Source organism: Coenobita brevimanus, chromosome 62, assembly GCF_032717465.1.
Source record: "Coenobita brevimanus isolate Jiangsu-jjx chromosome 62, ASM3271746v2, whole genome shotgun sequence".
Lineage (NCBI taxonomy): Eukaryota > Metazoa > Arthropoda > Malacostraca > Decapoda > Coenobitidae > Coenobita > Coenobita brevimanus.
The window spans coordinates 6,157,392-6,445,749 of record NC_137015.1 but is presented as its reverse complement, the minus strand read 5'-3'; the positions used below and the strand labels follow the sequence as shown (position 1 = coordinate 6,445,749).

The window sequence follows — 288,358 nt, the reverse complement described above, 5'->3', positions numbered from 1 at the left end:
TGGGAGAAGGATTTGAATCAGTACAATATTTCTGCTACTCAAAACTAAACAGTATGTTTACCAATTACAAGCTGTTTTAGGCATTAACCTAACACCACTTACCCTAATGCTCCTAACCTATTACTGAGCCACCATCCTTGCCGCGGTAAACAATGGATCTGCATTCAATTCCCTGGCTTCCAACACCCAACTCCAGACGTTAGATGCTGTCCAAAATACACCCCCGATGATAGTACAGTACTTGGGCATTGTTTTTCCCCTGCTGTATCTGCAAGTAGTGAGTGGTGCTCCCCTTCTAAACCTCACCATGATGAACCTTACCGGCAGATGCTTCTTGGCCATGCAACAGTCTTCTTACCACCCACTATCAGCAATCCAAGCCACTGAGAGAGCTGACCTTTGAACCCAACTTGGCCTCTTAATCCATGCAGTCTACATTAGTCAAGACCTCTTCAAGTGTACCAGACACTGTCCATCCAGCTTCCTCGTCAACCACTGGCAACAGTGCCTCCTACTCCCCCTTGGTGGGACCTCTCAATCTAGATTTCATTTCAGCTTTTGGAGTCCTTCAGTAAGTCCCAGGACTGACATTTTGCTATACAAGTCAAGTCTACCAGTAACTGGCACCCACCACTTATGCAGGTCACCTGGAAATCTACACATATGGCTCCCAATCACTGGCCCCTGCAGCATCAGTGGCAGCAGTGTACAGTATATAGACAGATCTATCCCTCTATCAAACTTGGTGATTGGATGCCCATCATAACAGTGTAGTGGCAGAGCTTTTTGCTGTCTTCAAGGCCCTTGAATTCCTCAACCCCCAGTTCCAGCCTTAGAAGGTGGTACCTACGCTATACGGAGAGCACAGCAGTTCTTAATCTCATTGTTGTGACATGTCCTCAAAAAGTGAGGCATAAGATTCAGGACATCCAAGCCTTACTTCAGTGCCTCTTCAGCTGGTGCTAGCAGGTCCACATTCAATGGCTTCAGTCCTGTGTTGGCATTAAAGGCAATGAGACTGTAGGTGCCACAGCACAGATGGGCTTGTTTTCATCATTCTCAGAACCTCTGCCTCTCTTGGGAGGTGTGGATCATCGTCTCATGGCAGCTGCCTACAGGGCAGCCTGGGATGCTGACCTGGGGGTTCATCTACCTGCCATAATGTTGGGGTCAAACCGCATGACTCATCTGGTCACCCTTGGGCTCGTGTATCTTCGCGTGCTCTGAATGTAGCACTCACTATAGCCCACTCAATCTCATCCGAAAGACAAGAGCCTTACGCTTTTGAAAGCTGGCTGCTGATTGTTTGTCTAAGTGCATTCATTTTTATATCATTTTTATTATTAAGGTTACAATAATCAACTGATGATACGAGTGCTCAAATAAAACATCTATATAATAAATGAAGGGTTACCTGTAGAAAGGGTCCAATGCGCCGCCTATGTTCAAAATCGTTTTACTGCATAAAACCACAGTACAACTCTTCCTTTATGCACTGGTAGTGGTTTAAAGCCAGTTTCTATACTGGAGGTAAGGGTTATAGTCCGGTAAAAAAAAAAACTACGAATGAGCCGTATCAACCGCCACCACCATCGGCCCGGGCAGCCTGCATGTAGGAAACACTAGCCTATTCCGTCAAGTGAGCGAGACATGTGGTGGGATGGGTTGAGTAGGAGGTGGTGGGGAGGTTACGTCACTTCCAGAGGGGGGTAAGACGGGTTATAAAAGTTCATCATCATCATCATCTTCATCTTCAATAATAATATCTTTATTATTATTAACTATATTACAGTTATTATTATTATTCATTAAACAGAGCGGCTGTCAAAGCATAAAAACAGTAATAATGACTGGACCGACAGTAACATAAAGACGGATTATACAGCTTCATCATCATCAGCACTGAAGGTTCCATAACAGCATCTTCATCTTCGATAATAATACCATTATTATCATTATTATTACTTCCCGTAAAACAAATAACTCAAAGTCAAATGGCCACCCCTTACGGGATTATGGCGTCTGGCAATTGACAGATAGATAGATAGATAGATTATTAATAATAATATTACTATGTTTTACACCAGTGTTAGCATGGTTATTAACATGTACCACCATTCTTCATCCAATATTGTACCAGAAAATGCACTCAAGGTTCCATTTTAGCATCTTCATTGTCAATAATAATTACCATAATTATTATCATTATTATTATTATTAATATTATTATTATTATTGTTATTTACACTATCATTAATATGCATATTAACATGTACCACCATTCTTGAACCAATATTGTGCCAGAAAATGCAATCATAGTTCAGTAATAGCAGAAAAAAACACCAGGATTTAATTTTCTGATTGCATTATTATCATTAATAATAATAAATAAAAATTTCTAAACTAATAACCAATAAAGCATTGTCATAGTCAAAAAGTAGACATATCAAGCTTCAATTTAAAAAAAAAATGAAGGCGCTAGCCCATCAATTAGCTGAGTTATACTCATGTGAATATTGCCAAACTTTGAGTGCATTTTCTGGCAAACTTTACTTGTGGTGTGTTGGACCCTTTCTATGGGTAACGCCTCAAATACTTGCATAGATTAATTTAAAAACAAGGCCTTACAAAGTTTATCGGCCAGTTTAGATACATGTGAAATTTTCAGTTATGCCAAATGAATACTTTCGGACAATGACTTACGATTCCTTGATTTTTTTTTTTCCCATGTCCAGGCAAGTTAAGGTAGATTGCATGTTACTACTGCAATACTGGGTAAAACCTAAACTAACAAGATACTGGTATTTCAGTGAAATATATTCCATGAATTTTGATGATTGCCTGATAGACAACGGTGAAAAGGAGTCTGCCTTGTTGAATGACTGGTAGACATGGAGGCTATAAGCAATGTCGCTCATCATTTTAAAATATCCCACAACACATATCTGGTCACAGCTGTTGTAACTGTTGACATACAAAACTAAAGTGATAGAAACCTTACCAATGATGCAAAAATAGAAAGCATAATGTAATCCAGTGCAATAGCAAAACATTCTCAGGTAAATTATAAAATTTATTTGCTTAGTGAAGTGCGACATCCCAGTTCCCACCTCTCTCGGCTGGCTGCAATTCCTATGAGCCCCCCCCCCCATGTCTCCCAGTTATTCATCAGAGTTCAGGGAATACTGTACGTTATAGTTCATTGGAATTCCAATGTCTTACCAGGTATGACCTAAAATAATATCACAGTAATGGCATGTACTTAATCTTAATTAGCTTGAACCTGGAAAAAAAACAGGGAATCATAAAACTGTCCAAAAGTGTTAATTTGGCAGGACGACAAAAAATTTCACATGTCTAGGGTATCTGACAGACTTTGTAAAGCCTCATTTTAACATTAATCTATGCTAATAACTATATATAATTTTTTTTTTTTATCTGAGCAATCTTATTGTCAGAAATGGTTACAGTAACCAATACAGTGTGAAGAATTGCTGAAGCACAGGGGAGAGATGGTAGCAGAATGGATATGGAAGATGTGCTGACTGGCCTAGAAGGAAGGCAGAGTTCCAGAGGACTGGAAGTCAGGTATAATTATTCCTCTAGACAAAGGAAAAGGGGAAAATGAAGTGTGTGGTAATCAGAGGGGCATTAGGCTTCTTAGTGTAATGAGACAAGTATATATGATGTATTTATTGACAGGGAAACAAATGAGGAAATAGTTGGAGAACAGGGAGGTTTCAGGAAGGAAAGAGGCTGTGTAGATCAGATATTCATCCTAAAGTGTTTAATGGAAAAGTTTCTAGAGAAGGGAAAGAAGTTGTATGCAGCCTTCATGGATGTGAAGAAAGCATATGGCAGAGTGGATAGACAAGAGATGTGGAAATTATAAAAAATAGCATATGGCAGAGTGAACAGACAAGAGATGTGAAAATTATAAAAAATATATGATGTAAATGGGATGTTGTCAAATGCTGTGATAAGCATGCATGAGGGTGCTAAGGCTGCAGTATGTGTGGATGGTGTACCAGGTGAATTTTTCTACCTGAATGCTGGATTGAAACAGGGATGTGTCCTGTCTCCATTCCTGTTCAATCTGTATATGGATGGAGTTTTAAAAGAGATAAAAGGTAGGGGAGTGGACACAGAGGTGGTCCTAATGAGAGAGGACAGCATTTGTAAACTTCTTGGGCTGCTGTTTGCAGATGATAATGTATTGTTAAGTGAAGACGAAGGGGAACTCCAAGGCTTGGTAAATGAGTTTCAGAAAGTAGGCTACGTAAGAAACTGAATCTAAAGGTGAATATGCAGAAGAATAAAGTTGTGGTCTTTTGAGAGAAATGAAGTCACTGAATGCACAGTGAAGTCAAATGGTGAGGAAAAGGGAAATGTGATTGCATTTACATATTTAGGTAGTGTGGTGGGTAAGGATGGAAGTTTGGAGGATGAAGTGCTTGAAAAGGTACAACAGGGAATAAAGGTTGCTGGTTCACTGAAAGCAGTGATAAGAAGTAAGGAAGTGACCATCGAAGTAAAAACAAGTAGCTGCATGATAGTATTGAGATACCCAATCTAACATACGGACGTGAAGCTTGTCCCTTGCTGGAAGGACACAAGTCAAGAGTGAGAGCAGTGGAAATGAATTATCTGAGTGAAGCATGTGGTGTCACATGGACAGACTAACAAATGAGGAAGTGCAGGATCACTGTGGTGTGGATGTGGGTGTGATTGAAAGCTTTACGAGAAATACACTGAGGTGATTTGGCCATGTGGAGAGGATAAAGAGTGAGAGATTAACAAAGAGAGTATACAGTATGTGAGTGTGGTGGAAGGGGGGAGAGAGGGGGGGGAGACCAAGGAGGAGGGGGAGGGATGGAGTGGAGAGGTATATGAGAGAGGGATGAAAGTTGAGTGGAGGACACTGAAATGGCAGGAGATAAGGAAACATGGAGAGATTTGTTTGCGATCACCCCTTAAAAGGCTTCTGGCTAAAGACAGATAGACTAATGAATGCATCTGGACAACCAATCAACTGGAAGCTTTCAAAAGTTTAATGCTCTTCTCTTCTCAGATAAGATCAAATCAGCTATAAACTGCATTACCCTGGCATCTCATCAACACTAAGACTGGCCCCAGACCCATACTGTCAGTGGTGCAGACACCAAGAGGAAACTATATATAACCCACATTGTACGGTACCGGTATTGCACTGCCCACATTTCTACTCCATACAGTACGGTACTGTACACACTAATTTGAGGGATTGTGTTGTTTCTTTCGGAATCACAGACTTCTCTCTCCCACTATTCCTTCGTGGAGTGGATATGTGCCATCAGCTACAACAATGCCACATGCATGTCTTCTTCAGACAATCTTGCCACTAAAATGACTCTAGTTGAGAAACTCTCTTTGTGAGCCACTGGGAGGGCTCCTATGGGTCTCATGCTGGTAACAGCTCTTCAATCAACACCAAGGTAACAGCCATTCAGTCAACACCAAAAACCACTTAACCTAACCTAGAACCCTGAGCAATTCTGTCAACCTAAACAAATCTCAACTTAACCTTACCGGTAGTTACTGACCTCACACTCCTCAATACAAAAGAGAATGAATAGGAGTGCAACTGTTACTTTCCCTGAGGATTTGGCAAAACTATGTTGCCAAGCAACAACTCGGCAGTGCTTGGTTAGCAAAAATGTGACATTTTACCTGCCAAGCGGCTAAATTAAATATTAATGCTACCGGTACATCTGATATTCTTAATTTCTGGAAGATGTGTCATAGAGGAAAAGGTGTTTGCACAGGTGAGATCCAACTATAGTACACCTATAAAATAACCGGATCTACTATGATCTGAAACCGCTTTTATGAATCTGCAAACTTGGAAGGTACCTTACATTTACCGTAAATTACAGGGAAGTTACATATATTCGGTGGCCCACTTACCGATGATAAATCTTTATCTCCATTTAATTCCATGCACTCCAGGTATTACGTCATCCAACCTGTACTTTAGCACAAAATCCAATCAAGCGATGTCCACGTCAACAACCACATTCGTCATGCAACCTCATCAAACCTAATATAAACAACACCATGAGGGACCTTTGCAAACATGGAACTTTCTGTAATACTCTACGAATACACTGTGACACACACACACACACACACAAAAAAAAAAAAGATATCAACCTCAATACTTGCGAAAATTACGGAGTAACAGCAACACCCACACGTCGTCTGCCAAGTCAACAAAACATTGGGGGATTACGAGTGTAAAAAAAACTCACAATAATATATGAAGACTTCCATTTCCTCACAATAAATACGAAGTCTACTAAATAATTTGCAGTGTATAAATGTACCTTTAAATAATGAGTTACTCCCACTATGTATTTTTGCTACGTCCCCCGGCGCAGAGGGGGGGGAGGGAGGGGGCACCTGACCCGACGCGCGCCTCCCTGTTTGGCTGTTCAGATAAGATTGGTAGCATGCAGATATTCAGGAGATGAATACGAACTAACAGCTCATGCTTGCCGTGACCTCTTACTCATCCCTGCAAACCTTGGAAACATGACCGATATCACGTACTGGAGTTGCATTAATTCTACAAACCATCTCCTGTGTCTTTGTGCAGAAGCCCAGGTTATGGAAAGCTCAGTGGCAAGGTGTACCAGATAAGCCAGCCTCACCTGAGTCAATACTCGAACATCTGTACTGCAACTCAAGGGTCTACCCCAACGTGCGTGCAATACTGCACTTCCTGATGCTGACCCGTGTGACAAGTGCTGGGGTTGAGAGGGCCTTTTCAGCACTCAGATATATCAAGAATGCTTGCAGGAGCACCATGAAGGAAGATCGCCTAAATGCCCTGCTTCTGTTCGTCCACAGGGATATGCCCCTTAATTATGAAAAAATTATCTCGGATATTGTATTAGTAAAATCTGAAAAGTGAACTGTGATTTAACTGAGCATGGGTTGCACGAACTGTATAGTACCGTATTGTGGACTAACACTTGAAACAGAACCCCAAACATTGGATGTGCATCCCATCGGACACTGTACTATAGCCACCCGCACGAAATTCGCAGTTCTGGCTCTATATAGTAATGTATTCCATTTTCTGTGATGACCGAGGAGGAAGAGAAAACTTGCTATAGTTAACGGAAATGTTTCTCATTTAGCTCAACAACTCTCATTGACAGACTCTTATTCTGTATAAATATTTATTTACAAAGCAAAATACATTTATTTCCATTTTAAATCAATTTTCATGCAAAACATAAGTTTGTCAAGGCATGCTGGCGAAGGGGAAATAATAGCTAACATTAGCATGTTTCCTGAATTCTTATTCTTATTATTTTTTACCGGATTTCAGATTAGGTGTGTATGAACCTATATGGTATTAAAAATTATATTTTAAGCACCAGGAAGGCGTACACTAGAAAACAAGAAAAAAAAAGAAAAGAGACGTAGTTAACACTATTTGATGTAGGTTAATGGGAAAAATATATTTTTGCCAAGAATCATTTCTGTAGATATATTTGCTACTATTTTTTTACCTTTAAAATTTACCCTACGGAATTTTACTATGCGCATTACTGAAACAAAATACATGAAGCGAGTAATGTAAACAAACATCACTACTGGATTAGCCCACCAAGCAGTAATTAATGGAGCAGTACGTCTACGTTGGCTTACCTTTAGTGACTGCTTACGACAGTGGCAGTAAAAAGGATTGGGGGAATGGCTCATTAAGTGCCTCTTCTCGATCATTAGGTTCAGTCTCAGCGTAATAGTCATAACTATTCTGCAAAGAATAACGCTTGCACTATTATAGTAATTGTATTTTGCTAGGCTGCTCCACTTAAAAGAATTTGTTTATTGTTCTGTGTCATAGCTTTTTCATTTTTAAGGTGTGGCCTCTGGTGATGAAATTCACATCCCTCTTGAAGAACTGAAAGGATCGAACATTCTCAACCCTTGAAGATTTTGAAGGTTTCTATTATATCTCTGGTCAAACTGTAGGTGACCTCTCATTAACAGATGGTGAAAATGTAATGGCAGGGACTATGTTCTATAATTATCAGTTCATTAATGACACTCAGATTCTGCAGAAATATCATGACTCACCATCGAAGAGTTATACAGCACTAGGGCTGGTGTCTGTCAATGCCGTGGAAAGCCGAGGCTTCCGCGGGTCAGTGCTCCTTCCCACAGAACAAATAACTGAAAGTCAAATGGCCACCCCTTACGGGATTATGGCGTCTGGCTACAGATAGATAGTATATAGTATTGACCATAGTGGCAGAGTTAGACTGGATACACATTCCTTCCACACCTTTAATGAACACCATCAGGGCCAGAGGCAGCATTTTCTTTAAGTGCCCTGGTAGCCTCCCTCACTTCCTCCACAGCAAGATCTTATTGGGGAGATTTGGTCCTGGAAAGGGATTACTCGCCTCAGGAATGGGTTTGGGTCGCTCACTTACAAACACGTGCAGAAAGTGCCTGTTCAACTTTTAACAGCTGTCTTCTTGTGGAGGTAAGTGATCCATCCTTCCTCATTTTTGTGGTAACATCTTTTTATTGTAGTTTTGCTTTAAACATAGGCACAGAAGGCTCAAGGTTTGGATTTAACCTCACCGGCTACATTTTTCTCATAGAGGAACTTGGCTTCTCAGACTGCTGCTGTGGCTTCATTTCTGAAATGCAATATCTGTTATATCTTTGGCTAATTCTTCTTCTTCTATATCTTCTCCAAGCATTATCTTTCTTGTTAATTTTGTCAAGCACCCACAGCATCATCCACCTGGGTTTCACTTTTTTTGTTTTTCTTTTTTTTGTTACCTTATGGGTTTGGTTGGGACACACTGCTGTACTACTGCTGTGTATGTTTGTAGGAATTTATTCCACATCTCCTCTGAAAGACCTCTGAGTTCCCTTCCCCACTTAACAGCCTTTACAAAGATGTCAGCCATTTGTTGTCACCTGAAAAAGTTAAATCTTGGTTGCTGGACTGCCTCAGTGTCCATCACTCCCTCCAACTGGAAGTAAAGTGTACACAATAATCACTAGTGTCCACAAGTGCCTAGTTAAGCCGTCCACTTGCAGATGATTACTCGTGAGGATGAGATCTAGGAGTGAAGACAGTTCACTCCCATAACAGCGGGTGAAAAAAATATTAGGCCTATGGAAATAAAACTTTTCAGATGCATTGCGGGTTAACTAACCACTAGGATCACAAAGAAGGTTCTAGAATATACGAGTGTGTATATATATATATATTACGCAGTGTCCCCTATTGTCGATAAGGGCTAAGGCGTTGCTCCTCGGTAGAGGACTTAGGATTTTGGAGCGTGTAGCATTATGACCGGGCCCTTCCTTGTGACTACCAATGACCTTTGGGTGGATTCAAACCTCCGACCCTTCGGTCAGAGCGCTCTAACTCACTGAGCCACGGCTGCTACAACCAGCTATTCTCCCGGCATGACAGTTTACCTGGGCGCGGCGCGAACTCACGACTATTCGGTCCTGAGTCAGGCGCTCTACCACTGACCCACCGTGCCCCCAACATACAGTATTCACAACAAAAATATTTACGCTAAGAAAATTCGTTACCGCTTTGTTTTCCGAGTATGACACTTCAAAGTAAAGATCCAGTGAGGGTTCTGAAAGGACGAGAAAGCCGAGCGTATACTGTAGTATCAACACGTATCTTTGAAATTTCTGTATGTGATATCAGTGCAGTCCCAACGTGTATGATAATGACAGGAGGTCTTTTACCGCAACACAGTGAAGTACCTGGATATCTATGGACATACAAAACTAAGGACATAACATTAAACAAGTATGTGAATAGCTATACACATAAACAGAAATCAAAAGCCAAATAAATACACTTCAAAAACGATAACATGAGTAGGCCCGTACTCAGAAGATGAGGGGGGGTAAACACGGGCGCCCACCTTCACTGGCAGCACCTACATTCACTCAACATCAAAGCATTACCTCTTCAGCACTGTGTTAATGCACTGCTGGTAACTTACACAAATGAAAATCATAGAATTACAGGGCTTGGGCAATGACACCTGAATACACTCAATTATATCGGTACTAAAAATGACGTTGTAGTGTTTATTTGGTATTGGTCCAAGTGGTTACTGCAGCCAAGGCTTTCGTTACCATATAAACGCATTTTAATCAATGTTGTAATCGGTGATGGATGCCTAGGTGGAAAATGAGGAGGCAACACACACCTCCTCCTCTACCTACTTTAGGGGGGGAGGGGGATCCTGTGCACGGACCTGCGTCAACATACTCTCTTCCTACCTTACCACCACCACCACCACCACCAGGTTACATCAGATTCCTCGTTGTCCCTCCAGCTTCCTGTGACTCCAATCACGCACACACGCGCAAAGTAATGATCGGAATACCAAAATAACTAGCTTAATTAAGCAGCACATGGAAAAGCACCACTGACTCAAACTGGAACACGGTTTTCCTCAGGTACAGCACACTAAGCTCCACTCCGGCGGTCCACCGCCCCCGTGACCCAGCCAGCATTTTAGACGCGATGCCCGAACCACGAAAAATGAACCAGTTTCAAAACATGAGTAGGAAGGAGAAAGGAGGGTAGTGTTGGGGGTGAGTGGAAGAAGAAATGAAAGGGACTGAGGGTTGGAGGGGGGTGGAGGAATGATAGGATTCATGTGATATTGTATAGCAATGAAAGAGGCTATAATGTATGCGAATACCATTTATTGGAGACCAGTTTTCGCATTTTATTACCACTGGGCTAAATATAAGTAAATGGACTATAGTAAAAACGAAGAGCCTAAAAATAAAACAGTTCTGTACACACACACACACACACACACACACACACACACACACACACACACACACACACAACGTTCTCGCTAGCCATCTGGTAGAAGGGAGTTCGCACCTCGCTCAGGTTGCGAAAAGTTTCACTGACGAAGTGGGTGGTTACTGTCCCCCTTGAGCAAGGGGACGGGTGTGTGGGTGTGTGAAGGTCACAGCCTTGCCCTTAGATCGGACTATATGAGCTCTCAGCTCCCTTCCGGGAGGGTAAAATGCTGACGATTACGACCATCAAGTGATCCTGACCGACCCGGTGAATTACACACACACACACACACACACACACGTGTGTGTGTGTGTGTGTGTGTGTGTGTGTGTGTGTGTGTGTGTGTGTAGTCAGTAATCAGTCGTTTACGCACTGTGTCGTGTACCAATAAGGTATGCCTAATCAAACAAAGGCCTTTTCTGAGGACCCCCTTCTTAATGAGATCTTCGGTCCCCTTGGGGACATTTTCTCCGCGAGTATGTAGCGCCATTTAATCCCGTGGGTTCCTGGTACCTCTTCCTTAGCGATTTATTTTCCCTACTACATATACCTTACTTCTCACTTGTATACAGCTCAAGTCTTTATGTTTTCAAGATGGTGGATAAATAACAAAGATTATTAGCAAGCTATGCGCAGATGTAAAATGATACGAAAAAGGTGCTATGAAGCTTCCTTAATTAACGAAAATGCAAACCTGGTGTGTTGTGTGGCAGAACATTTGGTTGGGTATCTGCTGGACTATTTGGAAGTTATATGAGGCAATGTTATGTGAGCCAGCGTGTGTGTGTGGGTTGTTAGTGGGTGGGGGAGGAGACAAAATAGTGTGTGTGTGTGTGTGTGTGTGTGTGTGTGTGTGTGTGTGTGTGTGTGTGTGTGTGTGTGTGTGTGTGTGTGTGTGTGTGTGTGTGTGTGTGTGTGTGTGTGTGTGTGTGTCTTTTTTACAATATGTGGGTGCGGCAAGGTTATGTGGTCAGGTATGTGTATGTGTGAGGGGGAGTAGGGAGACAGAGTGAGAGAGGCGGGGCAGGGAAGCAGAGTGGTGGCCAGAAATACCCAGTGTGCCGCATGCTTTTCCCGCTACCAGTGCCAGAGTGAGAGAGAGTGAGGGAGTCAGAGTGTGAGTGGGAGAGTGAGAGGGAGCTCGGTGTGTCTGTCCACCACCATCACCACCACCGACAACCACAATCTACCCTACCGCACTCTCTACACCACAAAAATCAGCAAGCCACACTACGGAATTGGTTTATCATACTGAAAAGCACCTCACACTACCACACTTCACTCTCCCAACGCTCCTCCACCGCCACCACACTCTACCACACACAACCACCATACTCCACCAGAACCAGATTTTACCACACTCCACTTCTACTACACGACACCAGACTTAACTACCACAGTCACCACACAACCATCACATTCCACCACATCGAAGTCAACCAATACACTCCACATATTTCAACTTACCTTCCACTCCACACGCACTCTGTTCTCCACACCCACTTCATCCTCTCCCTTCCACTCTGTTCCCTCCCTTTTCGACGTGCCTGTTCCGCCTAGCCAGTACGAAGGAAAAGAGAAGAAAGAGGAGGAAAGAAGAAAGAAGGAAAAAATCATAAAGGAAGATACGAAATGATAAAAGCAGACTGAGATTTCCAGCCGACTTCCGATGCAAAAATAACAAAATAACTTCATTATAAAAACAGATAAAAGTAAACAGCCATTGCACAAAGCGGCAAAAAAATAATCGTTACCTGAAAATAATAGAAAAAAAAAATCGATGTTGGAAATTTCCCTGGTGAGCTAAGTGAGTGCAGGTCATGTGCAGGACTCATCGCCATCATCATCATCATCATCAGCCCCAGTGGTAGACCGGCGTGGGACGTCTAACCCTCCGAGGTGCCTCCTACGAATGTGAGCTGCCGTCATGTCATCGTTTTGGTGAGTCCTGTGAATAACAACGATAATGAAAATGTGCAGTCTCTTCCTGTGCATTCAGAGAAAACAGGGAAACTGCATACCCATTCCTGAGATGTGTATCCCGATTCCTTTTAAATCCACGTGCTCACAATCCTCTATATCTGACCTTTTTTTTTTTTTTTTTTTGTGGGGTGAGGAAGGGGGCTGACCCCCCAAGAATCATGGAGGGGTCACGCATCCTAAATATCGCATTACGGATGACAGTCCATTGCACAGCATGTACTTAGATATCAAGGCCATATCTGCCTTCCTTTCACAATTTGTGTGAATTTTTAAATTTGTTGACGGGGGGTTTGCCCCCTAAAAATCATGGTTGCAAAACTGTACGTAGTGGAAAACCTTATTAGTAACCAGCCGAACTCTGCTGGCAAGTTTAATTTACTCCATCAAAAAGCCTTGGATGAATTAAAGGGCGCGCACGCACGTACGGACACACACACACACACACACACACACACACACACACACACACACACACACACACACACACACACACACACTACCTGAACCTAGCTTGCCGGTATAGGGCGCCTTGCCGAAAATTATACCATTCTGTTTTGTACGATTAATACTTGATTTTGCCTAACAACGAACGATTTTATAATGCCAAGGCAACTCTTAGTAGTCAAAGGCAAGAAGACGCGTAAAGAGGCGACATAATTATTATTATTATTACTATTACTAGCAGTAGTAATGGTACTTGTAGTACTTATTCATCATATAGCCATGGTAAATCCCATCAATAAAGGGTAGAACACTCCTGAGGAGGCAACGTTATTATTATTATTATTATTATTATTATTATTATTATTATTGTATTAATTATTATTATTATTATTACTATAATTATTACCTCTAACTAGCAGGGAGGTCCCATGGCTGAATAAAATCGTCTGAAGGCAGCCGAACCCATCTCTTAAACCTTGGCTCACTACTTACACTGCTTTACTCTGGACAACGCCGGACGATTAATTCGCCTCTGGGAGACCTTCAGAGATAATTATCAACTCTTAAATATCACCTGACTTCTTATTTTATCAGTCTATACTCTGGCTCACCTCAGACAGTTTTACTCGCCTCTGAGAAACCTCCCTAAGTCCAATGGTTAACGCCGACATCAGAGAAGGTTACAGGCAAAAAGTTAAGTGATGTCAGCCAAAAATATTGGATACATTTCCTGTTACACACACACACACACACACACACACACACACACACACACACACACACACACACACACACACAAAGTTTTTGTTACACCAACTTAGGAACTATACGAGTATGATATGGAAGAACATGATACTGCTACGCCACTATATCCCTTCCACTGCACTACTTCGTTACTAGTAACATATTCTCTTGTTAATCTCTTATTACAACTCAGTATTCACGGCGAAGCGATGGCAAATTTAGGCCAAGTTAAAGTAAAAACAATTCAGTACATCTTTATTACTCGTTTAACACTGTAAGCGACACGTTAGTATTCTCCTGTACGTCACAAAGGATGCAACTGAGGGATGAGGTGAGATGAGTGTGAGTTGGGGGCAGGAAAGTTTGTTGGGGAAGGATAGGGTGACATGGAGGTGATCTTTTGTGGTTACGGGATAGACAAACAGATAGAAAGATAGACTGATACAAGTTACTTGTGCAATCTGTTTCACTGTAAAAAAAAATAATAATAATAATAAGTACCGTCAAGGCAATACTGAGGTGTAATATGTAAAATCAACCGCAATGGAGGAGGTATCTACGAGCCTCTTAACTCACGAGGATACAATAAGAGTCTAAGCCATTATTCTCGTAAGCTTAGGAGTTAGTAGCACATCTTCTTTAGTGATAAATTTTGTATAATTATGACACCTTACGAGTATATTTCTCTTGACTGTTGCTTATATCTTCTTGAATACTGATAGTTTAAAAAAATATCATAGATGAAAGCATTTCCGTGCCATCTATTATATATACAGTATCTTAGCTTACTTTAAAATGTAGCTGCTCTCATTTTAATAAACACATATTTCGCAATTATACAAAGACTAGAGTATTAAAAAGCCCTATCCAGAAATAAACTGTAAAGGATGCGATGCTATATAATTCTTCAACAGCGCATGACGTCAATCAATATCCAGGCCACTCTCCTTGCGATTTTTTTTTTCAATAATCTGTGAAAAATGACTGTATATATTACTTCTTCTGGATGTGTGTGTGTGTGTGTGTGTGTGTGTGTGTGTGTGTGTGTGTGTGTGTGTGTGTAACAACGCAACATACTGTACACACACACACACACACACACACACACAATCTCTCCTTAGCCAGTGAAGCCTGTTTTTACTCAGTGGAAATCCCTTGTTCTTACAATTCTCGCCACGCTTCAGCACAGCATTCCTCAGCGCTCATTACACCACAACACAACTTCTCTTACACTCACACCACAACCAACTACAAGATACGGGAATAAAAGTAGATACAGTTAAGTAATCTACTCTCTCGTTGTAGTGCAACCTTATAATGACTCTACACTCGGTTCACTGTAATCTAGGAAACCATTAACTATGATGAGTGGTAACCATATTAACTATGTTGGGTGGTAACCATATCATCAAATGGCGTCCAGTGGTCTAGTGAATCAAGGCGCTTCAACCGGATGGGTTCCACAAAGGTTTACATCAAACTTTTGGCTGGGGTTTATTGCTCACATAACGCCACTCAGGGAAGAGGAAGGCTGATTATCCTTGTCTTAATGTTCGGATTAAGCAGCCCAACTCCAAGCCCCTACGTTCCTGAAGGGTCAAAAAAAGGACTGGATAATGTCTGGATGGATTTAACTAGAGCAACAGATAAAGATGTGTGTCCTATAGGCATTCACAGATCTAGGCAAACATAGTGAATGATAACGTACTGAAAAATGACGAGGAATTGAGCTCCACGCCATCCTGTAAAAATCCACTGAACCCTTCCCCTCCAATGACGCATTTTTCATTTCATCATAATTTCATTCAACTCAGGATCTCTAAAAATAAAAGGGTCAATGGTGGATTTCTTTCTCCCCCTCCCCTACGGTTCCAAAAGTTTTTCCCATCCTGAATAAAGTGAATAACATAATAAATACGTTATTGGATTGAAGGCGCAACGTGCGAACAATTTACTATTAATTTTTATATATATAGTTCCCTTCATGATCGGCGCAACTCTACCACAGTACTCTATTCCAGTCAACGCCTGACGATTTTATTCTGCCAGAGTGTGTCAAGGGAGACCAGGAATGTTAATGTTTTCTTTCACGTTATTATGTAGACTATGTGCTCGCTATGACGCAATACAGAATATACAAAGATTGCAGGGGTGAAGAGTTACCCGGTACTTGGTTTTTAGTTTCTCCCCCCTCCCCCCCCACTCTCTCTCTCTCTCTCTCTCTCTCTCTCATATACAAAATCGCTCAGGAGGAGGCGTTAGAAAAATGTCTAAGCCCACAAGAACACACACACACACACACACACACACACACACACACACACACATCACCTGAGTTCACAAATATATAAAGACGTATACGCAGCCATACGTCAGAGCACATACTATTCCCAACCTACCGTTTTCTCTACACACTTTTAACCTTGATCTTCCCAGGTAATAATAATCTGACGGATGAAAAGAAACGCTCATTTTGAAAACTGCCCCTGAACGTTAACCCTAAAAGAAAGAATAAATGAATAATGAAGGAAGGAAGGAATGAGAGAAAGAAAGAGAGAAACTGTTAATTTCAGCTTATTCTTGCCACCTCCAGACGATTTCATACAGCTCTGGCACCATGGCTAGCACTGAAGGGGTTAATGAATGCTATATCTAACTCCCCCAGTACGTAAAGTCGCTCCTAAGATTAATAAAATCGTCTGGAAGAAGCAAGAATAAATATGACTCCTCTGGCTGAGTATGTTAATGGTACTTATTGCCGTATTTTTAAAACTCATGGTGCTCGAGAGGATCAACTTAACGTGGTGGCACCGATATGGCTGGGCGGTGGAGTTGCCAAGTTATACAATCGTCCCTCATTTCCCTGTCTATCGCCCGGAAGGAGGATGGTGGAATGCGAAAGAAGAGTAACATTATTTGGTCTGAGGTCTACTAGGTTCACGTTCTAAACATACGTCTGTTATACGGTAGTTCTTTCAACTGAACTTAGCCAAGATTGTCGTCGTTTTGCAGCTTACTTCATGCAGCTCAGCAGAAGGAAGGGAATACTACAGCTCTACGTGCTTTTCATAGCATTTCTTCATTATTAGCACCTTATTTTAGTGTTAATCTCTTGCTGCAGCTCACCACTGAAGATGGAGACGTCGCAGTTTTAGGCCAAGTTAGAAAAAAAGTAACATTCTTAAACTTGAAATTGCAAAAGAAGAAAACCAGGTTCATAATTTTTGAAGGACATTTGCGGAAAGCCTACCGTTATATGATTACCCTGCATTCCACATTACAGAGTGCAGCTAGCAACAATAAAGAGGCCAGATGCGTTCTATCTTCGTCACATGAATTAGATATTTTCGTAAAAAAATGGGTATCTTCTTTCCCTTCTGTGACTGACGTTCCAAGAATACGGCTGTTACTATCGTCGGCATGCATTGGAGGGTCCTTAACATCTATTCCTTGGTGATTTGTTTTACATGCTACACCTTAGTAGTCTCTGGCACTAGACATCATTTGTGTCCTTTTAATACAGACAGTCTGCAAGAACAACATACAAGAGAATATTAACAACTTGAATGATGAAGTTTTAAGTTATTCCTTGAAGGTAATGATCATGAATACATAAATAATACTGTAGTAGCACCTTACTATTCCCGGCACCAACACCCTTTCACCTAAGCCTCCTCACTCCCCCCCCCCCGCCTTCCTGACACTGTTACCAAGGAAGACTGCACCGTCCCCTTCCAAAAGCATCGAGGTGGGGCGCTAGGCAGTCCCCGAGTGTACAATCAAATGCTAAAGTCGGTTCACCTCTACTGTCTCCATCTCATCGCAGGATTCATAGACCCCTAAATGTGACGTAGGGAAGTGAGGTGCATATTAAGCTTCATCGGTGGTTGATTATATGCAACCTTATCCACTGCGTCACATTCAACCATCTATGAATCCAGTGATGAGAGAGAGGTTGGGGAGGCGAACGTACTTTAGTATTGCACTGTTCCTTACTATGGCAAACTATATAGATGCTATGACTACAGTATATACATCACAGAGACGATAATGCTAAGGTATAATAGGTAACTAAAATCACTGAGAAAAAACGTGCTGCAAAGCCTCCCATGCCAATTAGGAAATGACCCATGGCCTAAAAGCCTATCCCGCCCCTCCCTTCCTCACCCAGATCAAGGTTTTGCCCCTTGAATCCGATGACGCTTTTATTATTATTATTATTATTATTATTATTATTATTACTGCTTCCACCAGACTATTTTTTTTTATATTGAGAGCAGCGCGGTAGTGGTGGGGTTAATGATGGCTATATCTAACCCATTTCGTTAGCAAAGCCTCTCATAAGCATAATAAAACCGTTTGGAGACAAAAGTAAAATACAAATTACGCATTCGGCCTGACGGGGTTAATGATCTGACCATCCCACACCCGAAGGCGGACATCCTAAAGCAGTGTTTTGATGGAGGCTCATGTAAAGCAAGGTCGACAAGTAAACAATTTCTTGGCACAAATCGACATATTAAATACGCATATAGATTCAAAACCGTGCAAGAAATCATGGTGCCAACAGGGAACACGAAATGATTTCTGACATTCAACTTCAGTTTCGGACTAGCCCTAACACCAACATTTTCCATTTACTCATATATATATATATATATATATATATATATATATATATATATATATATATATATATATATATATATATATATATATATATATATATATATAAAATAACCAAATAAATAACCAAGCTGAGGCAGGATCAATTTCGGGGCATCGATAACATTCCCATTTGTTTAAATTTTAGCCTTCAAAAAAATGCCATAATATTCTGAAGAGTGATCTAATGAAAAAAAAAAAAAAAGTCACTCTAGCATGTAAGAAGAGGTCCTGAGGAACTGATAATGGTGATAAATGAAAGTAGTGTGTGTGTGTGTGTGTGTGTGTGTGTGTGTGTGTGTGTGTGTGTGTGTGTGTGTGTGTGTGTGTGTGTGTGTGTGTTTGACGGACGCAGAGAAAGTAGTCGTTACCTGGAGATAAGAAGTCCGGAGATGATGATATGATATCTCAGGGTTGTGGTCGAGAGGAGAGAGAGAGAGAGAGAGAGAGAGACTAACTGCGATGGCTGATATTAATTCAGTTTTCTGCATAGCTCTTCTGTCTTCCTCATCGTTACCCCTCGATTTCTTCTTCTTTTTTTTCTCCTCATCTCTCTCTCTCTCTCTCTCTCTCTCTCTCTCTCTCTCTCTCTCTCTCTCTCATCGTTACCCCTTTTTGTTCGACTTTCTGTTCACTCTTTCGCTTCTCACTCATAATTCTCTCTTCCTCCCAACTTCCTTCGTGCTCTCATCACCATGACTCCTCCATTCTACCTTATTTATTATGCTTTCACACAAAAGTGGACACCAAACTGTAAAATTTTCTCTGCTTTTTTTCTTATTCTTGCTTCAAAACATTTCTCAATTTGCTGCCATCTTTTCATTTCTTCTCGCAGATTTTTTATACTTGGTGCAAATGTTCTCTAGGTACATATCCCCAAACGCCTTTCTGATTTTGGGGGGTTATGGTCGTTTGAAGGATATTATGGGATTCAAGATTAAACCATACATACACATACATAGTGAACCGTGGCAATTCGAATCCGTAGAGTTTCTGAACTTTTGCGAGGAGTGGCGAAGACAATCAACTCTGCTACCAATATTTTTGTGGAGTCCATCCTACATTCCCTTGGGATTTATCGCAACATTTTATTTATCTATTTATTTATACATCCGCATATTTTGAGAGAGAGAGAGAGAGAGAGAGAGAGAGAGAGAAACACAAATAACCTTTTTTGCACTATCTTGTGTCTTCCTCAGTTACACTTTCATTCCATTTTTTTCCCTCTGCTTCCCCCTTTCTCTCTCCCTCTTCGTTACCTCTCTTCTTCATCTTTTTTTCTGTGTGTGTGTGTGTGTGTGTGTGTGTGTGTGTGTGTGTGTGTGTGTGTGTGTGTGTGTGTGTGTGTGTGTGTGTGTGTGTGTGTGTGTGTGTGTGTGTGTGTGTGTGTGTGTGTGAGAGAGAGAGAGAGAGAGAGTGTAGCCTAACTAGTTGCACTGACTAGGATACTGCTTTACGTTATTTGCACAGCCTTACTTTCACATTATTACCCTTCCATTCCCTCCCCAAGTCTCTCTTTCTCATCCCTAATTCCTTCCTTTTTTTTTTTTTTTTTCGTTCGTCTACTTCTTTTCCTCCCTCCCTCCTAGGTCCTGGCCATCCTCCAAAATTGATAGCTGCTCTAAGGTCCACACACCATGTCACCTCTCTCTCTCTCTCTCTCTCTCTCTCTCTCTCTCTCTCTCTCGCTCTACCATATATTATATCAATCTATTTCTTTATATCCCTGTTGCCATGCCCTTGCCTCCGTTTCTGACTGATCACTTACACCGCCTATTTTCCATCTCTCTCTCGCTCTCTCTCTCTCAATTATCTGAAAGTTTTTGTGCGAAATATCCATCCCTCGAGCACAACATATGAGCGTATTCGGCAAAACAATCTGACAGACGAACCAAATGACGATTTATTCAATAAGTTTACCAGTATCTCTAATTACACTGGAGTACTACCGGTATGAGTTATTTCTGTTTACACCCAAAATGACGTAAATCTAATAAAACTTGAGTATAATAACATAACTACACTTGCATTCTTAACACTTTCTTTTCTGTTCGCTAACGAGTAAGCTGTTTAGTTTATTTCTGCTCCTCTTCTCCCCTCCCTCCCTCCCTCCCTCCCTCTGCTCCCCTCCTCCCACCCCCACATCCCAAGCTCGTAGGCCTATGTCTGCCGGTTCCCCAACTCTCTCTCTCTCTCTCTCTCTCTCTCTCTCTCTCTCTCTCTCTCTCTCTCTCTCGTGGACATAAAATCTATTTTTTTTTTTTTTACGTACTGACAGAAGGTAATAATTCGCCACTCGATAAGAGGCGATAAGAACTGATATTATCCATATTAACGAGTAGTTACACTACAGAGAGAGAGAGAGAGAGAGAGAGAGAGAGAGAGAGACGAAGTACAGGGAGAATAAAGTCGCAAGGAGATAATCAAAAAAAGGATCGCTTAAACACTATCACATTTACGGTAAGTCCTACAGCCAATACACACAGAGATCCAGCCACCTAAGTACTGCCTGGGGTCCCGTAGCTGTTTTTCGTATGACCAACTCCACGTGTGTCAAGGATGTTAAGATGCAAGGCAAGTGATTAAGATGCGAGACAACGAATTATTTCTTATTTACAGGAAGTCTTATTGCGAAGGCGGATGCTAAGAAGTTCCAACCTCGTAACTATTTTCTGTGGATTCAAACCTGTGAGTGATTAAACGTGCGGCAAGACTGGGAAGATGCAAAGAAATATTGATCTTTATTTCTCACTTACGGATGTCATTTTGCGGACACAGTTTCAACCACGTAAAACTCTCTCTCTCTCTCTCTCTCTCTCTCTCTCTCTCTCAACGCCGTCAACATCGAGACTGACTTTATTCATTACATCTAAAGCCAGGGTGAGGGGGCAATGATACGTAAGCCAGGCAACCCGTCCCCTCATAAATGTAATGTAATAACTCTCACTGTCGGCACAACTCTAGATTCCATTCCGCCTAACACCATACGATATTATTCAGGTAAGAGTGAGCCATAGGACCATTAACTTTCTCATGCTTGGGATAATTCTTGTACTATATTCCAGCTACCGCCAGACGATATTATTCAGGTGAGTGTACAAAGCTTCACTGACAAACACGCAAGGCTTCCCGACACCCTCACCTTTTGTGCTGTTTTAGGGAGATTAAGGTAAACCCGCCATGCCTGATATAATATGAGGACCATTTACAACCTGAGTCAGCATTCGTGGAGTACAGCGTAAACGAGAGAGAGAGAGAGAGAGAGAGAGAGAGAGAGAGAGAGAGAGAGAGAGAGAGAGAGAGAGAGAGAGAGAACCATAAATAATATAACTTGAGCTACAGTGACACCACAGTAGACTACTTGATATCGTTGCTTTTTTATTCTAGGGATATTACACCCTTTCACTACATGGAGTACTTTACATAACATTTTTTTTTTCGCGCTGGATCAACACCTGAATCGGCATCGGTTCAGGAGTAGAGCATAAGCAATAATAATAATAATAATAATAATAATAATAATAATAATAATAATAATAATAACACTAACCCTGACAAACAAGCTCGTCTTCACTCGACAACTTTTTTTTTTTTATTTTTTTTTTTTTTGGAGATATTACATTTTGTATCTCGGGCACCACATGGATGATTTTATATGTTATTTTCCGAGCTGAATTAAAAGTTCGATCAACACCAAAGACTGAGCAAAATAATACCCGCTACTACAAAACATTCGAAGGTGTCCAACATATTGCCTATTTTATATTTTATGGAGACTGCGTTGTTCATTCTTCCCAGACTTGAATGATTTTGTATACCATTGTTCCTGATGCATTGAAAGCTTAATCAACAAGGGTTTCGTGGCAAGTGTGCGTAACAAAACCCCTGCAATAAATGGTATATCTTCAATTCCTTTGACAGATGCACTAGGTTATCAAACAACTTCAGCTTTTTTTGCTAATTTCAGACTGTTTTTCTCCATCTTGACGCACTAGTAGGAATTTAGATGAATAAGCATGGTTTCAGAAGCAACAGAGTGTTACAGATACGCCACCAATAAATCATAACGTAACTTGAGCTACTTTGGCAAACAAACTACTCTTATCACCTTAACTTGGCCTAGATTTTTGTCCTTTTGCCGTTTATTTCACGCAGCTCAAGGGCAAAAAAATACAACACAACGGCTCTGCATCCTTCCCACAGCACTTCTTTATGACCCGCATCATATTCTAAAGTTAATCCAGATCAACACCATATTCTAGTGTTCATCTCTTATAACAGCTGATAAATGAGGTTGAACAGGTGTCAATTTTAGACCAAGATAGAGTAAAAGGAGTATAGGTTATCCGACATCTTTCATTTCTATGGTGATTGTGTTTACAGTTTTGGACACAGTGGTATAAACTAAGACAAATTTACAAGATTTCAAGAGCAACAGCGTAGCAGGCAACCTTCAGTAAATGATGTAAGTTGAACTCGGTTTACAGACTAGGCTACCTGACATCTTGCAATTTCAATGGATGTATGGGTACCTAAATCCTGACAGTGATACGAATTTTTATGGATTAGCAAAACTTCGCAAGTCGCAGAGTAACAAGCTGTAATAAATGATAAAAGTTAAGATCATCTGACAAACTGCCTAGGGTATTCGACATCTCAGCCTTCTTACTATGTTAAAGATACGATTTAGCAACTTTACAGATGCAATACAGTGTTACAGAAAAACCGGCAATAAATTACATAAATGATATAACGGCCATGTCACGTTGAGTACACCGCTTCCCGTCCGATCAGCGAAGTTAAGCAACGTTGGGTCTGGTACTTGGATGGGTGACCGCCTGGGAACACCAGATGCTGTTGGCATCCTACGTGTCAAGTGGGGTTGGTGGAGGATTAGTGCCCCTCCCTGTAAAACAATTAACTCTAAGCCCTTGACCACCCCGTTTGGGATACATGGCGTCTGGCAATGGATGGATATAACTTAGATGACAACACATTAGGCTATCTGACATTTTGCTATTTTACGGATCTTGCATCCACCAATCCTGATGTGCTGGTATGGATTTAGATGCCATTTTTCGTGCTATATCTTACAATCTGAATCAGCAAAGGGTTCAGGAGCGGTCAGGAGAGAAGGAGGAAGTGGGGGTGAGCAAGAGAGAGAGAGAGAGTTGGCAGAGTGTAGGGGCATGTGTGGCGGCTGGAGTTATATTTGTACCGCGTGACATAGCCTCGTCCAACACCCAGCCTCTTCACCTCGCCCTCTTTCTCACTCTATCTCTCGTTCTGTTCTCCTCACTTTGTTCATAAGTCAGCCTCGTCGTTTCCTCCCCCTCCCCCCCCCTCTCTCTCTCTCATTCTTTCCATAGTCTATTGCCTATCCAACACTTCTTCATCCCTCACTTCCCCAACACATCTCTCTTCCTCTGTCTCACACTCTATCCCCATCTTGTTCATAGATCTCTCTCTCTCTCTCTCCACAGCCTATCGCTTGCTCTACCAACTTTACATTCCCTTCTCCCTCCCTCCATCTCTCGTTCTATCCTTGTCACCTTGTTCATAAGTCACCTCTCTCTTCATGTCGCCCCCTCCCCCCCTCCTTTCTCTCTCTCTCTCTCTCTCTCTCTCTCTCTCTCTCTCTCTCTCTCTCTCTCTCTCTCTCTCTCTCCGTAACCGTGAAGACCTGCTGTCCGGCATAACACGATGTAATAACATGACTAATAATAATGATGATGATGATGATGATGATGATGATGTTGATGGTGATGATGATGATAATGATGATAATAATAATAAATAACCACCACCACCACCACCACCACCACCACCACCACCATCATAACGATATATGGCACACGAAAGAAAAAGACGTCTTATATTCAAAATACCCCGCACTAAAGACAATTATATCATTAACCAGGGAAAGATTCCTAATTACTAAGTAGCAAAGGTACCGTAAAAGACATTTAGACATTTGCATACATAAATAGCTCACAGGATTAGGCCACATCAAGTTCTAAACCCGTATATGGTAGGTTCTCAAGAGGAAAGATGTTGCAAGTGTTTATAGAAAAGCAATTATACTCGTTTTACAGTAACTTGGTTTAAAATTTCCATCTCCCCATTTTTAATCTTAGAGTTGTAACAATAACCTATACTAGAAATGTATGTTAGGTATGAAGAAGTGCTACGGAAAGAATCAGAGCCATAGCATGTCTTGTCACTGAGGTACATGACATAAGCCGCAAAAAGACGAAAATCTGGGCCAAGTTTAGGTGAAGAGAATATAATATGCGAGAATGCTCAGTGACGCGTTCATAAATGAATTAACTGGATAAAAAGGATGCAAAAATATACAAACATATAACGCAAGAATTAGGTAGTATAATAGGGTATATATCATGAGGAATGAGGCAATATGATGGGGCAGTATAAAGGGGCAGTATAATGGGGTATTATAATGGGGCACTGTGAGGCGGGTCAGATAACACTTATCATAGCGCTTATCGCAACAAGCATGTCTGTCTCTCTCTTCCTCCCATTCGCGGAAAACCTCTCCTATATCACACACACACACACACACACACACACACACACACACACACACACAACGTTGATATATAATGCGCATTTATATAACCAATTTTTATATATGAGAGCATCTTAAGGACTGGCCTGGTTCGTCTGTCACATCCTAAAGATTTCACTCCAGCGAAGGCCACATGGTGCTTCACTGTACTGGCCGGCATCTATCTAGGACTTCTGCGATTTTATTTATTATTTTTTTTTTTCAACTAAGACCAGGAGATTATAAAAGCAGAACTTATCATACTGTCCATAATTACTGACAATTTTCCTCTCTCTCTCTCTCTCTCTCTCTCTCTCTCTCTCTCTCTCTCTCTCTCTCACAGACTGTCCATAATTACTCACAATTTTCCTCTCTCTCTCTCTCTCTCTCTCTCCTTTGGTTTCTACAGCTTCCCTTACGTCTTTTATTCTGGGTAAAAATAGACACTTATGTTTTGCCGAGAGAAGCATTCAGATCCTTCAATACTTCAGGTGACTAAACAGAGTGACAAGCCAAATAGTTGCCCCTATTCCTGGAAACCACAATTTACTACGCTGGGTGGTAACCATGTAACAAAGTGACGCTTGGTGATGTGGGTGTAGGTGCTCCAACCGGATGTGTACCATAGTTTATGTACGTGGGATGAATGATGATGATGATGATGATGATGATGATGATGATGATGATGATGATGAGGAGGAGGAGGAGGAGGAGGATGTGGTGGTGGTGGTGATAACTGCGTAACTAAAATACCATAAACATTCACCTCTCTGACGCCATCATCTCCATAAATATAGTCACAAGAAGCTTCCCAACTTCGAAATCTACTTATACTCTCACAAAAATATACTGATAGGTGCTCGGGAGAGATGCCTTCACGTGGTGGCCCTGATATAACCGGGTGGCTCCACTACTCGGTTAAACACGTGCCCCTCCATTCCCTCCCTGTTCCCCGAAAGGAAGATGGTTTACTGTATAAGAAAGACAATTTTAACTTGAAGTTCATTCGATTCACGTTTCAGATGAGACGGGTAACAACAGCAATAACAACAACAAGAACAGCAACAACAACAATAATAATAATAATAATAATAATAATAATAGTAATAATAATAATAATAATAATAATAATAATAATAATAATAACAAAATCAATGCATTAATAAACCACTCAAAATTCGAATTCTTTTACAATCTTCAAAATCCTGAAATCTTGCCCTCCACACAGCAATATCTATTCGTAAATCACAAGACGTGCACAGGGGATGGGGATGTGCAAGGAGAAGCTGCAACTCTACGCAATGTAAACCTCAGATTGTATGTTTATTCTAAGTGGCTTGGGAGACTTCGTAGCACCTCTTCCTTTGCGATTTATTCTGAACATTACACCCCAAATATCGTCTTGCGCGTTGCTGTTGTATGCTATGTCGATTTTTCTCAGCTCGTGGGGGGTATTATAAGTGGTTTTTGATAATTCGTAGCACCTCTTCCTTAACGACTGATTTTTTCCATTTTACTACAATATTCTATTTTACGTTCCTGATGTAAACTACTGTACTATCGATTTTAAAACACTATAAAAAAAAAATAAACAAAGAATGTTTAGGTGTGACAAGCATAATAAATCGCAAAGGATGAGGTGCTACGAAGCCTCCTATGCAATACAAAATACGGTCTTCATTAACCCCTGCACTACAAGAGGCCTTCAAGGCTGAATAAAATCGTCTGGAGGTATAAAAATAAAGCTTAATACGTCATCGAACTGAAGTGGTTGATAATGAAGCTCAACCCATTTTTACTTCCTTCATCCCCCCTCCCTTCACCCCACCCCGTCAACTCAGCCCCTCCCTCGATACTGTGCTGGCAAGGGAGGCGAGCTGAGTACGTAGAGTTTCACGGGCATCGCGCTACACTTGCTGATGCGTGATACGAAGTGCTTTGGATATCTAGGTCAGTGTGATGGAGTCGATATTCCGGGGCTTGCACAGTGAATGAATGAGGGTGTGGCTCATTCAACTTGGCGGGCTTTTGGCTGATTTCTCCTACCATATATATATATATATATATATATATATATATATATATAGAGAGAGAGAGAGAGAGAGAGAGAGAGAGAGAGAGAGAGAGAGAGATTTTTGGGTGAGGGGTGGGAAGGCTCTCTGAATTCTACCTCATTCCATCCTTAGACGGGAAAGGAGGTCTGGATGATGATGATGATGATGATTTTATACAGACATATATAGATATAGATAGATAAAGAGAGATAGAGATATACAGATAAAAAGATGACAGTCAGACAGATAGATAGGTAGACAGATTAATTTAATTATAGGGCCTACAGTAGAAGGTGGACTGAACCCATAAAAGTACCATCAAACGAAATCCCACACCATACGGTTTACTGTTATGATTTAAAATTTCCTCATTCAACAAATGCCCCATGACACACACACACACACACACACACACACACACACACACACACACACACACACACACACACACACACACACACACACACACACATACATACGGAAAAAGCATGCACAAATCAACAGACAGAAACAAGATACACACACACATACACACATACATACGGAAAAAGCATGCACAAATCAACAGACAGAAACAAGATACACACACACACACACACACACACACACACACACACACACACACACATACCATATACATTACTAGCGAAACGTTTACAATCCGAAATCTACTTACTGGCAGCGGATTCGTAGCAGAAATAGGCAGATCGAAGAGGGGGAATGTGAAAGAATTTTGGGGAAAGCTTGACCTCGATCTGTGACCTTTATTTCAATCCCTTGGCCCAAATTTTCTCTAAAGCATACTAGCCTTCCCCCTCCGTCGAAAATATGGCTAATTTCTGATAATTTATTTATATACTTACACGAGGAACTCAAATTCCCAAATTAATGTAACAAATGACCTTTAAACTTCAAAATCAATCAATGAATTCATGTAAGACCTCCAAATTCCCAATTTTTAAAATAAACCGAGAAGGTTCAGTAATCTTAGCACCATTAGGGTTGAGATCCGAGCAATAAGCGTTCAAAGGGTGATTATAACGCGGCCGCTTGAGTTGCACTTGAATTAAGCGATGAGTTTGTTTACCGATAACAGCTGGTATGTGTCGGGAAGGGGGGCAAGGGCCGACATGGGAGGAGGGAGGAGTAGACGTGGGTGGAGGAGCCGACATGGGAGGAGGGAGGGGTAGATGTGGGTGGAGGGAGGGGCCGACGTTGGAGGAGGGAGGAGAGGACGAGGGAGAAGGGACGGGTCGACGTGGGAGCCGGGAAGGGCCGACGTAGGAGCAGGGAAGGGCCGACGTGGCAGAAGGGAGGGGCCGAGTGGGTGAAAGACTTGACGGAGGTGAGGGGAGGGGGAGAGGCGTTGGGAAATGTTTTAGATAATACTCGAGCAGTTTAAATGTCAAAATCTAATAATAACCCCACACCAGATTTCTAAAATCCATAACCTATTAATAAACCAAGAACGCTGTACATTCTTCACGGTATTAAGGCTGAGTTCGTGGCAGTGAGCAGGTCAAGTGGTGACTAAAAGGCGGCCGCTTGAGTTGCACTTGAGGCGATGAGTTTGTTTACTGATAACAGCTGGCGTGAGGGAGTGAGAGGTAGACGTCGGGAGGGAGGCTGTCCTGGGTGATACAGTTCTTTCACCTCAAACTAGACCATGTTTTCGTCCTTTGTAGTTTATTTCTCGTAACTCAGTGGCCCCCCCCCCCAAAAAAAAAAAAAAAAAAAAAGCAGCTTCATATCCTTTCTTCTTTCACCTTAACTTCACCGAACGGTCATCCTTTTGTAGTTCATTTCCCGTAGCTCAGTGGCAGAAACACATACTACAAAGCTACATTTTTCTACAACAGTTCTTCGTGACTAGCCTCATACTTGTACTCTAGTCTTAATCTATTGCTACAACTCTTTATTCAAGATGGAGAGATGGCAATTTTATGCCAAGTTAGAGTAAAAGGCGCACTGTGAAGAATCTACACTAAAAATAACTGCCATATTAAAGCTGGATATTATTATTATTACTATTTTTTTTTTTTTTTTTTTTGGCGGGAACTCGAACCTGCAACGATGCCAGTCAGTCTGACCCAGTCACTAGAACAACATTTTTTTTTTTTTTTACAATGCCATTTTGTCTGCTTACCGATTTTTTTTCTAAGCTTTCGAACCTGTGTCACTGAACGGATTACTAAAAAAAAAAATTATCAATGTCTTCATTCCGGTGACGATTTTTCTATTTCTACTGTACTTTCTCTATACCATCGTCCAATGAACTATGACAAACAATGTTTATTACAGTTTACCTGCAAAGAAAAAATCATCACCACCACCACCACCACCACCATCAATATCACTGCCACCACCATCATCGTCACTATCATCACCACCATCAATATCTCCACCACCACCACCACCACCATTATCTCAGTACACCTCCACCACCATCAGTATCACCATCACCTCCACAACCACTGCCACCATCACTCTCATCATCGCCACCACCACCATCAATATCCTATACCTATTCTCAGTACTATTAATGGGTCGGGCAGGAACCGGAAACAGGAAGCGGGAAAACCCCAAAGGTAGGACTATCATCTGAATGCCTAGGGAAAACGGGCCAAACTTCTATTCACTTAATATTCACAACTTATAATAATAATAATAATAAAAATAATAATAATAATAATAATAATAATAATATAAACGAACAATAAATCCTACTCTCCTCCTCCTACTACTACTACTGCCACGACTACTACTACTACTACTACTACATAATAATAATAATAATAATAATAATAATAAACAGTAATATCCACATTTTACCGACTATAGGTTAAACATACATTACAAACTTTTTCACGTGAAAATGGTGACATCAAAATGACTTCCTGAGGCCAGCGAGCAGGTAGTGTGGGCCAGGTTGCCTCATGTCCTGCCAACCATGGGATCGAATTCACAAACTGACCTATGACCAACTCCCTCTCGTAACTCAGAAGTGTTTTACGATGGATGAACAAGGGACATGGAAAGCTCCATCATTTTCCTTTCTCTGTCTTTCCTGAAAAAAACACATTACAGTTACGGTCGAGCAGGGATCGGAAATATGTCTGGGACTCTCATTCTAGTGTTGTGGAATTAGAGGCCGTGTTTGTACTTATTTATTTACTTTTTAATGACGTGTTGGTGGGGAATTCATAAATTATTCACTGTAACAGCTGGAATCAAACCCGCCCATTTCTCTGTCCACTTTACAACCATCTCCCCCAAGTTAGAGTACCCTACTTACATATATTTATGTCCTGGTGACGTGTAGAACATGGAGCTAAGCATCTGAAGGATAAGACGCACATTCACTATATATGTCCACTCTGATATGAGATCGTCAGAAGCTACGTAACTGACGGCCAAACACCCGTCAAAATAATGAGACAAATGGATATTCCATCCCACGGCAAGATATACGGTCATACTCTAAGTGTCTTCGGATGTTTCGTAACATCTCTTCCTTTGCATTTTATTTTGTAATAAAACATCATTGTCTAGCATGTTACGAATGCAAACTATGTTGGTTCTATAAAAATACAAAACATATGACTATGTCAAACATCGCTCCCAGCATGCAATATTTGATAAAAATCGAATGACTGCGACAAAGAATTGTTTCATTCTGGTTTTCAGCAAAGGCAGGTTATGTAGACGCCCTGCCTGGAATGTTTTGTCCCAGGTTCACTCACTCTACCTTCCTCTGCCGGCCAACCCCGCACTGACTGTAGTGTTGTTTTAACAAGCTAAAATGTGAGAGCACAAAAAATATTAAGTGTCAATATGGTTGAAAAGAATAACACACTGCTATCCTATGATCTCCAGTCTTTCAAACACAGTGTGTCCAGGTGATCTCGAAATGAACGGATCTTGAATTTGGCTCTCTTTTGTATTGTTTTTGTTTTTTTCTTGGAGGGAACGGTTTGCGGGCTCCTGGACTTTGGTTCCTTCTTTTTTGCTTTAAAAAATAAAAAATAAAGAAAAACTGTGAACTGTGACTGGGTAAAAGTTCCATCACAGCTACTACTAGGAAAAGTGCCTAAAAAAGTGTTACTATGGGTAAAAATTGTATCAGAGCCAGCATCGAGACCAGTTTGCCTCTAAATCTGTGATTGTAGGCAATAACTGTATGACAGTCACCATTAAGAACAAGCAACCTCAGAGAGTCTGACTACAGGCAAGAAATGTACAGAAGTACCCATGCTGAAAAAGTATAATGTGAAATGAGAATATCAAGCTGCACTTGGAGAAAAAATCGCCATCATTATCTTCTTGTATGTTACTGATCGTAACTCTGCCGCCACTAAAATATATATAAATAACGTGAAAGAGATCATTAAGGTGTAACAGACATGGTAAATCGCCAAGAAACATGTGAAGCGAATTTTACAATGAACTATGTCGGTAATAAAAAATAAACAACGTGAAAGAGAATAGCACGGTTCAACAGGCACAGTAAACAGCTATGAGAAACGTGCTGCGAGGCTTACAGTGCTACTTAGAATACGGCAGACAATCCATTCACCTCTGCCATCCCCTTCATTCAGAGGCGTGCCCACAGGAGGGGATGGCGGTGGTGGGGATAGGTGCGACGTCCCCCCCCCACCTTCCCCTACCCTCCTCCTTACACAAACTCCTGGGTACACGCCTGTCTTTTACTGAGATTATCGTGGTGCCCATATTCACATCCTATAAATCCGGTAAATCCCGTGTTGTGACTTTACCTGGTACTCTGTTCATTTTAATTACCGGTAAGCGTAAAACTGCCATCTCTCCGTTTCGACTGCTGAGCTGTAGCACGAGGTTAACACTAGAATATGGTGCCAGTCATGAAGAAGTACCGTATTATGGAAAGGACAAAGATGAAGAAGTTCCGTATTATGAAAAGGACATACACGAAGAAGTACCGTATTATGGAAAGGACAAAGATGAAGAAGTACCGTATTATGGAAAGGACATACATGAAGAAGTACCGTATTATGGAAAGGACAAAGATGAAGAAGTACCGTATTATGGAAAGGACAAAGATGAAGAAGTACCGTATTATGGAAAGGACATACATGAAGAAGTACCGTATTATGAAAAGGACACACATGAAGAAGTACCGTATTATGGAAAGGACATACATGAAGAAGTACCTTACTATGGAAAGGACATACATGAAGAAGTACCGTATTATGGAAAGGACAAAGATGAAGAAGTACCGTATTATGAAAAGGACATACATGAAGAAGTACCGTATTATGGAAAGGACAAAGATGAAGAAGTACCTTACTATGGAAAGGACATACATGAAGAAGTACCGTATTATGGAAAGGACATAGATGAAGAAGTACCGTATTATGGAAAGGACATACATGAAGAAGTACCGTATTATGGAAAGGACATACATGAAGAAGTACCGTATTATGGAAAGGACACAGAGCCATAGTACTGTCATATTCTGCTACTGAGCTATAGGGAATAGCCTGGAAAAGGAAAAAGAAAACAAATTAACTAGATTGCATTACAACACATAGATGGGTTTTAGTGCCAGGTACCGTGTAAAGACTCCAGATCCTTGCTGCAACTAGGTGGACGAGAATATTAACCTATATGCAAACGAAAAAAAAAAAAAACTCCTTTGTTATACAATATCCTTTTTGTTTACGCAAAGTATGACGATTGCTGAAGGATTTACCACATGTAACACAGGGACAGTACGGAGTAATAAGCAAAACAAATCGCTTAGGAAAGGGTGTTAGGGAGGTCCCTTAACCCAAGAGAATAGGAGTATTGGTACTTGAGGCCGGAATGAGATAAACCCTGTGTAACCGGATATGTGATTAACCGTGACTCGTATCCTGGGTGGATTACACTTCCTTACACCTCTTCCTTAACCCGCTCAGCCCGAGGACGTTATCTTTTATTTTTATTCTTGCTGAGACGATTCTGCCCAGCTTTAAGGAGACCATCTCGGGGACAGGAACAGCTTCAACAACTTCAAAACCTGATCTCTGAAGGTCGTTGTTAAAAACCGGACATCTGACAAGCCTAAATAATCAAGCTGACGTTTAACTACTTGACAGCTAGAATCTTTTTTGACTAAAGAATATCAGCCAGTTATAGTCTGAGAGAGAGAGAGAGAGAGAGAGAGAGAGAGAGAGAGAGAGAGAGAGAGAGAGAGAGAGAGAGAATCAGTGCATCCGTCCATAACAATTACTAATTAACTGTTCATTCCTTTCCCAGTGACGGTGTTTCATTTCCTCTGCGGTCCTTTGTCCTGTTTCCTGTGCCCTGGCCTGCCCTACAGGTGTATCCTGGTGCACCTAGCCCTGTCCTGCCCTGCCCTGCTCTGCCTTGCATCTCACTACCAGACACTACACAGCTCTTTCTGTGTGTGTGTGTGTGTGTGTGTGTGTGTGTGTGTGTGTGTGTGTGTGTGTGTGTGTGTGTGTGTGTGTGTGTGTGTGTGTGTGTGTGTGTGTGTGTGTGTGTGTGTGTGTGTGTGTGTGTGTGTGTGTGTGTGTGTGTGTGTCGCAGCCACAGCCAAACGCCACTATCAATCATTGTCACGCCCCTTGAAAGCCTGAACCATCCAAATATATAACACCTAAAAAAAGAAAAAGAAAAAAGGCTGACGTGCAATTTATATCTATGTTCCTTCGCTTCTATCAACTCACCGAGGTATAATATTCGGCCTGATGCGACATGATATTGTACTGGTGAGAAAAATCCTACCGTCAAAGGATTAAAAACAGTCTACACCAATCTCTTCGCTGACAGAAACACAAATACACTGGCGGTCAAATGTTGTGTCCTGCTCCCAGTCAAAGCATGAATATTTGCCGAATTAGGACCAAGAAGCTGACTCTCTCCCTCTGACTCCTCCTCCCACTGCCACCCCAACACCCCGCACCCCAATCCTCCCCAAATTCCGTTGCTTTAACTTCATTTGGTTGAGATTTATGTTGTGGTAGGGAGCAGGGAACAACATCTGACCGCCAGTGTACTTTATCAAAACCAACACCAGACGATTTTGTTTACTTATTCTGACACTCCCTTGCCCACTTGGATCAGCCTTTTTTTTTTTTTTTCAACACCCAGATCTATTCTCATAAAACACGTAGCGAGATGTAGAGAGGTCTATGCTAGTCTGCCGAATACGGAACATTTAAACCTGTTAGTCTCGTTTTACTCTTGCTATCAGATGATTTTATTCTACTTACGAGAGTGCCCTAGACGTGATGATGTTAATGTAGGCAACACCGAACCCATCCATAACGAAAACTCTTGGGCCGTGTAAAATTGCTAATAGACAGTGTTATCAGTAACTGCAGTCCTATGTTCATCTGAAACGTGAACTCGGTGGCCTGCATAATCAAGTTATCTTCCTCTTGCAGATCACCATCCTCCTTTCGGGGATAGGGAAGTAGCCGAGGGACGTTTGCATAACCAAAGAGAGGTGCCGCCCAGTTACATCGGTGCTACCATGTGAAGGCGTTCTTCTCCACATTGCAACAAGAAACTGAAACAACACATCATCGTACTGAATCGACTAATCTTTTAAATAATTTAGCTTTTTTTTTACGAGCGAGGGCGACGCCCTCGCGAGTCTCTCGTCAAGTCGTGGCATTTTCTCTCATAGCGGCCCGACCCGGCCCGATCATGAAATTTAAGAAGCTTACTCGTACATCTCAGCAACCACAGGGCCGATGACTGCGTGGTTTGCACCATATGATAGTCCAATTCTTTAAGATTTGTTTTTGACAGGATTCATCACACCCAGGCGGTGCACGTGGCACGTGACACATGCCATGTGTAGCATGTCGAAAATCTTCAAAAGAGGGCCACTGACCAAACAGTTTGTTGTAAAGGAAAGAAATTTGGAGGGTAGACAGCCATATATCTCGGCGTCCTTGGGGTGTTAGGCGACATTTCAGCGCTTTCGGATATAAATGGCCTCGCTCGTACCCCGCCGACGAAGGCGTTTTACTGGTTTTATTCTTGTTAATTTAAAGTTTATTTTATTCATGCAACCACCAGATGATTTTATTCAACTTCGCGGAGACCTCATTAACACTCTCTTTACCTTAACTTGGCCCAGATTTTCGTCCTTTTGTAGTTCATTTCACGTAGCTCAGTGGCAGAATTAACACAATACTACGGTATCGAGAGAGAGAGAGAGAGAGAGAGAGAGAGAGAGAGAGAGAGAGAGAGAGACCCTGCAGCCACTTAGAGATTGGAACCTATGTGCACCGTAACCTAAGTACGCCAACCTTCACCCCAACTAATGGCGGGGAGTGAAGGACGAGTATACCGCTTTGGCTCGGATCTCTCTCTCTCTCTCTCTCTCTCTCTACTGTATATATACAGTCTCTATATATATATATATATATATATATATATATATATATATATATATATATATATATATATATATATATATATAATTCGTGTTTTTCTACTCGTATCTGAGCTACCCAAATAAGAATAGCGGATAGTAAAAAATTACAACTTGACCAAAAGTGACACCTGACTCTTTCACGAAAGGTACTGTGTTAATGGACACACACACACACACACACACACACACACACACACACACATCCTCTCTCTACATCTGAAACAAACTTCCCACAAAAAATCTGAATACATTATTTAGTTGCACCAGTCAACAAATTTTCCCAGTGTTTCATATTGTAGGCTACGTTAGTCAGCAACAAAATTCTGAAACTGTATATTCAACTTGCAACTATAAATATAAATAAGAGCTAATATTCTTGACGACTATGGCCATTTTCAGTGTATTTTTATTATGCACGTACCTGGTTTATTTACTCATCAATTCCATTACTCCTACTATTTCCATTAATTCATCTGTCATATAAATACAACAAAACCTTATATACAACGCGTTACGGATTCCACACTGAACTGCTGATTCATAAAGAGCTGGAAATTTGACTCATTTTTTTTCTCGAGTTATATACCTATATCTATCTATCTATCTATATCTACATCTAGAGAGAGAGAGAGAGAGAGAGAGAGAGAGAGAGAGAAGAAGAGAGAGAGAGGAGAGGAGAGAGAGAGAGGGAGAGAGAGGAGAAGATAGGAGAGGAGAGGAGTAGAGAGGAGGGGGACGGAGAGGAGAAGGGGAATGGAGTGGACAGGTAAATATGAACTGTGGGGAAGGGCCTGAGGAAACAGTGACTTCCTCCACCATGCCTTCCTTTACGTAACAACGCCGTGAGTCACAACACACCCGTAGTACAGTGACTCAGTGAATGGGGGTGCCCGTAACAGAACAATGGTTGGGGTGACCTAAGGAATATTTTACGTGGAACTGGTTAATATTCACTTTGGTCCACTTTCGGGTGAAGAGAATCGTCTGGCATTGCTGGGATTGAGTACTAGAGTTGTCCCGACCATGACACTCACAGGGCTCTATATGACTTACTCTCAGCTCTATAAAAATCGTCTGACAGCTAAAAAAACAGAAAAAGGAAAAAAAAGTAGAGTTGTTCCGACCATAAGAGAGTTAATGGTGACAGTATTAACACTCGGGCTCCTATGATTTATTCTCAGCCACATAAAATCGTCTGGCCCGAAACAGAATATTAAAATTACCACACGACACCTCACAGTGTTTTTTTTTTTTTTCACCTGACGGCATTGGATAACTCCTAGAACCTGAACACTTTGTCGTGGTTGCATGAAATTCGACGAGCTTTAGTTATAAGGCTGGAACGGATCTCCTTGGTTATTAGTCAATCAACCCTCCTGTTTGACTACACCTGGCTGAAAATGGGCTGAAAGAGGTTAGGGATCTCTGTCCAGGATAAAATAAACTCACTCTGGGTTAATATAAACATGCTATAGGTTAAAATAAGCGCGCTACATGCATTCCTTATTTCGACACCAATCACCGTTGTCATATGAGCCTTCGCTAGCATGACGTGTGATAGTGCGCGGGGTTATCTTGCGGTCAGGTCGCCACACACTATTTGTAGAGATAAAATTCTGTCTGTTATCTAAATCTATTTGTGTTTATCTATATTTAAGTGTACTAATTGCTACAACTGTTTAAACATCCTTAAAAAAAAAAAAATAGCCGAAGGTGATGGTGAGAATGCCGGAAATAGCAACTGGTAAAGGTATATTCTGAGTAGAAGAGGGAGGGGAGAGAAGAGGGAGAACAAGGGTGAGATGGAGGGATGGGGTGGAGGGATATCTGAGAAAGGGGGTGCGTGTGTTGGAGTGAGAGCAGCCAAAAGTTAGAGAACGGAGCGACATGGACGTGCGTTGTTCATGGCCACCCCTTACGGAATTAAGGTGTCTGGTTATAGACAGACTGATAGACTGATAAACAAATAGATATATAGTTAGACAGATATTTTAAAGGTTATGGTTATGTTCATGTTAAACTTTTTTTTCTGCCTATTGTATTTCCAAAATTATTTCTGTTAATTCAACAAAACAAAAACCTTTCGCAAGGTGACAGTGAGTGCCATAAATAGCATGTGTAAAGTGAAAACAGTCATCTATGTAGAGATTCATTCTGTTCGTTATCTATACCTATTCAAAATTATCCACGCCTCTCTATAACAAGACCTAAATCTCTTCTTGTTATAAATCCGTAAAACCCAAATCCTGCTCAAGGTGATAGGGAGACATGCGGAAATATCACAGGCAAACTGACACGAGTCACGGGTGGAGGCTTGCGTGCTCGGTGACTACGCTTCACCCTGCGTCACCACTGAGTAAAAATCTGTGTAGGTTTGGATTCAGAAATAAACCTACGATCTTCTCCCTCTTGTAACTCCGACCTTGGGCTTGTGTTAACAAGCAAACTTACGATCAATTCTCTTGTAACTCTGATTTTGATCTGTAGGAAGAACAAGAAGTACGGGAAGATCTTACACTCCCATTTCCTTGACTATACTGTATACATACATATATATATATATATATATATATATATATATATATATATATATATATATATATATATATATATATATATATATATATAATTCTCCCTTCTTGACTAAGAACTGCATTTTGCAAAAAGAACATGAGACATAACAGCCTTGTATACTTTGCTTATCATTCCTTAAAAAAAAAAAAAGAAAAAAAAAAGGAAATGATGGTAAGTCTGTTAGTGAACCAATGTCCAGACTCTCACGACAGGACTCTCAGGCTTTCCTTATCCTCTTTGCAAATACATATGCTGGACACGAGGGAGATCTATCTGACGGCAAGCAAGTGAATCTCATCCCTGCCTGGCGGTGGGTGTCACGCTGGTGGAACGTTATCGCCCTTATTGTGTGTTATCGGAGGGGGAGGAACGTTATTGTTTTCACCTCCGCAGACTTTCTGTTTCAACCCGCTTTTAGAGACTACGCTGTATTGTATTTTTCCCTCGCATTCTCCATTACCTTTGCGTTTATATATTTCTGAGGGGTGTAGGCAGAGGATCGTGGCTTGGCTCTCATGAAACTCGAGTAAAGTGGGAATTTGCCTCGGGAACGAAATGGATAAGTTTTTTCTTTAATTCCTTTTTTTTTTTTTTTTGCATCTAGAATTCAAGTAACTATGTCGATCTACTTAGGATAATCGGACTAAGAAGCACGTATAAAAGAAACTTATTTTGTATTTTTATCACAGGATAACAAAAATACACAGAACTACAATAACAGTGTGCACCCTAACAAAGGATCCAAGGCCCGTATATTCGCAGGTTATGGATGCTCTCTAACACCTTTTCCTAAGCGATTTATTTCGTTTATTACACCGTACTGTCCCCTTCCGTGTTATAAGTCCTCCCAGTAAAGCAATACTTTCCAAAAATAACTTAGAAATCGATATTAACCACCCAAATCCAAAATAAATCGATAAGGAAGAGGTGTTCGGGAGCTTCCTTTATCGACGAGGTGGGAACCCGAGACTATCAATGTTGCTGAATATAAGGTTAACGAATATGTGGCAGTTGGAAGGGGGGGGGGGAATATAAATTTCCAAAATGTACTTAGTATCGGCACTTGTTTTAGGTTACGGTATATTAGTCTGCCAGGGTTTGATTAGGTTAGTACGTTAGAAGCAGGTCAGGGTAGTACCGTATAGGTTAACTTGCCTCTGTTAGAAAAAATTAGGTTAGTACAGGCTAACTTGGATTGATTTTTTGATTAAGCCATACAACAACAGGATTACATAAATAAACCTCGATCCTGGGAAGAGAAAACTTAACACGCAGTCCTGATATGACAACCTTTTCAACCCTATGACCTATTTTTTTTTACTCCTGCCATCTCTAGACGATTTTATTCAGCTCACAGGGAATTAGAGACAACCTTCATCAACCCCTTCGGTACAAGAGGCCGGCCCTAAGCTAAGTAAAATCGTCTGGAGTCAACAAGAGTAAGGTTAAAAGACGTGTGAGGGACGGGGTTGCGGAGAGGGTGTGTCTTTCTCCTCGACTGTGAGAAATTTGTGGCAATCAAGTACTCTTCCGGCCATTACCTTCCTGGAACTGATTTCGTTACACCCCTTCCTCGGCGATTTCGTTAGCCTTGTACGCCTTGTGAGTAATCTTTTGTATGTTACCGATGGAACTATGTCGATATCAGAGACAGAGAGAGAGAGAGAGAGAGAGAGAGAGAGAACCTACACGACAATATTAACCTTTTCACACCGCGGAGTATCTTAAAAGCTGGGAAAAAATTAAACAAATAAATCGCACAGCTTTACCAGAGGAAAATATAAAATACGTCCTTGGCCTGAAGAGTGTAGTAAACAAAATAAATCGCACAAGAAGAGGTGTTAGGAAATCACCCAAGCCCACGAAAGGACGGTGACATCTGGAGTGTAAATCAAAATGCACATGAAGGGATTATCATTATTATCATCATTATTATTATTATTATTATTATTATTATTATTATTATTATTATCATCATCATCATCATTATTATTATTATTACACAATTCCAGTTTTCGTCCTTTTTCTTCACTTGTACTTTTACTAACGCCTCAAACAGACATTATTTCCACGTCAATACAACCCATCCCTCTCTCATGGATACACATACGACTTTCACTTCAGGATATCCCCAGACGATTTTAAGCTGCGAGAAATCCTACTAGTCTAAAAATTAAACCACGCTATCTTTATTGTTCAGGCACTCTTCGCTGAACAAAATCTTCTGTCTTTAGCGATACGACAAGATTTTCCGTCCTGAAGGGTTCGTATGAAGATTTTTTTTTTTTGTAGAGGACAGGAAGCCACTCCCAAGTTTACTATCGCAGTCCAGTGGTATCCAAGGTGATGGGAGTTAAGATTTCTCATTGTTACTCATCCTCACCACATTCACCACATCCATGCCACCACACACACACACACACACACACACACACACACACACAGATAGAGAGAGAGAGAGAGAGAGAGAGAGAGAGAGAGAGAGAGATTTTATAGACTGATTGGTGAGACTTGACCTACGTGCAGTGGCGCAACAGGTCTATTTCCATCATTCAATCAGTCAAATTCTCTCCCTCCCTCTCTCTCTCTCTCTCTCTCTGTATCTCCCTTCTCCCTCCCTCTCTCTTTCTTTCTCTCTCTTTCAGTGTGTGTGTGTGTGTGTGTGTGTGTGTGTGTGTGTGTGTGTAATACTAAACCAGAGTTGTCCTGATCATGAGAGGATCAAGGCAGACGATTAACTGTGTACTGTCTCAATCTTCCCAAAGAATATGATACGTAATACTCAATGTTCCATCCAGGTCCCTAATTGTACTGCTGAGTGAAAGGGGTTAAGGGACAGTGCCGAGGTGTATATACTCTTCTTTTAGTTATTTCAACGTTGCCTGATTATTGATGTCTTTAGTGTGCATTTAGTTACTTTACTCTTATACACTGCTTTATTTACGATTTGCAACCACGAAGGGAGACAGTAAGTTCCTTCACCATGATGCATTGTAGGTTTTCTCCACACTATCATCATCAGTCATCAAAACATTCTTCACTACACACTCACCCAATCTACCCTCATTCACACAATGACTCACTCGCTCATACATTACCTCGACTTGTCCAGCTTTATTTCTACGCACTCACTCACTCACACGCTACTTCTTAAACCACGCCTTACTCACCAACTCCCTTCTCCTTCCTCACTCTCTCATTCATTTACTCCTCACATTATCACTCACTCATTATCTTTTATCTGGTTTACTCCTCTCCTCTCCTCCCTCTCACTCATTTACCTACCCACTCACTTATTCATTACCTCTTCTCCAATTCAATTCCTCTTTCCTTCCCTCACTCAGTCACTAGGTCTATGCATCTCCCCAAGCTCGCTCACTCAGTGTTCTCTGGTTCATGCACTGTCTGTCCTCATTTACATACTCATCGACACTTACTCATTATCCCTGACTCATCTATACCTCATTCTCTTCATCCATTTCTCCTCTCTCACCCATTTTCTCACCCACTCACACACACACACACACACACACACACACACACACACACACACACACACACTTCTCTTTTGCCTTTCTATCTTACGCTACATTAATTAATCATCATTTCTCATTCATTCATTCATTTACTGTCTCTTCAACACACCTTCCCTCGCTCATAGACACATACTACCTTTCATTCATTCATTCACCCACTCCGTTTCCACTCGCGCACACACTCATCTTCGCTGACTCACGCCCCCTGATTCATCTACCCTACACTGCCTGGTAACGCCTTGCCTTGAGATACACACCTCCAGATATAGTTGATGTTGTGTGAATGGTTGCCAGGATGTTGAGTCGACGGGCGCTGCATCCTTTTAGCAACTATGATAGAAAAATGGGTAACAACTATACTCTCTTCAATATAACCTGACCTAAAACTGACTTCTCTTGAACGCTGAGCTATAACAAGAGATTAATACAACAAGACAGCGTTAGTTACGAAGAAGCTCTATGGAAACGATGCAGAGCCAGAGCATTGTCTTATTCTGCCATCGAGCTACGGAAAGTAAGCTGCAAAGGGAAGAAATTATCCTCCAAGTTACGGTGAAAAAACTAGAGATGTGGCGACGGCGGGAGGTTCAGCTAATAACTGGTGTGCTGAGCTCGATTCCCGGGACGGTAGGGTCAGTCCACAAGCTCCAACTATTTAACCGAGGCCAGGGTATACCTAGTCCCCTAAAAATACTGCCCAATCAGCCCCATACTGCGATGTATGCGTCATTTTCATCATTTATTCCGTCATCCTTCATGCATTCACTTCCTATCCATTATCACACTCCCTCACCCCCACCATATCCCTCCCCTCCATACCCTTGTCTTCCATTCTATCTAATTCTAAACACTCACCCCCGCCATGTCCCTCCCTCTCTACCATTGTCTTCTGCTCCCTCTATTACCACTCCCTCACCTCCTTCACGACTCTCCATCAACCAACACATAAACATATCTCCCCCTCCACCAAGGCACCAACTCCATCAACCCTCACCCCTTGCAAAACAGCTCTCCATTACCCCGCGTTCACCTTTATCTCTCCCTCCATTACCCCTCCTTTCCCCCCTCCACGACCCTCCATCATCCCTCACTTACTCTGATATCTCCCTCCACACCCTTCTCCTTCCATTACCCCTCTCCCCTCCCTCCACGACCCTCCATCATCCCTCACTTATTCCTATATCTCCCTCCACACCCTTCTTCTCCCTCCAACATCCAACCTCTTTCGATGAACGTCCCTCCCTAATTCCTCTATCTCCCTCCATACCATCTCATCATTTACCCCTCCTTCAGTGAAGATGGTGGCTCAGTGGGCTACAGCGCCGTGTACGACAGGCTGTTGAAGACGGCGCGCTGCTATTGATGGCGGGCTGGAATCCCATTGGTGAAATGGTGTTGGTTTTAATAACACATGGCACCTCCAACCATGCGCCCCGTCAATGTTGGATGTTATTATGGATTACCACTAGTTACTTGGGTTCGTTCAGTGCTCTTTTGTAGGGGTGAAGGTTTATATATATATATATATATATATATATATATATATATATATATATATATATATATATATATATATATATATATATATATATATATATATATATATATAATTTGGGTTCAGTTGGAAGAAGGGTTGGACAAAGAAGAGCCAGTGGAAAAGGAACTGACGCTTTTAGGGTACTGACGTATGGTATTCATCATTGTATTTTTACACAGGCACAGCACAGGGTATCAACTGTATTTTCATGGCGCAATATTTACAAAATCTCGATGAGGTGGGGACGTTTGTATACAATGATCGTGTTTGTCCGTGGGGCAGTGGTGAAGAAACCCATCTCAAAATGGGATAAACTGAAGACTCAATTTTACTCTCGTTTTTGTCCCTCACAGGACCAGCATGACGGGGGGGCGCGCCTCTAGAGACAAGCCTCCCACAGGTAGATCCCGCTCAGTCTCCAGGGGCAAAGAGAACGACCCGGCACGACCACGAGACGACATCGAAAGCGACAAGCCCAAGGATCCCGAGGGCGCGGAGGCGAAAGAGGAGGCTGTGAAAGAGGAGGAGTTGGTTAAGGAGGAAGTCAAGAAAGAGGAGGAGGTGGTTAAGGAGGAAGTCAAGAAAGAGGAGGAGGTGGTTAAGAAGGAAGTCAAGAAAGAGGAGAAGAAGGAGGAAAAGAAGAAAAAGAAGACAAAGAAGAAGGGAAAAGATGAGAAGAAAACGACGGAGGAACAGCAGGAGCAAGGGGAAGAAGAGGGGTGTTTGAATATGTCACGTTTTGGTGGCAAGGTGAGAGGTTAATGGAGAGACCGACAGACACAGATAGGCAGACAAAAAGAAATCTAGATATTTAGATAGACAAGCAGACAGGGAAAGAGACAGACAGAAAGACAGATAAAACAGGCAGATACCAAGCTTGATACATGGACTGAAAGATATATAGATTAAACGTGTGTGTGTGTGTGTGTGTGTGTGTGTGTGTGTGTGTGTGTGTGTGTGTGTGTGTGTGTGTGTGTGTGTGTGTGTGTGTGTGTGTGTGTGTGTGTGTGTGTGTGTGTGTGTGTGTGTGTGTGTGTGTGTGTGTTTGCGCGCGCGCAACAAGCTACAGGAATAGTAAAGCCTGTACGTTATTTACACACAGGCTACAAAGTGTTCAGCCGCTTGTCATTAGTAATCTTTAACATTTACAACACTTGTTTATGCTGTCATATTCTAGCATTAGCCAGAATAAAAATAAAACATCACTCTTTCGGTAAAATATCTAACTTAGAGAACAAGGTGATAATTATACGGTAATCTGTGAGAGCTGGATTATGGCAATGAATGCTGATAACTGTGAGGGTTGGGGTGACCTTGGTATTCATTAGAACTAGGGGTAGATAACGAAATTGTATGCCGTTGTACAGGTGGCCTATAAACTGCACCTGCCAATCTTGTGTGTTGCGGGGACGGCTCGAGCTGCTGGTGTGAGGAACGCAGACACTTGGCTCCTTCATGAAATTATTAATCAACCACGCCATCAATGTACGTAGAAAAACAGAAGCAGACATTACAAGGACTGAAACGGTCATGGAAGTAGAAAATGATGCAGGGAAAACACTGGTGAAGCCAAGCCGTCCCCACAACACACGATAATTGAGACGTGTATTATATGGACCAGACTGTATTGCGGCAGGTGTAAAGTTTTATGGGGCAGGTGTGCAAAGAAACACACGTGCCAGTGAAGTGATACAGGTGTGGTGGTAATGGGCCAACACAGATTTATTTTCAAGGCCACTGCATTTCCTAGAACCTCTTCCTTACCGTCCCCCCTTTCATTTCAGTATTATTATTATTATTTTTTTTTTTTGCATATACTGTATAATGTTAACGTTTTCTTGTATGTTAATCACAGAATACAGAATATGTCAGTATTAAATTACTATAAATAAGCATACCAGAGAATACTAATAAGGTTCACGGTGTTATTTGTACCTTTTTCAATATGGACACTGGATGCATAAATAACACGAGAGAATACTAAACTGTCGTATATAAAAATTATCTGGTAAAGAAGAGGTGCAAGGGAGTCATGGGAATATTACCCACCGTGGGAAAGATTTTTATGAAAGTAGGTATGCAAGACTCTAGCATGTGTTTGTGACGCGCATATGTGAAGAAAAATACCAAGAATATATAAATAAGGTTAGGCCTTTAAATGGAGTCAGGAGAGGCTAACTGATGCATGAATGATTGTGTGGCCCACTTCACCGAATATGTTGTTCATACTTCTCTCTCCCATTTTCGTAATTCCTCTTTCACGTTTTCTAGACCCTACCTCACCCCATTCTTTGGTTGGGAAAAACAGGCTGATGATGATAATGTGTATGTTCAGTGCATACGAAAACAAAAATGTACAATGGTTTTGTCTGTAAGGAGTAGCCTGGATTCCGAAGGCTTGAATGATGTGTGAATGACTGTGTGTTTCCCTCACGCTTACCTTTAGGTGGGATAATGATGATGATGATGATGATGATGAATGCTATTGCAACTGTGTGTTGTCAGAAGATGCATGGTACGGACGACTACTGGACTTATGGGAACGGACTGTGGCGACTTTGCCTAGAGTTGAACAAATAAAAAAGCTGCATTGCAGAGCAGCTGTGTTAGCAATCAGATGGCAACCCAGTTGTGTAAGCTGTTTTGCTGGTATACTGCCGATCAGTTGTACTGTCAGTTATATAGCACGTGAGCTGTGTAACGTGCGCTGTTCTGCAGGTATACTGTATTGAACACTAATCCGGATGTACAGTGTCAGTTGTTCTACAGGTTATGATGTAGGTCCGTTGTGTAATACATGCTGTTTTGCAAGTGTTCCGTAACCCAGCTGTGAAGCAGGTACGGTTCAGACCAGAGGTGTAACGTTAGTTGTACTGCTGGTGCTGTAGGCCAGCTATGAAGTGCCAGTTGTGGATCAGGTTTGATACAGGACAAATGTGTAATACCAGTTGTGTTGCAAGTGTTCTAGACCATATGTGTAATGCCTGTTATGTTTCAGATGTGGCCTCGTGGTCGTGGGGGAGGTGTTATGATGACAGGGTTGCTGCCATCCTTCAGTAAGGCAGGGCGCACTGGGTCACTCCCACACCAAGCACGCAGACCCCCCTCGCAGGTCTCCGACGCCCCCTCCGACCCCGCTCCGGGACCCACGCCGCCCCCAACACCTACGGAGGGGTGGCGTCCAAGGGTACCAGAATCCCCGAAGCCAAAGGTGAAGGGCCTGAGCAAGAAGCGTGCGGCCTCGGCTTCCCCTACGAGAGAACGTGAAAAGAGACGCTCCTTCCGTGGCCTGTCTAGAGATCGCCTTCCTCACCTGCCAAGCCTATCCAGCCTACCAAGCCTACCCAGCTTGCCCCCTTTACCAAAAGCCCCATCTCTCCCCCCCTTACCAAAAGCCCCATCTCTGCCACCCATGCCCAAGGCCCCGTCTTTGCCTTTGGGTCTGAGGAGTCTGTTGAATCGTGGAGGGGAGGGCAGAAGTAAAAAGAGGGGAGATTCGAGCCCCAATAAACCCCGAAGGAGGCCGGGTCCGGTAGGGCGTACGTGGGTAAAGGTATATGACGATATCACCTTCATGGACGAGGAGCGAGAGGATCTGTACCCCGTTCTGGCGTATACTGGGAGGCCCCGCGATGTCCCTGAGGCCTGTCCGCTCCCCACCCCACCCACACCACCCCCGCCCCACCACACCCACAGTGGGGATGACGAAAAACGGCCCAGCGACAGCCCAAGCCCTGCCCCGGCGCAGCAGGCTGAGACGCGGGGCAGGGAGAGATTCAGGGGCAGGCGGCAGAAGCGAACTGGAACGCCCGTGACGGTGCAAGCCAAGGACGAGCCTGCAGATGCCATGACGGCAGAGCGAATGGCCGCGATGGAAGCTGAGATTCTTGCTGGCGGAATTGAGGCGGCAGTGACATCTTCAACAGCGGCGGAGACGGCAGCAGCAGCGGCGGCAGAAGAGGAAGAAGACTATATCATTCCCCAAGCCATCCTGCCACCAAGACCTCCAAGGGGGCACAAGATCTACGAAAACATCCATCCTCTTCCATCAAAAGAGCAACAGGAAACTCAACAACAGCAAGAAGAACCACAGCAAGAACCACAAAAGCAAGAGGAGGAACACATGCAGATGGAAGAACCGATTCATGAGGAGTTACCAGTTGTGGTGGAAGTGGTGCATAAAGAGCCAATGAAGCCGAGACGAGGCGTGAAGGTGTACGAGGATGTGATCGTCAAACGCACCCAAGCCTCCACCCTCCTTGGTTCCGACCCATCCACCCTTCCTCGTCACCTCCCCGATTATCCTCCTGAACCTTCGACAAACGGGGACCTTGAGTTGGAGATGCAAATAGTGGATCAACTTGTGACACAGCAAAAACACGAGCCACAGCAAGAGGAACACCAGAAGGAGGAACAGGAGCATCAGAAAGAGGAACAGGAACAGCACAAAGAGCCGCAAGAGCCACGGCGTCCAACCCGTGGCCACAAAATATACGACAAGGTTGAAATTCGACGTCCCGAACCTACGCAATATGTCTTCGAAACTCAAATTCAGGAGTCCGTATCTGAGGTGCCCTGTCAGGAGGAGCCACAACATGAAGAAGAACAAGAGCATAAAGAAGAACAGGAAGAACCCCAAGAAGATGCGAAGAAACCCGAACCACTACGACCCTCCCGTGGCCACAAAATCTACGGAAATGTCTTGATACAAAGCGACGAGGAGAGTGGTAGTGTTGTGGTGGCTGATCTGTCTTCCACATCTCCACCACAACATTCCTCCCTCACACACCCTGAGGACGCAAAGAGGAAGGAAACACAGCGGGAGGTGCAGCAGAAGGAGGCACAGGTGGGGGAACAGGACCTGAGTTTTGAGGCAGCGAGGGTAAAGACTGATGAGGAGAAAGATGGGGGAGGTGTTGACGAGAAGGAGGCAATGAAGGGCGTGGGTGAGGAACATGCACCACCCTATGCCCGCGTTGTGAAAGGCGGGGGCACTCGTGAATTGCGGTCCCTACCCCTAGGCACTGAGGCGGACGAAAAGGAGGAGGAGCCACCGCCGATACCGCCCAAGAAGAAGGGCTTAAGGACCATTTCACCCTTCCCCGTGGATGTTGACCCTCCTCGCCCACCCCGGCATCTCAAGCCCCGCGCCCGTAGACCCATGATGCTGGTGAACGGTGATGTGGGCGTGGGTGTGCAAGAGATGCGTGTAGATGTGGGTGTGGAGGAAGTGGACGTAGGTGTGGTAAGCCCGCCTAGACCTACACGCGGTAGTAAAGTGTATTCTACGGTCCAAGTGATCTCTCCTGTCGCACCGAAGAGGCATTCCAAGGTTGTCCGAATCGAGGACGTTAGCTCGCCCTTGAAGGACGACATAGAGCCACGACCACCCCCAAAGCCAACGAGACTGCCACAAAACCCTCCACGCCGCCGCAAGAGGGACGAGGAAAGGCAAAAGGTGGTAACATCGACGTTGACTCTGGATGCGAAGCGGCCCGGTAAAGTAACCCTCACCACCGACGACAACTACGAAAATGTCACCGTTTCCCACCTTCGCCCCAGCCGCACCCACTCCCGCCCCCTTCCTCCACCTCCTCCCCCACCCAAGAAGGGAAAGGTCCAACAGCGTCACCGTCAGCAGCAGCAGGAGAAGCACACGGGGGCTGAGTCAGTACATGAGTCAGTGCAGGCCAGCCAACCTTCATGTGAGGAGAGAGGAGGCGGGGTGGGGGGCGGAGGGAGTGCTGGTTGTAGTGGCGAGGAGAGAGGGGGGGAGGACGGGGCGCCTCACTCGCAATCTCACACCAGTCTCGCCTCGGCACCAGTCGAGGGAACATTACAGTGTCGTCACGCGGGACTCGAGAGTGACATAGATCAGAACCTAAAGACCATCGAGTCCTCCTTCGCCACTCTAGACACAGTGCTTAAGTCGCTACAGACATATTCACGAACTTCACCAGCGCGCATAGAACACAAAACATCAGATCACCTCACAGAAAACTCATCCTTCACCACCTCAACTCCCACAACAGTACAATCCACTGCGTCACCCACCGCACCACCCACTGCGTCACCCACAGTACACACAGCAGGCGGACCTAGTGAAGCGGAGGACAGCAGTAAGGGCACGGCCACGACAACTAAAGGCACGGACACAGCAGCTAAGGGCACGGGGACAACAGCTGCGCCGACACATGAGCCAGAACAGCTGACAACCTGCCCACTCACGTCCCTGAAATTCGAGGGTGGCAGAACTCTCTATCACACCGCCGTCACCCTCGCCCAAGCCAGTGACGGCGTAAAGGAGCCAAGGACAACCAGTGAAGCGGGAAGTGTGAGCAGTGACTCGCAGGGGAAGGGGAAGGAAGGAAGTGAGACAAAACACCGTGCACAGGAAGCAGAGAGTGTCATACAGGATAGATCAAAAACTGCAAGTGTTACACACAAAACAGAACAGGAGGGATCAGAAATTGCGAGTGTTACACAGAAAACTGAGGAGGATAAATCAGAAATTGCGAGTGCTTTGGTGAAGAGTGAGGAAATCAAAGATCCAGAAGTGTTGAAAACAGTGCCCCAAACATCTGTGAAATTCGAGGAAGGTAAAACATTGTTTCAAACGTCAGTGAAAATCGGTGAGGAAGTGTTACAACCAGAAGTCAAAGTCGTACAACAGGAAGACACAGAGAAGTTACAATCAACAGCCAAGGAAGTCAAGGACCCAGAGGAGGTCAAAACTGTGCCCCAGACATCATTAAAATTTGAGGAGGGCAGAACATTATTCGAGACATCGGTTAAGATTGGCGAAGAGGTCAAAGGGTCCAAGGAGGAAGTCAAAGAGAGGGAAAACAAAGAGCAAGCGAAGTCTAAGGAAGTCCAAGACCCCGTGGAAGTCAAAACTGAACCCCAGACGTCACTGAAGTTCGAGGAGGGCAGAACAGTGATACAGACGACAGTGAAGATCGGGGAGGAAGTCAAACCAGCGGCTGAAAAAGCAAGTGACGTCAAACCTGAAACATCAAAGCAGCAACTAGAGGAACCGAAGTCTGATTTCACCCAAGAAGATAAGAGCAAGTCTGATGTGAAGTCAGCTGAAAAGTCCAACGTTGCAGCTGCCACTACGAAGACCGAGGAAGTCAAAGATCCCGTGGAACTCAAAACTGTTCCCGAGACATCAGTGAAGTTCGAGGAGGGCAGGACAGTGATCCAGACATCGGTAAAAATCGGGGAGGAAGTCAAAGAACCCCAGGAGGAGGAAGTCAAGGCAAAGGAACACACAGAGAAAGTGAAATCTAAGGAAGTCAAAGATCCCGTCGAAGTCAAAACCTTTCCCCAGACGTCAGTGAAGTTCGAGGAGGGGAGAACAGTTATCCAGACATCAGTAAAAATTGGGGGGGAAGTCACAGATGAGAAACAGACAGGCAGTTTAGAAAAAGCTCCTGAAAAATCGCTTCCAAAAACCTCAGGGGACGAGACAAAAAACACTGGAGAAACTAAAGAACCACGAACAGAACAACATAAACAGGAAGTGAAACGAGATCCTGAGGTTTCAATTTCTGCCCAGCCGGCGACGAAACCCAGGGAAGTCACTGATCCCGTGGAAGTCAAAACCGTTCCCGAAACATCAGTGAAGTTTGAGGAAGGCAAGACGTTATTCGAGACATCGGTGAAAATTGGGGAGGAAGTCAAAGAGTCCAAGAAGGAGGAAGTCAAAGAGTCCAAGGAGGAGGATGTCAAAGTACAGTTTAGGGAAGTCCAAGATCCCGTTGAAGTCAAAACTGTTCCCGAGACATCAGTGAAGTTCGAGGAGGGCAAGACGTTATTCGAGACATCAGTGAAGATTGGGGAGGAAGTCAAGGGCGAGGAATTCAAACCCCAACAGCAAGAGGAATCCAAGACTACTGAGGAAAAGGAAATCAAGGCACAAGAAGGCGTCACACAGACATCAAGCAGCTCGTGCAAATATCCTGAAGAATCATCAGAGAAGTCACAGCCTAAAGCGAGCGACGTCAAGGATCCAGTGGAAGTCAAAACTGTTCCCCAGACATCACTGAAGTTCGAGGAGGGAAGGACGTTATTCGAGACATCAGTTAAAATTGGGGAGGAAGTCAAAGAGTTCAAGAAGCAGGAAGTCAAAGTTGGAGAGGAAGTAAAAGAGTCCAAGGAGAAGGAAGTCAAAGTTGGGGAGGAAGTCAAAGAATTCAAGAAGGAGGAAGTCAAAGAGTTCAAGGAGGAGGAAGTCAAAGAGTCCAAGGAGGAGGAAATCACAGCTGGGGAAGATGTCAACGTACAGTCAAGGGAAGTCCAAGATCCCGTGGAAGTCAAAACTGTTCCCCAGACATCAGTGAAGTTTGAGGAGGGAAGGACGTTATTCGAGACATCAGTGAAGGTTGGGGAGGAAGTCACACAGCCGGAGGAAGCTAAGGTTGCACAACAGGAAGTCAAAACTACTGAGGAAAAAGACATCAGAGTAGAAGAGGACATAAAACAGCCTTCTGACATCTCACACAAGCCCTCAGAAGTGACAACGGCAGCCTCACCTGACACAGAGAAGTCAAAACCTGCAGTCAAGGAAGTCAAGGATCCAGAGGAAGTCAAAACAGTGCCCCAGACATCACTTAAGTTTGAGGAAGGCAAGACGTTATTCGAAACATCAGTTAAAATTGGGGAGGAAGTCAAAGAATCCAAGAAGGAGGAAGTCAAAGTAGGGGAACACACAGAGAAAGTGAAGTCAAAGGAAGTAAAAGACCCCGTGGAAGTCAAAACTGAACCCCAGACATCACTGAAGTTCGAGGAGGGCAGAACAGTGATACAGACGACAGTGAAGATCGGAGAGGAAGTCACAGAAAAAGAGGAAGCCAAACCTGCAACTGAAACAAGTGACGTCAAACCCGATACATCAAAGCGGCAGCCAGAGGAAGTCAAACATGAACCACAGTCCGATGAATTGAAGTCAGAAGTCAAGACCGATGCTGTAGAAGAAAAATCAGTTAGGCCTACTTCAGCTGCCACCAAGAAGATCGAGGAAGTCAAAGATCCTGTCAAAGTCAAAACTGAACCCCAGACGTCAGTGAAGTTCGAGGAGGGCAGGACGCTGTTCGAGACATCGGTAAAGATCGGGGATAAAGTCAAAGAAGAATCCAAACATGAAATAAAAGAGGAATCCAAGACAGCTAAGGAAGGAGACGTCACACAGACATCAGACAGTTCGTGCAAACACCCAGAGGAGTCATCAGAGAAGTCACAGCTTAAACCAAGAGACGTCAAGGACCCCGTGGAACTCAAAACTGTTCCCGAGACATCAGTGAAGTTCGAGGAAGGCAGGACAGTGATCCAGACATCGGTAAAAATCGGGGAGGAAGTCACTGAGAAGGAAGACGTCTCTGTAAAACCCCCAGAAGATGTCAAGTCTACTATGCAACATCAAATAGTAGAAAAGGAAGTCAAACAAGAGCCAAGCAGTTCACAGACATCAAAAGTCACAGAGAAGTCACAGGTTAGTCCATTATTACAAAGTGAGGATAGGTTAGAAACACCAACTGACACTCAGGTAACAGAACAGGATAGATCAGAAACTGCCAGTGTTACACAGAAAACAGAGGAGGGTAAGTCTGTCACTGCAAGTGCTCCGGTGAGAAGTGAGGAAATCAAAGATCCAGAAGTGTTGAAAACAGTGCCTCAAACATCTCTGAAGTTCGAGGAAGGTAAAACATTGTTTCAAACGTCAGTGAAAATCGGCGAGGAAGTGCCACAACCAGAAGTCAAAGTCGTACAACAGGAAGTCACAGAGAAGTTACAACCTACTGCCAGGAAAGTCAAGGACCCTGAGGAAGTCAAAACTGAGCCCCAGACGTCACTGAAGTTCGAGGAGGGCAAGACGGTGATTCAGACGTTAGTGAAGATCGGGGAGGAAGTCAAAGATTCCAAGGAGAAGGAAGTCAAAGAGAGGGAACACACAGAGCAAGAGAAGCCTAAGACAGTCCAAGACCCCGTGGAAGTCAAAACTGAGCCCCAGACGTCTGTGAAATTCGAAGAGGGCAAAACAGTGATACAGACGTCAGTGAAGATTGGGGAGGAAGTCAAGGAGCAGGAGGGAGTCAAATCACCTGTAGAGGAGGTCAAACCACCGGCAGAGGAAGTCAAGCGGCAGGAAGAGGTCAAAGCAGCTGCAGGGGAGGGCAAGACAGCAGGAGCAAGAGCGGGAGACGAGGGGACAGTGCGGCGCGGCAAGACGGTCTATGAAACTCTGTACCAGGTGGACAGCATCAAGAAGGCGCGAACACAGAGCCAGCAACAGCGGGACACAGCAGAGACTTCAGCAGAGGTCAGCAGCAGTGAGGAAGGGAAAGCAGGAGGAGGGACGGATTTGGCGTCCAGTTTAGCAGGTATCCGATCTACCCTGGAGAGTGTCATCTGCAGCTTCCCGACTCACTCCACCTCCACCCTCACCCCTCCACCGCTACCCACCCACCCTGACTCACCACCTCACCCTGCCACGCCCCGTCAACCTCAAACTGACTCAACCTCTCAGACTCAAACTCACCCTGACTCATCCTCTGACTTAACCTTGCAACCCACCACTGAACCTCTCTCACCCTCTCCACCTGACTCAACCTCTCCACCTCACATTCAACCAACTCCATTTTTTCACCCTCTCAGCTACACTCACACCCCATTTTTTGACCCTTTCAAGCCACTTTTTGGCCCTTTCACTCTACCTCAGCCCAGCCCTCTCCCTAACCTTTACACTCACTCTCAATCCACCCTACTCCCCGACCCTCTCACTCACACTCAGTTCAGCCCACTCCCTAACCAAACTCAACCCACCGCCTCCTCCATACCACTCACCACTCCTTGCACCTCCCTCTCGCCTAACATCGCTGCTGAATCAGAAGCATTAACCCAACTTCTGCCTGACCACCCGCCCGCCCGCACCACACCTGACTCCAACAGCTGTGTGTCAAGTAAGCCTGTGACCCTGCCTCCCGGTGTGTGTAGTGGTGAAGTCAGTGTGTCTGTGTGTGTGTGGTAGCTATACTCTTTTTCACTTTAACTTGGTCTAAAATTGACATCGCTCCATCTTAAATGCCAAGTTGTAACAAGATATTAAGGCAAGAACATAGTGCTAGTCACCAAAAAGTTCCATGGAAAGGATGTAGGGCCGTAGTTATTGTTTCATTCTGCCATCGAACTACGGGAAATAAGGTATAAAAGGACAAAAATCTCCGCCAAGTTAAGGTGAAATAACTATAGTCTGTGTTACCTCCACCAAAGGCCTGTAAGACAGGATATGGCGGGGCAGAGCAAACAGGAGCCGGGGACATGAGCACTCCACCGGACTCCCTCTTGTCTCCTGCTCTCACGCCGGAGGATAATAAACAGGAACGGCGCTCCTCGTGGGGAGGGTCGGAGGATAGCCCAAGTCTGGAGGGGACCTCGGACGGTCCTCTTTCTGTGCGGCGTTCACTGGTGAGCATCTTCGGCTCGCTGGGGAAGGCCGGGAGGCAGCGTCGGAAGCACATGACGTCATCACAGTCGCCGCGCCGGAAGGTGACAAGTTCTGGCACAAGTCAGTTCTATGTTGACCTTCCTAGCACCACCACCGTGCCCGCCCCTCCTCCTAGCATCACAGTCCTTCCGCCCCCCAGCTCCTCAGACCCGGTGTGGGTGGCGACCACCACGCCCGCTGAACACACCAGCCACCACCACCACAACCAGGGCAAGAAGGAGGGCGAGAGTCGTGTGCGTTCCCCGGCCAGCAGCCCGCGGGGTGTGCTGGTTATACCGGAGGCAGCTCGTGAGGCACAAGCCTATCTAAAGCGGGCTCAGCTCCTCGCTGAGCAATCCTACACTGGACCCAACCACGACACAGATATGGGGCTGACAGCCTCCGCAGAGCCGGAGGACGTGGAGGAGGCGAGGGAGGAGGTGTCGGTGTGTGTGACGCAGAGATATGGCAGTGTGCTGGCAGAGCTGACGCAGAGGTATCCTTCACACCTGCCACCCGCCCCTCACCTGGCCCACATCCTGCCCCGCTCCCTCCACACCACACCCTCCTCCTCCCCTTCCCCTACCAATCCCCCTGCCCGCCCCACCCTTGCCCCGACCCGCCCCAGCCCTGTCCTCAACCATCGTGACAGGGGGCGAGGAGGGGGTAGTATTACGCAAAGTGATAATATTAGTGGTAGTGAGAGGACACCTGAGAGAATTGTGTGCGGCGATGACAGTGATCACCGCATGAATACACACACTGCCCCAGAGAGTGACATAACCAAGGATATCAGTAACCTAGACAGTAGTAGTAGTGATGAGGACAAGTGTAGTGGTGTGGGTGATGAAGTAGAATGCACTGGTAAAGCTGATGAGGTAGACAGTAAAATTGAAAGTGATGTGAGCGAGTGCAGAGTTGATGAAGGTGGTAGGGACGAGTGTGGGGACGAAAGTGATACGCTGGAGTGTAGAGGTGAACCAGATGGTGAATGCAGTGAAAGTGACGGTAGTGGTGAGGGCAAAGAAGCAAATACTATACCTATCATAACTGCGTGTGACCCTCCTAACCCGAGTAACTCTCCTAACAATGTCCTAACTAACACTAGTGAAGGGGATAGTGGCAGCATGGGGGGTGTGGGGTGTGATACTAACTCCGTGAGCATTAGCTCCACTGATGTTACTCCCGGGGCTAGTCCGGAGCTCACTTCGCAAGAGAAGAGGGACAGGAAGGTGTTTCTCATAGCCCAGGAAGTCATGACATCAGAAAGGGTATTTGTGGACGTCCTGAAGCTCCTTAACATTGACTTCCGCAACTTTATATTGGAGTGGGGCAAGGGTGAGGGTCAGGGGGACGAGGGGAGCGACGCCCCCCGCCCTCCTTTGCCCCCTCAGGACCTTGACCGCATCCTCAACTACCTGCCGCAATTGCAGAACCTGAATGAGGAGATCCTGAGTGACTTGGAGAGGAGCATCACGGACTGGGAGGGGCGCAGAAAGATCGCAGACGTCATCGTGCGCAAGGGGCCGTTCCTAAAGCTGTATTCCTCCTACATACGAGAGTTCCAGAACCAATGCGACCACCTAGACCACTGCGCAGCGCTCTACTCCAACTTCGCCAAGGCGCTCAAGGAATTCGAGGCTTCAGAGCGATGCACGAAGCTCGGAGTGAAGCACTATATGTTGAAGCCCGTGCAGCGGATTCCCCAGTACCGCCTATTGCTGGAACAGTACCTGAAGACACTACCGCAGGACAGCCCAGACTACCTGGATACGCAAAACGCCCTGGCTGTGGTGGAAAATGTGGCAGCCCACGCCAACACCACGCTCAAGCAGGGGGTGAGTAGCCTAGTATTATTATCATCATCATCATTATTATTATTGTTATTTATTATTACTATTATTATTACTATTATTATTATTATTATTAATTATTATTATTATGATTATTAATTATTATTATTATGATTATTACTATTATTATTATTATTATTAATTATTATTATTATGATTATTACTATTATTATTATTATTATTATTAATTATTATTATTATGATTATTACTATTATTATTATTATTATTAATTGGATTGTGCAAACTTTGGTTGTCTGGACGTTGCTATTCCTCACCCTGCCCTAGGACGGGAAAGGAGGTCCTGATGATGATGATGATGATGATGATGATGATTATTGATCCTGTTCTTATTTATATTTTGGTCGTATTTTCCTGGACTTAATGCCTTTACTACAGTGACATTCTATACTCTTTTTACTCTAACTTGGCCAAAAAATCGCCACCACTCCACCTGAACACTATCCTGCACCAAGAAATGAATGACAGAATATGATGCTTGTCACAAAGAAGTGTTACGAAAGAGATATAGAGTCACAGCATTGTCTTTATCCGTGCCACATCAAATAAGATACAAAAGGATGTAAATCTGGGTCAAGTTAAGGTAAAAGGAATTAGTTAATATATTCTTGTTACATTCAGATTTTTTTCTTACTTCTGAAGCATGTCTGGTAGGGAAGAGGTCAATGAACGCTGTCTCCAAAGCTGATTTAATCGTCTGGAAATAACGTTAAAAAAAAATCGTAACAAAGGAGTTGAAAAATTACCTAGCACCTCTTTTATTGCTATTCATTTTCCAGAGTACATGTTCATATTCACTTGTATGTTATTTGGTTCTTCGCATCAACATTTAGCATCAATAACAAGAATATCGGCCCGGTATGTTAATGTGAAGTATGCTGAAATAAACTGGTAAGGAACAGATGGCAAGGAACCCACAAACCCTATGCTAACACGGCTCACTGCATCATTCAGTAATAAGATGGGTTTCCTTTACATTCTCATATATATATAATGGATGATATAAGTGGCAAAACTATGAATGTTAATGTGATGCCTACGCCATATAAAGCGAGGGGCATGAATTCTAGGAGACTCTACCACTCATTCCTACCTGTTTATCATGCACAGTAAATCCTTAATTCTAGTTAGCATATTATCTGTCTTACATACTACCAACATCGACATACTGTCAACATCGGTATATGGTAGGTGACATGAATATACCCCGAATATTAATGTGCCATGTACAGAAATATACTGGTATGTTTCCTGTGCACCAGGAAATCATTTACGCTGGGTGGTAATCATATAACCAAATTTTGGCACCTGGTGGTTTAGTGGGTAATTATTGCGCTCCAATCGGATTGAGCCGGTGAAGGTTTATATCCAAGGGATGGTTGGGGTTGATTGCTCATGTACTGCCACTCAGGGATGATTGAGGCTGGTCACTCATCTTAAATGTCGGGACCAACTGCCTAGCCCCGGGCTCCTACGCTCCTCATGGGGCAATGTAGGATTGGATGATGGATCGATGGATGGATGGAAGACGTTCCAAGAGGGTGACGCAAATACATGTCTTAAAGAGTGTATGCCAGTGGGGGGCGGGAGGTCGGAAAATGATCAGGAAGTGAAGAGATAAGGTGGGAAAGTACGGTAAATGGACTGATTACACACACACACACACACACACACACACACACACACACACACACACACACACACACACAGATAGACAGACATAATTTTTCTATGGTGGACAAGTGGACTGTGAAACAAATTATAAGAGAATGTATGCAAGTGGGATGGTTGGAAGAAGAAGGAGAGGAAGATGGTTAAACAGAGGAAGGCAGATAAATGGATAGGTAAAGTAAGACAGTAATATGAGGGATCGTGGTGCATCCTGGCTGAAGGATAGACAGACCATGAACAAGATGGAGAAGAAGTGTCAGTGCTGGTATTACTGAGTGACTGACTGGGCCTACACGAAGCTGGAAGGAGAGGAAATCCAAGAATGAGGGGCAGAGATAAGAATATGTATTAACAAACCTGCTTGAGCTTATGTTGTGTAAAGGACTACTTGTTTATACTTGTATCTTCACTCCTACACGTACCTAATACTTCACAACCAAACCAGGATGAATATTTAAGTGAAAAATACGACGAAACAATATGGTTCCTGGTAATTATATAATGAACTGCTACGGACCATCATATATCGGAGAAATTGTCTTAGAACCTTTATCAATACACGCCAAGGTATGCTGTTGGAGGAAGTGGAGATCAACAGACGAACTAAGAATATGAAATGGAGAGTACGAGAATAACTAAGAGAGTATGAAATGAAGCGTAAGAAAATAACTGAGAGAGTATGAATGAAGCGTAAGAGAATAACTACGAATATGAAATGCAGAGTAAGAGAATACCTAACAATATGAAATGGCGAGTACGAGAACAACTAAGAATATGATATGGAGAGTAAGAGGATACCTAAAAATATGAAATGGAAAGTAAGTGAATAACTAACAATATGAAATGGCGAGTAGAAGAACAACTAAGAATATGAAATGGAGAGTAAGAGAATAAGAATATGAAACGGAGGGCAAGAGAATAACTAAAAATATGAAATAGACAGTAAGGGAATAACCAAGAGAGTATGAAATAAAGAGCAAGAGAATGGCTAAGGGAGTATGAAGTGAGGAGAATGAGAATGACTAAGAGAGTACATTAGAGTAGGGTGTCTGGATGGAGGAGAGTAATAGCAAACAGCGTGGAGAGATAAGATGATAGCATATATGAGGGAGGGTGGTGTGTCGTGGTAGGAGAGGTAGAGCAGAAGCAAAATGGAAGACACATGTATTTTGGCTACATTAAATAAGTGAAGAGCGTTATGTGAGGGTAGGGTAGCTGGAAGAAGAAGGAGACCAAGAATGATGCGACGAGGTAAGAATACGAGATATATGAGAATGTGGTGTGCCGTAGGAGGAGAGTCGTTACTGAGCAGGGAAATAAATAAATTAAAATGATGATGATGATGGTACTGTACGCTGATATAGGTCCATACCTCTCCAGCCCAAAAACACATCTTGCTGTAGGCTCGTTCAAGTAACATAATATACACTGTTTGTTCCGCTAAGTCAAAGCAATGCTATCAAAAGAATAAACCCTTCCTCATCTCCTCCAGTCTACTTAATCTAACTCAACCCATCCACACCTACACATAGCAAGACCTTAAGTAATCTTAGTCTGCCTCACCAACACCAAAATAACTCAACTCCGTCTCATCCTTACCTCCATCCTCCCTCCTTAGCCTTACCCCCTCCCTACGCTCCCCCATCCCACCCTCACCTATCGACCCTCATACCACCCACACGCAAACACTCCCCTCCCTCACGACAGTCCACCCCACGGTCAACCCCATCTTACCTTCACCCCCCCTTCACCTACCTCTGTTCCACCCTCCCCTAGCCACCCTCCCTCACTCCATCTCTCTTTCCTAACATCCACCCCTCATATACCCTTTCCCCTACCCCTATCCCTCCCTCATCCCCTTCACCCCATCTTACCTTTACCCCATCATCTAATCTCGCCCCACCCTTCCCCAACATCCCTCCCTCACCCCATCTCTCTCTCTTACCCTAACATCCACACCTCATTCACCCTTCCCCATCCTCATTCCTCCCTCACCCTGTTCTCCCTCACCCCTGACCCTCCCCAGGCCACCCCCATCCTCACATGAAAAACTGCGTCGCTTTATATAACAGGAAAAAATGTATGTCTGTAACGTGTGTGACGATGGGGGTCACCATTATCACCTCACTAATATTAACTTCACATCATCATCATCACATTCCTCTCGCCCCTCTCTCCTTACTCCTACCATCATCATCCTCTCTCCTCCCTCCTTACTCCTATCATCACCATTATCATCATCACCAACATCATCACAATTACCATCATCAATATCATCACCATCATCATCATAACTTAATTTCCTACTAATAGACGGGCTGGACAAGGCTGGGATGGTATAATACTATGAGGGGTTTCTTGAATATAAAAATAAGTCTAAAACTATCTTGTAAAAGAAAAATGTCACCGCAGTGTTGAGATAAAAGGATATTATTTCTAGTCCCTTCACCACGAGTATTTTCTTAGCTAAATAAAAACAAGTGTAGAATGAACTCATTTTAAAATTCTTTCTGATCCTTCACCACGAGTCTAACTTAACTTCTAAGCCGGAAAAATCATCTAGCGATACATACACGGCATAATACATCAAAAAAATCATCGTCGCTACAATAAAAAAAAAAGGCATCGTAACTATATGGTGTAATGGTGGCACTAATGGTGGTGGTGATGCTTGTTGTGTTAGTGATAGTGATGATGGCGGTGATGGTGACAGTGATGCTGGTGGCAGAGGTGTTGGTGATAATGGTGTAATTGAAATAGCTGTAGTTGTTGGTGGTATGGTGGCGGTGCTGTTGTTGTTGTTGGTGCTGGTGGTTGTGGTGGTGGTGGTGGTGTTGGTGGTGGTAACCGCTCTTTTGCTGTTGTTGTTGTGGTGGTGGTGGTGATGTAGTGATGGTGATGAAGGTGTAGTGGTGGTGACAGAGGTGTTGTGGAGGGGTGGAAGCATCATTAAAACTACAGTACGGTACAATTCCCCCTCATTACCTACACAACTGACCCCCATGGTACGATTACCCACGAGAGAGAGAGAGAGAGAGAGAGAGAGGTTATACGCAGTGGACACCAGCCATCCCAGTCCTCTCCCAGCCAATAAACGTCGACAGGGTAATACAACATATGACAAATACACAAACACATCAATCCGTATCCTGCTCCGTATGTCACAAATGTCACAGTATCCGGCGGTCACACAGCTGAACAACACAGTAACCTAAAATGTAGCGAAAATATTGACTACTGTGATCCATATTCTCGTTGGCATGAGACTTCCCAACACGTCTTTATAAGCGATTCAGTTTGCATATTTCGTCTCAATATCCTCTTTTCGCAACAATTCTTTATATGCGATTTAAGTTGCATATTACGCCTCAAAATCCTATGTTCGCATTTTTTCCTCAATATTCTCTTTTCGCAACACTTCATTATAAGCGAATTAGTTTGCATACTACGCTTCAATATCCTCTTTTCGTAACACTTCTTTATAAGCGATTTAGTTTGCATATTACGCCTCAATATCCTCTTTTCGCAACACTTCCTTATAAGTGATTTAGTCTGCATATTTCGCCTCAACATCCTCTTTTCGCAACACTTTCTTATAAGCGATTTTGTGTGCATATTACGCCTCAATATCCTCTGTTCGCAATACTTCCTTACAAGAGATTTAGTCTGCATATTTCGCCTCAATATCCTCTTGTAGGTTATTCATACGTCTCTAATATCTGCCGGGTCTGCATCAATCATTTAAGACTGTATTAAAGAGCAATACGTACAATAAGTTGCCTACAAAGAGGTGCTACGACCCTATGCATCAGTGGAATCAATGGGTTATCTCCTTTTGATCAGAATTTTAGATACTGGGCCATGGAAAAGTATTTATTTTCTTTTATCTGACGGAACTGGACCATTCCCATAGTTGAATATTAAGCGGTGGTGGCATGAATTTCAATGGACTTTGGTTATGATGAAGGAATGAGTCTCCTTGGTTACTAGTCAAATTTACCCTCCAATCCGATTACCCTTGCATGTCACCTGAGCTGAAAAGGTTATGAGTCTTTGTTACACGAGAACAAACGTGCCATAAAGCAACAATAACAACACAACACAACAACAACACAACAACAACAACACAACAACAACAACACAACAACAACAACACAACAACAACAACACAACAACACAACAAAAACAACACAACAACAACAACAACGTGCATATTTTTGCCACCCGATATTATTAAGGCACAAGACAAATTTTTTCTAAGTCCAAATCATCCCCATGAATACGACTCGCAACCAACACCATTACTTCTAGGTCCCTAAGATATCATAGTTCTGAGTCAACAGGTGCAGGGGGAAACAAACCTCTCTCTCTCTCTCTCTCTCTCTCTCTCTCTCTCTCTCTCTCTCTCTCTCTCTCTCTCTCTCGACTTTTACGTTAGAATTATTTAAGTATTCAGGTTGCAGCAGTGTGTGTGTGTGTGTGTGTGTGTGTGTGTGTGTGTGTGTGTGTGTGTGTGTGTGTGTGTGTGTGTGTGTGTGTGTGTGTGTGTGTGTGTGTGTGTGTGTGTGTGTGTGTGTGTGTGTGTGTGTGTGTGTGTGTGTGTGTGTGTGTGTGTGTGTGTGTGTGTGTGTGTGTGTGTGTGTGTGTGTGTGTGTGTGTGTGTGTGTGTGTGTGTGTTTCAAGGCTGGACACGACATGAAATCTGACGTTGTGAAATATGTCTTTGTGTTCTGTAAAATTACGCCTTCAATTTCAGATAGATTAACAGACAGATACTGCAGGCAGACAGAGAGACAGATGGATAGATGGATGGATGGATGGATGGATGGATATATAGACACAGATAGATATGCTGGTTGTAAGTTTTCAATCTCTGGCCTCATTTGTATATGTCTTCCTATCTATCAGTCTCTTCCTATCTGTCTGCCTATCTATCTGTCTACTTGTCTGTCTGTCTGTGTACGCGCTCTTCGGTAGACTATGTAGGCTACAGGGTGTCAATAATCTGGACACACAGGGAAATGGACACAATACAGGATAACTTCAATGTGACATCAATCCTATTCAGTGGACAATGGTCTCTCTCTCTCTCTCTCTCTCTCTCTCTCTCTCTCTCTCTCTCACACACACACACACACACACACACACACACACACACACACACACACACACACTTCAACAAAGGGACAAAGGAGACTATTCCATTGTGTTTCCAGACTTTTGACTCACGCTTTATACAGTCTTCTTGAGGAGCATACATACAGACAGACAAGTAGGCTGATAAATAGACAGCTAGATAGACGGACAGGCAGACAGATGGACAAATAAATACATAAATACCGATACATAAAAACAAATGGACAGGTTAATAAAATGGACATCAGTATAAATATATAAAGAAATAGACTGACAATTATAAACAAAAACAGAGTGAAAGATAAATTGACTGACAGAAGAAGATGGAGATATAGACAGATATAGAAAGGCAGATATATAGAGACAGATTGAGATAGAAAGACGGATAGACAGATTAACAGACGGACAGACAGACAAATGTGAGATTTTCAAGATGCTGTGTTCTCGCACCCTCCTGCCACATCACTATGAGCCCAGCAGAACGACCAGGTGTGTACTGACTTCATTAGAGAGAGAGAAAAAAAAAAAATTACATACGTTAAGAGAAAAACGGAAAGAATTACGTTCATATATTTACAGAAACTGATAATTTTCCGATACCGAAATATAAACCTGCTGATACCACAACCAACAGTCCTTTTAAGTGTGGATAATTATACGAGTAAATATTTATCAAAACACTGATTTCATAACCAATTTCTAACAGTGGTGATATAAAGAAGTCTATGGCCACATTTACGGAGGATTTTAGCCGATATGCACAATACGAGAAGCAAGTCTCTTTTAAAAATTCAAATATTATCAGGAATCAGTTTGTATAGGTGTTTATGGCTTCAAAGATTATTCTGGCTGGAAAGTGATGTGTTTGGGAGCTGTATTACTGAAGATAGAAGCAAAAACAGGCCATCTTGTTCACACCTTCGTAAATGGCAAGAAAAACACTCCAATATTCCCCAGACTATGGCACGCAACCGTCCATTAACGATCTAGGTCCTTACTTTGGTTACAACTTCACCTCGGTACGGTTTATGAATGCTGCCCCTGGTGTGTGTGTGTGTGTGTGTGTGTGTGTGTGTGTGTGTGTGTGTGTGTGTGTGTGTGTGTGTGTGTGTGTGTGTGTGTGTGTGTGTGTGTGTGTGTGTGTGTGTGTGTGTGTGTGCTGACCCATTAATGAGGGACTGTTCCTGCGTCATAGTGATAAACTAAGAGATTGTAATTCAGTTTACTATACCAAGAGAGAGAGAGAAAAAAAAAGAGAGAGATAAAGAGAGAGAGAGAGAGAGAGAGAGAGAGAGAGAGAGAGAGAGAGAATGTGTTTCTCCAGTCACACACCAGAGAGAGAGAAAGAAACAGGATGCACGAGAGATAAAAAGATAAGAGGGCGGTGCACGAGAGAGAGAGAGAGAGAGAGAGAGAGAGAGAGAGAGAGAGAGAATAGGGGAGGATAGTTGAATGAAGAACGAAAACAGAGGAAAACAACATAGAGGAACTGAAGGAGAGGGAAGTAAGAAAGCAGAGAAGGATGGGGAGAGGGGGAGAAGGTGCTGGAAAGAGGAGAAGGTGATTGAGGAAGAGAGGGGAAGAGAGAGGGATATCGAGGGGAGAGGAAGATAGAGAGAGAGAGAGAGAAGGAGGGAGAGAGAGGAAGGAGGAGGGATATAGAGGAAAAGGGGAGGTAAAGGAAACATACAGAGAATTAAACGTACTATTCCACTGTCTATCACCACTATTTTCTTTCACCCCATCTGACCTATCCCCACTATGACTACCCATTAGGAAATAGAGGGACAGGGAGGGAGATGGGAGGAGGGGAGGGGGAGGAAGACAAAGGTGGAAGGAAGAGAGGGAGAAAAATAATGGGAGGGAGGGAGGGAGGAAGAAGAGGGAGAGAAGTAACTAGATCAGCTCATACTACACACACACACACACACACACACACACACACTCTCTCTCTCTCTCTCTGGCACCTCCCACTATTTAAATGAACACCAAACAGACGAGCACCTATCAACTGCACGGGATCTTCAAGACAAATAATCACTGTAGGTATAAGTAGGCGTGATTCTGGGACCTCCACCCTCTGTACACACACACACACACACACACACACACACACACACACACACATTACTACTTGGCAACCCATACTGTCCCTCCCTCTCCCCTCTCTCTTCCCCTTCCTTCCTCACCCTCCCTCTCACCTCTTCCCCTACCTCCCTCCTCCTTCCCTTCCCCCCCCTAACCTCTCCCCTTCCCCTCCTTCCTTCCCTCTCACTCATTCACTCTCCCTCCTCTCTCCTTTCACTTCCCTCCCCCCTCCTTTCTCCACCTATACTCCCCTCCTTCCCTCTTCTTCCCCTCCCTCTCCCCTCTCCCTTCCTCTCCATTTCCCCCAAAGTCCCTGATTCACTCACTCCCTCTCCTCCCTTCCCTTCTCTCTCTCTCTCTCTCTCTCTCTCTCTCTCTCTCTCTCTCTCTGCCTCCCTTCCCCGCTCTCCCTCCCCCACCCCTCCCCACTCCTTCCCCTTCCAACTATGGATGAATAATACGCATATACAGGAAGCCTATTTTTGCTGCTGAATAGACAGAGACAGACAGACAGACAGACAGTTAGACAGAGAGGTAGGTAGACAGATAGACTGATAGACAGACTGACAGGAGACGGATAAAAACTGAGACAAACAAACTAAAAGGAAAAAAGATATAAAAAAGATATAACACTTTGATTCCAGAGACAGAAGGTAGATAGAGACAGATCCAGATGGAGAGAGAGAGAGAGAGAGAGAGAGAGAGAGAGAGAGAGAGAGACGGAGATAGCACAACAAACAGACTGACAGATAAACAGATGCACATAGGGACGGGTGGACAGATGTATAGAGATAACGCATTTACTCAGACATGACCTCACTCAGCCCTCTAATTTTCCGGGCTAGAAACATATACATAAATTGCTTTCATTCCAGACGGTTTTATTCAGCTTGGGGTAAATATTTCCAACTGGCGGGGTTAGATACAGCTTTTAAAAATCTAAATTGGCCATGTAGCGGCAAGAATAAACTACAAAAAATAGGTCCTTGGGGGTGAAGTGGCTAGTACAGAAATAAATACGTCAATAAACAATGCTGATACAAGAGTTGGGTTCGACGTGGGTCTTCTTCCGGTGTAAACAGAGGAAAAAATGTGTGCGTGTGTGTTTATTTATGGTGTGGTGTGGGGGAGGAGGAGGGAGGAAGGGAATGGGGGAAGGGGAGGAGGCAGGGAGAGGAAGAGGTGGTGGGGATGGAGGGAGGGAGGTACGCAGCTTCCCTCCCTCCCTCCTCCGACTCCTCTTCCTACGCTTCCTTCTTCCATCCTCCTCCTCCTACGTTCCCTCCATCCTTCTCTCCACTAATCCCATGTTCCCTTCGTCCTTCTCTCCTCTAATCCCATGTTCCCTCCATCCTTCTCTCCACTAATAATACGTTCCTTCCTTCCTTCTCGCCACTCTCTACGTTCCCTCCTTCCCTCCCTCCACTGTCCCCAAGTTCTTTCTATCCCTTTCTCATTCCTGTGTTCCGTCCTTTCCTCACCATCCATTCCTTCCACCCATCCATCCACTACAATATTCCCGCTATCTTCATTCCTAAACTCTCTCCACCCTTCTCTCTGATCCTCCCACGTTCTCTCCACCCTTCTCTCCACTCCCCGTACGTTTCCCCCTTCTCTCCCTCCACTACTACGTTCCCTCCACCCTTCTCTCCACTCCTCATACGTTTCCCCCTATTCTCCCTCCACTCCTACGTTCCCTCCACCCTTCTCTCCATTGCTCATACGTTTCCTCCTTCCCTTCCTCCACTTCCCCATTGTTCCCTCCATTCTTCTCTCCATGCCTCCTTCGTTCCTTCTATCGCTCCTCCCTTCACTCCTCCTCCTCTTCGTCCTCGTCCTCGTTCTCCTCCTCCTCCTTCCACTGTTTTTGTTTTAGTTCAGATCACGGAGGATTCCCCACTGCGCAACACCACTATGCACTTGATATCACCACCTTCACTGCAATAACGTCTCTCTCTCTCTCTCTCTCTCTCTCTCTCTCTCTCTCATCAAGTGGTTGGCAGGTGGTATACAGAGGCACCCACCATCCACTCACTTGATGTTGAGTTACCACCAAGAGACGACAGTGAAAGACAAATCAAGTGTTTTTTTTGTTTTTTTTTTTTTGTAGGCCAGGACACCATTATGACTTTGGGTGGTAGGCATGTAATCAAATATATGCCTGGTGGTGCAGTGGGTCAAAGAGCTCCAAGCGGATGTAGTCCATATGGGTTTTCATCCGAACGGTGGTTGGGGTTTACTGCTCATACGATGTCACTCAGCGATTAGTGACTGGTCATTCTCGCTTTAAATATTGAGACTAGGTAGCTTAATCCCTGGTTCCCATTTTAATTATGAGACTAAAATGGACTGGATATTACACAGACAGACACTTAGGCAGATAGTAGCCAGAAAGGTTTGGTCAAAATAGCAGTATGAGACACCTAAAACAGTGACGGAGAATATCTGCGCAGTGTAGGTAATGTTGTTGATAGTGATGACGTTATGTGTTTTGAGTTGTCTTAGTTATTATCCCCAGACATACCAGGTGTGTGTGTGTGTGCGTGTGTGTTTAGAGCTGAATTTTTATGCAAGAGCCAAACCTTCTCCATTCTTCCCTCCCTCCACTCTCAGTCCCTCTCCCACTCCTCCCCCACTCCCCCCTCCCTATCCTCCCCCACTCCCCCTCCTCCGCCTTCATTCTGACTTCTCTCCCACCAGTCCCCCTCTACCGACACTCCCTTCATCCCTCCCCCACTTCAACATTCTCTCCATCGCTCCCTCTCTTCTCCTCCAACATTCTCTTCATCCCTCCCAAACTTCTCCAACATTCTCTCCATCCGTCCCCCATTTCCCCAACATTCCCTCCGTCCCTCCCTCCATCCGTCCCCCACTTCCCCAACATTCCCTCCCTCCCTCCCTCCCTCCTTCCACTCCTCCATTCTCTTCTCCCTGCCTCCCTCTCTTCCTCACCTATAATTTCCTTACATACCTCTCAGGCTTAACCTTGGCCTTTTTATTCTTATTCTTTTTGCTTTTTCTTCTTTTTTCTTCCTTTTCGTCTACTTCTTCAAGAGCATCCCTCTAACTCTTCTTTCCATCGTCAACATCATCACCATAATCTCATCATCATATCATCACTACCATCCCTCAAACTCCTCTGTCCATCATCCTCACAATCCTTTTACATCCTCTTTCTCTCATCATCCCTCTAATTCCTCGTTCCATCATCATCATCATCATCGTCCCTCTATACTTCTATCATCTCAATTATCACCCCCAGTGCATATCTGCTTCTTCTTCCCACCACTCAGATCACTGCCATCCTCCCCCCTCCCATCAACTCCCCCTACCCCTCTCCTCTTCACTGCCTCTCTCCTATCCAAATTTATTTTTGCACCTTCCTCCCTTCTCCTCTTCTCTCTCCCGCTCTCTTCTTCCTCTCCCCACTCTTGGCTCCTCCTATAAGAATCACCATCATCATTATCATCTCTTTTTTCTGCTGTTATCATCATCATCATCATCATCTTCCTGCTATCATCGTCATCATTTTCTTCAACTTATCATCATCATCATCATCATCATCATCATTTCTTACTGCTAGCATCACCATCATCATCTCTCCAGCTGTCATCATCATCATCATCATCATCATCATCATCATCACCATCCCTCCCCCTCTCCCCTCTCATTTCCCCTCCGCCTTGTTGCGTCATGTACCCCTGACTTCCTTCCTCCCTCCGTCCCCCTTCTCTCTCTCTCTCTCTCTCTCTCTCTCTCTCTCTCTCTCTCTCTCAACCCCTTTAGAATGTTCATTTCTACTACGCAAGGTCTGTATGATGATGGTGATGATGATGATGATGATGATGATGATGATGACGACTTTTCCAATATTCTCACAACCCTCAGACGATTTTACTCAGCTCCATAAGACCTCCATTAACCCCTTCACCCCAAGAACGTCACCTTAATTGCCATCTTGCCATCTCCTGACGATTTTATTCAGCTTACGATAGGGATTTTTTGAACTGGTGGCGATAAAGTAACAGCCGTCTTAACCCCTTCACTATTACACCCCTCTCTCTCTCTCTCTCTCTCTCTCTCTCTAACTACCTGAAATTTAGCCGTGAGTGCATAAAATTCGATGTGCCGTGATGTACGAATGAGTCTCCTTGGTTACTAGTCAAACCCACCTCCAACGCACTACACCTGACCATCACCTGAGCTCAAAAAGGGGGGTTACATATATTCTATCAGGTAAAACAAACAGACTATAGGGGGCTCTCCTAGACTGAATAAAATCGTCTGGATGAGGGAAGGATTAACGAGCATAATTGTAGTGAGTTAATCTTGCTACCCCCAGACGGTTTTAGTCAGTCAAGGTGGCGGTTTTAGTCAGCCACGAGGACGGATTTAGTCAGCCAAGAGGACGGGTTTAGTCAGCCAAGAGGACGGGTTTAGTCAGCCAAGAGGACGGGTTTAGTCAGCAAAGAGGACGGGTTTAGTCAGCCAAGAGGAGAGGTTAAGTCAGCCAAGAGGAAGGATTTAGTCAGCCAAGAGGAGGTGTCTCGTAGAAAGAGGTTTAACTATTTCCTCCTCATATGCTGCCTCCCACAAAGACACTCCCTCCATCCGCTCCTCTCCACTTCCTTTTCCCTCCCCTTCTTCTTTCCCCCTTTCTCCTTCGTCTATCCCTTCTTTCCTCCCTATTCCCCTTCCTTCCTCTCTCTCTCTCTCTCTTGCCTCAGACTTCCCCCTCCTTCTCTCTTCCTTCTTCCATTTTTCCCCCCTCCTGCTCTCTTCCTTCTTTCATTTTCCCCCTCTTCTCTCTCTCTCTCTCGCTTCTTCCCTTCTCTCTTCCCTTCCCTCCCCACTCGTCTCCTCTCCCCTCATCCTCTTCATTCTCTCTCTTCCCTCCTTCCTCAATTCCCCTCCATCCTCACTTCCCTCTTACCACCCTCCTCTCTCCCCTGTTTTTCACTTCCTTTTTCTTCTTCATCTCTCCTCCCCTCCTTCCCTCTTCTCTTCCCACCTCTTCCTCTTCTCTCCTCTTCCTATTCTCTCCACTCCTGTCCTCATCTTATCCTCTTGTGTCCTTTTATCTTGTGTTTTCTTCTCTCCCTCTTCGTCGCCATCCTTTCTTCTTTCATCTATATCTTCTTTCCATTTTATTCACTTCTCTTTTTCTCCTTTCATCTTCTCTTGTGTCCTTTTCTTTCACCTCTATCGCCTCGCCTCATCTCTCCTCTTCTCACTTCTCTCTCCTCTCCTCTCCTCTCTTCTTTTTCCTGTCCTCTAGTCTCCCTTCTCCCTTTCAATCTCCCCCCAATACTTTAACTCCCTGGATACCCTTCTCTCTCTCTCTCTCTCTCTCTCTCTCTCTCTCCTTCCACACCCCTCCCCTTTGCCCTCCGTCCCTCTCTCCTCTCCCACCTCCTTCCATCCTGTCTTACTGATACTGCACACTTCCCTCTTCCCTCCTCTTCCTCTTGCTCCCTATTTCCTCCCTCTCTACTCCTTCCTCTTCCCTTTCTCTCCATCACTCGCCTTTCCTGTTCTCTCCCCTCTCCTAATCTCTTCCTCATTCCGTAACTCCCTCGATACCTCTTTCCTGCCATTGCAATTCCCCTTCCCCCTCCTACACAATCTCTCCTTCACCCCTCTTCCTCTCCCCACCCCTCTTCCTTACCATCTGCCCCTTCCTCCTTGACTCTTCCCCCCCACCCTCTCTCTCTCTCTCTCTCTCTCTCTCTCTCTCCCCTTTATTCTTCACTCATTTCCTCTGTCGTCCCAGTTTTTATGTAATTTCCTCCTCTTTCCCCCTTCCCCTCCCCCTCCATCCTATCCCTTGTTAATTAAAATATCACCCCAAGGACGTGCTTTTATTCTGTCATTACTGCTGTCACCCTTCCCTTCTCCCTAACCATTCACACCCTTCCCTTGCCCCCTGACCTCCTCCCTTATCCCCCCCCCCGTGCTTTCCTTTCATCCTTACTTTCAAGATGACCTTTGCCATCTCTCTCTCTCTCTCTCTCTCTATCCCTTTTCATCCATACCTTCTCCCTGACCTCTGCCCTCTTCTCCTTCCTCCCACTCTCCTCTCCCCTTTACCCCTACCAACTCTCCCCTCCCTCCCCTCTCACTTCCCTCTCTCTTTCCCCCTCTCCTTCCCCCCCTCTCCCCACTCACACAGCCGTCATCTCAGGTTGCTTCACCCTGCTTCCCTCTTCAGTTCTTTGTTATAAATTATTCTGCAGTTTATTTTGCAAGACGCTTTATTTTAACCCAACGTAGCGGCAAGGTAATGTTTTTGGTCGTGTGTGTGTGTGTGTGTGTGTGTGTGTGTGTGTGTGTGTGTGTGTGTGTGTGTGTGTGTGTGTGTGTGTGTCCTATCTCTGACTACGGATATCCTTGCCTTCGTGCTTCATTCAGTACAGGGCCACACCATAACTAGATCAAGTCCAGTGTGAAGGCTGTGGTTGAGGGTCGGTCACTGGAATGAAAAGAAAGTCACCCCAAGCAGTGTGTTAGCTTCCCGTTCAACTAAACTTTACTACTGCTGTCACTACAGATCTTTTACACTAGCTTGGCCAAGATTTTCGTCTTTTGTAGCTTATTTCACCTAACTCAGTGGCAAAGAAAGACAATGCTATAGCTCTACATTCTTTCCCTAGCAATTCTTAGACTGGGTTCATATTCTAGTGCTTATCTAGTATCACAGCTTATCACTCACGATGGAGACATGGCAATTTTAAGTCAAGTCAGGGTAAAAAGCAGTGTAGATGATATTATTTAGCTAAGTGATGCCTCTAGAATGGAAGGGGCTTGAAACTATCGCTATTAACCCCTTCCCTGCCAGAGGTGCCCTACGATGTCCCTTTTAATAACAGATGATTAGATTAGATTAAGTTCAGGACATTGTAATATTGGTAACAGAGGAACTGATTTCTTATTTTGCTTAGTAATTTTTCATTGTTTATGTTCTTTTGTATTTACATTTTATAAAGACACGTGTTTTTAACTATCCATCCCACTGACGGCAGACTTTTACAGGTGAGTACAGGTAAAACTTTAGTGTGTGTGTGTGAGAGAGAGAGAGAGAGAGAGAGTGTGTGTGTGTGTGTGTGTGTGTGTGTGTGTGTGTGTGTGTGTGTGTGTGTGTGTGTGTGTGTGTGTGTGTGTGTGTGTGTGTGTGTGTGTGTGTGTGTGTGTGCAGACAACGCTGATCACAGAACAATGATGTAATGAAACTTGACTCACCCTTCACCACCCCCGTTCTTCCCCTCCTTTCCTCTTCTCCCTTTCCCCTCTTCACGCCTCTCCAGTTTCCTCCTTTATACCCTTCCCTCTCTTCTTTCGCCTCCCCTCTTCCCTCTTCTCCTCTCAATAAACTCCCTTGTCATTTCCTTCCCGTCCTCTCCTCTCCTCTTCCTTCCCATCCCTTCCCCTCTCATTACATTCCCTTCCTCCTTTTATTCCCTCCTTTTCTTTTTTTTTTCTCTCCTCTCTCCTTTCCTCTCTTCCTCCTTCTCGTATCTTCGTATTCCCTTTATTTTTTCTCCCCCTCTTAAGTCTCTCCTTCCTTCCCTCCTCCCTCTCTCCTCAGACCCCTCCAACCTCCCTTTCCCCCTCTCATCCCTTCCTTTCTTTCCTAAAACCCCTCCAACATCCCTCCACCTCCCCATCCCACCCCTTCCCTCCCCTCTCTTCCCCTTCCCCTCTCCTCAGACCCCTCGTACCTCCCCCAACCCTCCCCCTACCTCCTGTGTGGGTGAGTGGAGATGAGGAGGAAGAGGGGGTCCATCCTGCCTGAGAGAGAGAGAGAGAAAGAGAAAGAGAGAGAGAGTGAGTGAGAGAGAGAGAGAGAGAGAGAGAGAGAGAGAGAGAGAGAGAGACTATCGTGTATTGCATCACCCATATTTGGCAAGCTGTATGGCCGTGGAATTTTCCTAAACATGGACAGGTATACTTTCACCCTTTTTTGCTGAGAAAGGTAAACATAATATATACTTTAATGTCCTCTGAGTTACTATTATCATGACCTCTCTCTTTCTTCTCGTCACTACCATCAATGCCATACAATCTTTTATTCTGTCCTTTAACCATCGTCATTTTAAATATGAACTCAGTATTTTTCCAATCATTATCATCATCGTCGTCGTAGCGTCAGTACCAACTCTAATCTACTCTATTATTATCGCTGTCATTATCGTTATAACCATCATCAATATCATCACCACAAAATTCGACCTCTACTCTGTTCTGTCATCATCATCATCATCATCATCGTCATCAATTTCTCACTACATCACTGAGGCACGTATAATTCAATCATCTTAATTTGGCTGAGATTGTGTACTTTCGCGGCTTAATGGTATAAAAAAAAAACACACACTCAGCCCTATATCATTTCCATAACACTTCTTCGTGACTATCACCATATTCTAGTGTTACTGTATTGCCACAGTTCAGCATTCAAGGTGGAGAGACGGCAGTTCTACGCTCTACTGAAGTGAGCAGAGTATGGGATCCAGAAACAGGCAGGAGAAAACCGTGAAAGTAGAAAAACCTGTCAATTACCCAACAACTGGTTTCCCCAAATCGAATAAACTCTCTCTCTCTCTCTCTCTCTCTCTCTCACACACACACACACACACACACACACACACACACACACACACACACACAAAGCAGAATTATCCTTAAAATACCGAACTGGAAAAGGACATCACGCAACCAGACAGCAGTACCGTCAACAGCATACCTAGAAAAATGGGCAATATATTAGTTAGGTCGAAGAGAAATAGGAAAAGGATAGCACATGTGCAGGAAATGTACAGCACGTGTACCACCATCGGAATACCCAGAAAAATGAGCAGCGTACGTTGCGTAATGAACAGCAGCAGTAGCTGTTGTAACCCCAGGGTCATCTGTATGTGAATTTAGTCGACTGCAAGCTGAAGCTGCCCCCTCCTACAGTCTACCATCCCCCTATCAGAGGATTGGGAAAGGGCTGAAGGACGTTTGCATAATGAGGCAGCGGAGCCGCCCAGCTACCAGTATGTCAGTGCCACCTCACAAAGGCGCCCTTCTCCAACACCCACCTCCTGTACTGTACACAAAACATGAAGGGGAAAAAAAACAAGAGCAGGAGAGTGCATCATAATCAGAATACTGAGTGAAATTATCAACTCGTCCAATAGCGAGACAAAAACTGGAACTGGGAAACAAACGAAGAGGTACTGGTACCATCCTCAGAGAAGCCTACATAAAGGAGGGGGGGAATGAGGAAAAGAATACAAGACCTGATGATTGGAGATGGCACCATAATCACAGTAGCGCAGTTAGAAAAATGAGCAAAACCTATTTACATATACTACCTGGTATTCACGAAGGGAAAATGCAAACGGAGGAGAAACTACTGTATTAAGAGTAGCCTACAAACAAAAATGACAAATATACATCATCACTATTAGTATCGTCATCATCTTTACGACATTTTTCCCTACCACGTAAGGACTGTGTGAACTTTGATTTAAAAAGAAAAAAAAAACGAGAACGTACCAAAGTAGAACTATCACTAGCATACCCAGTGGAATGAGCCACCCTTCATACCCTCGTCATTCAAAAACCGCAAATAATCAGAAGGACAAGCATGTTCTGATGTTTTTTTTTTTTCCCCCTTATAATGCCCATTTCTTGTTAAACGCAAAAAAACAGTAAATTATAAATGTACATGTAAAACATCAATACTTGTTTAAGAAGTGAGGCGACTCAGCAGCCAGATTTTTTTTTTTTTTTTTTTTAACATCGAGAAACGTAAGTGATTTTTATGAAACAAACCATTTTAAAAGTTTTGCATTTAGTAAAACAATCACTTACATACATAAATACAAGTCTGAGAAATTTAAAAAAGGGAAAAGCATTCTCCGGAAAAACAGGGAAAACAGAAAACCAATAGACACAAATCCACGCATCCATTCAAAAAAAAAAAAACAGCAAGAGAAAACTATCATCAGAGCACCCAGTCAGCACCCTCAGGCACGTATGACTCACTCTTGGCTCGATAAAAACGTCCGGGGTGAAGAGCTGCCCCGACCATTGAGAGGGGTAATGGTGAGAGTATTAATGGCGATACTATTAACGCTGAGGCTGCTCCTATGACTCACTCTAATGGGAATGCAATCGTCTGGAGCTAACTACAACACACTAGATTTATCCCGACCATGCGAGAGTTAAACAGTCCTTACTCCATCCCCTCATCATTCACGGTTGAGGCTTCTCCCCAAACGATTTTATTCAGCTTACATAAACTCTCCTTACTGAAGAGCTAATTTTTCCATTGTTGTGAGGTATTTTTTAATGTATTATTGCTATCACCGGATTAGCGTAATATATTAGGCAAGGTGAGATTAATCGAGGTAAAGAAAAAAAATCATATAATTGAAAGGATTAAATCTTTTCTTCACAAATTCTCACTGGTTTGCCAAGAGACAAGAGAAACACACACACACACACACACACACACACACACACACACACACACACACACACACACACACACACACTGTGTGTGTGTGTGTTTGTGTGTGTGTACCGGGCTGCACCTACACAACAATCAAGTGCCAATCAACTCAATCATGACGCGCCTAAGTGACACCCACAAAGTGCCAATCAGATAACACGAGTGCCAATCAGATAACGCGAATGTCAATCAGATAACACGAATGCCAGTCAGATAACACGAGTGCCAATCAGATCAAACAATAATGGCGTATTCTCGTTGACTTAGGAGACTCCCTAGCACTTCTTCGTGACTACTACAGGCAATTCTCGATGGCTCTTCCTTGGCCCGTATTCTCGTCGGTTAAGGAGACTCCCTAACACCTCTTCCTTAGCGATTTGTTTTTGGATATGGCTGGGTAATATCCTTTTGTACGTCATTTATGCAGAGTATGGCGATAGTACAACGATTTATGTAACACACAAGAGAGTAAGGTGTAATAGGCATAATAAGTCACTTAGGAAAAGGTGTTACGGAGCTTCCTTAACCGACGAGAATAGCGTCCCAAGTATCACAGCAGCATACTCCACACAGCCGGTGAGAGAGAGAGAGAGAGAGAGAGAGAGAGAGAGAGGAGAGCACTTTATAGGGTATGTTGCAGTGGAACTAACACAAGCTATTTCTTTTACCTTATAATGTACTGTGGGAGTTGCTGCTAAGTAGGGATCAAAATAAGCGTACATGATAAAGAAAATGGAGGTTGTTGATGAGCAAGTACAGAACTAGGAGTCGTTAATTAGTGGGGACAATGTGGGTCATTACTGAACACGGGAGAGAGGAGAGTGGAGCGGGGGTCTTTCGTCAGAGGTCACCATTACAGGAAGCGGATAGACACAAGGTTTCAAAATACTGTATAAGGAAAAACAAAACAAGGTCAGTGGTGAATGAGAGAGGGATAACGGAGAGGATAAACAAAAACATACGTAAATTCTCCTTACGTATTCTCGTTACTTTTGGAGATTGTGTAAAAACTCCTCAGTCATATTATTTTATCTATTCTCATTTTACGCCTTTGGATGCTGGGGAGAGATGCCTTTATGTCGTGGCACCGATATAACCAGGTTGTTCGACTGTCTTGTTATATAAATGTCCCTCAACTATCTCCCTATCCCCCAAAAGTAGGATGGTGAACTGCACAAGATCAGATTTTTCCTGTAGTCCACTGGGTTCATGTTTCCGATGAACCTGGGACTACAACAACAACAACTACAACTACTACTACTACTACTACTACACCTACACTCTCTCATGGTCGGAACAACTCCAGTATTCTATTCCATCTAACGCCAGACGATTTTATTCAGCTTAGAATGTCATAGGAGACTGAGAAGGTCAATGTGAGGAAATGGTGAGGTCAGAAATGGACGAGAGAGAGAGAGAGAGAGAGAGAGAGAGAGAGAGAGAGAGAGAGAGAGAGAGAGAGAGAGAGAGAGAGAGAGAGAGAGAGAAAATCTTCCCCATTAAGACTCGGTGTGAAGTGTGACTGAAAGGCAAAAGTGATGGTGGTGATTTACACTGCCGATATATAGACAGTAGATGGAAAAAGAGAGAGAACATAGATATAAAAATAACTTTCAGACAGATAGAAAAATATAAGATGACAGATGGCCAGAAAACTGCAGCGTCATATTCACAAATCAAGACTGACTATGGATTATTGTGAGAAAGGAAGCAAAATAAAGTAGGCAGCACTGAGACTGGGTAGATAGATAGATAGATAGATAGACAGACAGACACATACAAAGACAGAGACAGATAGCTAGATAGACATACAATAGAAAGACACCTGCAACACACACAGTAAATTGTGAGTGAAGTGTGACAAGGCAGAAGGAGAGGTGAAGTAGATGCTCTCGTGTTGCTTGGTCAGTCAAGAGGCCGTTTATCACACACGCACACCCACCCTCATTTCTCTCTCCCCTACCCTTCTCCCCTTTTACTTTCTCCAACCCATCCTACCCTCTCTAACCCATCCATACCCTCCTTCCCCAACCCCTCTCCCCTACCACCCCATCCCCTCCCCTCCTCTCTCAACATTTCCCCCCCCCCCTCTCCCATACCCCTTTCTTGTTGCCAGCTGCCCGGCCTGCCCCTCGTGACTGGGCTTAGATGAGTGTGAATTAGCTTCCTCCTCTTGGACCTGCTCGCATACCTGTTGACTTACCACGCATTCCCGGCAACAACTCTCACTACTGGGTCATATCTATCAACTCCCCAGTGTGTAAGATTGTTTATTTAACCCGTTCAGCCCCATGACGTATCCTTTTTTTTTATATCCTTGCTACCTCCCGACGATTTTACTCAACTTCGGAAAAACCCTCGCACACACGATAAACAATATGATTTGTAACAATATCTGCTTAATGTTAGGGAGAGTTGGTGATCCTGTGAATTGGTTAGGATCATTTATAAGTATGGGCTATGAGAGAGCACATCCTATTATGACTAGTCTAATTTCCTCCACTCTGCACTTAATCTGTACCTCTTTCATACTTTATGTCTTTAACTTCATAACCGCTCCCATAACAAGCTGGTGTATCTGGTGTCGTCTCTGTTTCCGTGTCTGTCTGTCCTTCTATCCGGGATCAAATTTTAGAAAGCCTTTAAGTCCGAACCTCAGTTCTTGTAGGTCAGCAGCTTTAAATTATATCTAGGGCAAGCTGGAATAACAACGTCATGGTCACAGAAATGAAAAAGAAATATATCACGTGTCGGGGGGTGATGGGGGTTTAGCCGTGGTCTTGGGGGCATTTTAATTCATGTTTTTAACCATCTCACGAAAGACCCCTGCTACCAATCACACAAATATCCCCTTCACAGATACACTTTGGCATTTAAATCTGAAACACTTACCATCTTCACTCCTGCATTTTTTTATTTGTTTATTTGTGTATTTTATCGATTTATTTACCTATTTACCTTCCTGTCCTCATACGAAGTTTACTTAGCCTGTGCGAAATTTGTGGCAGTGAAAAGGTTAGGGAAAAATTTGAAAATAATCTCTACTAAACTTTACCACTAATAAAGAGCTCACAAAGGTAAATAAAATGGCCGGGAGGTAGGAGGGAAAAAAAAGAACGGGCAAAGTAATATATTCACAGCAACTGCGTATTAGCCATTTCTATCTTACGGACCTCTTAACGCCTTCAACCCAGCGATTTATTTATTCACACTTGCTGCTTCTACACGATTTTCTTAAACTCTGGATAGGTTTCTCGCCCTCATTATTCGTATCAGGAAAAATCAGTTATCATTATTTATCAGTAAAAAATCCGCCGGTCTGTGAGTGCATAGTGTGTGTAATTGCTTCCTGGGTTTAGCTTCTGGAATATTTGAGGTTTCCCTGAGCTGAATTTAATCTGGAGGAAATAATAATAATAATAATAATAATAACAATAATGACAATAACTACAACAACAATAATAATAATGTTACTGAACTGAACGGGGTGGGGAATACACGCACACACACACACACACACACACACACCACAAAATCGACAACCAGCAGTGCATCTCAACGTCTAACTTACAGGCTAATAACAGAACAATTAGCAGATAATAAGATAAAGAACTACTAATTAGCCACCAATTTGGATTTACTTCCTCATTACACGTGTTTCCTTTTATTTATTTATTTATTTATTATTTATTTAGTTAGTTATTTAGTTATTTATTTATTGCTAGAACTAGATTTTCTTCACGTACAAGCGACTTCTCGAATTAAAGTGGTTAGATATGGCCTTTATGAACTCTCTCTCTCTCTCTCTCTCTCTCGCATTAAAATTTAGGTATTAGGTATCTCCCAAATATGTAGGAACCCCTTTTCATCCACACACTTCACACTTCTAAACGATACTAGAAGTAGAGGAGTCAATGAGCTGCCTTAGATACCTCCTACGCACGTATGGTTAAAATCCGTATCGTTAATGAGTAGGCACGCTCTATACTTTCAGAATTCGGACGGACACTTAAGTAACGTCTATTGTTATTACCTTCACTCAACTTGTATCCAACATTCTTCTGAAATTATCCTTAGTACTTGAGGTTTCACTTTCCCTTCGAAGTTTAGGATTTAAGCATATGCATGGCCGTTAAGACTTTAGTTACGTAAGGACTCTGCTGCGTAAAATGGCCTGGCTTTAAAGAGAATATAATACCTACATCCGACACAGGAGAAAAAGTGCTATAATAATGCTCTTAACCTTTACCACCGCTACACCTGACTCACCTCAATAACATCGCCTGCCATTAACGTGAATATAATGTTTATCCTTGACGCCATGAAAATACTTGTTCTTTTAGCGCCACGGGGACTCTCTCAACTGAATATAATGGTCTGACCTTAACCCTTTCAGTATGATGGCTTATTTTCTTACCTTATGTTTCCCTTTACTGGATTTTTATGTATCTGACAAACGATTTCCTTTAGTGAAGAGGTTAATAATTAATCTTCAAATTCGAAAATTATCTTCAAAACTAAACAAAGGCGTCTGGAAATAGCGAGAAATACGGTAACCAAAAAAAGATGTCGTACAAAAAACAAGGGCGTTAAACTTTTTGCCACATAATGATAATAATAATTAATAATAATAATAATATTAATAATAGTAATAATAATAATAATTAATCTCGTCTATTGTTGCTTAAATGAATTCACTAGCGCTCAAAACACGTGGCATCTTTACAATTACAAGAATAGACATTATTCGTATCCGGTACAAACTTCATCAACAAAAAATAGCAACAACTATAGACCTTATCAGCATGTATGTACCAGAGCACCTCTTTCTGAATCGTACCTTCTTGAATGACACTCAACAAAAAAATAATAATAATAATAACTCAGCTAAAACAAAATAATTTAAAAAGTAGGTTCTAGCAATGACAAAAAAAAAAAAGGGGGGGGGGGGGAGGCTGGCTGGATGGAGAATAAAAATAGCGGGCACTTACTTGGCATATCGCAGTGAAGGGGGTGTTGCTCTGAAGGTGTCACACGCAATGTATGTTGGCGATGCTGAGAACTGTGTATTGGCCACTTCTCTACGAGATCTCCTTCCTGAAGTGAATGAAACTCGACTGGGGTTAAGAAGAATGAAATAACCGAATGAATTAGGTAATGTGGTGTTGGTAAGAATGAATTATATCGTTTGGCATTAGAGTACACAGAATTCTACAAACTTCTATCGATCATGAGAGTACTGATGACAGCAAAGTACCAGTACTTACATTCGACTAAGGCAGTATTGAACTGGAGTTGAACGGTGTACGCTTAGTGTATACCGTAGTGTTGTCTGCGTCCAGAGCTCCTTCACTATCCCACAGCTTCTTCCTGGGATGAAAGAAACCGACGGGTGTTAGCTACAAGGAAATACAAAGGACATATGAAACAGTCTGGTATCAGCAAGAATTAAATTAAATAGTCAACATGCAACAACGGAACTCAGAGAGCACATATAACTGCAGAGGCAGCAGCATCCCACTTCCTAAACACGAACCTTGACCTTTTTCGGCCAAAATTTTAATCACTTCCTCTGATGGTTCTCATTCACTGTTCTAAATTTGGTACAATTCCATCAATAACTTTTTTTCCATAATTTTGATAAGAAACAAAAAAACAGACAGACAAACAGAGTAGACAAAAAACTCTTTGGCTGTAATGAAAAGAACACACCTTTATGTTCTTGCAGCCTCTGTACTCAAACCTCTATTCCGCATCAAGATTTTCATGGCACCAGCCTTGACCCACTCGGTTCTCCACTTCTGTCCTGTCATCCATTTAACTTTCTCTCTCTCTCTCTCTCTCTGCATCTACATTAAGTACTCGATCCTTTCCTCAAAAAGACGTCTGTTACATTTTATTTTTGCTACCTTCTGAAGCCATTATTCCACTTTAAAATGATCTCTCTCTCTCTTTGAAAGGGTTAATGAAGATTATATATAACATCCCCACTTCGAAAAACTCTCCTGAGCCGAAAAAAGTCACTAGAGATAACCAACTTAGACTACACACACACACACACACACACACACACACACACACACACACACACACGTACGTCATCTTAGTAAAAGCGTTTAACTCATCCACTCCTCAAGCCTCTCGCCATTCACCAACACATCCCACCGAGTCACCGTCTCTCTCAACGACCATCACTATACTCATAATCTCCATTCACACTCACACCTCGCCGCCAGTTTGTTTACCCACGTGGAATATACTGACGAGACCAAGGCTGTGCTGAACGTTGGTTTTATAGGGTAAAAAAAAAAAAAGTCAGAAATTGTTATATACGTGAGAAATTCTTATAACCGTCTCTATCAAAACTCAGTCATTACTCAGAGTTATAAGAAAACATTTTACCAGATTTAGAAGTTTCAGGATTCAAGCTCTAGGAATTTCGAGATACATGACTAAAACATCATTAAAATTTAGGGGTACAGATCAAAGCTTTTAGAAATTCGAGTTACTGTACCATAACGTCGCCAATATTTGAATTACAGACTGAAAACGTTGCCCTGGTGATGTGCTAAAAATACGCCCTCCATTGTAAGAGCAGAGAAGTGTATCATGAAAGACCCTCACATGATACTCGCTGCCCCCCTCCCCTTACCCCGTGACCCATGCTAAGTGCCTGATAAACACAGTACTGCCCGCCCTCTCTGCCACCAGCCTGCCTGCCCGACTCATCTTCTCTGGGGAAATATGTAACCAGGCGTCCTCTGTTACTTGTCATAAATGCTCTCTTGCTCTTACATTAGCACAAATATAGCTTTTATCTATAGCCAGACGCCTTCATCCTGGCGGGAGTAGATACAAACAAATCACTCCATGCTCTACTCACCATAAGGCGGCTCTCTCTTCACCCCACGACACTATACATATATACATACTGTACATACATACATACGGATATAAATAAAGATAAATTGACAGACAGACAGACTGATAGATAAATAGATTTCTGCTCCATCCTTCAACCCCGTCCTCAACATCCCGCTCCCCCTACATCCTTCTATTTCACTCATTGTTTACACTTAAAAGTCAATCTCCCACTCTTTATTGGTCCAAACGGCTGAAGCATCTCCTAATACTTCCCAGCATAATCCACAACATCAAAACGCTTCCGAACTTCCGTATTTGTGTCTATCTCTCCACATAATTCCACATGCTCATCCCACAAAACTAACTGTCACTCCTCTTGGCATGTCATTCCAGCTACAGTAAGTGCAAGCTGCATCTCCATACATCAGTGATATCAAATTACTGTCATGCAAGTATATCTTTACCTCCATGCTCACTTCTCCATGTTTGAAAGTACATTCCTTCCCTGCTGTACTCTTTCTTGCACTTCACCATCTAAAGGCCTATCCTTGTTCATCACACTCCTAGATAATTGAGGGTACAGTTTCATTTCCTTTTACCAACTCTTACAAGAAACTAACATAGTGAAGTGTTCAAAAGGCCTCAGTTGCTGGCCTTGTGCCGTTTGCATTAATTAAAGAATGAGTTACTATGCATTCCACACCGCCAAACTACTTTATTCAGCTGAGCAAGCACCGTCTGTGTGATCGGTTAACTCCTTCATTCAGATAATCTCTTTTTTTGATCCTGACTAATAAACACACATTTTTTTCCTTTTTTTGCAACAGAAGAATGGCTTATATACCTCATCAGCTTTTTTAAAATTAAATTTCCCTTAAGCTGTAACAACAACAACAAAAAACATTAGATGCGCGCGTGGTGTGGTATGGTGCATTGTAGTGTGCTGTGGCTCCACTAAAGTCGTCATATTTTACATTAGCCAAGGACCTCGCATCTGATATTCTTTTGTGAGAGGCAAACTGACAGAGCCGCTCCTGAAGATGCTCCCGAATCTAAAAGTTGTCTGTAAATAGCGAGAACGAAATCACAGAGATGCAAGCCTATTTCAAATTATACGACGGGGATTTTACATGACACACCTGGTACGCGTCTAATGGAAGCAAGGGTGTGTTTAATAGAGTTAAACTGAGGTAAGAATGTGAGAGGGCAGAGCGTCGTAACCCTGCCAGGTAAGGGTGTGAGAGGGCAGTGTCGTAACTCTGCCGAACACTCGAGTGGTTCGCTTGCACCACATCCACAAATACACTTGCGACTCTTTCCTAACTCAGGTATCTTTTTTTTTGCAAGAATGACGACCACAGTGCATAACTTCCCCCCCCCCAATAATCAGTTCTTCTCCAAAAACGAGGAAAATAGGGTGAGCCACTTTTTTCTTTTTAGCAAGAAAGACAATAAAACAAGAGTAACTATTCTTTCCATGTCTCTCGTTCTTCCTAACTACGCTCTGAGTTACGAGAAGGCTTGTTTATGAATCCGGGTCCTTTGACGGAGTACGGGACTTACGAGGCTCCCTAAAACTCTCCTTTAACCGTTCATTTTTTCCTAGACACGTTGATATCTTCCCCCACCTCCCTGTTTTACTTATGTCCATTGTAAAATTATTTCAACACACAAGGGAATTTTAACGTGTATCGGTATCTCATTTCCTGGCACGCAAATTACTATACTACTGTTATTAATATTACTATTCAGTAGTAGTAGTAGTAGTAGTATTGGAGCGTCATCACCGGGGTCCCACCCTACCTAAAACGTGGCCGGAATAAACGCCTACCAATACGCAGATTCGTGTTGCTAGGTTAAAAACAATGGTCGTGAATAATGGTTATGCTGGGAACCCTGGGGGCCGCCCCCTCCCCTGCGGTTCCACCCCTCCCAAAACGTGGCTGGGGTGAATACCTATCAGAACCGGTATGCAAAATTTCGTGTTCTTCAGTGACAAATTTTGGCCGTATATAACAACTCTATCCGATATCACTGTAGGCCGTCCGCCCTGTGGGAACCAGCCCTTGAGGGTCACACTATGCTTATCCTGCACGAAGCTCCACCACTGTCCAAAAATTCGTGTCTCCTTCCCCACCGGGGGTCCCGCCCTGCCTGAAACCTAGGCTAGGGGCAGGCCTACAATTATATAACTTTCGCTTTCCCAACACTCCTACATAAAGACTGGTATCTTCAAGAAAGTACGGGAACTCAGTGACTGAGTGGGACAAGCACTATACTTGGCCGACCTTGTGGGTGCAGCGAAAACTGTACCATGGAGCCTCCTAAAGCCAGGCGAATACGGTCCTTGACTGAATCTATATATAGTTATGTGGGTCACACGAAGTAAGCGCATTAATTTTGTCCAACCTTCCCCTACAGTCAAGTCTCCTTCATTTGTTTCTTGATGTCCCCAAGGCATTTTTTTTTTCTGCTCATTAGATACCCTGTTGCAGCGAAGAGGTTAGGAACAATTCGTGTCTGTGAAGTATATTTAATGTAGGTTCTCTTATTAGTGGCAAACGATCTTATTAAGTTTCAGAGACCCCATCGCAATGAATGGATTGAAACATTCTTCTTAATTAGGTCTACTATGATTCTATTTATGTCATTCTTGTTCTCGCCAGCTAATTTTGTTCAACTCAGAAAATAGGTTTGTATTCGTGTTCTGTTACTCAATCCTTACACTAGATGTCTTCCCTAAACTGAATGAAATAATCCAACGGCTGCAAGAAAAAAATATAATGGAAGTCACAGTACTGAAGGGGTTAATGGATATTGTCTCTAACTCCCTTCACTACCAAAGTATAAAATAAATCATAGGAGAGAGTACAGATGGAATTACTGGACACTGGCTTCTACCTCTTCACCACCTGGGTATAAAATAAGTCTGATCGGACAATACAGAAGAGATTAATGGTAATTTTTTCTAACCCTTCACTACCAGTGTGACTGACGAAGATTAGTCCTAACCTCTCAAATAAATTATATAAGGGAGTACAGTAGGGATTAATGGAGATTATTCCTAACCCGTCAAATAAAATTGTATAGGAAAGTACAGATTTAATGGAGACTGATAAAAGAAGACATTATAACCCCTCCATATTATCAGAAATCCCTCCTAAACTGAGTGAAGTCTTTACAAACAGTACAATGCAATACAGGTCATCCTACTGTACAAGTACAGTATAATATCGTCTGACATCAAAAACAGTATACAGCCCTGATCAGGTACACCTTTTACTGTAGTTTCTGGCTCGCAACTAATGTCATTCCAAATATAAACAAAGAACATAAACCTAATTTCATGGCTTCGAAAATTATAACAGTATACAACCCTGACTTAGTAACCTCTCGTCCACAACTAATGTCATTCCCGAGATAACACTACACAACCCTGACAGAGTACCGGTCGATAATTAGCTTCATCCCTTCTGCCCGAGGACGTCAATTATACATACATACATACATACATATATATATATATATATATATATATATATATATATATATATATATATATATATATATATATATATATATACTGTATATATCTTGCTACCAGGCGAATTTTATCCAATTACTATAAGGCCTCTCGCTGTGAAAAGGTAAGTGAAGGCTATACCCAACTCCACTAGTTCAAGAGAGCAGAATAAAATCGTTCTGAGATGAAAGCACTAAAAATAAATAAATAAGTAAATAAAATTACGCCATCGGAATGTAAAGGCTAACACTATTGGGTCTCCGGACTCATGAAGCGACATTTATTACTATGGTGGGTTTGTTTTCATCTTACTGAACCGGGTCACTCCTACAACTTGAATACAAAGTCGAGGTTACGTGAAATTCGATGAGCTTTAGTTATGAGGAAGGAATGAGTCTGCTTGGTTACTGTGAAATCGGTCTTCCAGTCTGACTACACCTGGCCATAAACCGAACTGAAAGGAGTTAGTGATCTTCGTCAGGTTAGAAGAAATGTTCTCGAGTTAAGCAAGAGGGAGGAGAGAGGAAGTGTGACAGGAAGAAGGATGAGTGAGGGAGAGGGGAAGAGATGGCTAGAAGAAGCAAGGGTGAGGGAGACAGGAAACATAAGGGAGAAGGGGAGAAGAAAGGAGAAGAGGGAGGACGGCTGAGGGGGGAGGGGAACTGCACAACCATTAGCTAAAGTTCGTCGACAATTTTCTTCTAGCATTGTGTCCTACCGTACATACTTCTCCAAACGAAAGAAAGTATCCTTTCCTCTCATATTCTTTTTTTTTTTTCCTGTTTCACAGTGATGTCACATAAAAATCATTCATGTTACATCTTCCGCTGCCACAATCGGCATCAAAGTGTGGATGAATTTTTGTTCCTGGCTGTACCATTTCCCGTCACATGTGAATTCAGAGCAGAGGTGACAGGCATGATGCAGTACCTGCACGTCCGCAGCCCCCGTCATTGTGCGTCATGGCTAGGGTTGTGCAAGTGTACGTGGAATGTCAGTAACTACATTACATTCACTCTTTACTTGCCAATGTCGCTAACACTTGCCCAATACCGGACACTGACTAGAAAATAACCCATTTCAATTCGCCAATACTATAGCAACAGTGTGCCCCAAACGAAAGATTAATATTACGTCTCTCCACAGCAGTCACAAGATAAATTAGTTACTTTACATTCAACTATCAATCTGAATGTATTATAAATGTAGAATACACTAATAAAATGAGGCTACGGATTCCAATGTCCTACACTTAAAATGTATTCTTCTGGAAGACTATGTTTCAGTGCACTTAAAATGTGTAACTGAAGCATGTATATCATTAACCGGTAATAAATACGTACATCTTTAACCGGTAATATCAGTGTCAGTGTACAGTTATAAACATACATACTGATCCACTTCACAGCGATAAATAACCAGTCAGTGGTGCCATCTATGGAGCACAATAAAAATTTTCAGAATATTATGTAAAAATCTGACAACAGTGAAGAAGTGAAGCGATTATATTGTTCGCAAATGTACTTAAAAATTCCTACCCTTAAAATGTTACTACGGTACTTTCACCTTAACGTGGCCCATATTTTTGTTTTTGCAGCTTATTCCACGTAGCTCAGTGGCAGAAAAGACAGTGCTACAGCTTCACATCCTTCCCATAACACTTCTTCGTGGCTAGCATCATAATCTCGTTTTAATCTATTGTTACAGGTTGGCAACCAAAGAGGAGAGATGGCAATTTTAGGCCAAGTTAAAGTAAAAAGGAGTATATTAACCTCAGCTTACCTGCTTCCTTTTCCAGACCAACTTCATGAAACTGCTAGCCCTCCAAGACCGGCTGAGCAGTAGCAGTAGCAGCAGCAGCAACGACGCGCATGACGGCAGCAGCAGCAGCAGCAGAGGGCCGAAGTACGAACTGATCAAGCCCGGACGATACTTGCTGAAGGAGGGGGAACTGCTGAAACTGTGCAGGAGAGAAATGCAACCACGATATTTTATACTGGTGAGGAGTGATTGATTGACTCTATGACTGATTGACCGACTGACTGACTGTGACATGCTGAAGGAAAGGGAGCTGCTGGAACTATGCAAAACAGAAATGCAACCGAATGAATCGATAAGTGACTAAGTGACTGATTACCGACTGACTGATTGATACATGCTGAAGGAGCGGGAACTGCTGAAGCTGAGCAGCAGAGAGATGCAGCCGAGATACATAGGGGTGAAAAAGAGCTGAGTAAAAGGAGAAAGAAGACAGGGGAAGAGGGAGGATTGGTGAGGGAGAGAGGAAAGGGTGACTGGAAGGAGGAGTGAAGGAGATAGGAAAGTTGAGGGACAGGGAGGAAGGCTATGGGAGAGAAGTGGTGACTGGGAGAGGGAAAAGTGAGGGAGAAGAGAAAGTCGAGAGGGCAACAGAGTGGGGAAGAGCAAAGAGAGATGAAGACTGAGGGAGAGGGGAAAAGGTGACTGTAAGTTAAGGATAAGGATGATGGGCAAGATGAAATAGCAGAGAAAGGAGGGAAAGATAATAGGAGGAAAGGAGATGATAATGAAAAGGGAAACAACAGGGAGAAGAAGGACAGGTGACAGAGAAGGGAAAGGTGAAAAATGAGGGGGGGGAAATCATGAAGAGAAACAATGAAAGGAGTGCAATACAAGAAAAAGGAAATAAAAGAAGGGAGTGTGAAAACGAGAGAGGGAGAAATGCCAAAAAGGGGAAAAGAGAAAGAGAAATGGGGAGGAAGGGAAGAAGAGGCAACGAGTAGGGGGAAAAGAGGTAAAATAAGATGCAGAAAGAGTGAGAGGGAAGAGGGGAAGAAGAGTAACGGAAAGGAGGAAAGAAAGGGAGATAGGGTAAGAGAAAGAGGTGAGAAAAAGAAGGGAGGTGAGGAAGGAGGAGTTAACAGGGGTAAGAATGTGGAATCTGAGTAAAATTATGACTGAGAGAGAGAGAGAGAGAGAAAGAGAGAATCGGAAAAAGCTGTCAGTCACTATCATATAAACTTCCTTTTAAAATCACTATATGTTTAGCTGATGTCAAGAATAACGGTATTAACGTCACAAATCGCCATTTATCTTACACTACATCCGCTGCTTCATCACACACACACACACACACACACACACACACACACACACACACACACACACACACACACACACACACACACTCGTACTCAAGCTGACATTCACACGCACAGTCATACTCTCTTACTCATGCTCACACACTCTCATTTACACACATACAATTATTCTCTCTCTCTCTCTCTCTCTCTCTCTCTCTCTCTCTCTCTCTCTCTCTCTCTCTCTCTCTCTCTCTCTCATTCATAACTCATTTCCATACACATCCGTCTTTTTTACTCATACACACACTGGCTCATATACATACTCTCTCTGATTCATATGCATGCTCATTTACATTCTCTCTCTCTCTCTCTCTCTCTCTCCGACTACCGCAAAAGTTGCTTCAAATCAATCGCGCGCGCACGCACGCACGCACGCACACACACACACACGCACACACACACACACACACACACACACACACACACACACACACACACACACACACACACAGCTTCGTAACAACACTGAAGCTGCATGCCATTCAAAGCCAAACAACCTTGCAGGTATGAGTCAAACTTCTCGCTAACACAGTCACACCCATGTATTATATTCTTTTAAAACTGAGACCCCTTGTGGTCCAGTGGTTTAAATGCACCAATCTGGCTGATGGTAAATGCTTTGTACAGTACCTTCCCGTACCTAAGTGTCCATTCATCTCATTACGATAAATACAGATATGGTAAGCAGTGACTCTTGAAACCGAGTTATCTGATCTTCGCAGCAAAACAAAGCAGTCACTATATTACGAAAGAGTCAGTATTGTTCGTCTAATTAATGTAGCGATATTACCGATATTGTCTGCAAGTGTACAGCGGTACCAAGAGGCAACTGGAGTTTTCTCAATCCTGTCATACACCAGTGGCGTACAATAGACTACATATCATTCGATTTTGTTCAGCTGAGGAAAGCATGTGGTAGCCAGAAGAATAACCTTTACTGTACGTGTTGATATTTACAAGCGGGTGTAATGCCAGCTCTCTCCGGTCTCTCTTCAAGGCCGGAGGAGAGGAAGGGGGGGGGACAGGAGTAGGAGGGATGAGGGGATGGGAGGGGGAGGGGTTTGTTGTAAGCGTTGTGGTATTCATTTATTTATTTATTTATTTTTTCATGGGAGACTCCGCAGCACTTCTTCCACAGAGATCAGTTTTGTATATTACACGTTAATATTCTGCTGCATGTCATTAATATGTTCTTCGAGTTACCTACTTTCTTAGGTGTCCAAACCGGCAGCAACAATGCCACACATACATACATACTCGTACATACATACATTCACACATACATACATAAATATACATACATACATACCGACGGGGTCTACATCACCAAAAGAACAGAGGCTATTAGGGTTTTCCGTCCGAATAAATCGCCTATGAAGAAGCGCTCTGAATTCTTCCGTGCAGCGAACAATACAGTTCATAGACAGAAGTGGAGTTAGTGGTCGATATTGGACCTCGTAGAAGCCAATGCTGTTTACCCCTCCACTGCTGACTGCTTGGATTCCTCTCAGCATAACAGTCGTACGGTTTTAAACAGAATAAAATACCAAATTGCATACGCTAAATGAAAAGGCTAATCGGGGTAGTTGTCAATCGTTGGAACGCTAGACTATCCAACACGTGAACAAAGTGGCCAGTTTAAGTTAACAGATGCATTAGCCACAGTGAAGAGGGAGTTTTCAAGCCTCTGACTCCCAAACATTTTTCTCAGCTAAACATAATCAACCGGTTTTAGCTTTAATCTCAGCGCTAATATACATTGATTATAAAAAGCAACTCCACGTGATTTAGATAAAATGTTTTTGCTTCAAATGTTAAACCATCTATGGGAGGAATGTTTTCCCTATTCTAAATTAAATCGTTTAGCTACAGCCGTTCTTTATGTACTCACAGGCGTACTCGTACATTAAGAATTGCCTTTTTTTTTTTTTTTCAATCTCTACTAAGATGAAGTGATGGTGTCAGCACGTAGAGCAATGCTAGGCCTGAAGGAATGATCTGTCAAGTCACGCTCAGAGTAGGAGAAAAAATTAACAATAAATAAAATAATCAGATGCTAGCTCGAGGAGAGTAACCAAGCAGGAATAGACGAGAAAGCGAGAGAGAGAGAGAGAGAGAGAGAGAGAGAGGGGAGCTTGTAATGAGTCACCAGGTCCCTCTAGGATACAATGAATGTGTCACGTCGCCTCGCATGACTGAGCCGGAGGGAAAATTGTGGGAATGTCCCTGTACTCCACTTTCTTACTCTCGTTTTTGGGGCCGTACTGAAAGTGACATAGGAGACTTGGTAGCATCTCTTCCTCAGCGATTTATTCTACACATTACACCTCAATATCCAGTGTGAGTCAAAGACAAGGATAGAAAAGCAGGAAGGCCTCCCCTTCTTGAAGTCGGTGCTGAAATATATACAGAGAATACTACGGTGTAACAGGGGTAATAAATCGCTAAGTTTTATTCTTGTTACCTTCAATCGATTACAGTTAGCCCATGGGAGACACATCAAAGTAAAGTCACTCGATGCTTTATCCCTTTACCCCTTGCGTAACAAAAACGACTGACCGAGAGGGGAAGAAAACCGTAGAAAGCCGTTGTACTGTACTGCACATCTTACTTTTTCTTTACATATTCAGGATAAATACAGTTATTACAATTATTATTATTATTACTATTATTATTATTATTATTATTATTGCTGCCGTATTTCGCTTTTTCTCGAATTCTTGGTACCGTAAGATGACTACTCGTATTTAATTCGGGCAGGAGAGACCTATGATAATGAAGGGGACAAAACTAAACATTAACACTTATCCGTAACATGACTTTTATACATTATCCCTGCTGCCATTAACAGATTATATTCACTTCTGGAGATACCCATGAGATAGAAGTAATACCCAGTTACTCCAACCGTGTGTGTGTGTGTGTGTGTGTGTGTGTGTGTGTGTGTGTGTGTGTGTGTGTGTGTGTGTGTGTGTGTGTGTCAGCTAAATAAAATCGTCTGGCGTTAGCAAAAGTATAATTTAAATATATATACACTGAAGGAATCATTAAGGACTAAATTCTACCCTCTTCACCATACGTCTCACTAAACCAGAGAGAGAGAGAAAAAAAGAAGACTCTCCAAAGAATGAAAATGCAAAGAGGTAACGGAAATAACTGCAAGTAGCTATAAAATAAATGCTGTCGTCGAACTGAAAGGGATGAAGCGCTATGACAACCCATCTGACTACCCAAAACAAAATGCCAGATGGTATGGTACTGATGGGTCTAATTAAATACTATGGCCATGACAAGAATGAAGTAATGGAATAACACGATAGTAGTAGTACTGGTAGTAGTAGAAAAGAAAATGAATAATAATTTGTTGTTGTAGAGCTGAGTGGTATTAACCAACCCGAGCCACATGGTTATATCAGTGCCACCACATGCAGGCGTCCCTCTCCAGCACCACACCTCATTAAAGGAGTTAAGCTTGATCAAATACTGACTATAGCAATACATAAATAAATAATGTACATATATATAAATACAAATGAAAAATAAATAAAGTATGTATGCCCGCACTAAAGTGAATAAGATCGATTACAAACAGTACCAAAATTAAGTAAGGCATCGTAGTGAAGGGGTACGCTGGACAAGGTGGCACAACGTATGTTTCTCTCTCTCTCTTAAGAGGGAGTGGTAGAGCTGTGAATGTGTTGCGTGTATTTGGGTTAATTGTGTGTGTGTGTGTGTGTGTGTGTGTGTGTGTGTGTGTGTGTGTGTGTGTGTGTGTGTGTGTGTGTGTGTGTGTGTGTGCGTAAGTTATCACGAAGACCTGTTGCGTGTGCGTAAGTTATCACGAAGACCTGTGTGCGTTTAGAATTAAGAGAGAGAGAGAGAGAGAGACAGAGACAGAGACAGAGAGATTGGGCAAGATACTCGTATGTTTCCACTGTATATTATCGTGTGTGTGTGTGTGTGTGTGTGTGTGTGTGTGTGTGTGTGTGTGCGCCAATGCAAGTCGGTTAGTTGGAAGATAATCCAAACGAACACCATACCACGATATATATATATATATATATATATATATATATATATATTTTTTTTGCTACCTCCGGACGATTTTATTCTGCTCAGGGGAGACCTCTTGAAGTGAAGGTGCTGGAGGGACCGCATTAACACCTTCACTTCAATGGATAGGAATACCTTCATGTGGTAGCACCAAGATGATTAGGCGGCTCAACTGCCTGACTATACAAAGATCCCTCAGTTACTTTCCTCTCCTCTCAAAATGAGGATGGTGGTCTGTAGAAGGGCAAATTATGCATGTAGTCCACGGGGTTCACGTTTCAGATGAACCATAGTCTCTTCCTCCTCCTTCTCCTACTCCTTCTCCTCCTCCTCCTACTACTACTACTAGTACTAATCTCGCTATCTCCATGATTTTCCTCAATTTCAGAGATACTTTCTAACTGGCAGGGTTAGATACAACACTCACTAACCCGTTCAGTACAAAACATCTTCACAAAGCTGAATTAAATCATCTGGACGTAGTAGGGATTAAATGAAGATCTTCCCAGGTTCACTGAAATCGTCAGAAAATACTAATAAAATAATGAACACAGGAAATTAAAGTTGTAGCTATAAGCTATGTGGAAATCGTTCTATATTATCGTTTTTTATATAATGTAAATACTTTGTTTTAATTACCGGTAGTGGTCAAAGGTTCTGAAAAGCACAAATACGGCATGCGAATGGCATTTTGGAGGCAGTGTACAATAATGTGGATACGTATAAAAAAAAAAAAAAAAAATAGAACTGAGTAAGGATAGTGTAAATAAAACCTGTTTCTGGCCAGCATTCCCGTGCTTTAGTAGTTTTAACATCTTTCTTTGCGACTTTGCGTGTTATGCCTTTTTATTCTTTCCGGCGTCTGATACAGTTAAAATGTGGATATCGAAGTTCACTGCATAAATAACATATCGAAACAAATTAGTGTCACACAGAAATAATCAGGTGAAAGAAGAAATGTCATAGAGATGCTGACAAAAACACCGACCTCGGTGGTATGAAGCTGTCACACTGAACCAACTACACACACACACACACACACAAGTATACCAGCCATAGACAAACATGCAGTATAAAATCGATAATAAACCGGACTGTAATGAGACAAAAGAACGAAAGCTATTACCATACTTCCTTTACTGACTATAACCGTATGAGGCTTTTAGATTGGTCTAGACCGGTTTAGACCAGTCCCCGGGGCTGTTCTGGCGGGACAGTAAAGACCTGCCAACACTGGTAATGCACGTCCAGCCCCAGAGGCAGAACTGCTTTTAGTGCTCTGGACCAGACCTAACGAAAACCATGCGCAACAGCCCTGGGATAGTCACGTGTTCGTTCGTAAAACGTAAAAAATGACGGACGGAACCAAAATATTTTTATCAGTCGATTTTCGCACAACTGATAGCCAGCACTGACGTGGGAAGGTGATATGCAGCCCAACCTAAACTGAAAAACTCAGTCAATTATGCCTAAATTAGAGAAAGGATATCTGAAGAGAAAATTTGTGACCCTAGATTATTATAAGGTAGACAGTACTTTATTAGCATTTCCCATTAATAATGTCGTAGAGATGAGTACTGCAATCTTTGCCTCCCGTAAGTACACTTCTGTTTTGAGGAACGGGGTAAGATGCACGTTTCTTTCACTTAATAGCCTACCTATTCCGTACCCCATCATCATGATAGTGATGGTGACAGACTGCCGAGTTATCACACAGGCTCTTCTGTATGACGTAGAAGCAGCTATTGCATTCGCTAGTAACAACTATATTTACAGTTAAACTGATTTATCATCACATCATCCTTTCTGTTTACTTAATTCTGCAGATTTCCTCGGTTCCGCCCACTGTATCATCCAGCCAATTGGAGCAGTATTCAGACCGCTCAAGAATCCATTCTCGGAAGTCTCCAGGACAGCTTCATGCAGTCGAGACTGGTGACTAGTCTTTAAAACGCAGCTATATGAGTCACTGAAGATCGGTTAACTCTCATGATTAAGAAATCTCCCGTATTTTATCTCAGCTAGCGCTAGTCGATTTTAATAATCTGAGAATGAGTATAGGGGGCCGGAAGTACACTGTCATCATTAACGGTGCGAGCATAAAATATTTACTCATACATAAAGGCCCCGTTTGCAGTAATGTACGTACCATCACGTGTTGGTTGGGAATGTAGCCTATGCAGTCATTACGAAAATAATTTTATCACTTATTGCTCACACAGGACTATGCGTTTATAAAACATTCTATAGTTCATTCTATGTCATAATCCTCAGCCTAACCTTTATCGGATTATTATAAATGGTGGGCAGAACAATTACATTAAAAGAACTACAACACAAGGAAACGAACTACAGTATCATCAAGCATCACCGTAACATTTCTCCCACTGCGTACAAGGAGGTGTGCCACGGAAACAGGGAAAAAGTGAAGTCATCAGCATTAACTAATTTCCTATAATTAATGGAGGTGGATAGGTTGATGAAGTTGGAAAGAGGACCATCATTATCATCACCCATAACCTACCTCTTTGCCCACCCTTGGATGCGATGAACAACAAAAACAACACTATCACTATCATTACCATCACCAGCCTAATTATTTTCGTACTGTAGTATCACAAACTGAGTCGGGCTGAATTAGGAAGGAGAAAACGCAAGAGCACACAAACTATCACCAGTCCCCAACGGAAGTGGGTCACACTTCCGTCCATTCATCATTCCTTCCTTCCAAATTCTCGGTTCTAGTAATGCATTATTATCGACTGTCGCTTTAGAAAATAAATTAAAATAATGTCATCAGGAACTTCGTCTTAAAATCACTCTTTGTATTTTGAAAACAAGTGAAGAGTTTTGAAATACGCTGTGTGATAGTTAAAAATCGTTGTATTTTCTATCACTCATAAAGGGAAAACTATCAGGATGAACGTTCAATAACTCAGAATTATCAGGCAAACCAACTGCAAATAAGCAGCCAACAGTAATTATTTTTTAGATGAGTATATGCAGTTTTGAAAGGTGTGTGTGTGTGTGTGTGTGTGGTAACAAGATTGTGAATGTGAGTGTGGGTGAAGGTGCATTCAATGCCTGTGTGCAGTGTTGCATGTATATGTGCATGTGGGAGTGCGAGGGCGTTCGCTCGCTCTCTCTCTCACTGCGCAGGTTTTGTGTGTCTGTGTGTGTGTGTGGTGGAATATAGACGACCGTGAAGGATTGTGTGTTGGCTTGCTGTCATCACTTAGACTAGCACTGACTCCAAAGACGGTACTATGTCTACGCCATGACTCCTAAATCGGCGAGAAATTCACTCTTTCTCTCTCTCTCTCTCTCTCTTACACACACACACACCAGGCCCGTAATTTTCAGCAAAATACTGGGGGAGCTAGACTAAATGTATATACCTCCGTACTATAAACTTAGAATTAAATCGAAGAGCTTAAGTTTGCAGACCATCCAATATTTTTCAGCCTGATTTTACCTGAAAGTTGATGTTTAATGAGGCATATATGTTTAATGATGGAAGTGGGTGTTTAGATTAAAGGCTTCATTTTCTGTCAGTCTGAACTTTCAACTCCAACTGTGACTAAGTTTAATTATTTGGCCATTTTACATTTTTGTTGCACTATGCTGCATCCTTATCAAGATTCACAACCGTGGTAGGATTCAGACTGAAATATACCACTCTGACTTTCTTTTTTTGGTAATGATGGATAAACCATCCACTCACTCGATGTAGTGCTGCTCTCGGGTATTTGCTCTCTCCTCTCCTCCATCCTTCTTTCCTTTCATCCTCTTCTGTCTTTCTTCATTCTTTCCACTTCCTTCTGCCTACGGGTGACTTTACACTCCCTCTTCTGTCTTTTTTTCCTTCATTCTTTCTCATTCTTCTGCCTGTGGGTGGCTCTACACTAAGTGACAAGCCAAATGGTTTCCTGTAGCCTACACCAGGAAACCATTTACTACGCTTGGTGGTAACCTTCTAACCAAGTTTTGGCGCCTGGTGGTTTAGTGGGTAATTACGGAGCTCCAATCGGATTGAGCCGGTGAAGGTTTATAGCCATGGGATGGTTGGGGTTTATTGCTCACGTAATGCCACTCAGGAATGAGTGAGGCTGGTCACTCATTTTAACTGTCAGGACCAACTTGCCTAAACCCGGGCTCCTACGCTCCTAATGGGGCAATGCAGGATTGGATGATGAATGAATGAATGAATGATAAAATAATCAAAGTCTAAGTACTATTATGATTTAGTTTATGATCAGTTTGGATCATATTTAGAAATATTTGATCAAACACTAGCAGAATTGCTTGAATTTTCAACAAAACTACTCCAAGCATTTCTTCCTTTTTTTTTTAGTTCATCTTTATAAACCCTCAATTTCTGCTGAAGTTTCGAGAAATTAATATACAGAAAACATTGGGGGGTGCTATAGCCCCCCTAGCCCCCCCCCCCCAGAAATTACGGCCCTGCACACACACACCAAAGGAAAGGGGTCAGTGGGGCGCCAGCCATGTGATCACAAACTCCGATTCTGTGATGGAACGAACGAATAATATCTGTTAATTTTCAGCTTTGACTGCTATGCTAGACTTTCGCTTCAGTTAATCATATCGCTTGGAATTAGGTGAAAATGGCTTGCAAGTGTTTCCACATCAACGAATGAATTTACCGCTTGATTTAGCCCGTTGTCGCTCGAATTTTCTTCCAACAAAAATAAACTCCTACATTCTGAATATAGGAGAATGCAAAATTGAGTCCATGGCAACGAAACGGTTGATCGAAATGCCTTTTGCTACCAACTGCTAAACTTCACACCGCACAACAAAATCGTCCGATTTTAGCATCGTTTGAAAACCAAACTGCCTCCACAGCACCAAGAATTAAGCACCAAGATATATCACTAAGAACGTATAACAAAATTGCCTGGTTTTAGTATGTATAAAAATTCAACTGCGCGTACATAGCATTGAAAGTAAAACAACAATCGACAAAAGTTCATAAGTAAAATCATCGCAGAAGAGATCCAGCTGTGCACATATTCTTAACCTTTTGACTGGTGGGGTTTCCCTCTCCTGAACCACATCATCTGGTGTTAGTCTAGATAACATTTCTAGGTGTACCAATAGCTGAAAATGGGTTACTCAAGTTAATTTGCGATGCCTTTAACAATATGGTCGATTTATTTTCATTTGAGAGGACTGGGGGCCTGTCACAAGTTGAATACTAAATCGTGGTTGTATGAAATCTGATGAGCCTTTGTTATTTGATAGGAACGAGTCTCCTTGCTTATTAGAGAAATCCTGCCTCCAACTGGACTACATTTGGCCATAAACTGAGCTGATAAGGGTTATGGATCTTTCTCAGATGAAAAGAAACCAGCTATAACTGACTAACGACTATTATGATTTTTCTGTTTAGAAACAAGTTCGTTGGGTTTTACCGTGAATAATGCACCTACTGAGGAGAAATGGTTAAATATCACAGACGTTTAGTTACTATGTGCTATAATGTGAGTGCTTCTTATAAACGATAAAAATAATTAAGCATACAAAAGTCAATTACACTTTAAAATTTGAAACACGGGTGTATATCACTTAAATGATAAAGGAAGTTTAATGTACAGTACAGTACAGCGCTTTCCCACCCACCAACTGTTATCCCCAAAAGTACACAAGTATTAGATGCGGGACCATGAGGGCCTTGATATGGGTCGTCGATAAGTCTACGGGGAGTGAAGATCCTTGCCTCCGAAAAACCTTAGAGGGCGACTGACGGAATAGGCCGCTCCAAGGGCTACTCCAGCATGATAAAAAGTATCATTACCCACGGTGCTTACATTCTAAACAAGATAAAGCGTTCTAAAATACTGCACCATGTGTACACTTCAATAATCAAATAATGTCTAAGTATCGCTTATTTAAATTAAGTGATAAGGTATCATATTATTTTGTTTAGAGCGACCAGACACCGATCCATGAGAGAAAATATATCCCTTGCGACTATTTTATTTAGTATGAGTAAATGTACTACTTTTTAATTTATATCGTCGCTAAGCCTGAACCACTTCATGTATCTATTTACTTATTTATTAATTTATTTACCCATACCATTTATGTGCGAACCTACAGTAGATGATGATCATGATGAGGATTTACAGTTCTCCCCTTTGGGGCTAAGATGTGAATGAATGTGTTTGAATGGATGAGTAAATGGAGAGTGTGTCGTCCTGTCTCGGCTACCTCCCTTTCCTTGGGGGAAGCAGCCTAGGTATATAGATAGATAGATAGATTATTTTCCACCGAGACCTTGAGCTGTTCGCCCTCCAAAACATCTCTGCATATTCATTCTTCCTTTATGACCATCGTCACTCCCCCTCAACCCCCCCTCAACACCTACACCCCACTCCAACCCCCCCATCAACACCTACACCCCACCCAACCCCCCATAAACACCTACACCCCACACCAATCCCCCATAAACACATACACCCCATCCCCAACCTCCATACCCCACTGGACCTGCACTCATCTGTACAGTACATCCCCAACACACTCCCCTCCAAGTAATCGCTCTCTCTCTCTCTCTCTCTCTCTCTCTCTCTCTCTCTCTCTCTCTCTCTCTCTCTCTCACACACACACACACACAATTAACCTATTCCAGATTCTACCCTTCTCTTCTCTTGCTGTCTTGCATCATCACAGTTTCTACCCTTCCCTTGCACCATCACAATTTCTACTCTTCCCTTGCACCATCACAGATTCTACCCTTCTCTTGCACCGTCACAGATTCTACTCTTCTCTTGCACCATCACAGATTCTACTCTTCCCTTGCACCATCACAGATTCTACTCTTCCCTTGCACCATCACAGATTCTACCCTTCCCTTGCACCATCACAGATTCTACTCTTCCCTTGCACCATCACAATTTCTACTCTTCCCCTGCACCATCACAGATTCTACTCTTCCCATGCACCAGCACAAATTCTACCCTTCCGTCGCACCATCACAGATTCTACTCTTCCCTTGCACCATCACAGTTTCTACCCTTCCCATGCACCATCACAGGTTCTACCCTTTCCTAGCACCATCACAGACTCCACTCTTCCCTTGCACCATCACAGTTTCCCTTGTAGTCTTGCACCATCACAGATTCTATATACCCTTTCTTTGCACCATCGCAGATTTTACTCTTCCCTTGCACCATCACAATTTCTACCCTTCCCTTGCACCATCGCAATTTCTACTCTTCTATTGCATCATCACAGATTCTACTCTTCCCTTGCACCATCACAGATTCTATCCTTCCTTTATAACATCACAAACTGCACCTTTCTATCATCACAGACAAGACCATATACAGAGCTTACATTTGAGGGGTGGGATGGTGTATCTATGGATGGGGGTCTTTAATGAGTAGGGACAAAGACACCTGGAGGTTCTTTTGTTGAGGCCACCCTTCAAAGGATTAAGCATCAGGCAACAGTTTTTCGTTTACAGATTTCCTGCACCTATTGTGCAGGCCGGGCCATACATTAGCCCAGTCAGTGGGGTATGGGCTGAATAAAAAAAAAATAGGAAGGGGGGGATGACAGGGCCTGGAGATTGCCCAGCACACATGCCCTGTCTCCCAGCTGGCTTTGTGGTGTGTGTGCAGGCAATAGAAAAACAATGCTGGGAAGGGGGGAAGGGGGATAATGACGGAGAAGGGTTGTTACTACCAAGGACAGATTTTTTTTTTTTTTTTTTTTTTTTTTTTTTTTTTTTTAATTAATGGAGGAAGGAAAAACAAAGGAAAAAAAATAAGTCCATGTGCCTAAAGGCATCCTCCATTCATAAAATACTTATAACAATTGGATTTAAAATTGTGAGGATTAAATGTATGTGGGAAGCAACTCCTAGGAAGTGAATTCCAGAGAATAGTAGTTCTGGGGATAAATGAATTTTGATAAGCAGAGGTTCTGCATTATAGGGGAGAGAGTGTGAGTTCATGGGCGCTCCCAGCTGACCGAGTATTTCGGGAGAAAATGTGAAGGGGAGGCACAACTGAAGCCAGTTCGTTAGAGCACTTATGGTAAAAATATTGATAAAATAATGCTAAAGAAGCAACATCTCTACATACTGATAACGGAGGAAGGTCCTGCGTTATGGCGGGATTATTGATTAGTCTAACGGCTTTATTTTGAATTTTGTCCAACTGCCTCAATGCAATCGCTCCACATCCACTCCACAGTGGTGAACAGTATTCGATCTGAGAACGCACATATTGTGGCCATCTGCTCGTCAGTGAAGAACTCACGAACTCTGTACATAAGTCCCAGTTATGTAGAAGCATTTTTAGCAAGGGATTTAACATATGCTGTCCAGCTTAGGTTGGGGTTTAGAGTAACACCTAGGATATCAATTGTAGTGGATATGGGAATACTGCCATCATTTAAAATTATGTAAGAGTCTGAGGGATTCTTTCTATTGGAGAAATTAATGTATTTAGTTTTCTGAGCATTTAATGAGACCCGATTTTTTTGTCCCCACTGATTAATTTTAGAAAGGTCCTGGTTCTGAGAAATTGTTGTGTTTATTTGGGAATTTATAATATCAAATTGTGTAAAGAAGGTACTAAATGTGAAAGAACTATGAAGGGTCGAGTCATCAGCATAAGAGTGTATTGGGTTGTGCGTGACAGATAGGAGGTCATTTATATGTACAGTACCCTTGTGTCCAACACGGTAATATTGTCACGCACGGGTCCCGTGTTGGACCAAGAACGTGTTGGATAAACAACAGAGCTTATGGGGCAAAATGAATTATGTCAGCAACCCTAGGAAAAGTCACCCTAAATACCTACCATATACCTAAACATATATTGGTACTACTGTAATTATAATAAATGGTACTGTACTATGAATGATAACTAACCTTTTAGGATAGTGTTGGTGGGCTTGCTGGGAATGGAAGGTGATATCCGAGACTGTAGGTAGTCCTACTGGGTCCCTGGAGGATGGCTGCTGGCGTCACTAGCAGGTAATGGCTGCTGCTCCTCCTCAGCCTCCATCATAAATCCTTTGAAATTGCTCTCGCCTTTCTTCTGCCTCTCGATGATTTCTAGCTTGGTGGCCTGAGGGAGGTGCCGCCGATTCTTGGGGTTCTCAGAAGGCTTCCCAGGCATCATGAGCAGGGTAAAATGCAGTGGCAAGGGCAGAAAATGCAGTGAGAAAAAAGCACCGTCCAATGCGAATTATGCGGCTGAGTGGCACTGTGGCGGGAGAAATTTAAACAAAACATTACGTGAGAGAAGAAGTGTTTTTCATTGAGCAACATCACGATCTCGTCACGATAGCGGGCGGGGGAGGCTACTTAATCAGAAGTTTTGATTGGCTGTCAGCGTCACGGGAACGTCAAGTATAACCGTGTTGGACCAGGGGTGATCGTGCTAGAGGCGAACTCTGCGGATTTCGTCCACTTCTCGGAGCTCCGTCAGTGTTATGCTTACGCACCCATGTTACAGTACTTAAATCGTATTAAATCATACTAATTTTTTGCTCTCTGTGCTGAACGCGAATCGTGTTGGACAAAAGCGTGTTGGACACAAGGGTACTGTATTAGAAAGAGGGTTGGCACCAAAACTGATCCCTGAGGTACGCCGTCATTTATGGAATGAAACTGAGAATAAATTCCATCTACCATGACCCGTATTTTTCTACTATGACGGTAAGAAGAAATTAGAGGAACCAGTGATGCAAGGCCATAGTGTGACATCTTAGACAATAAGGCCTGGTGCCATACTCTGTCAAATGCTTTTGAAATATCAAGTGCTACTGTGTGTGTTTCACCATGCTGGTCTATTGTTTTGTTAATCTGATGGGTAAGAAGGCAAAGATTATCTACAGTTGAACGTTCCTGTCTAAATCTATACTGCCGATCATTGATCAATTTATTGATTTCTAGATGCTTGACTATGTGTTTGTTAATTAGTGTCTCAAAAACTTTACCAAGAATGGAAGTTATTGCAATTGGTCAATTGTTTGATGGATCAGAAGTTGCTCCCTTTTTAGGAACAGGATGGATATTTGCTTCTTTCCAAGGGGCTGGAAAAATTGAGGTACGGATGCATAAGCGGAAAAATTTTGCTAATACAGAAGCCAACACTGAGGAGCAATTTTTAAGTACTATTGAAGGAATTTCATCTGGACCAGTGGCTTTGTCTGCTGATAGATTCTGTAATACGGCTTGTACATGGCTGGTGTGAATCATGAAAGGAGGTATTTGAGGGGAATCAAAATCAAGTACAGGAATATTATGATTTTCTGAATTTAGGGTTGAGTTTGTTGAAAAAATGTCAACAAGAAGGTTGACTTTTCCACTTGGGTCACTTACTAGATTTCCATTGGGGGACTGTAATGGCGGAATGGAAGAGGTGGTAGTGAAGTTAGTTTTGAATGAATTAAGGGTTGACCAGAATATTTTGTTATCATTTGGCTTGTTTAGTAGTTTGTTAGCTTGTCTATGTAGAAAGTTTGATTTAGAAAGATTGATAATAGTTTTGGCATGGTTTCTGATATTCTTATAATAGTTAAAGGCTTCTTTGGTTTAAGAAACTGACAGAGATTGGGGGAAGGGCAACTAAGGGTGGAGAGGACAAGATACTGTACATACAAACACAGGAAAGGAGGAGAAGGATAATGGGAGAGAGGGGGAGATACAGACAGACACTGAAGAGAGGGAGAATATAATAGGGGAGAGGTACCCAGTAAATAAAGCTAGACACTGGGGAGAAGGAGAGGATAGTGGGGGAGAAGGTGAGGTATATATATCAGGGGGGAGAGGATAATGGAGGAAAGAGGGAAATGCAGACTGATGAGGAGGAAGAGAAGAAATCGTTACGAGGAGAAGCTGACATAGACACTGACGACTGAAAAGGATAGAAGATAATGAGAGAGAGAGTGAGAGAGAGGGGGGTAGATACAGACAGATGTTGGGAGGGAATGAACAATGGGGAACAAGATGAGATAGGAAATGTTGCGGGGGGTAAGAAGGCAGGGGAGAGGAGGAGATATAGATTGACAATGGAGAGAGAGAGAGAGAAGGACAGAGGGGAAGAAGGGGATACAACATGACATTTAGCTTAATCCCTCCTCCCTCCCTCACGCTTACTGTGTGTGAGAGCATGTACAGTATATCTAACAAATTACTTTATGTCGCATGCACCTATGCACATAATCCAAGAAGAAATTTATGGTGAGAGAGTGTGAAACTACATCTAAACAGCACACATTTCAGAAACTTAGAAGGAGTGGCTGAGCTTACTTTATTTTATCCTTGCTATATCCAAAAAACTTGGGAGAGACTTTTTAAACTGGAGGAGTTATACAGTATATAGCCTCCATTAACCCTTCCACCAATTAAGTACTTTCTGGTGCTGAAGAAAAGTCTTCATCATTAAGAACGAAATATACTCGATATACTTGGGTTGAAGTAGTTAAATATGCCCTTACCACTGCCATGACCTTTCTTTTACCATCACAGATATGACCTTCCTTGAACCATTCATTATCCCTCTCAGTAAGACTAATTAATATTCACTTTTCCTCTTCTGCCATGCTAGAAAATTTTTCTCACTTGTGTACCTCAGAAAAAACTTTCCTCTAGCACCATCCTGACCTTTTCCCTTTCATTATTTCATATCTGACATCTCTTCAACATTATTCTTTATTTTGTACCTCACTACTATAATCCCAGTTTGATCATTCACTACTTTCATATTCTGCATCATCTTAGCATAGTCCTACAGTTCACATCTGTACACAGGTTATCCTTATTTGACCTTTCTTTAGCATGTTCCCAATCTGATCTTTATCACCCATGCCTTGACCCACCTCTTGCACCACTGCAGATATAGACTTTCTCTGCCACCACTCTGATCCATCCTCCTGCATTATTTCAGCTAGTTCTGATCTCTGTATGGCATCTCCCCTGTACAATCTTTCTCTATTACCCACTTTTCAACCCACCTCTAGCACCATCACAGTATCCTCCATCTTGGACATTATTAAGGTACTGTGCTCTGTACCTTCATGTACTGGTTCCACACTTTATTATTTCGGTGGTACTATCACATAAAATACATTGACTGACATGCACCCATTTATTGTTTGCCATACTTAGCCATGCACAGTTGTAACGTAAATCCATGTGCAGCACCTATCTTCTGTACATCCATCCATCATCCAATCCTATGTCGCCCCATAGAGGAGCGTAGGAACCCGGGGCTAGGCAGGTTGGTCCTGACATTGAAGATGAGAGTGACCAGCCTCATTCATCCCTGAGTGGCATTACATGAGCAATAAACCCCAATCACCCCTTGGATATAAACTTACACAGGCTCAATACGACTGGAGCACATTAATTACCCGATCACCCTCTGATAATTTATAACACAAAATTTTGCTGACAAAATACAACCATGAGTAATACAGATTCGTCTCCTGCAATTTTTAAGTACAAAATATTTTCTGAGTCAAAACCCTTATTTATTCCCAGTGTCAGTTAAAATACAAAGTTGCTTTTGTTGTAGGTTATATTACTATATGTACATATTAAGCTCTATAAAAACAGTACCAGTCATTCCCATATTACTTCTACAGTGATGTGGGACCTTGAAGCTGGTATACTGTAGTTTGTCTCTTAAAATAATGCACTCGAACAGAAAGTAAACAAAACACACAAATCATGCCTTCCCTGTACTGCAGTTCATCCACTTTAATTCAGTTGGAATTTCATCATTTTGCAACTTATTTCCCAGAGATCATAAGCAGAATAAAACTAAACTATGCCTTTACATCCTTTGCATAAACTACTTTATGAGTAACACTATATTTCAGTGTTGATCTCTTGTTGCACCAAACTTTCAAGATGGAGAGATGGCCAGTTTTGGCAATGTTAAAGCTGACAGTACAGTTGCTCCCCTCCTTCCAAACTTAATTAAGACCGAAGGATGGTTCGCAATTTGAAAACTTCATGTCAAAATTTGTTAATACCTGAGGCCAAATATGTATATATAATTGGTGAGTAAAGTGATCCCTTGGTTAGGGCACTAACATGGTACCAAGCCCTGTACGTGATAACAAACCTGCAATGACAAAAGCACAACCTATGGGATGTGGATGTGGTTGAAAAGATTAGGAGAAATACAATGAGGTGGTTTGGACATGTGGAGAGGATGGAGAATGAAAGACTGACTAAGAGGGTGTATGTAGGTGAGGTGGAGGGAGGGAGAGGGAGGGGTAGACCGAGGATGAGGTGGAGGGATGGAGTTGAGAGGTATATGAGGGAGGGGGGGGTGAGTTGGGGGGAAGGGAGTCAAATGGTGGGTGACAGAGTGACTTGGAGGCGTTTTGTCTGCGGCCACCCTTTGCGGGATTAGGGCGTCGGGCTATAGATAGATAGATAGATAGGTACTGGGCATCCCACTTATAAACCCAAATGCTCCCTTTTTCAATAAATTATACTTATTAAATACATACACATATACTGTTGTGGTAAGGATCAGAAACACACATAAGAATGGTTAGGTTAACAGAAAGTGATGAAAAGGACGCAATAAGCAAGAAACATGTACCACAGAAAGACCTGAGATGGGCTTAAGGAAAGAGGTTCCAAGGCTAGAGGGTGGAGAGTGGAGAGATAGTTAGTCTCCACCCCTGCAATTAGCTCCTCAAGTAGGGCCTCAACTGTGAATCCCTCAAAGCCACCTAAAACTACAAATACTGCATGATCACTGTCAACAAAAGCCCGCTCAGTGCGCAATAATGATGATTTTTAGTTGAAAAATGCGAGATAATGGCAGGAGTGCAGATTTCATCTTGCTGTGATAACAAAAATCGCTATAATCCAGTATGTGATAACCAAGGGACCACTGTGTTATGACCACAGGTAGGTTTCTAAAATACTTGCTGTACCAAATACATCAAGCAAATCTGATCATTAGTACCATTACATCCTACAAGTACAGTACTGCACTTTATGTAGTACAGTATTTTGTAATGTCACTGAAAAAAATAAACTCAATCTGCTTCTCAAAAAATTTCATACCCCCAACATTTGTAACTCAAAAGTTTATAACTAGAGGAACAACTGCATAACAAAGTTTTCCTGTGCAGCTGTCAGATGTGTTACTGTACACGAGCCAGGTGACAGGAGGGCCAGGAGGGGCACTAAGGCTCAACTACGAACTGACACTGGAGGGCATGAGAGTGGAGACACCCAAGGCTGAGGATTTTAAGAACGAGTTTAGCGTCATCTCCACCTCACGCTCCTTCACGCTCCAGGCAAGGTGAATCCTGGTGTTTGAAAGAATACCTAAAAACTGTATCCTGTATTAAATTATGAGTACTGGTCTACTTATACCATCTGGCTGCCAAAATTTCTCTAGGCTAAAAGAAAATCGTCTAGTACAGTATTGCATTAGCCTGAATGAAATACATACCTCCATCCTAAGCAGCACCCATGTTAATGTGCTGTTGTGATGTGTGGGCAGCTCAGCAGAGGAGCGTGATGAGTGGCTGAGGGCGCTGAGGGAAGCTATTGCTGACAATGCCTTTCGTCGTTCATCCTTCATGCAAGCCAAGATACCCACCTACCCTGTCCCTACATCATCCACTCTCGGCAAGCAGGTACTGTCAAAAATCATCATCATCAACATCATTATCATCATCATCATCCCATTCTCCCATCTAAAGATGGGGTGTGGCATTGTTCAAAAAGCTAGGAAAATGGAAACAAGAGAGGGAGAAATAATCAGTACAATGCCCAGTGACATGGGCCTGACACTATTTCAATTACCATTCTAGCCTCAGGTAAAAAAAATTACCCATATCTAATTATTATTTAGCCCCTCAGCTGAGTACTGTATACAGTACCTGTTTGGTGGATGTAAGCTTTCATCACATGAAAGGCACTGTTTTGTAAATGGTACATATTAACATAACCTCTTCCACTCTCAGTAAATACACAATGTGGAGACAGTTCTTTGTATTATTTAACTTTCGTATTGCATCACATTGTTTATATAGACTCCAGTGTGCTTGCATGCATCAGCCTTGGTCACCTGCTAGCACCTCTCCATGCTGCTTGATCTGTGGCAGCCTCCCTATTCAGTCCCCTATCTCTAAGGTCACAGAGGTCTTTTTCGGTCTGCCCTTCGCAACCCTACCCTCGGCATTCACATCTATCACCTTCTTCACTCGTGTGTCATCTACCATCCTCTCAACATGCCCAAAGCATCTCAACCTAACCCTGAACATTTTCTTTGCATCTGTATTTACAATTGAAAATACAGAGTCCATTCCCACAGCTTTTCCTGTTACCTTAAATGGGGGCAGCATAATTAGCGACAATACTGTTACCAAGAATGACGTACAACTTGCCATCGGTAAACTTAAAGTGAGTAAAACACCAGGGCCAGATAGAATATCTCCGCGCGTTCTGAAGAAGCAGTGCATGTAATAACAAAGCCATTAAATAAGCTATTCAATAAATCAGTAAGAAACAACAAGGTGTCTTGTGAAAGGACACTAGCAAATGTAACCCCGATATTCAAAACGGGGAAAAAAATCACAGCCAGGACATTACTGACCAATAAGTTTAACCTCAGTAGTTGTTGGAAACTATTCTCAGAGCTAAATTTGTTAAGCACTTAGAAATAAATAAGCTCATCAAAGATTCAAAATGTGGTTTTCGAAACAATCGCTCTTGCCTCACGAATCTCTTGAACTTCTTCTATGATCTATCTATCTATTGCCAGACGCCATAATCCCATAAAAGGTGGCCATTTGACTTTGAGTTATTTGTTTTATGGAGAGGGGCACTAACCCTCCATCAACCCACTTGTTGACACATAGGGAGCATGTATGGTTTGGTTATATGTTCAATATATATGATGAGACCAGATCTGTTGACATAGTATATCTCGATTTTCAAATGCATTTGATAAAGTTCCCCATAAAAGATTACTTCAGAAATTGAATGCGCATGGGTTCAGAAGGAATGTGCTCAGGTGGATCGACAATTGGCTTACAGAGGGTCGTAATAAATGGTAAAGAATCAGACTGGAAAGATGTTACTAGTGGTGTGCCACAGGGCTCAGTACTGAGTCCTATTCTGTTTTTAATATATGGTTCATGATATAGATGACACAGATGAGGGTTTGATTTATAACCAAATTTGCTGATGATACTAAAATTGGTAACAGAGCAGACACATCTTTACAGAGGCAGGCAATACAGAATGACCTTGATTGACTGTTTAATTGGGCCCAAACCTGGCAGATGGACTTTAATATTAGCAAATGCAAAATGCTAAACATTGGAAATAGAAATGAAAAAGCCAGTTACACCATGAATAGCATTCAACTAGATAATATCAGTCATGAAAAAGACTTAGGAATTATTATAACAAATGATCTTACGCCAAGCAAACAGTGTAGGAAGGCTGATAAGAATGCCAACAAATTAACTGGATTCATTGGTGGAGCATTCAAATATACAGTAAATCCAATAATATCATCCTCACCTTATATAATTCTCTAGTTCGCCCACATTTAGAGTATTGTGTCCAGTTCTGGCCACCTAATCACAAAAAAGATATAGAAAAACTTGAAAGAGTACAACATCGGGTAACCAAAATGATACCTAGCCTGAGAAACAAACCATACGAGGGGCGTTTAGAAGCCCTGAATCTCTTTACCCTAACAAAATGCAGATTGCGAGGAGATTTAATTAATGTATTTAAAATATTCAAAGGATATGATAACATGGCTGTTGATGAAGTATACTTCACAGCTGATGACCTGAATTATACTTAAGGCAATGGGCACAAAATAATTGGCAAATGATTCCAGTGACATAAAGCTAAGCATTTCTTCTTTAACTGAGTTGTAAATATACTGTATGGAACAAATTGCCCTCCAATGTAGTAAGTTGTGATACAGTACTAACCTTTAAAGGTCGCTTGGATAACTATCTGTCACCTAAACCCCAGCTTAATATGTTTACTCCAGAATAAAACACTCGTGTATACATAAACTTTTTTTTTTCCCCTCAGAGTCCAGATCAATTAATTAAATGCAAATATAATTTAAACATAGACCAGGATATACAGTACACAGATAGCCCTTAGTTAATGGTAACAACTCTTACTTTCGACCTAAGATGGGCTGTGGATCACTGAGGGTCCCTGTTAGTGAAGTGACCACCATCGGGATTTTTTTAATGTGCCAGGGATCACTGCTTCAGGAGGAAACTTGTGTACTTGTCCCACATGGCAAAGTTTCTTGTCTCAGTGGAGTGAATGGAGCTGGGGCCTGATTGACTGCTGCCTACCTTAAAAGTGCCAGGCAAGGCTACCTTACCACCCCTGAACATCCACACTGTGTCTACAGATGCCCCTTTATTCAGTGTACCAATACATGTCGTGCCTTAGTTATATATTATTTGATTATTAAATTTACTTTACTACTTTCTCTTTCAGGTTATTCAAACTGGTAGCTTATAGATAAAGTATTATAGAATCTAACTTTTCCTTTCAGTCTTTCCTATAAAATTTCCATGTCAGTTTTTCCATGCTCCATGGTGGTTTTTCTCACTTTTTCCTGCCAATTTTAACTGGAGGGATTGGAGGGGGGGGAGCCTTCTTGCTTTACTAACCCTATCCTTCAGCATGTAGAATCAGATCTAGTAGTCATAGTCTACTCTGTAACAAGCAGCTCTGAGAGGACCATAAAGTCTGTTGCTGTTTGCCTTCCTTTGCACTCCTTTGTACTTTGTACTCTTCATCACAACACCATTACTTTCAAAGTCCCATCCTTCCTCTCAATTCTTCAATCACAATCCTAGCCCCTCCAGGCCTCACATTCAAGGACACATAACACATCCATCTAATCAATGTCATTTTTATACATCTGAGGTCTCACTCCTGCACATCATTACACTCCAAACACATACCACAACAAGGATCCCTTAGCACTGAGGGAATGCCCTTTCAGTATTAGGAGAGGCAACAACTCCCTGAACTTCCTCCAACCACTCCTTACTTTTGTCACAAACCTAGCTACAGCCCCATCTCCAGCACATTGCATGTCCCCCAAGTAACAAAACACTCAAGAGACTCTCCAGAAAGATCAATCCTTTCACACTTCTCGATCTCTACATGCTCTACTCGACACATGACACACACGAAATCAGCATTATTTCAATCTGCCTCTAATACCACAATATCTTTTATGCACCCACTTATCACAAACACTGCTCAAGATGGAGTTATTTCCCACACCCTTGTGGTAAACTGCAGAAGGTGACAGTACCACCACCAGCCCTAGTTATCATCACTTTTGTTTTATTTGAATTTATTTTCAAACCCTTGTGCCCCATTCCATCTCTCCACTTCCTGATTCTTTTCTGTACCTCCCTTTCATTCTCTGCAGTCAACACCAAGTCATCAGTATTCAACATCTCCCATTCCTGAAGTCATGTGAAAGAGCTTCAAGCACCATGACAAACAATAAAGTAGTACACTGACATACCTTCCTCCAGTCTCAGTAAGCAGATACTGTTGGAACTAATTTGCACATCGCTTATCTTAGTAGAAAAATTATTTTCTCCCTCATTCGGCATGAGACATTTCCCATGTCAAGTAAATAGATGGAACAGAAAATGAGTAAAGTACAATTTCACTGTACTGCTAGGGGTCTTTTCACTTTAACTTGGCCTAAAACTGCCCATCTTGAATGCTCTGTAGTAGCAAAAGATTAACACTTCAGCTTGATGCTACTCATAAAGCGGTGCTGTTCTGCCACTGAGCTGTGTGAGATAAGTTGCAAAAGGACAAAAATCTAGGCCAAGTTACTGTGAAAGAACTATACCAGCACAGCATAATGTAGGACTAATGTGTTTTATTATCCTTCAGGCACCAGTGTGGATCCCTGACTACCGTGTGACCATGTGCCAGCAATGCACAGCGGCCTTCACACTCACTTTCAGGAGGCACCACTGTCGGGCCTGTGGCAAGGTACCATAGACAGACAAGCAGATATCCTTACCCATTAAGTGGTGGCTGAATACTTAGCAATGCTAGCTATAAAGCTGCCAGTGCAATAGCACCAGGGTTCAAGTCCTGGTGCAGGCAGCTGGCATCCCTCAAATCAGGTATCCATCCACCCTTTGTGGGTTGGTAGATAACTGTGGTAACTTTGTTGCAGTGGCCATATATCTCAAGAGTGAGTGAACAGCTCACCACTGGCTTTTACTACTTGGGACACATGTTATGTACTGGAGGTGGGGCTGGAGCTAGCTCTGTGGCTAGAGTGAGGAGTGGTTGGAAGAAGTTCAGGGAGCTGTTGCCTCTCCTGATATCGAGAGGGCTCTTCCACCATGCTAAAGGATCTTTGTATGCAGCATATGTTAGGAGTGTAATGCTATATGATAGTGAAACACAGGCACTAAAGGAAGAGGATATTTGTAGGCTCAAATATACAGAAATGACAATGATTAGGTGAATGTGCAGTGTGTCCTTGAATATGAGGCCTTGGGAGGCTAGGTTTACAATGAACAAGTTGAGAGGAAGGATGGGACTGGAGTGTATTGGTGTTGTGCTGAGGAGGGGTAAACTGAGATGGTTTGGGCATGTGGAGAGGATGGGGGATGAGAGTTGGATGCAAAAAGCGAGAAGAGTGAACACTGGGGGGTGAGACTGCGAGACACAGAATGAAAAAGACCTGGGACATGGTCTTAAAGTGTGACCTCAGGGATAAGAGACTGAATAAGGAGGCTACCAGCGACTGAGGAGCATGGAGAGTTGCCATTAGGTGACCAAGATCAACGCACGCAAGCATGTTGGAGCCTTTATGAATGAAACAATATAAATGAAACGAGGCTCTACGTTTTAAGTTACAGAGATGAGCATTACATCTAAGCAGGTCGTGGCATTAAGTTCCCATCATTACTCGAATAGAGCTGTTCTCCATATAACTGGTTTTTCGTGTTCATAACTCATCATCATCGTAACCATATTTCACAATAAAAATGAAGTACAACTTGTTCATAAATATGGTATGGTGCTTCTGTGGAACACACTGAAATGAGAATGTTGAGATGGATAAGTAGGCATCTCTGAATGACAAAACTGAGAAAAATGTGTTGTGAGAGAGGTTGACATATGAGATATTAGAGAAGTGAAGTGAAGCAGTAGGTTAGGGGAATTTGAACATGTTAAGAGGTGCGGCAGGGTGACTGGATGACGAGGGTCACAGTTGTGAATGTACAGGAAAGAATGCTCAGAGATAGACTGAAGAAGATTTGGGATGATGTCCAGCACAAGAACCTTCAGGATAGGGAATGAGAAAGGAAATGGACAAGATCGTGACACATGGAGAGATGCCATCGGGTGAAAAGACCTACAAATGCTAGCAGGGTTCATGGACTTCAAACATAACAAATGTTGTACCTTTCAGCTTTAAACTAACCTCATTCATGTTAACTTCACAAACTTACACACAATGGACAACTGTACTGATGACACTGATATTAACAGTGGTATTCATGTACAGTACCCCAAATGCAATTCCATTCAGTATCACAGATATTAATACAGCTGATGCCTCTTCCATGCATCACAAAAGAGCAACACCACAACTAAAGGTACATAGATTAATTTTTCAATAGACATCATGTCAACTATCTACAGTAAATAACTATATCCTCAAGTACTACAATCACCACCTTATCACCTAAAGCCCCACCTAGCAAGAACTGGGAGGCACCACCAACAGCTACACACCATAACTCAACAATATGTATATATATTAAATACTATACTGACCATTATGATGACATTACAATCATCATGAAAAACCAGGTACCATACATGAACACCTTCTATATATAACCATTAGCCACTAATATACAGTACAGTATTAAGAAGTGTCACTTCAATCCTTAACTATCAGGACTGAGAAATCTATACTAATTTATGCTGGCAATTGCTAGATAATTTTACTATATTTAGAAGTGGCACTCCATCCACTAATGATTAAGAGAAGTCTCCATTTCCCCTTTGAGGACATAACAAATCTTAAATATTGCACTGTCCCTTACTGGTAACCACTACCAAATGCTTTTATTCAACTTTTTCTCCCCCCCCCCCAACTCTGGGCAAAGGTTTCAGGGCCTATCCCATGGCCCAGTAGTCCTCCTACACCTCCTTATGTCACCATTTCAATGCTAACACCCACCATCCATACTGAATACATGCTACGGCTGTCTCATACTGGACTGGTGTATTAGTATTAGCAGGGATATTTTTATGACATGTCAGTGGGTCTCCTGGTAGATCAGTAAAGTCTGTATTATGAAATTATAATCCTTAAACTGTTCCTTGTCCCAGACAAGATTCGAACCTGGGTCCCTTAGGACTGCAGGCCGCCTCTGTACCGGTTCAGCCACCACGTCCCCATCCTGAGAGTTAACTGAGACTGGCCAACTCACTCACAGTACCACAACTAACCAACCAACCAACACCCCTCCACGACAGTACAGGATGTCCTAATTATATGCAGCCTTGTCATACATTCTTTTTGCTCCTAAGTCCACATAAATTAGAGGAATATGGCTAATAAAAGTTGCAATGCTAATACCCCCACCTTACAACACTAAATATATGGGAAAAGTTGTGATATTTTGGAACAAATCCCTGACTTGAAATGAAGCCTGCCTGTATCAACATCATGATGACCACAAACCATAACAGCACACCCAACAAAACCTTCATCAAATGTCTGCTCCCCCTGCAGGTAGTGTGCGACCACTGCTCAGCCAACCGTGCGCCACTACAGTACAAACGCAACCAGGTTGCCCGTGTGTGTGACAGTTGCTTTGAGGTTCTCCAGCGAGATTTCCAAAAGAAGTGTGATGAGGCGGGACGAGGAGACACCCTGCGAGCCCAGTTCAAACGTGGGGTTCGGGAAAGTGGTAGAGCGCGAAGCAGAAGGAAGGTCCCAGACAGACTAGTGGAGGTAGGTTCATTCATTCATTCATTGCCAGACGCCATGTATCCCAGACAGGGTGGCCAAGGGCTTAGAGTTAATTGTTTTACAGGGAGGGGCACTAATCCTCCACCAACCCCACTTGACGTAGGGATGCCAACAGCATCTGGTGTTCCCAGGCGGTCACCCATCCAAGTACTAACCAGACCCAACGTTGCTTAACTTCGCTGATCGAACGGGAAGCGGTGTACTCAACGTGGTATGGCCGTTGGCATGAATAATTTTTAAAATATTACTCTTGCTACTTCCAGATGGTTTTATTCCATTAAGGAATGGCATCCCATCCTTGTAGGGCTAATAATATTTATCATGAACCCTTGAAAGATGTGAGAAATATACAGGTCAATGTTCTGAAGCGTTTTTCAATCAAGTAATGTCACAAACGGGAGCAGTCAGGTCATTTAACCCCATATATACTAACCCTGGGCCCTTAAACCTCAAAGAAGGTACAGCCATGACCAAAAGCTAGCTGACAATCATGTGCAAGCATTGTGTCCTGTCTTCCATTTTTCCATTCCTCCTCATGTGACAAAGTAACCTTCCTTTTCATACTCTATTATTGTGTGCTTTATACTCCTACCACATAAAAATAGTTCATGTAACACTTCCTATTGCCATAAACAACACAGAAGTGTTGGTGAAGTTTTAATCATGACATTACTATAATTTTTTTTTTTTTTAATCAAATTGTTATATTAAGCTTCAGTGTGGCTCCCATCCTCTTAGGACATGCTCTTGACCAGATGCTTGCAAATCACGTTTCTCCTGACCTCATTTCAGCACACATATAAATTGAAATGATTTTACATGAGTACAGCATATGGTAAGTTATCATATACAGTATAAGACAGTATAATGCATTATTAACCCGACAGCTGCAACTTACATCATATGATGGAAAGTTTGTAACTGTGACGTACATCATATGAGCAAGCTTTTTTTTAGAAATGGGTGCTCTAAATATTTCACCCATATGTCCTCATTACTACACCATGGCTGAACTAGGGTAAATAATGGATTCATATTTGTTTTTTCAATACTTTTCCATGCACTCATTCATTTCATACAAGCAAAAATTATTTTTTAGAAAAAAAAAATCCTATTTTTTTAGCATGGAGGGTGGACCAGGAATGTCCTCATTACTTCATCATGGCTGAACTATGGTAAATAATGAACTCATATTTGATTTTCCTATACTTTTCCATGCACTCTTTCATTTCATATGAACAAGTATTATTTTTGAGAAAAGTTTTTCCCATTTTTTTTTGCACATGGGGAGGCAGACCAGGAAACCTAATGATGCAGTTGTCGGATTAAAGATAAACAATTTCTTGATTACTTAGTGCATATGGTGCTGGAGAGGGATGCCTTCAAGTGGTGGAAATGATATAAATGGTGTCTAGTCATACAAACATCCCTCAAGTCACTCTCTGTCTCTGGAATGGAAAATGGTGACCTGCAGGAGAAGGGCAACTCCAGTCTGTTGTCCACCAGGTTCACGTTCATATGAACCTGAGATCACAACAGCAACAACAACAAAAACAACAACGGATGTACATACACTTTGCAGTAACCCTTGTATATGTACTACATCTTGTGTAATTAATTTCCTCACCCCACCTTTTGGTAGGGAAAGAAGTATCATCATCATCGTCATCATCACTGATGATTAATGATGATGATAATGATGAAGATGATGATGATGATGATGATGATGATGATGAAGATGGTGGTAATTAATTTGTTTGTGTGGTGCAGGTGTGTGCCAGTGATGCCAGCTCCCAAATGTGTGGGTACCTGCGTGTACTGCTGCGGCGGTCATGGCGGCGGGGATGGTTTGTGTTGAAGGACAGGGTCTTGTACGAGTATCGGGCACCACAGGATGTCATGGCACTTTACAGTCTACCCGTCCTGGGCTATGATATCCAACCTATGGATAAAGTAATCATCAAAACCTATTTTTCTAGTTGCAAGGACTCACTGTTCTGAAATGTTTAAATACAACCATCACCATTATCTAGTGTCACTGGTAATCTCTTCTTACAATAGTTATGGTGAACAAAGCATAATACGCATATCCTGGTTGGACAGGAGGTGAAGGAGGTGACTGAGGACCTTGACAACTGCCTGGCCTTCCAGCTCTCACATCGTGGCCAACCTCCACTCCTCTTCCAGGCAGATTCACCACACTTGGCAGAGAAGTCAGTACTATTATACCCACCTTTCTATAATGCTTGTATGTTAAGGGACAAAACTTCACCTACTATTACAATATTCTACTTCACAATTAGGGTGTGTCCATCATTTTCCTTACATGACATAGTTTATCAAAGAGAATTATGTAGAATATAATACTAAGTCTCTCTTAGCTTAGGAATACAGTATTAGTAAGCAGAGGTGAGAAGTAGAATAGGTGAAATAATAGGTGAATTTGTATCCTGAATACAGTATGGAGTAAGTCATCATTATATACCACTTTCTATATTCATGTTTGCTACTCAACTCATAGAAAATTACAGAAAATTTGCCTATATAAGTTTCACCGCTACCTACAATATAAAGCTGATTTGCTGCCTTCCCTCTATTTCCAGCACGAACTGTATGAAAAATGAATATTTTAAAACCCAGTTCTAACATAATAAGGACTGCCTGTATTAGATATGGTAATTATTCCAATAAACTCACTATACTCTCTTTGTCTAACATAATAAGGACTGCCTGTATTAGATATGGTAATTGTTCCAATAAACTCACTATACTCTCTTTGTGTCTAATAAATGTTTAAGTAAAAAATTTATTTACTGAAGCAGTTAACTAATTACCAAAACATTAACTCTGTAAACATATTAATTACACTATAGCCGTGTTTTTGTCGTCCAAGCTGAAGCTTGGGATTCCAAGCACGTCTTAGGGCACTTGGTTTCTGTCTGCAAAAACAGTCCAGGATACGTAGAACCAAAAAATTACACTTGGTGATCACAGTGTAAACAGAGGGGTTCACTGAAGAAGAGCATCTGTCGAATATGCAATATACACGTAGCCCTTAGTTGTGCTGAACTGGCTTTACATGTCATTAATATTTGCTTCCTGCACCCTACTTTTTTGTACATCCTGCTAATTTCATGATATTTATCATTTACGTGTCCTTGCTGGCCATTCTTACTCTCCCAAGCTGCACCAAGACTGTTCCCGACCTCGCTTGGGTGAGATACGAAGACAGTCTTGGTTTCAATGACAAATGTTTGGGCCGGCTTCGTATCATTTTGGCCGACAAAAATGGAGTAACTTGGTTTCACCGAAGATGGTTTCAAATCCAGTCTGTCAGCTCGGACAACAAAAATGTGGCTTATATATTCTCTTCTGACGAGCAGCAGTAGTAGCTGCATGAGTAGGCTCAATTGGATTTGAACCCATGGACTGCAGGCTGAAGTTGCCTATTTCCTGCAGTCCACCATCCTCCTCTTGGTGGATAGGATGGTTGACAGAGACAACTGTATAACAAAGCAGCTACACTACCCAGTTATAATGGTGCCACCATGTTAAATTAAATTGCTAAAACAGGTTTTTCGGTATATAACACTCTATCAATTATCAAACAATTTTTGTTTATCTAAATAGTGGGGAAAAAAAAAATTAAAAAAAAAATTATTGCAGTACTGTTTTCTGGGGACATATGTCATAAAAGACATATGAGAAATGCAAGAGTAGCTAAAGGCTGGAAATCTATCTCCCACTGTATTGGTAGAAGGATGTTGTAACTCACTGCTAAGCACCTGTATTACAAGCAGCCTTGTACCTTTCATTAGTACAGAAGTAGGGCAGACGGTCCTTGAGGCATCTTTAAGTTATGTCCCCAAAGAAATTAAAGAGCCTTGGTTTGTATCTGCTTCATTCCATGTGTACATATGAAATTGGTGAGGATAATTGTGATGATTATGGTGATGATGTCAGTGCATAAACAATTTTAAATACTGTATAGCTTGTTATGTGCCTTTTAAGTGATTTGCATACTGCTGACACTGTACATTCAGTTGATATTAGGCTTGTTATGAAAACAATGATAGCTTTCCTAAGGGCCACAAACCACATCATTAACAGTTTTAGTAACACTGTATACACAATTAGATAATCCACAGTGGCGTTTGAAAAGGTGACAGGTGTCGCCCTCTTCAGTCTGCATTTCAAGCTGTTCATTGAGGTTGTGACAAGAGTGAAAGTATTGCCATAACTTTTTTGGAAAGATGTCATCTGTGTGTCACATTAGGCATTTTTCTCATATATCAAAAATCATATCTTGTGATTCTCAGTCATAATATATTATTAACATATGATAACACTATCTTGTGATTTCTCAGTCATAACAAATGAATACACTGTTTCAGGTGGATTCAAGCCATGAAAGAGGCTGTGGTGTTGACCTGACAAAGGGGTTTGTCATGCCTATGCCCTCTCACTACACACGAAGTCCTCCTGCGTCACTGTCATTGGTCCAAAGTACCCTTGGGGCATATTCTTGTCAGCTTTCTGGTGCCTCTTCTTACCAATTTATTCTGCATACTACACCTTACCATCCTCTTGTACTGTATTTCTGTCTTTGTTGTATCAACAGAGATTCCATGAATAACATGCATGAGATTATTTTAATGAGTCACATGCATAAATACTGTAAGATGGTAAGTTAGAGTTAAAGGTGCCTTCCTGACTGGCAAGAATAAGCCCTCATATGAAGGAAGGAATTATCCTATCTCATTCACCACACCAAACATGCCTCCAGCACCAAAGATCTGGGATGAAATTCGTGAAACAGCTTACGGTACTTGTAACTTCGAAGAGATGGTACTTGTAACTAGGAACAGCAAATGACATGGGGAGATTCTGCCTTCTCCTTGACCTTCCTGCAAAACAAGTCTTAACTATAAAAGGGAGCTGATCTTAAGTCTGTTTATGAAGCAATGTCCTCACCTTCTATATACAACCTCTGGCCTGAAGTGGCTTTCCTGAACAAGCAGATCTGCAAATGAGATTATAGTTAAAAATTGAGAAAATGGGAATCCTCTGCATATCAGATTTTTTTAAAAATATACTGAAAATTTTACATTAAAAAAATGTTTTAGAAGTTATATGAGCAAAGTACAGTATGATTTTGACTAATAAGTACTCAGTAAAGGTTCTGATGTGTTGTATTTATAATTCTACAAACAAACTTTATAACAATATGTGTAACTAACCTGTATATATTGTACTGTACCACACAATTAGGATAAAAGCTACAAATGACTCAATAATCTCAGGACCAGGTGGAAGAACCAAGCCTCTGTATGCAATAATGGTCATATTCTCAAACCTGAGATCTGTCAAGGGGAAGGCAAACCTCTGAATATTGATAACTACTTCTTAGATGCCTGCACTTGTGAGGAAGTGATTTAGTCAGTCTGCACTTCACACGACATACAACAAGCAAGAGCTCAAATAACTCATTCTGCCCTCCATTAAATGCAAATAGTTTTAATTTACCTACCCCAAAACAATCTTGGAATAACCCTTTAGCTGCAAATCACCAACACTTAAAATCATATACAGTAAAGGCCATTCTATTCATCCATGTCTCAACCAAGAACATTCTTTTAGTAAGAGAGATTACATGTACATTGCACTAAAGGGTTACAAATTATGGCCATACACAGTTACGAAACACAGGATGGCCATGAGTGCTTTAATGCTGTCACAATATCACCACTCTCAGCCCTCCAGATTAATCCCAAAGCCCTGAAACAATGGTCCTCAACAAAGCCAGACAATCTGCATACTGTATCTGCCTTGCCACAACAGAAGAGTGTGTTATTATGTGGGCAATTTGGTCACATCATGCCTAAGTTTTGAGGATACACAGTGGAGTACATAGAAAAACAGAAAATATATACAAAACATATCTCTGGAAATTTATAGCTGTCTACAACAAAGGTGTATATATACTGTAATGTGTAAGTAATAATAATCAGGTAGTGAAATGATCCAATTATCGGTAGAATGTAGGGATGGTATGATGATGATGATAATACTGATAATAAACTGATCCAAGTCCTTACTTGTGCCTGAAGTGGGATCTTCTGTGTCTTTCCAAGTCTGTGATGCTCTTTCAAATGATCTGTCAATAGGAACTCTTTAAGTAAATATACAGAATATGTGTCATATATGGTATAAATATATACACAGTCTATATATAATATTGAATGGTGTTATAGTCTTTATATAAGGCTAGTCTCCCAGAGGACTGTTTGTATCATTTTTTTGACTAAGCCACAGGATTTATAAGTACAGTACAGATTTCTCTCCTCCTCCTCTTTTTTAAGGTTTTTAAAGATAAACTGTTTATCATGATTAATGTAAAGGTTAGGGCCATAGGTGTACAATATATATACATTATATGATAATATTAATTCCTAAAGCCCAAGGGGGTATAATGTAGCATTAGCCAATAAAAATTATATATAAATATATATAAATATATAAATATATATATATATATATATATATATATATATATATATATATATATATATATATATATATATATATAAATCCTTGGGCTAATCATAAAACATTGTTTTTTTTATTACACAGTCATCATTTCCATACACCTCATGGAAATTAAGGCCACGATAATGTCCTTTTGCACCTTAATGGTGAATTTCTACAGCTTGCCCTTTGACTTCCTGACCAGTTTATACCTCACAACTTAAGGAGGCTCACAATCGAGATTTTGCTAGTGTTTATAGATTTCTTTTTTTTTTATTAAGTACAGTAATATTATATGAACTTGTAATGAAATGTTCTGGACTACAGCAGTCTTGCCCTGGGCCCCTACACCTTGCAAGTGGTAACACAGGACTACCAGGTAGTTGTTATTGTTCTACAGACTTAACTCCATCAGTGCCAAAACTTGTACAGGTGTTATTCAATACCAAAAGGTAGAATATTACTTACTCCAAGAAGCATGGGCCTGAGCCATGTTTTAGTACCGGTACTGTATTTTACCCATATTAATAAGGTTTGTACCAATCCAGAACATAACCAGTCAATGATATTTCTTTTAAGTGCTTGTTTTCTATTGTCTAGTTATTATGCAAATGTTTCCATTGTGTTTCTTTTTACTACAATATAAACATAGTGCTGCTGATTTGCTATGTGGCCACAGAGCATGTGATATGTACCCAAACTGTTAAGGAATAGCCCTTTGCCTGTTGTAGCAGTGGTACCCTTTCTTACACTTATTACGAACACTAATTTGTATAAAAATCCCCCTAACTTTTCCCAACACTACCATTATTTGTAAAAACCTTAAAGTATGCTTTTCAGCATATTTTTCCCATTTTAATTTATTTATACACTGAATTTAACTTTTGACTGTATGATCTGATCTATTACCTGACAGTTGTGTATTTTCTTCAGGGATGAAACTCCCATCTCATGTTAGACCATCTAGTCATGTACACAAAACAACCAAACAATAAAAAGTATCCCAACACTGCTTTTTTACAATTATCAAAAATTATTCTGAGCAAGTGTACTGTAGGAAAAAGCTCAACTCCAGGAGATGAAGAAAACAACTCTGCACGAATAATGATTGTTGTATAGAAGTAAGCACTGAATTACTAATCCCCTTGAGGAACAATAGTTACAGCTAAGTACTGAGTGTTTCATAGTAAAAGAATATTCACCATTACAGGTAATATACATATATATATAAAGGAGCGTTGTGGTGAGGATGTGAATGTGATAGGAAGCATTAGGAGGAACACACTAAGGTGGTTTGGCCATGTGGAGAAGATGGAGGGTGAGAGACTGATGAGGAGAGTGTATGTGAGTGAGGTGGAGGGGGGGAGAGGGAGGGGGAGGCCGAGGATGAGATGGAGGGATGGGGTGGAGAGGTATATGAAAGAGGGGGGTGTGAGTTGGGAGCAGAGCAGTGAAACTGTGGGGGACTGGGCAACGTAGAGGCGATATGTTTGTGGCCACCCCGTACGGGATTGAGGCATCTGGCAATAGATAGATAGATAGATAGATAGACAGGTAATACAGTATTGCAGAGGTGGAAAAGAATTAATCTTGCTCGACTGTCTCCAGTGTGTGAAGGAGTTTTGTTATATGGAGGGACATATGTGCTGGAGGGCTGGAGCTAGCTTGGTAGCAAGGATAAGGATTAGTATGAAAAAGTTCATGTAATTGTTACCCCTACTGATACTAAGAGGGCTCTCCCTACATGCTAAGGGGTCATTGTATGCAGCAAGTGTAGAGTGTAATGATGTATGGTACCAAGACTTAGGCAGTAAAGGGGAAGGACATCTATAAGCTCAAACGTACAGAGATGAAAATGATTATATGGATGTGTGATTCATCCTTGAATGCAAAGCCTGAGGGGGTAGGGATTGCGAATGAACAGCTGAGAGGAAGGATGGGACTTGAACGTTTTAGTGTTATAATGAGATGAGGTGGACTGAGATGGTTTGGGACTGTAGAAAGGATGGAGGACGGCAATGGAGTGTGGAAGGTGAGGTGTAAGAATGTTGAGGATAGAACTGCAAGAGGCAGACCAAAATAAGACATGGGATGAGGTCACACAATGCAACCTCAGGAATAAGGAACTGACTAGAAAGGCTGTTAGAGACTGAGCAGCATGGAGACCATCATCAGGTGCCAAAGGTTGACACAAGCAAACCTTTATAAATGACTGAACAAACAAATGAACATGAATTTGACTAAGAAATTATCTTGACAAAGGGTGTAAATATGAAATACTTCCACCTTTACAGTTTTGTGGGTTAACCAAGGCACAGTGAAACTGTAATCCTATTACCCATCACTGCAGAGCAACCAGTCACATCCTACAACTTGAATTACATAGAAGTGGGATTGTAGGACTGATAATTTCCTTGCTCCTACACAATCTACCCAAAAAGGGAATTCAGAAGCCTCAGGATTGGTTCTCAGGCTTGCAAAGCTGTACTGGGCTTCCCCATAATACAGGTAGCTGATCCTGCCAGAGTAATGTATTATGCTAAACCATACTATAAAGAAATAGGGAAACTATTATAAAGACCTAACTGCTTCTGACCACTCAGACAAAGTCATTCTTTTTATCCCTATACTTCTACCAAAAGTACCTTACACACCTTGCAACACTCAAATGTTATAAAAATCTACTGTACACACAAAACATACACACACAACACATACAACACACACACACACAACACAGGCAACACAGTGTGTACTCTACTGTATAGTAATATTTTTTACTATAATGCAAGCTACACTGTGTTGAGGAGGACAATAAAGAAATAAAGTGGAAAGAAAAAATTAAAATAAATCTGACTGGAAAAGTGAGGAAAAGCCTAGTCATAGATGTGTTTCCTAATGCCATATGAAAGTACACTATAGACAAAGCCTGATGCTGTAAGACAACAAAGGTGATAACTGTAAGGAGACACACTTATCTGGACCATAAGAGTATGGACAAACAGCAGCAAAGCAGCTCTTACAGGAATGGTATTTATGCCACCATGTCAGTAGTTTCACTATGAGATGGGAAGAGAAGAGACACACTAAACAAAGTCATGTGGAGGGTGATCATAAAGAGGAGATGCATGTCTGTCCCTTCCCTTTTACAACCATGTGCACATGTGAAAGGCATTGTGTTTTGATCAATGAGTGTGTGTGTGTGTGTGTGTGTGTGTGTGTGTGTGTGTGTGTGTGTGCGCACGTGCGTGCATGTGTGCGTGCGTGTGTGCATGAGTGTGTGTAATTCATGTAAAGCAATAAGTTTCTGGCTAGGTGACTGCATACAATGCTCTACATACAAGGGATGCACTAAGTGACAGTTGACGAACATTTTTCCCTCAAATTAATTTATTCCAGGTTCGGTGAGTCATAATGCTCATCAGGAGATATTTCTCATGACAGGATTCACATCATCACGCATCTGTGAGAGATAATTTTGATGTGGTAATTTTGGTGATGTGAATTGCACAATGGTGCACAATTGGGTTAATACTAAAACTCAGAGTTTTTATTTCATTTGAATCAAACTTAGTGGAATGATTGAGAGTCAGCCATGGGACTGACCTATTAATTTTGAAAATATGTCAAAGGTAAGGGTCAACTTAAACAGATCTGATCAGATTTAAATCAAACTTGGTGAAGGGGTTAAGAGAAGGCATGAATAAAACAATTAAATTCTGAGAACAATCAGTTACAGACCATGGTCAAGGGCAAGCCCACAATTTGGTTGATGCAAGTTTGCATGAGAACATATCGACTAAAACATTTTTTATCTAATTTGGACCAAATTCAATGAAAAGACTAGGGTCAGCCTTAGGGCCACCCAATTACTGTACCTTTGGGAATAACAGGTCCAACCTCAAGGTGACATGGTAGGGTCAAGTTAGAGCTTTTATCCAATTCAGATCATCAGAGTAAGCTGCAGTGATGGGATTCAACTCTAAGAACTATGAATCAATGGTGGAAGTCACAGAACAAGGTCAAAGATCAATATTACATGGTAAGGTCAGCTTAAACAATGTTGATCCACTTGAGACCAAACTTGGCAAAAGAACTGAGGGGTAAGGCAAGGACAAAACTAATTAATTTCAGGAACAATCATCCAAAGGCAAAGGTCACAAGGCAAGGTCAAAGCTCCACCCATATGCCTGTGTGTCTGAATGAAATAACTGAGACAGTTTCAATCCGACTTTGACCAAACATGACCGGAGGGATGAGGATCAACCATGGAATTGACCTATTGTTAAAAAAAATAAAAAATAAATAAGTAAAATGTCAAAGTCACATGGCAAGGTCAAATTAAACTCTTCTGATCCAATCTGAACCAAACCTGGTGAATGGACTAAGGGTCAGGTAAGAATGAAGCCAATCAGTTATGACAGCAATCAGCCAAAGGTTAAGGTTACAGGGCTAGGTCTAAGGTTTGTCCTGAGACCAACTGTAGAGTGTGGGTTTTAACCAATAAGTTTTGTTTCATTATAAAAGCTCCAATATGCTTCCATGCATAGGCCTTATCAACTAATGGCAGCTTTCCATGCTGCTAGACCTGTGGTTGCCTCCCTATTCAGTCCCTTATCCCTGATGTCACACTCCATGACCACATCCCAGGATTTCCTTGGTCTGCTTCTCGTAACCCTACCCTTAATATTCCTACCTTTCACCTGCCACACCCGGCTGTCATCTTCCATCTTCTCAACATGCCCAAACCACCTCAGTCTTCCCCTCCTCATCACAACACTTATTCATTCAAGTCCCATCCTTTCTTTCAACTCTTGAAACACAATCCTGACCGCCCCAGGCCACTCATTCAAGGACACAATACACACCTATCTAATTATTATCATTTCTGTAAGTTTGAGCCTATGAATATCCTCTTCCTTTACTGCCTGGGTTTCAGTACTGTACAGTATTAAACTCAAGTCTCACTACCATACAGCATTACAGTCCTAAAACATGCTGCATACAAGTACCCCTTCGCATGGAGCGAGAGCCCTCTCAATGTCAGGTGATGCAACAGCTCCCTGAACTTCCTCCAACCACTCCTTAACCTAGCTCTGGCCTCACCTACAGCACATTACATGTCCCCCAAATAGCAAAACTCCTCCACAAACTAACAAGACTCTCCAGTGACATCAATCCTGTCAAGCCTCTTGATTACATGCTCTCCAGCACACTGCACACACAAAATCAGCATTATTTCACAGCCCACTTTCAATTCCATATCTCCTATACACCCACTATCAGAAACATTGCACAAGATGAGGTTACTTCCCATGCCCTTGTGGCAAACTGCAAATGGCCATACTCCCTCAGCTTCTGACAGGACTGCCATCAGCCCTAGTTATCATCACTTGTATTACAGTACCTGATTTTACTCCCAAACTCTTGTACCCATTGATTATATCTCTCTATATCATGAATCTTTCCTTTGCCTCCCTCTCATTCTCCACAATCAAAACCATGTCATTAGCATGTATCTCCCATCAGAGTCCTTTTCTGAAGTCTCATGAAAGCTTCAAGCACCATGAAAAAAATAAGAGGTTCTAGACTGATTCTTGGTGCATGCTGAAATTCACAGATAACTCATCACTCATATCTCCACTCACTTTCAACAGGGTGTGAGCACCCTCAAACACTGCCATAACCACTTCAACCAGCCACTTCTTGAACCCAAGCTTCTCACTGCCCACTTCACCACTTCCCTAGGAACTCGTGTCAAATGCCTCCTCCAAAAAACAGCAACAAAGTACAGCTCCCTCTTCTTTCCTATATATTTTCCCTGAAACTCAGACAATGAACATTGCATCAGTGGTCCCTTTGCCATGCATAAACCCAAACTGCATCTCATCAATATTCACTCTTTCCCTTATCATACCTTCCAGGACTCTCTCCATTACTTTCATCATCTAATTCAAAAGTTTTATGTTTCTTTTATGCTCATTTTTTTCTGTATTCCCTCTTTTGCCTTCTCCTTGCTGTTATGGTTTTAGCACTTAAGCCCACATTGTAATCTATTCTCTCCTTCTGTTTTTTATGGCTGTACCATTTATGAATATTTTGAGAGAGAGAGAGAGAGAGAGAGAGAGAGAGAGAGAGAGGAGCATGAAGCACAGAAGAGAAAGGGAGAGGAGGCTTAAATTCTTCTCTGATAAGATCTCTCTCTCTCTCTCACACACACACACACACACACACACACACACACACACACTCTCTATAGACAGATGCCATAATCCTGTAAGCGGCAGCTGTTTTAGTTGTTTAATGGAGAGGGACCGCCAACTCAACTGCTGACACTCAGGCAATGTGTATGGGTTGGTTAAATGGTTACCACTCAATGCTGTAAATGGTTTCCTGGCTTACAAGAAACCATTTGGCTTGTCACTCAAAGTAAAGCCAGCTGAAATGGAAAGAAGAGTAATAAAAAGTTCCAGGAAAGGTAAGAGAAATAGAAGGAGAGGAGGGCAGACACAGAAAAATAATAATAAAGTTGAAAGAAGAAGTAGGCAGCATTACATCAAGTGGGTGGATGATGGTTACCATCAAAATACAACACACACAAGACACACACATGCGGGCTGACAAAACCCTAGCGACCTTACACTTGGTTCAAGCTGTCATGTTGCAAGGGATAAAACAACTCCCAAATCAGCCATTTCACTCACAAAGAGGGTCACACTCTTCCTTCCTTACCTTGTTATTTGTGACTGCACCACAAAACAATGCATTAACTGAGAGATCACAGTATTCAAAACTGTACAGTAGTGATTTATTCACAGGAGATATGATGACACTGTGAATACAAGGAATGCAACTGGAAAAAAGTGGATGACTGAATGGTATTATGAGAGATGTTGTTGATCAACCCCTGTTTGTCTGGCTGAGCAGACCCATACACTGCAGGCAAGCAACCATCCCTGCAGGGCCATCCTGTGAAGTCCACCAATGTTTCCTTGCGAATGACAGCACCTCACCACAGCAAAGTGTGGGGAATAATTTGAGAATTTGGTTCATGGATGGACACAGCATTTGCACCTCTCCACCCAGTTAACAGAATCACTATAGCAAGTTCCACTTCACCACATAATCTGATTACATGGTTTGCTGGGTTACAGGAAACCATTAGGCTTGTCACTCAGTGTGGAGCCACTTGAGATGGAAAAGCACAACAGACAGAGAGGAAAACAAGAAGTAGGAGAAGAGGAGCTCGGACATTGAGATAGAACAAGAAATGGGAGGGCAGAATCAGGCAGCACTAAATAAAGTAAGCAGATGATAGTCGCCACCACCTACTCACCATCAGGTAAATAATAAACCCCAACCATTCCTCACATGTAAACACATTGGGCCCCATCCTTTAGAATGCCTTTAACTCACTAGACCATCAGGAATCCATCTGGTTATATGGTACCACCCAATGTATGATTTCCTGGACTATGAGATACCATTTGGTTTGTCACTTAGTGCAGTCACCTGACGGTAGTGCACTACATCATGTGAGTGGATGGTGGGTGCCACCACCCACCCTGCATCCTACACTGAGTTCCAAAGATCTATCTTCTGCAGTTTCACTCCAGGATACAGTATTCTGCTAAGTACTCTTACCAGTGGCAGGTGGTGATCATCATCATCCACTCACTCAACATAGCGCTGCCTACTTCTACCAACACTTTTAGTCTACTAGTTTGTGTGCCCTCCTCTCTTCCTAATTCTCCCTTTCCTTTCTGTCATTTTTTATTATCCTTCTTTTCACTTCAAGTGGCTCTACACTGAGTGGCAAGTCTAATAACCAGTTTCCTGTAACCCAGGAAACCATTTAATGTTGGGTGGCAACCATATTACCATATCATGGGGTGATATGGAGCCTACTATGGTACCCATGCCAACTAGGTGGATGCAAATGTGGCATCCACCCAGGAACCAAACCACCAACCTTCTCTCCATACCTTGCCACACCGAGGTGCTCTCAACTACATGAGAATATCGGGTCACCGCACAGGCCAGCCCTGCAGGGGAGGTTGCTTCCCTGTGGTTATTGGGTCTGCTAAGCCAGAAAGAATCATCTACTATAATCCATTACTGCCATTTTTATCAAGACTGTAGAGTCCCTTGCCTTTCTTCTTATTTTCACTCAATTTCCTGTTTTCACTAACTCCTCCAACCACATAGTTGAATTTTACCTTTTGATTCTGTGTGTGCGAGGTTTTAATGATGTGTGAGTGTCTGGCCTATCTCACTGGGCATGCTGTTGACTGTTGTTCCACTTTCATGCTTTCCCTTTCCTCGTTTTCTGGATCCTACCTCACCTCAACCTTAGGTGGGAGAAAAAAGGCAGGATGACAATGACAACGAAAAGTCAGTGATCAATGCTGTATTACCCGTGTTTTATTCTAAATGTGCAACATTTCTTGAAAGGTACTTCATAATAATGAAATGCACATAATTCAATTCCTTTTAATGGAAGTCTGCATGTCTATTAAAGTACAGTATTTACAAAAAGTGTTGATCTACCAGCATGAGCTACACTTACCACTGGATCACTAACTCTTGTCACTGGAAACTTGGTATTTAACCCATTCAGGAGTAAAGTCACATTTTAGTATCATATTCTGGCTAATGCCTGATATGTCAACTCAACTTAGGGAAAGCTCTACTCCCCAAAGACTTAAAAATATCTCCACTAACTGCTCAGAAATGATGTCATATCTGTACTGCAATTTATTGTCTAATGGCAGATATTTTATTCAGCTTAGGGAAATCTCTACTCCTCACAAGGTTAATGAACACAACTTCCTTCTCTTGACTTGTACAACCACTAACTTAAGAAAATGAACTGTATATCAGCTAAACAATGTCTATGAATCCTATACCAGCATTCTGCATCAACTGCCTTATGAGTTATAAGCATACAAATGGAAGTATACTATGATATAGTACTGTACCATACTAAAATACCATGGTCCTGATGAGACAGGATGTCAGCAATAATTTAATGCTCCTATTGTCACAATGCCTGGTCAAAAATTGTAAAAGAAAATGTAAAATTTTGCCACATATTCAAACTTGCAATCATGTCTGACCTCTTCACTGAATTGCACATATTTTGAAGTTTTACTGCATTCTGGCTACTGCTCAATGATTTTATTAATCTAAAAGAAAGCTATACTTGTGAAAATTATTTCAATTTAAAAATTACTTTCTTTAAAATCAACTAGGAAAAAGTACCCCTTTTTTTTTTTTTTTCTTACCTAGACAGCAAAATATAATGTTCATGGAAAAGGTTACTCCACTTTTCAACTGTTACTTTCCTTTAATCAGAAAAACAAACAAAAAACAAACACTGCAGCAGTGAGATTTCAGATGTACCAATTTCTTTTTAACCCTGACCTAGACTGCACAGATTAGTTCTGCCGTGTCAGTTGCCAAGGTCTAGATTGCAAACTTTTTCCTCATGCAAGCAAAGTGGATATAAACAAGATGCATAATATGAATGGAGGCAAGGATGGAGCCCAGAATGAGGCGTTGTGGCGGACCAGGAGTGCAAGTCAGGGTCACCACTGCCAGTCGTCCTGTGGCCAGTCCCCCAAACACTGTGGTCAGCAGGAAAAACATTGCGTGACTGTTTTCTTGATGCAGCAGCTCAGCAATCAGTAACACCAAGCAATGGCCAGTGAGGCTGTACCCACTGATGGCCAGCAGCTGCAATGGGGACAGTTTGGTGTGACACAGAAATCCAAGGATAGAAGCCAGAGCTGAAAACACCAGCCAGTACCCAAAGGTCAGCTTGGCAGTGACTAACAGTGCCCAGCTCAGTGTTCGGCCTGGGGTCATCAGGCCATAGAGCAGAATAGCTGTCAGTGTTACCACCACTAAAGTTGGCCCCTTGAGATCAGTGTAAACTTTGCGGTAATGATGGAACCCAAATGGTGGCACAAGGGAAGTGAGCAGTCTGTGGGGTAGTGTATGATTGGCCACAGAAAACAGTGGCTGCACTGAGTACCATACCCTCTGACAAGAGTCCACTACTGATACCTGCTTACCCTGGGTCTTTGAATCAAGGGATTCAATGGTAATGGAAGAGTAGCCTCTCTGAGTCATGTTGCCTTCAGGTTTAGTTGACAAATTTTTAATCAAGTTGCAGTTCCCTGATTTCTGCTTACCCTCAATATCAGTCATTATGCAAAGGACAATACCAGACACTTAAAAAATGACATACAAGCTTTTAGTGCAGCAGCAGTTACAAGAACTCACTGCACCAATCAGCAAGACACTGATAACATTCTGATGCCTGGTTAGAGTTGGCAGCAACAAGGTCCTGTAACCATTCCACAAAGAGTTCCCGATTCTTCTTCAGTACGAGGAACTGACCAAGAACCACGTAAGCCTTGTCAAAGCCTCGATTTTCCAGCCTACGCCCCAGTACTTCACCTATTCCTGCCAGTTCTGTCACTGGCTTGTTACCCATAGGCTCAGCCACAAACAGTGTATGCTTCTGGGACGTTGTGGTCATTGTCTCACCTGTACAGTGTTTTTCCTTCAAAAATGACTTTTACTCTCCCTGCAGCAACAAATGAAAAATGTCCAACACAAATACTTATGAAACTAAAAACAAAATGCCAATTTTTTGTCCACAACCATCAACATTACTAACCATCCAAGTGCCAGTGATCTTGCCTAACATGCGCTTCAGCTGGTGACACTCTTACACATTGAAACCCATCTCTCTCATGCACTTTTTGTGTGCCTCAATTTCTTCTTGGCAATTTTCAGCCCCATTCTCCACAATACATGCATCTCTAACTTTCTTTGTCTCTGGGCAGGCACAACAAGCCTTGCACTTGGGCTTCGTCTCCTCAGATTGTGTGTTGGATTTGTCACTGGATTCCTTCGGCATACTGGCTATGGCACTCAGAGGGGAGTCAAATCTTAATGTAGCTACTGTTTTGAAATACTACACAGACAGAATTTGACACAAAAATATTCACCTGAGTCAGAGCTACATTAACAGTACTTAACAATGCTTACAAATTTAAACCTTTATGTTCTATTTCTGCTTCCCCTTTTCCTCCTCGAGCTTTTTGAATCCCTCCTTTATCTCTTCCAAAAAACTCTTTCGGAATCGCTCAACCCGCTTGCTGGCATCAGATTCGATGGCTTCCTTAGCTACCACTTTCCCTCGTTGAAGTGCATAGGCAGTGATCTGGGCCGCACGTCTAATGGGATATGACTCTGCCAATCTGTTGATCACCTCAGGGTTGTTGAGGATGCGGCTCAAAAGATATCGCAGCACCATAGCACAATGAAGGGACTGCCAATCTGTGAGATATCAAATACAGATGTTCTGTAAAATAAAACCTTGTTATATATCTAGGCTGTCATATGTACAGGGGGTGGTGCAAAGGCAACTGCCACTGTAAGGCTCTGTATTAAATGGAAATAGAGAAATGTCACCCATCTTCGTATCTCAAATGTTCTCATTGACTACACAGGAAGTGTTGGGTAACTGTGTTAGAAGAGTCATACTGTACAGCAATGAAACATGGGGTGTAATATGGGAAGATACACAGAGATAGAAACAAAATTATTTAAGACAGATCAGATGTCTACGTGGAGTAAAACTGGATGATGGGATATCCTCAGCAGAGCTAAGATGATGAGTGTGGAAAAATGAAAAAGGAGGTAGAAAAATGAGACTGAGATGGCTTGGACACACTGAGAAGATGAGTTTTGGAAGCTGGGTGAGGAGGAGTGGAAGTAAAGAGGTACTGGGCCATCAATGGTGAGGTAAACCAACAAAGACACGGCATGAGGTGGTGTGTGCCTTAGATCTAGACTTAGTAGAGAGTTGGTGCAGAAGAGAGCAAGGTGGAGGAGTGCTATCTGGAGTATTAAAGAAAAGGGAGGGGTGGAGGGCAAATCAGACCACTGGGAGCAGCTCTGACCAGTTAGGAAAAACCCTATATATAAAATACATAAAATAAAAAATCAAATTACAATATATAAAATTTAAAAAAACGAATGTAATACGGAAAATTATTATTTTTTAAATCTAAAAATTTTCAAACCAGCTGAAGTTGCCCCACAGTGGTCAGATTTGCCCCATTCTACGGGTACTTGTATACACCCAATCCTATGCAATGGATGAAACTGGCACTCCCTATATAATACCTCTACTACTGTACAATTGCTCCACCTACTTGCAAACTTAAATGATTCCGAGAGAAGGCTTGTAACTATGAAAACTACAAATGAAGGGGGCACTCACCATCCACTCACTCAATGCAGTGATACTTTGGGAGTCTGCCCTTTCCTCTCTTCCTTCTTTCCTCTTCTGTCTTTCTTTCCCTCATTCTTTCCTCTTCCTTCTGCCTATGGGTGACTTTACACTCTCTCTTCTGTCTTTATTTCTTTCATTCTTTCCTCTTCCTTCTGCCTATGGGTGACTCTACACTGAGTGACATGCCAGATAGCTTCCTGTACACCATGAAACCATTTACCATGCTGGGTGGTAACCATATAACCAAATTATGGTGCCTGGTGATTAGTGGGTAATAACCCTTAAATACCGCAATTCGATCTGGCTTGTCTGCCACTGGAGCCACAATTAGCGGGTGTTTTTTCGACTTTCACCGAGGGGAAAATCAATATGTTCTGGCTTAAGAGGAAGAATTTACACACCTGACAGCGCAATCGGCACCCCCCTAGGCCTAATGGTTATCGCATAATCGAGGGTCAAAGTTGAAAAAGAAAAAAAAAAAAAAAATAGTTACCCAAAAAAATTTTCAAAAGCCCCCATAGCTTTGATAACTAACTATTTCTATTACTGAAATAGGTCATTGCAGTATCATATGTCACACCAAGCCCGAGAACAGGTGTTTTGGCATGTGGGGAGATTACTTGCTTTTGGGGAGATAAAAGTACCCTGTGGGGAGCAGGTTCGTAGGTAGGGTAGTTGGATAAAACCATCTTTTCTCATCAAAGTAAAGCACTTTAGTTTGTTCTAGACCACCTACTGTGAAAACAGATGTGTATGTACATGTGGGGAGATAAAATTCGATCGGGAAGAAGGCCCACAATGAGTACATTGAACCTTTGGAATTTTAAGGAAACAACCAATTTGGCTAGTTGAAACAAACAAAATCTATGTGATTTACCATATTAACCACACAAGCAGGTGTGTTTGCAGGTGTGGGGAGATAATTCACGTATGGGGAGTAACCCTGCAGCGACTCATAGTACTTCAGAAACTTTCAGAAACACCAAATGTTAATACTGTATTGCCATGAAGGAAAATTGAATATTGTTCAATACTGTTGCAGATGCATGGAAGGGAAAAGGGAAAATGTAACTCTCTTTACTATATCGAGGTGAAGGGGTGGTGGTGGGGGGGCTGGGGCTCAGATGCCTGATTGCACGTGTTTGCATGTATGGAATAGTATACAGAGAAGCATTTATTATGTTCAGGTATGAAAAGGCACAAAAAAAAACATCGAGGCAATACATATAAAGCACATGTACATGTGTTGGGGATGGGGGGAGTGGGGGAGGGGAGCATGCGGGGGGAGAGCAAGCCAAGCTGCGTGCTCGCTATCACACGATGGTTTATTGGGGGTAGGAGGGTAGTATGGAGCCGAAACAGAGGGAGGGGGTAGGGTAGGTAGGGGTATACAAGGTAGGGCGGGAAGTTGGGGGGGGGGCTGGAGGGGGATGGAATGGGCCTCGTGGTTGGGGGAGGGGTAAACTTCGATTAACAACGTCCTACTGGGACGTACAGAGGGGTAGGAGGGTCTTCAGAGAGGGTTGTTACGTGACAGATGACAAAACATTCAGGCAACAGGTAGGCTGAGAGGGGGGTGACCCCCCCTGCCCCCAAAGTGGCCGGATCACCCAACCTGAGGCCGAAGGGGTTAGTTCTCATTGGCTTGAAGGGATATACGTCACAATCGGGGCGAAGCAATGTGCAGGCAGTTTTTTACAAGGCGCTCTATATTGATGTGATTCGGCTGCAAGGACTAAAGTGGTCAACACGTACATTGACATGCTTCAGTATTTAGGGGTTACGGCGCTCCAATTTGACTGAGCCTGTGTAGGTTCATATCCACGGGGTGGCTGGGGTTTATTGCTCATGTAATACCACTCAGGGATGAGTGAGGCTGGTTACTTTCATCTTAAATGTCAGGATCAACTTGCCTAGCCCCGGGCTCCTACACTCCTCATGGGGTGATATAGGATTGGATGATGGATGGATGAAATTCACTACTGCTTGAGGCAAAGTACTGTACTGCAGAGTATTTACAACACTGATGAACACTAAGAAACCAGACAGAAACCAAAACACCACTGTTACATTGATCATTTCAAGCAAATTACAATATGTTACTTTTAGAGAGGGAGTATGTCTGATGATAAGCAAGAAGTGGAAAGAGAATATAAGAGAGTATGGAACAGTGGGTGCAAGGATTGTATGGGTAAGGATGAAAGCAGGTATACAAGCATGGGCAATTGTGTGTGCGTATGCGCTGACAGAGGACCAAGTGGCAAGAGCGAAAGATAAGTTATGGGTGAGTGTAGAAGCATGTATGGACAAGTTTGAGAGGAGTGAGAGAGTGTTTCTGATTGGAGACATGAATGGCAAAGTGGGGCATGTATGAGTGGATGGAGTGGTTGGTCAGTGGGGTGTGCCAGTTGAAGTAGATGGGAATGGTAGTGCTCTGGTGGACAACTGTGCTGGTAAGGGGTTAGCAATAGCTAACACCTACTATAGGCATAAGATGATCTACAGGTATACATGGTGAGTAATGAGGAGGATGGATGGTGAACTTGTTGAGCTAAAGGCAATGATAGACTGTGTGTGGATGAGCAAATGAGGAGACAAGTGTTGGATGCAAGAGTGTGGAGAGGGTGGGGGAAAGGAATCTTAGACCATCACTTAGTGATGGCCAAGGTAGGGCTGTAAAGAAAATGGTTGAAGAGACGAAGGGGAAGACAGGAGGAAACAGCTCCTGTCAGAAGAGTGGAGAAATTGCAAGACTGTGAGAAAATGGCTGAGTTAAAAAGCACAGTGGAAGAAAGACTGGGAAGGTATGAGTTACAGCAGATGGAAGGGGTGGAAGATGTATGTAAGATATTCACGGAAGAGATAGGCGCAGCATGTGAGGTGGCGTGTGATGTGAGGAGGAGATGCTGGGGTGGAATGATGAGGTGAAACGAGCTGTGGAACAAAAGAAGAAGGCATATAGTGAATGATTAGCAAGTAAAGGTAGGGGAGAAAATGATGGAGAGAAGAGAGAGGTATATGTGAGCAGGAGAAGGGAGGTGAAGAGATTGGTGAAGGAGAGTAAGAAGAACGTGGATAAGAGTTTGAGAGGAATCTGAGTGTGAAATGAAGGGAGGGTAAGAAATTGTTTTGAAAGGAGGTAAAGAAAGTAAGGCAGTGTGAAAGGGGTAATAGTAGCAGATTGAAAGATAGGAATAACAGATTGTTGGTGGAGAAGAGAGAGAAATTGAGGAGATGGAAGGAGCACATTGAGGATTTGTTGAATGTAGAGAGTGAGAGCAGTGCAAGTATAAGTGGTTGGGGAATGGCTGGGAGAAGAAGAGATGAGAGGAGGGAGGAAGAGATCAGTCGGGCAGAAGTAGTGGAAGCAATGAAGAAGATAAAGATGGGAAAGGCCCCAGGAATTGATGGAATGTGTAGTGAAATGCTGAGGTATGGGGAGGGGGGGAGGAGATTGTTGTGGAGTGGACATGGAAGTTATGTAGATTGGCTTGGGAAGAGGGAAGGGTTCCGGAGGACTGGAAATCAGGTATAATTGTTCCTTTATACAAAGGAAAAGGGGAGAGAGAAGTATGTGGTAACCATAGGGGTTTGCCTTTTTAGTGTGACTGGAAAATATATGGTAGAATACTCACTGACAGGGTTAGGCATATAACAGAGGAGCTAGTTGGAGGAGAACATGGGGGATTTAAGAAGGGAAAAGGGTGTGTAGATCAGATATTTGTTCTAAGATGTTTAGTGGAGAAGTATCTAGAGAAGGGAAAGAAAGTGTATGCTGCCTTCATGGACTTGGAGATAGCTTATGACAGAACAGATTGACAAGGTATGTGAAAGATATTGAGGATATATGGAGTGGAGGGGAAATTGTTGACTGCTGTGAAGAGTATGTACGAAGGAGCTAGGGCTACGCTGCGGGTGGATGGTCAGCCGAGTGAGTTCTTTGATCTCAATGTGGGACTGAAACAGGGTTGTGTGATGTCTCCATGGCTGTTTAAAATATACAAGGATGGGGTTGTAAAGGAGGTGCAAGGTGGGGCAGTGGATGTGGGGATGGCTCTAACGAATGAGGGTGAGATTTGGAAGATTCCAGTGTTGTTGTTTGCTGATGATACAATATTGTTGAGTGAAGATGAATGGAAGTTGCAAGGTTTGGTGAACGAATCTGGGACAGTGTGTAAGAAGAGGAATCTGAGAGTTACTGTAAACAAGAGTAAAATATTGGTGTTTGAGAGGAATGAAGTCACAGAATGCACAGTGAGGTTGGATGGTGAGGATATGGAGAATGTGAGTGCATTCAAGTACTTGGGTAGTGTGATGAGTAAGGATGGTACTTTGGGGGATGAAGTGCTTGAAAGGGTACAGCAGGGAAGGAAGGTTGTTGGTTCACTGAAAGCAATGATGAGAAATAGGGAGGTGAGTATGGAAGAAGTCACTGCATGATAGTATTGTGATCCCTACCCTGACGTATGGAAGCGAAGCATGGACCTTGGAAGAGGGGAAAAAGTCATGAGTGAAAGCAGTGGCTATGAGTTACTTGAAAGGAGCATGTGCAGTTACATGGAGGGACAGGTTGACGAATGAAGAAGTGAAAGAACGTTGTGGGGTGGATGTGGATGTGGTTGAGAAGATTAGGAGAAATACACTGAGGTGGTCTGGATATGTGGAGAGAATGGAGAATGAAAGACTGACTAAGAGGGTGTATGTAGGTGAGGTGGAGGAAGGGAAAGACCGAGGATGAGGTGGAGGGATGGAGTTGAGAGGTATATGGGGGGGGGGGGTGAGTTGGGGGGAAGGTAGTCAAATGGTGGGTGACAGAGCGACTTGGAGGCGTTTTGTCTGCGGCCACCCTTTGCGGGATTAGGGCGTTGGGCTATAGATAGATAGACAGACTTTTAGAATCTTTAGTACCTCAAGACATATTTATGTTTCAGATTTTCATTTATAAAAATACTACTACTTAACACTGTGCCTCCAAAACTTCATTTGTAGGATAGTAACTGCAGGACCGGATCCAACACTTCGCAAAAGTGTGGGTGGGTACGATTCCCAACACAATTATTCCAACTCTGAATTCATATGGACTCATTGCAAAATTTTTCAAAATTTATTACCAAATCTAACTTTTAAATTAAGTTACTCTATGATCCATGTTATATATGATATTTCTTGAATATTTTTGGTAAATATTATCCTTCTTTTCTTCCATCCTCCTTTGTCTTTCTTTCCTTCAGTCTTTCCTTGTCCTTCTGCCTACAAGTGACTTTACACTCCCTCTTCCATCTTTTATTCCTTCATTCTTTCCTCTTCCTTCTGCCTGTGGGTGATTCTACACTGAGTGACAAGCTAAATGGTTTCCTGTACACCAGGAAACCATTTACTATGCTGGGTGGTAACCATGTAACCAAGTTTTGGCACCTGGTGGTTTAGTGGGTAATTATTGTGCTCCAATTGGATTGAGCCAGTGAAGGTTTATATCAAAGGGGTGGTTGGGGTTTATTGCTCGTGTAATGCCACTCAGGGCTGAGTGAGGCTGATCACTCTTATCTTAAATGTCAGGACCAACTGCCTAACCCCGGGCTCCTATGCTCCTCATGGGGCAACTTAGGATTGGGTGATGGATGGATGGATGGATGGATAAGTTATTACTGGTCTGCTCCCCATGCCCCCTTCCATATCCATGCATGAACTGTAGAGTAAATGTAAGCCTCTCACTATACAGTATCTCAAAATAATAACTGAAATGAGGATATGGAAAATGTGAATACATTTAACCCCTCCACTGCAGCCGGCGTCAAATGATGTTTAGTCGATAAAAGGTGGCCTATAAAAAAATGGCGGAAATTTGGGGGAAATGAACAAACATTCTGAACATCTTCAGACTGACCTACACTACACTCCCATACACCCCATCATGCAGTTCAGAGCCTGCAACTGTGATGCGTGGGTTTTCGATTTTTTTGCTCATGGCCATGCCTAAACAAGCACAACTACACCCATTATCTCGACCCAGACAGAAAATATCATCTTTGACCTCTCTTGCGGAACACACACAACCACCCTGTTTACGATTATGACTGAATACAGGCACAAACAAAAAAGACATGATAATAAGAGAAAAATACATTTTTGTTTTGGTATCTTTACCTATTTGCTCAGGTTTCTTGTACTGGTTTGGATCATTCAACACAGTGCGACTTGTAGGAAACTGAAAACTTTCGGGAAGTGAACAAACACCTGGGACATGAGACTGACCTTCAGTTCATGCTCTCACACCTCACTTGTCAGTTCACGACCTGCTGCCGTGACAAGTGGCTGTACAAATTTTTCGCCCGTGGCCATGCTTAAACACACGTAGTTACACACCCATTATCACGACCCAGTCAGAAAACATCATCTTTCTCCTCCCTTGTGAAACACACACAACCACCCTGTTTACAATTATAAATAAACACAGGCATAAACAAAAGACATGAAAATAAAAGAAAAATTTTTTGTTTGGTATCTTTACCTATTTGCTCAAGTCTCATACACTGTTTTGAATCATTTTACATAAATCTTTGCCTTTTACAAGCATAACAGAAAAGTTTTCTGTATTCACATGATGCTTTTGTGGATGGAAAGGCCTCCCTTTCCTTCCTGATAATCAGATCGTGCAAGGTGCAAATGGTAGGTCATCTTGCGTTTCAACCCTCACTGTCCAGCCTGTAATCTCAAGGGATGACATTTATCTCACTTAGGTCTGAAAACAAACACCCTCACCTCCCTTTTCCCACAAACTCCACCAACCAGACTACAAAGATAAGTCGATACTACCATAAACACAATAAACACCGAAAAATGCAAAATAAATTCTTATTATGATTTTTTACATTCAAACATCGCATATTATGTACTGAAAAACTTCAAAATACACATATATAGTTATTTCATACCTTTTCAGCACCACTGACAATGTTTTTGGATTTAAAAAAAAAAAAAAAAAGTGCGATGTTGCGTCACTGCAATACCTTCATGTGACTTGTATCAGCTGCCTAAATTTACGCAACTTCCGCATTCAACTGCACGCCACAGGACGGGTCTAGGAAACTGAAATTTGCACTGCCAGGTACATCAGAACTTCCTATTCAATATGGCAAGAAAAAGTAAATAAATTTTCGAAACTTCAGAAAATGGCCCTGGCGTCAGCCAGGGGCACAAGTAAAATTCCGGACCCACAGCCATGGAAGGGTTAAGTACTTGGGTAGGCAAGTGTGATGGGTAAGAATGGAAGTTTGGAGGACGAAGTGCTTGAAAGGGTACAACAAGGAAGAAAGGCTGCTGGCTCTTTGAAAGCTAAGATATGAAATAGGGATGTAAGCATGGAAGTAAAAAAGTCGCTGCTTGATAGCACTGTGATACCAACTCTAACGTATGGAAGTAACGCTTGGACCTAGTTGGAAGGACACAAGCCAAGAGTGAGAGCAGTGGAAATGAGTTATTTGAGAGGAGCATGTGGAGTTACATGGAAAGACAGACTGACAAAGAATGAAGTGAAGAAATGCTGTGGTATGGATGTGATGGGATGCGTCAGGAGAAATACATTGAGGTGGTTTGGCCGAGAAAGAGAGAGAGAGAGAGAGAGAGAGAGAGAGAGAGAGTGTATGTGAGCGAGGTGGAGGGGGGAAGAGGGAAGGGAGGCCGAGGATGAGATGGTGGGATAGAGTGGAGAGGTATACAAGAGAGAGGAGGGGGGTGAGAGCAGTGAAATGGTGGGGGACACAGTGACATGGAGGTGATTTGTTTGTGGCCACCCCTTATGGGATTAAGGTGTCTGGCAATAGATAGTGATAAATTGAATAACTGCAACATAATATAAACTCTACACACTACAGATATCTATTTCTCCCAAGCTAATGCAAGATAATTTAAGCTAACAGTCCCAAAGGAATGCATTTATAGGACAAAATGTGATAATTATTCATACAATAAAAAAGCAACAATTATGTAACTTGAATGTATATATTGTACTTCTCATTTTTGGCTATATAACCCCTTCTTTACCGAAAATGTGTTTTGACGTACCCTCGTACATCACCAGTAAACACCCGTGAGACACCGGAACCGCTACCGTTGTACGCTGGTACACCCTCTAATGAATGGCAGCTTATGGGCCTCAGGGGAGCCCGGTAAGGCTGTTTCTGAGGAACTCAGGTTAGCAACAGCTCTGTGTTTTGACAACAAAGACTGTGACGAAGTTCTAACGAATTCTGGCATCATAAGATACGTCATGACTGAGTTGCGGTGGCACCAATGGCTTGCCACTCATCTGTGATGTAACCTCTTTTAGACCAATCATTATTTTATTTATAATTTCTACTACAGATATCGTACTATGTTTTCTGCTGACATACGGCAAAGTTTACACTCCTTGGCCTGCCTGAGAGAGTCAGTTACCACGCACTTGACCACGAGAGAGGGTGTACAGGATATTTTTCTCTCATGGCGTCTCTGGCAGATTCCGATAGTGACGAGTTTATTAAACATGAGGATACTTATTTAGATGTATCAGATGATGATGCAGCAGTGTCTGATGTGTCAGTAGATGACTGTGATCCTGAAAATGATAGCGAAGTTGATGTGAGTGAGGAGGAGGAAATTAGTAGCGAGCTTAGTGACTCTGCACTCTCGGCAACAAGTGGGTCAAGGTCACCATCACCATCACGTGTGTCCACACACTTCATGCTCAGCTTACAAGGTAAATAAATAAGCCATCATCTGTGCAGGATATTTTTTTCAAGCCAGTTTGTACAGTAGTTACCTGGGTAACAGTACTTTAGCATAAGATATGTAAACTTATATACCGTAATGATTCATTTTATAATATTTTTTTATTACCAACATCATGCTGGGTTTATGTGATCATCAGTATACAAAAAATAAAAAAGAGTGAATGGTTTCGACGTGGCAAAAAATATACACTACCCCTCACACTACGGGAGGGGGAGCTATCAGGTCGGTATGGGGGGTAAACGCAATGTTTACACTGGGGGGAGGGGTCGGTAAAGAAGGGGTTAACTGATAAGCTGAATTACAATCTTGTATAATAAATATAATATCTTTCTTTTAAACACAGCATGTAAACTGCTCTAAAAACACTACAGTTGGCATGTGCCTAAGTACTGTATGTATACTATACAGTGTAGAACACTGTAATATCATGAATGAAACTCACTAACCATAAATAAACAGAAGTAAAAAAAGTAAATAAATAAATATATAAATAAAATTTGTGGTAGGTGGGGGCGCTCACCATCCACTCACTCGATGTAGTGCTGCTGTCTGGTGTCTGCCCTTTCCTCTCCTCCATCCTTCTGTCCTTCCATCCTCTTCTGTCTTCCTTGCCTTAATTCTTTCCTTGTCCTTTTCCCTACAGGTAATTTTACACTCCCTCTTCTGTCTTTCTTTCCTTCATTCTTTCCTCTTCTTTCTGCCTGTGGGTGACTCTACACTGACTGACAAGCCAAATGGTTTCCTGTACACCAGGAAACCATTTACTACGCTGGGTGGTAACCATATACCCAAATTTTGGCATCTGGTGGTTTAGTGGGTAATTACTGCACTCCAATTGGATTAAGCCGGTGAAGGTTTATATCCAAGGAGTGGTTGGGGTTTATTGCTCATGTAATGCCACTCAGGGATGAGTGAGGCTGGTCAATCTCATCTTAATGTCAGGACCAACTTGCCTAGTCCCGGGTTCCTATGCTCCTCAGTGGGGCAATATAGGATTGGATGATGATGATGATGATGATGATGATCATCATCATCATCATCATCCGGACCTCCTTTCCCACCCAAGGGCAGGGTGAGGATGATGATGATGATGATGATGATGATGATGATATAAATAAAATGGGGAAAATTAAAGATTAAAAGTAGAAGAACTATCAACAGAGTGCTCAGTGTCTGATACAGTTATCTTCCTTTTACACAATTATGAGTTATATTTCTCATCTGGCTTCACCTTGTGCAATATCTCTTGCAATCCATACTTGTGTCAACAGGGTGGGTTTTGTATGCTAACCCATGTACAATAAGGCACAGGCACTTGCAGGATGATCTCAGAAGCATAAGAATTTAACTTTGGTATTAAAAAAAAAAAAAAAAAAAAAAAAAAAGGACTTGTTAAAAGCACTTTGCAACAACAGTCACTGTTGCTGTCAACATCAGTTGTAACAAATTGTGGCATTAAGTTAATTTCCCTAATATCACGGCCTCATGCCTGCTCTACCTCTGAATAGTTGGGTGTATCTTTTAAAAGCATATCAGTAAAACAAGTTTAGGTCATAAATGGCTTTTAGTGGGAAAGTGGAGTCACGACTGAGACATGATTAATGCTTTAGTTTTCATATATGGTCAAGCTGAACCATTTCTTTGCACAGTACGCAGGGAACCAGGTTAACACACTAACCATGTAAATGAAAGGATAACTGAATCCAATGACACACCATTCAAACTTCTGCTAACAATGAGAAATCAAATAATTATTTTTAAAAAGAACTAAATGAACATGAATAATTCAAAAGAGAGTCTTTACAAACACAAGCTGGTTATCAGGTGTATATATCATGTGTAAATTAAATACACTGTAAATAAAACAATGCGAAAGTGGGACAGAAATGTGGCAAAGACTGACCTTGTTAATGAGAGGCGTCACTCTTGGCCTTGTACTTGAGCAGGAGACGTTTTTTGAGGGCCAACTGCTTCCTGAGAGCCTCTAGCCGACGCAGCTGCTCTTCACGGCTGTACTCTACACCAGGCAGCTTCCTTACCTACCAACACCAAGAATAATTTTATATATGATACATATAGCTTAATGGAAAAAAAAAAAAAATACAGTGGAAAAAAACACTTGCTTCATACTGAAGTTATAGTTAGTGTGAATCATGACCATTACTGTACTATGCTGTACAGGCAGTATATAAGGTACATGCAATTAAAAAAATAAATAAATAAATACAAAATGTCAATAAACAACACATCGAATCAAGCTGCTCCTTCATTTAATCCCTTCAATCCAGTTCTCAATTTTGTAGTTTATTCTAACACCAAATTATTTTATTCAGGTTTGGGAAAGACATCAGTTGGTGGAAAGGTTAATGAAGACTGTTTTTAACCTCCTCCATGCAAAATAGTCTCTCCAAAGCTTAACAAAATAATCTGCTGGAAGCAAGATTTAATTAACATTTATATCACTGGACTGAAAGAGTTATATACACTACTTATACTGTATCAGTACTCTTATAAAGAAACAAATGATACAGTAACTTGTCACAATAACCTTTTCACTACTTTAGGCACACTTGGGTAATGGTATTATATTCTGGCTAATCCAGACCAACTTATTTATGACAGCGTGACTGCTTGAGCAATCAGATAGGAACATACTATGGCCTACATGCCACAGTCTGAGCCCACGAGATGCCCATTGGTTTTTCAGTTCTATTATCGTTTCAACCCCTAACAGAATTCATTATTTTCCTGTTCGCCAATGGATGGTTCTCTCAATGACAAGAACTTTGAGTACCAACACTTACCAATGCAACTCAGTAATAACAATGATACATTTTTTTTTTTTCTTTTTTTCCCCTGAAATCTCAGTTGGAAGCTGGTCTTGTCACGGCCAGATCTGGTGAGTTATGAATGTGTGCAAATGTTGGTGTCCACCGCGCTTTACCCGCCTTGAGCAACAGCCAATAAGCAACCTGATGTCAAGGATGGTCATTTTGAATGAATCATGGACTATGGCCAATGAGCGACCTCCTTACAATCTCCTTTGTTTTAGGCCAATCATTTCAAACCTAATTTCCCTAAATAGGAAATGGGAGGCCCTTCAAATTAATATGAATTTAGTCTAGCTATGATGACCATCCAGTGCAGCTGTCTGAGTTGTGACTATGGGTTTTACGAATTTTCATCATTCATGCATTGCCAGACGCCATGTATCCCAAACGGGGTGGCCAAGGGCTTAGAGTTAATTGTTTTACAGGGAGGGGCACTAATCCTCCACCAACCCCACTTGAGACGTAGGGAGAACGTTATGCCAACAGCATCTGGTGTTCCCAGGCGGTCACCCATCCAAGTACTAACCAGTAAATTATTCTGAAAACAATCTATCTATCTATCTATAGCCCGACGCCCTAATCCCGCAAAGGGTGGCCGCAGACAAAACGCCTCCAAGTCACTCTGTCACCCACCATTTGACTCCCCTCCCCCCAACTCACCCCCCCCTCCCTCATATACCTCTCAACTCCATCCCTCCACCTCATCCTCGGTCTACCCCTCCCTCTCCCTCCCTCCACCTCACCTACATACACCCTCTTAGTCAGTCTTTCATTCTCCATCCTCTCCACATGTCCAAACCACCTCAGTGTATTTCTCCTAATCTTTTCAACCACATCCACATCTACCCCACAACGTTCCTTCACTTCTTCATTCGTCAACCTGTCCCTCCATGTCACTCCACATGCTCCTCTCAAGTAACTCATTTCCACTGCTCTCACTCTTGACTTGTTCCCCTCTTGCAAGGTCCACGCTCGCTTCCATACGTCAGGGTAGGGATCACAATACCATCATGCAGTGACTTCTTAACTTCCATACTCACCTCCCTATTTCTCATCACTGCTTTCAGTGTGCCAACAACCTTCCTTCCCTGCTGTACCCTTTCACGTACTTCATCCCCCAAAGTTCCATCCTTACTCATCACACTACCCAAGTACTTGAATGCACTCACATTCTCCATATCCTCACCATCCAACCTCACTGCACACTCTGTGACTTCATTCCTCTCAAACACCATAACTTTACTTTTGTTTACATTAACTTTCAGCTTCCTCCTCCTACACACTGTCCCAAATTCATTCACCAAACCTTGCAACTCCCATTCATCTTCACTCAACAATACTGTATCATCAGCAAACAGCAACACCGGAAGCTTCCAAATCTCACCCTCATTCATTAGGGCCACCCCGACATCCACTGCCCTACCTTGTACCTCCTTTACGACCCCATCCATATATATATTAAACAGCCATGGAGACATTACACACCCCTGTTTCAGTCCCACACTGAGATCAAAGAACTCACTCAGCTCTCCATCCACTCGCACCGTAGCCCTAGCTCCCTCGTACATACTCTTCACAGCACTCAACAATTTCCCCTCCACTCCATATATTCTTAATACCTTCCACATACCTTTCCTATCTATTCTGTCATAAGCTTTCTCCAAGTCCATGAAGGCAGCGTACACTTTCCTTCCCTTCTAGATACTTCTCCACTAAACATCTTAGAACAAATATCTGATCTACACACCCTTTTCCCTTCCTAAATCCCCCTTGTTCTTCTCCAACTAGCTCCTCTGTCATATGCCTCACCCTGTCAATGAGTATTCTACCATATATTTTACCAGTCACACTAAGAAGGCAAATACCCCTATGGTTACCACATACTTCTCTCTCCCTTTTCCTTTGTACAGAGGAACAATTATACCTGATTTCCAGTCCTCTGGAACCCTTCCCTCTTCCCAAGCCAATCTACACAACTTCCATATCCACTCCACAACAATCTCACCCCCATACCTAAGCATTTCACCACACACTCCATCAATTCCTGGGGCCTTTCCCAGCTTAATCTTCTTCATCGCTTCCACTACTTCCGACCTACTGATCTCTTCCTCCCTCCTCTCATCTCTTCTTCTCCCAGCCATTCCCCAACCACTTATACTCACACTGCTCTCACTCTCTACCTTCAACAAATCCTCAAAGTGCTCCTTCCATCTCCTCAATTCTCTCTCTTCTCCACCAACAATCTATTATTCCTATCTTTCACTCCCCTACTATTTCCCCCTTTCACACTGCCTTACTTTCTTTACCTCCTTCCAAAACAATTTCTTACTCTCCCTCCATTTCACACTCAGATTCCTCCCAAACTCTTCATCCACTTTCTTCTTACTCTCCTTCACCAGTCTCTTAACCTCCCTTCTCCTGCTCACATATACCTCTCTCTTCTCTCTCTCATCTTCTCCCCTACCTCTACTCGCCAACCATTCACCATATGCCTTCTTCTTTTGTTCCACAGCTCGTTTCACCTCATCATTCCACCATGCTGTCCCTTGCACACCCTTGCATCTCCTCCTCACTCCACAAACCACCTCACACGCTGCGCTTATCTCTTCCGTGAATATCTTACATACGTCTTCCACCCCTTCCATCTGCTCTAGCTCATACCTTCCCAATCTTTCTTCCACTATGCTCTTATACTCTGTCCTCTTCTCACTATTTTGCAATTTCTCCACTCTTCTCACAGGAGCTGCTTCCTCCTGTCTTCCCCTTCGCCTCCTCAACCACTTTCTTTGCAGCTCTATCTTGGCCATCACTAAGTGATGGTCCGAGACTCCATTCCCCCACCCTCTCCACACCCTTGCATCCAACACTTGTCTTCTCATTCGCTCATCCACACACACGTAGTCTATCATTGCCTTTCGTTCAACAAGTTCACCATCCATCCTCCCTTATTACTCTCCATGTATACCGGTGGATCATCTTATGATTTGAAAGTAGGTGTTGGCTATTGCCAACCCCTTACCAGCACAGATGTCCACCAAAGCACTACCATTCCCATCTACTTCCGCTGGCACACCCCACTGACCAACCACTCCATCCACTCGTACATTCCCGACTTTGCCATTCATGTCTCCAATCAACAGCACTCTCTCGCTCCTCTCAAACTTGTCCATACATGCTTCTACTTTCGCCCAAAACTCATCTTTCACTCTTGCCACTCGATCCTCTGTTGGAGCATACACACATACAATCGCCCATGCTTGTATACCTACTTTCATCCTCACCCATACAATCCTTGCACCCACTGTTCCATACTCTCTTATATTCTCCTTCCACTTCTTGCTTATCATCAGACATACTCCCTCTCTTGCCCTCTCATTCTCACTGACTGCATTACATTTACCTACACCGTATTCCCATTCTCTCATCCTTTCACCTTTCCATTTAGTTTCAGTCAATCCACATATATCCACTTTTGCATCCTCAAGCACCTGGACAATCTCTCTCTCTTTCACTTCATCATTCACTCCTCTCACATTCCACGTTCCTACTCTCAGAATGTCCTTTGTCCGTTCCTTAGTCGTCAACGTATGGTCCGTCTGGGTCCGAGGCGCTTTATTTGCTTTTTTAGTTAGTTCTTTTTACGGGGTGGGGCACTAACCCACCACCAACCCTTTTAGTCGCCTCGTACGACAAGCAGGGATACTGGGGGAGTATTCTTGAAACCCCCCCTACCCCCATGCTTCTATTAAATTCCTGGACGAAACGTTCAGGAATGAAGACGGAATACTTCCATCAGTATTTCTCAAAATATTTATTCCTAAAGGAATATACGACTGCTACACTCCTCCGCTTCGTCACTGCGCATGTCTCTACAAGCCACACAGGCAAGCCAACAGCCAGTGACTTTAGGTTAGTTCTGGGGCTGGGCAAGAACCGTTAAAATTGGAACCGATGGTTCCAACTCTCAATGCCAAAGGAATCGTTGGAACCTGTTCCAGAACCGGTTCCTAGGGCTGGGCTAGAATCGTTAAAATTGGAACAGACGGTTCCGATTCTCAGTCCCAAAGGAATCATTGGCCTGTTCTAGAACCGATTCCTAAAAGTAGGTGACATAACTGCTTTCTATTGTAAAGCCTTTATTTGCCAGCTGGGAAGGACAGCATGTGATGCAGGAGCATTAAATAATAAGTACAGTATTTACAATTTTCCCTCTTCATTTATTTTGCAGGAAGAAAAAATCTAATTTACTAAAACATAGTTTTATCAAAAATAATAACGCCAACCACTGGGAAATAATAAACAAACATATGCTTCTCTGTATCAAAATTATTAAAGTCAAACAATTAAACCACTGGGAATTATCAAATAAACATATATGCATCCGTTTAGTCTTTATCAAAAATAATAATGCTAACCACTGGGAAATACAGATTAAACTTGTTTCTCTTTATAAAAAATAATAATGCTAACCATTGGGAAATATTAAATAAACGTGCTTCTCATAATTCATTGTTATCAGTGACAGACTGCAGTTAACGAAAGAAAAAACTTCCTTATTTTTAAAAAATAATAATTTTGGAAATAAATTTGATTCACCACTATAATGAAATAAAATTACCGATGTCTAACTTGTTAATAAAACACACTAATTTGTAATCTCTAATAATAAAGACAAGTGTTTGTATGTTTGTTACCTATAAACTAAGCTCCGTTAGGGTCTACCCCCACATATGATACATATTCTGAATCAGCATGATCCAGGGACTGTCTTGGTATATAATTTATTAGGAATAATTATATGTTGAAAAGTTACATTAGGTATATTGGCTGAAGGCCCAATCAGCTCTCTGCTAGATCTAGCCAACAAAGTCCGCCCGAAGGGAGGACCTTAACGGCTGGTTAACAAATATTTCTCACTTAGCACTTACATATTTCATATTCTTGTTGGAGAATAATTTCATGTTTATGTTTTTGTCCTTAAGTCAGCTTCATCTTTGGGACACTAATTCGCCAGCCTTAGAAAAAAGCCACTCTGATGGCACTGATGATGCAGGGGAGCAGAGATACATTTTTGCTTGCTCTTGGAGTTGCTGTTGGCGGAACTGCTTCTTGGGAACTGGTTCCAAAGTTGGAAACTGATTCTGAGTTAACCTCATCAGAATCACTAAAACCAATTCTTATGGAACCGGTTCTTGCCCAGCCCTAGTTAGTTCAGTTAATATAGCACAGCCTTATACAAGATTAGGTTTGACTGGTTAGGTTAGATTAGATTAATTAAAAATAAATAAATTAATAAATTTCCTTCAGTTAATACAGCACAGCCTTATATAAGGTTAGGTTTGACTGGTTAGGTTTGGTAGGTTAGGTTTGACTGGTTAGGTTAGATTAGGTTAATGAAGAAAACACAGTTAAATATATAATTCTTCTTTTAACCTATTTTTGTGATTTCTGCACCATTTCTATTGTCGATAATATCGCAAAATGCATGTTTTGGAGGGGATGAAGTGGGGAAACGGGTGGGGGGGCCAAAACTCGAACAGGTAATCTGCAGTAAATTCGACAATCAAAATCCTACAGAAAACACTAAAATCAGTAGGTTTCTGAAAAAATAAAATTAAAGGGGGGTTGGGTCTTAAACGATAATTTTACCAATTCTTTTTTTTTTTAACCAATTTTAGTGATTTCTGTACGATTTATATTGCTGATTATATCACAAAATGCCCGTTTTGGGGGGTTGAAGTCGGGAAGAGGGAGGGGATCAAAACTCAAAAACGGGTAATTTGCGTTAATATCAACAATCAAAATACTACAGAAAACACTAAAATCAGTAGGTTTCTGAAAAAATAAAATTAAAAGTGGGTTGGGGGCTTAAACAATAACTTTATTGGTTCTTCTATTGTGCCGATGCTACCAGGGGCATAGGTCAGTCTCCTACCATAAAAGGTTTCGGACTAATGATAGCCTAGCCTCAAGCTCCTATGCTCAGAAACAGGCAAAATGGAATTCAACTTTTTTTTTTTTTTAGTTAACTGAGAAAGTTTCCAACCCTAAGACCACTAGAACTCTCATCAGCTGAACAAAATAGTCTTTGGTAGCCCTAAGTCAATGTCACTGTTGCCATGGTCCCAGATTTATCTGGATGTAAGCTTGGCGAACTGCATGCTCAAGCCACAGTCCATCATCCTCTTTTGAGGGATTGGAGGAGTTGAGGGATGGTTTTATAACTAGGCAACAGAGCCACCTGGTTATATCAGTGCAACCATGTGAAGGCTTCTGATTCCAGTGCAAGTAGCCCGGGCAAAATTATATAATGCATCCATGGAAAAGTTAATGACGATGCTTTATTAAACAGCATATACATGAATGTTCCTCACCTGCTCACGTGCTGTTTGTATCTTGCGCTGCAGTTCCAACACTTTTTGGTTTGAATCCTGAGATACACGACCCACGTCTGTCTGTTCCTTTTCCAAGCTGCACCAAAACAATATTATTTTAATCCTTATTACCAGTAAAACATTCCACCAAAGTACAGTACTGTGCAATACTATATGTATACCATACCAGCAACAGGACCTTGTATAAAGTATCAAAACTTATACAACTAGTAGGGAACAACACTGTACACCTGTATTTGCAAAACTTCAAACAATATTTGTAGACAACAAGAGAACTTAAATTGTCAGATTTTCTATAAATTATTATCTATCTATCTATTGCCAGACGCTCTTGACTTGTGTCCTTCCAACAACATCCAAGCTTCACTTCCATACGTTAGAGTTGGTATCACAATACTGTCATCTATAAATTACATAGGACTTAAAAGCAATTATTAATAATGATGACAAAATTAATAAATAATTACAATACTGTAATAATAATAATAATAATAATAATAATAATAATAATAATAACAATAATACCAAGTAATAATATAATAATAATAATAAGCTAATCTATCTATCTATCTACTGCCAGACGCCATAATCCCGTAAAGGGTGGCCATTTGACTTTGAGTTATTTGTTTTACGGGGAGGGGCACTAACCCTCCACCAACCCACTTGTTGACACGTAGGGAGCACGTATGGTTTGGTTATATGGTTACCACCCAGCGTTGTAAATGGTTTCTTGGCTTACAGGAAACCATTTGGCTTGTCACTCAATGTAAAGCCACCTGTAAAGGAAAGAAAAGCAATAAGTAGTGACAGGAAAGATGGGAGAAATAGGAAGAGAGGAGGACAGGCACAGAAAAAGAAAGATAAAGGCTAAGGAAGAAGTAGGCAGCACTACATCAAGTGAGTGGATGATGGTGAGAAATAGGAAGAGAGGAGGGCAGGCACAGAAAAAGAAAGATAAAGGCTAAGGAAGGAGTAGGCAGCACTACATCAAGTGAGTGGATGATGGTCGCCACCATCTACCACAAAATAAGCTAATACTACTATTAATAAGCTAATACTAAGTAATCCCTCTAATATCCGAACGCCCAATATCCGAACATCCCCACTAACCGGACATAATTGTCCCGGGACCCAATATTCCCAAAATGGTCTGAAAACCGCAAAAAATTTGGGGGGGGGGGGATGAATTTTTCCCGCCCGTAATTTGAACTTGGCGCGCGTGGCGCAGGACAGCTTTGTTGTGGCGCATCATTCCTCCGACATCCGATAGAGTGCCGCTGCATCCTCCCCACTTTCCGCCTCTCTCTCGTTGCAAGTGCACGCTCGTCGTCATGGCTGCCCACGTGCTCACTTTTGTGGTGGTTCCTTACCTGCTGCAGGCACTCTTGCTGCTCTCAGGCCTCTTATTAGTGTGTGTGATGACGGCCCCGCCGCCTGAGAAGAGGAAGAGAGTGGTGTTGACTCTGGAGAAGAAACAGGAGATATTGGAGAAAGTAGATGCAGGGTGGTCTTCTTCCCGCATCCTCCGCGAGTTCAACCTGGCCCGATCTACTTTGTTCGATATCAAGAGATCCCGAGACAAACTCATGCAGTACACAGCTGACTTCTCGTCGAGAAGCAAACGCAACGTGGAGAGGAAGGTGATGTTTACTCCCAAGTTTGCTGAAATCGACCGCTCCATGTTGATTTGGTATCGACAGCAACGTGCTGCTGGTGTGATGGTACGTGGAACGGAGCTGAAGGCTGCTGCTAAGAAGTTTGCCAGGCTTCACGACGCCCTAGACTTCAAGGCATCCGAGAGTTGGCTCTTCGCGTTCAAGTTACGGCATGGCCTTACCAACCGTAAAGCTCATGGCGAAGCTTTGGACGCTAACAAGGATGGAGTTGATTAGTTTCGGCACAAGGTGAAGGGCTTGATCGACAGGGAGGGCCTCACTCTCGGTCAAGACTACAATGCTGACGAAACTGGTTTATTCTATCACTCTTTGCCAACGAACACTCTAGCCAAGGAGACGGAGAAGTGTGTACCTGGCCGCAAGCTCTCCAAGCAACGGATATCTGCTTTGTGTTGTGCCAATGCTAACGGCATGCACCACCTTAAGCCCGTTATTGTTGGCCGTGCAAAGCAGCCTCGGTGTCTTCGTGGGGTGATGGATGTCCTTCCTGTCGTCTGGTACCATTCTTTGAAGGCATGGTTTACAGCCCAGATCTTCAAAGACTGGTTCCACCGCCACTTCGTCAAGGAGGTCATACATTACCAGACGAAGACACTGGGAATCCCGCGCGACCAGGTAAAGGCCCTCCTTCTCCTCAACAATGCACCTGCCCACCCATGCGACAAGGACTTGGTGGCTGAAAATGGCCGGATTAGGTGCATGTTTCTGCCACCTAATACGACTGCTCTCATCCAACCAATGGACCAAGGAGTGATCGTGGCAACAAAGCACCTATACCGAAGGAAGTTCCTGGACGAGGTGATGGTTGTTCTCGAGGACGAGGACGAGCGCAGGGAGGGACGGGACACGCGAGGCCAGCGGACTTTGGAAAACCTTCGCTGCTACAACATCAAGTCTGCAATCTACAACTGGGCCAGTGCATGGAAGGAAGTCCCTGTCAAGACTCTAGAAAATGGTTGGTCTCATCTGCTTCTCGGAAGGGATGTGGAGTACGATTTTCTAGGTTTTGACGTGGATGACTTCCATGCACAGCTACGTACGCATGGCAACGATGTTGATGTGGACGATGTGCGTGAGTGGTTGGATGACGACGAGGGCGATCCTGGGTATCAGACATTGTCTGATATCGAGATCGCATCTTCAGTTGCAGGTGTCAGTACCCAGCTTGAAGATTCCGACGAGGACGGCGACGATGATGCGGACTCCTCTCAGCACGACACTACTCCAGCCATCCCCAAGCTGAGCGCACTTCGGGAACACCTAGAGTTCGTTCTTGACTACCTGGAACACCCAGACTGCGACAGGGAGATGGGGCCCTTGGGACTCGTGGAGGAAGTGCGTGCTTTCAGGCAGCGCATCATCAATCGTCAGAATCGTCGGTCCTTGCGTCAACCAACGATTGACAGTTTTTTCAGGCCCGTATCCCCTGCTGTGCCCAGCCCTGGTTCCACTCCGTTGCCTCCCTAAGACAGGCCCTCATGCTCCGAGCCACAGCCCAGCACATCAGCCACGGTGGAGTCATCGCTCGACGTGAGTTTGCGTCTGTCTTCAGAGTCGACTGCAGTGGGTACGCCATCACCACGACCCAGCGACGCACCCCTAGGTCACCTGCCAGTGATACTCTCGGACTCTGACAGTGATTAAACAGCAAGAACTTCTCCACTAGACCACACGGGAATTTACAGTGTTGTGCAGTGAAAAAAACTGTGTTGTGTTAAGGATTTACAGTTGTGAGTGAGAATACAATTTTGGAACAACATTTAACATAAATAGACTTGTTTGTTTTTGCTTTAGAAAATGGTTAGAAGAGTGGGAAAAGTTAAAGTGCTGAGTGCAACACTTAGTAAGTTACAATGGAGCACAAGTTAGACAAGAGTGCGCACTGTGAAGAGAACGGACTTCTGAGTGCGATTGACTAAGTTCAGTGCAAGACTTCATGAACAGTGTACTGCAAGTGCTTCAGGAAATCCTTCTTACTGTCAGAGTCCGAGAGGAGGCAGTTATTCATCGAGATGGCCATGGACTTGCTGTAAGTAGGCAGAATGTTTCATACTGTACTTTTTTCCATACTATACTTACCTCAAACACCTCATTTCACTCTTTAATGTCCTTTATTGGTGTGAATAGGGTGTTAGGAGCTATGCATGTGCAGTAGGAAGGTGTTTTTCTGAGTTAGGCTAGGTTAGGGTCCATAAGTACCGGTACCAGTCCAGAAGCCAGGCACTTGTAAGTACCCAGAATGTTGAATACTGTATGAACCTACCTCAAAACCCTCATTTTATGCTTCTTTTGCATTTATTTCAGTCTTTTATATGCCTTCTTGGTGTGATTTGGGTCTTAAATAGGAGCTATGCTTGTCCAGAGGGAGTTGTATAGGTGTTTCTCTGAGTTAGGGTCCATAAGTACAAGTCCATAAGCTGGGGCCCAATATCCGGACAGGACCACTATCCGGACCTGCCTATGGCTCTATTACGTCGGATATTGGAGGGATTACTTAATAATCACAAGAAAATTTACAAGAGGAGAATCAAATTGGATACAAAGAATCAAACTGGATAAGAGTAAAAACTCATTTGGTAATACAGTAGTTGTTAATAACTGGAATGTGTACCCCAGTAAGTAGTGGAATCTGAATCAGGTTTGCATTTTGAAATTACTTTTAGATAAATCTTGGAAAGAACAGGATCTGATGTATGACTATTAAGCTAAAATACTATCTATTGCCAGACACCTCAATCCCGTACAGGGTGGCCACAAACAATTTGCCTCCACGTCGCCCTGTCCCCCACCATTCACTGCCCTGCTCACAACTCACACCCCCCTCTCATATACTTCTCCATCCCATCCCTTCATCTCATCCTCAGCCTCCCCCTCCCTCTCCCCCTCCTCCACCTCACTCACATACACTCTCCTCATCAGTCTCTCACCCTCCATCCTCTCCACATGGCCAAACTAAAATACAATTAGACAATATTATATAGACTGCCACCACATATTTAGTTGATACTTGTAGTTCAGAGCTGGATACACAGGCCTCTTCCAGAATGTCAATTGTAAAAAACTTTGAGAAACTACCCTAAATAAAAATCAGTAGAGATATACCGGTAGTTTGCAAGCATCACTTAAACCACTGCCAAAAATTCTATGACTGTTTTACGCACTATTGTAATCATAATCAACTATGCAAAAAACAAATATGGTCTAACTGATGGGCAGTTTCCCAAGTAGGTTTAAGGACTCTGTCATTACAAAAATAACAAGCTCCTTTGGCAAAATTCATATGTGGAACTTTATCAGGAACATTACACCAACACAGGGCAACTGGTGCACACAAAAATTAATGAAAAAATGTACAAGTATAATCACAAAATAAAAATAAACTAAACTGAAAAGTCACTGCTCATGATGCCCTAGAGTTTAACCATAGTGATAAAATCATTCAGCTGCATCAAATGAATAACTGGAATATATAATCACAGGGGTTCACTGCTTACACTGGTACCCTTGTTAGTATTATTTCAGAATTACACCCTTACGAGACTGAAATGTTCACCGTTTTGCTTATGCAATATATGGCAGTGATGGACGAAAGGGACTAGCTAGACCTGCAGCCAGCATTCACTAAAACGTATCATAAGGTAAGGTATGCACATCCACTGCAAATGCAAATGCACTGTAGCTATCTAGTAAGTTGAGGAGGGGGGAAGGATTGTCCAGCTCTTACCTCTATTTGTTACTGCAGCTATGTTAAAATTGGGCTGGGTTAGGTTGGGCTGGGTTGGGTTTGCTCATTTAACATTGAGGTAAATTTTTAGAAGTAACCAACGTTTTCTTTTATTATTATTTTTATGGTTTCCAATGCAAAATACTGTGCTTTAATTAGTTTTGACCCTCATTTTGGGGGGAAAATCCCCTTTTTGAATTTTGAGTAAGATTTCTAAAAGTGGGTTTATCCCCCAAAAGCAAGATCAAGATTAATTAAAAACACAATATTTTGCATTAAACTAACCCAAACTAACCTAACCTAGGCCTAATCTAGAGCCTGACATAGACTGAGTGCACACGCCTGCACCAGCCAATATGGCGCGACATTCATCTGCTACTGAGCGATAGCCTAACCTAAGTTACTATATGACTACCCCTATAAAATTTGCTCCCCCAACTCAAACTAGGCTTAAAAGGTAAGTCTTAGAATAGTTCAGGGACGTAATATAATGAAAATTGGTAATGTTGGTTACTTCTAAAGTTATACCAACATTGATGTTTTAAAAGAGAGAGGAGGTGAATGATCTGCCTCCAACTCCATATCCAGTGAATGCAGTAAATAAATTTCAATGTCCGTCAGTTGGGTGGTCCCAAATTTCTTTCTTTTTTTGCCCAAATCAGATAAAGTATTATAACTACATACCGACAGTACTCAATTAACCTACTTAACAGCTTGCATGCTACTACAGAATGGTATCTGATGGAGAATGCCGATGAAGGAACCAGATTATATAACCACCATCCAAATAATTAGCGGACCTCCTTAACAACCTCAATTAGACACAATAAACATAGGAGTGGATAATTGGGGTATGGCCACATAATATATATAAATGCAACCATAAACACTTCACTCATCAATTTGTAAAAATAACTGAAAAATAAAGGCAAATAATTACCAATGACGGAATCCTCTTGATAATCCATGAATATCGAGTAAATTTCTATAAAAGAGCAGAACTCTGCAAAGCAACTCAATCTACAATAAATTTTCTTCTTTTCCTCATACTCACCACCGCAGGTACTGATAAATGACCGGCAGAAAGTCCACGTCAATATCCTCTGCCGCCACCGCCTGAGAGGACATACTGAGACCGGGCTGAGGTATATCGGAGGCGGCAGCGAGAGGTGACGACGCTACGTAACTTTGGGTGCAGTATTTATCAAGAATCTTAAACCTTTAATCCGATAACGTAATTTTTATTTTAGTTTGTATTACTTTATATTTATTTATTTTACTGGGTGATAATAGGAAGAGCAGAGGACGATATAAGTAAGTACTTGAGGGATTACATGTAGCCTTCCCAAACTTCTCCACAGGCTCCCCAAAAGCGGTATTGCAGCGAAAATAACTGAAAGGTGATATACAAGTCTTTACGATCATGTATAAACATCGCATAATCGGAAACTGCTTTTATCTTCATTTTTATTTCCATTAATATTCACTCATGTCTACCTGTGTAAGGCAGCTATATATGTAGAGACAAAAAATAAACAGGTTTTGAAATGTGACACTGTTACGCAGCGTGTTAGAACACGCGCATGGACTTGGGTTCTTTTGTTCAGGACCGGGTCAGAGCATGCAACAAAGGAGCAGGGCTCAAACACAGGCTAACCAGTCTTACACGTATATTACCTTACAAGGATACTATGCAGAGCACAATACATATAGCACAATACAACACTTATTGGCACATGATGTAATGCTAGGTTTTGGGTCGGCATCCCGTCCCTCTAAGTCTAACGCCTAGTGTGCAGCTGGGTTCTCTTTCTAGACCGGAGCTTAGACAAATAGGAGAGGCAAGACACAAAACTGAAGGCAATAACCTTACATGTGTATTACTAAATTCTACAGCGGAACGGGAAGATGTCACAAATACTGATGTACTGGACAATTGGGGTATGGTGAATAGCACTTAAGGCAGAGGGGATATGCACTATAACTGCAGGAAGTCCAAGTTCTATAACTGGTGGCACTATTTCACTGTGGATAATTATTACTTTAACACTGGGGCCTGCGTATGATCTAGTGTGATGCGGCGTTACTATTTGGTAGCGTGTTCACTGTGCTAGACCCGTATTTCACTGCCTTGCCGTGTTCGCTGTTTCACTGTTACCTTGCTTATTCCACCACTCTTGTATAATTGTCACCGATGCTTTTCTCACTGACTTCCTTTATACTGTTAATTCACTGTTCTGCCTTTACTTCACAGCTATGTCACGGACACTGCTTTCACTGTCACTCCTTTCGGGTCTGGGCGTCGTGGCGGTCAGGTACAAGGGCGGCGGAGATGACTCAGCCTCACTACTGACGGGGCTGGGTTCCGCCGGGGGCCTCTCTGTTCAGGGGTCACGGGATCACGCGTAGGGGCGTCCTCTCTCGTCCGGGGCAGCTGGTGGCGAAGGGTACCGCGCTTCTGGGGCTTGGGGCCCGCCCTCAGGGCTGGAGCCGAATAGCTGCCTGAACTTCTCGCTCAGGCGCCTGACGGAGGACGAAGATCTCCGGCGTCTGGATGTAGGGAGGTCCCGCCCAGGGGTCTTGGGGACAGTCTGGAGGTCCCAAGGGCTGCGGTCCCCGGTGTTCGGGGACGCCGTCAGGAGGGGGCTGCGGCGTCGGCCTACGTCAGGGCCCACCAGGAGAGTCCTCTCAGGATCCAGCAGCAGGGAGAAGAGCCCGGTGGTAGTCACGGGGCCTCTCCAGTACTCTTCCAGGCTGGGGGCTCCCTCTGGGTCGTAGATTGGTGGGCAGGAGTCCGCACCTGACGGAGGAGCGGCTACTGGCCATCTCCTACCGTAGGGCCCAGCTACTGGCCGTGGCCTTCTAGGGGCGCGGCTACCGGCCGTCACTAAGGCCCGACTACTGGCCATGGCCTGGGGAAGGGAGCGGCTACCAGCCGACTCAGGAGCACCTTCGGCTACCAGCCGTCTCCTGACAAAGGCGGGAGTGGCTACAGGCCGTCTCCTGGTTACCTCTGGAGCAGCTACAGGCCATCTTGTTGGGGCACCTTCAGAGTGGCTTCTGGCTGTCTCCTGACGAAGGCGGGAGCGGCTACAGGCCATCTCCTGTTTGCCTCCAGAGCGGCTGCAGGCCGTCTCTTGTAGGAGGGTTGAGCAGCTACCGGCTGTCTCAGGGGTGCTGACTGGAGCTGGAGTAACAGCTCCACCCCATGGTTGTTGGTGGTCTGCTTGCCCGGAAGGTAATCTCGTATTCCTGCTATGGTGGCGGTGGGCGAGCTCCGGGTCATAGGGGCACGCAGCCTGGGCGGACTTATGTCCTTGTCGCCCGGAGTCCAGACATGCTGTATATGCTCCTTGGTGGGCTCCTTCTGGGGGTGTTGAGTTGCCCTCAGTGACATTATACTGCATTTTACATGAAGCTGAAACACAGACTAGATCACATCATCACAGGCAGGTGCAAGTGGCAGCCAGGTGTGAGAGGTGGGCCGTCTGGGGTGTGCTCTCGGGAGAGAAGCTCGTCTCGGGCTGTGTGGTAGGGCGTCCAGTGTGGTCTGTAAGGCAGCGTTGGGGGTGGCCCTCTCCTGGTGGGGCCCTTAGGTGTGTGGTGGCCCTCTGGACTGGGGCCAAACAGGGCTAGTAGGTGCACTGCTCAGCGCCTGCCCTTCGAGGTGGTGGGAGTCCTGTTGGAGGGTCTGGGCTGGTCCTGGCCCAGGGTCATTGGGGCACTCCTCGAAGGTCTGGGGCTGTGGTCTCGTTGGGAAGGGGAGGCCATCAGGGCTGTCTGTGGCCGCTCGCTCCCAGGGAGTCTGACAGCAACTGGGGGCATCGAAGGCTTTGCTGCAGGGAGAGGACACCCAGGCTCACGACAGGTCCACTCCAAATGTCCTCCAACCGGAACTTTGTAGGGGAGAAATCTCCACCCCTAGTGGTGTGGGGGAAGCGGGAGAGGCATCTCAATTGGCCTCTGGAGGGGCGGGCCAAGCCAGGGACGCTGCCCTCGGCAGGAGCCTCCAGGATAGTGAAGGAGGGGAGACCAGTGGTTATCCCCTCAGCTTGGCAAGTCCGGTGGACGTTGCCAGAACTCCTCTCCGGGGCAGTGGAAGGAAATCCAGTGGATCCTCCCTCCGCCTGGCGATTCCGGTAGACGTTTCCTTCCAGAGTAATGGAGGAAGATGTAATATGCGCGATCCCGCAACCAGACCTCCCACCCCGCTACGGAGCCGCATCCCCACCCCCACCACAGGAGGACACCACAGTGGGCTGGATGACAGTTGCCCGGCCCAAGAGCGAAACGGGCCCAGGTGCACCCCGGCCATATGTCCCTTTTCCCCTCAACCTGCTCAACTACAACATTGCAGGGAAACAGAACTACTCCCCTGCCGGAGCAGCCCTCACCAGGATTGGGGTGGGACTGCTCCAGATACAAACCCAGGCAGCACCACGGAAACGGCCAATGTACGCATCGGGGAGGGAACGGCCACTGTACGTTCTTCAGCCGCTTCCCCCTGCAGCCCTGCGACAACGGCCACTGTACGCGTCGGGGAAGGAATGGCCACTGTACGTCCTTCTGCTGCAGCACATCTGGAGCCCGCCTCAGTGTGTTAGCTATTGCACGCACACCAACAGGCAAAGGCAGGAGTGCAACTGCGACAATGGCCACTGTACGCGTCGGGGAGGGAATGGCCACTGTATGTCCTTCATCCACTTCCTCCTCCTCCTACGGGAGTAGCCCCGCGGTAACAGCCACTGTACGTACTGGGGAGGTAACGGCCACCGTACATACTGGGGAGGGAACGGCCACCGTACATCCCTCAGCAACTTCCCGTCAGGCAGGCAGACCCGTGGCGATGGCCACTGTACGTGCCGGGGAGGGATCGGCCACTGTATGTCCCTCATCTGCCTCTTCCTCCTTCGGAAGCAGCACCGCAGTAATGGCCACTATATGTACCATGGAAGGAACAGCCACTGTACATCCTGCTGCTACCCCAAGGGGCTGTGGAACTGCGATGGCGGCCACTGTATGCATCGGGGAAGGGACACCCACTGTATGCCTTTCGTCCACAGTCCTGAGGGTTCTCCTGGAGGGGAAGGTCCCTTGCGCGGCCCACCCTCCACCCCTCGGCTGCGTGGGATGCCCTTTTCTCTCTCCCTCCAGGTGTGGTTCCCCGGAGGTGCTGCCATTCCAGGAGTGGTGGCGAGGTCCTGTCGCCGAAGGCAAGGTTCAATCCTTACAGTCTACCTCTGGATGACGCCGGATCCTGACGAACACCCCGCTGACGAGGTGCCACAGACAACCCCTGATGGACACCCCGCGGACAAGGTGCCGCAGACGACCCCTGACGGCGCCCCGACCTAGAGGCGACCACAGTCCCAGGCCTCCCAGGGCCAGCCCACGGACCCCAGGGCGAGACCGCTCTGGACCCACTCACTGTCAGCCCTCTGCCAGAAGCAAGAAGCAGCAGGCCCGACTCCTGACGTTGTTCGGCCCCAGTCCCAAGGGCCCCTTACCAGGTTGAGGCCCAAGCAGGAACAGGCCTTCCTGCACCCCAGACCAGACACAAGCCCGGGCCGCGACGCCCCAGAGAACTGTCCCATGCCCTCTGCAGAAGGGCTTCCCAGAAGGGCTCCCTCCCACTCCCGGGCGCCACCTCAATTAAGTCAAGGCCTCAGCAGCCCTGTGACGACGCCTCCAGATCCCAGTGTCGTGCTAAAAGACTTTACGGTGAAGTGACTATTAGTGACATAAAACAGTGAGACAGAAACACCACCCATAAAGGTCTTTATTCTAATTTATCCAGAGTATTGTGCATATGTCTGAACATCCCAGAACCGGAGTAATATCTTAGTGTGTGGCAAAGAGACCAACCTGCCAGGTATAGTCCAAAGAGACCGAGTATATATACCAAGTAGAATATCTTCCATTTAAAACGGGTCCAAGCTGGCACAGGGGGCGGAGCATCGGAGTGACGTCAACTGGCACGAAAACCAAGTTCAGAGTTCGCCTGACCGTGGTGATGAGTGGATGTATGCTGCACTATCCAGATCATGACACATTTTTCAGTCCGAAGTGAGGGAAGGGACTGAAATGTGTAGGGAAGGTATGGGGGTGTGAGGGAAGGCGTAGGGATGTGAGGGAACCTACTGATATGTTATACGGTTAAACGAGTCTGCACTTCTTCCCCTTCTTCGTTTTCCCTTATTATAAATGTTTAATCTGCGTCTGCCCTTTTATACATTTTCTGTTACTTAAGCCGACTGACGTCACACACAAGCCACGCCTCCCTGCGCCTTGAGGGAAAGTGAACCGACTTGGTATTAGTAGACTTAGGTATGAACAGCATCACCACGGCTGTGTGATATTCTCCCGTGTATGAACTCGGACTTAAACACCGTGCCCATGTGATATGTAATGCTAGTAGTAAGTAACCTGTCACTCTACCCCATTCACATTCGGTGTATCTTGTATGTATATTGAAAGGGAATTAACCTGAAACGAGACAGAGTATATGAACAGTAACACCACGGCTGTGATATTCTCCAGCGTATTAACTCAGACGTAAACACCGTGCCTATGTGTTATGTGATGCTAGCACTTTACCCCACCCATATTCAGTGTATCTTTGTATGTATATTGAGAGGGAATTGAACTGAGACAATAGATGTGTTAAGGTATACTGCCGAGTTTTTATGCCCTGTTCCTTTGTAAGTGTTCTATTTCCGGTCTAGAAAGAGGGCCCCGCTCAGTCGCTGGTGTCTTTAGAACGAGAAGTCGGTCTAAAAACATCGAGCATAACAAGGAGGTCCTGTGGATGTTCCGCCCAGCACCCAATATCACAGAATGTTCATTATCAGGAGGAAGACCGAATGGTCGTTACATGTTAGTAAGGATGGCTATGCACAAAACAGTAAATGCGGAGCGATGGTTACAGGCAAAATGGAGAGTTCAATAAGTAATAACTATACAAGAAAACTAAAGGAACCATCATCAGTAAAATGCGAACGCTGGGTTCGTCGGATTCACTTGGATTGTAAGCATCCCCGCCGCTTTTGTCATAACAAATAGGGAGGAGGTGCTGGCATGGTGCATCATAACTCGCAAGAGTGATGTGATAGTTCCCTGACAAGTAGAAGTGCGTACTTATAACAGCACACGTCGTTTGGGTTCAAGAAAGTCATAACCAGGTATACATTGAAGAAAAAAAAATTATTCTGTTGTGATTACATAATTTTGGGCGCTGAATTAAAAATGAAAACCATTTTTTCCACGTAACTCACAGAACTTTTCATTTTGATATTTTTTCTTTTAAACCGTATAACACACCTAGAAGAGGCTAACGAGCCTGACTCAAGCTCTGCATAACTATAAAAAAAAAAAAAAATAGTCTTTGGTCTTACGGTCGTGTGGTCCTTGTGATCAAGGTGACTGTGCTCAGTATTTTCGGAATAGTTCACATTTAGGTTCAGAAGTTTCCTAACATCACATTTTGTTTCAAAAGTTTCCAATTTTTTTTTTTCCCCCCGAAGACCAACATGGATCTTGCATTCACCACTGATTGTGGTAGAGCAGGGATTTCCGACCGTTATACCTTGGAGGAGCCCCTGAAAGTTTTTCATATCCCACAGAACCCTTACCTACAGTGTGTGTGTGTGTGTATATATATATATATATATATATATATATATATATATATATATATATATATATATATATATATAGGGTACTCCTCCAGTTCATGGCTGAAAGATATTTTAGTGGTGGAGCCTGATACTTTAATTAAAACTATCTGTTTAATTGTTAATTTTATTTATTTCATGATTTCTTGCAGAACCCCTGATGATGGTCTGTGGAACCCTGGTTGGGAATCACTGGTAGACTGTTCCAAGTGTTTACTATCTTTTTACAGATGGCATATTTTCTCATATCCTTGGTTGCCTGTTGAAGAGCTAGTTATTGTATCCCCATTCCACAAAGTCACTCGCAAACACTTTTATTGTATACGCCACTCATGATCATGAATGGCTCAACTAAATCATGTGCTCTAATGTATGCCAAAGCTGGAAGGTCTAGCCTCTGTGACATTTCTTGGTATGACTGGTACCTTGGGGTTGGTACTAGTTTCGAAGCTCTTTTTTGAACTGCTTCTGCTGCCTCTGTGTCCTTGCATGTGCACCATACTTGGTTTACACATCCCTTCGTATGCCAGTTGAAAAAACTTAACCCAGAATGCCATGCAGGGTCTTGAAAGACCCCAACTTAGTTTTTAGATTCTTGCCATATGTACAAAGTTACAAATGTTAAATTTTTTGTACACATGTTGCCCAGGACATGGCACATGTAGCCAATCCACCATGTGTCCCTTTGGTGTTTTATTATGTTTTTTAATGAAAGTAAAATTATGAATTTCTCCAAATTTTTTGCAAGTTGCACATGTAATGAATAATGAGGCATTTTTAGGTTACATCACTCTTATTTACTCAGCATGCCCTTAACAAAATAAAATAAATGTATTATCAATTATAATTCCATAGGGAAAACAATATAATGAAAATAAAATAATGAAAATCCTTTGGTTGAATCTATGTTCAGAACATAAACAAGATTGACACTGATATTAAGAAAACCCCTGAATGATTTACAAATCAAGTAAACATAAACAAGATCAACATTTATAATCAGGAAGCCCCTGAATGATTTTAACAGCAGTCAGATCACTGGAGGTGTCATTATGAGTATCAAAAATGAGAGGATTTACGATTCTCTCGCAGACTGTAGAACATCTCAGGATTTAGTGACGTGTTTAGTCAGTATCTAGAATCTGAAGAAAAAAAAAAATTACATGGAATGCTAGGTGGGGTACTGGATGACCCCCAATGAACTTTGCATCCTCCTAACTCCTGAACTATTAAAGTGTTTCCACTCAAATGTTGTGTGCTTATACAGTACACTAGCCAAAGATAAACAGTCATGGTTTGGCAGACCCCTAAAACAGTTAGTGGCTGAATGGCATCATTTTAAAAATGTGTTCGGGTCAGCCTAACCTCACATGGCATATGAAGGGATATTCAGGGTGTGGCAGAACTAATGCACCAAAGAGAGCCTTGAATATCAACTCTTGACTCTACAAATGACCTTATCATCCCAACCAACCTGTTAGCCTTATTCATTTTTTCTGCAAGGTGCTCTGTGAACTTTAATTCCCTGCCAGTTGACTCCCAGATCCCTTTCTACTTTGCTTTCCCTCAACTCCTCATCCATGACATTTAATTTTTTACACATTAAATTTCCCAATTCTCATCACATTACATTTGGTTGAGGTGGAATCTTACTGACCACTTTTCAGACCATTCTCTCATGCTGTCAGGGTCCTCCTGTAGCTTGTTGTAGTCTTTCTTCTCACCAGTTCACCTGAACACTTTAGTACTGTCAGCGTATAGGAATACAGTAATCCCTCCACTCTCCGATGTAATAGAGCCAAAGGCATGTCCGGAAAGTGGTCCCGTCTGGATAGTGGGCCCCTGCCTCTTGGACTGGTACTTATGGACCCTAACCCAGCCTAACTTTGAAAGCCACCTAAACAGCTCCCTACCAGACATGCATTGCACCTATTTAATGCGAGTATAAGTGGCTGGGGAATGTCTGGGAGAAGGATGGAGGTGAGAAGACAGGAAGAAATCAGTAGGATAGAAGTTGTGGAAGCAATGAAGAAAGTTAGATCGGGGAAAGCCCCAGGAACTGATGGAGTGTGTTGTGAAATGCTGAAGCATGGGGGAGAGATAGTAGTAGAATGGATGTGGAAGATGTGCAGATTGGTCTGGGAGGAAGGTAGAGTCCTGGAGGACTGGAAGTCAGGTATAATTATTCCCTTGTACAAAGGAAAAGGAGAAAGAGAAGTGTGTGGTAATCATAGGGGCATTTGTCTTCATAGTATAACAGGAAAAGTGTATGGTAGGATACCTATTGACAGAGTTAGAGAAAGAACAGAGAAATTAGTTGGAGAAGAACAGGGAGGCTTTAGGAAGGGAAGTGGTTGTGTAGATCAGATATTCATTCTTAGATCTTTAGTGGAAAAGTTTCTAGAGAAGGGAAAGAAGTTGTATGTGGCTTTCATGGATTTGGAGAAAGCATATGACAGGGTGGATAGACAAGGATTGTGGAAAGTATTAAGAATATATGGAGTAGATGGGAAGTTGCTGAATGCTGTGAAGAGTATGTACGATGGTGCGAAGGCTGCAGTGCGTGTGGATGGTGAAGTAAGTGAATTTTTCTCTTTGAAAGTTGGGTTGAAACAAGGATGTGTCATGTCGCCATGGTTGTTCAATCTGTACATGGATGGGGTAATAAAAGAGGTACAAGGTAGGGTAGTGGATGTTGGAGTGGCTCTGGTGAGAGAGGATAGTGTTTGGAAACTCCCTGTACTGTTGTTTGCAGATGATACTGTGTTGTTGAGTGAAGATGAAGGGGAGCTGCAAGGCTTGGTGGATGAGTTTGGGAGTGTGTGTAAGAAACGGAATCTAAAGGCGAATGTAGGGAAGAGTAAAGTGATGGTCTTTGAGAGAGGTGAAGTCAGTGAATGTACAGCGAGGTTGGATGGTGAGGAATTGGAAAATGTGAGTACGTTTAAGTACTTGGGTAGTGTGATGAGTAAGGATGGAGGTTTGGAGGGTGAAGTGCTTGAAAGGGTACAGCAGGGAAGAAAGGTTGCTGGTTCTTTGAAAGCAGTGACAAGAAACAGGGAAGTGAGCATGGAAGTGAAAAAGTTACTACATGACAGTATTGTGATACCAACTCTAACGTATGGAAGTGAAGCTTGGACGTTGTTGGAAGGACACAAGTCAAGAGTGAGAGCAGTGGAAATGAGTTATTTAAGAGGAGCCTGTGGAGTCACATGGAGAGACAGGCTGATGAATGAAGATATAAAGGAGCGTTGTGGTGTGGATGTGGATGTGATACGAAGCGTTATGAGGAACACTGAGGTGGTTTGGCCATGTGGAGAGGATGGAGGGTGAAAGACTGACGAAGAGAGTGTATGTGAGTGAGGTGGAGGGGGGAAGAGGGAGGGGGAGGCCGAGGATGAGCTGGAGGGATGGGGTGGAGAGGTATATGAGAGAGGGGGGTGTGAGTTGGGAGCAGGGCAGTGACATGGTGGGGGACAGGGCGACTTGGTGGCGATTTGTTTGTGGCCACCCCAAACGGGATTGAGGCATCTGGCAATAGATAGATAAAGACCCTATTCACACCAATAATGGACAAAAAGCATGATATAAATGAAAAGGAACCAAAGAATGAGGAATTAGAAGTGACTGTACCTCAGCCAGGGTATGGTACTTACAGCACGTTTATGGCCGCCTTTTGTAAGGTTTTGTCAGTGGTGAAAATGCTCTTGAAGCACGTACAGTAATCCAGTGTTGTGCTGAACTTACAGTAATTCTTTGCACTGTGAGTTATAACTATTTAACACTGCACATTGTTAATTGCATCAGGCCAGTTTCAACAGCCAGTTTCATCCGCCAGGTTTCCACTCCATAGTTAATCCTTTGCACTCTAAATTCTAATTTCATAACACTGCACAACACTGTAAATTCCCATGTGGTCTAGTGGCGAGGTATTGCAGTTTATTCACAAAAAAATTAGCACATGTGGCTTCCATTACGATAAGCTTCCACTCGCGATCGAAGTTAGGCAGTAACTGTTTGGGTGTTGGTGAGGGGGAAACAGAGTTGCCAGATCACAATGCCCACATTACCAAACTCCTCAGTTTTCATTGCCAAATATAACTTCATTACCAAATTTGTAAAGCTAACATTTATTCTTCACTAATTATATATACAAGTGGAAATACATGTAATCACTCTTATAATTAACAGCATGTTGATTATTTTCACGCTATGTACGTTAGCAGATTAATCAGAGAGAGCAAACAATCCACCATCTCCATCCTGTGTATCCTCATACATGTGAAAAATCCATTTGGTAATGCATTACTCTGATTCATTACCAAACGAATATTGCATGACCAAATTGGCTCACATTTGGTAATGAAAAATACCAAGTGGCAACCCTGACAGGGGAGGGGGGAGGGGGGAAGAAGGAAGGGGTGAGGGTCCGTGGTGTAACAGCTGTTTGGTGCCGTGCGGCAATTTCAAATTACGGGTGGGGAAAAATTCGGATATTGGAGTAGAGGGGAAATTGTTGAGTGCTGTGAAGAGTATGTACGAAGGAGCTAGGGCTACGCTGCGAGTGGATGGTGAGCTGAGTGAGTTCTTTGATCTCAATGTGGGACTGAAACAGGGTTGTGTGATGTCTCCATGGCTGTTTAATATATACATGGATGGGGTTGTAAAGGAGGTGCAGGGTAGGGCAGTGGATGTGGGGGTGGCTCTAATGAATGAGGGTGAGATTTGGAAGCTCCCGGTGTTGCTGTTTGCTGATGATACAGTACTGTTGAGTGAAGATGAATGGGAGCTGCAAGGTTTGGTGAATGAATTTGGGACAGTGTGTAGGAGGAGGAAGCTGAAAGTTAATGTAAACAAAAGTAAAGTTATGGTGTTTGAGAGGAATGAAGTCACAGAGTGTGCAGTGAGGTTGGATGGTGAGGATATGGAGAATGTGAGTGCATTCAAGTACTTGGGTAATGTGATGAGTAATGATGGAACTTTGGGGGATGAAGTGCGTGAAAGGGTACGGCAGGGAAGGAAGGTTGTTGGTACACTGAAAGCAGTGATGAGAAATAGGGAGGTGAGTATGGAAGTTAAGAAGTCACTGCATGATAGTATTGTGATCCCTACCCTGACGTATGGAAGCAAGGCATGGACCTTGCAAGAGGGGAACAAGTCAAGAGTGAGAGCAGTGGAAATGAGTTACTTGAGAGGAGCATGTGGAGTGACGTGGAGGGACAGGTTGACGAATGAAGAAGTGAAGGAACGCTGTGGGGTGGATGTGGATGAGAAGATTAGGAGAAATACACTGAGGTGGTTTGGACATGTGAAGAGAATGGAGAATGAAAGACTGACTAAAAGGGTGTATGTAGGTGAGGTGGAGGGAGGGAGAGAGAGAGGTAGACCGAGGATGAGGTGGAGGGATGGAGTTGAGAGGTATATGGGGGGGAGGTGAGTTGGGGGGAGGGTAGTCAAATGGTGGGTGACAGAGTGACTTGGAGGCGTTTTGTCTGCGGTCACCCTTTGCGGGATTAGGGCGTCGGGCTATAGATAGATAGATAGGGGGTGGATTTTTTTCTTTTTTTGGCCATTTTTGGGTCCCAAAGGTCCAGGCCTACAATATCCGGTAAGTGGGGATGTCCGGAAAGTGGGCGTCCGGAAAGTACAGGGATTACTGTATATCACTTTCCTGTAGAGTATGATAATCATTTATGGTATATATACAGGTATATGACAGTCATTTCACACTATACAGTATTGTATAATTATTTGCCTATGGATATTTTATGATGATGATAAATAATATGTTTGAATTTAGTATTTTCTAATATTAAAATCCATGTTTAAAACAACACAGTTATTTTATTTGATAATAAGCTAGAATATAACTGGAACACGACACAGTGACTCGTCATACCAGTACTGGGGTGCAGCAAACATATGGTATCTCAGTGTGACTTAGTTGACTAGCGTGCTTGTAAAATACTTCCAGTGGACCGTGTCTTTTTTCATCACTCTGATATTTATTGAAAATTATGGTATTTTATTGAATAAGTGATATTTATTGTTTGTTTTTTCTATAGATGAATTAAAATTTTGTTCTACAAGTGCTATTAACCATCATATTATGGTATCTAAAGGTTGTGTGAACTCCTGATCTTGTTTGCTACACGTGTGGAAAATTTGTAGTGAAAAAACAGAGACAGAACATGACAGATTTTGTTAAAAAAGCTTATTATGCCTGCTTTGAAATAAAACTCGGTGACCTGGACAAAAAGTGGGCCCCTCACAGGGTCTGCTCTGTTTGCTTTGGGGAACTAAGACAATGAACAAATGGTAAAGAGAAAGCTCTTGCTTTTGGTATTCTGATGATTTGGAGGGAACCCAAAGATCAAGGTAACATGTTATTTATGTTCCTGCAAAATTCAAGGATACAACAAAATCAGAATGAAATTGTTTATCCTAATCTTCCTTCAGCAATAAGAACTGTACCACATGAACCTGATCTACCAATCCTTATACCACCTGACAGTCTTGATTATGTAGAAACTGACTCAGAGGAAGAAAAAGAACTTGTCCCAGTGTGTTTAAGCAATGAGCCACAGTCATTCTCTCAGGATGAACATAATTTAGTAAGAGACCTCGGTCTCCCCAGTGATGCTGCAGAGCTTTTGGGGTCCCGATTAAAAGATAAAAACTTGTTACATCCAGACATAACTTTCTCTTAGTAGTAAAGTAGAGGAAATGAGTTTGCACTGTATTTCAGGAAAGATGGATCCATGGTTTATTGCACTGACATAAGTGGCCTGGTGCAGAAACTTGGCAGAGTCATGGAATATATAGTACTGTTTCTATTATGTATAGCTGTGTTTAAAAAATCACATTTACCAGTACTAAATGCAGTCACCGCTTGCACAACACGCAATCCTAGTGTGTGAAACTCACATGACACAGAAGGCAAAATTTGAGGCCAAAATATGGTCTCAACGCGAAAATGATAGACATAATGTGGGTGGAGGAAGCAGGCCATTTATTTATTTATTTATTTTTTGTACTATGCTGCAACAATAGAGATAAGGCAGCCAAAGACCCCAAATTATGGTTCAAACAGTCATAACATGGAAAAATAGGGTCATAAAGTGGTGGGAACAGACATAATGCGGCCAGTACTGTAATAGTCATAGCACGGGTTGCGTCAGCCATACATCGTCTGCATGGGGCATTGTCATGGTCCACTGAGCATTCCTGCCCCATTTGAGCCTGCCCTCTCCCCTTGGTCTTGTTGCATACGTGCTCTGTGTGATCTTTGCACCCCCCCCCCCTTGGAACTCCACTCCACCTCCCCACAGCAAGTGCACAACCTCTTCCAATCAAGGTGGGGAAGATGTAAACATATGGCCCTATAACGAGGAATTTTCATAATGTGGAAGCTTCAGGGTAAAATATTCCTGCATTATGCCAGCGGTGACTGTGTTTTCATTTTCAGTTCATTTAGAACAATATTGTATAGATCCACTGAAATTTATATTTTGCTATACCGGTATTTTACATAAATTTCTTTTTGATTTTGTATTAAAATGTGATACGAGGGAAACTTTTTTTTTTTTTTTTTTTTTTTTTTTTTTAAAGTGCAATAAAAAATTACTACTCAGAAATTAAACAATTTTTAATTACTTTAATTTTGCAGACCTGTGTAATGGATGGGACTCTCACTACTTTGGGTCATAAACTAGGCATTACTTCTGCTGCAACTTACAGGTTTGCTTTGGTGTCTATTTTCCTTTTGCCTGTTCCTTTTAAATTACATTCCCTCTAGTGTTGAGTGAACCAGAGCAGTGAAGAGAATATAATGCACAGTCTCTCTGTCAGGAATATACACTATTGATGTATTGCCATATAGTAAATGCATTATAGCAGACATAACCATATTATTGTTTTCTTTTTTGTGATGCAACAGAAAAGCTGAGGAGCTGGTCCGGCTGCTAGGAGTGCAGGGAGGCAGCCAGCTGGCCCTGAGTGCCTCAGCCAGGGCAGTCATCTGCCTGGAAACTGCTGCAGCCATCACTGGGACTACAGTTGATAAGGTCCTCATCAATACATCCTATTGTCATATGCCAATTTTCCATAATTTGGTGACACGGTACTTTGTGAATGTATAGTGTATGTCAGTAATAAAGGCGGTATCGCACTAGTTTCTTGTTTGTCTGGCAGGAATCATTCCAGGCGCAGGTTCTCTGGATACCAGGGGCAGACCTTGTCACACTACACTGCGTGCCTTGCACCTCCAGTGCTTGACAGAGGTGTAATTACAACACTGAAAGTCACACTTGCAAGTGGCTTTCTTTGCCATCCCTGCCTTTGTAAAAGTTGCCTAGCATGGACAAACCAACCTAAAGCAGTTATTTTTCCGTCTTATATTCTAATATACAATCCCCCACTAAACTTGGGATATAAATACAGCACTGTATAGGTTTCCTTGTCAAAGACATCTGACTGGGGGGGAGAGGGAGTAAAGACTGGGGGGGTAGAGGGAGTAAATGTATGTACCTGTGTACTGTATTTTAATGTACTCATTGGAGCACTGAGCATACTGTGTTGAAAAGTATTCCAGGATGGGACTGCTGCATCATTAAAAAAAAAAAAAAAAAAAAAGGCTTGTGCTTTCCTCATCAGAATCAATAGAGAAAAAGTGTTGCTACGCTATCTCTTCCAGATGTAATCAATGTCCCTGGTTTCCCTGATATCTCAGACAGAATCTCCACAGTCCTGGCCCAAGTCTGCCACGCTTTACCTCAGTGGAACATACTGGAGATAATACTTGTCAAAATTGCTCCTTTTTTCCTGGCAAACTTGCTCCCAGGGGCTATTGATTTATTTTTATGTTTTTTAGCTATTCCTCCAAGGCATTCTTCAGCCCTAACAGTGGCATCCTTTCATCCTACCCTTACTCTGGAGTTCCAGTTATGTCCATATTTTTGCTGTGTGTTTTATATCCAGCTATGCCCATATTTTTGCACTGCGTGGAACTACATATCTGAAATACGATTTTTCTTATAGGATGGTTACACTTGGTGAACAAACATGAACAAACAATAGCAAACATAGTTAGTGGGGATGCATGGCTGAGCTGATGAGCATAATCACATTTGTACATGCTGATAATGTTCGAATGAGTGTCAGAATATCATCTTTTCTTCAGTGGCCCATGGACGACAATTCCAGCATATGCAACTGCCTTCTCTTCCTTTGACATTTTGGTATCTGAGTTGTTGCACTGGGCTACTGAAGCCTACTTCTACTATAGAGGTCCCAGAACATGAATGAATGCTCACGGAGGCATACAAGATTACTGCATATACAGTTCGTGAACATTGGCGAATGCTTTTTCAGCAGTGTTTGTTCATGTTCGTTGACCGTGTTAATCCACCCTTACACATTTCGTGGTGCATAATGTAACCTGCGTTATGGTACTTTTTCATAATCAGCATTATAGTGTAGGATTCAAGGTAGGTTCTTTATTTTACAAGTATTTATTTTTTAACTATCATATTTTTCCATATATTGTGAAGGGTTCACAACAACACTATGGATGTGAAGTAAAGCTGTATACTGTATAGTAATCCATCCATCCATCCATCATAATAATGTAGTTCGGCACCAGATTGCAATATTGTATTGTTTATGCAAAGTAGTTCTTTTAACACTTTAATAAACATCAAAAATATGTATGGCGTTTATGTACAGTGCTCGACAAAAGTACTGCGCGCCTAAGTCAAGGCGCGCAATACTTTGGCGAAAAAAGAATCACCCTTTTTTGGGAGAAAAAATTTAGCCAGAAGTTTTGGGCGCTAACATGACGTCACGGCAGCCTGAGGCCTTACTCCGCGCTGGTTGGCTGGCGCCTCAGTTGCCTGCGGGCTGAGTGAGAGAGGGGAATGTGGCTGCTCCTCCCTCTCGTTGCGCCAATTTTTACCTAGTGAACCGCAGTGTTTTGGCTTTTGCTACTTTAATATGGCCCCTACCCGTGAATTGTCTAGTGAAATAATATCACAGATCATTGCTCTAAAGGAGGCAGGCCACCCCACGAAGGAAATTAGTGATTTGGTTGGTGTGGCTCGGTCGACAGTGCGGAGGTGGTGTGCCTGTTACCGAGTGGAAAATAGTGGTGACGTTCCCACAAAGAAACCATGGTCTGGTAGGTCCAGGAAAACTTCCCCGAGGTCTGTTAACGTGCTAAAATGTGCAGTGGAGTCTAATCCTCGTGTGACTGCAAGGAGAATTAAAGAGAGCAACCCGGAAGTGTTTGGTGAGGTTTCAGTGCGCACTGTTTCTCGAAGAGTCTATGAACTTGGTTACGCAAGCCACAGGCCTGTGAGAAAGCCTCTTCTTACACGTAACCAGCGACTTCGTAGGCTTGCCTTTGCTAACAAGTACTTTACCTGAGGTGAGGCCAATGGTTGTCAGTGTTGTGGTCTGATGAGGCAACGTTTACCGTTACCTGTAATCGAGGAGCAGGCGTGTATTGGCGCAGAGGTAGTGACCCGCTTGACCCCCGTTACTTGGAGAGCACAGTTAAACACCCTGATTCACTAATGGTATGGGGTTGTTTCTCTGGTAAAGGGTTGGGGAAGCTTGTTGTGCTTCCCAGGAACTGCAGAGTGAATCAGGACATTTACCGGTATCTGCTTTGTGAGTCCTTCGAGTTCACAGGTGCACGAGTGTTTCAGCAGGACGGTGCACCTGCTCATACAGCCAAATCTGTCACCAACTGGCTTCGTGAGTGCGAGGTCTCCTTCATGAAAGACAGGCCATGCAATAGCCAAGACATCACCCGATAGAAAACCTCTGGTACCTCGCAAAGAAGAATCTCTGAGGGAAGGACGTGAGCTCTCTGCCTAAGCTGGAAGCAGCCATTTGTGAGTCCTGGACAAGTATATCACCCCAGCACCCGAGGAACCTGGCCCTTTCACTTCCACAACGTCTCACATCCGTGAAGAGGCACAAAGGAAACCCTACCAAGCATTAAAGGTAATTATAATGCATTATTTACATGTTTTTTCCATAGTTGAATGGTTTGTTTTGTTGGGGGGCACCGAGGGCCCAATACTTTTGTCAAGCACTGTACACATGAGATTATTCATACTGTAACTAATTCATCTGTACATACATATGGAAATATAATAAATCCTTGATATGTCAAACCATAAGGGGCTGTAGCCTTTATGCCATGAAAATTCAGGCTTATCAGGCAGCTTTTCCTTTGGCTGCATCCTACCATGATCAAGCATCATTAAACATAAATGGGCCTACGCATACTAGTGTGACCAAGTCTCTAAATCGTTTTCGTTTTGAAGGCTCCAACATGCTTGCATGCGTCGCCCTTGGTCACCTAATGGCGGCTCTCCATGCTGCACGATCTATTGCAGCCTCCCTGTTCAGCCCTTTCACCCTGAGGTCACACTTAATGACCTCATTCCACATCTTTCTCGGTCTACCCCTCACAACCCCACCCCCAATATTAACACTTCTCACCTTCTGCACCCAATTAGCATCCCCCATCCTCTCCACATGCCCAAATCATCTCAATCTACCTCTCCTCATCACAACACCAATACACTCCAGTCCCATCCTACCTCTCAACTCTTCCATCGTGAACCCAGCCCCCCCAGACCTTGGACACAGGGATGCACTATACATCCACCTAATCATTGTCATTTCTGTACGTCTGAGCCAGCGAATATCCTCCTCCTTTACTGCCTAGGTTTCACTACCATACAGCATTACACTCCTAACACATGCTTCTTACAAAGATCCCTTAGAACGTAGGGAGAGTCCCCTCAATGTCAGGAGAGGCAACAGCTCCCTGAACTTCTTCCAACCACTTCTCACCCTAGCAACAGAGTTAGCTCCAGCACCACCTCCAGCACACAACGTCTCCCAAATAACAAAACTCTTCCACACACCCAAGAGACTCACCAGCAGGCTCAATCTTTTCACGCCTGACAATCTCCACCTGCTCTTCCCAACACGCCGCACGCATAAAATCAGCATTATCTCGCAGTCTACCTCTGATACCACTACATCTCTTGTGCACCCATTCATCGCAAACATTACACAAGATGGAATTACTTCCCACACCCTTGTGGCAAACTGCACATGGCCACTGTCCCTCGTCTTTGACAGTACCATCACCAACCCTAGATATCATCACTTTTGTTTTATCTGCATTTAACCTTAAGCCCTTATGCCCCATATCATCTCTCCACTTCCTAAAACTTTCCTTCGCCTCCCTTTCATTCTCTGCAATCAACACCAAATCATCAGCATACAACATCTCCCACAGGCATCAGTGGTCCCCCTGCCTGGCATAAACATTACACAAGATGGAATTACTTCCCACACCCTTGTGGCAAACTGCACATGGCCACTGTCCCTCGTCTTTGACAGTACCATCACCAACCCTAGATATCATCACTTTTGTTTTATCTGCATTTAACCTTAAGCCCTTATGCCCCATATCATCTCTCCACTTCCTAAAACTTTCCTTCGCCTCCCTTTCATTCTCTGCAATCAACACCAAATCATCAGCATACAACATCTCCCACAGGGCCCTGAAGTCCTGTGAGAGGGCTTCAAGTACTATGATAAACAACAAGGGGCTCAAAACTGACCCCTGATGCACACCAACATTCACTGAAAACTCATCATTCAAATCTCCATTCACTCTTACCTGGGTGTGAGCACCCACATACATGGCCATAACCACCCTAACAGCCACTCCTCCAAGCCTTCACCGCCTCTCTAGGGACTCTGTCAAAGGCCTTTTCCAAATCAACAAAAACAAAATACAGGGCCCTTTTCTTCCCAATATATTTTTCCTGAAGCTGTCGAACAATGAATATGGCATCAGTGGTCCCCCTGCCTGGCATAAACCCAAACTGAATCTCATCAATATTCACTCTTTCTCTAATCACACCTTCTAGAACTCTCTCCATGACCTTCATTATCTGGTCTAAGAGCTTTATACCTCTATAATTTCCCCTTTCCAGGGCATCACCCTTCCCTTTATACACATTTACAATTACACTCTTCAACCAATCATCTGGGACACTGATATATAATCAGATTTATCAGGTCAGTGACTAACCTCACCCCTATATCTCCTGAGGCCTTCAACATTTCGGCAGTCAACCCCAAAACTCCTGTTGCCTTCCCCACCTGCATCCTGCCTATTGCCTCACTCACAGTAGCAGCGTCAATCAATGGCCAAGGGCCAAACACTGGTTCCACTGGCTCCAAACCTTCCCTGTCCCAGTCAAACTCCTCATTCAACAAGCAGTTATAATGCTCTCTCCATGCATCTTTAATATCCCCACTGTTCACCACTACCCTTCCTTCATCATTCTTCACACGCTGCTCACCTATAATATCCCGATTATCCCTCTTCATCTGATTTGCCACCTTAAATATCATATTTTTCCTTACCCCATGATTTGGGTTATCTAATAAAAGTCTCTGTGACTCAGACTTCACCCTGTGTACCTCTCTTCTAGCCCTATGCTTGGCAGCCAAGTATTCCTCCTTATTACCACCCTTCTTCCATTCCCGCAAAAGCCTTCTTTTCTCCTTAACTGCGCCACCACTTACTTTATGTAATATGTATACAGGTAATTACTGTATGTGCTAATTTTGGCAGGTCTTAAATGTCAGGACCAACTTGCCAAGCCCCGTGTCCTACGCTCCTCATGGGGCAACACTGAATTGGATGATGGATGGATGGATGGAGAACTTAAACAGAAGTTACGTTAGTGCATTTTTAATTATTTTAAAAATTCTGGTAACTAAGCCATTCCATCTTGTATAAAGTTGACATTAAATACCAACTTACTGAGGTTTTATTGTAACCAGTATTGTTTCCAAGCCTTGGTGAATGAGTTTGGGAGTGTGTGTATGAAAAGGAATTTAACGGTAAATCTAGGGAAGAGTAAAGTAGTGGTCTTTAAGAGAAATGAAGTTACTGAATGTACAGGGAGGTTGGATGAGGAGGAAGTGGAAAATGTGAATGCGTTGAAGTACAGTACTTTGGTAGTATGATAGGATGGAAGTTTAGAGGGTGAAGTACCTGAAAGGGTACAACAAGGAAGAAAGGTTGCTGGTACTTGAAAAGCTAGCAGTGTTAGGGAAGTGAGAATGGAAGTTAAAAAGTTACTGCATGACAGTATTGTGATACCAACTCTAATGTATGGAAGTGAAGCTTGGACCTTGTTGGAGGGACACAAGTCAAGAGTGAGGGCAGTGGAAATGAGTTATTTGAGAGAAGTATTCACATGAAGAGACAGACTGACAAATGAGGAAGTGAAGGATTGTGGTGTGGATGTGGATGTGATAGGAGGCATTAGGAGAAACCCACTGAGAAGGTTTGGCCACGTGGAGAGGATGCAGAGTGAGAAACTGACGAGGAGAATGTATGTGAGTGAGGTAGAGTGGGAGGGAGAGGAAGGGGGAGGCCAAAGGTGAGATGGAGAGATGAAATGGAGAGGTGGGGGAAAGGGAGGGGGAGGCCAAGGGTGAGATGGAGAGATGGAATGGAGAGGTATATGAGAGAGGAGTGTGTGAGCTGGAAGCAGGGCAGTGAAATGGCTGGGGACATGCAGACATGGAGGCGATTTGTATGTGGCCACCCCTTATGGGATTATGGCATCTGGCAATAGATTGATAAAGTAGTATTGTTTCTTGTCTGTTACTAGAACTGTATGATGATGGTAAGTTTGTACACACAAACAGATGCAAGTAGTGCGGCTCTCTGGTCTGACTCACCCCCAGTACGTAGCACTGAGTCACACCGTGTCCCGTCTCCTGAACCTGGCACCTCAGGTCACTGTGACTGACCTTTGTGTAACACACTCAGCTACCCAGGCCACAGATCTTGCATACCGTGTTCTCAAACAGTACGTACATACTTAATCAGTAGCTACTAAAAGTTTACATATGTAGTTTGTGTTTACTGAAAAGAAATATTTCTGTATGAAAAAAGCAGTCAGCATAAAATTGATACAGTAGTGCATTATGCACCACAGTTCACTGCTTATTTACTAAACTGAAATACTGTATACAGTATTCTATTGACAAATGCATTACAGGTACTACAGTACACTATACTGCATATGGTTTCATTGCATATATGAAATTGTTAGACAGCATAGTATATGTACCAAATAGTGAAATGAAGTATCTAGTGTCTACTGTTTCCAAACTCCAGCCTAATTGTACTTCTGTGAAATTTTCAGGTACGAGGCAAGTGTGAGGGCTGATGTGGATACAAGTTTGCCACTCTACCAGGTTGCTGCTGTCCTTGCTGCTACCAGGTATGATTTATTGAATGCAGTGTGAATGTCTGTGGCTCATTTCACTAAATATGCTTTTAATAGTTTTTCCTCTTTTGTAATCTCTCGAACCATACTTCACTCCACCTTTAAATGGGAAAAAAATATTTGGATGATGATTATGAATGATTGTGATGCAACAGCTGCAAAAACCTCAGGTGAGCAAAGTGCCAAACTGGATCTTTAGCTGATATCACAGTTACCCTTTCCCCTTAGTGATTTATTTTTTCCCTCCCACTGCTACCAGACAGCTTTATTGAACAGATGCAGTCTGCTATAGTAGATACCATACATATATAATCATAAGACTCTAGTTAACTCCCTCAGTTCCCGGACGACTGAACCAGTGACAACTGAACAAATGGACAACTGAGCAACAATGATGAATATGTTCCTCAGTAAATTTTTAATCTAACGTATCATAATTATAAATTTTTTTATGAACTGTAAGCTTGTTCATACTTTATATCCACTGGTACGTATGCTAATTTACTATACCATCCACTCACTCCATGAAGTGCTGCTGTCATGTGCCTGCCCTTTCCTCTCTTTCTTCTTTCAGTCCTTCCTCTTCTGTCTTTCTTTCCTTCATTCTTTCCTCTTCCTTCTGTCTATGGGTGACTCTGCACTGAGTGACAAGCCAAATGGTTTCCTGTACACCAGGAAACCATTTACTATGCTGGGTGGTAACCATATAACCAAATTATGGCACCTGGTGGTTTGATGGGCAATTAAGGCTCTCCAATCGGACTGAGCCGCTGCATGTTTATATCCAAGGGGAGGTTGGGGTTTATTGCTCACGTAATGCCACTCAGGGATGAGTGAGGCTGGCCGCTCACATCTTAGATGTCAGGACCAACTTGCTAGCCCTGGGCTGCTGTCGTCCTCATGGGGCAACACAGGATAAGATGATGAATGAATGAATGTCAGCTGGTTCAACTGTCCACTGGTTCAGTTGTCCACTGTTTCAATAGTCACTGGCATAGTTGTCAACTGGTTCAGCTGTCCACTGGTTCAGTTGTTCAGTCACCAACTCCTTCATTTTGACAAGTGTCAGTCCCCTGCTGGAAATAATAGATGTCCAGCGGTAGCAGGAGTATTTAAATTCAAGCAGTTAAGTCACATATAAAATACTAAAGTATCTCCCTAAACCGAATAAAACTGTCTGGATGCAGCAGGGATAAACAGAATCATGACTGAATTCAAGGTGTTAAGTCACAGTACAGTCATTACCTTGCAGGGTGATGAAGGTGAAAGTTGACAAGCGGCGACTGTTTGAATCCAGTGGAAGTAAGCGTGTGGTGTTGCAGAAGTTAGAGGAGTCCATGACCAGGATTGCTGAGGAGTTGCATTCAAAAAAGGTTAGCTTAACACGTAAGAAGAGTAGAGAAAGTCGATTGTGTGTGTGTGTGTGTAGATATATATATATATATATATATATATATATATACACACACACACAGTCAGCTCTCACTTTACATGCAGTTTTATTTACTATATTTTTTTATTTATATATTTTTTTAATATGCCCAACTCTGGGCATAGGCTTCACAGCCTGCTCCCAAGGCCCAATAGTCCTCCTACATACCATACACCTCTACAGGTCACCACTTCAGTGATAACACCCACCATCCATATTGAATACATGCTAGGGCTGTCTCATACAGGACTGGTGTACCAGTATTAGCGAGGGTATTTTTATGACATGTCAGCGGGTCTTCTGGTAGATCAGTGGTGTCTGCTTTTGTGAATTTTCAAATCCTTAAACTGTTCCCTGCCCCAACTGGGATTTGATCCTGGGTCCAGTAGGACTGCAGGCCGCCTCTGTACCGATTGAGCCACCGCCTCCCTATCATAACACGAAAGGCAATTTTTGAGGCCAGGAAATGGGCAAAATGCGAAAATGAAAGATATAACGCTGGTGAAAAAATCTGCCCATTTTTTCAAAAACTGTTTTACGCAGCGGCGATAGGGATTACACAGCCTGAGGCCACAAATTATGGTTTGAAGTCATTACGTGAAAATATTGGTCATAGTGCGGTAGGAACAGACATAACGTGGGCAGTGATATTCACAGCGCGGGTTGCATCAGCCAATGACGTATGGCTGTCGTGTGTCCACACGGGATGTCGTCACATTCCACTGAGCAATCCTGCCCCAGTTGAGCCTACCCTCTCCACTGTCTCTGGCTGCACATGTGCTTTGTGTGATCTTTGCTCTTTTTTTTGGCCACCTAGGGACCAGTAGGAGTCCTGCCCTACTTAGAACCCCACTTCCCCTCCCCCAGCAAGCCCACAACCTCTTCATTTCAAGGTGAGGAATCCTCCAATGTTTGTATGTAATGAAGTCATTATTAGGTAGGTAAATATTCTGGGAAAAGTCTCTGAAAATTGTCCCAAAAGGTGAACTTGTGAACCGTGAAACCCTTTAACATGTAAACATATGGCTCAATGACACGAAAATCTCTTAAAGCAGGACCTTCTGGGGGCAGTATTCACGTGTTATGTGACAGCTCACTGTATTTATCTTTTTGTTTCATGTTCAAAGACTCCAACGTGCTTGCATGCATCAGCCTTGGTCACCTAATTACAGCTTTCCATGCTACTTGATCTTTGGCAGCTTCCCTATTCACTCCCTTATCTCTGAGGTCACACTCAATGACCTCATCCCCTGTCTTTTTCGGTCTACCTCTCACAACCCTACCCCCAGCATTAGCACTTCCCACTTGCTGCACCCAGTTATCATCCCCCATTCTCTCCACATGCCCAGATCATCTCAATCTACCTCTCCACATCATGACACCAATACATTTCAGTCCCATCCTGCCCCTCAGCTCTTCCATTCTAAACCTAGCCCCCCCAGGCCTCACACTCAGGGACACACTGCACATCCACCTAATCATTGTCATTTCAGTACGTTTGAACCTGCAAATATCCTCTTCCTTTACTGCCCAGGTCTCAATACCACATAGCATTACACTCCTAACATACTGCATACAAAGATCCCTTAGCACGGAGGGAGAACCCTCTCAGTGTTAGGAGAGACAACAGCTCCCTGAACTTCTTCCAGTCACTCCTCACTCTAGCCACAGAGCTAGCTCCAGCACATATCTCCTAAACAACAAAACTTTTCCACACACTCAGGAGACGCACCAGCAAGCTCAGTCTTTTCATGCTTGACAATATCCACCTGTTTTTCCCAACACACGGCACACACAAAATCAGCATTACCTCACAGTCTACCTCTAATACCACTGCATCTCTTAAGCATTGCGTATCACAGCTGCACAAGATGGAATTACTTCCCGTGCCCATGTGGCAAATTGTACTTGGCCGCTCTCCCTCTTCTTTGACAGTACTGCCAGCAGCCTTATGTATATATATATATATATATATATATATATATATATATTAATCATCATCATCATCCGGACCTGCTTTCCCACCTTGGGGCAGGATGAAGAGTAGCAATGTCCAGAGCACCCAAATTTGCCCAATCCAATGGGCCATGCTTCCATTCACTCATCATTCAAACCCCTGGAATTCCTGGCTCTATTGGATCCACCAAAAACATTCACCACGTTCTGTAGCTTCACATAAACGTTTCAGATAGAGCCAGTCTGAACATTGTCATGTTTAGAAAGGGTGCCAAATCCCTGATCATGCACTTCTTACAATGTTCATCCAGCCAGCTTTATCACTTGTCAGTCCCTTAGCCTCACCAACTTCCATACATCTCTTCCTCACACACACATCCACCATATCCATCCACCTTCTTGGTCTACCTCGACTCCTCCCTCCTTCAAATTCGTTCATATATACCTTTTTCACCACTGTTGTTATCCATTCTCTCCACATAACCATACCATCTCAGTACACTCTCTTTGATTCTGGTGTCCACAGACTTTCTCACTGCATCTTTCACGAAACACACTATTTCCTACATTCCTCAGCAGTCCCATCTCCACTGCTCTCACTCTTGACCTTTCATTTTCATGCCACACCATAGTCTCATATCCATATGTTAAAGTTGGCACAAACACCCCTTCATGTAAGCCTTGTACAGCTGCGACACATGCCTCTGTATCTTTATCAGGGCCTTCATAGCACCAGCTACTTTCCTTCCTTATGTCACTGTCTGCTTTCCACTTCTTTTGCATATTTTCCTCTCTTTTCTGTTACTGTACCCAGGTATTTGAACTCTCACCATTTCTAGTCTCTCCTCATTCACTGTAACATCACACTGGGAATCACCTTCTCTCTCAGTTACCATCACATTACTCTTTTCTACATTTACTTTCAAGGCACGACGCTCACAAACATCAGCACAATGCTGCACTTGGCCAGTATTTGCAAGTAGCACTGCATCATCAGCATACAACAAATTTGAGATATTCCATCCATCACCATTCATTATCAACACCATCCCTCTCTCCATTACTCATGTTTTAACTTCTTTCATCACCCCATCCATATATTTATTGAACAACCATGGGGACATCACACAACCTTGTCGCACACCCACATTGATTGTGAATCTTTCAGTTAGATGCCCATTTACTGTTACACATGCCCCAATACCATCATAAAAACTCCGCCCAGCATCTAGCAGCTTATTACCTACACCATACATGCGTAAAACCTTCCACAATCCTTCTTTCTCTACTCTGTTGTATGCTTTTTACAGATCCTTAAATGCCTTAAACACCTTATAGTCCTTCTCACAAGTCTTCTCCAAAATCTGTCTCACTGCAAATATTTGATCCACACTTCCTTTGCCACTCCTAAAGCCATTCTGTTCCTCACCCACTAGGACTTCTGAGATCTCTCTTACTTTCTCTAAAATAATCCTTCCATATACCTTCCCTACAACACTCAATAAACTCATGCCACAATAAGTCTTGCACTCACCCGTTCACCTTTATTTTTGTACAGGGGTACAATCACAGCCTTTTTCCACTCTGCTGGCACTGTTTTGCTCATCCCTGCCTTCTTACATATCTCCAACAAGCACTTCAGTCCACTCGCTCCACTACACGTAATCATCTCTGCGTACACCTTATCAGCCCTAGCTGCTTTCCCATTTTTCATCCGCTTCACAGTGTCCTTCACCTGTGTGAGTGTCACGTTTCCCAGCACTGCATTCCTTTTCTGCACACCCCCAAATCCAATCATGTTTACAGCTGTTCTGCTCTCTATTCCCATTCATCAGGCTTTCAAATTATTATATACACCAAACCCATGTTTTTCAACTGATCGTTACTCAACAATTTGTTGTTTCGACATTTATAAATCTATACCCCTTTTTGTTGTTCAGCATGATTATCCCCACCATTTCGACAGTTCAGACCACGCACCTCCAGACAGACCAGCTGAGCTGCCTGTCTCCTTCACAGTGCCCTGCTGATCAGTTGCCTCTTCATCTGACTGCATTTTTTTTTGGAATCATGGAATACTACAGCACCACCATGGCTCCATCCAAGACCCTTACTATTACCCAGTACCCCTGACAAGTGTAGTCATGTGCTCACCAACCTGAGAGTGCTTCACTGGCGCATGGTCAGGTAACAATCAGGGTTGCCAGATCTGAACTCGGCCACATTATCAAACTCCAGTTTTCAATACCAAGCTTAACTTTTCATTACCAAATTCGTAAAGCAAGCATTTATCCTTCACTAATTATATACCCTGTATACAAATGGAAATAATCACTCTCCTTATAAATAGCACCATGTTGATTATTTTTGCATCATGTAGGCTTGCAGATTTATCAGAGAGAGCAGACAGTCCACCGTCTGCATCCTCTGTATCTTCATACATGTGAAAAATCCATTTGGTAATGGATCATGCTGATTCATTACCAAGCAAATTTTTCATTACCAACTTGGCCCACATTGGTAATGAAAAATACCAAGTGGCAACCTTGGTGACGACTGCGCCAATGATTAATGAATACTCTTTTCACACGATACTGCTTTTGCGCCAGTTTTACGGAATGCACATCTTAGTTTACACTAAATTAGGTAGGTTATAATCATTGCGGGTCCTGAGGGCGAAGCCCCCCAGTTAGGTTTCAGTGCTTCCAGTTAGGCGTCCATTGCTATTTATGGTTTTAAATTAAATATATTTGAGTTTGGTGTGGTGACGTCATGTCCAGTCTGTGGGTTCGACAGTAAATTATGCTATCAAAGGCATTCAGGCAGCTTTCTTCAGTATCACTTAGTAGGTATATTTTGTTTGTTCTCCAATATTTTTTTGATCGAAAATCAAATGTCAATCATCTGAGATGTACGTAGCACCGTACTGAAATCATTTTCCTTGAGAACATAGGTCTGTAAGAGTCAGTCATATGAGATGTACGTAGCACCGTACTGAAATAATTTTCTTTTTGAGAACATAGGTCTGTAAGAAAACAGCTCAAATCCCTGTGTCACTTTCGTTTATATATACCGGTATTTTTTCCATCTTTATTGAATACTTTTTGAGTGACGAAGGTGGTCAGGAACCTAACCCCCCTATTTCTCAATAATCATATGGGATAAATCAGTTTGTTATTCGACCAGTTCGTTATTCAACCATTTTTTATGGAACGTATTCCTGTTGAATAGTGGGGGATAGGTTGTGTGTGTGTGTGTGTGTGTGTGTATATATATATATATATATATATATATATATATATATATATATGAGGCCCTGCGCGCAAGAGTATACCCATGTACCACCTTGTTGAAAATTGAGATAATGCTGTCCCACAATCCCTCAGAGTATGTACTGTTATGTGGACTTGGTGGATGTGATGTATGACCTAAGACATAAGGGGGAAAACCCATAGCAATAACATTGGGTTTACATCGTCACCCTTTATCAGGCGCAACCACTGTTATCATCAATAAGATTATTAATGTAAAACATCATTATTTGTAGTAGTATTGGTGTTATATTGTTTGTTATTGCATTTAATAGATGTAAAGTGTCTATTGTTCACATAAAAACACAGAACAATAAGGACCAGATGAAAAAAATGCTGCATAGATCATTTTTTTGAAAAATTTATAAAACTTACTTTTTATGACAATAACCAGGCAAATTCATACCCAGCCACTCCACAGACATTCAACTTCATCTTACAACATAAAGGAACTCACTAGCTATTGGTCTGCAGTACTAGTTTATGCATAAAAGCAGCAGCTTTGTATGCTAATATGTCGATTTTTTTTGTTTTTTGTTTTTTTGGGGGGTAAAAACAATAGTACCTGTACTAAAATTTTTTGGATAAAGTAGAGACAATCAGCTTTGAAATGATGTAAACGTCATTATCCTAGGTATAATAGTTTTTGTGGTATCGTTCTTCAAAGTTGTAAAAGCTTTAAACGCGAATTCTGCCACTTTTAAAAAATGGTGCATGGGTATACTCTTGCACGCGGGGCCTCATATATATACCCAAGTACTTAAACGTACTCACATTTTCCAATTCCTCACCATCCAACCTCGCTGTACATTCACTGACTTCACCTCTCTCAAAGACCATCACTTTACTCTTCCCTACATTCACCTTTAGATTCCGTTTCTTACACACTCTCCCAAACTCATCCACCAGCAAGGCTTGGTGGATGAGTTTGGGAGAGTGTGTAAGAAACGGAATCTAAAAAGGTGAATGGAGGGAAGAGTAAAGTGATGGTCTTTGAGAGAGGTGAAGTCAGTGAATGTACAGCGAGGTTGGATGGTGAGGAATTGGAAAATGTGAGTACGTTTAAGTACTTGGGTAGTGTGATGAGTAAGGATGGAGGTTTGGAGGGTGAAGTGCTTGAAAGGGTACAGCAGGGAAGAAAGGTTGCTGGTTCTTTGAAAGCAGTGATAAGAAACAGGGAAGTGAGCATGGAAGTGAAAAAGTTACTACTTGACAGTATTGTGATACCAACTCTAACGTACGGAAGTGAAGCTTGGACGTTGTTGGAAGGACACAAGTCAAGAGTGAGAGCAGTGGAAATGAGTGATTTAAGAGGAGCCTGTGGAGGCACATGGAGAGACAGGCTGACGAATGAGGATATAAAGGAGCGTTGTGGTGTGGATGTGGATGTGATAGGAAGCGTTATGAGGAACACACTGAGGTGGTTTGGCCATGTGGAGAGGATGGAGGGTGAAAGACTGACGAAGAGAGTGTATGTGAGTGAGGTGGACGGGGGAAGAGGGAGGGGGAGGCCGAGGATGAGATGGAGGGATGGGGTGGAGAGGTATATGAGAGAGGGGGGTGAGAGTTGGGAGCAGGACAGTGAAATGGCGGGGGACAGGGCGACTTGGAGGCGATTTGTTTGTGGCCACCCCAGACAGGATTGAGGCGTCTGGCAATAGATATATATGTATACACACACACACACACTCTCTCTCTCTCTCAAAATTCAGAATTCAGTTATTCACAGAAAAAATTTCCAATTACAATTTCCATTGCAGCCTGTAAAGCTTATTTGCCAGTCCCCCAACTTGTAATACTGGTACTGTAATTAGATGTACAGAAAAAGTTTTTATGTTTTTTACCATAATGAGGACTTGCTACATAACGCAAGTTTTGTATATTCTACCTTGAGAGCTATCCACAGTCGACTTCAGAAAATTCTTCTGTTCTGCAGTTTAGTATTAATGTACTCATGCTGTCTTCACTGCTGTACTTTTTGTCTGTAGTTTATTCTGTCATTCTCTCCTTAACCTTCTGAGCATATTGATACCCCTACGCCTTCCCCACTCTGTTACTTCTCTCCCTGACAGCAGCACAGTCATATTACTGCAATAAATCATACAATGAAGAAAAGACATCTACCTGTTATATACTTGCTATGTTCTTTTTACTTCCCTGCATGTCAGGTGAAATAGAGATAATAACTAATAAAAACATAAAATATACAATGCATTATGTGATTCATACTAAAGTCCAGTATGTTGTATTTAGGGTGTGAAATCTGGAGCAAAACGGACCAGAACACTAATGGATCTGGTGGAGGAGAAACTCCAGGAATCATGCCCAGAGAAGTGTAGGAGGACTGAGAGCAACAGTAAGGCTGGAAAGCAGGAAAGGAATGGAAATGATAAAGATGATGACTTTGAAGCTTGGAAGAAAAAGATATTGGAAGCAGCAGCAGCTGCAGCTGATTAGGGACAGACTTTTAAGAAGTACCTTGTACATTATTGTAATGTGGATGGAGTGTACATGTAATTGAGGGATGGGGGAGTAAGGATTGTATGCAGTAGCTGTTTATTTTACTAATCACTCACCATTCTTTATAGATGTACCTCTGTTTGAATGTGACTGGGCTGATTAATCAGCCTACATATAGTTTAACTGGTAGCCAGTAATACTTTAAGGGAAATGGGGGTCTTTCCTCTTTCATTTTAGCTACTGGGAAGACTCCTTGTGAGTGTTAGACACTGCCTACATTTAACCCCGTCAGTCTTGAGTTTAATAAAACCTTGAAATGTAAGAATACCATGATTTTTTGTTTCCACCATTTTAGTGGACTGTACATGAAAACTGTTATGTCCAAGATGGATTTGGCATTGTTTAAATACCTTTCTCCTTTTATAACTGAAATGAATAAATGTTTTTGTGTACAAAGAATCGATTTTTCTTTTTGCAAGAACTTTTCCAGCTCGACGTTGGTATAACACATTATTGCTGTATTTTGAGGACAACCTGATATTAGCACTGACAAGGTGGTGTTACATTAACAAGAGACTCTACAAATTTTGGTTGCTCCTCAGTCAGGTCCACAGAACCTTTCCCAAACTTGATACCCAATAACCATTATAATGACAAGTTCATATGGCTTTAGGTCTCCTTACAAGTCAACCATCTATAAGTTGTGTAAATTACACATCTGTGATGAGGAGTGAACTGTAGATTTGTGGTGATGTCTGATTTTTGAGTTTACAGTGAATGAACATGTGTTCATTCAGGCTCCCGTTTGGGATGATGTGAAATATGTATCATTTCTTTCCCCTAAGGTTCTTGGTTAAATAGTAAAGGCAAGGAGGTGAGGGGACGGAACAAATATCACAGTCTCTGGGAAAGGGTAGTGCATGATGCATCACAGTGGCATCTAACCTAAAAGTAAGAATTTCATCCCACTATTTGCCTGCTGTGGGTGCAGTCCCATCAGGGTGGTATCCCCTGGCAACCCTAAGACTCAACTGGGGTCAGAGGGGAAAGAATGCTACATCAGTATTCTGTGTCTTGAAAAGTAACTGCAAGTGCCGTTGTAAAACAGAAATCTTAAGTGAGTGAGAAAATGTAGATTGTGGAGGCAACTTGTTTGATTTCCCTTCCTCCTGGACTCTCCTGTTTGCCTGAGCCCATTGTTACTTTTGAGTGTTTTACTGTCTGGCTGACTCAACTAACCTGCACATCAGTATACATACAACCTGTGTTATCCCATGAGCAGCATAGGAGCCCGGGGCTAGTTCTTCTTTTTGGTAAGTCTGAGATTTTCATAAGCTATATTTCTAACTAGGAACATAGTGCTTCCATTCAACCTCTCCTCTGTTCTACAGATCAGCCTTCTATATGAGGGGCTGTGCAACATCAGGAACCCAAGTACCAAAACTGACAAGTACAGAAGTACTAAATGTGAGTTTGAAGGCCCTCCACTTAATGTTCTTGGTGTGGTGTGATGTGAGGGGTGGTATGGTGTAGTGTAGCTTTGCCTGAGACTACAGTTGTAAAGCACCTCTCGTCCAGAAAGTCATTAGTGAGAGACATGGCCAGAGCTGTTTCTAGAGATGCTTCTGCATCAAAAATTCATCAGAAATTGTCTCAAGTTCACTAATCTTTTGTAACCCCTCCTCTATTGCATAGTTTGGGATATAAAGCCTTGTGGAAATGGAAATATGGTTGAAAACATTCTACAGTATAGTAACAGTTTTCTCTCTTATCCCCAGTCTGTCAATAATCAATGGCCTAACATGTCCCTTTTTCTCAATGTTCAATGGAGGGGCACTTTTCAGTCTCTGGATACCTGTGGGCCTTAGAAGAGCCCAGTCGGCCAAGCTGGGGACTTGGGTAAAAAACAGTACAGTAAGACCTCACTAAAACAGACTAATTCCGAAAAATGCGAAATTCCGATAAAAGTGACATCCAGACTTCCCCCTACTAATCTGGACTTTTTCCGATATATCAGACATAAGTCCTGATTGTATGAAAGGTTTTTAAACTGTTTTGACTACCATTGTGGTACTGTACTGTGTTATAACTTCACTACATTAATCAAATAATATACCTGTAATATATTTAATAATACTGTACTGTACACTGATAAACATATCTTTTATTACCTTATTTTGGTGAACATAGCTGAAGTGGTCAGGCAGTCCGGACTGCTTCTGGCTTTATCGGACTTTTTCCGATATACAGGAATTTAGTCTGGTAGCTCCCTGCCTGTCGTATGAGGCGACTAAAAGGGTTGGTGATGGGTTAGTGCCCCATCCCGTAAAAAGAACTAACTAAACAAGCAAATAAAGTGCCTCGGACCAGGACGGACCATACGTTTACGACTAAGGAACGGGCAAAGGACATTCTGAGGGTGGGGACATGGAATGTGAGAGGAGTGAATGATGAGGTGAAAGAGAGATTGTACAGGTGCTTGAGGATGCAAGAGTGGATATATGTGGACTGACTGAAACTAAATAGAATGGTGAAACGGTGAGAGAGTGGGAATATGGTTTAGGTATTTGTGCAGGAGTTAGTGAGAATGAGAGGGCAAGAGAGGGAGTATGTCTGATGATATGCAAGAAGTGGAAGGAGAATATAAGAGAGTATGGAACAGTGGGTGCAAGGATTGTATGAGTGAGGATGAAAGTAGGTATACAAGTGTGGGCGACTGTATGTGAGTATGCGCCGACAGAGGACCGAGTGGCAAGAGTGAAAGATGAGTTTTGGGTGAGTGTAGAAATATGTACGGACAAATCTGAGAGGAGCGAGAGAGTGCTTTTGATAAGAGACATGAATGGCAAAGAGGGGAATGTACGAGTGGATGGAGTGGTTGGTCAGTGGGGTGTGCCAGCTGAAGTAGATGGGAATGGTAGTGCTTTGGTGGACATCTGTGCTGGTAAGGGGTTGGCAATAGCTAACACCTACTTTCGGCATAAGATGATCCACAGGTATACATGGAGAGTAATGAGGAGGATGGATGGTGAACATGTTGAACGAGAGGCAATGATAGACTACGTGTGTGTGGATAAGCGAATGAGAAGACAAGTGTTGGATGCAAGAGTGTGGAGAGGGTGGGGGAATGGAGTCTCGGACCATCACTTAGTGATGGCCAAGGTAAAGTTGCAAAGAAAATGGTTGAAGAGACGAAGAGGAAGACAGGAGGAAACAGCTCCTGTGAGAAGAGTGAAGTTGCAAGATAGTGAGAAAATGGCAGAGCATAAGAGCTTAGTGGAAGAAAGATTGGGAAGGTATGAATTAGAGCAGATGGAAGGGGTGGAAGACGTATGTAAGCTATTCATCGAAGAGATAGGAGCAGCGTGTGAGGTGATGAGTGAGGAGGAGATGCGGGGGTGTGCAAGGGACAGCATGGTGGAATGATGAGGTGAAACGAGCTGTGGAACAAAAGAAGAAGGCATATAGTGAATGGCTAGTGAGGAGAGGTAGGGGAGAAGATGAGAGAGGGAGAAGAGAGGTATATGTGAGCAGGTGAAGAGACTGGTGAAGGAGAGTGAGAAGAAAGTGGATGAAGAATTTGGGAGGAATCTGAGTGTGAAATGGAGGGAGAGTAAGAAATTGTTTTGGAAGGAGATAAGGAAAGTAAGGCAGTGTGAAAGGGGAAATAGTAGCGGAGTGAAAGATAGGAATAATACAGTAGGTTGTTAGTGGAGAAGAGAGAGAAATTAAGGAGATGGAAGGAGCACATTGAGGATTTGTTGAATGTAGAGAGTGAGAGCAGTGTGAGTATAAGTGGTTGGGGAATGGCTGGGAGAAGAAGAGATGAGAGGAGGGAGGAAGAGATCAGTAGGGTGGAAGTAGTGGAAGCAATGAAGAAGATAAAGGTGGGAAAGGCCCCAGGAATTGATGGAGTGTGTGGTGAAACGCTAAGGTACAGGGGGGAGATTGTGGAATGGATATGGAAGTTGTGTAGATTGGCTTGGGAAGAGGGAATGGTTCCAGAGGACTGGAAATCAGATATAATTGTTCCTTTATACAAAGGAAAAGGGGAGAGAGAAGTATGTGGTAACCATAGGGATATTTGCCTTCTTAGTGTGACCGGAAAAATATATGGTAGAATACTCATTGATAGGGTTAGGCATATGACAGAGGAGCTAGTTGGAGAAGAACAAGGGGAATTTAGGAAGGGAAAAGGGTGTGTAGATCAGATATTTGTTCAAAGATGTTTAGTGGAGGAGTATCTAGAGAAGGGAAAGTGTATGCTGCCTTCATGGACTTGGAGAGAACTTATGACAGAATAGATAGGCAAGGTATGTGGAAGGTATTAAGAATATATGGAGTGGAGGGGAAATTGTTGAGTGCTGTGAAGAGTATGTATAAAGGAGCTAGGGCTACAATGCGAGTGGATGGTGAGCTGAGTGAGTTCTTTGATCTCAATGTGGGACTGAAACAGGGTTGTGTGATGTCTCCATGGCTGTTTAATATATACATGGATGGGGTTGTAAAGGAGGTGCAAAGCAGGGCAGTGGATGTGGGGGTGGCTCTAATGAATGAGGGTGAGATTTGGAGGATTCCAGTGTTGCTGTTTGCTAATGATACAGTATTGTTGATTGAAGATGAATGTGAGTTGCAAGGTTTGGTGAATGAATTTGACACAGTGTGTAGGAAGAGGAATCTGAAAGTTAATGTAAACAAGAGTAAAGTTATGGTGTTTGAGAGGAACGATGTCACAGAATATACAGTGAGGTTGGATGGTGAGGATATGGAGAATGTGAGTGCATTCAAGTACTTGGGCAATGTGATGAATAAGGATGGAACTTTGGGGGATGAAGTGCGTGAAAGGGTACAGCAGGGAAGGAAGGTTGTTGGTTCATTGAAAGCAGTGATGAGAAATAGGGAGGTGCGTATGGAAGAAGTCACTGCATGACAGTATTGTGATCCCTACCCTGACGTATGGAAGCGAGGCATGGACCTTGCAAGAGGGGAACAAGTCAAGGGAGAGAGCAGTGGAAATGAGTTACTTGAGAGGAGCATGTGGAGTGCCATGGAGGCACAGGTTGATGAATGAAGTAAAGGAACGTTGTGGGGTGGATGTGGATGTGGTTGAGAAGATTAGGAGAAATACACTGAGGTGGTTTGGACATGTGGAAAGAATAGAGAATGAAAGACTGACTAAGAGGGTGTATGTAGGTGAGGTGGAGGGAAGGAGAGGGAGGGGTAGACCGAGGATGAGGTGGAGGGATGGAGTTGAGAGGTATATGAGGGAGGGGGAAGTGAGTTGGGGGAGGGTAGTCAAATGGTGGGTGACAGAGCGACTTGGAGGCATTTTGTCTGCAGCCACCCCTTGCAGGATTACGGTGTCAGGCTATAGATAGATTGATAGATAGCTCCTCGAGTCCGATAAAAGCGAATTCAGGTCTACTGAAGTCCGTTATATCGAGGTTTTACTGTACTTCACATTAGGTTTTCAACCACATTTACACTTCCGCACAGGCTTTACATCTTAAACAATGTGAGAAAAGAAAACAGAAAATAATATTCATCAAAAACAAACTTTTGCTTGGGATGATGCTTAGGTCCTTGAAGTTGCATGATCCCCTCATGACACACAATTTCAACATCACCTAACATTTTTTAAAACTTTCATAATTTTACTGGAGTGCATTACCTCTCACAACTGCTAACTTTAGAGATACCATGTTTTTGGATGTGGGACCATCTCTTGGGTCAGCCCTGTCTGTAAGTCACTCCCTTGGGGTTTTCAGACAAGGTGCTTATTCCCATAGTCTTTAACAACCCCTTATAATGACCCTGATTATCTCACAACTATCTGGTACTTCTGTACTTGTACATATTCCATATGGAGTACAGTTCATGTGTGCTGGAGGGAGTACCAAAGAGTATCTAGGGCTCATTGCACATCTGATACATATACAACTATTCTATGCAAGGCCAAAAATTATTTTTTTTTACTTGACTCTCCTCGCAAGGACTTCCTTCAATCTCATCACTGCAATGTTATATTATTTACTACTGTCCCAGTACTAACACAAAATACAACTTAGGAATGACCCACTATGTGCCCACTAATTCAACCCCACTACATAACATATCTCAAGCACCTCACTATCACAACACAAACAATCCTTCAAACTACACTCAACAAAAGGTCTCTAGGAGTGCACTGTTGGTGTGACCTGTTTCCTGCAGTCCACTGGCTTCATGTTCATGTGAGCCCGAGGTAACAACACAAACAATACAAAGGAGATTTCTGCGCCTGCATCCCTCCCCTGCTGCATATCTGTTTAAATACTGATAAGAACATCAGCTCAGAAACATACCAACACCTTCCCTAGTAAAATAAATTTATCAAAGGCCAGGATACTCTCCCACCTCAAAACACACGATGAGTTAAGGCAACAAATAAGCTTCAGTCATGCAGGTACCTTGACATGGAGCAGTGAAAATCCTTCTCTGTTTGTACAACTTCCCTGTTTCCTTTAAAAATATATTCAGTGAACAGATACAACTTGATTAGCAAAACTTATTTAATATATATGTATATAAAAAATGACTAAAATTGAGCTACATGTACACAGTATCAAAAACCTGAGTAACAGGTTGCTTCTGGCTGCCACAGACTAAATTATGTTTGAGTTTTCACAATTTCCTATTAGCACTGACCTTGGGATAATACAGCAACACAACCATCTGACCAAAGTTGAGGATAATTGCCTTATTATGCAATTTCATGACATACCAGTTTTAACACCAACACTGAGAAACTTACAAATACTACAAAAACTGTCCCATTTTCATTAGTTTCCTTTGCTTTCACTATTCTTGGGTGGGCCATGAACCATAGGTTTATTAAAAGCCTATCGTATTAAAACTTAAAATATATTACAGGAATTAAGTTAATCACAGTGTTTTAGACTGCATATTCATGTCTTCATGCACATTCTTGAACAGTGTGTAATTATATTAATGACTGAGGCAGACTCCACATTCTTTAACCTGAATCTACTCAATGCCTTGTCTCATCTTGTTTTTCTTGCCTCAGAGCTTACACAGGACACCCAAACTGGTAAAATCATCATCCATTGCGTATATTATGTATATAGGCACATTAACAACAAATGTCACTCATCAGACACTGCCTTTCTTACAATCAGCCAACATTTTCTACCATTGTTTTTTATCATATTAAATATTTACCCCACTGCTCTTTCTGCAACTGTGTTTCTCCACATTACTCATTCATGTAATTTTTCTGCCCATTGTATAAACACACACACATACACACAGCACAATACTAACCCCTCTACATAACATTAGTCACTCCGACACACTACCCTTAAAGCCATGGTAAGCCACATTGTCCCAAGTGTGACACTACTTAAGAGTATTGTCATGACTGCACTGCTGCCAGCCTACTAGCGTCTGGTCTGAGGGGTGCGGTGTGAGGTGGGAGTGTGGGGGTGAGGGGATGAATGTGGGGCCTTGATGGGCGTGTGTGGAGGATGACGACGGATAACCTTCTGAATGAGGCGGTCAGACAGAGCCACCACCAGGGAAAACAACCGTAGATGATAACCACTGGAAACAGAAATAACATCGTTATAATTTTGTTCTTGTTTGTTGTGGCCCTAGGCTCATCTGACATGAATCTAGTGGACTGTAGGGTGAACCTGCCTTTTTCCTGCATTCCATCATTCTCCTTTTGAGGGAGTGGGAGGGAGATGAGGGGCACTTGTATAACCAAGCAGATGAGCTGCCCAACTATACTGGTGCCACAACATGAAGGTGTCCCTCTCCAGCACATTACAAATTATATAAATTAAAACCCTTCTGAAAAATGACAATTATTACTGAAACCACCTTTACCTTCAGGCACTAAAGGGGTTCGTAACATTCTTCAGAAACCCCTTCAGGACCGGGTCTCTGGCCTACTTTGTCTTCACATACCTCTCTCACTCTCTCAACACTCCACTTCCTTTTTCTTCTCTCTCACCAACATTCTGCCTCAACTCTCGTCTTCCATAACAGCATGATTTGCCTCTTCCAACATTACCATCACTCACTTCAAAGACTCCTTGGCACCTTATAAATTTGCATAATCCATTCAGGAATTCCACATTTCAATATTAGCACTCTCATCCATTACAAAACCCTAATAAACTTCACTAATACTAACACCATTCATCCTGTTTATTCAACTTATGGGAGATCTCCAGTAGTGAAGAGCCTAACCCTTCCAGCCTGCGAGTTTTCTCTTTGGCTAAATAAAGTCACCTAGTGTTCACCATTATCCACAGCAGCAAGCTGAGGCAGTCAACTGTGCACTCAAGGTCTTATTCATCATTCTCAACTCTAACCTACTAGAAGTTGGCCTGTTCCACCCAATGCCAGCAAAGCATCAAATTTCATCTCTCAATCTAGTTCCCTGTCTATCTCTTCCCCTCGCTCCATCTTTGGTATGCTACTCAAATACCATGCTTGTCAATCTGTCATGTCTCTAATTTAACTGTGAAATGTTTTGTTGCTGTATGAGCAAAGAAAAATATGTATATGCATGTATACTACAAGTGCTCTTTAAGCTTAAGAGAGTTTATATATAAGACCATCCCTGATTTATGCTACAATGGTAGGAGGAAAAGCTTACTTTACACATCCACCCACTCACCTACTGTTGAGGACAGGTTCAGCTTCGTTGGCACTGATGATGAACACAGGGAAGAGGAGAGCAAATGAACAACCACTGCAAGAAAAACAACATTCTCATTCACCTCATTCCAGTGAGGAATTTCAGAGCATGTTCCCATCCCCCCCTTTTTTTTAATCAAAGTGATGGAGTTAAGGCGAGAATGACAAGTCCCATTTCCCTGAGCATAATTACAAGGTCTGTCCAGAAAGAAACCGAACTTTGAAAACAGCACTCCCAACAACCCAGCACAGCATGCTCATGACAGGAGTGCTGTGTAGTGGCAACTTTGAGTTTTAGTCTAACACTATTGTTTAGTGCACTTGGTGATTTGTTGCAAGTTGAACGATGAAGGATCTTGAAGAGCAATGTATGTGCATGAAATTTTGTTTCAAACTGGGAAAAACTTTTAAGGAGGCTTTTCAAATGTTGCAACAAGCTTATGGGGAGGATAGTTTGAGTTGTAACCAATGTTACAAGTGGTTCCAGCAGTTCAAATCGGGAAGAACATCCACTGAAGACAATCCCAAACCTAGATGGCCTCCCATGTCAACAGACAACAAACATGTCGAGAGAGTGCACACCATGATCCATGAAAATCATCACATGACTGTCCACGAAGTTTCCAAAGAAGTTTGTACCACATGATCTGAACTGAAAAACTGTGCATCGTGCTACTGCAAAATTCGCTCTGTCTACTGATAAATGAATAAAAAGAGAACCGTGTCATAATCAGTCAGGAAATGCTTGAATGTTCGAATCTGATGAAAATTTTCTGAAAAATGTCATAACAGGTGATGAAACATAGGTGTATGGCTATGATGATGAAACAAAAAGGCAGTTGTCACAGTTGGTTGGAACATCATTACCATTACCAAAGAAGGCAAATCAGAGTCGCTCAAGTGGGAAGGTGATGTTGTTTGTCTTTTTACTGGAAGGGCATCGTTCATCATGAGTTTGTTCCACTTACTTAGATAGTCAATAAAGAGCTGTACTTGGAGGTTCTCATGCTCCTGAGGGAGGCAGTGTGGAGGAAAAGGCCTAAGGCATGGACAAACAAAACCCAGACGCTGCACCATGGCAATGCACCTCCTCACGCGTCATTCCTTATCTGTGACTTTTTGGCAAAGCGCAAGACTACTATCGTCCCCCAGCTGCCCTGCTCTCCAGATTTGGCCCCTGTGGACCCCAAGTTGAAATCCACCCTGAATGGTCACCGATTTCAAACAATAGAGGAGACAGAAGAAACTTTGCTACAAGAACTTCCCACCACCCCTGGAAACGCATTCCAGAACTGGAAAAAAATGTTGGGAACGCTGTATGAACAGTGGAGGGGAGTACTGTATTTTGAAGGAGACAAGTTTGATTAAGTTGTAAGTAAAGCCACATCCTTTTTTTCTGAGAAGTTCATTTTCTTTCAGGACAGACCTTGTATATGAGCAACATACCCCAACCATCCCTTGAATTATGTCAGTTGCAGACATGGTGCAGAGATAAGGCTCCAACAAGTCCAATATCCAGTACCAAATACTGTAATTACAGTAATGGTTCTAGCTTATTGTCTTCCTTCTGCTGTTTTGTTTATGCCTCCCCCCCCCCACCCCCCATGTGCAGCTCTGGGAAAAGGCTTCAGGGTCTATCCTCAAGTTCCAGTAGCCCTCCTACATCTCCAAATGTCACCACTTCAGCACTAACACCCACCATCCACAGTGAATACATGCTAGGGCTGTCTCATACAGGACCGGTGTAATGGTACTAGTGGGGGTGCTTTTATGACATGTCGGCCGGTCATCCTGTAGATCAGAAATGTCTGTTTTTATGAAATTCAAATCCTTAAACTGTTCCCTGCCCCAGCCAGGATTTGAACCTGGGTCCATTAGGACTGCAGGCCATCTCTCAATTGACTCTGTCACTGCCTCAATAGTCTTCTAATGTTGTTAATTATACACTCAATAAATACAGTAATGCTCCTTACAAGAAACGTTTCATGTTTTTGTTTAATTCTTCATTCCTCAATTGTTGCTAACTATTCATTAACCCTGGTCTGTCTGGACAAGCAGATCTATCAACCGCGAGCAAGCAATCGTCCCCATAGGCTCGTCCCGTAATGAACTGGTGTTCCCTTGCACCTGTCAGTGCCCCGCAACAGTGTGGGGAAAAGTGTGGAGGTTTGGTTCCTGGATGGATGCCACATTTGTCTCTCTCCACCCAGCATTGTAAATGGTTTCCTGGGTTGCAGGAAATCAAGAGGCTGGTCACTCAGTACACAGCCACCAGAAGTGGGAAGACTAGTAAAAGTGACAGGAAAGAAAGAAAGCAGTAGGAAGTGAGGGGGAGCTGACACACACACAATGATAAAGGTGAAGGAAGAAGTAGGCACCACTATATCAAGTGAGTGGATGATAGCCACCACCACCTACCACCTTAATTCTACAGTAAAGTAAAGAAACACTGCACATTAAAACTTCATTGATACTGTACCTATAATGCTGATTTGACAATTCACACAACTGACAACACCAAATGTGAAGTTTTGATATTTTGGAACATAACAATGAACACAACACTGCCGTGTAATGAGGACTTACTGTACATATAATAAGGGGATATACAGTACTTTAGGGGTGATGGGAGGGGCTTAGTGGTGATTCCTGGCTTTGCACTTTTTTGTCTTCACAAAGGATGTTGGGCCCAGAACCTCTGCATATGAGACTATATTACAAAAGAAATCTGTAGCTGTATGGGCTGATACTTTTCAGACTTAATTCCCATTCTTCCAATATAACTTAGCTCACATATACACACCATGAGACAGATTTTGCACACATGAGAATGCCCTTCCCCAACACATAAAATAAACTCTAGTATCTCAAAATATCCAACTGGAACCTGTACTCTTGCTTTAGGTGGCACCACATACATACATCCATCCATCATCTAATATTATGTTGCCCCAGCCTGGGGTTAGGCAAGTTGGCCCTGACATTTAATATAAGAGTGACAAGCCTCACTCATCTCTGAATGGCATTACGTGAGCAATAAACTCCAACCACCCCTTGGATAGTCACTCAGTGTACAGTCACCCATAAGCAGAAGAAAGAGGAAAGAATGAAGAAAAGGAGGACAGAAGAGGAAGCGTAAAGTCACTCGTAAGCAGAAGGAAGAGGAAAGAATAAAGGAGAGAAGGGCAGAAGAGGAAGGATGGAAGAGAGGAAAGGACAGACACCCAAAGCAGCACTACATCAAGTAAGTGGATGGTGAGTGCTCCCACCTACCACAACCATACATACATACATATGTAACATACAGTATATATACATGCATACACACAGCATCCAGGAAATGAATGGTAAAAATTTCAACAACTAAAGGACCTTAGGAGGAAGACAACTGATCATTTAGAAATGCTCAAACTACCTAGTAGAAGGCAGATGAGGTAGCTAATTCAGAATATATTTTTCAGTTCAAGAATGAATGAGGCCATATAATGTACTGTCCGTATATAATGTTTAGATGCCAGCACTTATTCTATTAAAGTCATATACTGCAAGTACAATTCAGTTTTTCTATTTATCATCCAATCCTTTAATGCCCAATCAGGATTGTAGGCACTCAGGACTATGATCTGGTCAGTGAACCTTAACTCACTAAACAACCTTTTAGTAGTTAACACCCAATGTAATATATGGTAACCTAGGCTAAAAGAAACATTTTGACTTATCATTCTGTGTAAAGCCATCTAAAGGCAGCACTATATCAGGGGAGTGGATTGTAAACTACTGCTAATAAATATTTCTTAATCTCCACAAATGCACACATGACCAACTCACCTGAAGTAGATATTGGAGGAAAACATGCTGAAGAAAGCAAGTGGGAAGCCAAAACCCAAAAAGTATGGCCAATTCTCCTCAACAAAACTGCAACACAGAGTCAAACCATATAGAGATTACTAAGAGGAAAGCACTGTTCTTCCAACAGCAATTTAGTTCTTTGTAATACTCACCACTAATTAACCCCTTTAATCCTATGATGATTTTTTTTTTTTTTTTCACTTACGCTATCATCAGATTACCATATTTTCCTAAAGAAAGACTTTTCAAAATGATGGGTTAGACATAGTCTTCATTATACCTCTTTTCTAGAAATTATCTCCCAAAAGCTGAACATAGGTCTAATTGTCTCGAGAGCAAATATACATAATCATGATGAAGAGGTTCACCACCGTACTATCATGAGGCAATGCAAAGTATCGCCTTCAAAATAATCCATAACTCGTGACTTTGTTTAGTTTCTCTACACAAATTGGAGATGATTTTATTCAGCTTAGAGGGGATCTCTTGTGATGGAAGTTTAATTATCACAAACCTCTCCAATTTCCAATGCCAAGTGCAATTACATGATCATATCATAATCATCATCATCCGGACCTCCTTTCCCACCCTAGGGTAAGGTGAGGAGTAGAAACATCCAGACAGCCCAAGTTTGCATAACCCAATGGGCCGCACTTCCATTCACTCATCATTAGAGCCCTCAGAATCCTGGCTCTATCTGATATGACAAAAACATTCACCACATTCTACAGCTTCACATAAACGTATCCGATTGAGTCAAACCCAATGCTGTCATGTTAACATGGGGTGCCAAATCCCTGATCATGCACTTCTTCTCACAACATTCATCCAGTCAGCTCGATCTCTTGTCACTCCCCTAGCTTCACCGACTTCCATACCTCTCTTCCTAACACATTCATCCACCATATCCCTCCAACTTCTCCTTGGCCTACCTCACCTCCTCCCTCCTTCAAATTCACTCAGATATACCTTTTTCACCATTCTATTGTTATCCATTCGCTCCACATGACCATATCAACTCAGTGAACTCGCTTTGATTCTGGTGTCCACAGCCTTCCTCACTCTGCATCTTTCACAAATCACATTATTTCATATCCTATCCACTCTCTCTACTCCACGTACATTCCTTAGCAGTCCCATCTCCACTGCTCTCACTCCTGACTCTTCATTTTCATGCCACACCATAGCCTCATATCCACATGTGAGACTAACACTCCTTCAAGTAAGCTTTGCACTGCTGCAACACTCAAGCTTAGGTTTCTTATCAAGGTCTTAATACCACCAGCTACTTTCCTTCCTTGTATCACTCTACTTTCAACTTCTTTTGCACATTTTCCTCTTTTCTACCACTGTACCCAGGTATTTGAACTCTCTCACCAATTCCAGTCTCTCTCTCTCTCCATTCACTATAACATCACACTTGGAGTCGCCTTCTCTCTCGATTACCATCACTTTACTCCTTTCTACATTTACTCTCATGGTACGACACTCACAGACATCAGAAAAAATTGGCACTAGCCTACCAAATTCTTGTCCGGTATTTGCAACTACCACTGCATCATCAGCATACAACAAATCTGAGATATTCCATCCCTCACCATTTATTAACAACACCATCCCTCTCTCCATTACTCATGTTTTCACTTCTCTCATCACTCCATCCATATATATAGTGAACAACCATGGGAACATCATGCAACCTTGTCGCACACCCACACTGATTGTGAACCATTCACTTAGATGCCAATTTATCCTTACGCATGCCTCACCACCATCATAAAAACTCCTAACAGCAACTAGCAGCTTACCATCTACATTGTACATGCACAAACCCTTCCACAATTCTTCTCTGTCTACTTTGTCGTATGCTTTTTCCAGAGCCATGAATGCCATAAACACCTTATAGTCCTTCTCACAAGCCTTCTCCACTATCTGTCTCACTGCAAATATTTGATCCACACATCCTCTGCCACTCCTAAAGCCATCCTGTTCGTCACTCACTAGGACTTCTGATATCTCTCTTACTTTCTCTATAATAATTCTTCCACATACCTTCCCTACAACACACAATAAACTTATGCCATGATAATTCTTGCACTCACTTTGCTCACCTCTATTTTTGTACAGGGATACAAACACAGCCTTTTTCTACACTGCTGGCACAGTTTCACTCATCCATGCCATCTTACATATCTCCAACAAGCACTTCATTCTACTCTCTCTAATACACTTAATCATCTCTGCATACACCTCATCAACCCTAGCTGCTTTCCTGTTTTTCAGTCGCTACATGGCATTCTTCACTTGTGCGAGTGTCACGTTTCCTAGCACTGCATGCCTTCTCTGCACACCCTCAAAACTAATCATGTTTACAGCCGCTCTGCTCTCTTTATTCCCATTCATCAGACTTTCAAAATATTCTTTCCATTGGTCCTTACTTTATCCCTATGGGTTAATAATCTACCACTTACATCCTTCACACTCTCATATTTCTTTCTGTTGTCACTTATACATTTCCGCACGTCCTTCCAGAATAACTTCCTATTTTCAAAGTACAGTAATTTGCATTCATTTTTCTTCCTAGATCATCATTTACCTTCTTCTTCCTCTTCACTTGTCTCTTTACATGCTTCTTGCTCTTAATACATTCAGTTTTTATTTCAACCGAACCCCTGTCATGTAACCACTCTAGCCAATTCTTCCTCTTTTCCTCCACTGCTCTCTTAACCTCTTCATTCCACCATGCTGTACCTTTCTTCTTTGTTGTTACTCTTGCGACACCACACACTGCTTTAGCAATGCTAACTAAGCATTCCCTATGTGCATTCCACAGGCTGTCCAGATCCATTTCAATCCAATTCACTGATTCCAACTCCTCCCCTACTTTGGTCCTGTATTTATCTGCCATTGCTTTGATCCTCGGACTTTCAGTCTTTCTCCCTGACTGATCCTCTCTCTCTCCTTGTCCACCTCACTCCTCTTTTGCATACCAGAATCATATGATCTGACATACCTCCACATCGTCCTCTCACAGCCCTCAAATCAGCAACCATTCCCAGCATCAATCTCTCTATGAGCACGTAATCAGGTTCCTTTTAACATGATCCCCGTACCATGTATATTTATGTGCATTCTTGTGTTTGAAATATGAGTTACAAATGCACAACCTCCTTTCCTGACATATCCTTCAGTCACTTCCCATTATCATTCTCTCCTGATTCTCTATTACAACCCATTATGTCATTCTCAGGACCAATGCCTATCCTTCCATTCATATCACCCATTACAATCACTTTATAGCTCCTGGGCATTTTTCCCACTACTTCATCCAGCTCATCTCAAAACCTGTATTTCTCTTTCTCACTTCAGTCATCACAAGATGCATGTGCTACAATCACTGCCACTTTCACCTTCTCGAACTTGAACTTGACATACATACATCTCGAGTTGACACGTTTATAATCTCTCATTGCACTCTGCCACACCCCATTCATCAATAAAGCAACTCCTCCTTTGCATCTTCGTCGCCAATTCATGCCCGATCTTACACATTTCACACCCTCCCACTCCTCCATTTCACAGCCTCTCATCTTTGTTTCACACAATGCCATCATGGCATATCTCGCACTCTTAAACACATTCACCACTTCCACCCTCTTGCTCTCTTCATTCAAACCTCTCACATTCCACACGGCCATGCGAATCTGCTCATCTGGTTGCGGCCCTGGGCAGGTACTGGGCCTCCCAAGGCTCTCTGAAACATCTGCCATGATAAAGTATTTGACACAGGAATCTGGGGGACACTTAACCCAGCCAAAAACCCTGGTTATACGGTTACCACCCAGCATAGTAAATGGTTTCCTGGGTACAGGAAACCATTTGGCTTGTCACTCAGTGTAGAGACCATAAGGCATCCATCCCTACATTGCATAAGTGGATGATGGGAGCCCCCACCTAAAGAATAAAATGTGAATGATGTCACTGTACTGAAAGGATTAATAAAAAAAAAAAAAAAAACTGGAAAAAATGTACTGCCAGTTCTGTGCTACCCCATCAAAATATACGGCTCTAAGGCTAAACTTAAACAGTCAAACACATCAGGGCAGATGACTTGCCCACACTCCTGGTAGCATAACAGGAAAAACAAAGGAGAAGCCATCAGCCAACTCTTGGAGTTTTAAACCAATTTGCATAATGCAGGGTTACCACTCAAAATGGTGACTGTTAACTAAAGATAAGGGGGCAGGGTGGCTCAGTGGTAGAGCGCCTGACTTGAAACCAAAGGGTCGAGAGTTCATAGCCTGCAAAGCTGCCCTGCTGGGCGAGGTAACGCTCTCCCGTCACCTAGCAAGGCTACATGATCTATCAAGGTCTAGCTCAGGGAATTCACTTCCCCATATTAAAGACTTCCAATTACTAGATAAACTAGTCAATCATCCACATTCATGGGGAGTATGTTACACTTTTGCCTGCGAATAATGATAATCTGCAAACAATCAGCGCCCCCTAAATGACTCCTACAGTCATAATTTAACTACGAAATTGTCTAAAAGCCCTTTGCAGTGACCGAAAACATCTTCAGGTTAGAATCCACTTCCAAGTATATTTTGAGACTGCATAATAAACCAGTTAAACCATTCCAATTACACTTTGAATGGGCATATTTTCAGTTGGCTCATTAATCTACGAATAACCAAACCCACACTCATAGTGGGGTGACAATATAGCAAGTTATACTGTTCTGGCCTGAAGAAGATCCCTAACTCTTTTAAGCTCAGCTGAAAGGAGAGATGATCTGACCAGCAATCAAGGACACATGCCTGCCACATAACTAGGGTTCATCCAATTACATCCAACCATGACTAAGTACATGTATTCAATCTGTGAGAGTGGCTCAGTTGTCAGGTGAAAACAAACTTACTACACTAGACCAAACAATTTTTTTTACCTTAAGCTGTGTATTTCATCACTTGTCTTTATTTGTTACTTATACAGCTACCAAACACTTCACAACCAAACCTGAGTGACTATTAAAATTAAAGAATACCACCAAACAACACTACAAATGATGATAATTCAGTTCTATGAAGAGTTCTTCATTTTAAAATTAGCCAGTGTACTCTAAAAATACTTCCCATTCCCAAAGTTCTTTAGCCCCTTGAATATGGGTAAGGTCCTTTATAGCTGCTATAAGATAATTTTATTCAGCTAAGGAAAGGCCTTTCATATTGAAGGTGTTTATTAATGCTATGTCTATCATAATGAAGGTGTTTATTAATGCTATGTCTATCATAATGAAGGTGTTTATTAATGCTATGTCTAACTGCTGCAGTTTGAAGTATATGTCCTGGGCCGAATTAAATTGTCAGAAAATGGCATGATAAATTAAAAAAGGCATCTCCAGGCTAGTAATAATCATAGTTGCTGCCTCAAGTTCATCAGAAGCATGAACTTCGTGGACTGCAAACTGAAGATGCCCTTCTCTGGCACAGTTAATTAACCACTAACCTGAGCCTCTTGTCCAGCTGCCAGCCCATGTTGAACCAACGGTACTCAAAGGCGTAGAGGGCATTCAGCATTGACAAGTGAATCAAGCCAAGCAGCTTGCCCACACCCACCAACGGCACCAATGTCACTAGATTGGACTGAAAGGAGGAAAGCTGAAATTACAAATAAAAATAAAATATGATCAAACTATTGTCTCCACACAGCTGCTGTACCGTATTTTGCGGCATATAAAACACTGCAGTGTGAAAGACGCACCCTAATTCTGGAAGGGCAGTTCTGAGAAAAAAAGCATGCCTTGACCATCACTACAGAAAGGTTGCCTGATATGAGTATTTTTCACTCAAATACACACTCACCTTTCAGAATCTCTATTCAGTACTGTATATCTGTCTTTGGTTCCTTTGTTTTTATATGAAGAAGGGTACAAGATGAAAACAAACAAACAACCCTTTCCTCTCAAAGTGTTACTTTGTTCCATGACACCTTCTTACCACTTTATGAAGTCCATATAGTATATGTCTTTGGTTTCTTTATTTTTATGTAAAAGGGGGGTACAAAACAAGAAAACAGACAAACAACCCCTTCCTTACAAAAAGTTACTTTGTAACCAGATGCCATCGTAACACTGTGTTTATGAAGTCCGAACTGTCCGACTCCCTTTGTACAATAATTTAAGAAAACGTTCATCTCCATTAAAGTACAATAAATATGTATCAGTATATAGACATAAGTATTTTTTTCGTGAAATGAGATTAAAACAACAATACTCAATAAAACCCGTTCTTTCATTCATTTAAGAAAATACATAGGCCATTAAATGCAGGAATACAATTTATCTCCAAATCAAATGCCTGCATGTTTTCAAATGCCAGCATGTACTGTATATTGCAATCACAGACAACACAAAAAGATTTTTAAAAATCAATTACAAGGAATGTTTACTGCATTTTATTTACCCTAAAAGTATCCCACACTAGTCAGATTCGTGTCCCACACTTCCGGTGTTATGGTATATTCCCACATTCGATCTCGACTCAGTGTGATGTGAGACTACTGTAACATGCTCCTGATGTCTCATTACCTACACACAACACATTCACTTCCTAAACTGAAAAAAATATCCTTAAACAAACCAAATGAAATACGAGTCTTTTCTGCTCAGCACAATGCTCCTGAACATGACTTTGTTGCCATCACTAATGATGCACTCTCCCTAACCTCTGAATACCTCCACAATAATATTAATAGTAATAAATGTACCACTTTTATATACACACTTAACAAAAGCAAATTAAAATGTTTTACAACTGAAGTTCGATATGGCAAGGTTTTCGGGAACAAAGCATACACCTGTCTCTACCATCTTCTTAATATCACTCCATCACTGACAGTGCCATTTGCCTCAACATCAAAAATTAACAAAGCATTCTTAACTGTTCACAATTTACTAAAAACAGTCATTCACCTCAAAACATACTGAATTTAGTGAAAACATTTAAACATCCATTGTTATGCCTTCATAACACTGCTGTCCCCCAGTTGCTACACCACTGTATGTTAAGTGGCAGCTCTAAGGATTGTGCAAGAAAAATGCAGGCCCATTTTCAAATAACAGAACATAATTCTGCACTGAAAATGTCTAGGTGAATATCAGATAGAGAAGCAGATAAATAAAATTATAGACAGATAGCTACAACTAGTCACACCTCACATTCCCCTAGCCCAGTCACAACATGGCTTCAGGCCACTACACTCCACAAACACCCTTCTTAAAGACCTTACACAGAATTTTCGATGGCATGAATTCAGCTAGGCCACCACACAGAACACTCCTAGTCACACTAGAGTACTAGACATTAGCAAAGCTTTTGATGCCATCCCCCGCCACAACCTCACAAACAAAATACTCAACACAAACATGCACAATAACACAAAAAGATAGCTGGCAAACTACTTAGCAGGCAGATGTGCACACATAACATTTGCCAGTCAGTCTTCTAACATCAGAAACTTCACAAACGGCATCCCCCAAGAATCTGTTTTGTCCCCTACACTCTTTAATCTATACATGCACAACATACCCACACCCCACAGATACACATAGCTTCCAATGCAGATGATATAACACTTACATGTACACACCTAAACTCAAACACAACTGCACACATCATTCAACCTTACCTCAACACACTACACGAATGGTTCACCACAAACAGGCTCAAAATAGCCCCAGCCAAATCTACAGGTACTCTTCTCACAAACTGGATAGCAGAACATAGTCACATCCCACACTTCACCATAAACAACACTCCACTACCACACACACACACACACACACACACACACACACACACAAAATCCTTGGTGTAACATACAATACATCAATGTAATTCAAACAACACACCACAAACATTAAAAATAAAATAACACCAAGATGGCATTACACTGAGGTGGTTTGGACATGTGGAGAGAATGAAGAATGAAAGACTGACTAAGAGGGTGTATGCAGGTGAGGTGGAGGGAGGGAGAGGGAGGGGTAGACCGAGGATGAGGTGGAGGGATGGAGTTGAGAGGTATATGAGGGAGGGGGGGGGTGAGTTGGGGGGAGGGTAGTCAAATGGTGGGTGACAGAGTGACTTGGAGGCATTTTGTCTGCGGCCACCCTTTGCGGGATTAGGGCGTCGGGCTATAGATAGATAGATAGATAGACTTAATGCTTTGAGGTCACTTGCCCATACAACATTCGGACACAACAAAGAAACCACCACCACAGTATACAAACAATACATACGTTCAGTGATGAATTATGCAAGCCCTGCCTGGGCTTCTAACCTGACCAAAACACACTACAACACTCTACAGACCATACAGAACAAGGCCCTAAAAATAATCACAGGCTGCACAGCTACTACACCCACAGACCATCTACATCAAGAAACCAAAGTCCTCAAGGTCAAGGATCACCTAGACATGAGAGGCACCCAGTTTCTTGCTGCAGCCTCCACAAACCCACAACATCCACTACAGTACATGGCAGCACATCCACCCACACCAAGGAACATCAAAACAACACCCAGCACACGATACCATACATAAATACTGTCATCTCTCCCCCCTCAGACCAGCTTCCAGAAGCATATCCACACTCAGATCACTCGCCGCTCCATTCAGTCACGTAAAGACAACACACAGCTGCATGCACGGCCTCCTGACATCCACCCTTCTGAATCCTATCTTCCTCGTGAGGACAGGGTCCACCTGGCCAGGCTGAGATGTGGGCACCATCCAGCCCTCTTAAGTTACCAGAAGAGGCTGGATGACTCCATCGCTGATGCCTGTCCAGGATGCAACACAGCACCCCATGGTATTAAGCACATTATGGAAGACTGCATTGCACACAATCACCTATGCCAACAACACAACATACACTCTTTGAGCGCTCTGTGGGAAAGCCCGGTCTCAGCCATGGGCTTCCTAAGGGACTCGGGGCTGTTCGGCCAGACTGCCTAGGGAACTACTACTACTACTACTACTACTACCCCAAGACCATCACATGGCCAAAACAAACTCTGAGTGTTCTGTATTTGAACTTAGGTGTTTCTAATCGTAAAATCTGAGTATAAAAAGAAGTGAATGTATCGTAAAATCTGAGTATATACAGAAGTGAATGTTACTTTTTACATTACAATAAATCAAAGGTCTTTATACTCTAGAATATATTTATGACTGCCAAGCAGTGAGATGATCATCTGTATAAGAGATTCTTCTAAATGGAGCCAAGCGAACCTGTCTAGTCTGGCCTCCAGGAAGCATGGGGATAATTGAAGGTAATTTTGAAACTAAAAAGTGCGTCTTATATCCCACGAAGCACGGTACATTCTGTATACAGTAAAACCTCGATATAAAGGACTTCAATAGACCAGAACTCACTTTTATTGGACTTAAGGAGCTACCATACTAAATTCCTATATATTGGAAAAAGTCCAGGTTAGAAGGGGGAAGTTCGGATGTCGCTTTTATTGGAATTTCACATTTTTTGGAATGGTTTGGGCCCCAATCAGTCTGTTATAGTGAGGTCTCACTGTATTCTGCTACCTCCATACAACTTAATTCAGCTGAAGAAGGGTATCTTATACTGAATGGCTGTCTCCAACCCATCCAGTCCCATTCTATTTCCATAATCATCATCATCATCATCTGCACCTCCTTTCTCACCCAAGGGCAGGGTGAGGAGTAGCAATGCACAGACAGCCCAAATTTGCCAAATCCAATGGGCCATGATTCCATTCACTCACCATTCAAGCCCCCGGAATCCAGGCTCTATCGGATCCGTCAAAAACATTCACCACATTCCGTAGCTTCACATAAACTTACCCAATTGAGTCAATCTGGGTGCTGCCACGTTAAAAGGGGTGCCAAAATCCCTGATCATGCATTGCTCCTCACAACATTCATCCAGCCAGCTCAATCTCTTGTCAGTTCCCTAGCCTCACCGACTTCCAAACCTAACTTCCTCACACGCTCATCCACCATATCTCTCCACCTTCTCGTTGGCCTACCTCACCTCCTCCCTCCTTCAAATTCACTCAGATATACCTTCTTCACCACTCTACTGTTATCTATTCTCTCCGCATGACCATACTGTTAGTGCATATTGCTGTTAGTGTGTGTGTGTGCGCACACACTTGTTACGGTCCGAGTGGTGATGTCATCGGAAGGGTCTTACAGTATGCAGACAGAGCCCGCGCACTTGGAAGTGTGAGGCTGGTGAGTTCAGTTGCTTCGCATCCTAACACTGGTAGCAGAGCGTGGTTAGAGCATAATGGCGTCTTGTTCAACTAAGTAGCCTCCAAAACTTGAAAATGATTCTGACTATAAGAGTTGGAAGAAGGACATCGACATATTGTGCGAACTGACAGACTTACCGAAAAAGAAGCAAGCTCTAGCCATTCACCTTTCATTGTCAGGAAGAGCGAGGGTGGCGTCTTCAGAAATTGACGCTGCTGATCTGAAAGATGATAATGGTGTTCAGACCTTGTTGAACAAACTAGATGGTTTATTTCTCGTGGACAAAGGACGTCGGCAGTTTGCAGCTTTTCATGAATTGTACAACTTCAGAAGACCTGGTGATATGAACATTCGTAAGTCGTGGCAGAATTCGAGCATGTTTATTTTAAATTTACGAAGCAGGACATGCAACTACCTAATTCTGTGATGGCTTTTATGCTGCTGGCTTCATGCAAACTTTCAGATAGTGAGCAATAACTAGCGATGTCTGCGATAACTGAGGTAACTTATGAAAATATGAAATCTGCCCTGAATCGTATTTTCGCTAGGGAAATTTGTGGGCAGAACGATGCATCGGTGTCTACCAATAAGATGAAGAGTGAACCAGTTTTTTGGAGTGATGAAGTCGGGGATGAGGAAATGTTTTACGTTAGGAATACTCGATGAGGAAGGACAAAGTTTCGGGGTGGTGCAGTACGTGATCGAGGTCATGGTGATGGCCGTTCAACTGTATCTGCTAGAATTTCCCAACGCTCATCCACCGGCACAAGGCAGAACTCCCTCGGGCCTGATGGTAAGGTGTCGAAGTGTTTAGTATGTGATTCTCGATTTCATTGGGCACGTGACTGTCCAGATGCATACGAAAATAAAGGCAGTTGAGAAGAAAATTATGAAACAGTGCATCTGTCATTATTTATGGGCTATGCAGATGATACAGCTAGTAGAGGTAAATTACAGATGCTAGTAGAAGAATCTAAGGGATGTGGTGTTCTAGATGCAAGGTGTTCTACAACTGTATGTGGGGTTGAATGGATCAATTGCTATCTAAGTGAGCTCAGTGATTACGAACGTGACGCTATAATAAAAGAAAAGTCATCCTCAACGTTTACTTTCGCTTCTTCCCTCAAACGTGTTGCTCTGCCCTGCTACATTGGAAATATGTGTGCAACCATTGTGACTGATGTGGTGAGCTGCAATATTCCCTTGCTGCTGAGCAAAAGTTCCATGAAAAAAGCAAAAATGGTGATTAATTCTGAGAGTGACCAGGTCAAAATTTGTGGAACTATCGTTAATTTGAAGTCCTCATCTTCAGGCCATTACTTGCTTCCAATTTCTTTGTGACTAGGTCGAGAGTTTTGTGAAACAATCGCACTGGCATCTCTTTGGGGTGATGTAGACAAAACGGCTTCGAAGCTTCACAGGCAATTTGGACACCCGTCGGCTAAACTAATCAGACTTATTACAGATGCTGGAATTGAAAGTTCAGAACTGGAGCAAGCTATCAGGGATGTATCTGATGCATGTACAGTCTGTTGTAGGCACAAGAGAGCTAAGCCTCGGCCTGTAGTCAGTTTGCCCATGGCATCTAAGTTTAACAAAGCCATAGCTATGGATTTGAATGCTTGGGGAAGGCATTATTTCTTAGTCCTTGTTGATTTGGCGACCAAGTACTGCACCGCGATAGTAATTGCGGACAAATGTGCGACCACCATTATCAAAGGAGTATTTCGGAGCTGGATTGTTCTGTTTGGCGCACCTGGAAAAATTCTCACAGATAATGGGTGTGAATTCAACAATGCTGAAATACAAGCATTGGGAGAGGCCTTTAATATCAAGATCATGATGACGTCTGCAGAGTCCATGGAGCAACGGAGTATGTGAGCATCAAAATGCAGTCATAGGTGACACTGTTAGGAAGATAATGGCTAACACCCAGTGTGACTTGGATATGGCCTTGGCTTGGACAGTATCGGCAAGAAATGCTCTCACCAACTATGCAGGTTTTTCTCCTAACCAACTTGTTTTTTATCAAAACCCTGGCCTGCCTAATGTGTATGCAAATGATCCTCCAGCCTTGGAACCTACATCACCATCAAAAATTGTGAGGGACAATTTGAACGCTCTTCATTTAGCAAGGCAAGAGTTTATAAAGACTGAATCGGGTGAACGTTTGGCTAGGGCACTGCGGCACAACATACGTTCGAGTGACTTAAACGACATCCAAAATGGAGATGAGGTCTTCTACAAAAGAAATGACAGTCATGAATGGCATGGTCCTGGAATCGTAATAGGCAGAGATGGAAAACAAATTCTGGTGAGACACGGCGGTGTCTACGTGTGAGTGCATGTGTGTCGTTTAGCACGTGCTCCAAAACGAAATACTACAGTTGGAGACAGAGTCAGTAGTTATGAGAAGAACAGTGTAGTCCGAGAGAAGCCTAATGACGATTCTTCGCAAGTATTGAATGACTATCCACCGGATGATGAGTCAGAAAATGGTGCAATTCTGGATGATCAGCCTCCCACAGTTTCTCTTCCGGTTAAGGAGCCTCCCAAGGTTTCTGTTGGTCAGTGTATAAAGGGAATACATTCAGAAACTGGAGAGTCGGTGACTGGAAGGATTGTGAGTTGGGCGGGAAAAGCCACTGGAAAGTACAAACACTGCTACAATTTGAAGAGGGACTCTGATGGCAATACTGATTGGGTGGATCTGCAAAATGATTTCAGCACATAAGAAATAGTTGATGATGAAGCAGAGATGCTTGTTCTTTTCAACTCTGAGGAGGTAGTGTATTATGCGCCAAGGAAAAAGAAATGACAAACTGGCAGAATAATGACATGTATGAGGAAGTGGATGATGTTGGGCAAGATGCCATAACGGTTCGATGGGTTGTGACGGAAAAAATGAAAAACGAGAAGCCGATTTTTAAAGCCCGTTTAGTCGCCAGAGGATTTGAGGAAGACACAGTGGATCTCCAGAAAGACTCTCCTACATGCTCAAAAGAGGCTGTGCGTTTGGCACTTTCTTTTGCCTCCACCAACCAATGGGATTGCCACGCTATGGATGTGAAAGCTGCTTATCTGCAAGGTAACGACATTGAGCGAATTGTTAATTTAAGTCCTCTGCCTGAATATGCAAACGGTAAGCTGTGGAGACTAAAGAAAACAGTTTACGGCCTTTGTGATGCCGCTAGGCATTGGTACCTGCGCGTTAAAGATCAGTTGTTGAGTCTCAGAGCTAAAGTGTCATCACTGGATTCAGCACTGTTCTCTTGGAGTAATAGGGGCAAGATCGAAGGCATTATATGCATTTATGTCGATGATTTCCTTTGGGCTGGTACACGTGAGTTCGAGCAGCAAGTGATAAACAGTTGGAGCCAAATATCCCTCATCGGCAGTTCGGAATCAAAAGCTTTCAAATACGTTGGTCTAAATGTCGTCTCCAACAGCGATGGCAGCATAATGCTTGACCAGTTCCAGTACGCTTCGTCTTTGAAACCAGTCACGCTGAGCAGGCATCGTGCAGCAGTAAAATCAGGAGAGCTGTCTGAGTCTGAGAAAACCGAGTACTGAGCATTAATTGGACAGCTCAATTTGACTGCCACATATACTCGACCAGATATTGCCTTTGATGTGTGTGAGTTGAGTATGACTAGCAACCGAGCTACTGTAGCAGATTTGCTCAGGTTCAACAAGGTGATTGCAAGGGTGAAGACTGACAACATGAAGCTATACATTCCAAGAATGGGGCCACTCAATGAATGTTACACAGAGTGCTTTTCAGATGCCTCTTTTGCCAATCTTGTAGGCAATGGGTCTCAGGGAGGCTTTGTGATCTTACGAGATGCTAGTGGGGTGTGATGTCCCTTATTCTGGTAGACTAGAAAGATCAGGCGGGTCGTCAAATCGACTTTATCTGCTGAAACGTTGGCACTGCTTGAGTGTGCTGAAACTGCTGTATATCTTGCCAACATATTGCATGAAGTTTCTGGATGTGGAGATTTCAAGATCAAGTGTTTCGTGAATAACAAGTCTGGTGGACGCCCTTTACTCCTCTAGGAGTGTAGAAGACAGAAGATTGCACATTGATATTGCTGTATTACAAGACATGTTGGAGCAAGGGGAGACTGATGAAGTGTCTCGGGTGGATACATCACAACAACTGGCTGATTGTCTCACTAAGAAAGGTGCCTCGAATGAGTGGCTGCGTGCAGCAGTCAGCGGGGACTAGAAGGATTATAATACTTCAAGGGATACCACATATCTGTATGTGGTTACAGACTAAGTCTTAATGGTGCTTAAACAAAAGTCTATGTATTGGATACATAGTGTGTATAGGACGCCAATAATCCATTCAGTTTCATCCTTGGGATCTTTCATCCAATTAAGAAGAGAGGACGAAAGTGTTAGTGCATCTTGCTGTTAGTGTGTGTGTGTGTGCGCACGCACTTGTTACGGTCCAAGTGGTGACATCATCGGAAGGGTCTTACGGTATGCAGACGGAGTCCGCGCACTTGGAAGTGTGAGGCCGGTGAGTTCGGTTGTTTCGCATCCTAACACATACCATCTCAGTACACTCTCTTTGATTCTGGTGTCCACCGACTTCCTCACTCCACACCTTTCACGAATCACATTATTTTGTATCCTATCCACCCTCTGTACTCCACATACATTCCTCAGTAGTCCCATCTCCAGTGCTCTCATTCTTGACTTTTCATTTTCATGCCATGCCATAGTCTCACATCCATATGTTAAAGTTACCACTAACACTCCCTCATGTAAGTCTCATGCAGCTGCAACACTCAAGCCTCTGTTTCTTACCAAGGCCTTCATTGCACCAGCTACTTTTCTTCCTTGTGTCACTCTACTTTCAACTTCTTTTGCACATTTCCCTCTCTTTTCTATCACTGTACCCAGGTATTTGAACTCTCTCACCAATTCCAGTCTCTCTCCATTCACTGTAACATCACACTGGGAGTCACCTTCTCTCTCAGTAACCATCACTTTACTCTTTTCTACATTTACTCTCAAGGCACGATGCTCACAGACATCAGCAAAACTCTGCACTAGCCTACCAAGTTCTTGTCCGGTACTTGCAACTACCACTGCATCATCAGCATACAACAAATCTGAGATGTTTTCATTCATCACCATTCATTACCAATGCCATCCCTCTCTCCATTACTCATGTTTTTACTTCTCTCATCACCCCATCCATATACATACAGAATAACCATGGGGACATCACACAACCTTGTCAAACGCCCACACCAATCGTGAACCATTCACTTAGATACCCAATGAGTCATACATATCCCTCACTACCATCATAAAAACTCTTGACAGCACCTAGAAGCTTACCATCTACATCATACATGTGCAAAACTTTCCACAATCCCTCACCGTCTACTTTGTCGTATGCTTTTCCCAGATCCATGAATGCCATAAACACCTTATGGTCCTTCTCACATACCTTCTCTGCTATGTCTCACTGCAAATATTTGATTCACACATCCTCTGCCACTCCTAAAGCCACCCTGTTCATCACTCACTAGGACTTCTGACATCTCTCTTAAATTCTCTATAATAATTCTTCCATATACCTTCCCTACCACACTCAATAAACTTATGCCACGATAATTCTTGCACTCACTTCGCTTGCCATTATTATTGTACAGGGGTACAATCACAGCCTTTTTCCACTCTGCAGGCACAGTTTCACTTATCCATGGCTTCTTACATATCTCCAGCAAGCACTTCGTTCCACTCTCTCCACTACACTTAAGCATCTCTGCATACACCTCATCAACCCCAGCTGCTTTCCCATTTTTCAGCCGCTTCACAGCACTCTTCACCTGTGCGAGTGTCACGTCTCCTGGCACTGCATTCCTTCTCTGCACACCCCCATAACCAATCATGTTTACAGCTGCTCTGCTCTCTTTATTCCCATTCATCAGGCTTTCAAAATATTCTTTCCATCTGGTACTTACTTCATCTCCATGGGTTAATAATCTACCACCAGCATCCTTCACACCATCACATTTCTTTCCATTTTCACTTCTACATTTCTGCACCTTTCCAGAATAACTTCCAATTTTCAGAGTAGTTTGCATTCACTTTTCTTCCTAGATCATCACTTACCTCCTCCTTTTTCCTCTTCACTAGTCTCTTTACATGCTTCTTGCTCTCAACATACTCAGTTCTTAATTCAACTGAACCCCTATCCTGTAACCACTTTAGTCACTTCTTTCTCTTTTCCTCCACCGCTCTATTAACCTCCTCATCCCACCATACCAAACTTTTCTTCTTCGTTGTTACTCTTGCCACACCACACACCACTTTAGCATTCCTAACCAAGCAATCCTTACATGCACTCCACAGGCTGTCCAGAAGCATTTCATTCCAGTTCACTGATTCTAATTCCTCCTCTACTTTGGTCCTGCAATCATCTGCCATTTCTTTGATCCTCAGCTTCTCAACTTTCAGTCTTTCTCCCTGACTGCTCCTCTCTCTCTTGATCCACCTCACTACTCTCAGCTTGATCTTGCACATCACAATCATATGATCTGACAGACCTCCACATCGTCCTCTCACGGCCCTTGTATCAGCAACCATTCCCATCATCGACCTTTCTACGAGCACATAATCAATCAGGCTTCTTTCAACACGGTCCCCGTTCCCTCTATACCACATATATTAATGTGCATCTTTGTGTTTGAAATACAAATTACAAATGCACAACTTCCTCTCCTGACACATAACCTTTAGTCGCTTCCCATTATCATTTTCTCCTGGTACTCCATAACAACCTATTACGTCATCCTCAGGACCAGTGCCTACTCATCCATTCATATCCCCCATTATGATCACCTTGTAGCTCCTGGGCAATTGTATTTCCTCAGCTGAGTAAAAGCACCTGGTGGTTGCAAAAATTAAACAAGAAGTACATCAATGTTGTGAAATGATAAAATCATGCTTGAGAATCACTTAATTACAACTCCCCCCAACTATTTGACAAGGACGAATTCCATAAAAAATGGTTGAATAACAAACTGGCCAAATAATAAACTGATTTTTCCCATAAGATTGTTGAGAAATAGGGGGGTTAGGTTCCTGATGACCTTCATCACTCAAAAAGTATTCAATAAAGATGGAAAAAATACCATTACATATGAATGAAAGTGACACAGGGATATGGGTTGTTTTCTTATAGACACACATTCTCAAGGAAAATTATTTTAGTACTACTGTACACCTCAGATGACTTACATTTGATTTTCGATAAAAAAAAATAAAAATAAATACTGGAGAACAAAAGAAATATACCTACTTAGCGATATTAAAGAAAACCGCCTGAATGCCTTCGATAACGTGTTTATTGCTGATCCCGTAGACTGGACATGACGTCACCACACCAGACAAACTCAAATGTATTCAATTTAAAACCATTAATAGCAGTGGAAGCCTAACTGGAACCGCTGAAACCTACCTGGGAGGATTCGCCCCCAGGACCTCCCAATGATTATAACCTACCTAACCTAGTGCAATCTAAGATGTGCATTCAGTAAAACTGGAGCCAAAACAGTATCATGCGCTAAGAGTGTTCATTAATCATTGGCACAATCATCACCAGGGTTGCCATTTGGTATTTTTCATTACCAGTGTGGGTCAATTTGGTAATGAAAAATTTGTTTGGTCTATGTGGTAGGTGAGGGTGCTCACCATCCACTCACTCAATGTAGTGCTGCTCTTGGGTGTTTGCCCTTTCCTCTCCTTCCTTCCTCTTCTGTCTTTTTTTACTTCATTCTTTCCTCATCCTTCTGCCAACAGGTCACTTTATACTCTCTCTTCCATCTTTCTTTCCTCCGTTCTTTCCTCTTCCTTCTGCCTATGGGTGACTCTACACTGAATGACAAGCCAAATGGTTTCCTGTGCACCAGGAAACCATTTACTATGCTGGGTGGTAACCATATAACCAAATTATGGCGTCTAGTGGGTAATTATCGCGGTCCAGTCGGATTAAGCTGGTGAAGGTTTATATCCAAGGGGAGGTTGAAGTTTACTGCTCATGTTATGCCACTCAGGGATGAGTGAGGCTGGTCACTCTCATCTTAAATGTCAGGACCAACTTGCCTAGCCCCGGGTTCCTACGCTCTTCATGAGGCAACATAGGACTGGATGATGGATGGATGGATGGATACTGAATCAGCATGATTCATTAACAGACAGATTTGTCACATGTACGAAGACAAAGAGGATGGAGACGGTGGACTGTCTGCTCTCTTTGATTAATCTGCAAGCCTACACAGTGCGAAAATAATCAACATGCTGTTATTTATAAGGAGAGTGACTATTTCCATTTGTATATATAATCAGTGTAGAATAAATGCTTGTTTTAAGAATTTGGTAATGAAAAGTTAAATTTGGTAATGAAAATTGAGGAGTTTGGTAATGTGGCTGAGTTCAGATCCGGCAACCCTGATCGCTGCCCAACCATGCGATGGCAAAACACTCACTCAGGTTGGTGAACGCATGACTGCACTTGACAGGGGTAATAGTAGGGGCTATGGTGAAGCCATGGTGGTGCTGTTGTATTCCACAAGGCCAAAAAGAAATGCTGACAGACGAAGAGGCAACTGATCAGCAGGGTAGAGGGCAGGAGACAGGCAGCTCAGCCGGTCTGTCTGGCAGCACGCAGTTTGATTTGTCAAAATGGCAGGGATAACCATGTCAAACAACAAAATAGGGTATGGATTTATAAATACTGAAACAATGAATTGTCGAATAATGATCGGTCGAAAAAAGAGGGCTTTGTGTATTTCCAAAAGCCATATGGTCTTTACAGAATTACAAAGGGACCACTAGAATTACATTTATTTTTCTGTAATCATACTATTTCTGATACAAAGTAAAATGCATTATACTATAAAAGTTGTGTTACATTCCTTGAAACTGGATGTTCAATAGCTAAAACTGTTCTACATCCTTTTCATAACATAATGCAAAATAATGAAAATGTTCATTAAAACTGTTCATCATCACAACCATCCCACCTTTTATTCCACCCACAAGTGAGATCAGAGTCGTGCGCAGGATTTTTGAAGGGGCAGGTTGGGGGGGGGGGGATTTTTTTTTTTTTTTCAAAACACAGTTTAATCAGAGAGTGATAAAGAAAAACTTACAAAACAGTAGTTTAGCTGACTGCATTTCTATTTTTCAAATTAAATTCTCAGGTGAACACTAGCAACTTTTGGAAGTCTGTGAAAGCTCCTACTCATTCTTCTTTATATTCTGAAGAACTTTTTAACCCTTTTTCTATTATTTTTATATCTCGTAACATTCTTAACAGGATTTAATTAATTTAATGAGTTGCATTTCCAGTATTATTTTCAAAGAATTTTTCATTATTTCCAAATGAGGGGGTTAAACCTCCCCTCCATGGGCATAGTCCTGAGTGGGATGAGGTAGGGTACAGAAAGTTCAAAAAAAGAAAAAATATATACATGATATATGAACAAGTAAACATCCTGACCAAAGAAATGAGCTACACACTCATTCACTCACAATCCAGGCCCCAAGAACCCTGACTCCACCTCACAGGCATAACCACTCACTAATATGTGCTTCATATTACCTATGACAGAGTAAATGCAATGACTATTGTTTAAAAAAAAAAAAAAAAAAAGGACAATAAACTCTTGTCACGAACTCTATAAAAAATTCATTCAACCACCTCACTTTCACCAGTCATATTCATTTGTTCTCAGCAAGTCCAAACATACCATATCCAATTACTGGGGAGGCTGGTAAGGACTTGTGACCTATATCTGATAATCCAATGAGGTTCATACCTGGTTGTGGGAATGTACATAATCATGTCATCATCATCGTCATCATGACCTATTTCCTACATAATCATGAGTCAAGGACACAAATGGTAAGTATACAGTGACCCAATATAAGCGGTACCAGTTGTGTGGCACTTAAGACAACCCAGTACTTCAGCAGGGGAGTGTCACCTTTTACATAAATGAGAGAATATATGGCAATTATTTACACAAATCTTGAATTTTTATGGTGCTATTACCACCATTAGGATAAAGTTGTTCACTGTGGGGATGGGTTGGGTATACAGTGGAACCCCAGAATTCGTACGCCTCTCTACTCGTACAGCTTTTTCGCCCCAAAATCGCTCCAGTTCTCATACGGTGACCCGTTATTCGCACTAAGAGATGTGGCATTGTAGGTGCCACATGGTCGCCAGTCTGGCTTTGTCTTCCGCCAGCTATGCATCAGTCATACAGGCTTGATTAAACTTTGTGATGAATTGCATATTTTCATTAGAAAATTGTACATAATCATGGGCCCTAAAAAGATTAGTGAGTCAGCTGGAGCTAAAAGTAAAGCAGTGAGAACAACAATTGAGCTGAAAAAAGAACTCACTGCAAAGTTTGAAAGTGGAACCCGTGTCTCCAATCTTGCCAATCATTATAGTATGGCGAAATCTACCGTTTCATCCATACTAAAAAACAGATTAATGCAAATTACATTGTTTCTTATGGAAAAAAATGATTCGGTTTTCGAACAATTCGCAACTAGTACAGCCTCCAGGAACGAATTGTGTACGAATTCCGGGGTTCTACCGTAATTGCATTAAATACTGGGATTTTGCTGTAAGTAAATGTTAGTGGTTCACAAGTGACAGTGTGGCTGAAATGTATACTGTGTGTGTGTGTGTGTGTGTGTGTATGTGTGTGTGTGTATATACACATTTATATATATATATATATATATATATATATATATATATAATACAGTATATATATATATATATATATATATATATATATATATATACAGTATATATATATATATATATATATATATATATATATATATATATATATAGGTAAGCCCTTAATTCACGCGAGGGTTAGGTTCCCAGACCCTTCGCGTATGTGGTAAATTCGCGTATATGTTCTGCCCTTGTGTGCACATAATTACGCATGTTTATACGTATATTACATCTGAATAATACTGTTTATGCACTACATACACCTTATAAACTAGCACAAAGTATTAAAAACAACAAAAATGTAAGAAATTTAAACCTGAAACCTGACAAGCACAGGCATAGGTGGAGACACTTCAGCAGTTTGGCACTAGCCCTCACTGCCTCCTGTATGCTACATTCTGCCTTCTTTATTGTATGAACAGTTGACTCATTCACCCCAAACATGCGGTTCCAAGACAATTCACAGGCGTAGGTGGAGACACTTTAGCAGTCTGGTGCACTAGCCCTCACTGTCTCCCATATGCTACGTTCTCCTTCTTTATTGTATGAACAGTTGACTCACCCCAAACATACGGTTCTGAGACAATTCACCATCAAGTCAATTCACTGTCAAAACATGGACAATTCCCCGTCATTCTATTAATATACTTATTATTGATTAATTAATACTTTAATAACTAATTTTCAGGGGGATTTTATAACTCATATAAGTAAAAAACTAGTGTACTGTACTTGCTAAATAAACTGGTATGTAAATAAATGACGGGGAATCGTCCTGACAGAGAATTGTCGCCAACATTCCACCCTGAAGTTTGTCCAACACTGCAACTTTGTCAGTGACACCACTTTACCAGCCCGCTTTGGTGTGTTACCACATGCATCACTAGCACTATGCTTAGGCCCCATGCTGGCAGACAAGGCAAGCAATCACTGGAAGGCAGAAAAATATGCCACAAATAACGATTCTCGATCTCGAGTCACGCATGATTTGACCGTCGGATTCAAACTGACTGTGTGGTGCGGGGTAGACCGACCTCCCAGGCTCCCACACACACACACATACATATATGTGTGCACACGGGCAGCAGGTAGGCATTTTTTATATTTTATTTCTTTCTCTTGTATATTGAAATTACTTATATGAATACTATAATTTTGTTTTAATTATTGTACGAAAAATTCGTGTATAACCGAAATCGCGTGAAAAAAGTTCGCGTGAATTAAGGGATAACCTGTATATATATATATATATATATATATATATATATATATATATATATATATATATATATATATATAGTATGTATATCATCATCATCATCATCATCCGGACCTCCTTTCCCACCCAAGAGCAGGGTGAGGAGTAGCAATGTCCAGACAGCCCAAGCTTGTCCAATCTAATGGCCCATACCTCCATTCACTCATGATTCAAGCTCCCAGAATCCTGGCTCTATCTGATACGCCAAAAAACATTCATCACATTCTGCACCTTCACATAAATGTATCATAGTGGTAGGTGGGGGCACCCATCATCCACTCACTCAATGTAGGGATGCCTTATGGTCTCTACACTGAGTGACAAGCCAAATGGTTTCCATTTACTACGCTGGGTGGTACACATTTAACCGAGGTATTTTGCTGGGTTGTGTCCCCCAGAGTCCCGTCTAAAATCCCTTAATAATGGCAAATGTTTCGGACTATATATATATATATATATATATATATATATATATATATACACATACATATAAATATATATATATATATATATATATATATATATATATATATATATATATATATATATATACGTATATGTATTTATACGGTAGGGGAAAAGTGTTCATTATCTGTATGTTGCTACTACCTGGACATGTCTTTGGTTCTACTATGTCCTGATAAATGAGGGATTACTGTATATATACATACATATAATTCCATCCATCCATCCATCATCCAATCCTACGCTGCCCCGTAAGGAGCGTAGGAGACCGGGGCTAGGCAGTTGGTCCTGACATTTAAGATGAGAGTGACCAACCTCACTCATCCCTGAGTGCCATTATGTGAGCAATAAACCCCAACCACCTCTTGGATATAAACCTTCACCGGTTCAATCCGACTGAAGCGTAATAATTACCCACTAAACCACCAGGCGCCAAAATATGGTTATATGGCTACCACCCAGCGTAGTAAATGATTTTCTGGTGTATAGGAAACCATCTGGCTTGTCCCTCAATGTAGAATCACTCACAGGCAGAAGGAAGAGGAAAGAATGAAGGAACGAAAGACAGAAGAGGGAGTGTAAAGTCACTCGCAGGCAGAGAGACAAGGAAAGGCTGAAGGAGAGAAAGACAGAAGAGGATGGAAGGAAAGAAGGACGGAGAGGAAAGGGTAGACAACCGAGAGCAGCATTACATCAAGTTAGTGGATGGTGAGTACAGTATATATATAGAGAGAGAGAGAGAGAGAGAGAGAGAGAGCCTCTGTGGTACAGTGGTAAAGTGTGCGTTTTCGTACACTGAAGAATGAGGGTTCGAGCCCCGCCAGGGTAATAAACTTTGGGAGCGTTCTTCAGGCCATGTACTGCATTGGCGGACACAATGGGTGCTGTGGTTGAACCAGTGTTGCATACTATAAAGCATGCTTGCACCCAGTCTGCATGCACGGGCCGATTACACTTGGTTCACAGACTACACACACATCTAAAGCCACTCCAACACTACAATTACACTTACAAACACTTCTCACACTACATTCAATCTCTACTAAACAGCCTAAGCCACTTGGTAGAGATACATTGGCTGTATCATCCAGACTTCGGTCAGGACAGGCCAGTCCTGCAGTGGACACTCAAATGGCTGATGAGATGATATATATATATATATATATATATATATATATATATATATGGGGCCTCTGTGGTACAGTGGTAAAGTGTGCATTTTAGCGCACTGGAGAGCGAGGGTTCGTGCCCTGCCAGGGTAAAAAACTTTGAGAGCGTTCTCCTGGCCACCTACTGCTTGGCGGACATCAGGGGTGCTGTGGTTGAACCAGTGTCACTTACTACAGTATAAAAGTATGCTTGCACCCAGTCGGCTTGCAAGGGCCGATTACACTTGGTTCACAGACTACACACACATCCAAAGCCACTCCAACACAACAATTACACTTACAAGCACTTCACACCCTACATACAGTCTCTACCAGGCAGCCTAAGCCACTTGGCAGAGATATATTGGTTGTATCGTCCCTACTTCGGCTGGGATAGACCAGTCCTGCAGTGGATACTCAAACGGTTGATGATGATATATATATATATATATATATATATATATATATACATATATATATATCGCATTGGAGCCCAGCATCCTCGGTACTGGACAGAACTGGGAATTTTCAAATCTTAATAAACTGGGGAACCCCCGAGTAGGGACCTATGAGCTTTGCAACTATGAGCCGATAGGCGGAGGTCGGTACGCTTAGCACCCTCCCAGTGCAATGCCTCGCCCAGCAACTCTGGGATCCAATGGGTTAATGACGGGCAAAAATCTATCGGTTTCTTTAACCCATTGGAGCCCAGCGTCCTCAGTACTAGACAAAACTGGGAATTTTCAAATCTTAATAAAGGAGGGAACTCCCGGGTAGGGACCCATGAGCTTCACGACTATGAGCCAATAGGCGGAGGGTGGTACGCTTAGTACCCTCCCAGTGCAATGCCTCGTCCAGCACCTCTGGGATACAATATATATATATATATATATATATACTGTATATATATGTATGTACATACACTACATCCTCACAGTGCACGAGGACCTTTTTTTTTATTTTAGTGTATTTTTTATTAGCACGCGAACTGAACTCCTTGTAAGCGAGACGGGCAGCGAAGAGTGGCCCCAATCTGGGGTTACCCCGAGTACGCGACACTGTCCCCCCAAGAAGCGATGACGGGTAAAGGTGAGCAGCCATATTCTTGTTGGTTTAGTTAAGCCATATCCTTGTTGATTTACCTAGTAAAGCCATATTCTTGTTGGTTTACTTTATCTTAGATAATATGTATAAGAAAGTTTTCCTGTACAGTACAATACTTAGGTCTGAAAGGCATCTCAAGGGCTGCCCATGAAGGGGGGTGCCACCCATATGTAATTTTTCCCATAAGTTTATGTATTCACAGTATGCGAATTCCTAGTACGCAACATCTTCCGCTGCCCATATAGGTACGTACTACTGGGATATACTGTATATATTTATATATATATATATATATATATATATATATATATACAGTATATCCATCCATCATCCAGTCCTACATTGCCCCATGAGGAGTGTAGGAGCCTGGGGCTAGGCAGTTGGTCCCAACATTTAAGATGAGAGTGACAAACCTCACTCATCCCTGAGTGGCATTACATGAGCAATCAACTCCAACCACCTCTTGGATATAAACCTTCACCGGCTCAATCCAATTGGAGTGCAATAGTTACCCACTAAACCACCAGGTGCTAAAATTTGGTTATATGGCTACCACCCAGCGTAGTAAATTCCTGGTGCACAGGAAACCATTTGGCTTGTCACTCAGTGTAGAGTCACCCACAGGCTGAAGGAAGTGGAAAGAATGAAGGAAAGAAAGACAGAAGAGGGAGTGTAAAGTCACCCGTAGGCAGAAGGACCAGGAAAGAATGAAGGAAAAAAAGACAGAAGAGAATGGAAGGAAAGAAGGATGGAGAGGAAAGGGCCAACACCCGAGAGCAGCACTACATACAGTAGAGTGAGTGGATGGTAAGCGCCCCCACCTACCACAAATGTATATATACAGTACCCTCGTGTCCAACATGCATTTGTCCAGCACGATTCGCATCCAGCACGGAGAGCAAAAAATTAGTACGATTTAATACAATTTAATTACTGTAACATGGGTGCATTAGCATATCACGCACGGATCTCCGAGAAGTGGGCGAAATCCGCAGAGTTCGCCTTTAGCACGATCACCCCAGGTCCAACACGGTCATACTGGACGTTTCTGTGATGCTGACAGCCAATCAAAACTTCTGATCAAGTTGCCTCCCCCAGCCGCTATTGTGACATGATCGTGATGTTGCCCAATCAAAAATGCTTCTGCTCTCACATGACGTTTTGTTTAAATTTCTCCCGCCACAGCGCCACTCAGTCGCATAATTCGCATTGGAAGGTGCTTTTTTCTCGCTGCATTTTCTGCCCTTGCTACTGCATTTTATCCTGCTCATGATGCCTAGGAAGCCTTCTGAGAACCTCAAGAAGCAGCGGCACCTCTCTCAGGCCACTAAGCTAGAAATCATCGAGAGGAAGAAGACAAGGGAGAGGAAAGTGGACATCGCCAAGGCGTATGACATGAATGAAGCCAGCGTGAGGACCATAATAAAAAACCAAGACAAGATCCTGGCAGCAGTGAAGGCTTACGGAGTGGTAGGACAGGCAGAAGCAGGACCTTCCATGGATGTGGATAAGGATAGTGATTCTGAGTGTGATTTCACAGGATTTATGAGGGAGGTTGAGGAGGAGCAGCAGCCATTACCCACTAGTGACACCAGCAGCCATCCTCCGGGGACACAGTAGGACTACCTACAGCCTCGGATACCACCTTCCATTCCCAGCAAACCCACCAACACTATCCTAAAAGGTTAGTTATCATTCATAGTACAGCACCATTTATTATAATTACAGTAGTACCAATATATGTAAAGGTATATGGTAGGTATTTAGGGTGACTTTTCCTAGGGTTGCTGACATAATTCATTTCTCCCCATAAGCTCTGCTGTTTGTCCAACACGTTTTTGGTCCAACACGGGACCTGTGCATGACAATATTACCGTGTTGGACACGAGGGTACTGTGTGTATATATATATATATATATATATATATATATATATCTATCTATCTGTGTGTGTGATGATGATGATGATATATACAGTATATATATGTATGTCTGTATGTATGTATATATATATATATATATATATATATATATATATATATATATATATCATCATCACGATCATCAGCAGTTTGAGTATCCACTGCAGGACCGGCCTATCCCGACCGAAGTCGGGACGATACAGCTTAGGCTGTCTGGTAGAGATTGTATGTAGGGTGAGAAGTGCTTGTAAATGTAATTGTAGTGTTGGAGTGACTTTGGATGTGTGTGTAATCGGCCCATGCAAGCCGACTTGGTGCAAGCATACTTTGTAGTAAGCGACACTGGTTCAACCACGGCACCCCTTGTGTCTGCCAATGCAGTACATGGCCAGGTGAACACTCCCAAAATTTATTACTCTGGCGGGGCGCGAACTCTGGTTCATCCGTGTACGAAAAGTACACTCTACCACGTACCACAGAGGCTCCATATATATATATATATATATATATATATATAAAAATAATATACTGTATATACATATATATATATATATATATATATATATATATATATATATATATATATATATATATATATATATATATATATATATATATATAAAAATAATATACTGTATATACATATATATATATATATATATATATATATAAAAATAATATACTGTATATACATATATATATATATATATATCCAACATCCAATCCTACATTGCCCCATGAGGAGTGTAGGAGCCTGGGGCTAGGCAGCTGGTCCCGACATTTAAGATGAGAGTGAGCAGCCTCACTCATCCCTGAGTGGCATTACATGAGCAATCAACCCCAACCACCTTTGGATATAAACCTTCCCCGGCTCAATCCGACTGGAGTGCAATAATTACCCACTAAACCACCAGGCGTCAAAATTTGGTTATATGGTTACCATCCAGCATAGTAAATGGTTTCCTAGTGCACAGGAAACCATTTGGCTTGTCACTCAGTGTAGAGTCACCCACAGGCTGAAGGAAGTGGAAAGAATGAAGGAAAGAAAGACAGAAGAGGGAGCGTAAAGTCACCCGTAGGCAGAAGGACAAGGAAAGAATAAAGGAAAGAAAGACAGAAGAAAATAGAAGGAAAGAAGGATGGAGAGGAAAGGGCAGACACCCGAGAGCAGCACTACATCGAGTGAGTGGAAAATCATCTTTGTTAAACTCTGTTGACATGAGAAGCCTTTCCTAGGTTGAATAATGCAGCCTGATGGCAGCAAATATAAACTATAATAATTTTTTAAAAGTCACCTAGATTCATGAAGAAAAGTTTCTTGCTCTTTCAATCACAAACTGCTGCAGTGATAAACATAAATACGTGACTAAAACACCCACTAACTTGCCCTCTTCTGAAAGCAATTGTGAAAATTACAATAAAATGTTCTTCTCATGGACTATCCCTCTTAGCTCAGGGGCTGTGTTTACCTGGATAAGGAAGAGTATCTGGATAAAGATGGATATTAAGACATCTGCCACAAGTTTGCTAACACTGTCAATGAGCTGTGGGCGTCCCTGCCGCTGCCGGTACGCACTGTCAGCAATGTCCTGAAATGATAAACATAGGTCATGCATTGGAAGAGAAAGAGAATCAGGCACTGGGAGAAAAAGAGAATGAAAATTTATAGACACTGTCAACTGACAAACTTTTCTTTAAATGTTAAAAGTCTCTACACTCAAGCTTGTATCTAATTAATCAGAGAATGACAGGGAGGCAGCAGAAAGATTTAGGAAATGGAGAAATGGAATGGGGTACAAGGGTTTAAGAGTAAATGCAGATAAAACAAAGCTGATGATATCTTGAGCTGGTTGCAGTACTATCACAGCAAAGGGAGTGTTGCCATATGCAGTTTGTCACAAGTAAATTAACTCCATCTCAGGCTGTTTGTGATAAGTGGGTGCATTAGAAATGTAGTGGTATTAGAGGTAGGCTGCAAAATAATACTGATTTTGTGTGTGCGTGTGTCAGGGAGAACATGCAGAGATTGTTAGGTATGAAAGGATTGATGTTGCTGTAGAGTCTCTTGAGTGCATGGACTTCTGTTATTTGGAGGATATGATGTGCTTGATGGTGGGGTTTTGCTATATCTATGGCTAGGGTAAGGAGTGGCTGGAGGAAGTTTAGGAAGCTGATGTCTCTCCTAACACTGAGAGGGGTCTACCTCTGTCCTAATGGATCTTTGAATGAGGCATTGTTTGGAGTGTAATCCTATATGGTAGTGGGACCTGGGTAGTAAAGGTAGAGGATATTTGTGGTCTCATCCATCCATCATCCACTCCTACGTTGCCCCATGAGAAGCGTAGGAGCCCGGGGCTAGGCAAGTTGGTCCTGGCATTTAAGATGAGAGTCTCAAACATACAGAAATGAAAATGATTAGATGGATAAATAGTGGGTCCTTGAATATGAAGCCAGGGGGAAAAAGGAGTGCTACTGAACAGTTGAGGGGAAGGATGTGACTTAAATGGACAGGTGTTGCGATGATGAGGAGTATACTGAGATGGTTTGGGCATGCTGAGAGTGTGACAGATGACAACTGCATGCAGAGGGTGAGAATCATAAACGTCAGAAGGTCGGGTGAGGGGTGGGGGGGGACTTGGACAAGGTCACAGAGTGTGTTCTCACGTCTAAAGGACTGAATAGTGAGGCTGCCAGTGATCAAGCAGTGTGGAAAGCCACCACTAGGTGACCAAGGCCAACACATGCAAGCATGTTAGAGCTTTTATAAACAATACAATACGAAACGATTACTAGTAATCCCCATACGGCAAGGAATCACTCCCAAGGTGGCTGTAACTGTCTAGCAGTAGTCTGAATATAATATCTAAGTGGTTTGTGGTACTGATGGGTTACATAGATATAGCCTTTTAACCATCTGTGCAACAGTGCTCACTCAGATTAATAAAATCTCCAGTGGTGGAAAAAAAAAAAAAAAAAAATACAGGGGACATGAACCTAAGTGGTCCACTGTACTCAGGGACTTAAGATAATCTGTCCTCCTTACACCAAGGTTGTTTTCACCTGTAACAAGTAAAATGTATTCTTTGAGAGCAAACAATACTACATTACCATTTATCATTTAGATGCACTTTACGTCTACAAATATTAACCAGTCAACATGTCCTATAGACAGATTTGTCTTGAAAGACACAGTGAGTTAACTATCTGAGGAAGTATTTTTTCTTTTTTCATACTACTGTAGAAATTACATCATAATGATCATGTCTCCATGGTTGTTCAATCTGTACATGGATGGGGTAATAAAAGAGGTACAAGGTAGGGTAGTGGATGTTGGAGTGGCCCTGGTGAGAGAGGAGAGTGTTTGGAAACTCCCTGTACTGTTGTTTGCAGATGATACTGTGTTGTTGAGTGAAGATGAAGGGGAGCTGCAAGGCTTGGTGGATGAGTTTGAGAGAGTGTGTAAGAAACGGAACCTAAAGGTGAATGTAGGGAAGAGTAAAGTGATGGTCTTTGAGAGAGGTGAAGTTAGTGAATGTACAGCGAGGTTGGATGGTGAGGAATTGGAAAATGTGAGTACGTTTAAGTATTTGGGTAGTGTGATGAGTAAGGATGGAGGTTTGGAGGGTGAAGTGCTTGAAAGGGTACAGCAGGGAAGAAAGGTTGCTGGTTCCTTGAAAGCAGTGATAAGAAACAGGGAAGTGAGCATGGAAGTGAAAAAGTTACTACATGACAGTATTGTGATACCAACTCTAATGTACGGAAGTGAAGCTTGGACATTGTTGGAAGGACACAAGTCAAGAGTGAGAGCAGTGGAAATGAGTTATTTAAGAGGAGCCTGTGGAGTCACGTGGAGAGACAGGCTGACGAATGAGGATATAAAGGAACGTTGTGGTGTGGATGTGGATGTGATAGGAAGCGTTATGAGGAATACACTGAAGTGGTTTGGCCATGTGGAGAGGATGGAGGGTGAAAGACTGACGAAGAGAGTGTGTATGAGTGAGGTGGAGGGGGAAAGAGGGAGGGGGAGGCCGAGGATGAGATGGAGGGATGGGGTGGAGAGGTATATGAGAGAGGGGGGTGTGAGTTGGGAGCAGGGCAGTGAAATGGCGGGGGACAGGGTGACTTGGAGGCGATTTGTTTGTGGCCACCCCAAACGGGATTGAGGCGTCTGGCAATAGATAGACAGATAGACCTCTAATTCTACCCATACTGATAATGGATATGACACACTGATCGTGACCACCTGCAGGGAATGAAGTGTTGTCTTCTGGGAATACACTGCACCATCACAGCACATTTAAGATACAGATATGTAAACAGCCTGTGATAAGGCAAAGCCTTCCCTTAAATTTCTCATATTTAAACCTTTCAGCCCAAAAATATCATTCTCATCTTATTTCTGTTTCTTCCTGATGAACTCACTCAGATCAGGGTGCCTTTTGAACTGGTGGGGTTTTGACATATTGTATCATAGTAAAGCATACATTATTTCGGGTGTCTTTTTAAGATAAATAAAACAAGCCTTTAGCTAAGACGTATCCCCACCATTAGGTAAAGAATATATAGAGATACATTAAAAAAATATGGCAGTTTCATATATAGGGACATAAACTAGAACTCATACACTATCTTTCTTTAAGAAGTGAAGATAATCCAGCAGGTAGTTTCCAAGATACAGCTATTTACAGATTAGTTTCCTTATATGAAAATAGTTCACAAAATACTAACAATGTGGCTTTTTCATATATAAGGACATACATTAGGACTCATACTCTACCTTTCTTAAAGACATGAAGCGAATCCAGCAAGAAGCTTCCAAAATATAACACAACCTCATATGGTCATAAGCTCACAAAGTACAGTACAGACAATATGACAAGTTTACATATACGGGCATCAACTACGAAAAATACTCAATCTTTCTGTGTGATATGAAACCAGTTTGCCTAGTAGTTTCCGAGATACAGGCCCGGACAGAAAGACGGACAGACCTATAACATGACACATTTTTCCTTATATGGTCACAGAACATAAAGACAATATGGCAATTTCACACATATGGGCATCAACCATGACATATACTCAATCATCCTGCGTGGCATCAAGCCAATGCACCTGGTAGTTTCTGAGATACAGGCCCGGATGGAAAGACGGACAGAAGGATAAGACAAGACAGATTTTTCCTTATATGGTCATAGCTTGTAAAGTACAAACATGGAAATTCTACATATACAAGCATCAACTACGACACATACTTTATCTTTCTTTTTGTGTGATATGAGGTCAATCCACTGGTAGTTTCCAAGAAGCAGGCCTAGATGGAAAGACGGACAGACAGATAACAAGACAGATTTTTCCTTATATGGTCATGGCTCGTAAGTACAGGCAAACCTCAAATTACGATACCCCAAGATGCACTACCCCGGAACAGTGATGGGGATAGAAATACCACCATACCCAGCCTATCACAGGCCTACCCCCTGTTTTGTGATGGGTTTTGATTATTATTTTTTTTTTTTTACCAATTTTGATGACATTTTATACTAAAATTTGGGATTAGGTTGATTTATGAACTGTCTTTAGACTCTGATTAATGTGTTTTAGTCATAAGTGGAGTGAACACTGTAATTTGGGGTACGGATTCTTGCCCATCAGACTAGGTACAAAACAATGTGGACAACAAGGCAACTCAAAAAAGAATATTTTGTGTTTGACCACTGAACTGTGATCTAAGCTATCATGGAATACATAATAATAATTTTAAATAAATATTAATAATCATGAAAACCTCAGAGAGTAAACATTTCATGCACTGATGAAAGCTGTGACATTGATTAATCATGTGTTTATATTCAGGCCGTTCAAGGAAAAACACTATACCAATGAATTTCTAAATACATGTTCAAAAATAAGAGAGAAGAAAATAAAGGAGCTCAGCAACCTGTACAGTAGCTAAAACGACATAAAGAAGGGCTGTTGAAAAGGCTATCCCAATCGCATCATCAATCTATAAATCATGTGTTCATATTCAGGCTGTTCAAGGGAAAACACTTTGAAAATACAAAGGAATTTCTAAATGAATGCTGGAAAATGAGAGAGAAGAAAATAAAGATCAGCAACCAGAACGGTAGCTAAAACGACATAAAGAGGAGCCATTGAAAAGGCTATCCCTATCGCATCATCGATCGATAAATCACGTTTACATTTGGGCTGTTCAAGGGAAAACACTTTGAAAATACAAAGAATTTCTAAATGAATGCTGGAAAATAAGAGAGAAGAAAATAGGGGAGCTCAGTAAACCAGAACAGTAACAAAAACAACATAAAGAGGGGAAGTTGTAAAGGCTATCTCGATCGCATCATCAATCGCATTCCCCTTCAAACATCAACAATTCTCTGCCATAACAATTCACACCTTGGATGATTCTGCGTCATTCATACATTATTATTATTATTCATAACTGATTTTTATTTAATTGTCCCGGGTCCGTCTGATGGTGGGATTGTATTCAGTGCTTCTGTTTCTTCTCTATGAGTCTGCGTACGAGTCGAAGATCGCTTTCTCCAGTAACCTTGACTGTCTTGGTTGGGGAGGAAACCCAAGGCTCAAAAACACATCCCTATACTTTACACGTTAAATCTACGCCGAGATACAATACTCTGCCCAGCGATGGATTTTTACTTAACTAAATGCATCTTTAAACCAGGGTATGCCTGTACAGGCGGTATAGCAATTTTACATACAAGGTGCGACCCAAAAGTTCCAGTAATTTGAACAGAGGGAGCCAACCGCTTGCAGTTTTGCCTTTTGCTGCTGCAAGGAGTCAGCAGCACCCCTTGTGGGTCAGTGTGGCCCCGACCATGTCTGCAAGTGGACGGGTTATTGAGCTACCCTTACTATTGTAACGTGATGTGTAGGTGGTTTGGTGGTTTTGCAATGGCGGACCAATGGTGCAGCAATGTCAAGTCGATGTTGATCGTTTTCTTCGATATCCAAGGGATTGTTCACAAAGAATTCGTCCCACCCTGTCAATCTGTCAGCGGAAAGTTTTAACTGAAAAGTTCTGCAGCGTCTGAGGGAGAACATCCACTGCAAACGTCCAGAACAGTGGAAGAACAAGGACTGGGTCCTGCATCATGACAATGCCCCACCCACATATCAATTGTTGGCCAGCAGTTCCTGGCTTCCACTAACAAGGTAGTCATTCCCCACCCACCTTATTAGCCTGACCTTGCCTCCTGTGACTTTTTCCTGTTTCCCAAGCTGAAATAACGACTGAAAGGGCGGCGATTTGACTTGACTGATAAGATCCAAACAGAATCGCAGGAGGTGCTCAAGACCATCACACCTGAAGTCTTCCAGTGATGCATGGACTTGTGGAAAAAACACTGGGACCACTGTATACATACCCAAGACAATTACTACAAAGGCGACAGTGAGAACTAGGAGGTAAGGTAACTTATTTTCCTACAATATTCAAATTACTGGAACTTTTGGGCTGCATCTCGTATATGGGCATCAACCATGACACATACTCTATCTTTCTGTATGATATGAAGCCAAACCACCTGGCAGTTTCCGAGATACAGGTCCAGACAGAAAGATACACAGACAGACAACTCAGCAAATTTTTCCTTATATGGTCATAACTCAAAAAGTACATTCAATATGGCAAATTTACAAATACAGGCATCAACTATGACACACACTCTAACTTTCTGCGTGATATGAGGCCAATCCACCCAGTAGTTTCCGAGACACAGGCCTGGACGGAAAGACAGACAGACAGATGGACAGAGGCAATTCCTATATCCCGACCATGTGGAATAATGGTGGGGATAATAATTTTGCAGTACTGTATTATGAATAAAATTAAAAACACATATCACAGAAATGAGATTTTAAATAACATAAATTATCAAATCACTTCACTATTTACTGAGCAATACAGTTCATGTCAAATATGGCATGCCTAGACAACCTACTGTTAGCTGTTCTGCAAACCATGGAGTATGGGATGTTATGATCTGGGGACAAATTCATAGTTTCTTGAGCCTCAGTTGCATTTGTCTATACAGTAAGACCTCACTATAATGGACTAATTGGGGCCCATGCCATTCCGAAAAATGCGAAATTCCGATAAAAGCGACATCCGGACTTCCCCCTGCTAAAACGGACTTTTTCCGATATATCAGACATTAGTCCGGATCATATGAACAGTTTTTAAACTGTTTTGACTACCACTGCAGTACTGTACTGTGTTATAACTTCACTACATTAATCAAATGATATAATATATACAATAATACTGTGCTGTACACTGCTAAACATGTCTTTTATTTATCATATTGTGATGAACATTGCTGAAGTGGTCAGGCAGTCCAGACTGTTTCTGGTTTTATCAGACTTTTTCCGATATATAGGAATTTAGTCTGGTAGCTCCTCAAGTCCGATAAAAGTGAATTCCGGTCTATTGAAGTCCATTATATCGAGGTTTAACTGTACTCTGAAAAATACCATAAAACATAATTATTTCTGACAAAATTACACTCCTATGGGGACTCACTCATCACAAAGGAATGGTCAAGATCCTTTGTAAATACAGGCCCTGAAGAGATACCAAGGCCTGTCAGAATCATCATGTTTTAATCAAGTCATCTGTTTACATGATGGCAAGGGCACCAAGTCGTATGCATACTGCTCCAATGACCCATCCAATTTAGTGACATGTTTTATCAAATTATTCTTGTTACTATCTCATCAATCACAAGATGCCTTCATCCCATAAGAGATGGCCATAAACTAAATGCCTCCATATCACCATGTCCTCTGCCATCTGGTTGCCCTCTCTCCAATTCACACTCCCCTCTCATATACCTGCCCATCCTATCCTTGCTACTACAAAACAATGATAGCCAATGTATTAAGGCAATAGCTAGTCCATCATGGTTAAAAAGTCCATCCTATGAGAAATAAGATAATCTGGCGAAGGAGGGGGGGGGAGACATGCGAGGACTGAATGAGTTAAAAAAGTCGTCAGAGTGTACCTTGGAAAGCAAGACGTGAAGAGCTCAAGTACTTGATGGAGAAGGCAGGAGGGAGGTATGAACTACTGGAGAGTTGTGACCATGAAAAATCTGAGAGGAAGATGTGGCATATGTCTGACAATAACAGGTACTGGAAGTCCTCATTCTAAGTTGCTTTTATTTTATCATTTTTGCAAGCAACTCCTTCAATATGGTAATACCATATTTAAAAAATATGCTCATGCTGTCTCCAGATGATTCTGTTCAGTTCAGATGACATTTTTTTTTTGCTGGAGGGGTTACATATGGCCACTTTTACCACATCACTAAAGAGGTCTCCCTCAGGCTGAATAAAATTATCCAAAAGGTAGAAAGAATACACTAAAAAGATTCAAAGGATTAAGCTTAATGTAATTCATGGGGAGGGGGGGGTTGTTCCACTATAACCTATTAAGCTGATTTAAAAATTTTCTCCCCAGTTTACAGCACCAAATACAATCACTTCACCCAGAATGCAATTTTTCATAACAGAATTTGTACACAGTACACACGGCTGTTGGTCAGGTTCAAAATGTTTTCACAACATGCACTGACTGCACTTATTCCATGATATGGGCCAAACATGGCCTAATAGAATTTCTGGTCATTATACGTGCCCTTCCATCCCAGAGCATGGGGCATGTGACTGCTCAGAAGCTCACTACACACTTCTTCCTCCCTCCTCCTTCACACCCAAGCCTGTCTACCGTTACACTTCATTTTACAGTACCGCAGTTACAGTGAGTGTGTTTATACAAGTGTTTATCAATATGCTGTTAGACATTCATATGAATGTTTTTAACTTTTAAGGCCAATTTATAGAAAACTAAGGTGGGCTTATGGGGATCATTAGGGGTAACAATGTGGAAGGTGCTGACCAATTTCCCACAGCCTCTGTCTTCCATAATGTGATTTCTATAACGTTAAGCATGCTGCCAGCTAAACTGTCAAATTATAGGCAAGCGGACTGTATACAGAAAAGGTTGCTGTATTTTATAGCAAATCCATGTCTCAAAGTGAAGGCTACCAGTAGTCTATCTATCTATCTATTGCCAGACGCCTCAATCCCGTTTGGGGTGGCCACAAACAAATCGCCTCCAAGTCGCCCTGTCCCCCGCCATTTCACTGCCCTGCTCCCAACTCACACCCCCCTCTCTCACATACCTCTCCACCCCATCCCTCCATCTCATCCTCGGTCTCCCCCTCCCTCTTCCACCCTCCACCTCACTCACATACACTCTCTTCGTCAATCTTTCACCCTCCATCCTCTCCACATGGCCAAACCACCTCAGTGTGTTCCTCACAACGCTTCCTATCACATCCACATCCACACCACAACGCTCCTTTATATCCTCATTCGTCAGCCTGTCTCTCCACGTGACTCCACAGGCTCCTCTTAAATAACTCATTTCCACTGCTCTCACTCTTGACTTGTGTCCTTCCAACAATGTCCAAGCTTCACTTCCGTACGTTAGAGTTGGTATCACAATACTGTCATGTAGTAACTTTTTTACTTCCATGCTCACTTCCCTGTTTCTTATCACTGCTTTTAAGGAACCAGCAACCTTTCTTCCCTGCTGTACCCTTTCAAGCACTTCACCCTCCAAACCTCCATCCTTACTCATCACACTACCCAAATACTTAAACGTACTCACATTTTCCAATTCCTCACCATCCAACCTTGCTGTACATTCACTGACTTCACCTCTCTCAAAGACCATCACTTTACTCTTCCCTACATTCACCTTTAGGTTCCGTTTCTTACACACTCTCTCAAACTCATCCACCAAGCCTTGCAGCTCCCCTTCGTCTTCACTCAACAACACAGTATCATCTGCAAACAACAGTACAGGGAGTTTCCAAACACTATCCTCTCTCACCAGGGCCACTCCAACATCCACTACCCTACCTTGTACCTCTTTTATTACCCCATCCATGTACAGATTGAACAACCATGGAGACATGACACATCCCTGTTTCAAACCAACTTTCACAGAGAAAAATTCACTTAGTTCACCATCCACACGCACTGCAGCCTTAGCACCATCGTACATACTCTTCACAGCATTCAACAACTTCCCATCTACTCCATATATTCTTAACACTTTCCACAATCCTTGTCTATCCACCCTGTCATATGCTTTCTCCAAATCCATGAAAGCCGCATACAACTTCTTTCCCTTCTCTAGAAACTTTTCCACTAAAGATCTAAGAATGAATATCTGATCTACACAACCTCTTCCCTTCCTAAAGCCTCCCTGTTCTTCTCCAACTAATTTCTCTGTTCTTTCTCTAACTCTGTCTATAAGTAACCTACCATACACTTTTCCTATTAGTAGTGCCTGTCATAATTTCCAAAGTGTGTCACTGTATGTATGGGAAATGGAAGCTCCAAAGATTAACAACATGCTGTCCTGGCATTTGCATTGCCATGTGACGTGTATATTCCCCTTGAATCTAATAACAAACACTGGTTTATTCTTGCATTTTCACACACTTTTACTCTGCTCACAGGAGACTTTCCCATTGGGAGGAGACAGTTATAGCTTTCACAAAAACTTTCACTACTACAGATCCCTTCCATGTTGAATAAAAATGCTTGGAGTTAGTATGAAATTATTTGTCACCAGACTCCAGGTGCTATGGATGATATTAATGGAACACAGGCGAATTAATAAACTTCACATCAACTTTTACCAAAAAAGAATGGCAACAGACGGGATTAGTCAGTCCCAAAAGATTCATCGAGATCATCATTCCAAACATTTTTCCCACCTAAATATGGGGTTGGAAAGGATCCAAAAACATGAAAAAGAGATGACACCAAACTGAAAGAACTATCAACAGAATGCCATGTGGAATAGGCCACACAATTATAAAAAATTAATGGAATCCTGCAGCACATACCCATACTCTCAGCCATGCAAAGCACATGGGGAAAATACAGTATACAAATAAATAAATATCCTAATGACAGTTGATGCTGATGATAAAAGACAACACAAAAATCAAAACACAGAGTATGTTGAACAGTGGATAGTTCATTACAGTATCAGTTATATAAATGGACATGCAAAACCAGCCCAAATCTCAATGGGGGAGGGGGGATCTAACTAACCTGAAACCAGATGGTGTTGATGATGCGGGACAACACAAAGATCGGAAGAACCCAAAGCATGTTGAACACGGTGGTGAGTATTGATGAGACGTACGGCCACACGGAGCCAGCACCTCCCTCGGCCAGACACAGCCCCAACACCCATTTTAGGCCTGGCAGCACCAAGTTGTCAAAGAGCACCATCGACAACCCAAACACCACACCATTCAGCACGCAGCACTGGATGATCCGGTGAAGTACTTTCGTCTCACTGTAGCGGCACAAGTTAGCAATGGAAATTATAATGATGTGGAGTTTCAGTAATCCTTTTGCTGCCATGGCTGCAATTATAAGGAATGCTTTCCACACAACAAAGTTTTACATACTGCTAATGCAGTTGCTCCCCTACTTACAAACCTCTGAGTTATGAACCTTCAGACAAGGATTTTTTTCCCCCATGCATTAATTATTTTTTCAAAGACATCTACAGATACTGTTTAAGTGCTTATTAAGACTTCATGACAACTGCACTTATTATCAAAACACTTTAGTTGAAGCAAATGGTAAACAATGTATTTCTGTTTCAATCTACATTCAGTGTTTATAAGTACTTGGCCTCAGGTACAGTGGCTTCATGTCCAACTTGTTTCTTTAGTGCTGATTGCCTTTACTATGGTAGACACTAAAAATATTCAATAAAAGAAAAAATTTATTTAGTATGGAACATTTATATTAGTACAGCTTGCGTGAAATCCAATGAGCTTTGGTGGAGGAACGGAGGATCATTAATCCAGGAAATCTCAGGAGAGATGCTGCAGCCAATCAGAATACACCATGTACTGGCCAGGAGAGGTGGAGGGGCCAATTAAAACATTCGTTTGAATGTGATGTCACTAAGCGTGTCTCCCTGTACATGCCTGAATGTGTGTGTGTGTGTGTGTGTGTGTGTTTACCTATTTGCATTTACCTATCTGCAGCAAACAGGAATTGAGCTAAACTCATATTGTTCTGTCTCCATTTCTACTTTTATCCAGTCTAGTTTTAAACACATGGATGCTTTTTGCTTTCACCACCTTGTATAAGTCTTTCCAAGTACTTATACTTCTGTTTGAGAAACTGAACATTTTCCGATCATTAAGGCATTTGCTTTTCCTCAATTTAAATTCATGACCTCCTGTTCTTCTTCCATTTTCTGATACAAAGATTCTTTCTATCCACTTTTTCCAGACCTCTTACATTTCTAAACAATGTAATCAAATCTCCTCCTTCCCATCTCTCATGCAGTGTTGGTAACTTCAGTTTTTCCAGTCTCTTCTCATAGGTCAGTTCCCTTAAGCATGGTATCATCCTCGTTGCCATCCACTGTACTTTCTCCAGTTTATGAATATGCCTTTTTGGATGAGATGATCATATTGCAACTGCATATTCTAGTCTTGGTCTTATTATGACACTATTAACTCCCTCAGCATTTCCTCATCCATATAATTAAAAGCCGGAATCAGTAATTCATATGAGCCTCCAACAATTGTTTATATGCTTTTCTGGTGACAGGTCATCTTGTATAATCACTCCAAAGTGCTTCTTTTTTCTTTTGCTAATTATCTTTCTGCCCATTTTATACATCCAAGTTGGTCCTTTTTCACTCATTTGTAACACATGACACTTCTTGGCACTGAACTCCACTTTCCAAGACTGGATCCGGTTGTGGAGTGTGTTCATGTTCTCTTCCAGCTCCTTACAACTATCAATACATTTGAGGCCTTGCACGCCATAAGAGGCAAAGCGCCATACCATCTGAAACCTGTTTTTTCCCACCAGCTGCTCCCTCATGCACTACCCTATGACTGCACAAAATCGCTTTGCTCAATTTTAATTAGCGCAGTAGGGGTGAAAGTCTGAAGTGAGCAAAGTGACTTTGTGCAGTCATAGGGTAGTGTTTGAGTGAGCAGCTGGTGGGGGAAAAAAAAAAAAAAATTCAGATGGTATGGCACTTTGCCCCTTGTGGAGTGCAGGGTCTCATTTAATATGTTTCATGATTTTAGCATTATCTGCAAATATACGTAACTATTCAAACCTTCTGACAAATCATTTATTTATACCAGAAACACTGTTGGAGCCAAGACAGAGCCCTGGGGCACTCCACTATAATAGTCACACTTTTCCATTGTGCAACCTTGTCTCTCATGGCTGTTCTCATCCTACCACATAATCTTCCATCCACTCTAATAATTAGTTTTCCATGCACTCCTCCAAAGGTCACTTCCACAGCAATCTCTTATAAGGCACCCCGTCAAATGCTTTCCTGAGGTCTAGGTAGACTCAATCTGCCCACCCCTCTCTCTCTTGTATGACACCATCACCCTGCTATAAAAACTAAGTAAACTGGTAACACAATTTCTTCCTTCCTTAAAACTGAACTGTCTTGGTGTTATCGCTTCAGTTTCTTCTAAATACCAAATCCATCTTTTTCTGATAATTTTCTCAAAAAATTTTTTAACCGCACTAGTTAGCGATACAGGCCTCTAGTTGAGTGATTTTCTCTATCTCCTCCCTTGAAGAATGGCACAATATTTGCTTTTTCCAGTCTTTAAGTACCTGCCCATTTTCTTGTGAGCTCTTTACGATGACATACACAGGCCACAATAATTGATCAGCACATTCTTTCAGAATCCATCCAGCCATGTTATCCAGTCCCACTGCTATCCTCACATCCAAGTCCCTCATCATCTGCAGCACTTCATTCTTGTCAACTGTAATTTCTGCCATTCTCATTATCCTGGCTTCAATTTCAGGTTCATTAATTTCCTCTTCCAGTACATACACTGACTGCAGCTTGTTGCTCATTATTTTGCACAAATCTTCTCTTTCACAAGTTTCAACCCGATCTCTCAATTGTGCTATATATTATGCTCGTAACTTTCATTTTACCATTTACAAACCTATAAAATAGCTTAGGTTCTTTTATACAAATAGTTACAATATCCTGGTGCTATCAGATAGGTATATGTGAAGCTACAGAATGCTGTGAATTTTGTTGGGCCTATCTGATGAAGCCAGGATTTTGAGTTCTTGAATGATGAGTGAATGGAATTGTGGCCAATTGAACTGGGCAAACTTTGGCTGTCTGGACATTGCTACTCCTCACCCTGCCCTAGGGTGGGAAAGGAGCTCCAGATGATGATGATACAATATCTTTTTCACACTTCCATTCTTCCTCTCTCTAAATCTTCACATATTCATTTCTAACCTTCCTGCATTCGTCCCATGCCCTTTCACTATGCATTCTTCTCACTTTATTCCATGCTCTGTTTCTTGCCTCAAGTGCCTTTCTACACTTATTGTTGAACCATTCTTTCTTCTTTTCCAATGATGTGGAAAATTTGGGGACATATTTACTAATTCCTGTTTTGTACACTTCCATCAGAAACTCATACTTTTTATTGACATTTCTGGTTGCATCCATCCCATTTCACTCCGGTCTACATTTTGGAAATACTGTAGTTCCTTAAGGAGGCAAAATCTGCTTTTCCATATTTATATCCATTTTCTCTGTGTTTTTCATCTTTTTCACCTTCCCTTACTCCTGCCACTTCCATCTCAATAACCAGATGATCGCTTTTACCTTGGGTGCATTGACAGGTTATATTCTTCACATCAATTGTGTCCATGGTGAATATCAGGTCCAGCCTTGATGGTTCGTTGTCTCCTCTAGTTCTTGTATTTCTTTAATTAACTGGGTTAATGTATTTCCCATCACCATTTCCATCAATTTATTGCCCCACAATTCCCCATTGCTCTCAACATCCATATCTTCCCAGTCAACTTCTCTACAATTAAAATCCCCAATGTTTATTTTTCTATTCCTTCGTTCAAGTGACATCTTTATCTGCACAATGGATTCTCTTATCAGCTGCTCATAATCCACATTTTTTCATGACCTAGTGTGTACGTGCACACACACCTCCTCTTATTTATCATGCCACGAGTGCCAACTGCCAACCCACAAAAGAGGCAACATCTCACACAAGAAGAGAAAATGAAACTTGCTAACTGAAAGGATACTGTTTACAATATTCTAGGGATTTTTTTTTAACCTTAAATTAGTCCAGTCTGTTCTGAACTGGTAATTTTCCCCATAAAGTTTATTATTTGTTCAGTATGGAATTAGTCCAGTATGGCAGTGCTGTCTGACCTAATTAATGTACTGGATGTTACTGTAATAATGATTTCTGACTTAAAAACTCTTCAAATTACAAACTAACCCTTAATCCCATTTCAGTCTGTATGTAGGAATGCAACTACACTGCAAGCTGGGAGACACTGGCAATATAATCTATACAGTATATCATAGGCAGCAAAGGAACTAAATGAGCAATTTTTCAGTAATTTACCATGGACTTTAAAGCACTCAATAACATCAAACAAGGGAACTTAAAATGGCAACTTATTGTACTGTGCTTCATTCAGGCTAAATCAAAATTATTTTATGCAGGTTAAGAAAATTTTAGCATTTTAAAGCTTAAATGACAAAGTTTTCCATCCTCTGAAGACCAGAAATGCTACAGTTGAATAAAATCATCTAATGATAACCATGATAAAATATTTTCAAGCTTCCACAAAAAGTGAACAAACTATCCGGTACTGTACTTATGGATTAGTAAATTGTTTTAGTGCCATACTAATCAAGAAGATATTAGGGAAAGATAATGTTTCTGCTATGAAAAGAAGGGCTCAGGCCTCAGAATGATATACTTAGTCTCAAAGTATAGCAGGCAATGGAACATCAACCCCTTCACTACAAGAAATTCCTTCTATGCCAAATAAAACTGCATGGAAGTATTGTAACGAGAATAAGAAAATGTCTATTAAATTTGAGAGGTTAATGGGGTGTTTCTAACCTGTTCACAAAAAGAATTCTTATGAGTTGCAAAATGTAATCATACTCAAGAAGTTAATAATGAAAACATTAAATAAAAGATACTCTTTCAACAATGATACATTACCTCCTGCAATCTGGTGATGTATTTTAAAACTTATTCTTGTTACCTCCTGAAGATCTTAGCTCAACTTTGGATCTCTTGTGGTGAAGGGCTTAATCAAGGCTATATCTAATAACTTGGAAAAAAAAAAAATCCTAAACTTCATAAAAGTCTGAAGATAAGACAAAAAAATAAAAATAAAAAAAATAATTGAACTGATGGGGTTAAAACATGCTTATTATTGCAATGTTCACAATTTTTAATTTTGTGAGTGGCCAGCCTTATTCAAATATTAGCAGCGCAACATTTCTTTTCACCACTTTAAGCAAGCATCTGAGCACTACACTAGTTTACTGCAATAAGTATAGACCAATTAAAATAACTTCTACTAAGCACTTCTTTATGCAGTTCATTAATTTTGCACCAGCAAACACTAAACCATTACATTCTTGTTCAAGAGTACAGATATCCCTCATTCTAAGCAAGATCTATTTTCACTTACAGTTGTCAGAAATGACAATAATTGTAATCCACTCATCTCAAGCCTTATATTCCTACTAATGACGAGCTTTTTGATATGAAAACAGTAACCCCGTCATCACAAGGGGTCTCCCATAAACTGAATTGCCAGACAGTATGAATTAAGAATGAAGATGTCTTAGTGAAATTTGAAATACTACTTTGCTATCACTCCATCCATCCATCCATCATCCAATCCTGTATTTCCCCATGAGAAGCATAGGTGCCCGGGGCTAGACAAGTTGGTCCTGACATTTAAGGTATGAGTCATTGTAGAAAATTTGGTGAAAAGTGCCGGTACTGTGTATGTGAACAACTTAATTTTTACATATTTAACTGCAGGAATCCCAACTTTCCATTAGTGAATCTTTTTGCTGTCACAGTCATCATGCGTCATCCTACTTCCTTTTTCTTATCTATGGGTAAGAGAGAGGGAGGATTCAGAAAGCAAGTCACAACTGTGTATTTTATTCAGGCAAAATCCACTTCTGGTATGAAAAATTGGTTTTAAGTTTCTCCCACATCATGACCACTAACTAGTCTCATTTTTTCCCAATGGGTAATCCTTTACAACAATATATATTGCCAATAATGGGGTTTTGCAAGAATCATACCCCTGTTAGTACAGGATGAAACTCAGGTGCAAGTACAGGTCTACATTTTGACAATATCTGAGCCTCAAGTAGTTCAGACAAAATGACTACTTCTGACATAGTTTGGTCCATGGATAATGGGATAAGCCTTGACATACCAAAGAGAATATAAAATGACAATACACAAAGGCATGTCAATTATATATGTTAATGATTAAGTGTCAAGTGGGGTTGGTGGAGGATTAGTGCCCCTCCCTGTAAATCAATTAACTCTAAGCCGTTGGCCACCCCGTTTGGGATACATGGCGTCTGGCAATGAATGATGATGAATGATTAAGTAAAACCCGAGATTATATATGATTAAGACAGTGACTTCACAGCAAATGCAATGAAGGACATTATCCGCCTACCCTATCAGAAGCAATGATTTTGCTTAATTTTATAATTTTTCTCTTCAAAATTAAGGGCCACATTATATGCCACGCACACACACACACATACATATATCTATCTATCTATCTATTGCCAGACGCCTCAATCCCGTTTGGGGTGGCCACAAACAAATCGCCTCCAAGTCGCTCTGTCCCCCGCCATTTCACTGCCCTGCTCCCAACTCACACACCCCTCTCTCATATACCTCTCCACCCCATCCCTCCATCTCATCCTCGGCCTCCCCCTCCCTCTTCCCCCCTCCACCTCACTCACATACACTCTCTTCGTCAGTCTTTCACCCTCCATCCTCTCCACATGGCCAAACCACCTCAGTGTGTTCCTCATAACGCTTCCTATCACATCCACATGCACACCACAAAGCTCCTTTATATCCTGATTCCTCAGCCTGTCTCTCCACGTGACTCCACAGGCTCCTCTTAAATAACTCATTTCCACTGCTCTCACTCTTGCCTTGTGTCCTTCCAACAACGTCCAAGCTTCACTTCCATACGTTAGAGTTGGTATCATAATACTGTCATGTAGTAACTTTTTCACTTCCATGCTCACTTCCCTGTTTCTTATCACTGCTTTCAAGGAACCAGCAACCTTTCTTCCCTGCTGTACCCTTTCAAGCACTTCACCCTTCAAACCTCAATCCTTACTCATCACACTACCCAAGTACTTAACCTGTCACGTCCCGAGGTTTTCCGCACCTCCGACATCCCCCAGTCCCGAGGTATTTTCGAAAAAAATTTTTTTGGCTAAAACCTTCGCTTTTGGTGAGAAACATCAAAAATTCATAGAGAAATCGCTCACCTGAGGTTTAAAATACCCAATCCAGGTAGGAGTTCCTCCTTACCTGACTGGGTTTTCTAACATGCTGGCACCAAAGAAAACGAGTTCTATGGGAGGGTAACTATTTTATCCACTCATAAATGGTATTTATTTATTTACTTGGTACGAATGTATATGTAGTATGAGAGTATATTGGTTTTCAAGCAGTAATAAAGGCATTATAAGCATTGTTTCACTCACTAACTAATCACCATACCTGACCTTTTTTTGCCACATTACCTGATCATTATTTCTGGCTGTTTCTTCTTCTAATGCTATGTAAACATTGTCCACCACATTGTCATCGATTGGGGAATCACTCTGGCCCTGAATATCTTTACTAGCCAGGTCACAGGTAACAGGTCCTTTGCCAAGACAATGGCGTGAGGGGGGGAGGGGGGAGGTTATGCGGTGTAAGGCATTGTCCCTGCTTGGCAGCTTGTAGAGGAATAAAGGAAGGTGTCCCGCGTATACATACGAAAAATCACGCGCGAAAATTGAAAATTGTGCAAATTAGGGACCTTGCAATTGCACAACGTACTGGTACGTCGCCGGGACTGGCAAATGCAAATCGTTGCAACGTACCCATACGTCGACGGGACGGGGCTGGTTAAACGTACTCACATTTTCCAATTCCTCGCCATCCAACCTCACTGTACATTCACTGGCTTCACCTCTCTCAAAGACCATCACTTTACTCTTCCCTACATTAACCTTTGGATTCTGTTTATTACACACACTCCCAAACTCATCCACCAAGCCTTGCAGCTCCCCTTCGTCTTCACTCAACAACACAGTATCATCTGCAAACAACAGTACAGGGAGTTTATAAACACTACCCTCTCTCACCAGGGCCACTCCAACATCCACTACCCTACCTTGTCTATCTATCTATCTATTGCCAGACGCCTCAATCCCGTTTGGGGTGGCCACAAACAAATCGCCTTCAAGTCGCCCTGTCCCCCGCCATTTCACTGCCCTGCTCCCAACTCACACCCCCCTCTCTCATATACCTCTCAACCCCATCCCTCCATCTCATCCTCGGCCTCCCCCTCCCTCTTCCCCCCTCCACCTCACTCACATACACTCTCTTCGTCAGTCTTTCACCCTCAATCCTCTCCACATGGCCAAACCACCTCAGTGTGTTCCTCATAACGCTTCCTATCACATCCACATCCACACCACAACGCTCCTTTATATCCTCATTCGTCAGCCTGTCTCTCCACGTGACTCCACAGGCTCCTCTTAAATAACTCATTTCCACTACTCTCACTCTTGACTTGTGTCCTGCCAACAATGTCCAAGCTTCACTTCCGTACATTAGAGTTGGTATCACAATACTGTCATGTAGTAACTTTTTCACTTCCATGCTCACTTCCCTGTTTCTTATCACTGCTTTCAAAGAACCAGCAACCTTTCTTCCCTGCTGTACCCTTTCAAGCACTTCACCCTCCAAACCTCCATCCTTACTCATCACACTACCCAAATACTTAAACGTACTCCCATTTTCCAATTCCTCACCATCCAACGTCGCTGTACATTCATTAACTTCACCTCTCTCAAAGACCATCACTTTACTCTTCCCTACATTCACCTTTAGGTTCCGTTTCTTACACACTCTCTCAAACTCATCCACCAAGCCTTGCAGCTCCCCTTCGTCTTCACTCAACAACACAGTATCATCTGCAAACAACAGTACAGGGAGTTTCCAAACACTATCCTCTCTCACCAGGGCCACTCCAACATCCACTACCCTACCTTGTACCTCTTTTATTACCCCATCCATGTACAGATTGAACAACCATGGAGACATGACACATCCCTGTTTCAAACCAACTTTCAAAGAGAAAAATTCACTTAGTTCACCATCCACACGCACTGCAGCCTTCGCACCATCGTACATACTCTTCACAGCATTCAACAACTTCCCATCTACTCCATATATTCTTAACACTTTCCACAATCCTTGTCTATCTACCATGTCACATGCTTTCTCCAAATCCATGAAAGCCGCATACAACTTCTTTCCCTTCTCTAGAAACTTTTCCACTAAAGATCTAAGAATGAATATCTGATCTACACAACCTTTTCCCTTCCTAAAGCCTCCCTGTTCTTCTCCAACTAATTCCTCTGTTCTTTCTCTAACTCTGTCAATAAGTATCCTACCATACACTTTTCCTATTATACTAAGAAGACAAATGCCCCTATGATTACCACACACTTCTTTTTCCCCTTTTCCTTTGTACAAGGGAATAATTATACCTGACTTCCAATCCTCCAGGACTCTACCTTCCTCCCAGGCCAATCTGCACATCTTCCACATCCATTCTACTACTATCTCTCCCCCATACTTCAGCATTTCACCACACACTCCATCAATTCCTGGGGCTTTCCCCGATTTAACTTTCTTCATTGCTTCCACAACTTCTATCCTACTGATTTCTTCCTGTCTTCTCACCTCCCTCCTTCTCCCAGCCATTCCCCAGCCACTTATACTCGCATTACTTCCATCCTCTACATTCAACAATTCCTTAAAGTGTTCTCTCCATCTGCTCACATTTTCTCCCTTCTCCACTAGTAATCTACCATTTTTATCTTTCACTCCCCTGCTAACTTCACTTCCACCCTGTCTTACTCTTTTCACTTCTCTCCAGAACATTTCTTACAGTCCCTCCACTTTACACTCAAATTCCTTCCTACCTTGTACCTCTTTTATTACCCCATCCATGTACAGACTGAACAACCATGGAGACATGACACATCCCTGTTTCAACTCAACCTTTAAAGAGAAAAATTCACTCAGTTCACCATCCACATGCACTGCAGCCTTAGCACCATCATACATACTCTTCACAGCATTCAACAACTTCCCATCTACTCCATATATTCTTAATACTTTCTACAATCCTTGTCTATCGACCCTGTCATATGCTTTCTCCAAATCCATGAAAGCCGAATGCAACTTCTTTCCCTTCTCTAGAAACTTTTCCACTAAAGATCTAAGAATGAATATCTGATCTACACAACCTCTTCCCTTTCTAAAGCCTCCCTGTTCTTCTCCAGCTAATTCCTCTGTTCTTTCTCTACCTCTGTCAATAAGTATCCTACCATACACTTTTCCTATTATACTAAGAAGACAAATGCCCCTATGATTACCACACACTTCTTTTTCCCCTTTTCCTTTGTACAAGGGAATAATTATACCTGACTTCCAATCATCCGGGACTCTACCTTCCTCCCAAGCCAATCTGCACATATATATATATATATGTATGTATATATATATATATACCTGTATATGCATATTTATATATATATATATATATATATATATATATATATAATATATATGAATATATAAATATATTTTTTATATTTATATATATACTGTACATATATATATATATATATATATATATATATATATATATATATATATATAAAAAAATCCCTCTAATAACCGAACGCCCAATATCAAAACATCCCCACAAACCGGATAGATAGATAGATAGATAGATATATATATATATATATATATATATATATATATATATATATATATATATACCGGTATATATAAATATACCGTATATACATATATGTATATATATATCTATATATATATATATATATACCGGTATATATAGATATGCAGTATATACATATATATATATATATATATATATATATATATATACCGGTATATAGAGATATGCAGTATATACATATATGTATATATATATATATATATATATATATATATATATATATATATATATACCGGTATATAGAGATATGCAGTATATACATATATGTATATATATATATATATATATATATATATATATATATATATATATATATATATATATATATATATATATATATACACTCACTCAATGTAGTGCTGCTCTTGGGTGTCTGCCCTGTCCTTTCCTCCATCCTTCTTTCCTTCATTCATCTTCTATCTTTCTTTTCTTCATTCTTTCCTCGTCCTTCAGCCTACTTGTGACTTTAAACTCCCTCTTCTGTCTTTCATTCCTTCATTCTTTCCTCTTCCTTCTGCCTGTGGGTGACTCTACATTGAGTGACAAGCCAAATGGTTTCCTGTACACCAGGAAACTATTTACTATGCTGAGTGGTAACCAAATAACCAAATTTTGGCACCTGGTGGTTTAGTGGGTAATTATTGCGCTTCAATCGGATTGAGCCGGTGAAGGTTTATATCCAAGGGATGGTTGGGGTTGATTGCTCACATAATGCCACTCAGGAATGAGTGAGGTTGGTCACTCTCATCTTAAATGTAAGGATCAACTGCTTAGCCCCGGGCTCCTACGCTCCTCATGGGGCAACGTAGGATTGGATGATGGATGGATATACAGTATACATACAGTAAAGCCTCAATATAACAGACTTCAACAGACCAGAATTCACTTTTACCTTGATCGAGGAGCTACTGGACTAATTCTTATATACTGTACCAGAAAAAGTCCGATAAAGCCAGAAGCAGTCTGGACTGCCTGACCACTTCAGTTATGTTCACCACAGTAAGGTAAATAAGACGTGTTTATCAGTGCACAGTACAGTATTATTATACATATTATACCATTTAATTATTGTAGTGAATGTATAATACAGTACAGTACTGCAATGGTAGTGAAAACAGTTCAACCCCCTATATCCAGGTAGTGTACTTTTTATCCTACTCTTGCTGTGACCAAACGAATTTATTCAACTTACAAAAGGCCTCTTATATTCGGAGGATTTATTAATGGCTACATCTAACCCCTTCAGTCAGAAAAGTCTATTCTAAGTTTAACACAATCATAAGAAGACGGGAAGAACAACATGGAAAAAGCATCCCCAGACTATGAGAGTTAATAACTGTTGGTGCGATCCTGACTAATGTCTGATGTACCAGAAAATGTCTGGGTTAGCGGGGGGGAGTCCGGATGTCACTTTTATCGGAGTTTTGCCTTTTTCAGAATGGCTTGGGCCCCAATTAGTCTGTTATAGTGAGACTTTACAGTACATATATGAGGCCCTGCATGCAGGAGTATACCCATGCACCATTTTTTACAAGTGGCAGAAATCCCGTTTAAAGTTCTTACAACTCTGAAGGACGATACCGCAAAAACTATTATACCTAGGATAATGGCGTTTACATTTTGAAGCTGATTGTCTCTACTTTATCCCAAAACTTTTTAGTCAAGGTACTATTGTTTTTACCCGACAAAAAAAAAAAAAAAAAAAAAAAAAAAATCGACATATTACCATATAAAGCTGCTGCTTTTATGCACAAACTAGTACCGCAAGCCAATAGCTAGTGAGTTCCTTTATGTTGTAAGATGAAGTTGAATGTCTGTAGAGTGGTTGGTTATGAATTTGCCTGCTTATTGTCATAAAAAGTAAGTTTTATAAATTTTACAAAAAAATGATCAATAGGCAACATTTTTTTTTTCACCTGGTCCTCGTTGTTCTGTGTTTTTATGTGAACAATAGACACTTTACACCTATTAAATGCAAAACAAACAAAACAACACCCATAATACTAGGAATAACGATGTTTTACATTACTAATCTTATTAACCCCTCTGTGAGGCAATTCAGAATCCGCAGACATGCCCCGGGAGGCAAAAGTTTCGGGAAATTTGACATGTCATATTTTTATGATTTATGTGTTTGGGATGATGGATAATGATGAAATATCAATAAAAATAATAAAATAAATATATTTTACCTACCCATTACTGAAATTACAGCTGATGAAGCTGATGAATGCAGTATGGGTAATCCATGAGGATGCCGCAGAAAGTAAACAAACAACTTTTTTCTATCTGGTGTTTTCACTTATAGCTTGAACAGAACATTCTTTCCTTATTAGAAAAACTTATTTCTTGCTTCTGTGTACAATTATTTTCAAAACAGAACTTGTTTCCATATTCAAAAAATTGTAATTTCAACTTCTGAACTTTACTAATGCTACCAGTAATTAGAACAGAACTTATTTCCTCTCATTCAACAAAACTTTTCTTCTTCTTATAGTTTGAACAGAACATTCTTTTCTTATTAGAAAAACTTATTTCTTGTACCAAATAATCAAGAATTTCACCATCAAAAAACAGGAGAAAATACTCCATTTCAGAACTGTTTTTGTCTACTCCAGCAGCCCTTGTCACTCCACTGTGAGTTGCATCAAATCTATAGCAATTTGGTATGAATCTATCACCATTTGCCCAGATAAACCCAGATCCACCAGCACTACCAATACCACCAGGCCTACGGGGAGGGTCACACACCCTGGGATCATCATCATCATCACTTAGGTCTGAATCATCATCACTCTCGTCACTCACGGGAATAAATCCATCACTGTCACTGTCTGCCATCCCCTCACTGTCACTACCACTCTCCTGTGCCATCCCCTCACTGTCACTACCACTCTCCTGGTCATCACTATCGTACTCCAAACCTGGCGATAACTTACGTTTCACGCCAGCACTACTCACTGATACCCCTGAGGTTGACGGAGTTTGTGTATCACTGTCGGAAAATCCTTCAAAATCGGTGATGTCATGCACTTCCCTCTCTTCATCAAGTCTACTAGTCACTTCAGAGTTCTGCAAATTGCTGTCCGGTTCTGCCATCTCATCTGAATACTGTGCTGAGGGCGAAAAGTGAAGACTTCCCTCTAACTCCACGCTACGCACAATCGCGCTGCCTAACCTCCGCGCGTTGCAGACGTGAAAAAAAAATCGGTCACATGTACTGTTATTACAGCATATTTTTGAAGGATTTTAGGCATATATTTGTTTGTAGAAAATTATCTTATGGTTTATGAGTCATTTTTAGGTAATTATTTGAGCATAAAATGCTAAAAAAAAAAAAAAAAAAATCCACCCTAAAACCCGGTACATTTGTACCACAGAGTTATACATATAGAGTGCGCCACCCTGGTTTGAAAGTGACGCAACCGGAAGTGGCTCAGCGGCCATATTGGGATGCCCAGTCTCACGCTCAATTCAAAACAGGTAAGATGTGCTCGGTTCTCTGTGATCAGGAAATAAAATAGAATGGAAATATATTCAAGCACTACATCAACTTCAAGAAGAGGAGGGCCTTCATTTAGGAAATAAACTCAGGGATATCCATCTTTCATGGCACACTCAAAAGATGAAAGTAAAACTTGCTGCGCAAGCACTGAGTTCTAGTGTAGCTGATGCATTAATCTTCTGTCGGGATTCATTACATCTCCCACAGTTTAAGGATTGTCAGGGTACAGTTAAATTTCTGCAAATGGCTGATAAACTTTTTGATGTACTGAACTCGAGAAACAAATTTGCTAGAGGAATGAAAGCAGCACTTCAACCTAAGACAGAAGTAGTTTCAATGTCATTCTTAGGTCAAGCATTTGCTTATCTAATGACTATCACTAATTCTGATGACATCCTCATGTACAAAACTTCTAGAAAGACACCTTTCATTGGTTTTTTGGCTGCCATTAAGAGTGTTCAGGCACTTTATAAACAGTTTGTAGGTGTAAATAAGCCACTCCAGTACTTTCTAACTTATAAGCTGTCACAGGATCACTTAGAACTCTTTTTCTGTGCAATTCGAGCATCTGGTGGCTTTCGAAATAACCCTTCTGCGTTAAACCTCATGGCAGCATACAAGAGACTCATTCTGAGGCATGAAATAAAAACGTCAAACGGGAATGTCTCTGCACAAGACCTCACTGAAGTGCTCACATCTGCAACATCTAGCAGTGTCATGAAGAAAGCTTTAGAGGATAAAACTGAAGATATTATGATGGCAAGAAGATATGATATCATTCCTCGTAGTCCTGCCCAAGAAGATCATGATTATGTAGACTGTCCAAACTTTACAGATGTGTCAGATTATAAGGAAGCTGCAGTAGGTTACATTGCCGGATATGCAGTTAAAATGGTAAAGAGAAATATTTCATGTCCAGACTGCTTGTCTGCACTTACAGCAACAGAAATTAAGAACAATGATAAAAGTTGTGCATTGATACTGGTTAAGGACAAAGGCGGCTTGATAAAGCCCTCTATGAGTGCTGTGTCTGTCTGCAGATCCACAGAGAAAATATTTCAGATAATGTTGAAAAGTCATGACAAAGAGCTACGTAACATTCCCAGAATTTCCTCTCTAGTTGCATATTCTGTATTGAAAGAGACTGGTAGCACTGCATTTAAAACACATAATTCCCATATGTTTGAATGTTCACCTGATATTAATCACATTTTTTCTCTTATTAAAGCAGTGGTGCTTGCATATTGCAAGATACGTTTGCATCATCTTGCAAAAGCAACCACTGCTAAAGTAAGAGGCTGTTATGTTAGGAAAACACTAAGTTAGTATTATTTAAGAACCAGTAAGTGAGGGCACTCACCATCCACTCAATTAATGTAATGCTATTAATAAATTGGTATATGTTCGCTTCTAATCGTTGATTTTTGTGTATCCAAAGTAAAATGGTGCGTAGAGACAAGGTAAGGGGACCGGGAATAACTTTTCTTCTCACTTCATTCAGAGCGCAATAGTAATGGAGAAAAGGCTTAAAATAGCTAAAGTAATTATATTGATAACTGCTCTATCTATTTACATCAGGATATAATGCAAAAAACACTCGGGAAAGGTTAGTATTTGTGAATTATGATGAGCTGTACGGGAAGGTCGGGACTCGGTAGAGTGGGCATCCTAAGATGGCCGCCGCGCCGGGCCCGCTGGCTTCACTTATCGCCCATACCACAACACAGGGACGCGCGCTCTATATGTATAACTCTGTGATTTGTACCAGCAGGTTTGTTTACATATGACGTCAGAGCCCAGACCCCTCTGAGTGCAACGTGGAAGGTTGGGGGTATCAAACGATGCCACCCGTTGCCTGAGGCTCTTTTACTCAAAAGTCCCGACCCGGAATCCATCAAGAGAACCCGTCTTAAGACCCGACCCGGACTTAAAGGGTTAATGAATACAGTGGTTGCTGCAATAAAAAATACAACATTGTGGCGAAAAGTGCTTGATAAAGGGTGGCGATGTAAACCCAATGTTATTTCTATGGGTTTTCGCCCTTACGTCTTGGGTCATACATCACATCCAACTAGTCCACATGAAAGTACATACTCTGAGGGACTGTGGGATAGAATTATCTCAATTTTCAACAAGGTGGTGCATGGGTATACTCTTGCACGCAGGGCCTCATATACATATACAGTATATATATACATATATATATACAATGGGCTCGCACAGTGCGCATCACCGCAGTGCGCGATTCGCCTTGTGCACGAGTGACCACAAATCATAACCAAAACCCCTTTAATGCGCGAGTTTACCGCACAGAACGTGAGGCAGAGGCAAGGAGTGGCTCAAAAATGCTATTTTCTACTAGTGCACGACCGCCCCTCACAGAGCACGTCATGTGTCGTCATGCTGATGCACCAGACAGAGTCAAGTTGAGCAGCCTAGCGTGATGGAAGGCAGGACTGAGCTGTGTATGCCAAACATTAGCAAGATCCTTGCTGCCGTGGATAAGCTCGAGGAAGAGGTGAAGGAACAGGAAGTGAGCAACCTAAGAACGGAGGAACTTCTGGTTGGATATCGACAAACTCTTCCGTTTCTACACAAACAGGCACAGGGAAGAAATAAACAGGAGAAGACAGACGCTCATAACAAGCTACACACAGCGGGCCCAAGTTGGTGAAATAGCGGAACCATCTACATCGTCTGCTCCTGTTCCTGTTGAGGATGAAGAGGATGCAATGTCAGAAGTGTCAGCATTGGACTTTGAAGGGTTTATGGCTGAAGTGAGTGACTTTGATGCTCCTGGGGAAGGTGATCAAGAGGAGTCTGCGGAGGAAAGTGTTGGTGCGATGGGGAGTGCGGCGCTGTAAATGTTGCCGCACCTTGGAACCCCTGTTATTTAAGGTCATCAGGCCTGTTGTCTACTGTTGTTAAGGTAACTACCCATATTTTTGTTATTGTAGCTATAGCTTTAGTGCAATGTCTGAAACATATGACCTTTATTATGTCTCTAAGGGCCAAAAAATGTCCAGGTATGAGGGGGTACCGCCCATATGTAATTATTCCCATAAGGTTATGTATTCCTAGTATGCGAATTCCCAGTGCGTGAGCTCGTGCACCGCTCAATCTCTCGTGCACTGTGTGAGCCCACTGTATATATATATATATATATATATATATATATATATATATATACATACACATATACAGTACATCCCCCTAGTTTGCGAAACCCCTAATGCGTGAGGACCTGTTTTTGATATTTTCCTAACCAGAGTACACAAGTCACACCCACACAACGCGAGGTGGCAGGAAAAAACTGCCCAAAACCAGTGTTTTCAGGTGTGAACCCTGAGTACAACACCTGCCTCTCCACTACACAATGCAGACTCCGAACAACTGACCCTGACAGCAGAACAGCAGGCAGTGGAAGTGATGGACAGTATTTGCCAATGCCTAGGATTAGTCGAATCCTGTGTGCCCTGAATAGGTTCAAGGAGGAATTCGAGAGCATGGAACTGTGCCAGCAACAAATGGAAGAGGTTCTGAGTTCACAAGACAGAACCCTCCACTACTACACACAGAAGCGCCATCAAGAAATTAACAGAAGGAAACAAATCCTCATCACCTGTTACATTCAGCGGCCACCAAAAATTCAGGAACCCGAGGAAGCAGTGCCTTCTTCTGCAGAGCCAATTTCTGGGGAGGAACTAGAGGATGAGATGATGTCAGTGGGTGTCATCGATAGACTCTGAAAGATTCACGGAGGAAGCGAGTGAGGTGGCTGTGAAAGTGTTGGTGAGGAGATTGGTGAGGCGGATGGTGCAGTTGGCGGTGCATCAGGTGGTGCGGCGGATGGTGCCGGGAGTGCACGCTAAGTGCCTCACCCTGCCTTGGAACCCCTTCTCCATCCATCAAGCCTGTTGTCTTCTTTAATTAAGGTGAGCAGCCATATTCTTGTTACCTTTCAGTTGTATCTTAAGTACTGTACTGTATATGTCTTAGATATTTTCCCTCAAACGAGTCAAAAAGGTCACTGATAGAAGGGGGTGCTGCCCATATGTTAATTTTCCCAATAGTTTATTTATTCCCAGTACACGAAATCCTAGTACACGAGCACCTCTGCCGCCCATAGGCACATACTAGGGGGATGTACTTATATATATATATATATATATATATATATATATATATATATACAGTACTTGTCAAAAGTATCGAGCGCCTATTGCAGGGTGCGCAATACTTATGGCCAAAAAAGAAACACCCATTTTTGGTAGTAAAAATTGAGCCAGATGTTTGCAGTGCTAGCATGACGTCACAGTAGCCTGAGGCCTTCCTACACGCTGATTGGTTCACACCTCAGTTGCCTATGGGCTGCCTGAGAGAGAGGAACTCCACTGCGTCTCCCTCTCTTTTTGCTCCATTTTTTACCGAGCGTCATGCAGTGTTTTGGCTTTCGCCACTTTGTTATGGCACCTACCCGTGAACTATCGAGTGAAATCATATCCCATTTTCGAGTGGAAAACAGTGGTGACGTTCCCACAAAGAAACCGCGGTCTGATAGGCCCAGGAAAACTTCCCCGAGGTCTGTTAATGTTTTAAAACGTGCAATGGAGTCTAATCCTCGTGTGAGTGCAAGGAAAATAAAGGAGAGCAACCCGGAAGTGTTTGGTGAGGTTTCTGTGCGCATAGTGTCTCGAAGGGTCAGGAACTTGGTTTCAAAAGTCACAGGCCTGTGAGAAAGCCTCTTCTCACACGTTACCAGCGACTTCATAGGCTTGCCTTTGCTAACAAATACCTTAACTGGGGTAAGGAGCAATGGTTGTCAGTGTTGTGGTCTGATGAGGCAACGTTTCGTGTTACCTGTAACCGAGGAGCACGTGTGTACCGGCGCAAAGGTAGTGAACCACTTGACCCACGTTACGTGGAAAGCACAGTTAAACATCCTGATTCACTCATGGTATGGGGTTGTTTTTCTGGTAAAGGTTTGGGGAAGCTTGTTGTGCTTCCCAAGAACTGCAGAGTGAATCAAGACTTTTATCTGGAGCTTCTGTGTGATCATTTACCAGAGTCCTTCGAGCTCACAGGTGCACGAGTGTTTCAGCAGGACGGTGCACCTGCTCATAAGGCCAAATCGGTCACCAACTGGCTTTGTGACTGTGAGGTATCATTCATGAAAGACTGGCCGGGAAATAGCCCAGACCTCATCCCGATAGAAAACCTCTGGTACCTCGTAAAGAAGAATCTCCAAGGGAAGGACGTGAGCTCTCTGCCTAAGCTGGAAGCCGCCATTCATGACTCCTGGGACAAAATACCCCTCCAACACCACAGGAACCTCCCCCTTTCACTTCCAAGACGTCTCAGGTCCGTGAAGAAGCATAAAGGATACCCTACGAAGCACTAAAGGTACATAAAATGCATTATTTGTTTCGTAGGAGGGACGCAGGGCGCTCGATACTTCTGACGAGCACTGTATATACAGTATAGTCACTGTTTTTCCGATATATACTCTCGCCAAATTTTGTTTTGCGATGGCAAGGGGATGTTTTTTTTCTAGGAGTCTCGCGATTTTCCTACGATTTTCGCGAGCCCCCACATCTCCGCAGTCACTTGTTTTGAATCGACCATTGAGGAGATGTTGGAAACAGGTGAACGAGTCAATGATAACGAAGTTCAGGAACCTTTACCTGTCCCACCAGGTGAGCCAACATCTCGCCAAATCACAGGCTTACTGGCAACCACTGCTCGTTTGAAAGTGCAAATTGAGGAATGTGATGGGAGGCCAGTGATCAGGGACATTTTCCTCCTGATGGTGGGTAGACTTCTGGCTAATTATATGGACCTTTTCAATGCCAGAGTTCAAGCACGTCATCAGACTCTCATAACACCATTCCTGTCCCCTCGTATTCAAAAAGTCCAGGCTTTGGAGAACATACAGACAGAGGAGGACGAAGGTGCTGTGGACGAGGACATTGATGACACTGGGGAGCTTGATGAGTTCCCACTGGATTTTGAGGGCTTTGATGTTGAAGCATCGGTAAGTGGTGGTGTGTGAAACTCAACAGTGGTGGCAGGGAGCAGTGAGGGGGCAGGTGGTAACTAACCACCGCTCTCAGCCTCGGAACTCATCTTCAAGCCCCATCAAGCAGTTCAGCCTAAGTGTCAGTGTTAGTAAATTCTTTGTCCAGTAATATATTATATGTCTGATTAACTTTATGTAATTTATAGTAGGGGTGTTGTGTCATTAATGGGTAGCTATGGGGGAATGAGGTGGCTGATCCCGGAACCAATTGCCACTTATAACGTGTAAAGTATATGCATGAATTTCGCGAGTTTAAGTTTCGTGCCGCAATTGCGGTACCAATTAGGCACGAAAATAGTGACTGTACTGTATATATATATATATATATATATATATATATACACACACAGTAGTACACTGTATATACCATACCATATGTACAGTAAATGGATACTGGCATGTTGCAGATAGATAGGGTAGCAATGAAACGAATGGAAAGTTGCTTACTGAGAAAAAATAGGTGATGTAAAAAAGGCTTTGATGAGGAACAGAAAACGTAATACACTGCAAATATTGCAAGTGGTATAAGCTGTGTTAGTATCCATTTAATGCAAAGTTGAGACACTTGCATGGCAGAGAGAGAGAGAGAGAGAGAGAGAGAGAGAGGCACTGATCTATGCCAGTACCAGGGTGTGTAGACTGGATGAGCTAAGACACTGTGACACAACAATATACTACTGTGAATGAAAGTTAACAAGTATGTCTAATGATAAAAAAAAAAAAAAAAAACTAAACAGTGTGTTTGAATAGACAAAATGTGATGTATATAACTTTAGTTTTTAAGAAGGTATACATAAATAAGGAGATTCGAGGAGAGGTGGAGGCATAGAAGACCAAGAAGATGAGCCAATATGGTTAGAAAACATGCAAAAAAGTGATAAGGGATAAGAGTAAGACTGGGCAGGACATCACACTGAGGGCTGCACTCTTGGTGGCATATTAAACTTTACAGCAGCATCTGCACACTGGGGGAGGCAGTGGCTAAGCTGGTAGAGAGGTGGCCTGCAGTGCCATTGGAACCAAGTCTGAATCCCAACTGGGGCGGGGAGCAGTTTAAGGATTTGATTTTCATTATAACAGACTTTGCTGATCCACCACAAGACCTGCCAACATACTAACACCCATGCTAATACCAATACATCAGTCTAGTATGAGGCATCCCTGGCATGTGTTCAAAAAGGGTGGTGGGTGTTAGCACCTTGTGACATGTGGAGGTGTATAGCATGTAGGAGGGCTGCTGAGCCTCAGAGAAAACACTGTGGAGCCTATGCCCAGAGCTGGATGCATTAAAAAAATATATAAAATAAAATATGCCTGTGTTTGTATTCATATGAGGTAAACATCACACAAGAGATTGTTGTGATGCAACATGCTGATTAAAACACTATGGAGACATGGTACTAGAAAGCCTCCAATGAGACCTACAATATAAAACTATGAGGTACATTGTAGTCAAGAGGAAAATAAAGTGATACATCTTATATGAGGTTTCATGAAGGTAAAAAAAAAAAAGGGGTAATGTAAAAAATGCTATGATGTACCTAGTGTACTGCCATGTGCACTAATGCTCATGTGCTGATGACTCCATTGCTCACTGTATATAATTTACTGATGTTGTTGATGCTGTTGTGGCCCCAAGTTCATCTGGATGTGAATGTGGTGGACTGTATGCTCAAGCTGCCCTTTTCCTGTAGGCCTAGTCCACAGTCATGTTTGGTGATACGGAGGAAACTGAGCAATGCTCGTGTAACCAGGCAGCAATATCACCCAACTACATCAGTGCCATAATGTGAAGGTTTACTGTGACTTGTGCATGTACAGCTACAGGCAGACCTCACTCTAAGTCTTGGATGTGAATCTTGTAAAATGCAAGTTTATAGGTTGAATGATGCTTTCATCTTATTTTTTCTTGAGACAACAGAACAAAATGAATATTCACTTCTGACTCAAAACTACAGATGGCCCTCCATATTCCTGGGAGATGCATAACAGGGCAGCTCAGCAAACGACAACTCTGCATATGACTGACATCTTGCAAAAATGGCCCTAGCAGTCAAAACTTTGTGACTGCTTAAAAACCCTTCTGCACTGCAGTAAAATATCATCAGATGTTAGAATCTACTTGCTGAATATGTATTTTGAGATTATTTTATGATACAGGTTGCAAAACCATCCTAAAATACATCTTAAACAATTGTATTTAAGAGAGGGTTTGTTAACCTGCAATTAATCAAAACTGCAAACAGCAAAGCCACGAGTAAGGTGGGATGACTGTATAGGGAATGATAAATAACTTTAAATGAAATATAAATGCGTTCATCATGAGCAAATAAACAATGGGACCAGCTTCAACTGGCATGTGCCTGTGTGTCTGTGATGGGTGTTGCTCACAGTGTACATGTTCCTGTTAGACTACATGTGCTGGGATACAGTAGCACTGATCTATGGTACTGTTCATATGCTGATGAATGTGTTGCTACAATAAAAACTACAGTGGTGTGCACGTGTACTGAAAAAAGCAATAATCATATCACCCCACTGTCGACAAAAATCACTAGCCAATGATGTGTAATATTATATTACACTGTCTTCTTCACCATCTCACTGTTAATCAACTCTCTCTCTCACCCTAATTTGGCATTTGTTTTGCCTCAGAGCGAAGGACCAGTTAAATGGCCTTGGGTTTCTCTGATGGAGGGGTTACTGATTATTCCTTCTGACCGTACAGCTATGAGGGCTGTATAATCCCATGCCCTGGAGTCAGAAAGCAACAAAGCGTGAGGTACAGTACCGGGAGTGCCTCGTATCATGCACACTCGGAGCAGCCAGGAGCCGCCACAGCACTAACTCTTTTTGTTCGGCCTGTTTTTGTTGTCTTTTTTCAGCCAGCTGTGCAGCACGTCTCCGGGCCAGGTTGGTCTCCTGCGAGGGGGAGCTGCCTCTTCTCTGTCTCGCTGGCTCCTCACTGTCATAGTGGAATAAAAGGACGGCCCCTGCAAAGCTGTCTCTAGATCCTCGTAAGAATCCACCCAGCACTGACTGTGGATAAGAAATAAAATGTCACTAAAGTTTCCGAATAAATGACTGAGCAGTAAGGGGAGCTGCCATTTGGTGACCAAGGCCGTTGATGCAAGAATGTTAGAGACTATAAAGTCAGGTCCCAATATTTCTGGGAGTTTTTTTTTTATTTTTTATTTTTTTTTATGTGTCCGACTCTGGGCATAGGCTTCACAGCCTGCTATCAAGACCCAGCAGTCCTACATACCATACACCTCTACATGTCACCAGAACACACTGCAAATATTGAATTCCGTGAATATCCCAAACCTACCACAAAAAGTCACTTATTTAAATGTTTTAGATATTCCTGTTACCTGCAAATCCACTATGAGACCTGTAAAAGAATTTTATGGCACATTAATACTTCCTAAAAACACAGTACAGGATGATAACAGGCCTTTCTGGGTACAGTGTATAGGCATACCCTGGTTTAATGATAAACGGTAAATGGTTAGGTAAAACCCCATCATTACGGGAGGTATTGTATATCAGGGTACTTTTAACATGTAAAGTAATGGGAAGTGTTTATCAGCCTTGGGTTTCCCCCAAACCGAGTCCTAAACCCACCCAAATAAGCCCAAAAACAAGTTTAAAGCCAATCTAAATGGCCTAACAGCTGTAGAAGAAGCTAACCTAAGCCTAACACCTGTAAATAACTCACTAAAACCAACAAATAAAATCTGAAAATCATCAAATATGTCTGGAAAAAATCAAACTCAGTAAACTATACCCCAAATGACAATGTTCACCCCACCTATGGCTAAAACACATTAATCAAAGTCTAAAAACTGTTTGTAAATCAACCTAAATACTGCACACAATTTTAGTCTAAAATATCATCAAAATCGGTAAAAAAATCAAAACCCAACGTTAAACCAGGGTTTGGCCATCGTTAGGCGGGATATGGTGGTATTTCTATCCCTGCCGCTCAGCCAGGGGTATCACATCTAGGGATATTGTATATAGGGGTATTACTGTACTGTACTCACCCATGCGATGATGTAACATACTGTGCTCTTGTTCACAACAAAATGGCACCCGACAGAGGCCCAAGTCATTTCGGCCTTAACCTAACCTAACTTCAGCAATGTCAACTTCATGAAGTTTGGTTATTTAGGTTGTATACACTTTAGGCCATAGGCTGTTTAAGCTGTTTGGATGTTACAGCCTAAATGACTTACAGCCAAAATGACCAGGACCAGCCAGCTCCCACTCTCGCACCATGTTTAGCAATTTCACTTTATATTCCAGTGATATCACTTTTTCCATTGTTTGGGCTCCCTAGCAGTAAATGCACCCTGAGCAGCGCACTTAGGACCCATTTTCACACATACATGGAATGGAGTTAATTAACGAAGCCATAATAACAAGCAGAACAAAGGAAGCTGCACAACCCATGAAACGAACTGAGAGAGAATGAGCACAGTGGCATATTATGGGTGTGACGAAATTCTGATTTGGCAGTCATTTACCAAATCAGCACTTTAAAAGTTGGTAGAAATGTTTTGCCTCTGGCTCGACAACTTGCTGTGAGACTTTTGTTTTGCATTTTCAGTGCAAATGAATTTACTTGTACTATAAATCAATATTTATGCAAGACAAGTTTGTCAAGGCATCCTCATGAAATGAAGGGGAAAATCTGAAAATTTTAGCATGTTTTAGCTCTGAACCTAGATTTTTTAATGAACATTTAAATTAAACACATTTTTTTTTTTTTCCAGATTTAAGATAATTTGGTGCAAATAAACCTATATGTGATAAAAATATTTCCCAATTAAAAGCGCCAATGCTGTGCTGATTCAGTAAATGACCACTGATTCAGTTATTCATCACACTGGCACATGATTTGGTCCCCTCTTTGAATGGCCAATAGGATAGGGAGAAAGAAGACATGTGGGCAGATAATAAGGGATGCTACCCTAGGAGCCAGTAACAAGCAAACTCTCATTGCGAGAAAAAATTAGGACACTTGTGTTGTGAAATATTGAGTGCCGTAAGGTGCTGATGTCCTGTGCTGAACAACATACAGTGCCCTCGCGCAGTGAAAGAGTTTATGGGTGGCAGACAAGCTCATTCACTGTGAATTCATTCACTGTGGACAACATGTCTTATGGGTAAAAATAACATATGGGCAGCACCGCTTCCTCAAAGTCCGCTTTTTGAGCCACAGAGATGTACTAAAGGGCACATTTCAAACATATACAGTACAGATATATAAAATATAAAACAACTGGTTATTTACCTTAAGTGGAGCAGATGGCAGTCCTGATTGGCTTGAATACAGGTGGTTCTTAGGCAGGGATATACACTTAGGGTGACCCCTCCACATCACCTTCCACTCACTCATTCCTGTCACCAGTCACGCCTTCATCACTTGACTGAACCACTTCCCCATGTGCCTCTACTTCATTCACCTCTCCTATGAAGCCTTCAAAATCCAAAGATGACACCACTGACATCGCATCATCGTCTTCACCAGAAAGTGTAGCAGATGATGTAGAGGCAACTGGCTCCTGTTGTTCACAAATTCAGCAGTAGCGTGTGATCAGTATTTGTTTTCTTATGTTGACTTCTGTATTGTGCCTTTCAGTGTAATACCGAAAAGTGGTTTCTACTCCACTAAGCACTTCCTGTGTCCTAAGGTAGGTGGTTTCATTTGCCTTGACCTCTTCTCTCAAAAGATCCACTGCCACTAGAATTTTAGTGATCTTCGACATAACCAAATCTTCGTCCTCCATTGGATTCTGCTCAACAGGTTGCTCAGATCTGGCCTCTTGTGCGGCGCCTAGTAGGGGAGGGGGGGGGGGTCGTTCAATATGGGAGACGGCGGTTATGGCCTACTCTTTTCCCCAATTTCGTTCACTCGGGGTTCAACTCATTCATTATCGTTTTGTGGACCTCATTACCCCCTGCTCGTTCACTAGGCGAATCGTTTACTCTGAATACATTCACTGTGCGAGGGGAATGTATACCTATTCAGGGTAACTGCACAGTTTAACTTTAACCCCTTACCTGTGGAGATGGCTGGACTGTGCCAAGCCCCTCCTGTGGGGATAGCAGGAAATCTAGACAATACACGATTAATTAGCTAGGCTTACTTCCAGGTCAATGGAAGTATCACTTAGCTTTTTTTTTTTTTTTTTTTTTTTTTTTTTTTTAAGTATGAGAATATGCCATAAGGGGCATTTCAATGGGTAATGAACAGGGAAAATTAGCGACCAAGTGCACGTGGGGTGTTGCCAGGTGATAAATTAGCTACTTCATGGCCAATGGCAGTATCAATTAGCCTTTTCCCTTTTTTATATACATTTTAGTACGAGAATAGAGCACAGGGCACATTTCAAAGGAAAAAGCAAATGGGAAAAACTGGCCGGGAGTTGCGTTGCATGGCCAAGCTGCAGCTAGGCAGGGGAGGGGGTAAGGGAGGGGAGGTGGGGAGGTGAGGCAAACACAGAAAAATGGCTAAATTGGTAACACTGGATGCGAGTACTAGCAGTATTAACAGCACTGCCTATAGCTACACACTGGCAGTACTGATAGATGATACAAGGCCGCACTTGAAAGCCCGGGCAATTTTAAAAATCTCTGGATCACAGAAGTGAAGCCCTGCAGCATGGTACTTACGTAACAAGCGTCAAAGTAGTGAAGGCCCGTGGGAAAGGGGGGTTAAAGGACAGGGTTTCTCATAGAAAACATGCAAAAACTCACTGATGAACTGCTAGGAACAGCTGATGCTGTGAAAAAAAAAACGGAAATATCTTCCTCAGTATTTTCAAAATAATTTCCAAGAAAAATCTGCAAATCTGCGAACCCATGAGAAGCGATCCTGTAAATAGTGGGGGTTGACTGTACTGTAACCTACAACTCTAATAAATTTGGCAATAACCCATTTGTATAGTGCCAATGACAGCTTAGTAGCTGCAGTACAGTATTATGGGGCTAAAACCCCATAAACAAATAAGAAAAATTACAAATTACAATAGCAGCCCATAAGTTACCTTGGTATCTATATTTTCTACTGCAATTCCCCTTAATACTCATATTCACAAAACAGACAATGATAGTAACCACCTATTATCATCCTAATATGGAAAACTAACTCCAAGTGAAGCTGATGTCATAATGGATATCGGTACAATCGTACAACAAAACAAAGAATCTGCGGTCATTTACCAAACTGGCAATTTTGATAGGAATTTTTTTTTTTCACCATATAGGTTCATACACACCTAATTAGCCTATCTGAAATCCAGTCAAAAAACTGTACTTAATATAACCATTAATAAAAAATCACGATTCAGAGCGAAAACTATCTAAAGTTAGCATGTATTTCCCTGTTTGAATGCCAACACGCCTTGACAAACTTCTATTTTGCATAGATACTGATTTGCAGTGCAAATAAATGGATCTGCATATTAAATCAACATTTATACATCGTAGAAGTCTGTCAAAGCAAGCAGCCAAACTAAAGGAAAAACATTTCTGCCAACTTTAGCAAGTTATTGCTCTGAATCCTGATTTTTTTAAAACCAATTAAACACAAAATTTTAAATGGATTTCAGTAATTAACGCACCTATATGGTGATAAAAATTATATTTTCTGACTAAAAATGCTAATTCAGCATTTTGCCGCACCCAAAAGAAATAACTATAAATACGGAAATATCAGAAAGTCCAAGAGCAGTTGCTGTCATATTGGAAATAATAACCATGAGTGTGAAAACAGACTATCAGAAACTCCAAGTACAGATGCTGCCATAATCGTTTCGTTTTTAAAGGCTCCAACATGCTTGCATGCGTCGGCCTTGGTCACCTAATGGCGGCTCTCCATGCTGCACAATCCATTGCAGCCTCCCTGTTCGGTCCCTCAACCTTGAGGTCACACTTAATGACCTCGTCCCATGTCTTTCTCGGTCTACCCCTCATAACCCCACCCCCAACATTAACACTTCTCACCTTCCTCACCCAATTATCATCCCCCATCCTCTCCACATGTCCAAACCATCTCAATCTACCTCTCCTCATCACAACACCAATACACTCCAGTCCCATCCTACCTCTCAACTCTTCCATTGTGAACCCAGCCCCCCCAGACCTTAGACATAAGGACACACTACACATCCACCTAATCATTGTTATTTCTGTACATCTGAGCCAGCGAATATCCTCCTCCTTCACTGCCCAAGTCTCACTACCATACAGCATTACACTCCTAACACATGCTGCTTACAAAGATCCCTTAGCACGTAGAGAGAGTCCTCTCAATGTCAGGAGAGGCAAGAGCTCCCTGATCTTCTTCCAATCATTTCTCACCCTAGCCTCAGAGCTAGCTCCAGCCCCACCTCCTGCACACAACATGTCCCTCAAATAACAAAACTCTTCCACACACTCAAGAGATTCACCAGCAAGTTCAATTCTTTCACGTCTGACAATCTCCACCTGCTCTCCCCGACACACCGCACACGTAAAATCAGCATTATCTCGCAGTCTACCTCTGATACCACTACATCTCTTAAGCACCCATTTATCACAAACACCACACAAGATAGAACTACTTCCCACGCCCTTGTGGCAAACTGCACATGGCCACTCTCCCTCATCTTTGACAGTACCGCCACCAACCCCAGATATCATCACTTTTGTTTTATCTGCATTTACCCTTAAGCCCTTGTGCCCCATACCATCTCTCCACTTCCTAAACCTTTCCTCCGCCTCCCTTTCGCTCTCTGCAATCAACACCAAATCATCAGCATACAACTCCCACGGGAGTCCGTTTCTAAAGTCACGTGAAAGGGCTTCAAGTACCATGATAAACAACATGGGACTCAAAACTGACCCCTGTGATGCACACCAACATTCATGGAAAACCCATCACTCAAATCTCCATTCACTCTTACCTGGGTGTGAGCACCCACATACATAGCCATAACCACCCTAATCAGCCACTCCTCCAAGCCAAGCTTTCTCATTGCCCACTTCACCACCTCTCTAGGGACTCTGTCAAAGGTCTTTTCCATAATGGAAATAATAACCAAAGATAAGCAAAATTTGGCTTAGCAGGTATCAAAAACATCACACACTGCTGCTGTCAAAGTAGAAATAATGAACAGATAAGGAAGATTATATTAGGAACATCACATACAGTTGCTGTCATAATGAAAATAAGAACCATAAATAAGGAAAATTATATAAGAAACTTTAAATACAGTCGCTGTCATAAGGAAAATATCTATACCACTCATATGGAAATCTGTTAATCTTCAAGGAGTCATGCAACCTTATTATCATTATTATTTTACCAAAGTCCCTCATGGCAGCTGCTATCATAATGGAAATAGCCACTGATAATCTAGAGAAGAAAAAAAAAGGAGGAGGGGGCTTTAAACTAACTCTCCTTCTTTTCCCTGATTAAGACTGTAAGCTGGCAACCTGGAAACCTTAGCCCTGTCTTTACCCAACTCAACGTGACACTGTAGTTTACATTTTTATGCATGAAAATTGGTCACTACCCTAAAGCATCCATAAACGAAGTCATAAAGCAAACATAACATAAATAACAATAAATATTATAAGCTTTCTTGCATGGTAACCGCTTCCCCTAACATAAACTCAACATGGATAAGCCTCTTTGTTCCTCGTCCTTATGCCTCTTCCTTGATACACTAAGCACAAAGCATGAAACCAAGCAAACAAATCCGGACTCATTGGTTACACTGTCTCATTTCTCTGGTAAAACCTGGCCATATTTACCACAAATACATTATTACGATCTTCATGAAAAGCTACCCCTTATCATTACATTATAATACAACCTCAAAAGAATATAACACTGAGCAAACCATACCTTCAGTGAATCCATCTCACATTATAAGTATTTATAACCTCCTTCCGATGCTCAGATGTATATTCTAACAAAGACTTACTACGATCGGACTGAGCACATGGTGACAGGCCAAAATAAAGATCGAAACACCTATGAAGAGGATCACGGTTTCCAGGCAACCATCATTTCACCTCTATTGTTTACAAGTAACAGCTGATTCACCAGCCCGCGCTTTTCAAAAAGTAAATTAAGCCTATCGCTTTCCACGGACGCAATATGATATTTTACTGAGGCTATCAAGATGTGATTTCATTCAACCGAGGGAATTTCTAGAGGTCAGAGTGTTGAAAAATACCTTTATCAACCCTAGCAATGTTTGAATAACACTCAGCTGGGACAAAATAGAATAAAACGCCAAAATGCATACTTCGCAGCAAAGTTAAATTATTTCTGCAGCGTTCAGTGTTCTGAAATCAAATCTAGACCACATATCCATCCTCCCAGATGTTATGAATCTCCGTACTTATGTACTGCTGTATTGCCAAAGTATTTGTATAATGTATGTCTACATAAATCACTATATCTAATGTGTTGTTCCAAGCACAAGAAATAATATGGCAACTGAAAGCTACTAGTCAGGATCTTAAAAGCTTAGAAATGTAGTAAAATATAAGGGAACAAGTGCATTCACAGAACACATACCATACCTCCATCTTGGCAGCACTGTTCCCCCTTTTTACCTTGATCTTTGATCCTTTTCACCCAAAATTCACTCATTTGTTCTTTTGATAATCTGCAATCATTAATCCAAATCTGTTGCATTTCCATCTGATAGCTTATCCATAATGTTGCTAATAGACAGACAATCTATTTAATAATGATCCAATTGCTGTATGTATGTTTGTTACTATAACACAGCAATATCATTGCAGGTAGAGCAAATTGTTGTTAGAGAAAAGTACCTTTAAACTGCTCTAACCTCCTTAGTGAGGATGATGAGATACAAGAGAAAAATTTGTACAAGAAAAAATAAAAATTGGACTGAGTGTACTCACAGAGGAGAGCAGTAATGGTTCGGACAGTAGGATGGTTCAGACAGTGCCTTTCCTGAGAAACATATGGGACCTAGGGCTGCGAGGTTTTGCATGAAAGTGCTATCATTTGTTTGCTTCTACCACAAACGACCTCTAAGCTAAAACAGTCAGTCAGTCAGAATTAGGGAAATAAATATATAAAATAAGAGATTAAGTTTCTTTTGCAATCTGAAATAAAGGCCTGGAAAGTAAGAAGTGAAGTCAATATTCCAGACACAGAAAGAGGCCAGTTATGCAGGGTAAGAGGTTAAGTCAGTTATCCATAATTTCAATGAATTTAATATTAGTTTAAACAAAATATGTTTTGGAGCAGTTATGAAGAGAGTAATTTTGATTAGTCAGATTTTGTGCCTGTGTGCGAGAGAGAGAAAGGAAGCCATTTAAGCATCATTTTAAGCAGAAAGTAAGATGTTAAGTCAGTTATCCATAATTCTGGTGAATCTCATTTCAGTTTTAAAATAGGCCTATTATTTTTTAACAAATATGAAGATGTTCATTTGGATTCTGAAGTTTTATTATGTACTTTAGGAAAAAGTCTTTGAACTGATAAATTTTTGTTCTTAGCCAATCCAACTTACATAATTTTAAGAATGAGCCAAGTAATGATGAAGCCAAACTATCATCACTAGTAGGAATGGTTTGGACAATTTAGAAACTAGTGTTTTCTTAACTGTAGCTTAAAACTGAAGAAAGTTAGGGGTTTGATATTATCAGGCTGAACAGCCAAATGATGAGGAAACATTTTAACAAAAATATAATTACTATCTATCTATTGCTAGATGCCTTAATCTCATAAGGGATGGCCACAAGCAAAGCGTCTCCATGTCGCCCTGTTCCCCGCTATTTCACTGCCCTGCTTCCAACTCACACCCCCTCTTTCTCATATACCTCTCCACTCCATCCCTCCATCTCATCCTTGGCCTCCCCCTCTCTCTCCCCCCCCCTCTTCATCTCACTTATATACTCTCCTTGTCAGTCTCGCTCTCGCTCTTATTCCTCTCTATATGGCCAAACCACCTCAATGTTTTTATCCTAATGCTTTCTGTCACATCCACATCTGCACCACAATGCCCCTTCACTTCCTCACTGGTCAGTCTGTCTCTCCATGTGACTCCACATGCTCTTCTCAAATAACTCATTTCCACTGCTCTCACTCTTGACTTGTGTCCCTCCAACAAGGTCCAAGCTTCACGTCCATACGTTAGTGTTGGTATCACAATACTGTTATGCAGCGACTTCTTACTTCCAATCTCACTTCCCCGTTCCTTATCACTGCTTTCAAAGAACCAGCAATCTTTCTTCCTTGTTGTACACTTGCAAGCACTTCACTCTCTAAACTTCCAGCCTCACTCATCACACTACCCAAGTATTTAAACACACTCACATTTTTCATTTCCTCCTCATCCAACCTCACTGTACATTCAGTGACCTCATTTCTCTTGAACTCCATAACTTCACTCTTCCCTACATTCACGATACAAATACGATTACACTACTGCTTAAAGCTGAATTTAATGAGGAAAAAAAAAAGAGCATTCGAACTATCACAGCCCTCCCCTATTGTGAGTGAAAATGATTATGGAAGAGAAAGAGTATTCCAGCTCAAGAAGGTGAAGTATGGCACAATGCCAAATGTAACTGAGCATGAGAAACAGGCTGAGGGAATAATGGAGAAATTAGGAGATGAGGATGCAGGAAAGAGGGAATGGAGATCAAGAAGAAAACAATAATGAAGGTAAGTAGAGTTGAAGATGGGAAGTGGATGAACAATGCAGGAATATTACTGGGAGGGAAGAAAGAGGAGATAGGAAAAGAGGGAAGAAAGAAATCAGAGGAGGGAAGGATGAAGGAAAACAAGAGACAATGCGAGAAGCTGAGAATAGAAGAAAAAAAAAAAAAGCAAGGAATAAAGTACAGAAAGAAACAATGGAAAGAATGAAGAATGAGAGACTGACCTGGAGAGTATGTGAGAGAGGCAGAAGAGGGAGGGAAATACCAAGGATCGGTTGATGTGAATGAGGGTGGTGTGAACTGGGGGAAGAGTAGTCTGATGGAAAATGGGGTGATGAAAAGACATTTGTTTGTGACTACCCTTTTCAGATTAAGGTGTCTGACTAGTCAGATGGCTATTATATATATATATACAGTATACCGGTATATATATATATATATATATATATATATATATATATACATACAGTATATATATATATATATATATATATATATATATATATATATATATACATACAGTATATATATCCATCCATCCATCCATCATCCAATCCTACATTGCCCCATGAGGAGCATAGTAGCCCTGGGCTAGACAGTTGATCCTGACATTTAAGATGAGAGTGACCAGCCTCACTCATCCCTGAGTGGCATTACATGAGCAATCAACCCCAACCACCCCTTGGATATAAACCTTCACTGGCTCAATCTGATTGGAACTCAATAATTACCCACTAAACCACCAGGTGCCAAAATTTAGCTATATGGTCACCACCCAGCATAGTAAATGGTTTCCTGGTGCACAGGAAACCATTTGGCTTGTAACTCAGTGTAGAGTCACTCACAGGCTGAAGGAAGTGGAAAGATTGAAGGAAAGAAAGACAGAAGAGGGAGTGTAAAGTCACCCGTAGGCAGAAGGACAAGGAAAGAATGAAGGAAAGAAAGACAGAAGAGAATGGAAGGAAAGAAGGTTGGAGAGGATAGGGCAGACACCCGAAAGCAGCTAAATATCTATCTATCTATCTATATATGGATAGATAGACAGATAGATAGATATATAGATATACGGTATATATATATAGATATAGATATATACAGTAGAACCTCTTTGGTCCGGACCCCTTTGATCCGGATTTCTGTTAATTCAGACAAAATTTAAAAATAATAAGCTCCAAAAATATGTTGAAAGTAATTCTAAAGTCATTTTCAGTATCGGCGCGGAAAGCAATCGTCATTCGTTTTGTCTCGGATCATGCTAGGTCGCAACATGGGCGCCTGTTTAAACACACGCTAGCAGTCGTTCCATCAACTAGTTCACCAACCATTTATATTTTTACGCTTTATTTCAAAAGTTAATCACTACCATGCCCCTTAATGCAAGTGTAGCTTCTGCAATGAATAAAGGTGTTAAAAGGAAGCATGTAACACTAAGTATTGCAGATAAAGTGAAAATACTGGATAAACTAGAGGCTGGTGTTCCTCCAGGAAAACTTGTGAACGAGTTTGGTATCGCCAAACAAACTGTGTCGGACATCAAAAAAAACAAAGATAAAATTAGACAGTTTGCTTAAAAATTTGATGTTACAAACAGTGACTGTGGTGAAAATAAAAGAAAAACTAAAAATGCCACATATGTTAATAATTTACAAAAATACCATATGTAGATAGTTTTTGGTATGAACTGGAGATTACCCTGATGGTCCAATCTGCTAATTCGGACAACCCATCCTCCCATATAGTCCGAATGGGAGAGGTTCTACTGTATATAGATATATAGATAGATTGATTGATTGATTGATTGATAGATATAGATAGAGATATATATATATATAATATATAGATGTATATATGGATATATATATATAGATATATAGATATATACAGATATATATATGGATATATATAGATATATATACAGATATATATGGATATATATATAGATAGATAGATATAGATAGATAGATATATATCGATATATAGATATAGATATATACAGTATATATATATATATATATGTGACACTGAAAGGATCTGGCTGCTTGTGTCTTGCCCATAGGGCGTTGTGGATAACATATTCGCTGTGTGGTTTTCTTACTTGATCTGATGATACTTAGAGGTCCCGACAATTGACCATTTTTTTCTCTCATTCACAGATAATGATGACGACAGGATCAGATACCAATGTGTGGCCTCTTGAAAGGTCTCCAATATCTGAGCTGGGTAAATCTCATTTACCAAGTACTGTAGTATGGATATGCTAATCTTCTTCTTTTACCATCACTGCATCCAAAAGAAGCCAGATTCGCAGAGCATCATGGCTACACTAGCGCCTGTCCTTGAATTGTGGTCTTCAGCCAACTCGAATATGGCAACTACCTCCGCTCATGCTTCATTGAACTGAGACCGTTCATTAAGAAGTACCGAAACTTACAGAGCAACAAGAGCAAGATTGGAATGACCTACAACATGCAGTGGGAGGTATTCTTGGCTGATATGGGGGCTATTTTTGATATTGCCTGCTCAGATGCTCTGAATCAGCAGGATATCCCTCTAAAAGATAAGAAATTTCTCATTCCTCAAACAGCTGATCCACAAGGGAGTTATATAGGCACCGAGGGTTGCAAATTCAATTTAGCTGCACAAAATAAGCATGAAAAGGAAATTTCTCTAAAGCAAGCTCATTGCCGACAGGCAAAAGAGGTCCTAGTTGTTGGGGTCACAGAAGAGGCATTCTGTGACAGCAGTAGTACATCGTCAGCTGATGATGACAAAGCTGTTGCTTGTGGACCAAACTCCCCCAAAAGCTCCATATGGTGATCACCTGAAAGAAAGTATTGGTGACCTAGACCCGGCAGCGACTTGGGTTCATAAGGGCCTTTCTGTCTGGTAGACAACAGCATCCTATGCTGCAACCGCAAAAGACATGAGTCTCAGTCTCGACAAGGTTTCATCAAAGAGTATGGTCCACCGCTTCCCCCAAAAGGGTTGGTCAGTGGCAGGGACCCAGATAATTGGCTGCCTCAGTCAACTTCAGCCTCAACTGCAGCTCCACTGGGACTCAAAACTACAGTAATTCCTGATGTCAGATGCGACCGCAACCCAGTTGATCAGATTGCGTTTTTAGTGACTGGGGATGGCATGGAAGAGATTTTAGGAGTACAATACATAAAGAAAGGAACAGAGCAGCAAATGGCAAATGCAGTCCATCAAGCTCTCACCTAATCAGAGATTGAGGATAAGATCATAGGTTGCGGTTTGACACGATAGTGTCAAACACAGGGCTAGTGCAGGGGACGTGTGTGCACTTGGAAGAGTTGAGGCACTCTCTTGTGTGGTTAGCTTGCCGTCATCACATTCATGAAGTTCTCCTCAAGGATGTCTTTGTAGTGTGCCTAGGAAAACCACCTGACCCTGAAATCCCATTCTTCAAGAGAAACCACTATCAGTTGGATACATTTGACAGTGACCCAGTCACTAAAGCCTTTATTAATAATGATACCTGCCTCTCACATATGCGACTCAAGGTAATGGATTTTTTATGCAAAGTCCTGAAAACCGGAACCCATCCTTGAGAGGATTATGAAAAGCTACTTTGATTGAGCCTCCTGTACCTCGGCAGAGACTTACGTTACAAGCTTTCACCCCCAGGGGCATATCATCAGGCCAGATGGATAGTAAAAGCTATATACTGCATGAAGATAGCTCTACTTCAGTCTCAGTTCTCCAAACTCAGTCATCAAGTGTGGCAAGGAGAGCGCCGTATGGCTTCCTATGCGAGTCTCGTATATGTATGTCACTGGCACGAGGCTTCATTCACCAGCACCTAAAAATGATGTCAGCCTTTGTAAAGTACTGCGCTGGTACCCTGACAAGGACGTTAGTAACGTAGCTTACCAGGAGATGCTCTGTCACCCGTTGTATAACTTGGAAGACTTGATCTGTCTTGCACTACTTAACGACAGCATTAATGACGATGAAAGTGTGAAATGATGGCCATCCTGAAGAAGCGCCCACGGAAAGCAATCAAGTGGATCCAAAGCAAAGGGCTCCAAGTGGATGGCCGTCTCAGTCCATGGGTGACAAGCCAGTCCACCAAACTGTTTCAGCCTCTCCAAGTTGATTTTTTTTCTGGAATTTTTTATATGGGGAAATAAATTGCCCAAGCTAGATCTTGATAGATCAAATAGCCTAGCTAAGTGACAGGAGAGCGCTACCTCTCCCAGCAGGACAGCTACCCAGGCAGGACGCAAACTATGGACCCTTTGGTCTCGAGTCAGGCACTCTACCACTGAGCCACCCTGTCCCCTCTCCAAGTTGAGCCCACATTCCTTGCCAGAGATCCTTCAACATGGCACTCTGATGATAACTTCCGTCTTGCAAAGAAGCGAGCTGAAGACCTGAAAGTGGTCAATGACGCAGTTGGGAGAGGAATTGCCCTCATTGAGAAATTCATAAGCAAACCTCAGTGCCGTGACAAGGAAGGCCTCCAATTCCTCCTACTGATTGTCCACTTCCACTGATGGGCTGTGAAGTGGAAGGGAATGAAGGCAGGCCTCATGAAGCAAGTGTCTAATGTAAAACACATTAATGCTAAGATGACGTTGAAGACTTTTGTTTATTTTATTCAATACTGACAGTGTCAATTGTTCCATAAGTTTGGCAAAAGGAGAACTCATGAAATAAAGTATTGTGTTATTTGTACGTCAGTATCAGTTGTTTCAGTTGGCTAACACTTAAGATATGAAATGAAATACTGTACTGTATTCAGTCATTGGGACCTTTAATTATACTTCAATCATTCTGAAAATTTACATGAAGTTTTCTGATGGGGAACACTAACAGGGCATAACATGACCAAGATTGCATCTCAATAATTTTCTCCCACCCTTATGTGCTTGGGACACCCTTATACTGTATATATACAGAAAGACAGATGAAACGGTGAGAGGACAGTAAGGTTGCAAAGGCATATGAGTCAAACATAAGGTTAACAGTATAAAAGAGTTGGTTGTGGGATGGAGATGCTTAATTTTTAACTCTAAGGCTAGGGAGAGAGAGGAGAAAGTGACCAAAGCATGAAGGGCTCAGGCTGGCCAATTTGGCAGGAGTATGGGTTTCGGGGTAGCAAGTATGATGCCCAAATTCCACGTGAACCACCAATCATTGGCAAAAGCACCATGCCTTGTGTTGATATTATGAGTTTATAATGGAACTGTAAGGTCTCTGTGGGGTGTTCTGGCCCTGAAGTGTGCCCCGGCTGCCTCATCTACTATGTTGCTCTGCATTGGATGGTATTCAAATAGCCTTGTAGATGTCATAACAATTCCTCAGTTATATTTTCTGCACGTCAGATGGCGTGCATCAGGGGGCAGTTTTGAGTCCCTTGTTATTTATTATGGTACTTGAAGCCTTCTCACGTGACTTCAGAAACGGACTCCTGTGGGAGATGTTTTATACTGATGATTTGGTGTTGACTGTAGAGAATGAAAGGGAGGTGGAGGAAAGATTTAGGAAGTGGAGAGATGGTCTGGGGCACAAGGGCTTAAGAGTAAATGCAGATAAGACAAAAATAATGATATCTAGGGTTGGTGGCGGTACTGTCAAAGAAAAGGGAGAGTTGCCATGTGCAATTTACCACGAGGGCATGGGAAGTTATTCCATCTTGTGCAGTGTATGTGATAAGTGGGTGCATAAGAAATGTAGTGGTATTTGAGGTAGACTGCAAGATAATGCTGATTTTATGTGCGCATTGTGTCGAGGAGAGCAGGTGGAGATTATCAGGCGTGCAAGGATTGAGCTAGCTGGTGCATCTCTTGAGTGTGTGGGGGAGTTTTGTTATTTGGGAGACATGTGGAGAGGATGGAGGGTGAAAGACTGACGAAGAGAGTGTATGTGAGTGAGGTGGAGGGGGGAAGAGGGAGGGGGAGGCCGAGGATGAGATGGAGGGATGGGGTGGAGAGGTATATGAGAGAGGGAGGTGTGAGTTGGGAGCAGGGCAGTGAAATGGCGGGGGACAGGGCGACTTGGAGGCGATTTGTTTGTGGCCACCCCAAACGGGATTGAGGCGTCTGGCAATAGATAGATATAGATGTTATCAGCTGGAGGTGGGGCTAGCGCTAGTTCTGTGGCTAGGGTGAGAAGTGGTTGGAAGAAGTTCAGGGAGCTGTTGCCTCTCCTGGCACTGAGAGGGCTCTCCCTATGGGCTAAAGGATCTTTGTATGCAGCATGTTAGGAGTGTTATGCTATATGGTGGTGAGACCTGGGCAGTAAAGGAAGAGGATATTCACAGACTCAAACATACAGGAATGACAATGATTAGGTGGATGTTCAGTGTGTCCCTGAGTGCAAGGCCTGGGGGAACTAGGTTTACAATGGAAGAGCTGAGAGGTAGGATGGGACTGGAGTGTACTGGCATTGTGATGACGAGAGGTAGATTGAGGTGGCTTGGGTATGTGGAGAGGATGGGGGACGATAAGTAGGTGCAGAAAGGAAGAAGTGTTAATACTGGGGGTGGAGTTGTGAGGGGCAGACCAAAAAAGACCTGGGACAAGGTCATTAAATGTGACCTCAAGGTTAAGGGATTGAACAGGGAGGCTGCCATAAATTGAGCAGCATAGACAGCTGCTATAAGGTGACCAAGGCCGATGTATGCAAATATGTTGGAGCCTTCAAAAAATGAAAAACATTAAACCTCATCATTCTTTTGCATGTCACAAATACAAACTCTGATGATATAAGAATATACAGAACATAATATACAAGAGAATGTTGAGGCTTAGTACTATACAGTATGAGTATACAAACTACATTACTATAAATCACTAACGAAGAGAAGCTATGAAGCCTCCTATGTCACTGAGACTACAGCCCTACCCTCACTAGCAAATTTAGTGTTCAGTCCTGCCCTGGATGAATCACTAGCTCTTTCTATGGGTATGGCTGTGGAGATTATTATCGAGTGAGAAATGCAGATTACTGTACATACAGAATATAGGAAACAGCTGATAAAGTTAGGAAGGGATCAAGAATGAATTGTGAAAGATTCTAAATGTATTAATGAAAGTGGTAATGTAGGAAGGACTGGTACTGGCAATGAATGCACAAGTGAAAAGGAAACAAGACTGAAAGGAAAAGGACTGAGAAATGGTATAGCATGGAAAGAATCATCAGTCTGTTATCAATATACTGTAATAAACAACTGTACAAAAGACAGCTTTTTATGGATTAGGGTGGTCCTCATACTTTCTGTTCACAGCAAGTAAAACCAAAAAATTATAGGGATATGGAATGGTGGAATACATAACATAGTTGAGAAAATCACAAATGTGTACATGGAGGAGACATCACTGAAAGAACTGTTGAGTCTTGAATAGTGGGAATGTTAATACTAAAGAGAGCCAAGAGCTCACAGAAATTATAATAAATGTTTGGGTGTAAGTAAATGGGATTATACTGTTATTCTTGATTCTCGTAGTGTGGTTAAACTCTTTGCAAAAGCTGCCTAATGTGAATCAACCCATCTACTAGGTTTACCAAAAGTAGGCAGTGAAAGTGTTGTTACCAAAGAAATGTAACCTGTGGTCTGCGGAATGTGGCTATATTTGATTTTGGCATGTAGTTGCTTTAGATTTGCCTACATGAGATCAGCAATCTGGGCTAAGACAGAACATTCTTAAGTGCCCTAGAGATGTTTAGCTTAGTTCCAAATAAATAATACTCCTAACAATGAAAGGCCAGGAGGAAGCAGGGAGATTAGAACAAACTGATATGAAGAATATGGTGAACTAGGCATATGAGTAAAAAGCAACATGGCATCTAGTCTGGAATGTAACATATGAGTAAGAAGCAACATGGCATCTAGTTTGGAATGTAACATATGAGTAAAATGCAACATGGCATCTAGTCTTGAATGTAGCATATAAGTAAAAAGCAACATGGCATCTAGTCTGGAATGTAGCATATGAGTAACAAACAACATTCACCATGCTGTGCTATCACAGTGCACTAGGCTACACTGAATCTTTTGCTGACAAGGGTGACAAAGGAAGGGGAGTCTGGCTTAACATACTCAGGCTGGACCCAAAAGCAAGGGAGGGAGGGATATACACCTGGGGCTTGAACTATGCAGTCAGCAGAGCTAGTTTATAGTTGGTTTGCTTTCACCTGATGAAGCTGCGACACTCGCAATTGAATTCTACCATGGTTGCATGAAGTTTGATGGGCTTTAGTCAAGACTTAAGAATGAGTCTCTGTGACTGGTGGTCAAAACAACCTTCTAATAGGACTACTCTTGGCCATCAACTGACCAAAATGGCACTAAAAATCTTCATCAGGTTAAAACAAATATGATATAGTGGCTGAAACTGACAGCTTCTCAGACAATTATGATAACATGATATGAGATCAAAAGGAATACAACACAAAGGGATACAGTGGGCAGGAAGTGGAAATGTGTATAGTAATGTGAAATAACCCTTGATGGAGGTGGTCCTCCTTTTCTGACACTCAGATTTTGTTGGATATAAGGCTGCTGCAGGCATACTTCCAAGGTAGCGGGTAAGTGTCTTCTCTCCACTACAGACCTAAGGGGATTCCTCTAGATAAACCCATTACAAGAGCATTAACAAACATTGTTAATTGTCCTCGTGGAGTCACAAGGTAGGGCATCGCCTACGTAAAATACAGGATGGTCTGTAATCAGTGCTCCATGATAAACTCACCTGGCAATTTCTTATGTGTTGTGAGAATGCCTCAGTCTGCTGGTGCAGGCATGGGCATGGTGGGAGTAGGAAATGGATAAATAATGCTGGATAGACAATAACAGTGCTAAGCCATCCCTGCAACAAAGAAGAACTCACCAGGCAAAGTGGAAGGGGCGCATTATATATGGTCCATCCGGTAAACAAATTCTGTCATAATGTGGACGACAACACTGGATGCTGCAGGCAGCGAAGAGAGAGAACAGGTGACCTGTATAGAGTGGCAGCAGTGAGAGGACATAACAAGGGAGCAAAGGAATACATCTGAGTGTTTTGGGAAGAGTGGGAGCACCTCATCATTGATTCATATGTTCCATATCAAAGGGCAGAAGTCGGCAGCAACAAGAATGCCATTGTTTTGGGACAAAGGTTCCAGAAGCAGATAAACAGGGACAGAATACACAGCTAAATGCACAAACATAAATATGCATTGCAGGTGAACATTTTCTTTAATATGATATGAAAACAGCTATTAGTTATTAATTTCTTTAATAAAAATATAATAAAATTAGAAAATAAGAAAATCTGTTCTATCCCAGGTGACATTGAAATAAAAAGTAGATACAATAGTTCCATGTAATAATGCAACTGCTATAAAGAACCTGCAAAATTACAAATGTCATACTAATATATAGGGTACTCTGTAAAATTCTGTCACTTTAAATACAATATATACACAAGGAATCATGAGAACACAATATTACATTGCATGCCTGCAGTTTGGGGCTGAGAATTTTTGAAGACTTGAATGATGAGTGAATGATGTATGTTGTTGGTGTTGTTGCCCCAAGCTCATCTAAATGTGTATCCAGTGGCCTGCAGGAAACCAAGCAATTCAGCCCTGTACTCTGAAAGATTTGTTAGTGAGGTTACGTTGAAAAATTATTTGCGTTGTGACAGAGAGGTCCATAATGTAACTATGTAATGGTATGGGGGTGTCTGGAGACACAGTGGATTGTTTGTGAGCTGCATCTGGTGTTGACAATGAAGCATAGAATGGTGGTGGCCCATTACAGTCTGGTTACGTACACTCATGGCTCTCCGGGAAGGGTAGTTTCTGAGTGATGAACGTCTGTATGGAGGTACGATTTGTTTCACTGGATACCGTATATTGTTGATGGTTTTCTTAACCTCTTCCACCCAGACATAATTTTTTTTTTACTCTGTTACCGTGCTGCTCCCTCCAAATTATTTTATTCAACTAGGAAAGATTATTCACGGTAAAGAGGTTAATGAAGTGTATACCTAACACTTACAGTTTTAAAAGTCTCTCCCACAATTAATAAAATCATTTGATGGTTGCACAAACACACACACACACACACAAAAGGTCCTACTTCTGGATGATATCCTGACATTTACTATAGGGAAACATGATCAGAGAGAGAGAGAGAGACACACACACACACACACACACACACACACACACACACACACACACACACAGGATGACATGGAGGAATGGGTAGAAGGGTTGTTGCTGTTGTTGCCACTTAACCCTGGTCTATCGGGTCAAGCTGACCCATCAACCACTTGTGCACAACTGGTTCTACTGGGACACTGTACAGTATGGTACATACACCCTGTAGGGAACCAGTACCCCCTTGTGGTAGACGGTGCCTCACCAGGATCGGACCAAGGTCTTTCCCATGGTGAGGTGCTGGGAAATATGAAGTTTGGCTCCCTGGTGGATATATACAACAGCTGTCCCACCCAGGGGCCAGCATCACCACGTGTAGGCTCCTTATCAACCCTGAGAAGGAGGGGTAATGTATATGAATGAGGATGGTGTGGGATGGAGAGAGAGTTGTCTGACAGTGGAGGACAGGGCAATACAGAGGCAATTTGCTCATGGCCACCCTCTCCAGGATTAAAGCACACGTATTTGGTAATGCGAGACTGATGAAGATGAACGAAGATCACTTTTCATGTACGCTGCTGATGTTGAGGAACTTATTTAAATGTTGCTTAATACCTGACAACATGATATCAGGTAGTATGTGGTGGTGACCATCATCCACTCATTTGATGTAGTGCTGCGTACTTCTTCAATCCTCTTTCTCATTCTATCTGTGTCTTCCCTCCTCTCTTCTTACTTCTCCCTTTCCTTCCTGTCACCTTTTATTACTCTTCTTTCCACTCCAGGTGACTCTACACAGAGTGACAAGCCCAATGGTTTCCTGTAACCCAATTACAGGGTGAAATGGAGTCTGCTGTGGTGTCCCTGTTAAATGTGTGAAGAGATGCAAATGCAGCATCCATCCAGGAACCAAATCTCCACACTAATCCCTAAGCCTCACTATGGTGAGGTGCTGTAAACCACAAGGGAACATTGGTTCAGTGCACAGGACAACCCTGTAGGGGCAGTTGCTTACCTGCAGTTGATGGGTCTACTTGGACAGACAGGGTGGGGTTATCAACAACAACAACATGACATCAAATGCTATATGAGTAAGTTAATAAATACTCAAAGCCAAACTTCCATAATGTTGTACCATTCACCGTGGAAAACCAAGATTCAGTTGATCAGTCTCAAGGGCATATTGTAGGTGGTAGAGTGGGTTTTGTGGCACCATTCCTTAGTAATTCATTTTGCACATGACATGAATGGGACAGACCTGAGGAGAGTGATGAATATCATTTTCATGACAATTTGTTCAACCCCTTCAATCCAATTAAAGTATTTGCCATCTTCATATTAATTTTTTCAATTTGGAAAAGGCTTTTTGAACCGGACAAGTTAAATATAACCTTCATTAAGCCTTTCAGTAAGAAAAATCCTTCTTAACTTGAACAAAATCATCTAAAAGGCACAAGTGTTAGGTGTAATAGTATGCCACTGGACTTAAAAAGCTAACTTTCATTCCATTAATGTCAATATACACATCATTACCTTTGTTTAAAATACTATGTGCAATTACACTCTGGAAAGTATATACAATATCTCATTTGCCACATACTGCTATTTGTTCAGCACAGTGCATGGGTCAGAGGTGCATCCATGAGCCTTAGTTTCTCATTACTCTCTAACCCAGTGGTCCCCAAACTGAAGGACACATGCCATTTCAGGGATATGAGATGAATACAGAGGGGGTATGTGAAACCATGCACAAGAAATGTGATTTTTGTTTAGAAGAGGTACAAAGGGGAGACCGTGTTAAGATCTTAAAGAGAAATCTCTCGATGATTTGACTTGCCACACATCCTTATGCAACCAAACTGCAGCAGTCAATTTACCAGTTCTGTATCCATCACTTCCCTCCTTGTGTGCCTTACAAATGACACCGATACCACACTGCCTTACTGATACTCTCCCTTGAAGCCACTACCTATCCATCTATTCTCAACCTCCATTGCCTCATGGTTCACACCATGCTCTAGCATGGTTTTCTCCTCTTTTGATTCTTTCCATGGATTTTGCATGAAACCAGTTAATGATGAGCCAGTACCTGGTCATGGCTTCATAGTAAAATCTTCTGATTTCATACTTAATATACTTTGTAGGTGCAACAATAAATTTATTACCAATTATCTGAACACAAATGATTCTAAAATCAACAATACAAAAATCTAAAATCTATCAAAATAAATAAATTATGGGAGGGGTAACAGTTCTGTAAAGACTACAAGAGGGGCATCATGTCAAGTTTTGGTAACCAGCACTCTGATCCAACCTCAGGCAGGGAGAAAGTCATAGCCAGGGTTTTGTACCAAACAAAAACTTTTTGTCTAGTGTTTACCAGTTCAGAACTTTGGCTGATAACTCGAGGAACAGATCACAAAACCGTTGTTCGTGCAGCCTACAAAAACTTCAAATTACCAACAACAGATATTCATTCAGCAAGGCCCCTGGCTACAAGTTCCTTTCAGCCAAAGGGTAGAATTAATGGGTAAGCAGAAACTATGGCTCAAAAGTGTACACAGAATGACTGCCAGTGTTGATTTCAAGGTAATAGGTGAGAAAATAAATGACGGGATCAAACTGTAGGTGGCATAGCAAGCTCCACAACACCTCTCCTCTGGCATTATATTCTGCATACTACACCTTCACTCTTTTCCATATTATGTATATAATTTTACTACTGAGATGGTTTGCATCATTATCATACATGAGGATGTTAAACTGCAAGGTTCAGAATAAATTGCTGGGGAATATGTTAAAAAAAACTTCCAAGCCACTAAGAACACGACCCAAGGATAACATTAGTATGCATGGTAAAAGCAGGACTAAAATCTGGCAGTTCCCATGCCAGGAATGTCTTGTACATAGAGTACCCAGATGAGACAGATGAGATTTATAAGATGATCATCTTAACCCCTTCCATCTGTTGATGCAATTTGTATTTTACTTCTGATATCACCAGACAATTTTCCTAAGCTTATAAAATGTAGGGAAAAAAAAAAAAAGTGTATGAACAGATGTGAGTGGCTGGGTGGATGGCTGGCCCGACGATGTGTGGGT

The 288,358-nt window shown here is 42.2% G+C and overlaps 6 protein-coding genes, 1 non-coding gene and 2 pseudogenes across 9 annotated transcripts; 4 read left to right on the top strand and 5 right to left on the bottom strand.

The window, feature by feature from the left end:
- Nucleotides 1-12,005: 12,005 nt before the first annotated feature.
- On the top strand, nucleotides 12,006-56,479 carry LOC145403956 (uncharacterized). Its single transcript, XM_080275558.1, has 4 exons — nucleotides 12,006-12,817; nucleotides 43,772-44,168; nucleotides 46,417-53,800; nucleotides 56,337-56,479. Exons 1-4 carry the CDS (start codon nucleotides 12,804-12,806, stop codon nucleotides 56,345-56,347), a joined length of 7,806 nt encoding a protein of 2,601 aa, XP_080131684.1. The 5' UTR covers nucleotides 12,006-12,803; the 3' UTR covers nucleotides 56,348-56,479.
- On the top strand, nucleotides 23,461-23,575 carry LOC145404167 (5S ribosomal RNA; annotated as a pseudogene).
- A 30,874-nt stretch (nucleotides 56,480-87,353) lies between the features above and the next one.
- LOC145403955 (FYVE, RhoGEF and PH domain-containing protein 6-like) lies at nucleotides 87,354-120,243 on the top strand. Its single transcript, XM_080275557.1, has 9 exons — nucleotides 87,354-87,554; nucleotides 88,360-88,560; nucleotides 107,888-108,060; nucleotides 108,265-108,400; nucleotides 112,689-112,790; nucleotides 115,570-115,791; nucleotides 117,580-117,762; nucleotides 117,913-118,022; nucleotides 120,204-120,243. Exons 1-9 carry the CDS (start codon nucleotides 87,354-87,356, stop codon nucleotides 120,241-120,243), a joined length of 1,368 nt encoding a protein of 455 aa, XP_080131683.1.
- Nucleotides 115,916-116,034, bottom strand: LOC145404172 (5S ribosomal RNA). The gene has a single exon (XR_013898121.1). It is a non-coding gene; the product is annotated as a 5S ribosomal RNA (ribosomal RNA).
- Nucleotides 120,244-130,822: 10,579 nt separating the features above from the next.
- LOC145404095 (protein YIPF3-like) lies at nucleotides 130,823-132,552 on the bottom strand. The gene has a single exon (XM_080275709.1). The coding sequence runs from the start codon at nucleotides 132,550-132,552 to the stop codon at nucleotides 131,806-131,808; it is 747 nt and encodes a 248-aa protein (XP_080131835.1). The 3' UTR covers nucleotides 130,823-131,805.
- Nucleotides 132,553-132,613: 61 nt separating this feature from the next.
- Nucleotides 132,614-133,065, bottom strand: LOC145404097 (barrier-to-autointegration factor pseudogene; annotated as a pseudogene).
- Nucleotides 133,066-133,277: 212 nt separating this feature from the next.
- LOC145404096 (mediator of RNA polymerase II transcription subunit 9-like) lies at nucleotides 133,278-159,191 on the bottom strand. Of its 2 annotated transcripts, XM_080275710.1 has the most exons (4): nucleotides 159,103-159,191; nucleotides 152,628-152,724; nucleotides 145,326-145,461; nucleotides 133,581-133,692 (listed from the first exon to the last, which is right to left on the bottom strand). In XM_080275710.1, exons 1-3 carry the CDS (start codon nucleotides 159,174-159,176, stop codon nucleotides 145,330-145,332), a joined length of 303 nt encoding a protein of 100 aa, XP_080131836.1. In that variant the 5' UTR covers nucleotides 159,177-159,191; the 3' UTR covers nucleotides 133,581-133,692; nucleotides 145,326-145,329. The 2 variants fall into 2 exon arrangements, with proteins under 2 accessions (XP_080131837.1, XP_080131836.1); XM_080275711.1 differs by lacking the exons at nucleotides 145,326-145,461; nucleotides 152,628-152,724; nucleotides 159,103-159,191 and adding an exon at nucleotides 140,906-140,944 and having other exon boundaries at nucleotides 133,278-133,692.
- A 5,930-nt stretch (nucleotides 159,192-165,121) lies between these two features.
- Nucleotides 165,122-190,556, top strand: Orc6 (Origin recognition complex subunit 6). Its single transcript, XM_080275715.1, has 7 exons — nucleotides 165,122-165,229; nucleotides 173,391-173,461; nucleotides 173,661-173,787; nucleotides 180,488-180,651; nucleotides 180,991-181,068; nucleotides 182,327-182,447; nucleotides 190,027-190,556. The coding sequence occupies exons 2-7, from the start codon at nucleotides 173,400-173,402 to the stop codon at nucleotides 190,228-190,230; spliced, it is 756 nt and encodes a 251-aa protein (XP_080131841.1). The 5' UTR covers nucleotides 165,122-165,229; nucleotides 173,391-173,399; the 3' UTR covers nucleotides 190,231-190,556.
- Nucleotides 190,557-196,823: 6,267 nt separating this feature from the next.
- tank (EI24 domain-containing protein tank) lies at nucleotides 196,824-272,348 on the bottom strand. Of its 2 annotated transcripts, XM_080275713.1 has the most exons (8): nucleotides 272,334-272,348; nucleotides 265,278-265,468; nucleotides 241,962-242,211; nucleotides 231,248-231,367; nucleotides 208,300-208,436; nucleotides 202,771-202,857; nucleotides 198,923-198,997; nucleotides 196,824-197,835 (listed from the first exon to the last, which is right to left on the bottom strand). In XM_080275713.1, exons 1-8 carry the CDS (start codon nucleotides 272,346-272,348, stop codon nucleotides 197,673-197,675), a joined length of 1,038 nt encoding a protein of 345 aa, XP_080131839.1. In that variant the 3' UTR covers nucleotides 196,824-197,672. The 2 variants fall into 2 exon arrangements, with proteins under 2 accessions (XP_080131839.1, XP_080131840.1); XM_080275714.1 differs by lacking the exon at nucleotides 198,923-198,997.
- Between the last annotated feature and the right edge of the window lie 16,010 nt (nucleotides 272,349-288,358).

Excerpts from the sequence above, each read along its gene's own strand:
- LOC145403956 (XM_080275558.1), top strand. Across the intron at positions 44,169-46,416 it reads TGTCACGTTTTGGTGGCAAG|ATGTGGCCTCGTGGTCGTGG; the intron begins GTGAGAGGTTAA and ends GTTATGTTTCAG.
- LOC145403955 (XM_080275557.1), top strand. The coding sequence starts at position 87,354 with ATGTCACATAAAAATCATTCATGTTACATCTTCCGCTGCCACAATCGG. Across the intron at positions 87,555-88,359 it reads TGTGCAAGTGTACGTGGAAT|ACCAACTTCATGAAACTGCT; the intron begins GTCAGTAACTAC and ends TTCCTTTTCCAG. Across the intron at positions 108,401-112,688 it reads CATCCACTCTCGGCAAGCAG|GCACCAGTGTGGATCCCTGA; the intron begins GTACTGTCAAAA and ends ATTATCCTTCAG.
- LOC145404095 (XM_080275709.1), bottom strand. The coding sequence starts at position 132,552 with ATGACTGATATTGAGGGTAAGCAGAAATCAGGGAACTGCAACTTGATT.
- LOC145404096 (XM_080275710.1), bottom strand. The coding sequence starts at position 159,176 with ATGTCCTCTCAGGCGGTGGCGGCAGAGGATATTGACGTGGACTTTCTG. Across the intron at positions 152,725-159,102 it reads ATTTATCAGTACCTGCGGTG|CTTGGAAAAGGAACAGACAG; the intron begins GTGAGTATGAGG and ends GTTTTGGTGCAG. Across the intron at positions 145,462-152,627 it reads TACAAACAGCACGTGAGCAG|GTAAGGAAGCTGCCTGGTGT; the intron begins GTGAGGAACATT and ends TGGTGTTGGTAG.
- Orc6 (XM_080275715.1), top strand. The coding sequence starts at position 173,400 with ATGGATGGGACTCTCACTACTTTGGGTCATAAACTAGGCATTACTTCT. Across the intron at positions 173,462-173,660 it reads ACTTCTGCTGCAACTTACAG|AAAAGCTGAGGAGCTGGTCC; the intron begins GTTTGCTTTGGT and ends GTGATGCAACAG. Across the intron at positions 181,069-182,326 it reads GCTGTCCTTGCTGCTACCAG|GGTGATGAAGGTGAAAGTTG; the intron begins GTATGATTTATT and ends ATTACCTTGCAG.
- tank (XM_080275713.1), bottom strand. Across the intron at positions 242,212-265,277 it reads AAACAGGCCGAACAAAAAGA|TGAGACGAAAGTACTTCACC; the intron begins GTTAGTGCTGTG and ends GTGCCGCTACAG. Across the intron at positions 208,437-231,247 it reads AGATACTCTTCCTTATCCAG|TCCAATCTAGTGACATTGGT; the intron begins GTAAACACAGCC and ends TCCTCCTTTCAG.